The sequence below is a fragment of the Lonchura striata genome, chromosome 3 (genome assembly GCF_050655825.1).
Source record: "Lonchura striata isolate lonStrDom1 chromosome 3, ASM5065582v1, whole genome shotgun sequence".
NCBI classification, from domain to species: Eukaryota; Metazoa; Chordata; class Aves; order Passeriformes; family Estrildidae; genus Lonchura; species Lonchura striata.
Window position 1 is genome coordinate 65,037,197 of NC_140705.1, and position 214,428 is coordinate 65,251,624.

General features: G+C 38.6%; 1 protein-coding gene across 4 annotated transcripts; it reads left to right on the forward strand.

Moving 5' to 3' along the window:
- Positions 1–11,562: 11,562 nt before the first annotated feature.
- GRM1 (glutamate metabotropic receptor 1) lies at positions 11,563–194,910 on the forward strand. 4 transcript variants are annotated; one of them, XM_021527017.4, is made up of 10 exons: positions 11,572–12,086; positions 13,556–14,453; positions 49,159–49,408; positions 124,043–124,278; positions 148,508–148,754; positions 154,450–154,618; positions 156,533–156,659; positions 162,144–163,074; positions 179,227–179,307; positions 189,748–189,886. In XM_021527017.4, the coding sequence occupies exons 2-9, from the start codon at positions 13,691–13,693 to the stop codon at positions 179,285–179,287; spliced, it is 2,784 nt and encodes a 927-aa protein (XP_021382692.2). In that variant the 5' UTR covers positions 11,572–12,086; positions 13,556–13,690; the 3' UTR covers positions 179,288–179,307; positions 189,748–189,886. The 4 variants fall into 4 exon arrangements, with proteins under 4 accessions (XP_021382689.2, XP_021382692.2, XP_085431488.1 ...); XM_085575362.1 differs by having other exon boundaries at positions 189,713–189,850; XM_021527014.4 differs by lacking the exon at positions 179,227–179,307 and having other exon boundaries at positions 11,563–12,086; positions 189,713–194,910.
- The last annotated feature ends 19,518 nt before the right edge of the window (positions 194,911–214,428 follow it).

The window sequence follows — 214,428 nt, forward strand, 5'->3', positions numbered from 1 at the left end:
CTTTCTGCTGCTACTGGCACCTGGTCCCTTTTAACCATTCCCTGAAAGATGCAGTAAATCTGGAACAGGAGAGGCCCGACTGTGGGGGTACTAAGTTGATGCTGCTCTTCAGGGAGAAATGTTAAGACAGCAGAAGCCTTTAGACACCTTGTCATGTGGGTTCCTGGAGCAAGTCTGTAGTAGAAAGGTACCAGAAATCATCCCTGAGCAGAGATTTTACTTAATTCACTAATGAGAAATGTTTAATTTTGATGTTTTTTCTCAATATAAATGTCATTGTGTTTCTAAATATGTGTACACCGAGATTTATTAATCAAACTATATTATTGCCTGTCTTTGGCCTAAAATTTAGAAATGCAAAATTTAGCAGTGAGCAATACGAAGTTAGTCTGGGACTCCAAATGTGTATTTTAGTTTGTTTTCCTACATAGTACCACAAGAAACTCAACCTCATGGAGGCTGATGGAATTGCCCATATAAATTACCAGCTCTGGTTTGTAGTTTATCACCAGCACAAGTGGTGCAAGCAATTTAAGTATTTTGGTATTTCTATACATATTTGCCACTTCAAATTGCAGAAACTTGTAATCAAATTTTAATATTTTTCTTTAGTCTCCAGCAACTGTAGATATTTTCTTGTTATTACTCTCTACTTTGACTTTCCCTATCCAGTGAAACCCAGATGTATGGATTTTGTTCTAGCTGTAAAACAACAGAAATAATTCTGTGTCTACTGTGCTCTCACTAGGGTAGATGCATGCACCTGTTATGTATCTCTACAGATCCAAAGTTTGTACACAAATATCAATAACAAACCATGCTTCAGTCCAATCACCTTCCTACTTTCAGTGCTCTGAGGGATTTTCTATTTGATTGGTTTTGTTCCAAAGCATTGTCCTACATGGTGCCCCATCTGTGTACCATAGGACTGTTCATGCCTCCTAGCTGGGCTTGATAGCATCCACATTCCCTGACTGGGGAAATGAGTCAGCAGAAATTACTGTGCATCACTGAGCACAGTCTCATGGAAAAAAAAACACCTTTGTCTTACAATGAAACAGTGAAATATTGCATCTCATGACCCTGCTTGAGTAAAAATAAACCTTTTTAATTGAGGAGGTAATTGGAAGCTATTGAGAGATGAGAGAACAGGCTTTTATTTGAAAAATGATTGTGAGAGAAAGTAATGAGGTCAGAACAAAATAAATATTTTCCCTTTTCCCCAAAAAAAGTATTACTTTTCATTAACTATGGTTTGTTTCTCTAGGCAATAGGAACATAATACAAAAATTTCACAGAAATATTCTCCTAGGATGCTTATGGACCTGCAGATGTTTTCTAGCTGATGAAATCCTGGGTCTGGAGCACAGATGGAAAGTGATAAATGATTAAGATGTTATAAGATATAAATAACAATACTACAATGTTGTGTGTAGAGATATCAGCAAAACAAAGAATCCTCATCTGCTGGCTTGGTAAGCATCTTGTTTATGGCTGATCAGTTTTGCAACAGTTCTGGCTCCTGCCCAAAACACAAGTTGGTGTGTTGCTGCCAGCCCAGAGTGACCATTCCTGGTCATCCCTGCTGGGCTGGGGAGATGGGATGAGTCCTGGCTGCCAGGCTCTGCCCTGACAGACACCTGCTGAAGTCTCCAACTATCACCAACCCCCTGTGAGCCCTGATCCACACAGAGAGAAATGAGGGTGCCGAGGCCAAGGGTGGTTTTTCATTTCACTCATACTTGGAAACCACATTTGTCAGGAAGCCTTCCAGAAAAGATTAACCTAGTGGGAAATACCCTCATTATCCAGTTTTAACCCAAGTGATTAGAAGTATGGCAGTGCTGTGTGCTGCTGCTGACAGGATCCTAGAAAGGAGAAGAGTCAGGTGAGCTCCCTGCACTTGCTGCTACCCTAGGGTTGGTCCTGCTCTGGGCACAGATCAGGGCATTGTTGAGGAGTGTGATGTCAGAAGAACTTCAATTTGAGTGATTTTTAGTATACGTATGAAGTGAAGTAGCATAAGAACAATCTGCTGCCAAGCAGTCTTTATTGTTTGTTCTTCAGCTGCAGATACTTCCCTATCTTACAGGCCTGAACCATTATATGCTAAACAAATAGCTTTCTCCTGAATAGCTGACTTCCAATACACAATTACCATAATTATTGTAGGTGTTGTATGATTCTGTCTACAGAGTAAGAACTGTATCTAATCAAAATTATCTCATAAACTGCGTAAAGATTTGATGCTCTTTACCAGCACTGAATGCAGATTGCCTTCAAAGCAAAGGTTTCTGAATACATTATCTACACTACTAAATTAAAAATAGCATCCAACTGAATAACATCTTCCTCTCACCCACATTTCATATCTTGAACCAAGACACTTAAATCAAAAAAAGAGATAAAGCAGTTTAATCTCAGCATTCTAAGAAGTACAATTTACAACTGTGAAATGTTAAGAGACCTTTTTTAACACTCCTTAGAGATCTTCCACACTCTCACACATACCCTGCAGATTTAAGGAGATACTGTGAGCTCTGGTCTTGCAGCAGCAGATGTTCCTTTGACACCTAATGGGCCAAGATTTCTGTTTTTCAGCTGTGAGGGTTTTGAACTAGAAAGTATATGCAGAGGTGGAAGGCATAGTTGAAATCAGGTGTGGTCCTCACATCACAGAATAGTACTTCTGAATTTTTACTGGGTAGACTTATTTTTGTTTTAGTTTTGCTGTAATTTTTAATTTTTCTATATTAGAAATGAATGAACAAAACTAAAAACAGAGTACCTAACCAAAGCTGAAGGCAGTCTTCTCTCCACATATCCCTGGATTCCTCTCTTACCCTCCTCCTCAATTTCTAAAAAGAAAAATGAGGGCAAAAACTTAAAAGCTATGTTCAATGAGGGTGGAGTTAAGCATATGTCCAAATATTCATTTGGATTAAGTCCTATACATGTGTCTTCAGTCTGTATACATGTAGCCACAAAATGAAAGCACACAAAAACTTTTAATGTGAGTTCAGGCTGAACAATCAAATTTTAGGATGATTTAGAAAATTAATTTAAAATGTGTTGAGTGGTGCATATTACATTGTCTGGTAAAGAAGAGCAAGAAGAAAAAGTGATGTACAGATTTCTATTCTCTGTTGACAGTGGCTGGAATTTAGAGAAAAATAAAAGCCAGCTAAAGAAAAGATAAACTAAGTGCAGGTACCATTTAGAAATCAGAAATACAATAGCAATTGAGATGCAGCACAAGCTGCAGCACAAGCATTAGTTGAATTTAAATAAAGACATGGTAATCAATAGCTGTCTATTACTGTAGTGACAGCAGCTGCCACATTGGTTGAGCTGGTTTGGGTTAATTTATTGGGGACTTATGGTTTGTAGCTGAATAAAAAGTGCAGTTGTGATGAAAGGAATCTTTTTAGAAGCTGTTGCTAAGAAAAGCGGAAATAAAACCAAGCATATGTGATGAAAACAAGCACATACTATATTTATTGGGAAAACATCCTCTAGAATAAAAATAAAGACTATGCCATGAAATTAGTATGTGCTTTCACAACAGAAAACTTGAAAACCACAAAGACACACTGTTTACATAGAATCATCCTGTATATGTGGACATTCTCTAAACAATGCAACTAACCTCTATTTAGACATTTTCTCTTTAGTGAGTTCTCTGATTTACTGAAGCAAAGGCTGATTACCTGTGACTACTATTTACAGTATGGCAGTGCAGCTACTCACCCATGAGTCTGTCCCTTCATCTGCTCATTGCTAAACAAGTTTCAAGAATCACCTTGTGAGTTACAATTAACGTTTTGTGAGGATCCTGCTTTTCTACACAAACCTAGTTATCAGGCATATAACATTATCCTGACTAATGATTGCTCCATCATCCACCCCTGAAAGTCATCACTCATGAGGACTCAGCTGTACCTCCCCAGGACAGAGACATCTCATTCTGCAGCTGGCCCAGAGCTGTGCTGCCTGGGCTCCTGCTTGCAACTGCTGGTTATTTCATAGAATGGTAGTATGGTTTGGGTTGGAAGGGACCTTAAAGACCTTCTAGTTCCACGCCCCCTGCCCTAGGCCAGGACATCTTCCATTAGACCAGCTTGCTCAAAGCCCCATTCAACTTAATCTTAAACATTTCCTGGGATGGGGCATCCACAGCTTCTCTGTATCTATGCCTCACTGCCCTCAGAGTGAAGAATTTTAAGTGTCTCTCTCCCAGTGTGGGTATTTTTGTTGGTCTACTTCTTGTTGACTACTGACATTCAAACATTTGGACAGATGCATTTACCTTTGAGACCTTTCCAAATTTCAGTGAATTTTTTTCCTCAGTCACATCCTGAATATTTTTGGTATTTTGTCAGGGAGGGCTGTGTAGGCAATAGACAAAGTTAACATGCTGGCTGTATTTCCTTAGACAAAGAGGATAAAAGTGTTCTTTAATTGAGTGAGGCTCTTCTCTTTGAGTTTTCTTCACTGCTTCAGGCCCTCCTTTTTGATCATTTTCAATTCAGCCTCAAATAGTAAATTTACTACAAATAGTAAATAAGATTTTTAAAAGAAACTAATAGTTTTAGGTACATTCTTAATTTCAATTTGAAGTGTATGAGAGGGCCTGGTATTTAATAACATTGTTACTTCAATATTTATAGAAAATCAGAATCTCTTAATGCCTTGTAAGTACTTTTTGCTCAGATAGAGCCAAAAAGTTATAATAGTGGTTAAGGAAGATGATCAGGAGAGCAAATATCCAAGTATGATGTTTGGAGCTTTGTGATCTAATCCATGAGCAAAATGTGAGCCATTAATCATAAGTGGACAAGAGATATGAATGAAATGTTGCCTACTTTGAGAAAGGATGACAAAGAAACTAGCTGATGGAAATTCAAGATAAAAAGCATTTGAATGTACTCACTGAGGACAGGCATTCACAGCTACTGAATTCAAGCTGCTGAATCAGATGGATTTCAGCCAATTTATCACCCATGGTTGTGTTACATTCTATGTTTGTTTTCCTAACTGAATAAATGAAATTTTTGTGATAAATCCAATGTTAGGTCAAATAGACATTTGTAGACAAGACAGAAAACATCTGATTCTGGAGGAACCGGGATGCTGGGATTTGAAGCATCCCAAGGACCAACCAGTCCTAGCAACAAGCTGAGGAGCCAGGCAACCCAGTGAGGATCAAGGTTTTGACATCCCTGGAGTGGCAGGTGGCCAGTGAGACAGTGCAGCCACTTCACCAGAAGGAAGTCACAGAGAAAAAGCAATTAATGTGCCATCAAAGCCACAGCAGCATACTGTCAGGGAAATGAGGGGAAAAAGAGCTACAACAATGATTCTAATAGATCCTGAAGTAATGAAATGCTTCCAGAAATGCACTGCTTGCTTGGAAAGTCAAAATGATAAAGTCTGTGCAATTTCTGTTATCAAGGCTACTCCTTATGATGACTATAAATAAGTATTTAAAGAAAGATATGTCATCTGATATTGTTCTTTTTTTATTATAGCACAGAAGACATCAGAAAATGTATAAGCACTTAATAAAAACTATTTTTTATAATGCTGTGAACTATCCTCTCATTTTATAGGAATGGTGCTTTTCTGCATCAACATTTTGAACAAATGTATCAAGTAATTTGCAAATAGTTGGGGGAGTGTAGTTTGTACACCATATCCTCATTCTATTTCTGGGTATCAGCTTATTGTTGTGTATGCCTTGCTTTAAGTAATAGATCTATATTGCAAATAAATACAGTATTACTTGGTATTTTATGAGAAAACTTGTGGGTTAAGATGAAGGCAATTTAATAGGGAAAGCAAAAGCCATTCACAGAAGCAAAGCAAAATAAGAAATTAATTCCCTGCTTCCCATGGGCAAATAGGTGTCCACCATCCGCAGGAAAGCAGAGCTCCATCCCTTGTAACAGTCACTCGGTAGAAAAGCACCGTTGCTCCGAATGCCCCTTCGTTCTCCCTCTTCCTCTGGCTCTATGTGCTGAGCACAATGCTGCATGGTTTGAATTACCCCTTTGGTCAGCTGGGGTCGGCTGTCCCAGCTGTGTCCCCTTAAAATCCTTGTGCACCCCTAGTGTCCTCAATGGTGGAGTGGGGTGAGAGGCAGAAAAGGCCTTGGCTCTGTGTGATCACTGCTCAGCAGTAACAAAGACACCTCTGTATTACCTCTATGCTATCTCTGCATTGTTTCCAGCACAAATCCAAACCACAGCCCTGCACCAGCTACTGTGAAGAAAATTAACTCTATCCCAGCCAAAACCAGCACAGATTTATGTTATTTTGTTGTGTTACTATATCATCATGTGCTAGTCTGTGACATTGTCTACATTTAGAAAAATAATGAAAATAATGTTTGCGAAACTAGAACAATAGGCTAGAAGTTCCTCTAGTTGACATCTCTGAGTTCATTTACAACCAGGTATAGCAAGAAAAAAGTAAATAAAGCTGATAGTCTGCTGGCAGTGATTTTAAGGCATCCTTTCCATCCATCCTGAGCAATTGCAAATGCATAAAGGAGGTGCAGTGTAGAAAATTAGATCATTTCAGTTAAAGGTCACCACAAAATCCTACTAATCTTTTAGGTATTCCATTCCTCCTTATTTTCATTTGCTGTTGCAGACTTCAAATATAGGTATTTAGGGAAGCTGACAAAGTAACCTTTATAAAGTGTAACATAAACAGCAACAGACTGCAAATGGAAAAAATAACATCCAGAAGTATTCAACATGTTAATTTTGGGTTTTTTTCCTTTTATTTTTTATTTTTTTTTTAACACTGGAAAGATGCTTTAAAATATATCAGGTGTTTGTCACACATTGTTTACTTGCTAAACTGATACTTGTAAAATTTCCTCTGATTCTTTAGTCATGTGTAAAAGATCCTTCCTTTGAAAAGACTGCTAGTCTTCTCTGATATTTGTGATTTTTAATTTTTATTTCTTCTTTTTGTTTTACAAAATGTCTATAGGGGTTCTGTGTGGAGAAATGAAGGACACAACATCCAGTAAACACAGAGCTGTTTTCTTCAGTGCTTACTGTAGTCATGGGGAAAATTTCAGGAATTACTGGCTCTGTGCAGTTTCTCTCAGAGTAGTGCAGAGATGTGTTGTTACATTGTACAGTTGGAATAAACTTTGGATCTTCACAAGTTGCTGGTGCCATTTGTAGCTGCAATCTGCAGCATAAGGTCTTTCTTACCCTCAGCTGCAGCCTGCAAGCTGAGATGACAAAAGAGAGCAGGAACACCTTTCCCTCATCCACACAGCAAGGACTTCCTTTCCATATGTAGGTGTTACCAGTTTTCACTGGTACCAGACTGAATTCCTGCAGTTAGCTTTACAAGGAGCTGTCCTCGAAAATCACTGGGAAATTGGCTAGCTGATGCTTCAGCTGCCATATTTCCCACAGAGTTCCAAATCTGTCTCCATAAGGGATGGTGACTTCTTGTTAAATTCCTTGTCCTGTTAGTTACAATCTAATTAAGTAGACCTGTCTTGTTAATTTGTATTAAATCCCATATATCCAAGGTACTGTCTCTCCTTTCACACTTATATAAGTCCCTGTCTGGTGAGTTCAGCCAGAATGATTCAGACTGACATTTCCAAATTAAATTAGAAGTCTGTGTATTTTAAATGGACAGTCTGATGCTCACGAACTGTGGACCTTTGACTTTGAAATGCACTTTCCTTTTTGGCCTGATGTAGCGTAAGCTTGTTGGAATGCAAGTCCCAGTAGAAATTTATCTATTTACTCACGTTGTCTTTCAGGGGATAATTTCAGGGAAATCAGGAGATTTCAGGGCAAGGGAGTTTTATCAAAATTAATTGAACTGGATAGAATTGATGCAAGTGGATGTTTTAAATATTGTGGAGCATTTTGGCCTAGGGGGCACCCTAAGTACATTTTTGCAGTTAGAAAATAAATACAGGAATGATTTTAAACATTATCCAGGACTGAACAGTCATGTTGTTTAGCAAAGAAGACATTCAGCTGACTTCTGATTCACTATTTGGGAGCATCCCCATTGCCATGAGACCAAAATTTGTAATTGGAGCAGATGACCAGAAAACTTTCAAGATTTGAGACATGTACCCTCTCTGTAAGGAAGAGAAACAAGCTACCTCTGACTGTTGCATGCCACTGCTTGGAGGGCACAGGCTTGTGGCAAGGGAACCATTTGTGAGGTGAGTTTCTGCAGAGAAGAGATCAGGACCTTTGTTCTCTGGACAACATTCTTCCAGTCTCTCTCCTTAGCAGCTGGCATGAAGGACTTCTGCTGAAACTTTTAAAATATCGAGTTATAAAAGCAATCAGTTACGTATTTTTAAATGTAGAAAGAATTACTCTTAGCTTATTACCAGCTTTGCTAGCCAGAGATGAAAACTGCTGAATGTCTGAATAAATCTGCTCTATTTATCACTTTGTGGAGTCTATAATACTCAGAGAGTGTAAAAAATTTACAAGACATCCCTGAATACTGAATTTTGCATTGATTTGGATCTCACATTTGTTTGAAATACATCTGAAATCATAACCAGGCAGACACTTTCTTCCTGAGAAAATCCCAGCAGAGGAACTTTTTCAAAGGATGTAAAATCACCTAAATCTGTAAAATATGTTGACAGTAGTGTAACTTGAGACAGTGGTCAAGAGGGTGTTAGATGACTACCAATGTTAGCTTTCGAATTTCTGGAAATCCTTGGGTTCAAGAAGTGTCCATTCCTGTAAAAAAAAACCCAAAACAACAACAACAACAACAACAACAACAAAAAAACCCAAACAAACAAACAAGCCCCCCCCAACACACACACAAAAAACAAACAAACAAACAAACAAAAATGAACTGGAGAGTAACCCCATAGAGTCATAGGTTTGTGTAGAAGCTATTGCAAGTTTCTAAGTATCTCAGAAGTTAGTCCTGAATTTCATGGGTTATTCTATTTAATTTTAATGGACCTACTAGTACAAGGAACAGCTGAGCAATCAGACCTTTACAAAGCTCCATATATACAGACATCGATCCATTTATGTTCATTTCTTAGCTGTTGCAGCAAATAAGCATAAGCAATCAAAACCTAAAAATACTGTTGCTTTATTTCTTATGGATAGGGCAACTTGAAAGCCTAAATACAAGAAAGGAAGTGAGAATAATGCTGTAGGTGGCACATGTTTTAAACAAACACCTATGAGAAATGTATACTTTGCTAAGAGAAAAGGAGAAAGTTCAAAAAATATTGAATATATTAGTAAGATAAAATCCCTGTTTTATCTGAACAAACCTGCTAGATGATGATTCCAAATCTTTGGTCACAAGAAAACAATTCAGTATCTACAACAGTGGTCTACCTATGTATGTTTTGCATGCACACTGTTTATATATAGCAGGTGACATTTTTACATCATGAAAGGAAAGCAGCTGAGTGAGCGGAATAAAAAGGACTGAAAACAATTTATCAGATAGCTGATATATGCTTCAACTTATTTCAGTCAGGAACACATGAGCTTTCTACTTGTTTCCAAGGCAGAATAAAATTGTATAACTTTAGCAGCATTGATTCTCGCAGAAGAGCTTTAAATCTCCCCAATAATTTAGTTCTAGAGTCTGTATAGCTAGACAGTCAATCTGATTTGTCTCTCTTGGTAGAAAGTAGAGGAGGGAATAGCTGTGTTAGGGAAACCAAAAGTAGCATTTCAACAAACCAGGTTTCCAGGCTTCAGCCATTGATACTCCAAAAAACCTCCTTTCAAACCATTTTCCACAATACACTGGCCTTTCTCATAAGAGCTGAACTTTGCCAGTAGAAAATTTTGTGTTAAAAGAGATAATTCTGATGAAATAGGAGTAGAAAAAAAAGAATTTTTTGGAAGAAATACTGGAACATCCATTTTATGTTAATGATTGATTTTATCTGAAGTAAAAACTGTTCTGCATTCTATAAAATGTTTAAAAAGAAAACAGAACAAAACACTGGATGCCATCAAAGCAGAATATTCAAATCAACTTCCAAGTGATTTTTAAACTGTCTAACATGGGAAAATGAAAATTATTCACTTGTCCTTCATTTCACAGAGAAAAAATATTCAACAGCAGGCAGTTTCCCTTGGAAAGGATTCACTGCTTACAAGACAGCTCCAGCCTTGCTCTGGTTTTGCTCTGATTCCTTGCTTGATGGCAGCTCATATCTCTGCAAAAAATGCAGTCCCGTGTAGTGCCTCAAGGATGGTTACCAGATGATAAAGGGACCATATGTTGAGAAATTTGTGAAGGTGGTAGGACTGGGGACATGGGCTGATTCTGAAGGGAGAAATACTAGATCTATGGGCCACAGCAGGATCAGGATGTGTAGGAGTCAGGGACAAAAGGCAGTGGGATGACTGGAGACTTTGTGGGACAAAGATAGCAGTGCTAGTGGTGCTACTTTTGGTGGGGAAAGTCTTTACTTCCCCTGATGGAAGGGAAGATCAAAGCCTAGTGCTCTTTCCCTGCTCTCTCCTAAAGGTATCCCAGATGTTTTCATACAAGCCCCAGACTTCTGCCCATTTCCACCTACTCCCACCTGCTGCTGCAAGGATGGGAGAGGCAGCATTTGCAGCCATGGCTGGGCATCAGGACCCAGTGACCTGCTTTCTAGTCTCAGAAAAACTCAGACCATCACTGAGGGAAAACAGCTCTGTGTGACAGCTCTACATGAGCCTCAGCATAAAGACCTGCTGTCTTTCTGAGTGCCAGGTTAGAGGGGATGAGGGCTACAGGGTGCTATATGTTGGGAAGAATCTGTGGGAGCATTTGCAAATGCTTCCCTTGACATAGCCAGAGAAGAAAACCAAAACTTAACCATTGGAATTATTTGCTGGCATGCTGCAGGCTCGTTGTGTCAAGAGCAGAAATTAAAGTCTAACCATTAAAACATGGGTGAAGGGGAATTTTTCCCCCTTTTGTGCACATCTGAATGTCTCTACAGATCTGGCCCTGGCAGAATTGTCCTGGGCTGGCCTTGGGGAATCTTCGTGCCCACAAGCAGAGTACAGGCAGCCCTTCTGGCCCTGGTTCCCTCCTTGGGAAACATTACCTGCAGGGAAAGAGGGCACCAGCAACCTGCTGGGCTGAGTCCTCCGTAATAAACAGAGCTCGTGGATAAACACAGTGCAGACAAAGAACTAGCTGTGTGACAATAAATAAATCAGCTCAGATATTGACACAAGGAGAAGACACCCCTGGGGCAGCACTCACTGCAAACCCGCATCTGAGTGAGCAATAGTTAAATGTTTGTCCTTGCCTCTTTCTTTCAAAAGTAGGGCAAATATCTATAGAGTTCCCAGCGGGGAGGTAATCTAACTTTAACTTTCATACAGTCAAGTAAAACACCCGAGACCTGTGTTAGGGATGCAAGCAGGTCGTCTGAATTATGATTATTCAATCTGGTATTATTTTAATCTGGTATGCCTCTCACGTGCTTCATTTAGGTTCATCTTGACCTGAAAACTGCAATCTCAATGCCTTTTTTGTCTTTATCTTTACAGGTGATTTACCTTATTGCAGTTAATTTTTTCTGTTTTGTTTTTTTCCCCCCAAATATAAATATTTATTTAAATAGCGAAGCCCTGCCCGTGAGGCAGAGCAGCAAATTTCATTGTCTCGAGTCTCCTGAGCATGATCTGGGTCCCCGTCTAGCAGCAGCCTCTTGCTTTAACTCTCACTCTTGCTAATTGAGGAAGGGAGATAATGAATTAAGAGCCACGAGAGGTGAGAGCCAACACCTCCCCTGCAGCCGCAGCGTGCTCCGGGTGATGTTTCCTTACTCGTTTACAAGACAATAGCCGAAAAAAAATTAAGGAGGGGGAGAAAATGACTGAACCTTCTGTATGAGATAATGGATGAGCCCGGGATGACCTGTTTTTTTTCCTTGCGGTGGAGCGGTGCTGAAGACAGAGGGCACCCGCGCCCAGCCCACAGCCGTCGCCCCGCCGCCAGCGCGCCAGCTCGGGGCGGCCGGAGAGCCGCCAATGCCCGCTCCCAGCAGGCAGGGAGCCACTGCCTCAGCCGGCCAGGTACGTCTCAGGGGTGACCCTCCGAGCGGACGGCGGGGCTCAGCCGTGGGACGGCCCGCGGGGCAGGCAGGGCAGGCAGATGGCCCCGGGGCTGCGGGGCTGCCCGCGGGAGCCTGCTTCGGGCGGCTCTGCCTCCTGCGGACGGCGGCTGCCCTGGGAGCGTCGCCTCCCCGGGACCGCGTCCAGCCCCCCGCGCCGCTCGGCGGACACGCAGCCCCGCGGCCCCGGCACCCCTGCCCGCCGGCGGGGAGAGACGGAGCGGCGAGCAGCCCGGGGCGGTGCGTGCCGCGGCGGGCTCCGAGCGCCGGGAGGGGTGTGCGGGTGTGTGAGTGTGTGTGCGAGCAGCGATGTGCGTGTGCCAGCCGCGGTGCGTGTGCATCCGGGGACAGCGCGGCGGCAGCTCCTGGCGGGGGGCAGAAGTTTTGGGGAAGCGCCCCGCAGTGCTGGCGGGCGGCCGAGCGGGCGGTGGCGGGGCCGGGACAGAGGGACACGGGAGCACCGAGGCAGCGGGCTGTCGGACAGCGAGACAGGAGGCTGCGGGCAGGGGACACCGGGACTGGAAGGCAGCGGAACGGGTTGCAGCGGGGCTGGGGCCCGCGGTCCGGCCGCTGTCCCGGCTGCCGGGCGCTGTCTCGGGTGCTGACGGCTCCTCGTGCAACAGGGACGCGGCCCGGCCGCGGTGGCAGCGGTGGCATCCTCCCTCCCAGCGCGGCGCTTCCAGCCGCCGAGCCCTGTCGCCGGGCTCTCCGCCGCTCCCCGCCCGAAGCCTGTCTGCACGGCAGGCGTGCTGGTAAGGCACATCGGGGCTTTGCCCACGGTTGCCTTAGTAACTAATATGTATTTTCTCCTGCTTTCATGTGTGTGTGTCCCTGACTGGATTACAGTTTTGCCCCATACACATGAAAAAGTTAATCTAAACTGTAGAGTGCTTTTTTTTTCTCCCTCTCTTCACTGACCTTTAAATGACATTTCCCGTGGCTGGCAGGGCTCGCTTTCTCTTTTTACCCACATTATGGATGGAGAAATGAAATGTCTAAACTGAGAAAGATGCCTTCGGGTAATCAGAACGCAAAGAAAGAAGCGCTTGTCACTCTGCTTTCAGGGCTGGGGCTGTGGGGCCGGGCTAGGGCTCTTCTCTGACAAGCTGCCTACCTCTGGAAACTTTTAAAACTTCCTGGGGGCAGAGGATGTGTGTGTGATATGGGAAATATCCACCCTGGATTGAAACACAGATGCAAAAAGGATTGTAGAAACTCAGCATATGTGAGTATGCATGATCGTATACCAAGGCAAATAAATACATTATTTAATCCCTCTTGAAACTTCTTGTTGAGTGTCTTATTGAATCACATTGCTCTAGGCTTTTGAGATAACAGTCATCTCTAACTGTGCAGGGCTGCTTTACTGAGCTCAGGTTTGACATCGATTTCCTGGTTAGCCCATTTTATCCCCTCTTTCTATGCCACCAGGTTAAAAGTCACTAGGATGACAGCTGTCCTGGCACCTTCAAGAGTGATGCTGTGAGGCTTCGCTGTCATGGTATTTGGAGCAACCTGGCCGTCATCGGGGAGAAGCAGATACCATTTCCTACATGTCCTTAAACCATGTGCAGGCAAGGGGAGCCCATGAAATTCGTAACCTGGGTCTGGATGACATCGTGCAACAAAATGATTGGTGTGCTGCTGGTCTTTTTCCCTGCTCTGCTCCTGGAGATGGAAGTGCTGCCCAAGAGTGGTGGTCGGAAGGTTCTTCTCTCTGCAGCCTCCTCACAGCGGTCAGTGGCTCGGATGGATGGGGATGTCATCATCGGGGCCCTCTTCTCTGTCCATCACCAGCCACCAGCCGAGAAAGTGCCCGAGAGGAAGTGCGGGGAAATCAGGGAGCAATACGGCATCCAGAGAGTCGAAGCCATGTTTCACACTTTGGATAAAATTAATGCAGACCCGGTCCTGCTACCTAACATTACCCTGGGCAGCGAGATCCGAGACTCCTGCTGGCACTCCTCCGTGGCCCTGGAGCAGAGCATCGAGTTCATACGGGACTCTCTCATCTCCATCAGGGACGACAGGGGTGGAGGCACCCGCTGCATTTCCGACTCGCAGACCCAGCCCCAGAGCAGAGTGAAAAAGCCCATCGCGGGGGTCATCGGCCCCGGCTCCAGCTCAGTTGCTATCCAAGTCCAAAATCTGCTCCAGCTCTTCGACATCCCCCAGATTGCCTACTCTGCCACCAGCATCGACCTGAGCGACAAAACGCTGTACAAGTACTTCCTCAGGGTGGTCCCCTCCGACACGCTGCAGGCCAGGGCCATGCTTGACATCGTCAAGCGTTACAACTGGACCTACGTCTCCGCCGTGCACACGGAAGGTGGGTATGGGACAGCCCCGCCTCGCCGGGCCAGCCGCCGGGGCCCGGGCCGGGGCTGCGGCTCCTCCCCGGGACAGCGCCGGCCGCTGCCGCCCGCGGACACCGCGGGGCCAAGGTGGAGAAGCGGGGGGAGGCTGCGGGGGTGCCGTTCCGGGGGCGGAGGGACTACCCCGGCTGCGGGCACCGGGAGCGGGGCTCGGCGGCTCAGGAACGCCCGCTGGGGATAGAGCGTCTCCCCGGCGCTGTCCCCATTCCCACACAGAGTGGTTCGCGTGTTTGTAAATAAAAGTTAACAGATGTGAGCAGCTGGATGTGGGGCGGGCAGCCGCTCCCCTCCGGCTGGGCCGGGGCAGGTCCGTGGGCTGATGCTCTCGGTCGCTACCATCGCTGGGAGTTTGACAAAACGGGATCAGGGCTCGTCAGGGACTCCAGGATTAGCTGCTGGCTTTACTGCATGTGAACTGATTCCGTGGGTCTGCGAATAGGGAGGAAAGAATCTTGAAAATCCCTCCCCGGCCCGGTAGTCCCTACAAAGCCAGGTGCCCTGGGAAAGGGCAGGCAGAGGCTCGTGCATCTTGTCTACAGCTTGAGCAATAGTCAAAGCTATTGCTCTGCACAATCTGTTCATAGTCAACAGGTCGTCTTAATTTTAAATATCAAAAGAAAAATAGCAGTAATAACGTTATTTTAAAGAAGAGACATTGGTTTATAGCCAGGTTTATAAATTGCAGCAGTAATTGCATTTGATAGAAAATAAACTTGTGATATATTACTGCGATATTTCTGTAGTCCAGTTGTGGTCCTCAAAATGGAACTTCTAAGTATAAAATTGCAAATTTGATGACGTTATTGCTATAGTTTTGCAACTATTCTGTTTATCTGAGTGTATCTCTTGTATGGATTTGATTTATGATTCCCTGTGCTTACTGAGCTGACTCCACACCTTTAATTCACACAGAGATGACTAAGTAAAATGAGGTAAGAACATATATTTTGATAAAAAAAAAAAAAGAATCTTCAGGAAGGGTTACATATTTACAACATTTTGAAAGGAACTGGATTGATCTGGACACCAAAAACAGAAAATGCTGCAATTTGAGTGGGCTGGGGGACAAGTGAAAGCATGAAGCAATGACCTGACATTTGCAGTTCATTTATGCCCTGTTCAGATGAGAAAATGAGCTGCTAGCAAGACTCCAACATTAGCTATTAAGATTCTCTATTGTTGACAGATATGATTAGATCCTGTGGAAGGCCAGGATGACAAATACACATGAAAGGGGTAAATACTTCGTTGATCTAAATAGCCATCTCTCCCTTCAAGGCACTCTGGGGTGCTCTGCTAACTCATTGTGCCTGAGGAGTTGCCTCAATGGACTGGCTGCCTCTCTGTCCCACTCGTGTTAACATTAGTGGACCTTACCTCTTTTGGAAAAGACAACACTCTTTGAAGGCTAATTAAAAAAAACAAGATCATTATAAGCAGCAACTTCAGTCATTGTTTGTGATAAATTTTAATTAGATACCTATTTTTATGAATGTTACTGACTGATGAAAAATAATTGTTGTAAGATATTTTTAGACTTCTGAAGTGATACTTTTGAAAATAGGGGTAGCCCACAGGGCAACACTCATCTTAGGAAAAGTCACAACAATTTCACAGATCATGCAGCTTGAGAGTAAGATTTGCTTTTTTATTAATCTGTGTCTGCCAATCCTTTATTGTTAAATTAAAGCAAAAAATGTCACTGAAATGATGTAACAAGCTTCAACTTTCGCATTTCTTTCCAGAAAGACAAGTTATTGACCCCACCCAATTGCTGTTGGGTAGATTCCAAATACTTTTTTTCCCTTCTATTTAAAGTGAAGCTAGTATTCATGAAAACCAGTGTAAATGATTGAATTTCCATTGTTTCAAATCCCATGCATTCATTTCATTGTTAAAGGCGAACTCATTCTTCGCAGACAACACAAAGCTACTCTGAACAATAGTCTGAGCAGAGCTGCTCCATCCATGCTATGTTTGGAAATATGGGGATAAAGTGTAGTCAGAAACATTCCTCCTCCACAATTACTCATAGGCCTCTACACAGTCTTTATGGTGGGCTGCAAAATGTGCTGGGAGGAATTCACGGGCATCACTGGTTGGAGAATCTCTTCAGCAGAGACTGAGAGGAAGGGGCATGTTTCTAGGAAATGCACAGGTTGACACTGTGAAGAAGTTAATTCTTTCCCCTTCCAAGATCCAGTTTGGCCCCCTTGCCAGAGCAGAAAAGCTGCTTTCTTCCTACCTGACCTCTGTTTCTCAGGGGATGGACAATGCTCAGCTCCTGTAGGCGCCCAGCCACAAGGGGATGCAGTGAGACCACTGAGCTGACTGACCGCCCGTGCCAGCGAGCCACACTCCGCAGTCCTCACTGACCCAGGGCAGGCTCCTGGAAACTGCCCAGGCAAATGAGCCCTTTTCCAGCCTGAACCATCCAGCTCCTCTGCTTACCCTTCCTCTGCTCCTGAAGCCTAACTGAAGCTGGCTAAATGCTGAAAACAATACCTGGGTACACAACTATAGCTTTAATGAGAATCAGAAATGAATTGCACATAATTTCTTGCTCAGGTTTATTAACATGAAGCCTACGCATGCCGTAAGAATGAACATAAAGAGTTCATCCATATAGGATGATGTCTTTAAATAGTTTGCATTTGACATGGAAGTTTATTCTTCATGTGCCAATATGATAATTAATTAGTGATGATGACTTTTAACTACACTCCACACTCTGGTACATGAAGCTGCATGGAGATGTGCCAGACCTGTTGGGGTTTTTTATACAGTGGTTTATTAAGAAGTATAAACATTATCTGGGTAAAACCTCCTACAGTCAATAAAATCTTTTTTCAAAGGTCCACATAACACATTGCTCCTTTTAGATTAAAATTTACATATAAAACTCCACATTAAAAAAAGAAAAGGGTTTAGTTCTTTTATTCTGTATCTCAGTTGAGCATAGTTGCCCATAAATGAGAGTCAATTTTTTTCCCAGAGCGGGCAACAGCCATTAAATGCTGTAACAAATCTGTGCATCTGTCAGTGTAAGGCTGTGTGTAAGTAGTTGCAAAGCATTTTCAAGGCTATTATTTTTTTAAGTTTTATTCAAAGATAATTCAATGTTGGAGTTCTTGGCATGTCTATATCTCAGATTTTAGGCTTGAAAGTCATTCTTATCTTGAAATGCACATAAGTGGATGCTGAACTTTGAGCCAAAGCTTCCTATGGAAATCAAAGGCATCAAAAAAAGCATTGGTTATAATTGGGCACAATACTTAGTGTGATAAGGGCAGAAGAAGTGACACTTACCAAGGATAATTTTCTAAGTGAGATATTCTGGTCTTTAGCAAGATAACCTCAGAGTCAGGTATTCTTAACTTAGAGCAGGCAGCCACTGGTGATTTGGTAACACTGTGAAGAATTAAGGGGACCCTTTCTTCCTTTCCTGGGGAAGAGCCCCCAGGCTACCTCCAGAAAAAGGCAAGACACAGCAAGCACCACTGCTGTGCTGCTTTCATTCTGAAGGCAGAGAAAATGAATTTCTGGGGTTGACACCAGAAAATGCAGAGTGGTTATGAGATCACTGTAGGTTACACTGACTTCCAAAACCCACAAGACATCTTCACCCTGGCTAGTGATTGGCATGAAGTCTCCAGCAAATCCTTCACTTTTACCTGTTCCTCTTGTACATGGAGCAGGAGAGATGATGGTGTAAGTAGTCCTTTTATTACCTCATCTTCTAAGTACCCCACTTCTGAACAAGCTAATAGAAATACTTAGCACCTGTGCCTGGATTCATTTCAATCACTGCCTACCTGTTAGCCTTATAAAATGTATGTGAGCATTCATTTGAATGCTGTTTATAATTGATGGACCATGCTTATGCTTTATTGTACAAATACCCCTTCATAAACAAGATTTCCGTTCCAACAGATTAACATGCAGACTTTGCAGAAGCAACTTTGGAAATGGAATGATTAAGATAATTGCACCAAATTTGTACTGTTTAGAAATTAATTTTAGAGAACAGTGAGATGTTTCTGGACTTGATTAAATTTTGTCAGATTTGTAGTGCCAGGCTGTTCCTTTTTCTTGAGTATAAGGCTTAAAATGAACTATGATGAAGCAGATGGCAAAATTGTAAAGACTTTCAGATCAAAGCAGATGGTAAGTATATTATCTTCACAATGATTTTTGATAACCTGACTGCTGCACACTATCCATTGTACATGGATAACCATAAACATGGTTATATGTGTTGGAAAGAGGATGGAAAGGAACTAGTCCTGTACTTTATTGCAAATTTCAGAAGAAATAAGTTAATTTAGTGAAACCCACTAAAGTAGCTTTAGATATGCTGGAAGATAACACTTCTGTTTAAAGATAAATGGGGCTCTATTGATCAAATAGCTCAAAGGAATTATTTTTATAAAATTGTGTTTAATTTCTCAAAGGTGTTTCTGACAATGTTTTATTATTAATTCTATGGTGTCACTCAATGATTAATAATTTTTGATAAAATTATTGTCAGGCAACAGAATAAGGAATTCCAGTTCAAATGTTTGGAATTCTAGAGAGTGCAAATGTTTCTAAAATTACAAAAATGGTCTTATTAGGAGCATTAGGTTAAGCTCATTAGTGGTATGAACTGTGCTGAGAAAAAAAATGCATATTTCAATCTACTCTGTTTTGTGTTTAACTTGTTTCACTAATCATCTTCAGAAGCTTTGTGACACAAAAAAAAGGAAAGGCATATATCCCAAGGAAAACAGAAATTAGCTTCCAAACAAGTATCCCTACATTGGATGGATCCCATTAATTTTATTAATTAGAAGGTGCTTGGAGAATAATTTTCATAGATTAACATTGGAAAAATTATGATTGATAACAAATGCTGTAAAGATCAAGACAAATTCTTTCTTGAAAATATATTGCTTTACATTGCTCCTAAATTCACAAATAGTATAGCTTTTCAACTACACAATTGGCAGCTGCATGAGTTATATCAGCTCAAAAGGTTCATCGAACTCCTGTGCCTGCCTTCTCAGCAATACTGCTAGACTTCATATTTATCAGTCAGCACAATGCATTCATTTGTGCTTTATTTTTTTGCATTATGTCCTTGCTATCAGATTTTTATGTCCTACAATCCTTGTTAACTCCTGCAGGTTTCTTGTCTCACTGAAGACTTTTAAAAATGGTAGATGACCTTAGGTTTCTCAAAAAGCTATGTCCAGATGCCTCTAAAATATACCTTTGAACCTTAGGTTCATAACATGGAGGTGCTTGCACTGAGGTTTCTTAGATAGAAAACAAAAAGCTAAAAATATGAAGTAAAATTGAGTAAATTCATATAACTAAAGAAGTGTCACACACTGAGAAAGATTCTTTAAGGGCCTGATACATCAGTGGGCTGGTAACTGTAGTGAGAGACCAGAAGCATTGCACCTGCCACATGCAGCCCAGAAAAATGCTGATCAAAGCCATTACTAACTGGGGCTCCCTGACCTGCACAAAGCAATACAGGGATTTCAGTTTATCTTCTGGGTGGCAGGAGTTCTTGCTGCATAAGCCACTGTCACAGATGGCAGTAATTAACATATGTGCCTGCAGCCTGAACTGGAGGGCCAGGAATTGATTGGACATGATTGCACCTGAAATTACTGTACTTTCACCCATGGGTATCTAAGGAATGCTAAGAGTTATCCCCAGAGATGGTTGGAGAGAGGTGTGTAAGGGACAAACGCCATCCAGCGGGCAACCAGCTCAGGTTTGCAGTCTAATATTTCAATAGTGTTTTCTCAAACACTATTATTACTGTTATTGCTATTAATGTGCATCTTAAAGAACATTTTCTAAACCTGATTTGCCAGCAGAAAGTTGGCTGTTGAGAGAAAGGCTGAATATGAAAAGAAACTAGAGCAGGACAGAGCACATCTGCACAGTCCCAGTCTGTAGCAAGTTCCCAAGCCTAGGGCTAGCAGCCACCTACTAATATTTCCTTTAGGAGTTTGTCCAATCCCATTTTGTATCATCTAGAATCACAGAATGGTTAACGTTGGAACAGAGCACTGGAGGTCATCTAATCCGGCCTCTCTGCTCAAGTAGGGTCCACTCAGGATTTTGTCCAGCTGGCTTTTGTATATTTCCTGAGGAGGAGATTCCACAATCTTTCTGGTCAGCCTGTTCCAGTGCTCAGTAACACTCCCAGTAAAGAAGTTCTCAGTCTTATAAATTAATTGTATCTTGTGTGAAGAAATGTTTCCTTAAAACTATTCTTTTTTAACTGCATTACCTTCTGAAGTTCATACAAAACTATTTATCATTTGTTAATCCTGATCATTATTCTGTACTTCTAATTCCAATATGAAATGTTGGCAAGCAGAGCTACATTCAATATTCAGGGTGGGGGTACGTCTGGTTAAACTCCCTTTTCAGGTAACAATTTCAGTATTGCTCTCTGACCTTTCCTGATAAACTTCCAGTTATCCATTACTTTTTTAATTACCACCATGAACTGAATGAATGTTGTCAGAGAATACCTTAAAATTACCAAAAAATCTTCTTTGTAAATGGCAAGGCTTACTTCAGATGTCAGTGCTGTTCACAGGGTTATCCTTATGTGTTACCTTTACTTTATTAACACAAATTTAATTTCCTACACTTTGGTTCCTATCTGTTAGCCAGTTATTAATCCAGGACCTTCTGTTATATCCTGTGTTACCTCTATTTCTGTCAGAGACTTTAATAAGAGAGCTCATCAAAAGCTTTCTTAAATCCTAAGTACTCTATAGTATTACTCGTATGATTACCTCCTCCAAAAAGAAGTCTGTTTAGCTTCTAAGATATATGGGGGTTTTTCTGAAAAGTTATGTTAGTTTTTCCCTGATATGATATATTTATTTATTTGTACCTTAATACTGTTTTGTCATTGTTCCTACCAATTATCTTTGTGAAGAAATATCTGAAGTCTGCAGAAATATTATGTCTGTTGTTTGCTGGATTGCCCTCTATGCCTCTCTACTCTCCATAAATTCAGTTAAAAATGAAAACTGATATGTGAAAGTATAACATTGCTTTTTCTACTTTACTGCTTGCTTTTGTGCTAAGGCCCCTGTAACTGGTATTAACATGCCACAATAGAAAATCAGCTGGTATTGGAAATTTGTTGAAGTCCACCTTATGAATTTGGATTTGTTCTAAAATATGTTCTATTGACACTCAGAGACAATGATTCATTTCTATCCTACATAAGGAATGACCATTGTGTGAGAACTCTCCTATCCGCCTTCACTGGCAGTGCAGACTGAGAGAATTAATTTAACTTTTCTGTTGTGGTTTTATCTTCCCTGAGTGCTCTCTTTATATAATTGGCTATCATTGAATATCAGGCTAGTTTCCCATTTCTTGAATATTTGAAGAATGATGGGTTATTAGATTCTATGCCTTTATGTCTCAGAATTGTTTAGTCTTGTTTTTTTCTGGTTTTGTATTTCAATTGTCAAGGTATATTCTGTTTTCTTTCCCTCATTAGGACACAACTTAGATTTTTCAAAGTATTTGTTTTAATTTTACTTATTTTGTTTTGTTTATTATAATAGCATTAGGAAATTTACTTTTTTGCTTTATCATGCCAGCTTTTATAATCCTTTTAGAACTTTGGCTCTGACTATTCCTGACTAATCTTTATGTAATTTTTTAGTATTTCACTCTTTTGGCTACTCCTTTTAATGTCCTTAAAATTAGCTTTCTCATCTTGATATAGTTTATTTTGCTTTGAATTAAACATTACTTTAACTGATTTTTTATTTCACATGTAGCTCTTTTTTGTCCAAATATCACTAAAGTCACAATTGCAGACCACATTTTGGATAGTTAGGTCTTAACAATTTGTATATGGCTTAAGACTAAATCAATAGTTGCTTCTTCTTTTGTGAGTTCAATGAGCAAATGAGTAACACAAGAAACACATGAAAAAGAAATCAATGCACAATATGTAAGGTTGCCTTCATTTTCCATTATCTAACCTACAGTCTGGCACTGCTACCTACAGAGCCAGAGCATCTTAATAGCATTTTGTGACATGGGCATTGTGCATCACAAGCTGTTTCCTCATTTACTGTGCCACTGCCTAAGTGGCTTGTGTCTACAAAAGACCAGTGTGACAGATATATTTTATTTTATTGACAAGTGATATTGTTTGTATCACAGTCATTTGTTCAAACAATTTCCATCCATAATCTCTCTTGAATATTTTTATAAACAAATGAATTATATTAACAGCCATCAATGATTTATAAGTCCCTTGAAAATTTGACAGTATTATTTTAAGCATGGGAATTTGGCAGTTCTGGTAGACAAAACAGAGAAAATCGTGTCCTGTGCTGGTGCAGAGAGCAAGTGTAGCAATAAGGCACCTATCAAATACTCATTGAAGTTAATTGGTGGCACCCTGTGGACTCCAGTGGATCCTGAATGGAGCTTAGCACAGCCATCAGATGTTGTCTTTTCAGGTTATTGAGCTGACAATACTTGGAAAGCTGTAAAAATCTGCAGGGGTTGTGAATTCCACATCTAGGTGTATGCCCTAGTTAATTCGGAGTAGAGTAAAATTGTGCGAAAAAAGAACTGTGTTTGTTGGATTTGCATAGATATTAGAGGATATTCAGATACATAACTTTTCCCTTCCAACTAGAAGGAGGCTGAATCTTGAATGAGTTCTTCTCATTCAAGCTCTCCAGTAAATTTAACTCTTGCTTCTCTTTGCGAAATGTGTGAGGAACAAGCCTTCATTTTCTTAAATTCAGTGGTTTCACCAGCAACATTCATTCTTATTAATCTGTGGATACAGACGGGTTTGCACAAGCTAATAATTTCCCAGACATTTATTCAAACAAACTCATCCTGGAAAACAGCAATAAGGACCAGACATGAATATTGTTTGAATGACAACTATTGGGACTCTGAATAAGTGTTCATAAATTCTCTTTTAAAATGTTTGGCCATGCTCCATTGAACATTGAATATATTTTCCTAGGTGGAGTAGAATATAAATATAAAAGATAAATTTGCAATTAATTGCCAGGAAGCGAGAAAGCCTTTGAAGACTGTTTTTAAGCCTTTCTTACCCTTGTGATGTTGTGGAAAGGCTTCAGTAAATAGAAATTTGACATGTAGAAGTACGTGATGGATATTGAAATTGGTGATCCTCCTAATGAGAATGTATTTCCCTAACTGCACGTTCCACATGAGTAGATTTCAGTCTCTTGCCAAAACAGCAAATATGTGAAACTGAATATTGGTGGTACTGTTGAGAAATGCTGTGTTATGAGCACTGGAAAACTGTAGGATTATTTGAGAGACTGGAAAGTAAAAATCCACTCCTATTGAACTATTCATAAAGGGTTACAGTGGGGCTGATGGCATTCTTTTGGAGGATTCCCTTATTTTCCAGGCCATATTTCCTGGGAGGATAAACCCATTCAGCATCGGATTAAAAACTCTACAGCTGTCAGCTATATGAAGCAAAGTGCTGAGCTGGGACAGCTGCTCCACTGGAACAAAAGCGTTGAAGATTTTGAGAAGGGGGAATCAGTCAGACAGCAGCCTTGACAGTGGCCCTGGCAGGCTGGGTGTCACTTAGTCCTTTCTTGTTCCCTTCCACCCTCAAGGCACTACAATTGTGGCTTTCAGGTGTCACTGCATTTCCAGTTAAATAGGCTTAACCTTCCTCTTTCAGGTGGATACCTGCACAACTCAAACCATTCTTTGTCCCCTGTCAACTTAGACCAGGACACCAACATCTGACAGCTCAGTGTGGGCATACTAAGTGACATGATGTCAGCGTGTGTCACCTAGGGGCAGAATTCCTTCTCTCCCACAGAGTGCCAACCTGGAAATGTCATTAGGACAGGAAGGTTCTCCAGGAGTTCCTTATGGATTTGCCACCAAACTCAGAAAGAGATAAACAATACAGTATTACATATGCCCCCTACCCATGCCCTACTCATGTCCTTCAATGCTGACATCCCGAAAAAGGGTAGAATAAGGATGTAGTGAAAGTGGCATTGAGACAGTAATGTGCAAAACTGATGCTGTGAAGTTGAGTGAGTCAACAAATACTGATTTCAATATATTATAGAGCAGACAAAAATGGACAGTATTGAGTTATACCAAAAATCCAAACACAAAAGACAAACGAGCTATGCCTGACATCTCTGGCTACCGAGATGGCAATCCTCAGAATAATAGTAAGATGGTGATGCAGACTTCAGCTGACAAAAACCTGTAATTAAATTAAAACAAATCAGTGTGATGCTATGAAGAATTTTTCTTCTCAAACAAACCTGATTTTATTCCCTCATGAAAATGCAAACTTGGTAGTTACGGATTGAAAGTGCAGATCAATTATCTTAAATTTCTTTTCAGTCACTGAATCAGTATTACAGAATATTTTTATTGAAAAAGCACTGTGCAATGTCAGAAAAACAGATGTCCCATAAATTTAAGCTCAGCACACTGATCTCAGCAAATCAAGGGTGACCATCAAGTACAGCTTACACAGGAGAACTGTGTCCTTGAAAGAAGTCCTAATACACTTTATGATTATAGAGGAACTATGTATAAAAAAATTCCCAACCCAAAAACTAATGTCATCCTTGAGAAAGTGGGAACTTCACATAAATCTAAAGATTATTAATTTTAATTTTGGTATTTGTTCAGTTCTGTTGTCAACTTATAAAAATCAATATTAAGATATTGAAAAGAGATAAAGATAAAACCCTGAACGATTTGAGGGCTGGAAAAAATTGCTTACTAGTAGGAATCCAAACCAGCTGGAGATGAAGTTTTATGTATCAAAAATGCTTCCTTTTCTCCAAGCAAACAAAGCCACTGGGAACTACATGGCTCTGCATCATAATGGTTAAATGCAAAACAAGCACTGATCCCTGGTAAGCCAACTAATTCCAATTAGAAAAACACCAATGTTTTCACTGGTGCTGGTGATTAAGCACTGAGATAAATGACTGAATAAAGTTCAAACTTTTGATGTTGTCTGATCAAAATTAGCTGCAGATATTCCAGGACAGTTTTATTTGAAATGCATGTGACTGGACACAGCACAGCTGGATCTGGAGCAAATGTATGGGCTGGAATTTGATAGGTGGTCGTGGACAGGTAGTAAGAAGTGACAATTCTTTTTTCATTAAATCTTGCTCATTTGTGAATAGTTTTAGTTATGTAAGGAGCTGAGAAAAATGTTTTATGTGAAGAATATCTTAATGTTTTTTTTATTCAGCTGCCTAGGAACATCCAGAGTATGCTGTGCTGTGGATACTGATTGTAGAAGAAGAGAAACTCAGAACAAAATTATCTCATCAGTCAAGTTAAGCCCACTGTTTCAGTTTACATGCGGTATTTTAAATCAGTATTTGTCCTCTCATCAGCAATTGGTCTCTGTAATGCATTTTGCCCTTAAGAGTACAGAACCCCAGTTCCTACTGGTTTTGTTTGCTTCGGGAAAATTTCCATTTGCATGTGGAATTTACATTTCACTTATTCTCTTACTTGTGACACAGATGTTGCCCCCTGTGACTGAAGAAAACCGCAAGTTTTCTAAAAAAGATGCAATGACATTTTCCAGAGGTCTCACCAATTAGAATACTTCTTTGTACTTAAAATGATTTAATTCATGTGACAGTCCATGCAAAGTAAATGAATTGAAAAACACTATGAAAGAAAGCTAGAACTTGATAGCTAGGTTTATTAACATTCTTACCCAGCAGTTTTTCTAAGTTAATTCAGTGCTGAATTTCTGATTATCTGTTTTAACTTTAGGAGATAGAGTATGGACATCAATATTTTCTGGTTGTTTCAGATCCCAGCCAACATGTTATAACACAATGCCTTCAAGACAACTTAGAGTATAGCCATGTTTGTAAAATCCTTTGTCCTTGTCACATCATGTACTTCTGACTTTTTTACTGAGTCCAAATATATGTGAAATAATGCATTCCACCTTTGTCATAGAGGTGTTGTTGTCTGTGAAGTGAGAAACAGGAATGCACTGGTACCACGAATATCCAGAGTCACATAACTGCTTTTTATAGCTCATTCCCTGAGGATAAATGAATAATAACATTGTCTTCAAATTTCTGGTAAAACATCTGTATTCAGGACTATGGTTTGACTGTAATGAAGTCAATAGGAGCTATTGACTGAAATTTAGCCATGATGATACTGTGTGATGATCCTATAAGGTGCAGAATGCTCTTGCTTGATCCCAAATGGCAAGTGAGTGCTATCTTAACTTCAAGCACTTGGATTATGGAGGGCAAGAACTAACCACACACTTAGACAATACAGTTTCTGGGAGCAGATTGGAATCACATCAATGCCCAGTGCCTTAAAAGATGAGGCTGGTTGTGCTTATCTCACATTAAAGACAGGCTTTCTACTGATAAAGCAGACATTTATAAGCCTTGTAAGGGACTCTGCAGTGGGTGAGTCTAGGGGGAAACCAAAGAGTCTTAGAACTGTGCATATCAAGGGATTATGAAAATTGATGAGTGGGTGAAATGAAGACAGGCTGCAACCCACTAGAGAAAAAAGGCAGGATTTTGGATGTGCTGTTTTGAAGTGACAAAAAAAGTTAGTTGCTACTACCTTTCTTAATTTAAAGTGAAGTGCTGAAAAAACTTATTAGGTTTCTTTTCTGATTTCTAATTATTTTCTAATTTTATGAATAGAAGATCAAGGTAAGTAGGCAGCTAACTGAATGTTGAAACGATTGTATTTACCCATGTAAAAGCTATGATTTATTTTTAAGTGTTTTGTTTATTTTGCTTTAATTACTCGTTTGTTATACTGGATTACACTATGATAAATGTCACCTGGATTTTTTTTCCTATTTCTGTTATAATGAATAATCTTAGAATGCTAATTTGTATGTGCTTAAATTCTCAAGCTTAGGCAGCTCTTTTATCATAATGCATGCAGGAAAATAACACACAAAGCAGAAAAAGAAAGAAACTACTTCTGTGTTTCTGCGACACAAAGATTTCTGATGTAAAAGGCTAATGGCTTTTTTGGTGTTGCCAGGCTTCTTCTACTTCTAGAAACTTTAAGTCTCAAGGATGCTATTTAAATTGTCTAGCCTCTAACAAATACTAATTTAAAATTTGGAACACACAATGTTTTGTGAAACAGAATTAAAAAAAATACACAGATCATATTTAGAATAGGCCCTATCTGTGCTGCCTTTCTTTGTAGGCAGGTTTCATTTTCTAACAGCAGCATGCAGAAGACAACTGGAAGCGACCATGAAAGGGCACTAGGCTGCCTTCTTCTGGGGGGAAATTTGTTGATATGATAGGATTTTTGTTGAATCATTTGCTTTTGCTGAATCAGCACCTTAGAGAAACAAAAATATCCTATAGGAATCTCCTAATTGTCTCTGCCTCTGACTCCAGGTCTCATCACACCATCCCATAATAATCACAGCCAATACTTTTCTGAATGTTGCCTCCTAGTCTTTCCTACAACTCCCTCTCCCAGGTTTGTATCTCAGAATCTATATTGATACTTTGAACAATCTCTAAAAAGCTCAGTTGGCTTTTTATTGTTTTTGGAAGGTAGTGCCTTCTGGAAAAGCACACAAGTACTGCAAAATCATTCATCTCCGAGCTGTTCTTTTCATGTTTTTAACATAATCCACCAGATTTTTGTAGCTTGGAAGGCAAGGCATAAGCATCTCTGAACCACACAGAATGTATGATCATGCCCTCAGTCAATTGCAAACATATTTTCTCTAGATTGAAAAAACTAAATGCCTGATCTGACCTTAGTTTTCAGACAGGCAAATAATTTGGAAAAAAAGCTTTGTAGTCATTACAATTAAATAATAATTGGCTTTTCCAACCTCTGGATTATTTTAATATAAGAATAAAATTAACATTCAATTTAATGTCATTGATGTCCTTTGAAGATTTGCCACTGATTTCTGTAGGAAGAAGTTTGGTTTTAATTATTATACAATTTCAAGTAAATAAACAAGCATATAAGCAAACTGTACATGTATATGAGGAAAGAGGGCTATAAAACATGGAACCTGAGGGAAAGCCTGTACATCTTACAAATAGAAACAATATTTCTTCAGTTTGCCTTACTTTTGTGTAGGAAAATTTCAGGGATACATTCTAAAAGTGTTAATGTCTATAAAGAATTGCTCCATGGTAATGTAAGTTTGAATTTAAATCTCAGGGTAACTTCATGCTGCTACTAATGACGTTTGTGGTGACAAAGTCCATTGTTACTTAGGATAAAGGGAAAATGCTTTTCTCTACACTGTAGTCAGAAACACCAATAGGCAAAAAAAAAAAAAAAAAAAGAGGGTCAGGGTAGAGCACACTTGCAAGCACAGATGCTTTACCCTTAATTTCTGCCACTTTGATTTTACTCAGAGCATTTAAGCTCTGTATGTAGCAAGAAGTTCTGCTCACTGTCAATTAGGAGTAGACCCAGTAGAAAAGAGGGATCTAAATATGTGTCACAGTTAAATGAAGAGAACACAACAAAATAACTGTTTTCCCTTAGACTAACACGCCTTGAAATGGTGATTGGTTGCACCTTGGCTTTAGAGATAAGTGATTCATTCATGCATTTATTATGGAAAAGTGCTTAGGACAACTGAAATGATTTTAACATTAAGAAAATGTTTTATCCTGGGACACTCTTAAGGGCTAAGAAAGGACACATGATAGGGGCTCTTATTATAAATGTTATCTCACTGACGACACTAACTGAAGAGGTTATGGATCAACTTTTCCCTGAGAAGAGAATACCATGTTTTGAAGCATTACTCCCAAATGTGACACTGCTGTATTTTGCAAGAACTCTTTTTGTGTTTGTTATTCCCTGTGGAGGGTTGACCCTGACCAGCAGCCAACACAGCCACTCACTCATCCCTCCCCACTCTGTGCTGAGGGGACAAGGAGAGAAAATAGGTAGAACAAGAGTGAATCCAAACAGCTGCAAATCCAAATCATGGCCCATACAGACTGCTATGAGGAAAATTCACTCCATTGCAGCCAGATCCAGTAAAATCCAGCTCAAGAAGCACCCTATTCAGTGATTAAGCCACTCTCCTATGTGAAAGATGTATTTTCTTACTCTCTCAGGTTGAAATCGAAGCTATATTGTCCACTTTTCTGATGAGTGCTCTAAATGCTGAATTGCTTGATTTGAACTTTCATGTCTGCAGAGACCTCATTGAGTTTGTAACACCACACTGAAATTTTCACAACTAATACCTTAGAGATAATGGCATTAGCATTTCAAACTCTAGCCTCTCAAGGACTTAGAAGTGTAAAATTATTTAATCTTGATTTACAGCCTAGAGCATTCTTATGGACAATTCCTAAGTTGCTTGCTTTGCGCTTAAGCAGCCTGCATACCAGTGTGACCAACTGTACTGATGAGATATAGGAATATATTACAGATAAATGACATTTCATGTGCTTCAGTTAGAAAATCTCCATTTTTAAGATGTTCCCAAGGGTTGTAGAAGTTGTGGTGTTGTAAGAGCTTTAACTGTTTTGAAATAGGAGATATATTTTAGGAATACAGAGTAGAGACAGAGGTCTAGCCTTAGTGCCACTTGAGCAGAAGTTTCAACTTAAAAATCACAACTCTCCAAGCATTTCATTCAAGGATGCCTTACATTGTAAAATTGTGTGTGTGCACTTAACTCACTCTGAAATCCAGCCTGGTAAGTTCCTTAATACCAATGGTTGTCTTCAAATGTTGTTCTAGATTTTAATTTCTCCTACAATTAAAACCTGCTTAATGCTTTACTTTTGGATGTTGCTTTGTTTGTTTGTTTGTTTTTAATTTGAGGAAGAGACTCAGCTTTTGTATAGCTCACTTAAAGTTACATCCTTCTGTTTTCCATGATCTTGATGGCTACTCTTTGGGATTTCACCATTTTTCCATTATCTTGTAATGCTGGATATCAGTGCAGAAGCAGTTGTAATACTGTGAATTAGAGGTAAGGTAGTATAATCTCTGTTACCACAGTACCACACTTATTTACAAAACTAAACTTCAATTCTATTGTTTTTAGACACAGCATTACCTTCAGGGATTATCTGTTATAATTACCATGCCAGTAATTGCATCCCATGATGGACTCCAATATTCCTTATGCATAGCATTTTTAGTTCTTGAAAGTTTAAATTTATGTATGTATTTAACTGCATATTTCCTTGTCTCTGTCCAGTCTACTGACTAACCTAGATCAGACTGCATTGGTAACTTGTCTCCCAATCTTTCTGTCAGTTGCAACTATTATTGGTAATGCTTTTGTATTTTTGTTTTTCCAGGTCACTGATTAATGTTAACTTGTAAAATCTAAGGACAGATCCTTATGGGACACAATAAAGAGGCATCCAATCAATTAGTGTTCCTTTACTGCAAGTGTATATTGAAACCTACCAGCCAGATTTTAATCTATTTTATGTCTGCAGTACTGATTCTTATCATTCCAGGCTCATAGCCAAAATGTCACGCAAAATGAAGGTAGACGTCCTGTGGAAATTGAAAAGTATTGCATTGATTACATTACTTTTTATAACCAAGATTATAAATTCAATTATAAGAGATGATTTAGATAACTGAATTGGAAATACCTAGTTTCCACATATACATAATGTTTGGCAACCCTTACACTGCCCCATTCCCTTAATATTTTTTGTACACAAATTCCATGTCAGCTGACAAAAATAACCTGCTATTTTTTCCAAAATGGATGTCAGGCTGACAGACCTGTAATTACTCAGGTTAACTCACTTATCCTTTTAAATATTGCAGAACACTGCCTTTGTTGCAGATCTCTGGCACTTCATGACTGCCAACATCTATTGAAAATAGTTTCTAGTATTTTAGAGGCTCGTCAGCAACTTCTGTCAGAAGTTATCTGAATACATCTATTTAAAAATGCCTGAGCCTTTGGAGCTGCCACTTGATTTCCTTCTGAGTTGGGAAGGGACATTACCATTCATCATCACCATCAACACCACCACCATCTTCTGGTATGTATACATTATCTGTCTCTTTCCCAAAATACAGAAAATAAAAACTTACTAAAAGATTCTTTCTGTTCTGCAGAATCCCTTTTAGCACTGTTCCATCATCATTATTATTTTTTTCTTTCTTTTCTGAAGTTCCCAGCTTCTAAAACTTCTCTTTTACCTTTTGGATTGTAATATCACCAGCCAAATGGCATAACTTCATTTTTTTCTGTTAGAGTTCAGATCTAAGCAAAGAAAGTGGCTGGGAGGGATTACTGGGAGAGGCAAAGGAAGGCTCAACTTTTCTGCCCAGTTTTAGGATCCACATTTTAGGATCTGCCAGGAGCAACCAAACTGCTTCCCCAAAACTTTCACCTGTCCCTATATCCTAGGACCCCTCCTGCCACTGCTAATGCTTTTGACTAACTTTGAGTCCAAAGTTAGTCAAAGCTCCAGCTACAGAGCTCCCTGTGTAGCAGATGACTGGTGGTGCTGTGTGCTCAAAAGATGGAAAATCTCTAATGGTGTCTCTCAGAAAGATTGCCCAGTCAACATTTGGCACTTGAGTCATTGTTGTGCCTTTAGTTGTGCCTGCAGTTGGGTTTTGCATTGTTTTGTTTCTCAAGGATGGTAAGCACAGCAGTTTTCTCAGGGGAAATGTCTATTCCAAGTGTCGCGTTCTGACACAACTCTAAGAAAAGAAAGAAAAATGCTCATTTGTGGTTAAGCAAAAGACTTCACAGCACCCCATTGGTAAGAGACAAAACCAGCTTGTCTGTCTCTTGCGCTGTATACATGCATGAATATACAGAAGTGCTTCAGATATTTTTCATTGACATTGTCTTTTATGTTCATCAACCTCTGTTAATATGAATACCCACTCAGAATAAAACATTGCTTAGGAGGGGAGAAAAAGTGACTACTAATTCACTCAAATTAAGTAGTCAAGAAAAAATAGTTAGCAGAAATCTCAAAAAATGTTAAGAAAACCAAAATGTTTTCTGACTTTGCATTTTCTTCATATTTGTTAAATTAAGATTGCAGGCATCATGTCAGATGAGCAGCAGTGCTTGTGAGAGTGCATTTATCAAGTCTGAACAAGAGGATGAAGGAAAATTGAAATGCCATTACAATCTTATTCTTCTTTAAAAGTGAAATACTAAATTTTGCACTAATTCATTCAGAAAGATGATATTCTGACAGAGCTGACATCTATAAGAAAATGTGACTAAAGTGGATGCAATTCAGGAAGTGATGTTTCATCTTTTCTTCCTAGCACTATGATGTCAGTGTAATAGATAATTCAGATTTGGATTTATTTTGTCTTAAATCCATTTATCTTTGATCATCAATGCTTTTTGTTATAGGCAGACACATACTTATAAAAAGAGCAAAATCATTATCTTCTTTGACTAAAAAAAATGAAGTAATTAATCTGATTAATATTGCCAAGGAAAACTGTCCCATCTAACCTCTATTCCCAGTCAATGTATGTGATAACATTTTAAAATATGATGTTGTTAACAGCCTTTTCTGTCTCAGGTTGGATTTTTTCATTGGAAATGCAGACATTATTATAGCTGCTGCTGAGACTTAACAGAAGATCGAGTACTGTGGGGGGAGGTCCTGCAAGTCACTTTCCTATAAAACTTCAGTTACAGCTCTCTTTGGGTTGTAGGGTTGACAGCAAGGCTGGTAGTGAGTGTTCCAACAAGATATTGCAGAGGTTTTTTGGATGTCATTTTTAGTCTTGATTGTTTGCTGCTTATTGAGGTAAACTCTAATCTTAGGCTGAGAAGTGCCAAGTGAATCTTTTCACACCAGGGTTTTAGTCCAGATAAAAGCTCTGCCATTCCTGAGCTTTTCTTTAGATGTTACAATGAGGCTTCTCTAATGCTCACTGAGTGAAAATGGTTACTAGGAAAGCATCAACCACAACTCTATTAGGAATCAGTACAGGGCACAAAAGACCACTGCACTACTTCAGAGGTCAATTAAGGCTTACATGAAGAGAGGTCATTCTCCCTGGGCAGGTGTACTTGGAGTGTGCTACCAAGCTTTGTTGCAGCACCATTGAGAACCTAGCTTCTACTTAGTTGTCTTTCTGAGAGTGTTTGCTTTCCCCCCACAACTGGACAGATAAAAAAATCCTAATGAACAAAAGGGACAAAAAGGATAATTACAGACAGTTCCTTTGGCTGCAAAGTGCTATGCAAGAGATTATTTCAGAAGATCCCTGTATGTTAATTCAGTAAAAAAAGTTCGCCTTTTTTTCCTTTTTTTTTTTTTTATAATTGCAGTAAAGTGTCAGACAATGCATTAAAAATACTATCTTCAAATATCATCTTTAAATGAGAAGTTAAACTTAGCCCTAGCAGGGTCTGGTGATTTACTTTATTTTTATCAGATTCTATTTTGTTTCCTCTCTAATATCTTAATTTTGTTTTTAGCGTTTCTTATTTGTTTGATATGCCCACTGTGTTAGCTAAGGAAGATGCAATAAGACAGTTGGGAAATACTGTCATTCTCTACAGTGAGAATTTTCAGAGGCATTGTATAACCCTGAAACTCTCATTTTTTTTCATCAGTCATTTGCTGTTTTTTGAAAAATAAAATAAGTGGATATTCAGTCCAGATAAATTTAGACTTCTTTTAAAGGGGCTCCATGGAAATGTTTGTATTCAATTTAATAAGAGTTTGAAATTTCCCAGAAAGCACTAACCTAAGATTAGGGCAGACAAACTATTTAAGTAAAAATGGAAATCCTTATGCAAAAATGCTATGCCAGTAGTAATCAGCCCTTATTATTGTTATAGAGTAAAGCCTTTTCACAGAATCACAGAATATTCTCAGAGTTGGAAAGCACCCACAAGGACTGAGTCCAGCTCTTAAGTGAATAGCCCATACAGGAGTCAGAAGAATGGATACATTTCATTTTTAGATATATCTTTCACTTCAGCTGACCTTTATCAGACTTCAAAAACATTTTTGCAGAGCCATTTGTCTTCTCTGATTCTTTGGTAATCTTGCCTTGGCTCTTTCACATAAGTAAGATGTATTTTATAGTTTTCCAGAATTCAGTAACAATTTCTGGGGGTTTCTTATACTGTTAGATTTTTCCACTCTGTACACTGAGATAATTGGTTTGGCTCTTAGATTCCTAAAAACCTATTACTGGGTTTTGTCGACTATGCCTTTGTGCTTTTAAACATGGCCTCGCTGTACTGCTGTATCTGTAGAAAATACAGTCCCCTTGCATCTGTACAGGCAACAGACACCCAAGGAATGTTGGAACCAAGAGAGGCAAAAGTGAGAAGATGAGTGCTGCTGATATTTATCAAAATCTCCAAACTTACACAGCCTTTATCCTTTGGTCTCCCTCTGCATCAAGTTGCAGTGGCATTTTGAAAATTGTCAGAAATATAAGCCCCAACTCCTTCTTCTGTTTTTGCGCTTGTATATGCATGCAACCCCAGATTCATTAATTTAAATCTGCATCCTTAAAACAGTTTTTTTTTTGTCCTCTCTCTATCATTTAACTTGCTTTCCAACCGCTTATAAATAGTCAAGTTATCAAAGCTGAAAACTGAGGTCTGCCTAACGCATCTTCTTCTCATAGTATGTTAATATGCATAACCATATGCTTTTCTGATTATATTAAAACCTGGACAGATGTATAGGATAAGATTGTAATTCATTTGAAAATGCCATAGCAATGTGAAATATGTTTTTGAGGAAAAACTAATCTTAGACCAAAGATCTTGTACACGTAAAATATGAAACCCAGTTATGTAGGATGGAGGACCGTAGAAATTCTAACAATTGTAGTTTAAGCTAATACAAATTCTGTCCATCATTTTGAAGTTTCTTGTTGCCAATGATTTTGCAGGAAAGGGCTTGCTCATAGTTGTGCCAGTAATTCCTGTCATCAGGCTGACATTTCAAGAGTAGCCTTCTGCATTTTTATTCACCCTCCCAAATGCATCAAAAGCACTTTCACACCCTCCCCTCAGCCTGCACCTGGGAAGGGGATGCAGTGACAGCGGGAGAGAGGCCATTGTGTTACCCAAATAGTCAGCCCAGACAGCCTTTGGGGGCATCTTTCACTCTCCATGTGGGATTGCAATTCATTGGAAAGAGTTGCAACACATTGGTCTTGGAATTGGTTCATGTTGCATACATGAAGGAGTTTCTTATCTCCTTATATGGGTAAGCATCCCAGAGGGGTTTAAATTGAATCATGAAGGAAATAGGCTGAAATCTGTGGCAACAATTTGTGTATTGTTTTAGATTGACAGGCTTTTCCCCATCCCTTCCCCATTTATGTTTTATCCGTGCAATCAGGATCCTGATGATACCAAAGGAAATGAACAATGGCTAATTTCAATATTACCTTCTGAGGCTCAGTCTCAAAGGAGACAGAAAAAAAATTGCCTTCAGACCATATTTTAAACAAAAACACTGTTCACTATTTTTTGAACACATAGATGTTCAAAATATACATAGATGGTGAAAATATACCACCATTTTAGAAATAGAGAAATACTACTGAAAAGGAAACAGTTTAATGCATTCTGTACCTTCTAGGGGAATCCCTATCATGTAAGTGGGATCTCTGCTCTCATGTAGTGCAGTCTCACAGATGCCTCAAAATTCTCTATTCCAAGCAGCTGTGGGTTTGTTTCTTTATACAATTACATACAGAAACATCAGTCTTTAAATTCACTCAATTTAACTGTAGAGTCTAACCAGAGAGTGCTCTTCAAAATAGAGTAAGATAAACCTCATTTCATTAAAGGTATCCTGTAAGATCACAGTATCATGATCATCTCCTCAAAAGACAAGTGCATGAAAACCATACAAACAAACTATTCAATTGCATGTAAAAGAACGAAAACATTTACAATTAATAAAAGGCATGTATCAGTGCCAACAAAGTAGCATGTGACTTGTATATCTCTTTACATCTTAAGAAGAATAATTTTCTTTCCACAATAGCACAGGAAGCATCAGTATTTTCTATGTTATTTTGATGAAATCTTGGTTATGTACTAACAATCATGAAATCTAAAAAATATTATGGAGGAAAGGGGATTATGTGAGACTTCTATAAAAGACTAATAGATCTTATTTTAAGTTCAGAAATTCTTTGTTCGAGGGAGAAAGTGTGTGAAATCTCAGTGGCATACAGAATTTGCAATGGCCTTTTCACTGCTGATTTTTTTTCTCTAAGAAGACCTATTTTTCCTCTCCATCTATTTAACATTTTTATGAAACTTTTATGAGCTTGCTGTCATAAAGACCTTCTCTGTTCTTTTGGTTCTCTTTTCTTTTAACACTTGGCCAACCTAGCACCTGTGCTTAATACTAATTTGTGATACTGAAGGTTAATGGTAATTACTTTAATTTGAAGAGAAAGTAATTTTTATTTTCATGAAAAATAAAAGAAAGGAACAAAGAAGGAAATTATAGTGTCCAATATAACAGAAACTGAAAAATTGTTTATTTTTTGATCTCACATGCATTTTCTGTCAGCACCAATTCATTAATGTATATTTGGATAAGATACAAGAAGTCGATGATATTTGGCCTGAAAACATTCTATACACTGAAAGATTTGGTATCTTCTCACTCATTCTTGCTTACATCTTGTCACAGAACATTATGCTATTTCATACCACAGGCATGCTAGTGATGTTAGGTTATACAATGCCAAAATGGAATTTGTAGTGTCTTGTGTTTTTGGATCAGAGAGAGAGGGAGAAAGAAATAGGAAAGGCAGAAGGAAGGTGGGGGAGAGAAAGAAGATGAAGTAGAAAGATATTCACCATCCTTGGGGATCCATCAGGGTTCCATTTGTCCTCTTCTTCTGGTCCTCTTGGTGATGGGGGTCCCATGAAACAGACAGTGCATTCAGATATCTGTGGGAACATGCCAAGCACCTCCTCTGCACTGGGGAGTTTTACACTGCCTTTTACAACACACTCTGGATCTGTGCAAGGCCTTAGGAATGAGTCTAGGGAGTGCTTCTGTGGTCTTTGATGATTTATGACTTTTTTTAAAACAAGACACTTGCCTTTCACGTCAATGTCCTCTGTGAATATGACATTCCCAGTGGCTGGAGGAGTTTTACATCTGAGCCAGTTTGTTTGAGGGAAGGCTCTCTGCAGGGTCTGCTTCTTATCTGGCTTGTAGCCTCTGGTGATGGGTGTTCAACCCCTCTGCACCAGAGGTTTTGCCATCATACACACAAAAACCTCTTCTCCTCCCCCTTGGCAGGCAGGGAGAGTGTGCATACCTGGCCTTGGAAAATGAGTCTGTGGACTATGGCCTGCCTGCCCCAAACCCAGCCAGAGCTGATTTTCAGTGCAGCTGCTCAGTTTGTCTTTCCTTGTGGATACATTCTTCTCCTTCAGCCTTGTTTACTTCTCCTAAGATCAGAGATAATTGAACAATAGTGCCACCTTTATTCTACCTTGAGTTCACTGTCCAAACTCCCCAAATCCAGGAGGCATATTTGGGGTGGGCTGGTAGTGACAGTGATATTAAGAGGGTGGGCTTTGATGTTAGCAGCCTCTTAATACAGTTTGCCCAAAGTCCTTTGTTGATCTTATTAGTGTTTAAGGCAATTATGATTTTTAAGTCTCTTATATACCCCCATGGTGCCCAGTCAGAGCTTTAGGGATAGATTTTCTGATGCTCCTGGTGTTAGAAGTGCATCTGTTGAATTGCTATATTTTTTCTTTGTCAAAAATAGATTTGTTGCTGTTGAAAAATATATGGAATATTTTAGTATTCAGATCAGACCTACCACACATGTTGTCATAAGATCAGAAGGCATTTATGTCAATTGATTCAGGCACGGCAGAAATATTGGACACACTGAAAATCACTCCTTGATGAATACCTTCATCAAAATTCCTGGCATACAGGGGGCTGTGCTGTTTCCCAATGATGGAGCAACCACATGGAATGGCTGAGGAGTCCCCCACAACGTTTTCGTCAAGAAGATCACATCTGCACAGCTGCAGATGTACTTTTCCTGTAAGATCAAAGCCAGCCATGTCAATGCTACCCTTTGGCCACTGTCAAGTCCAAAAGCTTTACGTCTTCAATGTCAACAGGGTGCCAAAGCTGAGGCCAGCAGGCCTCCCAAATCTGCCACCTCACAGCCTGCTTTGGCAGTGGCTGACCCAGTGCTCCTGCAGAGCTTGTACACAGCCAGCTGTGGGCACAGCTGCCTTGTCCTCAGGAGCTGCTGCTTTTGGCTGTGCTCAATGCATGCACAGCCTCGGCCTCGCTCCTCTGTGTCACACCTGCTCCATCTGTGCCCATGTGCCTCCCCTTGCTCCCCTTCTCCTTCTCATCCTGGCTTCCCCTCCCAACAACCAGGACCTGGTGTGGCAGAGGAGCCTGCCCTGCCATCAGCCCCTCCTGGGAGCTAGGGCGGCTCAGCTGCCACAGCCCCAGCCAGGGCCAGCCTGGCTGCTCTGCCCTGTCCCAGGGATGGCACCACTGCCAGCTCCCCTCAGCTACTTTGCTGACTTTGACCCTCAGAAGGACAATTTGGGAAAATACAAGGTGGTGGGAGCAAGCAGAGCTTGTCCAGCTTCCCTGGTACCTGCAGGGGCCTGCAGGTATTTTGTGGGCCTTTGACTGAGTGCTGTTCCTTGCCCATTTTACCAGGAACTTTTATTTGAGGACAGAGCGGCTGAAGCCATGGTGGAATGGCATGCCTGGTTTCAGGTTGTTTTGAGCTGAGAACAGAAGGGTGTTGGGACCTTCTGGATGGCAGTACAACTTGTGAGTATCCAGAAGCCATTCCTCAGGATCTATCTATAAGCCCTGGCTGTAGAGGAGACAAGACTTCAAAGTCTGCAATGTTTGGGATAAAACCACAATATTTTAATCTTTCTCCATGATTTGTCCTTTTTTTCCTATTTCTTAGCATGGCAAAAGATCCTTCTGTTTTCCCTCCATCAAACAATTTTACAGGTCTGTGTAGCAGCACTGCCCTCATCTCCTCAAGGATGCTTCAAGAGCTGCATCAGGAGTGCTGCAAGGGCCTCACCCATTAGGCCCTGGAGCACAGGAGGTGACCTGAGAGCATTCCTGAATTGTGGACATGAGTGAGGGTATGGGAGGACTCAACCTGTCCAAGGTGCCATCCCTGGGATGCAGCCTTGCAGAGCTGCACAGGTGCAGAGCTGCACAGGCGCAGAGCTGCGGGCATTATCTCACATGTTCAAGCTTATCACTTTCTCCCACTTGCATTTGGCCACTTTTTTCTAGCTTTCAAGACTGCCCTTACAGGGTTCATTCTTTTATATTACCTCTGTGGGAGCTGTGTAAAGTAAACTACTAATTTGTTCTTTACTTACATTAATTTCCTGAACTAGCTCTGCCTGTATTCCCAACATTAAATGACCTTTTCATATGCAGATACTACGGTAGCCTTTGGGAAAAGGTATTTCAAATGTTTCACCATTCAGCAGGAGACATGACATTTAACACTGTAACTCAAACATTTATATTGTGTCAATCCTTGCAGTTATGAACTCAATTGGAAATGCTGGTATGAGTATCTCTCCTCAACTTTATTACTGAGAGTACCTTTCAAACTTGGCATTTGAATTTGTTTTTTGTTTTGAATTTATTTCACATAATAATATCAAATTATATTAATTTTCATCAAAACCTTTAATAAACATGTATACCAAGGAACTTTTTTTCTTAAGCATATTTAATTTAAACTACAATTATTTCTAAAATAACATACTATTCTTCTGAATAATAAGTCTACAGTATTCAGGGATTTGATAAAGCATACATTAAAAAGTTTAATTTCTGGTTCGCAAAAAACTGCAGGATTCTATTCCAATTAGATAATACAGTTTCTCTTGTGATGGATAAGATAGGATTAGGTATAGTTTTTTAGATAAAAGACTAAGATTTATTAGTTATATGTTATTCCAGATGCAATATAATTCACATCTAGAGCTGTGACTCACATGAACAGAATTTATCAGTGTCTAACAATTATATGTAGGCTAAAATTGCCTAAAAGATAATGAACTTTTAGCTTTGGGGGTGTAGTTCAGTAGCTTTTTGGACTTTTTTTTTCAATGATGTATGTTAAGAACTAATGAAGAATAAAATTTAAAAGTTAATTTGTCTCTCTTAAAACTTAAACATCCAACAGTTTTGCCACTGAAATCTCACTTCAGTGAGAGTAGGTCCAAACACTAACTTCTCTTTCATAACAAAATGAGTACAAAATACTCCTCAGAAAATAACCTAATTTCTAACATCCTTTCCAGACACTCCAGAAGTCACTGATAGTGCGAGTTACTGGAAAGTGGTCATAGTATTGCTGACTCTTTATGGAGCATTTAATGATGTTTGGCCTTCTAAGTGCCAGCACATAAAAACCTATAATTTGTGAGTATCTTGAGTCACTAAAATAAAATAGCCTTCTTTATCTCTCAAAATTATAAGAAAAGGTCAGAAACTGGTTGCTATGTGTCCTCAGATTCAGAAAGCAGATAACGAGTAGAAATATGATTTGAAATTTTCATTTATTTCTTTATGATCAAGCCCTCATAGTAATTGTATGCATGATTTCTGATTGCTCAAGGTTTCAAATATTGTACTTGAATGTGAGCTAACCTAATTGCAAAGCTGCCAAAGCATGAGCAGTGAACATGCTTCCTTCCTTCTTCTTGAAATTTCTGCTCATATTAAAAAAGAGGGAATATTGTTCTCCTACTTTGATGTCACTTCTGGGTATCCTTGCTTAACTACTTTTGTAAATGATTTTACTAAGTGTAATATTCACAGCAAGCTTAAACCAAAAAGAGATTATTATAGGAGTTGAAACTTTATTCTTATGTTTATTTTCCCAAGACCCATCAAAAAACATACACAAAAAAGTGTGTAACTTTTTTCTCCTAATGCCAACCAAGAGAACCAACCAACAGTTAATTCTAGGAATTACTAGATAAATTTTAATATTTCTGAAGAGAACTGGAAGCCCCTTGCTGATATGTCATGAACAGAAAGATGAAGTTCAGCAAGCAAATTTGTTACAAGTAGTGTGTGTCAGGTAGGTTTGGAGCTGAAATAGCTTCATTAGAATATAAACCTCTCAAACTCCTCTATAGGTACATAATAAATAATCACTGGGTGTATACTTTGAATGCATTTAGGGAAAAAAACTGCATGATACCACATTTTGGCATTTGTCTTATTAGGGAAGTGTCATTTAGCATTAGTAGTCTCATTACTTCGGGCTGACTTCACCTGTGGCTGTATTTCTGACAAGAATATCAAGTAGTTGTTCAAGATATTGCACCTGCTGCTTTCAGGATGAAGGCTTAAATATAACCACTTTACTGAGTGGCACAATTGTACCTATTTCTGTCAGGAAAAAGTGTCTTTCTTACCGAGGTAACACATCAGTGTCGTGAGCTATTGGCAAAATGTACTTACTTTGTAATTAATGACAAGAAGCAACCTAGCATTTAATAAAATTATGTGAGTTTTCTTATTTGAAATATAATCTCATTTCTCTGATTATGTTAGGCTTAGTATATTGTTTAATGGATGTAATAATCATCTAATTCATCATTTCAGCTTAAAAAAAAATCCCTTTTACTCAATTTTAGTTAACACTACGAAATGACAGTCTGGCCTTAACAGCTCACTTTCTGCATTTCTAGAAGGGCCTGAAGAAAACAGGTGGCTGAGATCTGTAGTGTACTAAAGATGACTCAGTTCATTCATTTAACATATCCTTCTGGACTTTGTAAGGCTAGAGTGCAGTTGCTTGGAAAGAATCCAGAAAAATTTCCTAAGCTTAAATGAAGACAGAGTGCTTGCAGTGTAGTTTCAATTTCTAAAAATGAGTTTTCTTTTCCATACCTAAAGGATGGTAAAGTCTCCATCCAATTCAAAGTCCTTTAAACAACGTCAAAGATAAACATCTATGGAAAAGTAAGGGAAACACTGACTTCCAGAGAGCCATGGGTTGATCTGGAAGGCAAAATTATGGTGGTAAGGAGGACTTTGAAACTGATGCATGGTAGCAGGCTAAAAGCAACTTTAGAATAGAGGAGATTGGTAGCTGGACCCAATCTAAGTGGTAGGAAGCAGTAACCATTCCAGCTGATCTCCAGGAGAGGGGAAAACCTCTAGTGAGTTGTGGGAAGATGGACTGTAGGAGAATAGAGACAGTGCTGAAGGCAATCTCGCCCCTGAGGAGTTGCAGCTGTACTAATTACCAAAGAGTAGGAACAGCCTTGCCTTTAATAGGTCACAGCTGTGTCCAGTAAGACCTGCCCTTAATAGGGCACAGCTGTGTCCAATCCTTATTGGATACAGCTGTGCCCTATTAAGGCTGCTATAGGGTGCCCTATAATGGGTGTTATAAAGAGTGGGTCAGCTTATTGAGAGGAAGGTTAGCAGGCTGGAGTCACTTGGCTGTGCTGCTGTGAGGAGTAAGGGTTGGGTGGTTGTGATAGGGACAGGAGGGAGTCAGCCAGCTGTGTAGAAGAAAGAGGAAAAGAGTCAGTGTTGCGAGGAGCTGCCCATGGGAACTCAGAGAGAAGGTATGAAAGTCTTATGGTAAGAGAACAAACTAACAGTGACAGTTCCCATCCACCATCGATTGGTGCCAAGCACTGATGCCAACAATTGGTGGCCCATATGGGGACAGATCCTGACAGTGAGTAGCATTGATGTTCAACCTGTATTAAACTGTCCTTGAGGGCCAATGTTTACAGGACTTGTTTCTCTCTTCAAAGCCACTGTACTTGGAGAAATTAAAATAGCCACTTCAGCATTCCTTATAAAGCAGGTTTTGGGTTGTTCTTTCCTCTGTAAACCATTCAGAATGAAATAAGTGGTAGAGGTTTTCCTTTAAACTTTGAAGTTTTACTGTGATTAAGGTCAGGTGAAGTTTGTCTTTTTGATGTTTTCTCTGCTGTTTTGTCCTGACTGGCAACAGAATCAGTGCTGCACATATCCACAGAGAATTATACTTATTACAAAGTAGCCAGCACTTTAGGGCTTGTGAAGTTCTCTCATAGGCTACCTTCTTTGAAGTTGTCCCTTGGAAACACCTGAGGTTATTGAGCAAAGGAAGCTTTCTCAACATAATTTTTTGTCTGAACTCTGAAAAGAAACTGTGTAGTAAAGGGCTTTAGGTAGAAAAATCAACATTAGGTGTAGAGAGTTCACTGAAAAAGAAAAAAATAATCCTATTTGAAGTAGCTTAAAAACATAGCCCCTCCTGACATCAGTGGGATAGCCCTGAAAAAGATATCCTGGGGAAGCATGGCAGTGTTGAATCCTTGCCCTTTTCCCAGTGACAAAAGTCTGGCAGCTGCTGTATGGCATCAGTTCTATGGCCCTGGAAGCTGTGTGCTAGCAGGGCTTCTTTCTATGAACACACCATTTATGTTTGGGATAGACCACAATAACATACGCTGGCAGATCAATTTCTACAACTTTTCTGGTTTTTTGTCAGTCTGCTGCCTTCAGGGAATAAAAATGGATTTTGACTTTTATTTGTAGATCTCCCAATCAAAGGTGTGGACAAATTGATGTGAGTGGTTGAATTATTACAGCTTAGAAAGTGACTATTTGTAATTTCAGATTAGTTAGCTGATTCTATACATGCTCCCAACTTGTTACTAACATACTAGCTTAAATATGATGGCTGAAATTTTTTTGTTTGCAATCAACTAACACTAGACACATGATTATTTAATATAGTGCTTGTAACAAATATGTTAAAAGTAGAGAACTCAATTTTTTTTTTTGTTTAGTGGCCCTACTCAAAGATGCTCCTGTGGTGTAGGGAGGCATACTGTATTATAGGAGAGGAAACTGATGCTCTTTCTGCCTTTTTTTTTTTTTAATGTTCAGTGGACCAAAACTTTCCTGTCTTTTTTTGACTTGTATTTGACAACTGTATAGTTATTATTTAAGCTAATATTATCACTAGTTTTTACAAATTATTGCAATATGTCAGGGACTAACTTGACAATCAGATCATGTCCTTGTTCTGTGCTTCCCAAATTGCCTTTACAGCAGTGAAGATTTTAAAAAGTTACTTGCTGGTATGTAGGAGGACAAGAGGACTGTCATGCAGTCCTCTTGTTCTTATTTTCTCTGGCAAAAAGTAGTTAATTAGTTGAGTAAAAGAGTTGTCTTGCAATGAATCACTAATGAACGATGAAACAGACTTCATACCTCCAGCAAGGTATTTACAAGTTTGGGAGAGGTGAAAAAACAGATCATAATATTAAGAGAGAAGAGGACAAAAAAATAGTTTCTCACTTGTTAAGGAGAACTTTCTTGCAATATGACTTGCCTCTGTAGCACCCTGCAGTGAAACTAGAGTTTGTGGTTTTCTTTTTTGGTGCATTACCTTTGTTGTGTGCTTGCAGGGTATACGGGAGTTTTTGTGGGCTCACTTTTGATCCAGGTTGTGGTTGCTGTGATTTAGAGGAATAAATGCAGCGAATAAGCCCCTAGCAGTGAGCAACAGGTGACCTTACCTGAAGAGATTACTCGTGCCTGAAGTGGGTGAAGTAACTCTTGCTCCCTACCTTTTGTCATTATAAATGCATTGGAGCATTCTTTTGGGCAGAGTTTTCTGCTGAGGGTTTTGTCAGTTTTGTAGGCGTTCCTCGAAATGGGTCTTAAAAATGTAGTTGGTATTTTCTAACAACACTTAAATCTGAGCAAGAAAGAACAGTCTCAGTCTTTCTCTTCAGCATTATGGTCTTCAAGATTTTTTTTTTAAATGGTGATTAGCCTATATTTCAAGGAAATGTTCTGTTCAGCTCAAATATGAATGACTAATAGTTCCTTATGCTATTGCCTCTAATAAATCAATGGCTGATTTCATTCAAAGAGAGATTAGGTGGGACACACTGTTTTGTTTTTAAGCCCCCTGAAAACACAACACACTGTTACATGGCTTGGGAAGACCCATACAGACATTCTATGCATCCCTTAAGAAAATGGTCTCCAGGATTCTCATAAACACCTCACTGCTGAGCTGTTTCTTCTCCTTTTCATAAATGACAAACAAATTATTCTCTTGAAAGGGAATGGGGACAAATTTGCCAAACAGGAATAATAAAAAAACCATAAACCTTTTAGATGGAGCTCATGGGTTCTGCTCCCTCCACTAGTAAATTGTTAATACAGCCTAACAGTGCTAATTTCAATATAGCTGTGGCACAAACGTAATACTTACTAGCTCACAGGAGCAATTTTTAAGGCTGAATTTTTTGTGAGTTTCTCCTTTTGTATGTCTTCTGTTGATCAAGATATCATCTCTGATTTTTACTACAGCATCTTAATGTTTTTATTAAGATATTTAAGGCATGTAGTGTAATGAGTGAGAATAATTACCACTATATGGAACTCTCAGCAGTATCTTTAGATATGCAGATTGCTTTCAGAAATGGCCTTATCTTGAATTTTCTCAGTGGTGAAGCAAAGCTTCCTTTGGCACTGAAAGAAAAGTGTTATGAAGATCCCCTTGGTAAAACTGCAGTGATGATAGGTTTAGAATTTACCTTTATACTGCTGTACAGACTCTGAATGAAGCATATAAGGGAAAATTTGTATCCTTTGATTAGGGTACAAATTGAACAGACCTTAAAGGTTAAAAATGGCATGGGCTGTTTGAGACCCAATTGTAGGGCTCAAAGTATGTTACTGTCTCACCTAGTTTTGGGTAGAGGTCAGAAAGAAAATGACAATAATAATTATTTTACCTTTCACAGCTGATCCTGGCAGCAAAAGGCAGTTTCAGATAAGATTAGATCTTTTATTTAATGGCTCTTTCAAAGGAAGAAAGGTCTTAGCCTGGGGCCCTGATATAAGTTTTCACTGACTACGATCACAAGACATTTCTTTCAATACAGGTTTCCTCTCTCAGCTGTCTGAGTGTGAATTGAAATGGATGTACTCACCAAGCTGGTACAGATGGCTGTGTTCTTGGCTATTGCATGGAATTAATTGGTGTTTTCTATTCCATATATACCCTTACCTTGTCCATACCTCAATAGCTCAGTGCATTGAACAATCTATGTAACATATGTCACACATTCTTTTTCTCTCTGATCTTTTTCCCTGGAGGGGGAAGATGTGCAGCATGTTGTCTTGCTCTGGGAGCATGGTAAACAGATTTTAAGAGAAACCTCCAGGGTCACCAAGTCTCATCTCAGGCTGTGGCAGAAACCTGCTTTACATAATACTCTTGTGAGCTGAGCAAGCTCCAGTCAAACATCAGATTTCTTTGTGCTGCTACTGGACAGCTGTTATGCTACTTTCATATAAGGACTGGAAATCTTTCCTTTAGAGCTTCAGGTTTCCTGCCTTCTTTTTTGCCTATTCCATATTGTGTTCATGTTGCTCTTGATCTTAATTAGCTTTTTTTGCCTTCTAAATGATCTGTCATACTTACTGAATTTATAGACACCAGTCTTTCTCTTCGCATATGTTTTGGTAGGCTGTTGTACTGTTAGTACGGGTTTGACTGTGTTTGAAATAATTATTTCATCAAAATTAAAGCTGAGAAAAATAATTCCAAATGGATTTAATTTTTCATTTCTCGCAACCATTAACTTGAGCTACAGCAGAATTAGTACTTTATTGATGCATGATAAAACCCATCCTTAAAGTTGGGTAAGAAACTTGCTATGTATTTTAATATACACTGCCTAAACATCTAATAGGATTCAGTTTAGTCTCCTGTCCCTCCTCAGGTAAGGCTTCAAGAATAACCCTACTCATTTCAAAGGAGTCTCTGCTGAACAAAGTTCAAAGTTCTTGAACAAAGTTCAAAGTTCTTGAACAAAGTTCTTGCTAGTAGCAAGTCGGGGTGAGGTTGTCCAGCCTCAGTCTGGGACCTGAGGAAAGCTGTCAAAGCAGCATGGCTCAAACTGTACTGCCTTGGAATAAGTCCCTTGGTGACAGCAGGTCCTGGCCTATAAATACCTGGAAATGCCTCTGCCTGGGTCATTCTTAGCATATGACAAGGCTACAGTGCTTACCCAAGTACAGGGTTGTAGGATTGGGCTGCTTGGTGGTGAGTTCCCACCAGGCACAGATCTTCCTCTCCTCCCCACACTCGTGCAGGACTGCTGCTCTGCTGTACCTCTGGCTCACAGAAAAAAAAGCAGAATTGACCTGATTGCTGAATATGATGTTGAGTCACAGGCTAGAAAAGAGGCCATTCTGCTGTACTTCAAATTTATGAGAAACTAGGGCAGTTCAGTGCAAAGGGCTGGGGATCTTCAGTCTTGTGTGACACTAGACCTGTCAGGTTTGTCTGCAACTTAGTATGACAATGACAGTCTTAGTGTGTCTGCATCATGTTGATCTGTGGCAAATGATCCACATTTTTGGAAAAATGCACATATATGCACTGGGCTTATAGAGAGTGCCTGAACTGTTTCTTGCTGCATTTTCTTTCTGATAGCTATACTTCTGAGGTGTTTTAATTTTTTTTGTGAGGGAACTTAGACTTATTCAGAAGTCCTCCTCTTTGCAATTTGCTGTTTCAAACTGTTGTTGGAAACGGGGAAGTGGAATGTCTTTGATCTTGCTTGAAAAGACTAGACTTCTGGATCTAGAAGTGATCAGCATATTTGATCTTACTCCCTCATTAAACGAAATAAACATTATGGATGTGGATAGCATCAAATCAATTATTCTCTTTTTGAACCATTTCTTGTTACTGTTAATAGATATGGGTTCTTTTAAATCCATCTGTTCCTCTTATGTGATGGGTGTTCATCATAACTTCTGTACTCATGTCAGGCATAAAATATTCTAAGAAAACTTGGGGTTTCACCTGTTTCCATAGCAGAAGGCACCCTGAGTTTTGTAAAACTGTTGTTTTGGCTTGCTGAATGTATAATAGAAGTGAATTTGAGAATCAGTTTTTATCTATAGTTTGGACCACACTGTTCAAATAATTGCCTTGCAAAGGGTTATTTCTGAAGTTCTTTCAGTTAGAAAGTCTCCTATTCTATGAGAGACATCATGAAGCCTAAAATTTAGCTGTCATGAACATTGCTTAGTCAAATTAGTGTGACTTTGAAAATGTTACCAGATCAGTGTGTTTTAAATGTGCATCCATCTTTCATTCACTTTTGTCAACATAGACTGCATGTTATACAGACAGTTTGGAATTAAATCCTTTTTTCCTGTATTAGCTCGGCTGTGGGTTTTGCTGTAGAAATGTTTATAAAACTTCACTCTTACTGTCTGATCTGTTCCCTTTTCTACCTAACCATTCCTTGTTTAATATCCCCTTTACTATCCATTTTTAAGTCAGCATAAGAAAAGAAACTTGCAGCCACCAGTTCAGTTAAGACCTACTAATACATGGATATCCTGTTGCTTCACTGAACTCTGAGCATGTTCACTTTGATGGATCTATTTTACTCTTCCTTCTGCTAATGTTGCTTGATTTTGGAGGGGGAAGCTATCACTTTCCCATCACAGTTCAATTGGTTAAACGCATGATGTAATATATACATTTTTTTTTTTTTTACAGGAAATTATGGGGAAAGTGGAATGGAAGCCTTCAAAGAGTTGGCTGCCCAAGAGGGTCTCTGCATTGCTCACTCTGACAAGATCTATAGCAATGCTGGTGAGAAGAGCTTTGACCGCCTGCTCCGCAAGCTGCGAGAGAGGTTACCCAAGGCCAGAGTGGTGGTGTGCTTCTGTGAGGGAATGACTGTCAGGGGCATCCTCATCGCCATGCGGCGCCTGGGAGTGCTCGGGGAGTTCCTGCTAATTGGAAGGTACGGCTCTGAGCGTGCTTTCTCTGCCTTTCCTCTCCCTCTCATCCTCTAGGCAGGCCTTTGATTTCAGAGCTGTGCAGCTGGTGATTTCCATATTTAATTGTGTGCAGCATGAAAAGAAGTGGCAAGATGGTAGAGTAGATTCTCAGGAAGGAGAGATGAAGATGTATGCCAACTTGATCAGTGGAAATAGTTTTTGCTGAACTAAATGTTAATTACTAACTCTTATATGGATATATGACATTATTGTTTTTGTGCTTTTTCACGCTCTAGAGGAATGTTCCATGGACAGAGTTTTAGACCTGAAGTAGGGAGTGAAGAATTCTGGTTTCAGTATGTGATCTGTGACACATGATGAAATTTTATGTTTGCATAAGGATGACCTTTCATGATTTGAAACTCCAATTACCAAGTGTTTTTGATTACTGGAATTTTTTCCAGCCTTATGATTAAAACCTTGCATTCTCAGTTGCACACTTTGTGATCTTTGCTGTTGAAAGCTGAGGCACTGATATTATGCAGGTTGGTTTGGTTTATAAATCATCAGAGTCGATGATGGTTAAATGAGTATGTATGTATGTGTGTTTTTATATCACCAGAGTAACAGTGCAGATAGATGTGTGTTGGACAGAAAAAGTCTGGTTTTATCAAAGTGAGAATGGTTGCTTTGCTCTACTAGAGTTTATCTTTGTAGGTATTCACTGAAATATGGTAAATTTAGTTCTATCACATACTTTATCCACAATTCAAATTTTGTGATAATTCTTATTTTGAGGCTTCTTTGACTTTCACCTTGATTTCTACCATGTCTTTGTCCATTTTTCTGTTTTGATGAACATTTCTCAAATTATGAGGATGGATATTTTCTGTCTTCTGTGTTGGATTGATAATGTCTGCTTTAATCCTTCTATTTACTCAGTTTCTTTATTTGTACTTTTAAAATTCCTTGAAGGAATGTTTAAATTAATTCCTTCAAGACCTTTGTCAGTTGTTTCCATGCCTGCTTAGCTTCTGCTGTCATCTGATCTTATCAATCTTCTTTTTGTCCCACTTTTCCCCCAAAGCCTTTGTGTCTGTATTTGTGTCCTTTTGCTCTGTGCTGTGGTATTGACTTCCCCTGACTGTGTTGCTTCTCAAAACCCACAGTTATGATTTCCACAAGTCAGATCCCTACTCTGGCCTAAAGAATAAACTGAAAGCATTAAGGCATTCTCATCAATTTTTTGTGCCAGTCCTTGTTTGCTATCTATTTGAAGCAGAGGTTCTAGAGTATCTCCAAAAGGTTGTGAAGATAAGATATAACACACTTGGACAACTGCCAGCACTAAAATGAAGCAAAGAGTAAGGCTGTATTGAAAGTGGTGTGTTTCAGATTGTGCATGTGTGGTTAAAGTGCATCATTTAGTTTGCATCAGTTGAAATGAATAATGGGGGTGACATATTTTATGTATGGATTTTCAGTGAATAGAAGAAACTGAATATAATAAAATTAGTCTCAGTGACATCATTCCCAGTCTTTTAGCAAATACCCTGAAGCTTTGGGCAATGCTGTTCTTCATGTATTGTCACTGTAGCAGTGTCTCATTGTTCACTGATTTTGGTGCTCCCTCTTGATGCTCATCATACTGAGAACCAAATAAATTAAACCTCCTACATTAAGCCACAAACCTTAGTTTCCTATTAGACCACTCAATCCCCTACTCCTTGGATAGGTGGAATATCTAAGCTTTAAATTTTGACTTTGAGCCCTTATCAAACATAACACTGGTCCATAAATTTCAGTTGTTTTTCTTAGAATTTGTCCAACAGTGTAGTTCTGAGCTTTTTGTCAGAAATAGCCACCTATTAAATTGAATAATGTAATTTCTTTGGAAGTCACTATGTATTTTTGAGGTAGATTTTTGCCTAGTCTTCCTTTGTGCTTGTAGTTGGGTATGGGAGACTCCTTTTTAGGGCCAAGTGGGTTCTGTCAATTGTAAAACAGACTGGTTATTGCTTTGCATAGTCTGGATTATGCATGACAGCTGGTTGAAATAAAAAGTATTATAGGGCTTGCACATGTTCTTATGTGCTTGCAGAGCTAAAAGAAAAGAAACTTTCTTTGAATTGTCCTAATTAAGTGATTATAAAAAATGGCAAATTAGCAAACTTGTGAATAAGTAAGTTGCAGTGGAACTGCAGTGCTGTGAATTTGGTCATCTATATACAAAGAGGAACCAAGGCACACATTAACATTACTTTGATGTGCTATTCAGTATTTTTCATTCAAGTACCCAGCTAAGCAAAAAATTAAGAGTTTTTTAAGGACATTCTTTTAATTGAGAGAAGTGGGAGTGAATGTGAAATCAAGATTTTTTTTCAATAGTAAACTAAACAAAGCCTTTAGTTTACCCACAAGTTTATTATCACCTACATTTTGTCAAACCCATACTCTGCTCTGACTCACTGTAAAGAGGGAGACTTTGCAAAGGAACACCTGGCTAAACAGTTCTCTTCCTGCTACCTCTTCAATATTGCTATTTGTCAAAGTAGAAATGAACAGCTTAGCTTAACTAAATTCATGCTATCAGAAAGAGAGCTGGGAACTAAATTTGACTTCTGTTTAATCCTAAATTCAGTCTCCCTTACTACTGGAAGTGGGAGTCTGTTATTTTAGTGAGAAGGGAGTTCCTCTCTCTGAATCTGGAGGGAGCTGGAATTAAAACAGTACAATAGATGAGGTTACAGGCCTGCCTGAGGCAGAATGGCAGGTATTCTGAAATCGATAGTGTTGAAAGGTAGCAGAGAATGAGTGAGAAAATGTATTAAATTATTAAATAATGACAAATTTTAAAAGGGACTGATAATGAAAGGGAAAGAAGACAAAACTTGGTCGTGGCTTTTTGTATAAAAAAATATTAGACTTGGAGTGAGCAAAGGCAAAAATGTTGCTAAAAATATAACAGTACTTTTAAGGGAATTCAGTTGATAGCTCTTTTAGCAGAAATTAGTTTTGATGCGAAGAGATTACGTAGGAAGATGCTCAACCTTGTGTCTAATCATGTTTATGCAGGCCGCTGGGTTTTATATTACTTAATAAGCATCAATTAGATTTTGTGAGAATTTTGTGAGATTGAAGAATTTCATATATGTCCCCTGAGATCATGCAAGAAAAGGTGTCTGACTTTTCAGCATCTGTATGGGTAATGAAAAACAAATGAAATAACCAGTTTTAAGAGATGCTCTAAGGTCATTGGAGAAGAGAAATTTTTAGATTAATAGTTGGAAATTAAAATGCTCTTTCACAATTTGTTTTCAAACTCCTACACTCAATGGGTTGTGTAAAAGTATGAGGAACTTTACAAAGGAAGGGTTTTATTAGTGCACATACTGTTTTTCAGTACAGTCTTTTGTAAAGGACAGGTACTGCTTTACTTCTGTAGGCTTTCTAGTGCTTTACAACCTCCTTTAATGTTGCTTATGGGCTGTTGTAGAACTATAAATTTTGAGTGTCAGTAGAGCAATCTCTCAAAGTTTGAATGCTTAGCAGTTAGGGTATGGTTGGATTCTCTACTGTCACACTATTTTGAAGGGCAAATCTGCAATTCTTTCTATGTTTCTAATAAAACTCATTTAGCATAGGATGATGGAGCTTTCAGAGTACATACTGTGGTAGCATTTTTTCTGACTGTTCCCCTTCAAAAGCCAATATAAATAATGGTTTTGGCATTTAAATTCACACTTTCTAAAATATTGACAAGGCATTATCATTGTAAACTGTTTGGTCCTATTATCTGATATTTCTGGATAGGTGCAACTTGATTGCATCCAAGTGCAAGAGTAAACAACTTGGTGAGTTGACAGAGAAATGTGACCTGATGTGGTCATCGCTGGGCAGCAGGGTGTGTGGGAGGATTTTGGCAGACACCTAGGGCAGTTATCCCTTCCAAGGCCTGGGATTTTATGTGAGAACACACATATAATCCCGCTGAGTTGGTACAGCATTTGACAGAGGAATGCTTTGCCTACCCTAAACAGACCCATCAGTTCCTTAGCATGTTTTCAGCTCTGCAGCGGAGGAAGAAGGGTCTCTGCACTTGAGGACACCATGGCTAAGGCAGGCACCCAAACCCTATGCACAATAATCATCTCAGCTGTCAAAAACTGGTGGCAGAGATTGATGGGTCCATAACATAATTTAGTGAGGGAGGAGGAAAAATCTGGTCAGGAAGCTGGCCTTTCTTCTAGGAAAGGAAGCAGGAGAAGGAAATGACAGAAGTTTCTCTGTTTGAATCTACTTTAATTGGCAAGAAATTATTTTAATTTGCCCCAGGTTGAGTGTCTTGCCTGTAATGGTAACATCCATTTCTGCATTTTAACTTGTGAGATTTTTTTTTTTTTCCCCTGTTTTCTACCTTTGTTCTTTTCAGTAGGGTAGCTGGCAAGTGGCTGGCTGAGCATTTGGCTGCTGACCAAGGTTACAGATGATATAGCTTGCACTGCCAAGAGCATGACGTTATGTACTTTTCTTTCATTCAGTTCTGACATCACAAATAACGCAAGAGTATCACAAATACCACCTCACATATGTGGCTAAAAAGACTGCCTGCTTCTTGCTCCCTGATGAGTCCCTGGTGCCAGTGGCTCATGCATTACTTATCAAGTGCCTGAGAATATTTTATGGTGATGGAATATTCTTCATAAGGGAGATGACCATCAGAGGATATGACTGTTCTTTTAAATTTGACTAGCTGAAAGATGCTGTACTCTGCTCTGCAATGCACCATGTCCTCATCACATAGGCTGCCCATATTTATGAAAAATGAATAACAAATGTCCACGTTCTCCCAAAGCAGCTGAAATCTTTTGCAGGGCCAATGTGTCTAATTCCATTAAGAAAAAAATTGCTATTTTTAAGTACTTAAGTAGAGTACAAAGAAATCGGTAAGAACCAACAGTATGTTGTCAATGGGGGAAAAAAACTTGCCTTGTTCTAGCACAGATTATCTAGGATAGCTTTGGTCCTTATAAAACTGGCAAAAATAGCAAATATGGTAGAATGTTGCTCACTATACTGTTTTATACCAACTTTCTTTGAATGGGAGTGTGTTAAGAAAAGTGGTAGTAATCCAGCACTGCCCAATGCATAAGATTGAACCCAAACCATTCATATTCCATGTGCTGTTCTTTGAGAGGGCAGTCTGGGTGGTAAATCTTGGTGGTTTGAAAGTAGAAAGTAGAGATGATGAGACAATTGACATGCTGAAAATAAAAAGAAAAATAGTAATTTGAGACCCAAAGGTTTACTTTCCATGCATTTTACTCCAGAAAGAGGGTTGTTTTTCCTTCCTAGTACCTCCATGATCAAAGGTGTTTAGAATGACTACTATTAATGTTTCTGTTGTTGACACTCCAAGTTAATGGAAGAGTCAACAACACTTTAAATGTGTTTAAATAAGTGTTTAGACATAATCAGAAGTTTAGCTGGGTTTGGATTAAAATTCCTGGATTAAAATTGAGGTAGATTCTGTGAAATGCTAAAATAAGTAATTCTCATTTTTAAAATGCTTTCAGAGTCTAGCTGAAGTTGATCTTTGGATTGGTATTTGTATTGTCAATTAAGATAGTCCCACCTGAAAACATCAGACCATTTTCTGGATATTATCAAGGTTTTTAATGGGATCTACTGCTAACTTTCAAGTCTGAAACATTAGGCCATGTCCTTAGAAAATTTTATACGTTATTCATGGTTGTTGCAGTCTATCACCCGTTTACTATGACAAGAATTTGTCATCTATGTCAATGAAAACAGAATTACATGATGCAAGAAGATTGAGCAAGCACATTTTGTTTACTCTCTAGCCTACAGTAACATCAATCCATGTTAAAAGACAATTGCATATGAAGTGCCAATTAAATAGCAGTATACTTGAGTAGAACTGCATTTAGTCTTAATAAAAAAAGCAATACTCACTTTTACAGAGACAAGAAAATACAAGAAAGATATGTATTTTTTATGGCAAGTGGGATTTATGTATTGCAGTGGGCAATTTTTTATATATGGGGGTGTTTTGTCTTTTCACTTCTATGTGTTATGAGTTAAACTAGGTTTTGCATGTAATTAAATCTCTTTCATATGGGGCATCCAGAATTAGTTTTAAAAGTGTGTATTAATCCTTAGCTATTTATGTGTATGTGCTCAGTACTTTAAATGAAGATGAAATGTACAGAAGTTGTAGGTGAGATACTGGTGCTTTTGTAAGTGATTATTAAAATTCCAATTTATAAGTTAAGATGTTTTAATAAATATTTACTCAGTTTTTTAAAGTGATATGAACGCTTGCTGGCTTGACAAACAGGATGTGAAAATGTGTTTTAAAGCAATATACGGTGTTTAATGTTAATGTACTTTTTCCATAAATGAAAGTAAAGGACTAGTGTTTTTTTTTTGCTTCTGAATATGCAATGCAATTGATTATCAAAGCAAAGGAATTCTATCTTTTACTTGCTTAAGTCACTGGAATAGGAGAGGAAACAAAAGCATACAACTAAGTGTTCTAATAAAATTACCAAATGTTATGCTTGAACATTATGATGGTAAAACTTGTGGGGAAAAACCCCTCACAATTCTATATTTCTTAAAACTTCTGGGATTCTAGTGCAATTGATGCTTCTTACTTAGCAATGGAAAGCTAAGACTTGGTTTAGTGTTTTTAAATTGTCTTGGCATAGGTTCTGCAGGAAGAGTTATCTAAGCTAGTAATGTCCAAGTGTATGCAAGGAAGGACCAGCCTTGACAGAAATAATTTACCTTTAAATTTTCTATTAAGTTTTCCAACCCTGAAAATATGCAAAAAGTTCAAGATCTGCTTGTTGTCTATGAACTAATATGGATGTGGGATAATTTAGTTATTAAGTAGTGCTGTGTCTTAATGGATTATTTATTAGGCAGTATAGGTTTTATCATGCCCCTGCAGAAACTAGGAGCTGGATGGCTGCTGCTCACCTGGAAAATGATGTTGTACTTTTATGTGAATGAATCGTATTTCAAGGGTCTTTGCATAATTTATGTAGGGCCAGACTTTGTCAGGTATGTCTCTGTGAGGCTGAGGTTCTTTATAAATGGTTAGGAACCAAAGCAAAGTTTTTCTCAGAACAGTTGAAATAAGACCCTAATACTGTGACCTTTCAAATCTCTATAGCTTACTTTCAGTTCCTTTTAGTGTGCAACTAGAAATGAAACTTAAAGAAGTTCTGGTAAAAAAAATGAGTAAAATCCTCACTCAAAATATAGAACTCTATAATTTTTTTGTAAGGTTTATTTTCTTAATTCTAAGCAGAAAATTAATCACTTTTTCTAAGGGGAAAAACCAAAATTGGAGATTAATCTTACCTGGAATAATCATAATAATTATTAGGAATTATTATTTAAGAATATTTTTTTTGGTTTCCTGACATGTTTTGGTATAAAAATAAGTTTTCCTCTTGTAATATTGAAATATATCTAGTCAACTCTTAGCGATAGTTCCAGTCTTTGGATCATTAGAAAAACGTTGATTATAAGGTTAAATTATTGACTGAAGATGATAATTGCCTGAGCTGTACCCATACAAACAACACTTATTTTGACAGGCACAAGCACACCAAGGGGAAAATAATTTATGTTGCAATTTAAGCACCTTTCTCCTGCATCCTGGAAAGGAGGGAATGAAAAGCTTTAGAGCTTCTGTGAATAATCAGTTGGCTGCACTTTCAGTGCAGAAACTTAGTGCTTGTTTAAACCTTTGGCTCATTAAGCAGAGAAGGTAAAATAAAGAGCAGGGTATGAGGCTGTGGAGAAACTGTATATTTTTATATACTGCCTGTTTTTCATTAATTTTTTCCTTCCCTTTAAAAATGCCCTTAACCTAATGGCCTTTGCTGGAGAGCTCTGGTACATTTCCAAAGCTGCAAAATGTGCACAACTTTCAGCAGTCTGAGGAGATGAATTAATCTGAAGGGAAGCTAGCCTTGAAGCATCTGCATGAACATGCACTGTGAAAATTTTAGGTTGCGCAAGTGTATTAATCTGGCAGCCAAATACATAATGTCTCAAGCAGAGATTAAAGTGGACTAAAGACAACCATCCCATGTTGATAGATTCTAGTCTCTTGGTTTTCTGCTGAATTTTTCAGTCAAGAAAAATCCTTTCAGTTTCTAAGGCATAGTAGGGCTTTAGGACCCAGTGATGTCAACAGTTTGTTTCACAAAGTCAAAGCTGGCTCTTTCATGTTTCGCTATTGCCTTTTCAGCACCACCAGCCTGTTCTGCTATAGGACTAAAAGACTGTCCAGTTGTTGACCACGCCACATTCCAGTCTTACCTGCATTGTAGTTTAGTTATTTGTACCTCAGAGAGGGAGAATCAAAAGAAGAATTTTGCTTCCAAGTCTTCATATTCACTGTTGCCTGATAAGTGACCTGGCACTTATTTTAACTGACTTTACACCACATGCATTATTCACTATGAGCTATTTGTGGGTAAGCTTTGATACCTAGGGCTCATACAGTTATTTTCCATGCTGGTGATTTGGTTGTATTTATTCTTTCTGTGGGGAGTCACTGTTAAAGTTTTTTTGCCTCCTGGCCCTCTTTGAGGGTCAGGATGTAATGCAAGTCAGAGCTAGAAAGAAAAATACCCTACTGTTGTTTCACTTAATAGAAATGGAGTGAGCTATTTTCTTCTGCTTTGCAGAATCAAACTCAATTCCTTCTTTTTGTGTCTAAGATGAGGCTTAAAATCAACTCTTGCATGTCAACATGAGGATCAGGAAAGCTGTATAATAGGTCAAGTTTAAGCAATTGTGTATGCAGATATGGAGAATGTGACTCCAGTTATGATTTTTGCTTATTTCTCACAGCAGGGTATATCATTATGAGTTGCCATTTATAATCTATACATTTTCTCTACTCTTCCTTTGGTGTGTCTCTGAATATACACTCTTAGCTCTTTCCTTATTGTCATATATTACTTGCATTCTTCAGTTCCTTGCATACTGCATTTTGTTCTTTGCATCTTCATCCATCCTTTCCTGGTCTTTCTGCTCCATTTACCTGAGTCTGGACTTTCTTGAACCCTCCAGTGCCTGCTATTTTGTGTAGTAAAAAGTCTGTAGTGCTGGTGTAATTTCCTTTCTGTTAAGACATTAAGAGTTTTAGCATTACCTTAATCAGAAATGGAGATAAGCAAAACTTGCTCTTGAAAATCTTACTCATATAAAGGAGATGCTTGAGGAATAGGTTTCATTTCATGGCTCTTCTGTGTTATCTGTTTCTTTTGCGTTGGGCAGATGAGCACCCTATACCTAAAGCAATAATTAAATAAACCTACCCATTTAGGAACCATTTATTCTCTTTTTGTTTGTGGATGTGCAACAAGCAGTCAAAAAAAACTGTGTAAGACTGGTCCTTTTGTTGTTTTCAGCTCTTCTTGATGGGACTTTGCAGTATTATTACCATTAAAAACATAAAATGAAGTGTTTATCATATTAACTGCTGTTGCCTTTACAGACCCAAAATATTGTAATTGACTTGAATCTGGACTCATATACTATCCCTGGTATTTTAAAACTAAGCTCTGAGGAGAGGCAATGGTATAAGGAAGAGAAACTAGGCCAGTGCTCTGACTTTGGAGGTTGACAGCTGATCATTCTCAGAGTTGCAAACTGAGTGTGTGTGGGTATTTACTAAGAGCAAGCAAAAAAAACAAATGCCAAAGTCTGTTGAAAGCACCACTGTGAAGGCCAGTGCCCAGAGCAGTTTCAGTGGCACACCTAGAGTACAAGACTAGAGGTGTTAATTTGCTTGCATCTCAAAGGAATTGTCTCAGCAGGGTGATTACATCATATTTTAAGTGAACCTTGAGTGGCAATGGGGAGTTTGCAGGGTTTATGAGATGCTCTCCAGTTCTCCAAGTTTAATAAAAATAGAAGATGGTAGAGCACAATGTTTCTCAAGAGGTCTATGTCCAAGTATAACTGATCTCTTTTATCTGTTTGTTGTTTGTTTATGGGAAAACTTCTTGGATGGGGAGACTTATCTCAAGCAATTGTACAACCACCTATTCCAGCAGGGTAGCAATTGAAGTTTTAGAGAAACATAGGCAGAATTAAAGAGGAAAGACAAAAGGCAAAGAAAGGAGAAGAGGTAGCATTAAAATGCAAGAGAAAAACATCCATTATAGGAAGGCAAATAGAATGTGGAAGTGAGGGAGGATGAGTTATAAAAGTCTGTATGTGAGACAGAGATGAAGTGTGATAGAGGTTTGGTTACAGGCAATTATTATCTTTTTCTGATCTAGACTGAGGTATGTTAAGATACATGAAAAAGCAGAATTGTGATTCCAACCTGAAAAAGTGGTGGACTGCTAGCCCATCAGGCTTCCATAGAAGAATGCTTTGGCTGAACTGAACCTCTCCAGTAAAATATCAGGGGCTGAATTCTGTTTTCATGCTGCTGTGAATCAAGATTGACACTCTGGGCTCTTAAAGCAAGGGTGAAATAAGAGTATCTTCCTGATCTGAAGACCTTACCTGTAAAGAAGAGAAATATCCATGTGTCCTAGGATTGTGTTTGTCAATGGTGAACATTCAGTGACTGTGATTCAAATTAAGATCTTTTACTTCCACTCTTTTTTTCTCCTCTGTGAAGCAATATATCTCCTAGAATGTTGTCTGCTATTTTGTTTTCAAACCAGATGATTGGCATTTCTTGTAATTTTCATCCTTGGTATAAAAGTTCCAGGTGTTGTTGTTTAGAACTTCCAAAGCTATTAACTTTGAGAAAAACTAAGAGGTGCCTGTGAGTTCCCAGTATTAGTCTGAATATAAGAAAATGTCTTTGTACTTGACATCTGCTGGCTTTTAATTAAATCAAGTCTTTATAATGGAATAGGGAATATGAGTCTACCTGGATTCATTTTAATAATTTGTTAGACATAGTATCATAGTTTGTCATTTTTTGACTAAATGCACTGTTTTAAGGTCCTGCATGCTACAAATGCTTTGGGAAAAGGACAATCTTTTAGGTCAGTGAAATGCCATACAAAGAGAGGTAACCTTGGCTCATAATTGAGTTTGCTCATCACTCATGCAAATGTAATATTTAAAGCTGAATAAAAATATTTTAGGAAAGACTCACTTCACCAAGCAGAAGAGGGAGCTAAATTATGTGTGCTTACAAAAACATTATTTTGATGTTGCATGAGGGTCATGGCCCCACTACTTAAGTGGAGGTGTTCAGCGTCTGCAAGAGCAGCTGTTCCTCAAGTCCTGATAACAGTGGAAAGAGGCTGACTGGGAGCCTGGGGAAGAAAGTGTTTATTAAAGTGCTGTGGTTCTTTCAGACTGTATAGGCACACTGATACAAGCTTCCAGTTCTCCAACAGAGCTCCAGAAAAAGATTCTGCAAGGTGATGGAGACCTACCTAAAGTCTCCTTTTCCTGGCTTAAGGCAATGAAAGTTGTGCTATGATATCTAGTTCTTCATCTTTTAGAAGTTGAAGCTTTCCTTAAGCCAGAGTCCTTGGATTAGAGAAAACTGGATTTATGATCCCCTTGTAATATTCAGAATTTCTTGTAATCAATGATTTTGAGACTGCAGTTTCCACTAAAGAATGTGGCTGTTTCCTTGCAAGGTCTTCCACCAGATTAAAACTTAGTTTTCCTGTTAACCTCAAATGCCTTTCAGTCCCTAGAAAAACAGACCTTCATATACCTGCTCCTTACCTATCCAAATTCTCCAACTCTGCTCCTGGCAGCCTCTAAAATAAACTTCATACATTGTTAATGCCTATATCTGCAGCACAGTGAAAGCTGAAATAGTGGAGACACTCCAAGTATAAACTGAATTTAATATGAAAATAAGACATCAACTGTTGTATTTATGTTTTATTACATGTTGTATGTAACTTAATATGAAACTCAGGGATCCATTTAAATGAAACTGCCAAAATTTTCAGACTGAGAGGCAGAAGGAGCCTTGCTGTGTAACTAAAGGCTCCCCTTGAGGCAGGGAGTGATTTGCATCCCTCTTGAAGGAGTCAGGCCTATTGATCCTTATGGAGTATATGGAGAGCTAAATGATAGGGGCAGATGTACAGACAGAAAAACAGCTGTGCAGTGCTCCAAATTTTATGTATCTGTTTTCTTGGGTTTATTACATATGAAGTCAATTTATGCTGCAGTGGGTGATAGCCAAGGAAAAACAAATCTCAGGGCCTTGGTCTTTAAAAGGTATGCATCTCCAGTTGCTTTTCTCCCTGCTGATTTTTCAAAGATCTGTACAAATGATCGATTTTATAATCTTTTTGGAAGTTTAGTGGCTGAACTTAACATTCTGGAAATGTTGAAACTATTTCCTCTAGAAAATGTCAAAATAAATTGTCATAACATTTAACCCTCCATCATTTCCAAACTGGTAAATAATTTTGATCTCCCCACAAGTGTAATTTCCAGCAGATGTATTATTCATCCATTTTTTTAAAGTTTTATTTAAGCTTTTGAAATTGACTGATAGTGACTCCACAGATCAAAATCTACCACTATTTTCACTAGTCTGAGACTCCATCCTGTTCTTATGGATAATGATAATAATACAAGCTTCCGTTTTTTTCTTCTGTGACCTACACAAATGCAATGTAAGTTATGTAGACTCAAGTTCTTAGGAGCATGAGACAGCACTACATGCCCTCTCAGCATGGAATATGCTGCTCCTGATAACCTTCATCTGTGTTTTTTTGGCTCCCTGTAGAATTACTAGCTTCAAAATCCTTAGGTAATGTCATCTTTCCGTTTATCCTTGAGGAAAGTGTTGATCTTTGGCAAAGCTATCTAGAAGATGTCTTTGTCCAAAATGCCAAAAGGGAATGTTCTGTAATAACATGAAGCAGAGCTGTGAAAATACTAAGCTTCTGTCTGAGACTGGCCTTAGGAGATAGGGTATAAGGTATGCAGTTTGGCTGCTGGTTTCTCTTATCAACACTCGTAAAAATATATGCATGAGAGCACAGAATGAACACTCCCTAAACAGCTCCCTAGGAAATAGCTGCAAACATGCGTTGCAGCACAGAAACTCCATGATGTATGCAATGCTCTACTAGCAAAAGGAGTAGACACCCTAAGTGGAGCTTGCCCAGCTTTACAGTCCTCCTTTTAAAGGTTAGGATCTTCCTGCAGTACCAGAGCAAGGAGAGCAGTCATGCTTAACTCTCTACACATGGCCAAATTGACCTCTAAAGGCACCTTTCTGTCTGTTCATCCCCTTGTCTCCCTGCTCCCTTACTGCATTGGCTATAAGGATAAGACATATCTAAAGTCATGTAAAAGTCCAGGAATTCCAGCATCAGATCAGGTCGGAAAGCATCTATACATGTGATTTTGTGGGCCCCAAGTTGGGCAACTCCCTGGGGGCTCCCCTGGCAGGGGAGACTCTCCTGGAGCACTGCTGTGTCAGGAACAAGAGACACATTGGACTTTTTTGGTCTTCAGTTTCTGTTTATTGTTATATCAGAACTTCAGCACACTGCCCAGGCCTTGCATGCATGAAAACAACACAAAAATAGCCAACTACATCATGCTTCAAGGTCTTTTTAAGTCTAATAAAAAACTAAACTACCCAATTAAGAAGTGAAACCTAAATTATTTTCCTTCCTAACCCAATAACTGACCCCTAAAGACCTGCAATGCAGATTTTTCTACCCAATTACAAATACCACCCAAACCCAAGAAAAAAGAGAGAAGAAAGGAACTTGAGACAACACCCTATATGCTCCATCTTGAACCCATCCATAACATACTAAAAATCCTAAAACCTAAATTTCTCACCCATGTAACATGCTACACTACTATCTACAATCTCTCCAATATATTTCACACTTTTGTGGTTTCTAGTCTACCTTGAGGTTTTGCAAGTTTTCTCCATGAATGAGGGTCAAGGTCAGTGCTCTCCTGGGTGTCAGAGCACCCCAGGGCAGACATGAGGATATTCCCCCTGCCCTGGGTTTCCACATATACAGAAAGAAACTAGCAGGTTTTTCATTAAATACTTCTGCCATTCAGGAGAGAAAATGATCCTGTTCTAGGACCATCCCTTCTGTTGCTGAGAGAGGAGGGAATTTTGTCAGTAAAGAGACAATCTCATTTCTCTTAGCCTGGTTAATAGAGGGGTCCCTGTTGAAGTAAATAAGAGCTGTAGGTCACCTTCTGGTGTAGGGTTTTTTGTGTCTTGGACACTTCAGTCCTCTGGGAAATGTAGTGGTTCCTCCCACATAGGTTTCCCACCTTTGTTCTCCCATTTCTTACTGAGGTTGTATGGGCAAGGGTGTGGGAAGATGGATTGTGAGAGAATAGAGAAAGTGCTGAAGGCAATCTTGCCCCTGAGGAGTTGCAGCTGTACTAATTACCAAAGAGTAGGAACAGCCTTGTCTTTAATATGTCACAGCTGTGTCCAGTAAGGATGGGTGTTATAAAAGAGTGGCTCAGCTGGTTGAGAGAGAGTTGGAGTCACTTGGCTGTGCTAGGGACAGTAAGGGTTAGGTGTTTGTGATAGGGACGGGAAGGAGTCAGCTAGCCATGTGGAGAAAAAGAGAAAAGGAGCCAGTGTTATGAGGAGCTAACTGTGAGAATTTACAGAGAAGGTATGAAAGTTTTACAGTAAAATAACAATCTGGTGATGACAGTTGCCGTCCACTGTCGACTGATGCCAAGCACTGGTGCAAACAATTGGTGGCCTGTATGGAGATGGATCCTGATACAAGGGCAGGGACAACATTCTTGTTCTGCATAGATTTGCTTAAAAAAGGCAGCAAATATGAATTTGGCTCTGGTTTTAAATTATTACTCCAACTGTATGCACTTATAATTTATCATTTTTTTCTGGGCTACTAAGTAGCAATTTACTAGTATAAAATGTAAGCAGTAAGATTCTATTACAGTTTAAAAAGTGGCACAGAGTAACATATAGTAGAGTGGCAAAGAATTGTCAAAATATCTTTAGCTTGACTCTAATCATGCTAATTAAGATGACTACAGCACAGAAAGGAAGAAGATTTAGAAACAAGCTGAGACTTGCAGTCATATAGGTCAAAGAAGTAGCTTGATTAAAAAAGCCAATAGATGTATTTATAAGCATTGTATAGAATAAAATTGTTATATATAGTCGTGGAGAAAAGTGATAAAATTTTATAGCAGTGATGAAGTGTTGAAGACATTGAAAACCAGCATTTTTGTGCTTCTTTTACCTGTGTGCCTTGGCCCTTGTCTAGGGGTGCAGTAAGAGGTTATTTGTAATTTTGCTTCTGAATTCAGTGTAATTTAAATAACAGTTTGTTCTAATAGGCCACCTATTTGTGATTTTTTTCCAGAACAGAATAGGATTTTGTTCTAATCTTTATTTTTATAATGTCTTTATAACCAAATATTTCATACAACTGGCATGTGTGATTTCCTTGTTGTAAGAGTCTGTTGCATCTTATTCACTCTATGCTATATTAAATATTTTCTTTAAATCCTTTCTTTGCTTTCTCATGGTCAAAGAACTAATCTTTAATTGAACCTTCACAGTTTCTCTTATAATTTCTGGAGCATATCTGGTAGACAAAAAAACTCAGGATGTTTAGAGAAGACAAAGGCATGTCTGTACACCAAAATATTTGTTAGCCAAATTTTATCAATATTTATCAAATTTTATTTATCATTTATTATTTTATTAATTATTATATATCATTTATTATTTATTAATTATTTTATTTATCATTTTATTTATCATTATTTATCAAATTTTGTCAATAAAATACCCAACCAAACATTCAGAGGTGAGAAAGAGCCATTTAGTGGGTGCTTCCTTGCCATTTCTCTAGTTGTATGCTCTCTATTGCCTTGCTCTTCATGCCTCTTCACAAAATAAATTTAAGGTTGGGAAATATGTGTTTATATAATTTACATGCATTTATTTGTTATAAGTAGATTCCAGACTCCTTACTCAGACAAAAAAAGAAAGTAGATTTGTGATGTTGAGCATTTTTGTTCTGGGTAACTTTCCATTCAGTTGTGAGATGGGACTAACTTTGCTAGGACATGGAGCTCTACTTGACAATCCCTGGAAAACTAGTTGAAGATGAGGCTCTTCAACTAAACTTGAAGAGTCCTCCTGGCTTCCCTTTTTGGGGAGAGAAAAGCCTGAAGCTGTCTCCAGTGTTTTGTGGTACTGTTGATGTGAGAAGTACTTGACCTCAGGGTGGTGATTCAGGAAGCTCGTTCATAGCTGGGGCTAGCAGTGCTGAAGGCTATTTTGTTGTCACAGAAACTCAAGAAGGGCAATCTTTTGAGAGCTTTGTCTATCTTTGGGTCCTTGGGCAGCTGCTTTAATACATCTGGACTCCTTTTTGTTTTGTGGTTTCTGTTGACTGGCACAAAACCTCTGATTTCTCTTATGTTGTAAACCAGATTTCTCCTGAAGCTTGACAGCCTGTAGAGATAGAACCTGTCACTGATGCAGTGTATTGCACTTTTCTTTGATTAAAAATTTTGTACTTTTAAGTGTTAGTTATACTATACTAAAAAATTTTAAAAAATTTATTCTAAAAATTAGTATTTGAAGTTTCTCAAAGGGAATAAATGTCAGAGGGATATTTTGGGCTATTTTAGAGAGAAAACAGGATTTACATTTATGACTGACTTTTTATCTATGCTGAAGTGAAGGATTGTATCAAATTTGTGATAATAGAACAGTAATTTGGCTTTACATCCACAATCAGTTTGATACAAATACATATTACAAATTAAGCAGAATAGAGTTCTAACTTTTCAACTTCAAATAAGACTAATTTCCTGAATCTATTGTTTGTACTGCAAAATTAGGCTATGTACATTTAATTTGCACCAGCACTCAGACTAGGAATATTTAATGCAGTTGATACAGCTGGCTGAAAAGGGGATATATTTTAAAACAGAGACAGATGTGAATCAGTGATTTTCTTTCATAGAAGTATGTAATTAAGTAATCTTCTGCTCTGACATATGGAGAAATGGAACCTTGGCTGCAACTAACGTTTAAGTAGCAGCCCTGTGTTTTGAGGAAGAAAGGGTGGTATTTCCAACAAAGACAGCACGTTATCATTGTCATCATCTCTCTGTAGTTAACAGCACCTGTTTCTGAAGGGTCCCTCAATGCTACCAATTTTGCCATTTAAGATCTGTAGAACACTGAACACTGAATTTGGTTTCCTATTTTTAATAGAAAAAAATCTCTCAATGGTCAATTGTATATTCCAGGCTGCCATCTGCATAAAATCTGCTAATGCCATTTTAAATGTCAGTGGCTGAGGAGCCAGGTAGAGCCTTTCCAGGTCCCACATCTCTCAGGCAAGGTCTCCTGTCCCTCTTTTTGGTTTCTCTGCAGGATAACAGTGCACACTCCCCTTTGCACTGCTAGAACCAAAAGATATATTTGGTGGGTACACATGGCTGGCTTACAAATACTTCTGAATAATTCTTTTCTACCTTGAGAAGGGAAACCAGCACTTCTCATTCCTTCTTTTGCCATTAATCAGTGTCACACTAGTCTGGATTTTAGTGGTGCAGGAGAGTTTTCTGAACTGTTCAACATCTCTAAGGACAAGGTTTTTCTCTAGATTCTCATCTACTAAATTTCCTTCTATCTTCTTCCTTCTTGGTCTCTTATCAGATATCTTCTGTCTTTCTTGGAATTCAAGGTGAATAAGAATCTTGCTAAGTACTTTCTTGATTGACTGACATGCTCCACAGTTATATCAAAATTAGACTTGCTTCATTAACACATTACAATTGATATTTGATACAAGAGCCTTATTGGTTGATTATTCAACATCACTATGAGGCTAGACTAAGGTTTTTGTATTATGAAGTTACTCAACCCAAAAATATTCAAACATGTTAATTTATTAGGTGAATTAACACTTATTTTCATATTTTTTCCTATGTGCCAAGAAGAGAAGTAGAGAGAAAATCAGAGAGCATATGCTAATTAACATGTTCTAATAATGGAGCGAGCTTGTCAGAGTCTCAAGCACTGAGGTTCACATAACTATCAATTTCTTTTGCAGCTGCAATTATTCTGCATCAGTTGTTCCCTAGCCTTCCCTTTTCACCAGACCATCAGGTAGAAGCAGGATCTGATGCAAGGCTTGCTGAGCCTAGAGAATCTGTTTGGTGCTTCAGTGTATGTGGTGAGGGAGGGATTGCAATGCTGTGCTGGAGCTAGCCACAGACTCATCATAGTAGGCTATGGTGAAGTAATGAATATTTAGCATGCTTTGCTGACCAAATTTCGAGAACAGCTGCTGGCAATGATCAGGCCTGCCTAAGTGCAAGTTAGATTCGTAAAGGAAGTATATTTATATCTTGCAGTGAGGCAAGTGTTTTTTTTATGGCAGGGTAGAGCACTTAGATAGTGGACAACATACACAGTCAAATGACTTCTTTTTTTACCTTTTGATGTATCAGAATACATATTCTTTAGAGATTGATTTTTGGTGTGTGGTCGCACTCTGTGGCTTATACTTGCTTAAAAGGTTAAAAGTCTATGGCACTATGATTTAATTATTTCAGATCAGACTGAGAACTGAGACAAACTATCTGAATCCTGAATTTTGTGTTTGTGGTCAGCTGCTGCTGAATTAGTACTGAATGTTTTTGAATCATTGCTTGGCATTTGTAATACAGCTGAACTTTGGAAGATCTAGAGTCACTTAAGATCGGTCACCAAAAATAATGAAGTAGGAGTTATTAAGAGAACAGAAACAGGTGTTGTATTTCATCTTATTTCCCATCAACACAAATACCTGTTTTTTTGTTTTTTCCAGCATCCTTTGAAGAAATAATGTTCAATGACTCTAGTTGTATCAGGCCATGGTCTATATATTATTGACCAGTTTTTAACTCAGAGTTGTACAGATTGTGCTGCTACTTCTTTGACTAATTTTTCTGAGTGCAGACTGCTGCGTGTATGTCATTTTCAGCTTGAAGAATGGAAATTGCAATCTTTATCTAAAGCTTGATAGCAAGAAAATGCTGGTTTATCACTATTATTCCTACTTTGTTTTCCTGAACAGATGACCACTGAAAATACCTGATCTTTTTGTAGTCTGTGAAATGGACACTGTAATGCTTTCTTGTCTTTGTTTCTCTACAGGAAGGTTTTGAGAGTTAATGTGTTGATGCTTTGCTGTTGTTCTATAGATTAGATCTGTGTATCCAGATATTATGTAGGAATACTGATTATGAATGTGTATTTCCCTCAATTGTCCTGAGGTAAAAATATGCTGAAAGTCAAATGGTACTCTGGTTACATAAGGGAGATCACAAGGGCCAAGTGTGTGCTATCTATCTAACTGGAATATATTACTAGTTTTAAGAATTATTTTGTTAAAAAAAAAAAGGAATTAAGTTTCTGTATAATATAATAGAGGGAAATCAGCAGAAATCTACATTATTTACAGGCTGAGTAGATATAGTGCAAATCCCAAAATCACAATGCTCCTAATGAAAGAGGACAACTGTCTTTGTCTCTGGAATAGTGATGCCAAATGAAATGTCAGCTATGTTTGTATTCCAATGGGACTGATTTTTTCCATAAGAAACTGGATTCTCATCTGTAAACATTCAATAAGACACTCATTCATATGGTGGTCTCAGTAATTTTTTTAATCTCAGCACTGAGAGGACTGTCTCTAACATAAATGCTTAAGTGTTTCTCAGCCATTATATGGGTATTTATGGGTATTTTTTGTTTGTTTCTTTTAATTAAAAAGTCCCTCTCATCAAAGGAAAAATGTGTGGCTTTGAATAAAGTAGTATAGATACAAAACTTGGTTCTGAATTGAAGTATCTGGTATTGGCAAGAAATGTACCATCAGTCAGTAGCAAGAAATACCATAAAAATTCTAATAAAGGCTACAATTCTGGATAATGGTCAAAGGTGCAAAAATAAAAGATGTCTATCATCCAGTTGTCTTTAATATTATTATTAGTACTAATATTTAATAGGAGTTGGCTGTGTCCTGGGGAAGCTTAGGAATCTGGGACATTTCATTAGCAAGAATGATTGCATTTTTAAGCTTGCTGAATTTCTTATTTTGCAGTCTTATTGGAATGCTTTTAAATTTAACACAAAATTCTCTTTCACAAGAGAAAAAAATAAAGGGGGGGAAAAAGACTTCTGAGTGCACTCTTTAATAATGTAGTATAACTTTTACTTTATGGACAATCACACTTTCTACTGGCAAGGCTAAATCTGTAAGAGCTCAGCATCTGAGTTCTTAGCTATTAAAATTTCAGTTCTGAAAATGAATATGAAAGGGAAGGAATTTGGTCAAAATTCACCGTCCCTTACCTTGGCCTCTATCAGAAAAAAAAAATATAAAAAAGAATAAGTACAGAGATTGTTGACCAATTTCAAACAGATTTGGCAGGCAAGTAAAATTCTTCAGAATTAAAGTTTGTATCAGTCTTGCCACAGCTGCCATCTGTGCAGAGGGGAAGCCCCAAAGTGGTGTTCTTTTACTCCATAAAAACTCAAGTTACCTCCTCTGCTTCTTGGTCAGGCAGTCAGCATGGATGGGGCCAGAGGGACTCCTGCTGAGTCTGAGGTCAAAGAAAGGAAGAACCAAATTGAGGTTCTGTGGTTTTTCACTGGGGGTCTGTGTAGCAATGCAGAAACCAACTAGACAGTCAGTAAGTGCTTTGTTAGTTGTGGTGCTTCTGGAATTCATTTGTTACTGAAACAAACCGGTACAAATAACTTGGTGATGAATATCCATTAGGAAAAATATTCATTACAGTGATTTGAAAAAAACAGCGAGTTCTGGTGTAAGGAGGATGTAAGAAAAGATAAAAGTGATATTGTCCTTTAATGCTAGACAATTAGCATTTCACATGGAGTTTACTATTCCTTCACCTTTCCATCTTTGTATTTGCACCCAAACAAATGAAAGCACTTTCAAACTCTTACAAAAAGTTTAGCTATTCCTTATTTTTCTATAGTTAGTATTTAAAGACCTCTGAAGTCTGAAGAAGACTGGTTGCTTTATATACAGGGCGATACAAATAAAGTAATAGACTCGGCAAAAGTAAATTTGGTTCAAAATAAATATATGTGACCTTTGTTGGCTGCTCAAAAATTGTATCTGCACACTATGGCATAAAAAAGTTAAAATGTGATTTAAGAAAAGAGATTTTTTAGCAGAGAATTTTAGTTAAGCTTTTGGCTGAATTGTAAAGTGCAGTGCCAAGTGAATCTACCAGAAAGCTGGTGGAACACATACATACATGCACACATTCTGCTATACTGAGCCTGCACAGAAATTGAAATTAAATTCCTTTGAGCTAATGAATTCTGAAAGTGATGAAATGGCTCTTGTTGATTTGTTTGTTTTCTCTGGAGATGCATTGCCTTCACACACTGTGTTATCTTGCCAATAAACTACATCTTTTGCCAGTTTTCTTGGAGTGTTTCCATTAGTAGAGTAACCTACGAAGCAAATTCTCACTGCCTATTTGATCTACTATGCTTTAGTGACTTAGCTGTGAACACATCTTCACATTGTACAAATACAAGCTGGAGAGGGCATAGTGTGACGTGTGATTTGCATGAAGCTACCCTTTATGGCTCTAATAATCCAAATGTAAAAAGTAAAAGTAGCTTCCAGTAGAAGAAAACCCAAAACAATATATAAATGCTTAGTTGCTTCAGTAAAGGGTGTAGTTGACAATTCTGGAATTTTTAAACCAGCATTTATGATGTATGTGCACCTCACAGATTTAAATGCCTGGCCATTCTGTTAGCAGAACTCAGATATTGTATTTGTTATTTTATATTTCCAACTGCTTTCATATATCAACAAGATAGGGAGCTTTGTAGTACCAGCCTTTTGGAAAATTATTAAAAATGGGACAGTATAGTTCCAGCTAAGCAGGGTGATGGATGTCCTCTGCTCAGGACTGATGGGTGCTGAGATCAACATGTGGAGCACATCAGAGATGTCTTCTAATTTTGTATGGTGAAAATGAACCCAACTTCCTAGCATCTGTCAGTATGTGCAGCTATAAGCAATAAAATCCTCAATGCTCTTCAGTGTCAAGAGGCCTAAATGATGCCTTGATGGCATTTTTGACATGTTTAAGATAGAATGACTAAGTTAGATTAACTGAACCTGTAGATGACTGCCCTATTTATAATTTATTTCAGAATATATAGATGAGCCTCTTGTTTTATTATATAAAAAGGAATTTGCATGTCAGGCTATAATAGATACTATTTTGAGGTAAGGGCTGGTTTTCATCATGGTTTTCATTTCAAATGTTTTTGAAATTTTTGAAAGTTATATACTTGAAATTACTTGAAATTATATACTTGCACTTATAAGGTATCCGTGTTTTTGTTGTACCTGATATGTTGTTACTTTAATGTCAGAATCCCCCGCAGTGCAATTTCAGAAACTGTGCCAGACAGAGAAGCAGAAAAAGATATAAACTCTGTTCACAAACATGAGCAACTTAAATTATGTGTGACTGATCAGTAAACAATGTCTCTTCCTACTGCTTTTGAGGGAGTGGTAGTTATTTACAATCATTTTTGTAAGAATTTTATCAGATCTATTTGACTTGGAAAACATATGTCAAAGAGGATCTGCCTTTAAAACTAATCAAATAAGAGAGGCTTCAAAATGTGTTTTTGAAAGTGAATACAGAATATATCTCACACTATCAATTCTGTCTTTGAACTATGAATGTCTTTTGTTGCCATACCAACAGTTTGGTTGGAAGCTGAAACCTGCTAGACATGTCTGTCTTGGATGTGAAGGACTTTTCCTTTCAATAATTTTGGCTTCCTATTAACTTTTTATAAGATCGACTCTTATGAAATCCTATATTATGAAGGGCAATATCACATGTGAAAATAAACTGATTCTTTCATGTGGTGTGAAAAAAGTAAGGAGCAGTATGCTCTAATGAGTTGGAGGTTTTGCAGTGGACTTTTTTTTTTACCCAAACCTCCCCTGTTTTCAAACAGAAAGCTTTCATGAAACAAGTTATTCTTGATGACCTGTGAGCTTCCTTTCTCTGAGGATTTAATCTTCCCTAAATCTCCTGCAGTCATCCAGTCTGTAAAAGAAAAGATGCTTCTTTGCTTAGCAACCTGGTGGATATACAAATCACAGCTTCCTTTTTTGGGTCTCATGACACCTATGCAACATCCATAAATATTTTAATCACAGACCTAGCGTAGTGTGGGCTTGTTTTAAAATTTTATAAGTAAACAATGAAAATAGATATGGATGTAAGATGCAAGGTAGATAAAACAGCAGGAAGGAAGTACTCGTATATGGAAGAAACCACATGATGGTGTCAATGTGCAGCGATCAAGATAAGCTTTGCATGACCAATTTTGCCTGTCACACTGTAGAATTACAAAATCGCAGACTGAGCTGAGCTGGAAAGGACCCACAAGGATCATTGAGTCCAAATTCCTGGCCTGCACAGCACCATCCAATGAAGTCTTACATGTCATTCAAGTGGCAGTGAAATGAACTGCTCTTGTGACTATATGGGAGCAAATAGACTAGAAGAGCAAGTTGTCTCTGAGACTTCTGAAGCCAAGGTTCAAAATCCTTTTTCAGGTTTTTCCTTTGGGATTTGGTCTGCTGTGTTTTTCAGCTAAGCAGATGGGTCAAAAAGGCTAGGGGAAGACTGGGATGGACTTGAAAATATTATCCATGTTGAATCTTGTTACTCTGAAGTATAATATAGTCAACTAGGCATACAAATACATCCTTATGTGTATCAGTATGTAGGTGACTTGCATAATTTCCTGGATCCTATGTGGATGCCTAATTCAGCCACAATGGACTTAACTTCAAGCATGTTACTGTCAGCTTTCTCTCACATATGGTGTTCAGAGGTAGATTCCAGATGCACTTTTGCTGTAGAAATCTGTCACTGATTTTTTTTTTTTTCTGTCCTAGAAACTACCAGCTAAGTTTATTTTTGTCTTTTCAAATGACATATGTAACCTTGTAGCCCAGTAAATTTGAGGATGTTTTTGCTTGTAATAGGCCACAGATTTTCCCTTAGGCTATATTTTGGCCTATCTAGAGATTTGTTTTAGCTTGCAGCACTGCTTGTCTAATGACCAGGTGACTGCCAGCTACTTTTTTTGGTGTTTATTTCTCTGTGATTGTGTGGTTGTGATGATTATTGCTTTTCTGCAACTAGTACACAATAAATTGTGTTAATTGTGTGTGGAATAAGCAACCTGTAATGGAACAATGAAATGCAGCACAGAGAAATAAAGGCATAGGGTGACAGACACAGGTCTTAAGAACACAAGCATAGACTTATGCTGGAGACTCTGGGCTGTAAGTAGCTCTCCAGTGGCCAGCAAAGGAATAAAACCTTGGCAAGTTTGTTATACAAGAAACACATTTGCCAAGAGTAGTTAAAAGAAAAAAAAAAAAAACAAACAGCAAATTGACTTGCTCTGTGGTCTTGCTGAACAATGAAGAAAAAACAATGTCTGCAGAATATGTTATCAAACCTAAAAAGTATTCTAAGTGAGGGGGAAGGAACCATCCAAATTGCTATCCTTCTGGAAAAAATTCTCTGGATACTGCAGGTTCCCCTTCTCTCTTTTTTTTATCTCCCCTGCATGCCTTCATTTCCACCCCTCTGCCCCCCACCAAGTTTTGACTTTAGGAAGGTCAATAAAACATCAAAATCATGAAAGCTTGAATATATATAATTTGAATTGTGTATAATTATATGTATGCAATGCATCATAGTACATTTTATACCCTATTATATGTGTAATATGATTTTAGTATCTTTGCAACCAGGTTGAAAATAATATCTCAGTTTAAGACTAATTAAGCTGCCAATAAATTCTGGAGTTTGCATATGAGGTATGTTCCTTTTGCCCTTGACAAAATTTTTAGTGTGAGTGATGATAGTTAACACTTGTAACTTACAAACAAGTAATGGGTAACACACATCTAGAAACATGGTATTAGTGTTGGCATCCTCTGCACTGGAACCCTCTTAACCATTTATAAAAAGGAAAATCTAAGTGCAATGACTAAGGTCACAGCTCAAAGGCTGATTGCATTTTGATGGGATCTGAATCACTGCAGTTGAATTCTCTATGGACACAGGTGATCTCATGCACAATTCACAGCTAGTCCAGTTAAATTACCTCTGTTATAAATAAATTACCTGCACAACCCATATAAATAAAAGATTGCAGCATTAAATAAATAATGTGAACAAATAAAAAGGAAAGACTGACATTTATATGAAGTTAATTAAACTGGAGAGCAAGTATTTTTTGCAAAAGGTGTTTTAAAGGAGAATGAATTATTTTTCACTGTGTACTGTAAGCCATTCAGTGCTATTCATTTTAGGAGATAGCATTGCTTAAATGCCATAATATATGCAGGGTTGCACAGAGATAGCACCACTGCGATTACATGTGAGTTGGCATTTTCTCTAAATCCTCCTTTGGTAGTCACTTAGGATTTCAAAAAATGTTTTAATTTGACAAAATTTATCACCTTTGTTGTGTAACTGCTTATATTGTTAATTTTCATCATAGGAGTGTTTGCTAGACAATTAGCCAACAGATTTTATTTCTATTATGCAAAAAAAGAAAGGAAAATTAAATTACAGAGTCTGTATCTTATTCATCTAGCTGAACACTTCATTGGTGAAGTTGGCAGGATGACTTCAGTTAGAAACATTCCTGTTGTTGTTCACCAGAGCAAAAACACATAATCAATGTAGATTATAGGATATTTTTATTTGCATTATTTGAATAAAAATTCATATATGCTCCTTAACATTGGAAATAACTGTCTTACTTGCTTTGCAGAATGGTTTAACACTTAATGATTTATTAAGGACTAGTACACATGCATGCAAATCATAATTTTTTTTTTGTTTGGAAATGCAGATAAGTTTCTCTCTATTAGCTCAGTGGTTAAAAATATGTAATACTACTTGTTCAGTCTCAAAGTGGAGTGGCTAAAAAAGTACTACAAAAGGAAATGTAGCCTTTCAACACTGCTGATCTAAACAAAATATTGTGCAGATGTGCTAAGTTGGTTATTGTTTGTAATTATGAAATATTTCCTGTGGATTTTGGATCCATTTCTGGTAAGAAGAGATAAAAACAGAGATAAAAAGCACTGTCTGCTTTGGAACTATGTTTCTTCCTCAAAAAAAAAAAAAAAAAAAGATACTCTTGAAAACCCTGCTTAGTATTTGTTCTAGGAAAAAGTGAATTTGAATATTGTTACTGTAAAATTTAAAATGAACTGTGCTTGGTTTTCCACTGTTACTTCTCTTTAAACTGAATTAAGCTGTAGAAGTGCATGGAATTTAACAAGGGCAAGTGCCTGGTTCTGCACCTGGGATGGAGAAACCCTGGTTATGCGTATAGACCAGGGAATGAAAGGCTGGAGAGAGCCCTGTGGAAAGGGACCTGGGCATCCTGCTCAATGGTAAGTTGAATCTGAATCAGCTCTGCCCTGGTAACCAGGAGGGCCAAACTTGTCCTGGGGCACATCAGGCCCAGCATCGCCAGCTGGACAAGGGAGGGGATTGTCCCCCTCTGCCTTGCACTGGGGCAGCCTCACCTTGAGTGCTGGGGTCAGTTTTGGGTGCCACAACATAAAAAAGACATTCAGATTCTAGAGAGTGTCCAAAGGAGAGCCATGAGAATGGTGAAGGATTAGAGGTGAAGCTGTGTGATGAGGAGCTGTTGAGGTCACTTGGTCTGGTCAGCGTGGAGGAGACTGAAGGGAGAGCTCACAACAGTCTACAATTTCCTTGTCAGGGTAAGAGGAGGGACAGGCACTGATCTCTTCTCTTTGGTAACCAGTGATATGGCCCAAGGAAATGGCATGAAGCTGAATCAGGGGAAATTTAGGTTGGATATCAGGAAAAGGCTTTTAACCCTGCGGGTGGTTGGGCACTGGAACAGACTCCCCTGGGCAGTGGTCACAGCACCAAGCCTGACAGAGTTCAAGAAGCATTTGGACACCATTCTTGGACATTGGGTGTGATTCTTGGGGTGTCTTACATACGGCCGGGAGTTGGACTCCATGATCCTGGTGAGTCCCTTCCAATTTACCATATTCTATGATCCTGTTTCTATTTTATGGATGCTCTTTGAAGTTAAGCTAAGCTGGTCAGTGCTGTTCGAGAGGGGTGTAAGGACAGGAAGTCTCTCCAGTAGCTCATTTATCACATGACAAAAATTTCTTCAATAGCATAGTTGTGTTAGATACTTTGCCAAGTAAAGCCAACACTGGTAAAAGGTTCATACCTTTGTAGGAGACCACACCAAGACCCTTTTACTTCCTTTTTTTCTATGACCCTGGAGTTTCATATAGTCAAGGCCAAGTTTTGGATTTCCAGGTAAAAGCATATTGCATTACTATGGAAGAGAGGAATAGCACCCAAACACAGCACCTGTCTTTGCTCCTGCTGCCCTTACAACTGCCCCCTTTATTGTGTTATTCTAATATGTGATGATTATACCCTGGTTTTTTGATACATGGTTGATATCTATCTACAAATTAAGACATTTAAACTGAAGTGTCTCAGGTGTGCAAGTGTATCATATGACTGAGATCTTACTACTGTTACTGCAGCAGAGCAAGTCAAGACAACCTTTAAACCAATCCAGTCCACTAAAACAGACACATGCTACCTGAAGTATCATCTATCTAGTCTGTTGCCTGCATTTGATTAAATTTTCTTTATAATTACAACTTTGGCACTTCAGTTGTTTATTGGCATGTAAGCAAACACGCCTCCACGTACACACATAAATTAAGGTTTTGTTCTGTGAAACTGAATCACAACCAGTGCATCTCTTTTAAGATTGTGTAGCATCTTGTACAATGCATGGAATATAGATTGCATTGATCTAAATAAAAGTGTTTCTAAAAGATTTTTTTGAGACTCGCAGTGGTGAAGTCACACTTCCAGACCTTCTAGGAAAGCATGGACTCTTAGCTTCTCCTTTTAAAACAACTTCAAAATGACTGCTTCCTCTGAAATACAAAACCAAAAACCACACAATTAATTTTGTACAGCATTGTTTTCCTTGAAAGAGAACTTTTGTGTTTCTAATTTTGAAATCCACGTAAGTCAAAACTAAACTATGAAATCTGTACAATTGCCTTCTTTTACAACTGTGATGAAAATTTCTACATCAAACCATGAATATATAAAGTGTGATTTCATTTATGATCATATTTTGGAAGGGGTCAACCCTGGTCCTTCAGTATCTTTGAGTCTTCTCTCCAAACTGCAAATGCCACATGTTGCACACTCAGAAAATGTGGCATGCTTAGGGAATATAACCCCAGAGATTATGCAACATGAGTTTTATAGAAATGCAGGGTCTAGTGCAAACTCAAATCCACAAAGTTCTCATCAGTACTTTCACTTTTGTGTGAAATTTAAACAGGAATCTATATGCCTTCAAGGCTCACTTAGGCTTTTGTAAGAAACTGGAAAATATGCACGTAGCTGGTAGCATCTAAATGTACATGTGATGGAGAGGTATAAAGAGCACAACTTGGACTTGCTTTTTTTTATGCAAGTGTGAGAATACCCACATGTACTCAGTTCACTTCAGAGTACGTCTTTCCCTAGCTGGCATCATGATCTGTTTAATATGGATTGAATTGCAGGAAAAACTGATCATTTAGTAGTGACCTTGCTAAATCCACTCTTCTTAGGACATAGATGACCTTTGATACTTCTGTTTTCCATCAGGTACACGGTGATAGGATCTTATACTTTGGATGACAAGTCATTTATCAAAACTAGAAAAAAGCAAATCTCCACAGCTTTTCTGTTGCCTGGCCTGTAAAAAGCCCAGTTGTGTTTCTATAGCAACTGCAATGGGACAGCAATGATGTCATCACCCAGCAACCAGCTAAAATGCATATTACCTTATTGCAAATACTGGGTAAAGATAAACATTGAGTCATCTAATTGCTAGTATGAATAATTTTGCCACCTTCTTTAATGATTTGCTACAAAGAAGAAAAGAACTCATACCTGACTGGTCAAAACAGGCACCACACTCAATAATTTGAAAGAGCGGGAAGGAATAAAGAAAAGTCTTTGTTGCCAAACTGTTCTTTTCAAGCATGTACAATGTAGGAAATTACTGAAAATAATTTTTTTTGTGTTTGTATCAACTTTTAAGACTTTGTGATATTAGTTGTGAACTTGGGAGATACTGGTACATCTTTTGCTGAAAATAATTAATCAAACTGAGTCATTGGCGTACTTGTACCTGTCTGACACTGTAGAGTGGAACTCTTGAATGATGCACAAGTGAAACAGAGGATGCAATAGTTACTGCTTGATATTCTTCTCTGCTGGCTAGGCTTGAAACAAAGGACTTGGTATATGTCTAAATTTTGGAAGGAACTATAAATTTTCTTGAAAAGTCAATAAACAAATGAAATGAGCCAATCAAAATTTCAAGCAAAGTTTATCATGCTTTATTGATTTATCATCAAATTGATTGAATATTTTTCTGCTGAATTTGTATAAAAGAGTTGAGTAATACTTCTGGTAGAAATTCTACCTCTCCCCAAGTCATGGGTTTCACCATTTTACCTTGCTGCCTGATATGATTTCTGCTGGACTGGATATCTGCAGGCCCTCATTTTCAAGCAGAGACTATGACAAAGTTTCAGTCCTTCTGGTAGGAGCTGCTCACTGTTATATGCCTAAACTTCTGGATCTGAAAAATTAGTATCTTTTTATCATATTTTCCATAAATCTATTATGAAAAATCTTGGTGTTTATGATCAAATCTTGGTGTTATGTCTGTTTGATCCTTCCAGATCCACATTTATTTGTATATTCATTTCTAGAAAATTAACTTCTTGATATTTCCTGTTCTGCCTTTGGTCTCTGCTTTGCACTTTTCTTCTGTTCTGATCCTGGGTCAAAGTCAGCAGTTTCCTCCAGCTTGGCTTTTCAGTATCTTCCTCTAGCCTTGCTTTAGCCCTCCAGTTGCCTTGTCTAGTTCTGCCTTGGTTTCCTTCTCTTAATATTTAATGCAGGAACTAATGCCCTCTGTACCCTGCCATTATGATTTAGAACTTTTCTTTCTTATCTCACTGTTGCCATTATTGCATAAGTCTGAGGAAAAAATACAAACAGGAATGGCAAAGTACAAATATAATGACATGAACTTCAGTATAAAGAGCTTATTATAAAAACTCCAGCCATTATTTCACAGGTACCTAGAAGAAAGGGGATGACACACAGATGTTCTGTAAAATTACAGAGATATCTGTAAGATTAGTTTGTTTATCTAACTCACAGCATAGGGAGAGAGCTGCCTTATTTTCTGTATCCTGAGAATGGTGTGATTTGACCTGTGCAATTGCCAGGCCAAGGGCTTTTGTGAAAACAGATCTAAATGAAAAAGTTAAGCAGCAGGTGGATCGGGACTTTAGCTTTGTGAGCAGATGTGAATACTTAGGAACGATGTGTGAGTAAAAAAATATAAGTGAGGGTTGAAAATAAACATAGACTGGGGACTAGGGTAGCAAAGAAACATTGAAATTCTAAATACCTTTTGTTCTCAAAGTCTGAATTATAACATTGCTTTGGCCTCTCAAAGTCCCAGGAACTACTGTGTACAGCAAGTCCCTGACCAAACTACAGAATAAAATGTAGTCATTGATTCATGGAATGGTTTAGGCTGGAAGAGAGCCCTAAAGATTATTTCCTCTAGTTTCTCCTGCTACTTCCTTCCACTAGACCAGGCTCCTCAAATGCCATTAGTATTTCACCCCTTACAGTACATTTCATGCCTTCTACTTTCTTCCAGATAGTTTTTATTTGCAACTGGGTGTTTTTGCTAGATAAAATCCAGTGCAGCTGCTCTTACCTTAAGAAGAAAATAGGTAAGAAGTATATTATTCCTATGTTGATACTTTAATTTGGTCCTCATAATTGCTTCAGCAAGCTAAACAAACATTTTTCTGCCTAGGCAGCAGAGGCAGCCATTAGGAGAACTGTGACTTTGAGGATAGAGCTAAACATGTCTTCAGTATTATATAGCCAAAGCATGAATTATCTGTATCATTTTCACAGTTTCAGCTAAAGATATTACCTTCTTTTAGCAGTTGCTTTATGCATTTGTCTTTATGAGATGCAAGGGGAGATACTGATACATTTTCTCCTTCACTGTGTATATCTATTCTTAGGATGCTGAACCTTTGTCTTTCTTCAAGTGGCATGTTATACCAGTTCAAAGATTTTTGGAATCAGAGCACAAATTCAAATTATATAAGTTTTCTGTACTTGGAAATGTTTATTGACACATTAATATCTCACAAGTCTGCCCTGCTCTGAAGAAAAATGAATCATCTTGAGATAGGGCTTGTTGACCTGTGCCAGAATTTTCTCTGTGCAGTCAGATACATCAGTGTTGTTCTAACTTGGAGCAGAGTTGAGAATTATTTTACCAATGTTAATTGCTTCAGCTTATGAGTGTTTCAGTATTTTGAGTTAAAAGACTTACAGCAACAATGATATGTTACTTTATTCTTATGGTCTGTATCACATGAAGATTCTGTTTTTTCACATAAACGTTCTTATTCTGCTCTCTTGTAATTATCTAAAGTAATGAAAAACCATGCATATCAAATATCCATAGTATGTGACATTTCCCAAAAGTTCCCAAATGAAAAAAAACCTGAAAATTATGCATCTGTTAATTAATATTAACCAGCAAAATACTGTAATTACTACTTTTCCCAGAAATTCTCTTGACTTGGAATGTTTTGTGACATAAAGTGAAAGGCCTCTGATTAAATGTTCAGAACAATTTAAAGTGGAAACACAATTTGCATCAAAAATTGGAGAGAAAGGTGTGAAGAGGCAATATGTATTTACAGTGTTTGCAACTGGACAAGAGAAGTAAGGATGAAGAACATTTCAAAAAAACCCATAACCAGTTTGTGAGTTTTCCTCCATCCCTCCAATTCTCCGCATTGTCCTCCAGTACTTCATTCTTTCATGGGGTCTTCAAGACAGCTCTTAATGGTGCAGGGACTGCCTCCATACATTTTTTAGTACCAAAGAGTAATTTAATCACACTGGTGAAAGGGATACCCATAGTTTATCATGCAACTCCAGAAGCTTCTCTCACTTTTTTTTCCTTTTGTTTAAAAGTTGTGGTCAGCATGGATTAATCCTTTAGTGAAGGCAGAGGCCCAAAAAGTATTAGGTGCCACATCATTTATTTGTCATCTTTTGCTGTTTAAATAATGGTATCAATGTTCATTCAAATGAACCTGTATAATCTTTATTTTTTAGCCTTTATTTTTTTTTTAATTTCTTTTTTATTCCTTCATATCTGCACTCCTCTTTATATATCCATATTAGACACCTGCTATTTGTCTGGTTTTTACTAATTTCCACAGGCCAGGAGGTAGTGCCATTCATGTTTGATGCTGTCTCCCTCATTAAATGGCACGTTTCACACACATCTGTGCATTACATCCCTTGCTGACATACTCACCTGTTCTCTGGGGCTCATTGGATGAGAGAGGCAGCTCTCATTCCTTCTATGTGTTATTAGAGTGCTCTGTATCAGTTCATGAATGCTTGGTCCCAAATTTATATCCCTGCATTCTCAAAAAAATTCCTCATTTTTAGCCAGAAGCAACTTTAAAATGTCATTTGCTGAGCGATTTCATCAACTTTCCCCAGGAAAGAATACTACTGGTACCTGTGCCTTCATCCACCAAGAGTGCCTCAGCCACTCTATCTGGTTCAAATGGTTTGTGGTCAGTAGACTGTATCTGTATTGTTCCAGTTCCTTTTACATCTATGCAAAATATTGGACAAGCCTTTCTCTTACTGCATCCTGAATTTTACATACCATTCTCAGCCTGGCCTGAAATAGGAATGGTTTGTCGCTGTGAGATTTGGAGATCATTCCTGTAACAGGTTTTGAGATTCATGCCACACCTTGACCATTTTAAACTATATAGTTTTTTAAAAGTTGAGATTTTTATTAGCATTTGATGCATTATTTTTAAGTTTGACTCACATCGTAATGTCCATGTGCATAGATGTATTTGTTTACAAGATAAGCTAACACAGAATAGGAAATACCTCCCTCATCACTGGAATACATTTTTCATCTTAATCTCAATCTGTCTCCATTAGAAATGTGTGGCTAAGGTAACAGAGGTGTGGCAAAACTAACCAGGTATCACCTGTCATAATAGATTAATTAAATTGTAGGTTCCCTTTCTCTACACAAAAACCTCAAACTGAACTCCCTAATTTCGAATAGACTGTTATACTATTCTTAATTAGCTTTAAGCAAATACTCAAACTTAATAATGCAAAACTTTAGTGAGAATGCTATTTTCCTGTATGCCAATGACATTTATTCTAACCTAACATAATTTGATTGTTTTATGAGTTTCAACACAGTGTCAGTCAGTGCCTGTTCTGTATTTTCATGTAAATGTTCCTGTCATCAGGAGAAATCCTTGAAAAGAGAAAGAGAAGTAGAATGTTTTCTAACAGCTCATCCTGAAAAGGCAAAAAGTACAGTAAAGAAGAACTGGTATAGTCCTTTTGCTATGTCATCTAACAGTATTTCAAGTAATTAGCTTTACAGTGGGGGTCTGAAAGAGAAGTTTTGTTTCTCTGAGCACTTCAGCAACTACCTTTTCCAGGCAGGGACAGAAAAATTGCATTAACTGAAGGATGCTTCAGGCTGATTAGAGGCTTGTAGTTTGCAAAGTTTTAAATTTTTATTTAAATTTCTTTAAATATACTTTCCAAATCTAGGTGCTTTTACTCAATCACACTGTTTTCCACTATAGGAAGGCTGGAGAGGGTTCACACAGCTTATTTCATGTTAGAAAACTGGTAGAAGTTTCTGATGCAGAAAGGAGTACTGCAGAAAAGAAAAAAAAAAATTCATGAAAGAGAAAGGGAAAAGGAAAATTTCCTCTAGGGATGTTGCCCAGTCAGAAGTCCTGCCCATTGTGGAGGCAGTGTTCCTGTGCCAGTATCCTTCTGTGGTCTGATGAAACACTAGCTTGGGAGGCTGGAAACAACTTATTTTGGGTTGTAGTCTCTAGACAAACAGAGCTGGCCCATTCCAATGGGTCAGATCAGCTCAGACCTCTCACTCCCCACTGCATTACTCATTCATTTTATTGGCTCAAGCATCTTTTTTCAGCTCATGTATTTTTTCATTATCAAGAGTTAATGCTAATTCCTACCTTTCAGTTTGTACTCAAGTACAAACCCATGTTCGATATAGGCTGTTACTGCAAAGATAAATTTAACTGCCAGCTAACAGGCAAAGATGGCACTTCACTAAAAAAATCTAATATAAAATCTGAATGTTATCCAAATATCAAAAGACTATCAAAAAAGTTATTTATTTAAACCTCAGATGGAATTACTGAGTTAATGCAGTGTGTTTGCTAATAGATGTGCCTCTGATTGTAAGAAGGCTAAGTTAAGTGGAAGTAATTAATATTTTTATATAAATGTTAATGTTTCCCCTTGTAGTGCACATCGATGTCATATTACAATGTCAAAAATGGTCTTTTGTAATTTTATTGCTACAATTTAGCTGCAATGCTTAGAACAGTGGAAACCCCAAATGTTGATTAGGGATGCTATTTGAGAGGTGATTGTATTTTTTTTAAGCAGACAAAAAACACTCTCTCAATGAGAATGGAAAAAGCACCAAACTAGAGTTCACACCTATGTTATGGTGACCACAGTTCTGTATTTTTTTTTTGGTTAAAGTTCTGACAAAAAGTAAATCTTACATCCAGAAGTATTTTCTACCTCCTAAAAAGGTGTCTCATGATACAGAGTTCCATAATTTTCCAGATATTTTTGTGCCGCTTTAGTGAATATGTGATTGGATCATACTGTGCTGAATAGTTCTAAGAATTTCCTGACTTTTTTTTTTTTTTTTAAATAGAAAAAGAAAAAAGAGTCTTGCAAATGTGTAAACAATCCAGGAAATACCAAGTAAAAGCTACAATCTTCCCCCTGACCTTAGCCTGCTTCCAAGCTACAGGACTGGACTCCACAGCATGCTCTTCTTTTAGCTTCTTTTCTACACTTCAGCTTAATTGCTGCTGCAAAAATTAGGAGTTCCCTTTAGACTGACCAATGCCTTGAGACACCTGGGAAGAAATATGGGCCTTTCAAATTGTTTAGGCAAAGACTGTGAACCCAAGTTTCTGTCTGTGCTAACAGCTCTTAGCACTAAGTTAATGTGCAAAGTGAGCAATGTCCCTACTTAATCAGGTTCTGCCAACTGAGTACCTGCTGCCTGCCTTGAGAGGCCCAAAGTAGGTGCCCCCTGAGAAGACCAGATTGTCCATTCCTGGTCTAATGGCCTGGGAAACAAGGACCTTCTACTACCCAATAGAGATGGTTACACCACAGATGACAATGCTCAGATACTAACTTTAGAACTCAAAATCAGACTGTTGATGGTTTTCACTCCTTTTGTCTGTTCTTCTGCAGTACAGAATTTGAATGACCACTATCATTACCCTGAATATGACCCTTATTATATTGCACATGGGTATAAAGGGCTGAGCAGTCTAAAGAGATGCATATTTACTCTAATTCCAGCTCTGGGAAAAAACTTTAACTTGTTCAAGCTGACTCTGGCTGAAATGAGTCAATAGACTGCTTCCTGAAAAAGTAACCACTGCACATATTACCTACTTCTGAATGGTATTGACAGTTTCATGGGGAAAATGCATATCTGGGGACTAAGGTGCTTGGTACCCAATTGACTGACACTGGGACCACACTGGAGAAACATTGCAGGCTTTATTGGTGTCAATGATGTCTTCTACAGAAGCAAACCAAGCTCATTACTTCTCACCATATTCCCCTGTATATTGTTTTAGATTAAAAGAAAATTGAATTGAGACATGGTTGCAACTTTTCCATTGCTGTGTTGAGAGGCCTGGCAGAGCCCAGCTCCTCAGTTGCCCATCTAAAATGTATCTGCCGCCCCATTTTCCTAATGTCTGCTGCAATCATTAAGGTCGTGCACAACACCCCAACAAATTAAAAGTTATCCAAGATGATTACAAGTTCTGCTCTATTAACAGTGTCCATGAAAAGTGTTTTATAGTGATGCTACTGCTGGTTCCACTGCCAGGGCAATGACAAAATTGTATAGGACCACAGCTGTATACCTCCAGACATTTACCTTTGGTGGTGCTGTCTCTTCTAGTCACATGAGACATTTGTCTGTAGAGTGAGTTCCTAAAAGTAATTTCTGAATGAAGAGCAAAGGAAAAAATAATTTCCACCCTTTTGGAACAAAGTTGCACATATTACATGTGTTTCTTCTTGTTAGTGCTGTTAAGCATTCTTTATATTTTTCCAAACAAAATGTAGATGCAGATTCCCCGGGCCATTCATTTAAGAACTGCTTTTATATCAGAAAAGATGTTTCTTCTTTTAGTGTTGGAACCACACCTGGAAAGGGATTTCACTTAATCCATTTTCTGAGGTGAATGTATCTTAGTTCCCCTCTGCAAAAGCAAATGCTATCCTAAAATGTCATCTGAAAATGAGAATTTAAGATATTGAAATCAGACTCTGTTTTGGTGACCATCACAGAAACTGCTAAAATGCTTAAGCAATTATATCTAGAACTGTATTTTTACACAGGAAAATAGTTTAAAAAAGAAAAGTTTAATCTGCATGCAATCAAAGAGTCTTGTGCTGCTGTAGCTCAGGTTTGAACTTAAAAGGGATCTAGGTCCATCACTTGAATACAAAATTTTTCTGGTGCAACACAGTTGGTATTCTTGAAGATGCAAACTAATCAGGCCTAATTGGTGAGTTTTGGCCTCTTTATATATTTATACACAAGTCTCTCTCTTTTTTTTTTTTTTTTTTGCCAGCTAGCATATATTGAAATGCACTGGGCACAAAGGTTTCCAGGCAAATGAAAGGAAACCTGCTAACTCTAGTTATATAATGACTTGAGCAGAATTAATCTTTCTGAAGACTAGCTAGCTGTTGCTTTGACTTGGGAACTTTCACCATCTGCAAGGTATTCTTGACAGAAACCAGATTATTATTAACCTCTATTCATCTCCCTGTATTAGAAGAATATTAAACTGCTGCATAGTCCATCTTCTTCATAGTATATTTGATTTGTGGCCTGCAATTTTAAAGTTTTCTACTGAATTTACTGGGATTAATTTTTATTACCAATTCTTCTCCTTTATATTTGTTCTGCAGAGATAGTGATGTACTTGACTCTTACCTCTAAGACAGTTGACTTACTTGCTTAGAGTGGAAAAAAAAAATTATTCCTTGAGCTAAAGAACTCTTGAGGACATACGTGTACCTTAAATGCTTTCTTTTGAAATGTTTAGCCTCTGTAGTCTGAATTGGATCTCTGCCCTGTATAAATTTTCATCCAAGAGAAGTAAGTATGCTTGTTTTATAAGCCACACATTCTGTCATGGGAAATTGCAATCCTAACTGCACATACCAAAGAAATTTGAATTACTTTCTGGATCCTTCAGTATGCTTGGTTTTTGTAAGCTGTCTTTTTGCAGCTAAATAATAGCTGATATTAATGATGCAACATAATGCTCATTGTCTTCACAAAACCAAAGTATGCAAAATTCAGCAAAAGCAGTTTTTAAGATGTTGTATACTCAATAAGGAAGAAAGGGGAGGCTGATGGAAGTGGTGGAATTTATGGACCCATTACAGGTTTGTCTTGAGCAGCCATTGCTAGTTTATTATTCTGGGCTTCAGTTCTTGAAAAGGTGTGAAAGCTTTCTAGGTGGGGGAGTGTCCTCGTCAGGGAGCCCAGTGATCCTGTCTCTTTCTGCTGGGTTTCCCAAATTCTGCTCTGTGGATTTGAGAGCTCACAGAGCAGAATTAGGGAGCAGAAGCTCAGGTGTTGCTGAGCCTCTGCCCCTTCACAGCCTGTTCTAAACAGAGCATTAAACAGCTGGGTGGGGGGATATGCACAGGGGTCCTTACAGTTTTTCCCTAAGAGGCTGCTAGCAAGAACTTCTAAAAAAGAAACTTTTGGGCTGCTTTGACCTTGGCCCTAATAGCTTTTTTCCTTGTGAGATGCATTGTCTTGCATGTAATTTATTTTTCTGAGTTGGTATGAGATGTCAGTTCCACTTGGCTGCATTTCTTGTAGAAAACCACTTCTTTGCTACAGGTTCTTCTTTGCTACATGTTGGAAATCATGTGGTGGGGAGGACGAAGACTTTGCATGTCACCACTGTATGCATATAAAGGAGCAATTTACATTAATAGCTGGTGAAGTAATTACCTTTTTTCTTTATTTTTCCTTTTTGTTTCATTTTTTTCTTCTTTTATGTTTTTGTTTTAAAAGGCAAGAAATAACAGCTTGTCTCTTGGAGAGCAAATAACACTCTTTAAAAGCAGTTGCCAAGCAACCTACATTTACAGTTTTGCATTAAACTCTGAACGGCAAAGAACCTTCCCTTTCCAGCCCCCAAAATAAAAAAATTCGAATAACAGACATACAGAAGACCCCCTATTCTAACGCTTAAAATGTTTTTGGTACCACAAAATGTCTTTTTTACAGTCATATTCAGAATGGAGCAACCTGCTAATGTTGTGGAACAACACATTCAGGTCGATGAAGGAGGATTATTTTTTCTTCCGAAATGCACTTGTTTACCACAAGTTTGAAGGGAATGCAGAAAAACTGTTGATAATTTTCCAATCAAACACTGAGAAGAAAATTTCACCCTGATCCCCAAGGAATGGTGTGAATCACAACTGTTTCTATAAGGTATAGGCGCACACATTTTTCCTCAAGAATCTAAACACCTTTCATGTTCTAGGCTGCTACCAGGGAGATGGCTGGGAGCAACCTGTGGTAGGAAACTGCTTCTCCCACTGCTTCATGTGCTTTTTTGGCATGTGATTTTTTTTTAATGAAGTTTCAGATGGAAATACAAACAGATAATAATGTGAATAATATGAGAAGAGTGTCACACTATCGGATTGCCAATGAACCCATGTGCTCTAACACAGAAATTGTTAAGATAGAGATGCGTGTACACACAAAATTCCTGTATCCAGTCCTGTAATTATAGTGATTCAAATCTGTGCATCACTGAGACATCATGATATCCTGCAACAAATGTTAGTATGTGGGATTTTGCTTTTCCAAGAGGCAGATCAGGAGGGCCAAGGAGAGTTGTTAAGGTGAGTTCTAGGCATTGCCCCCACTTCAGAGTCAACCACAAGGAGAATACTCACCTGAGCCCTGGCATGTGAAGATGTTTCAGGATGGAGCTTTGGGTTCAGGTAGAACTTTAAGTTTCATAGATTTATGAGCCTGATCTACCATTTCTCTGCTATTCCATGCAGAGTGGAATAAGCTTGTACAGAGCCCACAAACTCTTCTTTGAAGCTCTGTGAATCGCAACATTTTGCATAGCTCTCTTTGGAATTTTGTCATTAATTGTAATTTTTCTTCTTAGTTTTCTCTTTTACACAGCTGGATAGTGCTTCTGTGTACAAAACTGTGTGTTGCATTCTAGAAGTTGGGAGGAAGTTTATCACAGCTCCTGACAGATTCCTAGCCATTCAGGGCTTACTGAGAAGTGAGCTCTCCAAAGATATTTGTTTTGAGTGCCTTCATTCTACCAGGAAAAAGACAATTAAATACAAAGATTGTAGGGGACTTGGCTGCTCAGTGCCAATCTCTTAATTTCATTTTATTATCAATTCACTTTACTCCTCCCTTTTCCATGAGAGAAAGGCACACAGAACTGCACATATTTTAGTGCTCTTTTGGATCACTTTTGCCATGTGGCTCAACACTGAAGCTGAGAGGCTCATGGCCTCCATTTGGCATAGTTTAAGATTAAATATACCTTGGACAAGAGAGACCAGATGGACATAGTTCATTGAGCTCTTTTTCTTTTTTTTGAGGCAGGTTTTTGTCTGTAGAATACAAGAAGCAGAAGCACACTTCTGTATTGATGTCTCCTTGTGTTTGTGTCAGCGACCATGAAGATTGTTGTTTTTGTGGTCGCATCCAGTTGAACTGCATTTTGCACAGAGCTTTAAAGCCTATCATTGATGCCTTCTCCAAATGACTTTCTATGCACAGCACATAACAATGAGATGGATCAAGACATAGGCCTGATAAAATATTTGAGTTTACCTGGCAATCTGTCAGTGAGCTCCCTTCGAGGACTCAAAAGTGCTGTGCTTGCTTGCCTCCCAGTGTCAGGAACACAAAAGCCATTTAAGAGTTTGTGTCCCACATTTTTTGTAGTATCTGTAGTCTTATGTTGCCTTCTGCTCAGGGGAAGAAGGGACACATAAAATAGTACCCAAAGAGTGAATTTGTATTGCATGACTAGGGTTTTGTCTAAGAACTTTTCAGGAAAGTTTAGTGGAATATTCATAGTTAAGGAAGAGAATAGGAAAGATGGTGAGTTCAGATTAGCACAGAATTGCAGAGTGCCTGAGGTTGGAAGGTCAGACCACTGGAGATCATTTGGGCCAAAACCCTTACTCAAGCAGGGCTACCTAAGGATGATTGCCCAGGATCATCCAGATAGCTTTTGAGTACCTGCAATGATGGAAATTCCAGGTAACCTGTGTTAATGCTGGTTGAACTCAGGGGTGAAGAGGACAACTCAGTAATTAAAAACTTTTGAATAACACCTTTAACTATACAGCCTGGCTAGTAAAAAGGCTTGGAATTAAGGACAGCCTCTCAGAATTTCCTTTATCAAATGTTTTTTTTCTTGCTATATATTATAACCATATTTACAAAAAATTTAAGAAGTGCCTTCTGGGGAGTTATGTGACATAGTTAAGACAAATAAATTAGTATTAATATTACAAAAATGTATTTCTTCTGTTTCTGTAACATTACTTTTTTTTTTCTATAATGATGCATTTACAGAAAGTTCAAAATAAATTTGAATAGTGTTTTGACTTTTTTTAAAGGCTTTCAGTGTTGCCAGTTTTACCAAATTAAAAATAATTTGAAGATAGGGAGTCTTTTGAAAATAGGGTCTGTATTTTTGAGCATTAAACCAAATGTTATTATAAAATTACTCAACCATTGAGATAATTTTAATTGTGATTAGCTTTTCTACAGTTCTGGTAAGGGTGCCATAAGCACTGGAGTATTCCTATTAGCCTTGGTGGTGCTCATAAACACCTGGCTACTGCTTCAGAGAACAGAGCCTTAACTTCAAACTGCTTTTTTTATTAACATTAATTAAGGTAAACTCAGATTTTCTGCTCCAGATTTTCTGCTCTTCTGTGAGTACAATATTGGCTAGAATACAGATTTCTTCACACCTTTTCAACTATACTTGCAGACTGCCAAGCTAATTATTAACTCCATTTAAGCTTGCAGAGGTAAGAGGCTAATCATAGGGATTTTATCCTTTGCAGTCTGCATAATGCTTTTTGTTTTGAAAACACTGTGCAAAGTCGGCAGTCCTTATGTGTAAATGCAATCTACTAACCTAGGAAAAAAGTAAATGGAAAAGGTTTTTGACATCACAATATTTTGTACATATTTCACCCAAAGTTACCCTTTGTTCTGTGGAATGTGAAACAGCAATTGCAGATACCCACAGAGGAGCATACAATGAGATGCTGGTGGGGTTCTCCTCTGGCTACTGCCAAGTGCCTTCAGTACAGACCCTGTGTGTCTCACTCAGATGTGACTGTCACACCAGTTTGTTACACCAACCTGTTTTAAGCAGTTATGTGCCTTAGTTTTTTCAAAATGGTTTTCTTCCTAGCTATTTCAACTGTCCCAGATATTTGTATTAGGGTGTTGTGAAGTATCAGGCAACTAGTAGTTCTGTGTATAATTTACTACTGCAAATACTACTGCAGCTGTCAGACTATCAAAATACAATGCAAACACTAACAATTCTAAATGTACAGAATTAAAAAGAGTCATTGAAATGCCAAATTGAATTTTAGGAATGACAACTCTTTCATGGGAAAGGTTTTAGACCAAAGAGAGATAAAATTAGCATTTTGTTTTGGCTGTGACTGACACAACTAATTTTTCTAGAGATTTCAGCTATCTGTTTGCATACAAGAGAATAATTACTTTTGACATTTATTATGTATGAAGGATGGTTATTTTACTTTATTCAACAGTGGGTTTTAATTTATAATAGAATTATATTATCTTTCATTTTTAGTGACTTGTGGATTATTTGTTTTGGAAATTTTGCAGTATGTTATGTTTCTGCCGTTTCCCTTACAAATAGAATTAATGCAGTCCTCTTTCAACCTCTAGATTTGAAGGTACAAAGCTTATTTTAAAGATAATTTGTGGGTAATTGTTTATCTAGCAGTCTGTTTAAAAGAGGCCATGTGCAAAATTAAAATGAAATATTTCACCTTTTGTAAATTCAGTAACTGTTCAGACATAGGAAACACTTGCAGGCTAACAATCCTAACTCTATTTACAGGCCTGGATATTCTGTAGTTTTCAGAACAATTACTCTAGCTTAAAAAAGTGAAAATTACTATTAAATCAGCTTAAAACATCCAGGTTTTTATTGGTTTTTAATTATTTCCATGTACATTTGTCTCAAAAATTTTTGAGAGTTGATGTTTGTTTTGAAGTGGGCAGTGAAAATAGGTGGGTTATCTTTCCATCTGTTTCTATCAAATTTGTCTAAAACAGCAATGCAAAAATTAACTTTATCCACCTTGAGTCCTCTGAAAAATATCACAGAAGTGGTGTATAAGACTTATGTTTCCAACAAACTTTTTAAAGGTAAAAATATAAACGTGTTAGGTCAAATGCAATTTGACAATTTTTTAACTACATCCAGCAATTTAATAGTAGTGCAAGTCAAAACAAATATTCCATATTCCTTGATAAAAAAGAGAAATGAGGTGTATACAGGCTGGCACACCTAGCCAGTGTCCCAGTTGAAATATCTACTCATAGTTAGTAAAATATTTAAGTGATATTGATATTGGAGGGGTTTGAGTACATGCTTATAGTTGAGTGCTCTGATGAGTAATTGTGGATTTAAGTATGCTCTTAAATATTCTGCTGAGCACAGACCTGAACTTGTAACGTAATAGTGATCTATTGAATAGGTAGCAGAGAAACCACTGTAATCAGCGAGTTTCTGGAGGGCTCTAAAAGTCTTGTCTTTGTGGAGGTTATTTGTGGGATTAGACCAATACGAGGTACCAATAGAAGTATTCAGCCTCAAGTTCAAATACTCATAGTTTGAAATATGTTTAAAATTTTCTGTAATAATAAAAAAAAACTAGGAGAAAATTCTGTAACTGGACTCCTTAGAAATATACACGTATTCTAATATTTTTTACCTCTTAAATTTGTTGATGAGGGTTGGATTCCAGTTACAACTATGGCACACAATCATTCAGCAGGTCTCTTTTTGGGTTTATTATTTAGCTTTTCTTTTTTTGCATTCAGTGATTTCTAAAAGGCAGAATGTGACATAAATACATCTATTTTCTAAGCCACAGTTGTTGGTAGATTATTATATTTTTGCCCTAATTTTCAACTTTCCTTGGTTTTGTTTTCTTTTCCTTCATTCCATGTAATTTACCAGTAGCTATGTAATCTAAATATCACTTTCTATTCATTAGTTCTATGTTGCTTCTCAGGCTGATCCAAATCTCTCTCAAGTGAATAGAAAAACTCATGTGTAATTTGAATCTGATCCAACATCATCATACTCTTTAACATTCACTCCTGATTAGATGCTACTGTCCAGTTCAGATTTCCTCTACTGTGAGTTATTGCTAATCAATTAATAAAAAAATCATTACTTGTATAAAGCAGGGGAGAACATCTGTCCAAAAGAGATATCTAATTTTCTGTCCATGAGATTTGTCTAGAAACTGGATATTTAATCCAAATATTTCATAAATTCTAGCATTTCTATGATGAATGTTTTAAACCAGCTAATAGATTAAGGTCTTTGTGCTGCAGGTAGGTTGGGCAAAATTACAATATAATGATATTGCAGGACTTCACCCAGCTGAGTGATTTATTTTTTGGTATATGGCATTTTAAAACCTTGTGTAAGGTGTGTTTTGTACCTATGCTAAAGTTTCATTATTGCTCACTATTTTTTTATTCCTTCTGCATTATAGTGTTTGTCAGCATACACAGTGAGGTTGTTTCAAGGAAGGAGCAACGTCCCTACAGCTGTAGGACCAGATCAGTGTTTGACATGTCCAAATTCAAGCAGAAGCAGATGCTTCAGGCTTCTTTCTCCTGCACAGAAAGAAGTGATCTCCTATTTTTCATGTAACAATAAGTTGCAAGGCTAAGTCCTCCCTGAAATCACTCTGTAAGTGTTCCTGGGACTTTGGTTTATTCTTTTCCCAGATAAAGAAAAAAAATAGCTAGCAATACATTTCTCTGTACTGGTATTATCCAGAAATCATTTTCATCTGCCAGACAATTCTGTACATTTATCCCATTTGCTAAATTGATTCTGGCTCACAAAGACCACTGCAGAGACTACAACAGTGTTACATGATTTAGTCACTTGATTGCTGAGCGGCAAGGGCAGTTCACAGAGGGAGGAGTTCCTATATTGGGGGCTCATCCTGAGAACAAATTTTGTGGAATGGTATTGCAGTGTCTTAACTGTAATTTTGCCCATTCTAATTTAGTGTTGTGAGAACTCATGCTCTCTAAACATCCTTGAAGCCAGATACCAGTGCTGCCTAGTCAATTGGTGTTCATCTCAACATTTTTAAAGCTATGTCCAAGGCATTAGATTCTTGGCTCCTGCAGAAGTTAATTGAAGTACAATTGCTTAATTTCTCTTTACTTTTATGTGGTTTTTGAAAATCTGTCCCTGTAGACTGAATGGTAAATATAAGGTGAACTCTGTTTGCTAGACAATAAGCTATTCAAAATACTGGATATTGCTGCTCTTGTTAGCAGGAGTGGGTTTGTGGTCATTACCATGTGAAAAAGAAAAGGTCACTGTAAAAGAACAAAACCAAACACTGTTCTGTGTGAAACATAAGCATTTTAGACTGATAATCATATCCTTCCCTGACTTTCTCCTCTTCAAAGTGTTTCCTAAGCATATATTAAAAATATATGAATATTGTTAGTGTTAGGTATTGAATGTATTGTTGGATAGTGTCAATACTTTTGCTTAGGAAAAAGAGTTCTGAAGCTGAATATCATGCCTAGAAACTGGCATAGTCACCATTTAAGTTGCAGAAAGTCCTTGGATTTTTTTTGACTGATTACAAAGAAAAAAAAAGCACAATAAATTCTGTGGGGTTTTAATGATTTCATTTACACATCTTACCTGAGAATCTGTTTAATGTTATTAAACAGATAATGTTATCAAGCCATAAGCAAGTCTGAGGTGTGTATTTATCAGTTGTAATTTCCTGTTAGAACCATTTCCCCTAAATATCCCCCTATTGAGGAAAGCAGCTGTGGAATTTGATATTGTTTTCACAATATGACTGAGTCAAGCCTAGCAGTTTTAAATTTGTGCTGAAGACATGGAAGTACATAGCAACAATGTCATGCTAACAGCCTGTAGAAATCAATACAAGAAACAGAATATTATTTTTGGACATTGCTAGTTATTAATTATTCAGTATGAGCTTTCCAAATTATCATACAAATTTATCAGCCTAGGCATGATATAAATTTTGCAGTCATTTGCTAAAGCAAGTATTTTACTCATTAATAGAAAAAAAAAAAATACACATTAAGGACAAACAAAGCAGGAAAAAATAGGGGTAGGGTGTCAGCAGATGCTGTACACAAAAATCTGAAATCAAACTTCCTAATCTCATGGACTATACCAATAGATATGTCCTATTAAAAAAAAAGAATTTGTTCATTAACATCTGCAGTAGTCAGATTTGATCTGAATGAGATAGGCCCCAATTGCATTGTCAGTTCTAAGGTGATTTTAAAAACCCCTGTAAGCTACATAAAAATTAAAAATAGTGTTTTCCTTTTTTCTCCATTACTGTGCTTTGAATGAAACATTTATGTTTTTAAATGATAATCAAATCTCAACCATGAAAAAGGAAGTCAAAAGAATAAAACAAATAAAACCCAATGCAATTCTTTTTGTAATTGCTCTACCCTAAGCAATACTTTCCTTGCAATGTATTTCTCATATGGATTATAACAACCAACATTTTTCGAAACTTGAAGAATTTTCAGGAAAAAAAAGCTTCCTTGGGAATTTTGATGTCTAACTCAACAAGAAACTAAATCTTCTGAGCTTAAGACCTGCATATTGATTTTGCACAGCACTGTTTTCCCATTTAATTTCACTTATATCTTGCAAGCTTATTCTTGTCAACTGTGGCAGTCAGCGCTGAACTTTTTTCCCCACAATGTGGTGTTGAAGCTTTCAAAATGTCTCATGTATAGGAAAAGAATTAAAAAAAAAAGATTAATAGAACTGAAAATAATAGGTGCCCTTCAGTGAGGTGAAACACTGAAGAGGGCACTGGGGGAACCTGCATTTAGGTAGGAGGATGTCTCTTCCTGTAGGGACAGGAGTCAGGCTGTGTGTCCAAGGCTGGAAAGAACCGTTATGAGGCAGTATATGACAGGTTACACAGGACTGAATCAATGCACTTATTTGTAAGAATACTTAGTTAATAATGCTAGCATGGAGCCATCTGTCTGCCCAATAAATAGCAAAGTAAAGTGAAACCAAACCCAAGACCACTTGCTAGTCAGTGGGCAGGTGCTATCTGTCAAGGGTAGGGATTAGCTATGCCCTGCACCTTTCCCAAGCCTATCAGTACATGTTGGCACTTCTGGAGACATTTCATTCATGCAAAAACTTGTGCAAAGAACTGATATAATCATTATTTTGTCCTGATAGATATTTTAATTGTACACAGGCTTTCCATTTTATTTTTCTGATCTCTTAAAACTCATTTTGTTCACCAAATTATTGTACGTACAGATCAAATGCTTTCACCATGGAATATGCAACAAAATCTGGATGTTTGATGTTGTACACTTATTTATGCTGGCCTGTGTGTACTTGGCCTAATTACTTGTTATAAGGACCCTTACCTACTGGTGTAAAAATAATGATAGCATACAAAGGCTCTGGAATGTAACTGTGGAGGAATAGAATCATCAAACCTATGTTCAGATCCTTAATTTATTTCTTGCCTGATATAATTTCACAAGAGGAGAGACATATAGCTTATATTCTTTTGCAAGAGGTTGCTGCGAAAATATGTTCTTAAAAAGAGAGCAAATAGTTGGAGGAAGAGAGGATATTTGGGCTGTGGATATGCATACACACAGAGAGAACTACTTATTGACGTTATTCCTTAAGTTATGAAGTAAATCACTTGGCATTTAAGAATGCCATGAAGCACTCCTTAATTAATTAACTCCAAGATTCCTTCTCCATAAGACACTGCTTTATTCAGTACATGCTGCAGACCTCCTCTGGTTACAGGCAAGGCTGTGTCAGAAGGCAGCTGCCATTTGGAGTAACTCTGCCTCAGGGAATACTGAAATATCACACATGTAATAAATCAGAGGACAAGAAGGATCAAGCTGGATATCCAGGTTGGCAAGAATGACAACCTTGCAGTTGACCCTCAATTTTTCTGGGACTTGCTACTCCAGTTGGATCCCTGCAAAGCTACGGGGCCTGATAAGACTCATCAGACAATCCTCAAGGACCTAGGTAATGCCATGTCAAAACCTCTCAATGATTTTTGAGGGATCTTGGGAACACAGAGAGGTTCTAGTTGACTGGAAGCTTGTGAATTTTGTCCCAGTCTTCAAGAAGGACAAGAAGGAGGACCCCAGAAACAACAGGCCTGTCAGTCTCACATCAGACACATCTGTTAAAATCATGGGAAGGATTACTGTGGGAAGTACTGAAAAACACCTGGAGGACAACTCAGTTAAGGGTCACAACCAGCATGGCTTTGTGAGGGGAAAGTCTTGCTGTTGAACCTGATTTCTTCCTCCAACAGGGTAACCCACCTGGCTGATTCAAGGAAGCCAGTTGATATAATCTGTTTGGATTTCAGAAAAGCTTTTGATACAATCTCTCACAGTATCCTTTTGAACAAAATGTCCAGCTCACAGCTGAATAACCAGGTTACACAGTGGGTGAATGACTGGCTCATGCATCAGGTGCAAAGGGTTACAGTGAATGGGTGACAGCAGACTGGTGACCTGTCACCACTGGGGTTATACAGGGCTCCATCACTGGACCTTTGTGCTTCAGAAACTCTTAGGACCAGTTCTTTTCATGACTTGGATGCAGGACTTGAAGGAATACTAAGTTTGCCAATTACACTAAATTGGGAGTTGTTAATTCCCTTATAAGCAGAGAGACCTCAAAAAAAATGGAGGGCTGGGCAATCACCAGCTATATGTTGTTTAACAAGAGTGGGTGTCAGATTCTGCACCTGGGATGGAGCAACCCTGGTTGTGTGTACAGACTGGGGAATGAGAGGCTGAAGAGCAGCATCTTATAAAGGGACCTGAGTGTGGGAAAATGGATTGTGAGACAATAAAGTGCTGAAGGCAATCTTGCCCCTGAGGAGTTGCAGCTGTACTAATTACCAAAGAGTAGGAACAACCTTGTCTTTAATAGGTCACAGCTGTGTCCAGTAAGGATGGGTGTTATAAACGAGTGGCTCAGCTGGTTAAGAGAGAGTTGTAGTCAGCCGGCTGTGTTCCTGTGAGTAGTAAAGGTCAGGTGGTTGTGCAAGGGCTAGTATGTGCTGCACAGGACAGGAAGGAGTCACCGGCCTTGCAGAAGGAAAAGAAAAGGAGTCAGTGTTGTGAGGAGCTGCCTGTGGGAACTCACGGAGAGAAGGTATGAAAGTCTTACAGTAATGTAACAAACTAACAGTGACGGTCAGCTTCCATCCACCACTGACTGGTGCCAAGCACTGATGCTGACACTTGGGGGTACCTGTCAATGAATCTGAGTCAGCAGTGTCCTGGCAGCCAGAAGGTCCAACCTTGTCCTGAGTGGCATCAGGCCAGGCAAGGGAGGGGATTGTCCTGCTCTGCTCTGTGCTGAGGTGGCCTTGCCTCAAGTGCTGGGGGTAGTTTTGGGTGCCACAACATAAAAAAGACATTAAATTATTGAGGATCATCCAAAGGAGGGCCACAAGGATGATGAGGGATTGGAGTTGAAGCCATGTGAGTTGCAGCTGAGGTTACTTGGTCTGCTAAGTCTAGAGAAGAGGAGACTTAGGGGAGATTTCACTGTTGTCCCTTCATATAGGGAAGAGAAGGGTCAAGCACTGATCTCTTCTCTTTGGTGACCAGTGACCTGAGGGATTGGTCTGAACTTGTGACAGGAAGAGGAATATCAGGAAAAGTTCTTTACACAGAAGGTGGTTGTGCACTGGAACGGGCTCCCCAGGGAAGTGGTTACAGCACCAGTCTGTCCTGAGTTCAAGGACTGTTTGGACAATGCTCTCAGACACATGGTGTCACTCCTGGGGATGGTGCTGAATGAGGCCAGGAATTGAATTCAGTGATCCTGATCTCCTTCCTAAGGAGAAAGTGTTTGTTATATAATAGTTCAACATCCCCATTTACGATAAAGGTTTTTCATAAACCCCTGTTGAAATGGCCATCAAAACAAACGAAAGCATCAAAGTATAAGGGATATTGGGTTTTTTTTCTGTAAATTAAAATACATTTTTATGGTCTGGAAAGGACAATATGGTTTTGCTTTAGGTTATTTTTTCCTTTAGTACTTAATGTGATGGAAAATTACCTAAATCATTTGTTTTCCACTGTTCACAGGTCATATATTTTTGATAAGTCTACAGACCATTAGTTTTTTAATCCATTATTATGATTGTTTATTTGCATCCTTTGTGTTTCATGTATTGAAGTAGGCTGGATGAGTCTCAGGTTCTGAGATCCCTGTTCTAATTTGCAGCTTGCCAAGAACACTGTATTATGTTGTGTCCCTTTCCTTTGCTTCTTGATGATCCTATCAGGTTCAGTTATGCAGCATTAAAAATAGCATTAATGTCACAATTTCTCTAACTCTGGCACATCATGTGTTTATTATGATGGAATCAGATGGCAAGCTTTCATTGTGTTATGCTGTGGGTGTCCAATAGTTTTATAATATTAAAACAGAAACAACCTAACTAATTTCTAAGTATATGTGAGGCTTTTCTTCTGTCTATGCAAGATTTTTTCTTCACGTATTATTAGTCTAATCATATTTGGTAGCCTTGGGTCTACCAGTCCTATTTTACTAATCCCTGTGATATGTAGAGTTGAAATGCAAGATTCCTGGTGATTAAAAATGACACTAAGGCAGCTAGCACTGCTGTTTTTTTCAAGGAAAGATCCAGGCAATTTTGTCTTGATTCAGTCTTTGTGATAATTTTTTTCTACAAAACACTCTTTATACAAAATGGCAATAAGTGAAAAATCTCAGAGACACTTGACTGTCTCAACACATTAGCACAATTTTAAAATCTTCACCTTGGCTTGATATGAACCTCATACTACCCTTAAAAACTTCCAGGTACTAGAAATAGGCCTAGCGTGGTTGTGTTCCAAGTTGCTGACTGGCTTTCATCACCTTAAACCAGTATATGTTTTCTATATGGTGTTTTTTTTTTTTTTTGCCAAATAACAGTTTTTCGGCTATGCTGTGTTGCCATCTTAAATACAGAGAGGGTTTTTTTTCCTACACAAGCAGTTCAAAGATGCATTTGCAGTTGATTTTTGAGTAGTAGCTGGTAAAGGAGTTCAGTTTAAATGACTGCTATGTATTTTCATAATTCTCAAACTGGAAGTAGTTAGTAAGTTTAACTGAAGTATTTTTTGCATGTCTCTGCAAATCTGCTTATAATCTGTCAGAAAAGAGCACTCCTTTTGCTATATTTGCAATCAAACATGAATAGATTCTGGGAAGTTCCTATTCCTTCAGTGGGGCTTTGATAGCTGGGTAATAATATTTACATAATTTCAGGAGACTTTAATCCAAAGAAGTACTGTATAACTTTATCCTCAAACTCTGCTGCTAGTATCTTTCAAAATTTGGGGGCTGTTTTCATACAGCTAACAGTGGTTTTTAGTGAACTGCCATCTATATCAGCTATTTGCTGCTTGGCCCTTGATGTGTCAGACAGGGCTTTAGCTGCCAGTAAATTAGTGCAGTCTTGAAACTCACAGCAATTCCCTGCACCAGCACTCAGCACCCTGTGCTCAGCAAAGTGATTGCTACTGCTCAGAAGAGGGTTCAGCATGAGACTCTATCTGGGAATAAATGAAGGAAGGGGATAGGAGGAACTCTAAAGCTGTCTCTAGCAAGACCTCACACTTTTGCTTTCGGGGAAGTTAGTTCTGTTTAAAGATGAGTAAATTAATAATCATATGGTGCCCCAGCATCTTGGATAATCTTGGGTGAATGATCTGTGTATTTTAAATTCATTTCACTAAACATATATAACTGTTAACATGCACACATTCCGTACTTACTCCAGACTAGTTTAATGTTTCCTTCTGGAATCTCTTCATCTGAAGCATGTTTTCTCTTTGATGCACATTTCATTGACTAGATTTGACACCTATGCAGTACCTTTTAACCTTAGGTAATGCTTCCTAGGACAGGGCACAGTCAATCCTTACACACTGTAATTTTTTTCTCTTCTCAGAGGGCATTTTGTCTTCCTGTCCCTAGAATTCCTCCTGAGAAAACATAAATAAACTGGGGTTTAAAATTCTTAATTCTGGATTTAGTCTCTGTAATATATTTTCTTCTTCAGATTAAAAGCACAAGGTTTTGCCTCCTTAATGCAATAATTAGAAGTTTGGTTAGTTTTTTCAAACTCCTGACAGTCTGCAGGAAAACTTTTTGGTTTTCTGATGGGACCATAGGCACCTCTAAGACAGTGAACTTGCTACCATCCCAAAAAGCAGCAGAAGTAAATTAGGCAGGCTCTTTCATGTATAAATAAGCTTTCAAAGATTGAGCTGAAAGAGAATGGTTGTCTCACTCTAGAGGAATATAAAAACCTTGGTTTAGAAGAAATATGCACATCTTTGAAAGATATGGAAGTTCAGCTATGAAATGGCTCAAATGATGAATTTGTGAAATGAATTAATTTGGTTTTGATCCACCACCTCACTTGTATTTTTTTTAGTTTGCTTCCTTTCATATGCTTCATTACAACCATCACTGGATATCTTTAAGTGTCACAAACTGTCTTTGAATTTTATTTTTAAGGGGAAAAAAAAAGGTTGGAAGAGTTACTTTCTCTCAATTTGCTGTATATGTCATCTTTAAATATAGCATCACTTTATGGGTATTCTACCTGTTACTGCTGTCCTTTCACATCTAAAGCTTTTAAAACGGATTATGGCTTATACTGTGGCTTATTCCTCAGTCACGTATTTTAAGGTTATTAGTCCAGTACATACTCGCTTATAGCTACATGCTGTCCTTCTAATCTTCAGTTACCCATGCTAAGATTTTAGTAATTCATCCTATAGGTCACATTCATAAAAATGGGACACTTATTTCTGTAAGGTTATTCTGCTATTTTCAACTTTTATGGGATGGTATTTTTATCACTGATCTTTTATGAACTGGGTGTTTTTTTGAAATTTAATTGTCCTGACACTGCCCGATAAACCTTTATTCCCGTCTTTCCCTTTTTGTGTGTCTGGTTGCTATTTTTCATGATGCTGCAAGTAACACTGACCTAGATTCTTCTCTGATTTTTGTTAAGCAACACATTCTTTTAAACTCTGAGTTCTTGCTGGTTTTATCATCTCAGTTTTATTCTGTTCTAGTTCTTCAAGATGGGGATAGGCATTTTCTCAAGATAACATCATCTCTCCTCTTTGACATGTATTTGTATCAGCACAATATCCTCTAGATAACCTAAGTATATATTCTTCACAAAGGACATTTTATGCATGTGGGAAAGAAAGGAATTTTAAATGTTTGATGGAGCTCAAAGAGCAGACTATCAGTAGCCCTTGTAATCCAGCCCTGTGTCTCTTTAGTGCTTCCAATACCAATTTCCTTCCTTGTGCTATCCCTGGGCTCTAGGCTAACCTGAGCAGAGACAGACTAGATAGATAGCAGGTTAATGATGAGTGCAGCTGTGTGCTGGGAGCTATTACCATCCTGTTGTATTGTTTAATGTAAAGCTTCATGTCAAAAAGCTTTTGGAACTCTAAAGTTGAAAATAAATCCAATTTTGTACATAGATATAAGTCCTGATACAATTTTTTTTCTAGTACATGGTACTGTAATTCTATTAGAGTCAGCTGCTTCTGATTGACTCTAGTCCCAGCAAGGTGAGAATCAGCTTACATGTTGAATAAAAGTTAAAATGGTTGCACAGATCACAGGAATTTTTCATCTCCCAGTATTTTTGAATGAGAACTGACTGTATAATAATTGCAGAGTTTGAATCCAACCAGATTCACATTTCCACAGCTGCCTGATCCCTGTCAATTACAACACATCCACAAAGCTTGTTCAGTATAGCCAATACAGATTTGCTGTACATGGGTGCTGGGGAGATTGCTGCCTATCAGGTGCTAGACCAGGACAAGATCTAGCAGTTTCCAGGACATATCTGGCAAATGCAGATTTAATTCTTCCCATGAAAAAAACTGGAATAAATTTCTCCAGGTAGCCTTACAGTAACACAGATAATAGTTCAGCAATATAGCTTCTGAGACAGCTCTTTTTGTTACTTTTCCCATAAATACACCTTTATTTGTGAGAATTCATCTTGTCTCTATCTGTATTATTCCAGGTTCATTATATATTTTCAACCAGTATAACTGCAATTGGTAAAACCCCGCTCTATTTTGCAGTTATAGTTAACCAGTCACACCTTTGCTGAGCACCAATGTTATGTGACTAGTTCTTGCTATTGGCAGCTTTCTGTTAAGAGAATATGTAAAGCTTTCACCTATCATCTTCCTCTGCTAAAGCATAGGGGCATTCTGATATCATAGGTGCCCTGTATTCAGCCTTTTCTGTAAGCACCCTATCCTTCAGCTATTTTCCAAAACATTTGAAAATGCCTAGTATCTGGTACTGTAATCAAAATACTTAAAAATAGGAACTTTATTAACCCTGTAACTTTGAAAGTCTCTGTCCAAGCTTGAATGGCATTGTGCTCTTCTAAGTGCTTGACAGCTACTAATAAAGACTGTCAAGCTTGGCATGAATTTTCCCACAGATTTTACCCTCCCTCCCACTTTGCACACTCGTTTGTCTTTTCATCTTTGAAGTCTACAATACTTGGAAATTGACTGCCTTCTTTAGGCCTTCTTTCAAATATTTCTGGAGCCTGAAACTTTACATTTATTATATAATTTGGGTCCTATTTCATAGCCCTGTCAAACATACTTTTTAGTCTTTTGTGATGTTCTGTTGCTGTACTCTCAAAAGTCAGAACGTCATCTCTGTGCATTTCAATAGTTTCAGTTCCTTCAACAAATATGTAGCACTTGGTGAGAATTCTTGGGAATATATTTCAATCCAAAGGAAGCCCATGAAACTACTGCCTCCTGTATAGTGCATCGAATGTGGCTTGCCTTGAATTCCTCTCATGGGGAGAGATTTGTAAAAGCAAAGCAGATATACATTTAGTGAAAGAATAATGACTCACTTCATGGAACTTTTTTCAACCTATTTTGTTCTCTTAGATCTAAACACCAACAGATAAGGCAGATTTTCTTTCCATGATAGTGGTAACTATTGAGAAGCCATTTCTAATATCTCTTGCCAGTTGTTAACTACATGGTTGAGTTTCTGTTTCCAGCTTAGACATCTCTAAAGCAACAGGATCTATGGCCTGTACGTGCATACACGAAGGACAGCTGGTCTGTATTACCCTTTCTGGACTGTTCCATGGCATACAACCTCTCATGCCTCTCATGTTGGCTGCATGTTTTAAATTGAGTTTGGGCCAAAATACTTTTTCCCACTGATTTTAATTGAATTGCTTTAATTTTTGTTTTCAATTGAAGTATTCTACTTTAGCTTTGCATCATAAGGTTTTAATTTTACTGAACTTTCCACTAGGTATTTTTGTTTCTGATTCAATTGTTTGGAGTGCCCCTCATATTCTGCTGTTACAAGCTGACCCAAAGATTCTGTCCCGTTACAAAGTCGTACAAGCACCTTCAAAGTTACCAACCCAGACCTCAGGAACAAGTGCGAATTTGGAAAGCAGCAGGACTTGTTATGTGCAGGCAAGGCTTGGAAACACACATGTAAGAACAACCCAGACAAAAGCCACATCAGATAACCAACACATGTTCCAAAAGATGCACTGACAAGACACTGCAAATTAGTTCTATAATATATTGGAATTCCACTGATTTAACTTAATGCTACATGCACATCTACCCAGCAGCCAACCTCATCAGAGCTGGAGATGCCAGTGCTCAGTCATAGGAGGCCAATGTAACCAATGCCCTGTGCTTCCATGTCCTATTAACATGTCTTTGGTAGCTGCCACGTGTGGCTGCTGCTTACTTGGTCTAACACGCCTTGCCAGCCTCATGACAGAAGCCAGAACAGCTAGATGTGCTCCATTTTTGTTGTCATTTCTAAAGGGACAGTGCTGTCCACAGCTCAGCATGCACAAGGGCATAATGTAAACAGAAATGGACTTTATTTGGATCATGACTTTGCCCAATATTGTCTCCCTTGCCTCTACCTTCTGACCTCTCAGTTTCTCTTAATCTCTGAATTGCCCTGCCTAAGTGCTGTGAAAATGCCAGGTAGCCAACAAATCCACAAAAGCCCACAGCTTGCTTTCTGTCTCTCTGAGGAAAGAGAAATTGACTGTGAGTAAGAGGGTTTGGGCTTCCTCCTGAGCACAGCACTATCTTAATTGGTTCTTTTCATCTCTTTGATCAAAGTTCTGAAGTGGAAATATTCCAAATCATTTTTTGAGGCCATTAATGCTAGCAAAGACCCAGATTCACAAACCCCAGGCATTTAAGGTAGTGATCTCCCAGTTCCCATGTGCAACACCTCTTCAACCAGGTATTCAAAAGTTCTAAGATGCAAATGTTCAGAGTTCCAATATGAACCCAGAGGTTTCTGTGCTTATGGCGAGTTTAATGTATATTTTGAGTTGACAGAGGTGGGAACTGAGATGGTTTAAAGTCTGTGGCTTTGGCTGTGTCATGTTGTGTGTTGGAGATGCACTGCCAGAAGTAATATCTTGTAGTTCCTCTCTCCACCTCCCGTATGAGAGCAAATCCATTTGAAAGGAGTAGAGGCAAGACAGCGAGTGTGCTGGCACTTGTTGAGGCAGGGTGATTTTCCTGCCGGGTCCAAGACTTGGACTTGGTACTGGGAAATCTAACAGGAGCAGAGCTGAGTGATGAGATCTCTGTGTAGCTGGGGAGCAGAGGGTCTGTAAAGAAAGAAATTACTACGGTAAATAGGTGACCAGTTTTTGATATTTTTCATTAAGTGCAGCTGCATAGGGATATGTGTTCAAACACATGCATAACCATATCAAGAAATAGCAATATTAAAATGGTTAGATTCTCTAAAGGCTAAAAGGGATTTAAAAAATTTCTTAATGAAAGAAAGCAATACTTCTACAACTGTTATAGGCTCAGGATTCTTATCCCCTCAAGTAGTAAGTAATATACATATGTCTGAAGATTAAATCAGATATGCATTAGAAACACTGCTTCTGATTTGCATTATTTCAAATTATATACTAAAATTCCAAAGGCAGATCTTTTTTTCTTTTTCTTCCAGGAACTTGCAATATAAATTACAGGAACAACTTTTTCAAAATGTGTATAAGCAATGTATATCAATAAGGTGCTGTGCATAAAGAATATGATTCTTTTCAGCCTGGCTATTTGAGCATTCCTGTTTTCTGCCAAGTGGAGAGATATATTACTAAGTCAAACAAGAGCCATATGTGTAGAAAAGAAATTGCAACCTATATAAAAGGAGATAGCTGGTTTGTTAAAAATCAGAAAGGCTTATACAATAACAATGAGAAAAATAAATAGCAGGAAGGAAGTAAACTCATGAATAAAGATAGGAAATAATGAGCTTAAAATTACTAAACTAGATGCTGCTTAAATCTTTCTCAAGAAAACTGAAGATGAGACACACAGGACAAAGTATTTAAGGACATGGCACACATAGCTGCTGATATAAGAGAAAGAAATCAAATGCAGAAATTAACAAAGAGGCAAATAATGCCAAGGATGTAAACAGGCAGAAGAAAGCTTCAAATTTATGTTTTGCATGTAAAGACATTAGTGTAAAAGCATGCTGAAGAAGATCATTGTATGTATAAAATTCTGGCAAGAACATGTAAAAGGAGGGGATGAAAAGAATTCTGGGTGTATTTCTATGTAGATGTGAAGTTTGAAACTAGAAGCAAATTTTCAAACTTTCCATCATGCAGCAGTGAGCAAGTCCCACTAGTCTGAAGTGTAAACCAAATCAATAATAATACTTCCATCTCCTTTTATTTTCTTCCATCTTATTTTAGATATCAGATCTCAGATGCACTCTTAGCTCCAAAGACTTTTTAATTCAAGAGAAAATAAACCCTTTGTTTTCTTTTCCACTTGGGAAAATAAATAATTTGACTAGTTTTTTTTAACTCGGACAATGTACCCATAATTATCCCAGACATTCTTGGGATGTTGTAAGCTATTTTCTTTCAGTAATGGCAGGATAGCAGTGGCTGTTTCAGATCCATGCCCCAAAAGAGCTGACATTAAGAAGCTGAATAATTAGGGATTTAGTATCACACTAACAAGTAGCTGTTGTCTGTCTTTCTGGGTTACAAAACTGTCATGAGCCTGTAGGACCAGTCCAAGAACTCAAGGAGCTTTGTACTATGAAGATACAAAGTTAAGATGGATTTTGAATGACTTTATATTGCCAGTGAAATACTGTGCAGCAGGTATATCTTGCATTAATAGTTTCTGATATTTGTGAATAGATTTTCTGGGAAATTGACTTGAGCAAACTGTGGAATGAAACACTCTGGTTTCTCCTAGCCCTAGTGTCTCTTCTGCACTTAGCTTACTAATTATGCTTCACTGTCCTTGGAGGGGTGGGACAGAGCAGCCTGCCTTTTTTATTTAATTTTTTGAATTCTTTTGTATTGCTGATCTATTTTAATTACTGGAGACAAGCATCAACACAAGAATCTTCATTTTCATTTAATATAAAGCAATTGCTTAACTCTCATGATTTCAAAGAAAGTCTCAACAAATGAAATATATAAGCAGTTAAGTTCTAAATAGTCTCTGAAAATACTGTATTGAAATGAAAATATTGTATTTTTTATGTGTCTTACAATAGTATAGCCTGTGATCATCAGGCATTTGGTTTACTGGTAATGTAAAAATCACAGGGGCAACCTACTTGAAGATGTGAAGAGTCAATAATAAATGTTTCAACACTGCAACACTTCTGAGGATGAAGCATCTTGGTTTTGGGTACTGTGTTTTAGTTGGGACACAGAATAAATTACTGTTGTATGATAGGCAGTTTTCCTCACCTCTTTTTCTGAGGCAGTAAAAAGAGGTAATTTTTCTTGGTATTGTTTTTTCTTTATAAATTATTAAACAAAGCTGCTTTTTTGCAAAGCAGCCAATGACCAATGTGGGCTAATGTTAGTTGGTTTATGGTGATGAGATGGTATGTGATAAAGGTGGTGTCAGAGAGGACAATGGAGCAGCAGTATCTATTTCCATTGTTGTTGAATGAGCTCATTGGTTTTAAATGAGCTTCAGTTTCAATATAACAAAAACCTCCAGGCTTGGTAAATTAGATTTGTGATTTCATGAAAAAAAAAGAAAGAAAAGAAAAAAAGGAGGAAATCGAATCTGTCCTTATCGAGCTTCACAACTTTTATTTTTATTTTCTTTAAAGAGATAAAAGATTTTTTACAGAGAAGGCTGTCAGATGAATACTGGAATGAGCTTCTCTAAGGATTGCCTGAATATAGCATTTTAAAAGGTTGTCTTATCAAACCAATTCCCACCACACACTTTGTAAAACCTGCCCTTAAAAATAATCTTTGCTATTACTGGATATTGATTAGACAGACGCATAACAAAGTCATACCTCTGCTCTCTTTGGCTATTGGACAACACAGACCTAGGCTGGAATTTATTTGTGTCCACAGCTTTCAAGTCCTAAGGTAGAGACTTCCCCAACAAGGTAGTAAAAACTGACGTAATAAATATTACTTTCATTGGCTGTTACATTATTTTTTCCACAGAATTGTTTATTGCCTTCCTGTTTTCTTGGCTGGCAGAATTATATGGTACGCATACATAAGATATATAACGTATATATACATGACTGGAATATGACAGAATGGTATCTTTTTTTGGGAGTGATATTTTACTTCTGTCATCAAGATATGGTTTCTGTTTCCCTTCTGTTTTCTATACAAAAATATAGTTTCCAAGTCATAACTGAATTCACAGTAAGAGTGTTATTGTGTTCTACCACTTACATTTTAGACAGTTCAAGTAGCTCCATGACAAATACTGGCTCAAGCTCTGATTTTGTTAAACTAATGTATTTATGTTTTAAAATTGTTATTCAGAATACAAACATGCATTTATATTTTAGTGGTGTTTGTCTTGTAGCACAGTTAAAATTGATGCTGATGGAAATAAATAACATTTCTGTAGTAATTTCATTCTTTGTACTGAGTCAGACTTTCAGGGATAGCTCTGTTCTTCCTCTGCCAAAGCTGTATAGTTCCCACTAATACAATGCCAGCCTTTCACAGCTAATTCTTTTTAATTGATGCTGCATCCTCCTACTTGTAGCATTTCAGTAGGGATTAAAATGTAGTTTTCAGTGTGCAACCACTAGCTGCCCATTCACAGATACTGCCTCTCATGCACAAAATAGTGGCTGAGAAGTTTAATGTTCCTCTGCCACTTAAATCATGGCAATATCTAGAGGCTTTCATGGAATGAAGTCCCATTATCTAGACAGTGTGAAAGGGTGAAGGTTGTGTAGTGTAGAACAGAAGAATAACTGGGAAAATAACAGACAAGAAGATGAGAAAGATAAAAGGGTGGGGTGGCAAAGGATTTTTTGGCCATAGTGGGGGCCACTGTCCAGGATGGAGTGCATGGCCCTGTATAACAACAAAGAAGACTTAGAGGACAGGTGAAAACTGATTGGCAAATAGCGCTCCCATTCATGTAAATTCCCTTTTTAGTTTTTATCTGTGGTTGCTATATAGATGACACATAGGTTTCACATCTGCACAGCTCTTCCATCTGCTTCTTCTTCCCCCAATAGCAACTGCAGAGGGAAGTTCACTGCACAATTGAGAAAAAAATTATTACTCTAATTAGTTAGCAAACAGTTTTTGATTTTAAGTAAGGTGAATATTTCTATTTTTATTCCCTCTTAAGTAAAAACATGTTGTTTCATAAAGATACTTTATTAAATTTCTTTTCCTTCTTCTTTTGATTAGTATTGTTTCCTAAATATATGTCAAATGGGGCATTAGGTTAAATATTTTTCCTTTCCTACAACTGGCAATATGATTAATATGTATTGAATAGGTTATGAAGTATTTATATTTCAAATTAAATTGACTGCCATGTAGGAATTTACTACATTTCCTTTCCCCCTCTTTCTTCTCTCTTAATTTTAATTCACTCAGAAAATTAGTTTCTTGACAATGTTTTTATATCTGTATTTATATGCTCTTCTTTAAGACCCTCAAAATACTGACATATCTGCATTCTTTCCCAGCCATTGTGCCCTCTGCCTATCGTGAACTTTCTGAAAAGCACCATTATTGAAGTGACCTTGATACTACCCTCATATTCCTTCATTTCTCTAAATGACTTAAGGTTACTAATTCTGAGCAATCCCATTTATTTCCCTTTGTATCCCTCAGATAAGTAGGTGTTATCAGCCCACAGTTAGGGGAGCCAGAATCGACCCCACGGTCACAAGGGATAAGTAATTTGCCCCATGTAGAATTGCTGGGTTCTCAAGGCTCAGGCTTTCCTTTGTCCATTCCTCCAAACTGGGCACATTAAAATTCCCCATGTTTTTGTTCTCACTGGGATGGGAAAGAAGAAGTTTTAATGCACCAGAAATCAAGAAGAGAGGAAAATACAGGACTAAGCACAGGTGGTCACCAGTAGAAGATTAAAGGGGGCTTTGAAAATGCAAACATTTGTCCTAAGACAGCAGGAAGCAGATTGAAACACTCTGCCTGTTTGGCTTTTAATCACATCCCAGCTTTCTCCTGAGGTAGTACCAACTGTGCAATCTTCCTTCACTTACAACTCACAGGACATAATACAGAAAATCTAGAGCTCTTTATCTGTCTCTCTCCACTTCCATCGATTTTTTCCTCCTTTATCCCTTCTGCCTTTTTGTGAGGAACAGTCTTTTATTCGAAGTTTCAGACTGTTGGTCTTGCATTTGTCCCACAGCAGTATTTTATTGAAAGGACTATTTTCCTTTCCCCCTCCCTACATTGTTTTGTTTGGGATTTTGTTTTTCTTCTTTTTGTTGCTCTGTTTGGGGCTTTTTTGTTTGTTTCTTTTCTCTTGACTTGCATGTGACTTAACCTTAAATTCTGTAGATTTTGTTGGTATTTCAATGGATTAATATAAGCAAGTATTTTATTTTGAATGCTTCCCTAGAAGTAACTGTTTTTCCTCTGATTTTCATGTATAAACATGGATTTAAAAATTTGATTTCAGAGCTCGTTGCTAGAGGTAGAGTAGATTTCTGTCAGTGTTTTCTTTTGAGATTGAATTCAGCCATAGAGTAAAAATAAATAACACTGGGGACTTGTCACCTTCTCCATGGTTTTGAATTTCCTTTCCTTTCTTACCTTCAGGAAACGACAGAGGTCTGCTTTGTTGTTCCAAGGGCCGTTCTTTCTTCTGCCTGGACATGTTGCATGTTTGTGATGACTGTAGCAGTTGCACTTGTGGGACAGAAACATTAAACAGGCAATGTTTCCCATCTCTATTTAAGAAATTTCAAAAATCATTCAAAAGGCTGAAAGCGGAATGGCTGCTGAACCTGGCCATAACACCTGGGTATCCCTGGCTCTCCTGGCCTGGGCACAGCCGGGCTGAGCCCTGGCTGGCACAGCCCTGCCCTGCCCAGGGCTCCCCCTCAGCTCCCTAAATGCAGCATTTTTACTGAAAACAAGTTTCTGCATGTTGCTTTCAGATTTTCTTTGCATATCCCAATACTGCATGAAGCAATTGACAAGTATGTGTTTTCTGTTGGTCCATGCACATACTTCTTCTTTGTCTAGATTCATGAAAAGGAAAGCAAAGAGTTCTCTCTCACTGTATCTCATAGGAGGAAAGTCAAGTTAATTTTTCACAGCTGTGGCTTTGTTCAAAAGCCAGACAAAATCAGGTATTATTTTTAAAAAGCTTGCTTCAGTTTTCCATTAGTAAGTTGTTACATCATCACTAATTAATAGAACTTGATCCTAGGAACACTGATTACTCTGGGGTCAATAGATTAATGAAATATAAAAGAAGTTTTATCTTCCTAAGTAGAAGTGTAAAACTTAATTTATAGTAGCAGATTTGTTGTCTCCCAAGTTACATGACTCTAATGATCCAAAGAAAATGACAGGAATGAGACAAATTACTTAAAGAAGATTGCATGGACCGTATATTTCCTCAGCTATAAGATCTCCAGGGATCTCTTCCAGCATAAATTATTCTATGACTGCATAAATAAAAGGTACAAACACAGCTTCTACATCAGAGGGAAAGCCTTAATCTATTTTTGGGACAGATGGTCATTAAGACAAGTTTCCATCAGGAAAATATTTGATATCAGAAAAGATATCCAGACATATTGCAAGGAAAAAATCTTCCAATTCACTCACGTACAACATGGGATTTAGAAGGAAAAAAGATGCCTTCTCAATCTCTAGTACAGAACTAACAAGGATTAATATTTGTTTTGTCCATTTTGAAATTAATTTGATTATATTGTGCATTAAATTGGTGATTTGGGTAAATTAGGCAACTTGAAAAATGGAGGCCTTCTCTGTTGTGACTTTGATTCATTTTTGTATTTTATTTAGTCTAATGAAATGTCAGTAGTTTCCTCAATTACATTTACTTAATTTCAGTTTGGCTTGACCATATAAAAAGTATACAGGAGTATTACTTACTCCTGTAGTTTTAAGCATGTTTCAATGCTTGAGAATACATCTATTGTGAGCAAGATTTTGGCAAATTATTCTACTCTTTCTCAATGTACAACTGTTTAGTTTTTATTGTTTATAACCAATAAGTGGGTTTAAAATACTTTTTTATAAAATCTTCAATATAGATTTATGATTAACATACCTTAAAATGAAACCTATGACTTTTAGTTAATCTGCACTTATGTTTACACTTGAGTAAGTCTGCAGATTAATCATTTTTTTAAAAGAAAAAGGCTTTAATAGCTGCTTTTTCCGATCCTTAGATAGTCAGGAGGGTAGGCTGGTATTGCTGCAGGCAAACTCAGCATTTAAATATGCACCTCGCTATGGCTGTTCCATGCCCCACATGCTACAAAATGAGGTTACTGTGGGATGCAATATTATAACATCCTTCTGCATGCTAGCAGGAGCCTGTATGAACCTTTTCCTTATGCCAGTGTATCTGCCAGCATGACACCTGGAAGGAATAACACTTGAACAATCTGAATGATAAACTCATGATTTGGTCTTTAATAAATACATTTAAACAAGATGCACCATTTCAGAGGTTCCTCCGAGAAAGATATCTGATAATTTCCAGTTATATTCAGGTCCTTTTTGGTTTTAATGTGGACTGGATAGCTGAGACTTAAATGCCTAAAAGGCTGCTGCTGTCCTACTCTAGCACTGCTGGCTGCAGCAGGAGCTAAGGTGTAGAGGTTAACCAGGTGGTGATGAACTAAATTTGGTTTAGACAACCATAGGACTGTTCTTAGATTTCTTCTTTCATAAGTGCATAGCTACAGGAATAGATACATACAACTTTAAGGTATTAGTAATTGCAGAAGGGTAAATCAGTAATATTTTTATACAGTTTTAAATGCTCTCTAACCTTTGCTTCAGGTCAAGTACAATAGAATTTTCTGAAAAAAATGTATTATAAAAAAATTCAAGGCATTACATGTGTTTAATGTTCAGCAATTGTTCATTAAAAGATTGGTTAATTTTCAGGTGAATTCATTATTCAAAGTATTCATTGGCTTATTGGTTTCCAAACAGTTCATGAACTTTCCTTTACTGATAAAATACAATGCTGTGCTAGTAGGTTATTGAAGTTTAATAATTTTATTTATTCTGTGTTTATTTATTCAAGCCTCTAATTGTTACTTGATTCTTTCACTGGAATTGTTTAGGTGCTTAGGAGACTCATTAGCATAATATTAATTTTGTATTTCCCATATCAATATGTTATTTCAAATGAATAACTTATAAATATTTGAGTGGAAATTATATTATTCATAAACATTCATAGTAATCTGGATGTTCAATTATGCACAGAACATGAAAAAGAGAATGTCAGATGAGGACAAATTTAAAATAGTTTTGGTAGAAACAGTCATTTAGGGAGATATTCTAATATATGATAACTTTGATTAATATCTTCATGAGCTTTGTGATTTTATCATGGGTTCAGTCATACTTTTGTTCTTCATTTTATTCAATCTGATTTTCAAAGCTCATTTTAGTACATGTTGTTATGGAATGAATAATGGGCTCTTCCCTCCATCTGCCAGTTCCTCTGCAGACACAGCTTCATTAAAGGGCTAGCAAAGCAAAAAGCAGTTCCGGAGCAAAGGTTCCATTTTCAAGCATGAGTGTGGACAAGGCATTCCAGAAACTGTGCAGGTATGAAATATAGTTTATATGCAAAGCAGTAATGGCAAGCTAATGCAAGACATGGGACATACTCTTTAGGTCTTCATATTTGAAATTCGATTTATATTGAGAAAAGGCCTATAAATTCTGTGTATTTCTCTTAACTCTTGTAATATGAGATGGTTTCAGTAAGTGATGGCTTGAGGGAATCAGCTAAAAATATAAACCCTAAAGGGAAATTTTGGATTATCCTGTGAAAATAAGCAACCATCATTGAGAAATCTAAAGGCTGTAATTCATGCTATTTTGAAAGTATGGTTTGTATGGAAATGGGATTCTAAGATATTTCTCCATTCTCCTGTTTCTCAGCCAGACATCAAAAAACAAAGCAAGGAGGGAAGAAAGGAATTATGCTTCCACTTTTTCTGCTTGTGGTTAGGGAAGACATCTATGGTTTATTATTTTCATGAGTACAAAAAATTAAGATCCAAGCATCCAGCAAGGTCTGATGGAGTGACATGGAGCAAAGACAGACTTGTGTTTACCTGAGTTCTTTCCTGTATTTATATATATATATATATATATATATATATATATATATATATATATATATATATATATATCTGTATATCTATAGATACCTTTCCATGTATATCCAGATGGCTTCTGCTTGATATGTTATGTCTCTTTCCAGTTCTTCAGGTCCAGCCTCAAGACTGTATTTGGCTGGAGTAGAGGCAGGAATGATTCTATTCCTCTTGATGCCTTTACATGGTTTGCACAAAAAAGACCTCGGTCTCTAACTTTGATATAGGTTGGAAGAACCAGCAGCAATATTTCTTCCTAATTTCTTCCTAATTTAATTCCTAAACCATAGTAGGGATTATGGTTGGGCTCTTCATAGCAGGAATGACCATGTTGTTACTATCCATAGTCATTTTTTGGTGGATTCTTCTTGCACATACATCAAAGCAAAGCAGAAGCAAGGGGATAAAAAAAATCCCCAGGAACTGGTACAGAGATGCAAGGCTAAACATCTGGTTTTACATTTATCTGCATTAATAAGATGGTAAAAATCCTCAGTTTCACTGAATGTGGCTGAAGTTGTGTCAGGGGAGGTTTAGGTTGGATATCAGGAAAAGGGTGGTTGGGCACTGGGTATCTGGTGCATACCAGAAGGCGGTTGGGCACTGGAACAGCCTCCCCAGGAAAGTGGTCACAGCACCACCTGACAGAATTCAAGAAGGGTTTGGACAATGCTGTCAGGCACATGGTGTGACTCTTGGGGTGTCCTGTGAAGGGCCAGGAGTTGGACTTCGATGACCCTTGTGGGTTCTTTCCAATTCAGTTATTCTGTGATTCTGCATTTCTGTGATATTGGAGCCCAGGAGCACCTTAGATGAGGAACAATGCTAAGATTAAAGTTTCCTATTTGTGTGTGTTTGTTTAAAATTAGATATTCTTCTCTACACATATTTTTTCCATTTGGAAAAGATACTGTGCTTTCACAGTGCCTCATGTTATGAATTTCAAACATGCAGATCAAGGATTTAATCCACTTGTCAGTCTGTGGTGAAAGCGTGTGCATCCCTTTTGAAAAATCAGCCATTTCCTTAGAGAATACATGAATGGTTGCTGATTTTCCAAGATATGCAGCATTGTGCACCCTTAAGAATGGTAAAACCTTTGCTGTATAAAAGCAGCAACTACATTTAAAAATGCCAAACATATCAAGAATCTTCACAGTAAAGACTCGCGAAGATATTGCCTGCATGATAGGCAGTGAAATTACATTATGCAAATTGCATGCAAATATATACACCACATATGATAATTAAAACCTTTGTAAATACATATTTGCAAAATACAATCCATCATGGTCCACAAGGTTATAATCTACATTTTTAAATGAACAGTGCAAAAACTTTGAACATTCATACGGAAGTGAATGATGATAATTTGAAACATTGTGAACTGTCATTTACCAACTTTAGGTTCTTTACAGAGTGTCATTCATTCAAAAAAAAAAATCTCTGATTGACTAAATAAAAGATTCAAGCCTTTACCAACAGTTTTTGTTTGTGTGAAATATAACAAATGTGCTACTGTGACTGTGAGCCTTCAGTAATAATGAATGGGAAGTGAAAAATATTGTATGCAATGTCATGAAGCAGAACCTGACAAAAGCAGAAATTTTACCACAAAATGTGACAAATCACTTGGAAGAAGTGGCCTTGGAATTACTTTTCAACTGTTTAAACTTCCGATCTCAATTTGTCTCATGACATAGTACCTCCTGTAGGATATTAGAGTTGAACCATAATGGGTACAAAGAGCTGTCTCAAATGGAGCAGGGTTAAGTGATAAATCATACCCATCTCTTCCTCTGTCACTCTGATCCTTGACATGCTCTTCAGTCTATGGTTGATGTGAGGTTTACAGCCCACAGTGCTCTGGTAGTGCTGTGTGAGTTCTCAGTCTAAAATCTGCACAGTCTGGCACCAAATGCTCTTCTTGTACCTTCTTTTGTGTGTGCATGACATTGTCAAGGCAGCAGTCTTCTGTTTACTTTTTGTTTTCTAAAGCTTTCCCAGAAGGAACTTCAGGAGTTTTTGTCTATGCTTCCAGTGTGCATATTCCCATGCTTTCAGCTCATTTTAGTCAAGACTTGACCTATGGAGGTGAGGAAACTGGAGAAATCTAAAGGCTGGAATTCAGGATACATTTGACCCCAGCACAGCGTGTGGGAAAAGGAAACGGATAGGAATCCCAAAGTACCTTGTGATGCTGCTTGAAAAAGGTAGGGAGCTTGGGAAAGTGATGACTCCTACCCATCTCCATCCATACATGCAGGAGCCAAACTACTGGCCTATATTGAGGCCTATATCAGAGGAGGTGAATTTCCAGCTTTCTGCTTTTGTGAGACTTCACCTGGAGCACCGTGTCCAACTCTGGGGACCCAAAAGGTTTTGGATCTGATGGATCAACTTCAGAGGAGGCTGCCAAGACGATCAGAGAGATGGAGCTCCTCTCCTGTGTAGACAGGTTGAGAGTTATTGAACCTGGAGAAGACTTGAGAGCCCATAGCACCCTTCAGCACCTAAAGAGGGCCTACAAGAAAATGCAGAGAAAATTTTTACAAGGGCTTGTAGTGATAGGACAGAGAGGAATGGTTTTAAACTGAAAAAGGGTGGGTTTAGATAGGATATTAGAAGTTATTTATTGTGAGAGTGGTTAGACACTGACACAGGTTTCCCAGAGAACTTGGGGATGCCCCATCTGTGGAAGTGCTCCAGGCTAGGCTGGATGTGGCTTTGAGTAACCTAGTCTAGTGAAAGGTGTCCCTGCCATGGCAGGGGACTGGAACTAGATGACTTTAAGATCACTTATAACACAAACCATTCTGTGATTGCATGTTATCACCTATTTGTCTTCCTTTCAGCTGAGAAAACTTAGCGAATTTGATTTTTCTGGTTTTGAGGAGGTCAGTCAGTTGTCAGCAGGCCTCAGGTTACAGACTGACAGTGCACAGCCTTTCAGCCTGCTCTTGCCAGCAGCGACATACAGGCTTATCTGTAGCCATGGGATTAATTTCCTAATGTTGTTAGGACTTATAATACAGGTAAAAGTAAAACTATACTTTCTAAAAATTCCTGGTTGGCCTCTAAAGAAGGGTCTCCCACCCTTCAGTGCAAGTGTGTAATTCTGGTGAATTAGCTAAAGTGCAAAAATGGCCTTTTGTTTCCCATGTTTGCAACAATACTCATTAGCAGTAATGATCAGCGCCCTTTAGCTGACATTGCTGACTGCTGGCATTGACTACCAATGCATATATCTAAGGAGGAAAGTCACTTTGTGAGTTGCTGACTTGTGACTATTGGACAGTCTCAATTTTCTTTACATGGCAACTTCTGTTTAAGGCATGTATTACACAGACACTGTGTATCTGTGGTAGTGCTCCTTATTGCCAGAGAATAGGCCCATCCTCCTTCATATTAAGATAAATTTTTCTTCACATCAGGCTGGTGAAATAAAGAATTCTTAAAAAAAAAAATCTATTCCCAGAAGAAAGCAGCTGAGCAGTCAGCTACAGAGCTGTTAATGAGTAACTCTGGGCCTGATTGTGCCACCTATGATCATAGCATAGCAAGCACTGTTTTTTTTTCTTCCAATGAAATTATTCCACTTGCCACACTGCTGCTTTTTGGGTTGGCTTTATGCTGAGCTCTGTTTCTATCCATTCTGCCAGTAAAGAAGAGGAGGTATACAACTCTTGCATTCAGAAAGGTGAATGTGTGCAAGCTTTTCCAGTGTGATGCTGTCAGAAAAGACTTCTCTAAAATGAGAAAGTGAAATTTGCAGGCTTCCATGTCTGACCAGCTCTGGAAATTGAGACCACTGGTACTTGCCAGAATCAAATAACAAATTATTTAAATGCTATTTATCACTCTTTTGGGTTTTGTAGTATTTTGAAATACCTTTACATATGCAGTGTCTGAGCCTCTAAAAAAGCAGCATCTGACTACTACACAGAAAGATAGTTTTTCAAAAAACACTTTCCAGTTAAAATGTAAGATCAGCCTTTAAAAAATATATGTATATAATTGAGCATAAAATAATTATTTTTAAAAATACAGATATTAACTTATCAACAAAATGTTGTGGCACTTTATTGAATGTTGAATTCTCTGAGTGGTGCTGTCCTCATACTTAAATGCATTAGAAGCCTGACAGAACAGCAGGCCAGCTGGCAGACTTGAGAGTGTGGCAAGAAGGCATTCAGCACTGGGATCTGCAGGGATATATATTAACATGACAGGGGAGGTGTACTGACATGGACTTTAGTTTTGTGAGAGGTGGCAAGGCAAGAAAGTAGATTCTGAGCCTGTTGTATGACAACTATGGTTATCTAGTTCCCTGCCACCCTGAATGGGATATCTGCAGGGAGCCACTGTGAAGGTTGAATACTTGAAACTGAAGAGATAGAAATTATGTTAATATGATTGATTTATTTGGTTTTATAATGACAAGAATATCTGCTGTAGGCAGAAGGATTATTGCAGAAATAATTCATTTAGCATTTAAAAGGGCTTCTTGCTCTTAATTGCTTCTCTTTTATAACTTGTCCATAGAGAAAGAAAATATCTCATAATGGATGAAAATGTCTTAAGAAAACATACCCTCAGTTAATGCAAAGGGAGTTGCAGCTCTCCAGTCAGAACACTCCAAATCAATTGCCCCCTATAGCTTTGGTCAGTCAGATCAAACCATTCAAGTGTGCAGGGATCAAATTGCCAGTCAGTATCCATGACTAACAAATGTGTTTCATTTTCTGTGAAAGGATACTAACTCGACAATAATCACAGGGAAAGCAGTTCTCATAAACAATAGTATGTTTACTTTTGTGGATTTGCCTGTTTGGAAAAAGCATCTGGATGAGTAACAACCCTCTGAGCACTGTGCTGAGAAGCAGAGCAGAGCTGCTGCTGCATCACTTAAGAGTTAAGCTCTGAAGAGATGAAAATAGAAAGGCTGATTGCTGGTTGTCTCATCAGCCCTTGTGAAGAGCAGCTGACAGTATTCATGTTTGGAAGAGGAGAGGAAATTGGAAATCCATTCCATTTCTCCCAGTGTTTCAGGCACTGGAATATATGTGACTGCATTTCAGAAAATACAGGGAGACTAAGATGCTTAAACCACAATTCAGTCATGTCCATTGTTACAGAACAGTAAACTGAAAAAAAAAAAAAAAAAAAAGAAAAAAAAACAGAACAGCAAACTGAAAGAAAAAAAAAAGCTTTGTTTCTTCAAATTCCATCTGTGATAGTGGCAACTAGGACTACTGATCCGCTGGGGTAGCTTTGAACTTTTTCCATTTCCACCTAATTTTTGTTTGAGTGAGCATTGAAATTTGGATTTGGCATTATTAATGTCAGTCAGCAGACTGGGACTTAGACCAAGAGCAACTTGCAGAGCATCAGTGACCATTTTGACTGTGATAAACACCACAAAACCATAACAAAAGCTGTTCTTTTTCTCCTAAGAGCAAAAAGAGTGGTTGCTAGTTTGACACCCACATGCTTTTCCCTCCCTCACTGTTTCTGTCATCACACTTTAAACTCCCTCACAGAGCTTCAGAACAACAGTTGCACAACACACTCAGCACATTTCAAGGCTAGCTTGTCACACGCATGGACACTTACCAAGGATGGCAAGTGGGTAATAGATATTGGGCCACCTCCTGAAATCTGTAGCAAAGGCACAAAAAGACAGGCTAGCAAAAAGTGCTGTGTGTAGTGCTACTTGCTTTTCAGCAGGATGAAAGGAGGATAGTAGGTGGAATGTACTAGTTCCAACAACAAAAGGATAGTATGTGCTTCCTATTTAAAGTGAAATTTCATTTTTATGTTGACTCAGCTATTGGTCTTGTGATTCTGTCACTGACACACTGTCATCTGACCATCAGGATCATGCAGTTACCCAGCAATAAAAATGTCATTTTTTTTCACCCACCATCTTCTGGACCACTATCCATTTATTCATATGGCACCAGGGGTGTAGTCCTTTCTGAGAATCTTTTTTTGGCATGTATATAAGCAGCAAAAAGGAACCCAGAAAGATGTTGTAACAGGATCTTGGGTCTCTAATAATCCTCCCACAGCTGCAGGTAGGGCTGCACATCCCACTCAGGGCAAATTTCAGCTCAGTCAGTGTGCAGCTGCCAGGATGGCACAGATCCCTGAGACACCAGAGGACTCCTCTTTGCTTCCTTGACTTTACTGAAAGTAGAGCAAAGCTCCCATATGAGCTTCAATACCTATGAAACTTTTTTTCTCTGATTCCAGAGCTTTTTCTTCACATTTTGCTGAAGGTAAAACTTATCAGACAGATTTAACAATTTGAAGAAGTTGCAGAGAATAAAAAAATATTTGGGCAAAAAGAGACAAAGAAACATTAGGTAACGATCTGTGTTCCAGTTTAGGGGAACTTTTCAATTAATTGCCCTCAGAGAACTCAAAATAGATTTTCTCTTGTGTTACATATTTGCTCTATTTTGCCTTCAGAGTTTATGTGGCCATTTTCCAAGCTAAACATATTGGGGAAGGGGAGAGGAAAAATAAATAGCTATTTTTTGGCTGGTAGGAGTCCAAGCAGTAGTGAAACTACCTCATTTCAACAAGGTCTTGTAAAAAATGGCTCAATTTACTTAATTTTTGTGTCTTGCTAATGTTTCTGCTTGAGTCTACCATTTGAAAGACAAAAACATTGTGACAAATAATGAGGTAATTATGCAATTAGGAGTTAATTACTCATGCTGTAAGAGTGATCTCTTTCTTACTTTTCCCCCACATAAGAAAAAGTAAATATTGTGTCTTTTTCTCCTCTCTAGTAAAAATTTCCATCTTGAATTAGGTGAAATCCACAAAATTAATTTTCATGGGTTTACCTTTGTATAGGGTATCTAGATCACAGTCAGTCATGAAGTAGTCAGGGGAGCATGGTACATTTTATTTGTCTTCAGCATATGGACAAGTAAAGAGTGGGGGGATGCAAAGATGTTGAACCATGGCATCTTTCCCTCTCCAGAATTTCAGGTAGTCTGCTGGGGCAGGGATGGACAAATTGTTGGTTTTTAACTCTATGCACCCCTGAGGCAATTCAAGTGCTGCTGTCAGGCCAAAACTGAGCCAGGTGTGTATCCCTTGGGCTGTGTTGGTACAAGACACTGAGTAACCTGCACCCCGGGCTGTTGAGAAGAAGTTACCAGCAGCTTCTGCCAGGGTCAACTTGACAGAGAGAGAGAAACTTCCAAAATCTGTCTTCCTCCTGTGACCTACACCCTGCATCTCCCCCAGCTCTTTGCATTCATACTTCATTTGAAATGCAACGGGCACACACATTTATCTCATGCTTTATGAAGATACTTGTCAGCAGTTTGTAAACTCAGAAATTTCAGTGGTTCTACTGCAAGGCCTTGGTAAAGGGAGAAGCAGAGAAGAAATCCTACCTTGAAGGTGCCGTGGAGTGCTATCTTAAAATCGTGTTTTGTAAGATCCTGAGCCTAGGTTGAAAGGAATGTATTGATTACTCTGCACTGCCAGATGCCCCATGTCTCAACTCCCATAATAAAGGAATGTGTTGTATTTCAGATGTGGAAAGAATTTACTACATGGGTTTTCCTGTATTTTCATGGAAGACTTTCATTTTCTTTCTGGGTGCTTAGAGCAGAGATGAAGCAGTTAATGTGAATGCCAACTAAACCATGCAGCTGTTCAGTCTGGTGGCTGAGGATCAAAAGATCACACATGCCCAGTACATAGTCACTTTACAGCTGTTTGATCAGGACTGTGACAGAGCTTGTTACTTCAAATCATCTATATTTTCTTTTGTGGAGACCCAGGCACACTTGTGCTGAATGTCTCATAAATGCCCTCAGCTGGTAATGGTCTGTGCCACAATACTCCTGTCAAGGCTGTGTGTAAAAGGCTTCTAACGAGGACCTTCTTTCAGTCTGTCTGGAATTCAAGATGCAACCCTCTTTTGGGTGAATCGGAGACTTCTCTCAGTGGTGAATTGAATTTTCCTCTTGGGCTCTTTGCTGCTGGAAGTGCTTCGTCTGTCTGCTATTCACAGAAGCAGTGCAGCTGATTTGATTCTATGTGTAATAAGCCTATAGCTGAGGTGCCAGAATAATCTATTTCTCTCATTACATGCCCAGCATTTTAAGATCAAGCAATGGCTGACTTATATTTGCACTTAAATTAGACAGTAAAAGCACCTTTCTTAGGGGATGCTAATAAGAACTGGAGAATGACACTAAATCAATGGACTCCTAAAGGAGAGAAAAAAACCAAAGAACTAAACTAAAAGCTCAGTTGCTAAGCCCAATGGACTTTATTCAACTGTCTTAAGATAGACTTTCCATGAAATAATGTTGTCAAGAAAGAGCTTTATCTTCAGTTTTCAAAAGCATCTCACATATGAACAAACAGGGAAGTAAAGTAGAAAGCCATTCTTTCTTAATTAAAAAAAAAAAAAAAGGATGTGAGGGGCAAAAAGCATGTTATTACAAATCCCATGCAGTGGGAGAATAGCATGTGGTTTTCTTTTAAGTTGGATCAACTGGTCTCACTCTGTTCTCTTCCAACAGAATGCAATTCTCACATGTTTGATTTGAATTTCTCTTCTAGCTGTATGATCCATGCAGGCTGAAGTCTATTTTGAAAAAAATCCAGGATCCTGGCTTGTTTTCCTATTCAACAACAATAATTTTCTTGGCTTCCAACTCTTACAGGACAGCAGAAATTAAGCAAAATCTCTTCAGTCACAGGGATATCACAGCACAAGCTCTGTCTAAATAACCTTTCCAGAAGGACAAGGATAAAACCTCATTATTCTGGATGAGTTAATGAGGACTCTGCACACAATCAGTCAGACTGCTCATTTCAAGTCGCTATCACTCTGCTTTCTCTGCCTGTATTTTACATCTTTAGATTCCCCATTAATCACTTCTTTCCATCGGTGCCAGCCTGCCTTTGGCTGGTTGCTTTTCCAAAACCAGCTTTCTGTCTTTGTGTAATAAGCGGTTTTTTGCCTCTTTTCAGTGATGGCTGGGCAGACAGAGATGAGGTCATTGAAGGCTATGAGCCCGAAGCAAATGGAGGCATTACTATCAAGCTGCAGTCTCCCGAGGTGCTGGCGTTCGATGACTACTACCTGAAGCTGCGGCTGGACACCAACACCCGCAACCCCTGGTTTCCTGAGTTCTGGCAGCACAGATTTCAGTGCCGCATTCCAGGGCACCCACTAGAGAATCCCAACTTCCAGAAGAATTGCACTGGTAACTTGTCAGACATTTCAAATGTTTCTTCTGGTTTTTGAATCTGTTCTCTGGCAAAAAGTTTTCTGTGGTTCTGGTTTGGGTTTTTCGTGTTGTTTTTATTGGTTTTTTGTTTGGGTTTTCTTGTTTGTTTGGTTGGTTTTTAATTAAATGTTTGTCGTTGGGGTTTGGTTTTTTTTGTTTATTTTGTGAAAAGAAAGATGGTGACCTCAGCTTGTACAGATAATAATCCCAGCTCTGGTGGGAGTATATCTGGTGCTGGTTGCACAGCCTTCTGTCAAGTTCTTTAGTTCTGCTCTGTTACAGAGTGAATTGTTTTCCTTTTACGTTTTAGGCCACGCTAATTCTGAGTGCCCGGCTTTGTAATATGGCCTGTAAAAAATAAAGAGCCATGAAATTTAACAAAAATAAGAACTAATTTATACTTTTTCTTCAAAGTCATGTTTTCTTATCAACTGAGAAATCAGGAAATTCACAGACAATATTATGGCAGAAAACCAATTTTAAGGGAAAATGATGAGTGTTAAACTTGGCCAGTCATCTGCTTTAACTTTTTTTTTTCTTAACCCATTAAAACACATACAGTTTGTTTCTACTATGTAGCATTCACATAAAAAAACATATCTTGCACATGGAAGTGACTCATACCTCATAGCAAGGGAAATGTAACTATGCAGTTACATTTTTTTCTCTGTGCAGTTTTTCTCTTCCATTCAGAATCTGAGAAAATGAACTAAAATATTTCAGTAAGAGTAAACTTATTAGAAAATTGAGAGATTATTACATTTTTATGAAATACTTGCTGAATGATTTTTGCAAATATTTTGTTTGTAGTTTGCAAATATTTGATTTGTAGTCAAAAATGTATACTCGATAGTAAGGAAGTTATTTCCTTAGAAACAAAACTAATGAAGCCTTACTTTTCATTGATTTCTGTCATATTCTTTACATTTTAACTTCTTGTATCCCCTAGCAGTAATCTCAGTTGGTCTTCTCATGCCCTCTGAGCTGCATTACCATAGTTTCTAGTTCTTCCCTTTTCCATCAGTAGTATTTCCTAATAAGGACTTCCACAGTACCTTTTGTTCCTCCCCAGTTCTCCTATTCAACATCGAGGCACATCACCAAATGCTGTCATTGACTTAAAATTGCCCTGATGTGCTGACTGGCAGGCAAGCTGGCCTGTCTGGGTGCTGGGGGACTAATAGCAGGCCAGACAGGCTAAATCCATATTGAGTTTATACTGATAATTTCTCCTCAAATGAGTTACGAACCTTGGACTTTATCAAAATATTGATTTTTTTTTTTTTTTGGTAAATATTTAATCTGCTTTAGAAATGCTTCAACTCAGACAAAGAAGTTGATATAGGCCAACAGGGGCAAAAATTGCTAAGGAGAGTTGAGTGATTTATGCACAGTGCAAATGTACAGCTTTCTTTTGTAAGAAAAGAAACTTAAAATTGCATGGTTTTGTTCATTCCATTTACACAAATAAATTTCATGCTGATGAACAAAAGTTCACTTTCAAGACATCTCAGCAGCTGTTAAAAACATGAGTAGTTTGCTAACTAGTCTTTTGGGTTATGAAACTAAAAACTTGATTCTGAACTGTCACAGTCACCCTTTTTCTGGTGGATCAAAGGCAAGGGAACTCCCCACGTGGTGTCTTCAAAATGCCAATATGGGGTACTTCTGCATAGAATGTGTAGGTGAGTTTTCAGACAGTGATTGCTGTAGACTCTAAAATTGTGCTTAAGCAAAAAAAAAAAAAAAAAAAAATTAAGAAAATAATGGAAGAAAAGTAGTGGAGGCTATTTTATTAAGAAAATATCTCACCCCAAACTTTTCAGGATATCCCAGGTTTGAGATCACTGGATGTTGGAGAAGTTCTGAAGAGGTATCATCAGATGCCTGCACAGTGTTCTGGGTTCTCAAGGTGTCAGGGAGCACTAAATTCTGATACTAGTAAAACACAAAATAATTTGTCTACATTGGTAGACTCTGACTTAATAGTGTCAAATCAGGCATTCAGACATCTTTCCCTCCTCTAGAAGGCTGTCAATTTTTGCATGAAACCTCAAAATATGTGACAGTTCTTAGGCTTTGCTGAAAAGCAATCAGCTCTTAAATTTGGTGGTGTACCACTGATAACCCTCAGCTTATCACACACAACTAAAAAATCCATAAATGTCTCAAGACAACAAAGGGAAGCATCACAAGGTATATTTCCCAATAATTACATACCTACAGAATCAAGAGGTCTTCATGTCCCCAGCAAATCTGTGGGGGACAGATTTTTACTTAAAAACACAGATCTGCCTGCTGACTGTCTGGCACCACCAAAGCTTTCTGTGAACATATCTTTATCTGACATTTCTGGAAGGTTAAGAATGTCACTTTAAATACTAGCAGCTTCAAAGCTGTTTGGTGGAGACTTTCACTCCAAGGAGGTCTAGTATGACAGTGCCAAGAAACCGCCTTCTTTGTCTCTCACAGATTTGGAGGTAGGACTTTTCACAAACTCTCAGTTAAAAAAAGGAGTCTCTTGCCTCTCCCCTCCTTCACAAAGTATCTCTGTACACAAATTTGAAGAAGAAAATCCATGATGCTCAATAAACAATAAGCACTAATACTTGAAACCCATTAAAAGTGACAATAGATTATGTGATTTTTGTGGTACTACAAATTTAAATACTGCTGCCAGTCCTATATCACCCTAGGAAAATAATCAGTAACCAGTACTGGTATCAAGCAGCTTATCTCCAGTATATCTAAAAGCTTCTTCTTCTACCTCAATATTCCTATATAAAGGCACGTAGGGCCATGCATCCTGGAAAAAGCTGAGTCCCCTGTGGTCCCAGGAGTCCATGCACATTATTAACAGGTGTTGTGACTATCTCTGGGTCATGACCTCTTTTGTATTATGGAAGTGCTCTGTTAGTCCTTACTGAGAACAAAACACACCCATAGACAGCAATTTAACATAGACAGCAGTTGTCGAAGGCAATACTGCTCAAGATTGTTTTCCATGTCTGGAGAGCTAACATCTCAGGAAACTATATTAAGAAAAAAAGAACCATGTGCAAAAGTTCTTGTGATAGGTAAGCATAGTGTAATTGTATTTACACAGCAAGGGGTTTCCTAGGAGCAGACAGAAGCAAGAAAAAAAAAAAGACAGTGTTGTTCTTTGAATACCTTATTAAAATATATTAACAATATTTCAACCTATGTTTTGAAAAGGAGATTAATAGCAAAGTTTGTATCTGTTGAGAATTTTCAGTTACTGCCTGCCCATTATAATTTACTCACATACAATCTAATCAGTTTACTGAGTAATTTATTCAGAATTGCCACTGGCATGTGAGTTTCAATTTTTATCATTCATAGATATGCAAGGAGTTCTCCTCAAGCAATTACAGCTGCTGCATCTGCAATTTCTCGCACCCTGTTACTGTTGAGTCAGCATCAGCTCAGGATTGCATACTCCCTATGAAGCAAGGGAAAGCTTGTTCCTAGAAATCTCCCTTCTCTCATGACAGAAATTACTGCTGGAATTCCCTCATTCAGTCTCTGAGAGGACTGATGTTGTCCTCCAGAAATTCTCATATTACACTGAGCCCTGAATGTACACACATATTTTGGGGAGAAAAAAGTATATCTGCTCTAAGCACTATTGGAAGAAAGCAAGTCCAAGTGTTCTCTACTCCATGAAGGCTGTAGGATGCCTAACAGTTTGCCACAATTTCAGAATAGCTCATCTGGATTACTAGAACAAAGTAGTAGTAGCAAAAAATTCTTGGGAAGAGAAGAAATCTATCAAGACTGTTGCAGTTACTGCTCATTTAGATAATCCCTTCTTGCAAAAATTAAACAACTTACTTTTCCCACTTGGGAGGCAGCCAAATGAGTGGGAGCTCTTTCTGACTCATTCTTTGCAATGTTTCAGCCAAGTGCCTCTTGTAATGGAATGCCTTTCCCTATCCCTCTCTCCTTCCCTCTTTCTCCAGATGCTATAGGAAACATTCTTCTTCAACAGGATTTAAGTATAGAAATTTTCTTACATATAGATGTATTGGATCTGGCTGAGATTGGCTTAACTTTCCCCACAGCAGCCTTCATAGTGCTGTACTTTGCATTGGTAGCTAGAAAAGTGCTGGTAACACACCAGGTTTTGTGGGCACTGTTGAGCTGTGTTCTCACAGGATTGAAGCTCTCTCCCACCCCATACCCCCACCCTCAACTGCTGGTAGGCTGGGAGTGAGCAAGACAGCAGGAGGGGGCAAAACTAGTTTACTCAAACTGACTAAAGTTCCCACACCACATGATGTAGTGGTCAGCAATAAAGGATGAGAAAGTGGGAGAGTGTTATTAAAGCATTTGTCTTGCAAAGCAACACATTGAGGCCCTATTTCCTGGGAAGCAACTGGACATCATCTGTTGACAGAGTTAGAGAATTCATTCTCCTTTTCTTCCATACATGGTCTTTGGGTTTTTTTAATCAAACTACCTTTATCTTGACCCATGGGATTTACATTTTAATTTTATGTATTTTTCTTCCCTGTCCTGCTGAGGAGGAGGAGTGAGAAAGTGACTTGGTGGGCACCTGCCAGCCAGCTGAAGTAAACATACCACAGTACCAACGTACACACATTTGTATATGGATATCTCCTAGAGTTTCCTGGATATCTAGTAAGCCAAAACCACTTCCACTACAAAATTGTTCTTAAATTTTTCTGTGCCACTAAGGTACTTGTAACGTATCCCATGTAGATTCTACAGTCTGCAGGAAACAAAGTATGTCTTACAATTCTGCATGGACCCCTGACACATAGCAGAATTCAGAAATTCACACCATTCTTCATGCTCTTCAGATGAAAAGTCAGAACAGAACAGTGTTTTAACCGTAACAAAAAAGGCTGTTTCTGAATTTGAGGTACTAAGACCATATCTGACTCAGGATGGACCTGACAGAAAGTTCCCTCAGCATACAGCCTCAGGCACTGCCCCAAGGAACAGTTCCTACTTAGTTGATTAGAAAACTCAGACTTTTCTGGATTTTGCAGATTGTACACTGACAGCACAGTTAGATGATAGACTGTGTACAGCACAGTTACATGATAGACTGTGTACGTCAGGCAACAGAGTTTAGATATTTTTCCAACAGACTTGTGGGATGTTTTCTCCTCCCTGATCTGATAGCCCAAATGGAAGTGTTTTTTTCTTTCCCCCACACAAAAATACACTGGCTAATCTTTCTCTGTTGCATGTGGTGAGCCCACATAGGCCAAAATTAAATGCAAGTCATACTCGCACAGAAATGATGTAAAACTCAGTACAATGCAAACACTTGTAGGGATGTCTAAAAGCTTTTTTACAGAATGCCTTATTCTCCTCCTGGCAGATAATACAGTGGCTGGAGTTTATGTAAACCAGGTGGGCCGAGTCCTCCTCTGCACCACAGAGGCAGCCATGAAATTGGTAATGGAACTGATGCAAATAACAGATTATGCTCACAGCAGTTCATCTGCTGGGACAACAAAATACACTGGCAGGCAATCAGCACAAACATTTTTCAATAGAGCAAAGTGGTACAAAGTGGGCAATTCATGATTCATTCATCTATTCAATTGATCATTGTGAAGAAGGGTTATTTGTCAGTGAATGTATATGCTGCAGATAAGAACAAGAAATCTAGATTTTTTTTGTTCCGAAGAAAGTCATAGTCCAAGTTCCCTTTAGGATGCTTACTCATACTTTGGTCATGCCATAAGGATTTCTTTATCTCTAATTCCTGTCTTGGCCCAAGAGAACTGCAAGCAATCAGCCTGAGTGCATCCAGAGTCACAAGGATCATAGGATCACTCAGTCTAGAAGATAGTTCAGGAAGACTGTAGTCCAACTCCCTGTCAAATGATGGTAAGTCAACAGTTCAGACCAGGTTCATCAGCCCTTGAAAACCTCCAAGGTGCCACAGTGTTCCTGGGCAACCTGTTCCTCTCCCTGAATGTGAAAAAACTTGGCCTCATATCTAAAGAGAGAGTCTAAACTTCTCTTGTTTCAAGATATGCCTGTAATCTCTTATTCTTCCACCAGACCTCACTATGAACAACCTGCCCCTCTCTTCTTTATAACCACCCTATAGGTTATGAGGTGCTGTTGTAAGGTTCCCCTGCAGCCATCTCTTCTTCAGGCTGAACAAACCCGGGCCCTTCAGTTTGCCCTCAAAGGTAAGGATTGCAGCTCCAGATCATCCTGATGGCTCTCTGCTGCAGGTACTCCAAGTTATCAGTGTCTTTCTGTATTAGGGAGTCACAAACCGTATGCAGTGTTCTAGGTGCAGCCTGATGAGTGCCAAGTAGAGGTTGGTGGTAGGTAATCACATGATTTATCACAGATAAGCACATTATTAATCCTTCTCATCATGTCTCAGTAATTGGTTGTGCTGTTGTTACCATCCTCTTTACAGGAGGCTGCTTGCCATCACTCCTGCCAAGGATCTGTATGTCCACCCTATTCTTGTGTCAAATTTGGTCCTAAGGAGGTGTATCTTTTCCCATCTCCTTTCTGCAGCAGACATAAACTTTCACCACACATGGCCAGCTCTGAAAGACCACCATAAATTGTTATAACATATTAAATCGTGAGCAGAATATGATGATAGCAGAAGAAGCTTGAGAAGAAGGCTAAAGAGTAAATTTATGCTTTATACTAAAGAGTAATTTATGCTTTGGTATGAATAATGCAAAGTCATGCTTCTTGAGATAAAATTGTCAGGGAATATAGATTATTTTGTGACTCTAAAGATCTTGGACTATGTTTGGTATGGCCATAATCTGAAAGAGATGTGGAGCACAATGAATAGGTGGTTTAGACATTAGAGACCACACAGCAATACAAAAAGCAGTGCAGTGTTACATGAACATACCAGCTCAAATAGTATATTTATATCTGTGGACTATTATCCAATCATTTCAACATTTGGTTCTGAAGACAGGTGTTTTTAGCCTCTAGTTAAGATTTCTCTGAAAAGCACCCCTAAGTGTTTGCCAACATTATCACCCACTCATTAAAAAGTAATTAGTTTTATCCCATCCAGACGTACAGCTCTTGTAATTTTAATGAAAAGTTTTAGGTTATTTTCTGATATAGGATATCTGTGGTTTAAAAATGGTACTCACCAATTCAGTGCCCCTGCCAAAACTCTCCCAATACAGATGCCACTCACTTACTCAGCCCTTTCCCTTCCTGGTCTAGGAATGGAGTTGAGAATTAGAGGCACAAAAGGTGAAAGTCATGGGTTAAGATAAGAAATGAAATAAGAAAGTGAACAACAGGAGAACAATAATAACAATAATTACAATGGAAGGTATAAGACAAAGGAACAAAGAGATTATTTACATTAAAAACTACAACAAATACCAACCAACTCTTCCCCACCACATCACCTTTTCTCCAACGGGAGGGGAACATAAGAGAAAGTCCCTTTCTCTCACCTTGGCAATGATGTAACATGATATCAAATAACATTACAGTCTTGGCTGCAGCCTCTCCCAATGATTTTGGCTGAAAAAAGGACAAGGATAATAGTATCTTTTGTAGAAGATCTAGAGGGCCTTTATTCAACCCTGTCATGATGTTTGTTTTTCTGTTTTTGTTTGCAAAGTTCTCCTTGACTGCATTTATTGTGCCAGGTGGGAAGACAGAAGACATTAGTCTGCATATTTCCATCCTGAGACACAGTTGTACTTGGCCAAGGCATCTTTCAGATTACACCCAGGCCACCAGTAATGGAGTTCAGAGCTTCTCCTAATCAAGAACTTTTTCTCAAGACCCACCCTACTTCTGATAAATCTGTGAGATGACATGAGGTTCTCCTTTTCTCATCTCAGTGGACAATGCACTCCAGATGTCCACTTGATTTATCTACATTTTCTGGATGAGTGAATGCATTACCAGTGAGAGGTGATCTGAGTTGTTTCCAGAGTTGGACAAATTAGATCCAGCAGACATTGTTAGGGCTCAAACTGCTGTGTCAAACAAATGTGTAGGTGTTTCTCTGAGAACATTCTTTTTATATCAACATCTGCTGGGCTCCCCCATGGAGCATATGTCCCATGAGATTTTTCATCAGCAGAAGCGCCTACAGTAGGAATTACTGCCACTACAGTAATTCAGAAAAATTAAGTCTAAGGGCTGTTGTGCACTCTAGCAAGTCAGCCACTGCTGGTAAGTCACCTTTGTGGTGTATAGGAGACATATTTTTAGGCTTTTAAAGAAGGAATTAAGCTATTAACATGCCATAATTTCTTCAAAATATATTTTACATTTAGTGTCCTGTGACTTGTCTGTGCTCAACTATGCTTTGCATTCTCATAATGTATTTAGGTCCTGTATCACACTCTTTGTTCCTCAGTATGAGGCAGAAGATCCTAGTGATCCCAGGAGTGATCAAAACTGATTGCAATTTCATTGGCACCTAGATCAAAGCCTACTGGGGACAACTTGTCTGAAAATATTCTAGTTGCTATCATTCTTAGTCAAGTCTTTTTTACAGCAGATGAGACAGGAGTTGTAGTTTCATTTTATTTCCCAACGTTACAGGCAGCTTTTAAGGCTTAAAGATGAGGAGGATTAATAATGTGCTTATCTGTGATAAATCACGTGAGTTATTCAGAAAAGATATAATGGCCAGGTTTTTGTTCACTTGGTTCTAGTTCTTTGTGTCCATGCTTGGAAAAAAGCAGTTTTATTTATCTTATATTTTTTGTTTCCAAAAATACTTTTAAACAAGGCTGTCTATAAGTATACAATAAAAATAAATATCTTACTTCTCTTGGAACCCATAAGAAAAAAATTGCATGTGCCTTTGTAAACGGCAGTGAAGACAGTGTGCAGAGCCATGCATATTACAGCAGCATATGACAAAAGTTTTCTGAATCTACACCTGCATTTTCCATTCTGGATTTTAACAGTAAAAGCTTGCACTTCTGGGATTAAAAAATCCTCAGGTAGACTTGTGACATTCACCCTGCTCCATTACATGGACAAACTGATGGTGCTACTAAGGAAGAGGATACCTGAATCATTCTCCCATCATTGTGCCTCCTTCAGGCTCCTGTCTCCTGTGCCTAGAGAGAGACAGGGCCACTCCTGACTGCACAGATTGCCACAGATGATTTAAAGTTTTATCAGGAGCACAGTGAGGACAAAAGCACACAATTAAAACAAAAATCGACTTGTTCCTAGAAATCAATTTTTTGTGCAGGTTGCGCATCAGAACAATTAGCAGAGATATAAACATTTAACCAAACCAGGAAATCAGTCAGATGGAATTACAGAAGTAACTGATCTGAACACAAGGCAAACTGTTTTCTGTCATCCCTTCATGTCTTTTATTAGATGATATCTTCCATTTCCTCATTTACCTGTAGGTGGAAATTTTTAAACTCAGCTTGCAAATTTGCACGTTGTCATTACTGGCAGCATTAGCCCATAAATACAGGTGTAAAGGAGAAGCAGGGGAGGCTAACACATGTAGGCACAGTCCCACATACTCACACCTGTCTAGTTGCAGACTAATGATACTCTCCATACAAGGATATTTTCTGAAAAATAGCCAGTAGCATTCCTAAAATAAGTGGGTTCTTCTTAAAAGATTGTGGGCAAGCAGTGGCATAAAGAACAATAAATTATGAGCCTGAGTGGTAAAACCTAAACCTTGAAAACCACAGAATTTCCTATTCAGAATATGCTGTGTTAGTATCCACAGGGAGAATTATCTGATGGAAGATGTGTGGTATGAAAAGTAGTGCTGCTAGAATAAATCTCAGTTTTCCCATTCATACTAGGATGTCTGGGGAAGTGTAGAAGTCTGCTTGTGTGGAGAGAGCTAGGGAAAAATGATAAGATACTGCATCGATACCGCATTTGCTGCCTGAGCCAGAAATCCACTATAAAACAGCAAGGTACTAGACCAGATGATTTCAAAATGTTTCCTTCAGCTAAAAATGTTGAGATTCATGCAGTAGAAAGTATCTTTGGAGGAACCAACAAGTTCAAAGTTTCCATTTAGCTCTGGGTTCAGGCACAGGTCTATAGGAATGGAAAAGCAGGGCTGTTTTCTTCAAAGCAGTAGCACTATACACATCATGCTAGGCAGTGAACTGTCTACTTTCTGCAGAGGCCAGCTTAGTCTGGCTGCTTTTTCTAGGCTTATTTTGTCTAAAAATTCATTCCACAGGGCCCGTTTTCTTGTAGAGATCTCAAGTACTTGAGTGGTTTCTGTGTTGTCACATTTGGCTACACCCAGGAAAACAAGAGGTGCGCTAAAATGGATGCTTTTAAAATTCTTTCAGATCAGAAAGAATAATTGCTTCTTTTTTTCTGTTGAATTTGACATGTGACTACAGATTGTGGCCACTAATTTTATCTTCTGATTTGCTTAGCTCTAGTTTGCTGCTAGTCGTGATGCATTGTCCTTGTGCAGATATTGTTCAAAAACTTCTAATCTTAGCTTAGCTTTAAGAAGGATCATTTCTGTGATACTGAACACAGCTCTGGGCAGGTGTCTCGTTAAGGGGAAAATAAAGTGGGTCTGTGATCTGTGTATTTGTTATTAAATTATTTAAAGCGAGGATTAAAAAGAACATGTAGGTGCCCCTAACAATAATTTGAAAAGTATGCTTAATTTCACCAAAACCTCTGAGTGTACTCTGCTAATTTATAACATGGCCCAGCTGGTTAGGGTGGCCAAGACCATTTTGCAGCTCCAGAGCAGCTATAGTATCTGGCTTTGGTCCTGGGAAGCCAGGGGTTTTTCTGTAAGGAGCTGCATGTTTGCAGGACTGCTGTGTAGCCTGGGTTTTGCTCGTTGGACAGAGGCTGTCTTGTGTGAGGTTATGGACTATTAACAACAAAACAAAACAAAACTCAAAACCAACAGCAAACTTGGCAAAGGAGAAATTTGGAGTAAGCTATATTTCTGCAGAAGTAAGGCACATTGGAGTTCATGTCAACTTGTATTCTGTCAGCGAATGCTGGTGGTTTTAATACCACCTTAGAATTAAGAACAGAAGTGAGGAAGAATGTTTGTTCTCTTAGAATAATTTTTAAAAAAAGAAAGAAAAAAAAACAGTAGTACTGGCTGATTGGTGGTACAGACAAGAATTCTGAAACCCTTCTAAAATCAATAGAGATTTAAAGCACAATAAACAGTGGGTATCTTTCCTGGCTGCTCTTTGTACTCATGCAGTACCACTGTAATTTAAGATAGGAAAAGACCAGTTATGTAATCTAGTTTGTATCCTACCATGAGGGGTGTACTTAGTCTATTAACATGAGATTTTGACTCACACCTTTGAAGTCCCCAGAATCTCATGCCCATGCACTGACAACTGCCACTACTTAGACATTTACAAATCTAGATCAATGGAGGGAAGAGAGTTTGTGATTTGTTCCATAATCTGTCTCCATGCCACATAGGAGCACAGATGAATATGTGTATTTTATTACAATCATCATATTTTTCCACTCTAATCTAAAGACCCTGACTTTTGTTTTGGGTTTTGTGCTGGTACCATATATTTAGCATATATTTAACATATACTGAGAATAAATCTCTCAAAGAAAATCTCTCTGAGAATAAATTCCTTTGCCCTGTTTGGGGATAATACATTCTATGGTTAATATGAAAGTTGCTTATTTTCAACTCTGAACCAGCATTTTCTGATGAAGATGCTCAAAATTAGACTCCTCAAGTGCATGTTCTGAGACCTAGATAAATTGGCCTGATTTTTAAGGGTACTGATCTCCCATAATTTCTATGAAAGTCAACAGCAGCTAGAGAAGTTCAGGCATTAATCAAGTCAATTAATTAGGTTCCTGAATATGTATTCAGGTTCCTAATTTGAGTAATGTATGGTGGATAATGTTCTGAAAGCTGCAGTACAATTACTGAGTTCCATCTCTTTCTTTCAGATAAGGTCTTAGGCTTCATATAAAAAGCATGACACCTGAAATATAATCAGTCCTATTTCCTGAACTTTCCATTTTTCTATTGTGCTGTGTTACAATGGAACATCTAACAAGGGTATCTGTCTCAACTTTTTTTCTTTTTATTAAGAGTGAAAACTTGATTAAAACTATCCAAATAGCATAAAAATATGTATACATTCCATTACATTTATAAATTAATTTGATTTTAAGTGTGTTCATTCCTGTCTCATGTAAGAGTAGCAGCAACTTATTATCTGCTAGACTTCTTCCAAATAACTGATCTGTTAAGAATAGTAGTTCTAAATATGTCTTTAATTGAGTGTGCAAGTAAGGCAGCAAGGTTGCATAGCTGCCTAAGGGAAAGGGGAAGACTCAAGATTGGGATTCCTTACTTTTTAATTGTTTCTCCCCAGGAGTTCAGGTCATGTAGAAAATGGTCTCTGTGGAATCCTGTTCTTAGAGCATCTTGGTCAGGATTAACATGGCACAGGGAGAGGGCTGTGAAGAAGGCAAGAGACAAAGGCAGATCCAAGGTCTCTGTGATAATAACTACATTAAATGATATTAGGATTAAATTGGTGCCTGAGGTCTTGGGAGCATGGACACTGCAGAGTTTGAGAGAGGCTCAGAGATAGTTTATTGTTAAACTCTGACTGACAGAGCTATGTGAGACAGAGTAATAGCAACAAATTAAATTATCTTCTTTCATATTCCCAAGAAAGGGACAGAAGAAAAGAGAAAATAATAATAGTAATGATAATAATAATACCTCCACCACCCCAAAATAACTGCCCAACAAAACCCATTATACCAAATTGAGAATATGGCCTCTGGACACACTGAGACAGATCAAAAGCCATTCCATTCCATTCCATTCCATTCCATTCCATTCCATTCCATTCCATTCCATTCCATTCCATTCCATTCCATTCCATTCCATTCCATTCCCACTGCTTGTGAATCTTAAAATAACTGTGCTGCTGCCTATGTCCTTTAAATGCAAAGGCTGAGCCTGACCCTCCAAATGCCTTTGTTGGCATTAAATTTTAGTCAGTTAATGAAATAATAAGATGGATTTCAAATTATATATTAGGATTTGAAATCAGCATCTTTGTTGATTACATATACAAACGAGTCAAAGAAAAAGATCATCTGGCATATTTTGTTCCTGATTATAGAATGAAATGTTAATTTCTAATTAAAATAGGAACTGCAAAATGTCACTGCAGAAGGTGAATAATAATTTCAAATAAGTAAAAGAACATATTGTGGTCATTTTGCAGGCAGACTGTACACAGACCAGCATTTGAGGAAAACAAATTAATTATAATAATTACTTGCCAAGCTCTCATAGTAATTGCTCTCTGTTTCAAAAAAAACAAGATGCTGGAATCACTTCATATTCTCTTATATAGTTGTTTGGTTTTTTTTGTTGTTTTGCCTAGAATAAATATGTAATTTAATGTCATGTCCTAACTATCTGAATTAGCATAGATTTCTTTTAAGTGTAAACTGCTTCTGACTTGATGGATGCCCAAGTTCAGAATCAATATTTTATTGATTTCTAGTTTAAAGCCTTTTGTATAATGTTTGAGTATTTGACCATACTAAGCCACTGCATTTCCATGCGCTCTCTTGGTCAGTTCCATGAGCCTTCCAATATGTGATCACAGAATTTTAATCAGGGTGAACTTCCATAAGCCAGAATAGCTGAATATTAATTATTTTTATGATCTGCAAGTAGATGAAATATCTTTACAGCTTACTTGCTTCATGATGGAGTTAATTCCAAACATTTTCATTAGAGTATGCATAAAAATGAATGATCATAACTTTATTTCATTATGGCATTTTTAAGTATACTTCTGTTTTGGCACATGACTGCAGCCATGAAAACGATGGCACATAAATACAAAAGTCATGCTTCTTTTCAAACCATTTGTACTGATGCTTACTTGGGAGTATAAGATACAGGAAGTGATTTATTTCAGTTAAGTCAGTTATTTTCTTCTGTTGTTTCCCAGTGTATTAATTCCAAAGAACAGGAATTAAGAGAATAGCCAAAATGAGGCGATCAATAACTTCAAAACTTAGCATTTCTGGGAGGTTTTTGTTATCTTGCTTCACTGTTCAACACTCTGTGAATTGTACTTCTCAAGCTGATTTCATTGAAGTGCGCATACAAATATCACGGGTATTAATTTTTTTTTATGCTTTGAAGTGGGCTGAGTTTTTTTCACCTTGCACTGAGCTATACTTTGTAGATCCTTCACATTTTATTTCATTAAAACCAGTCTTCACTGCAGAGCTATTTCATCAAGATCATTCCACTAAAAGCTAGGTAGAAGGCGAAGCAATGATAAAATGCCCTGCCAGATTTTAACAGTTCATAGCAATGAACGTGTACAGAAGGGGTTTCAAATGCCAGCTTGAAGGCTTGTTTAGAGAGGAAGGAATCTCAGCATATCATCCTCATAGGGCCATAAATACTGTATTTTTTGTAAGTAAAATTTCTTATGTGGAACTTTAGCCTAGTGGAAAGAAACACAGAAGCTTTAGGCCGTGTCATCCACTACAGAAGCTTTATTAGGCTGATGAACTTCTGTCAAGCCATCTGCTTTAAGTGGGTTTCTACAGGCCTGCATTTACTAGCATGTCCCCCTGTACATGAACTTGTGGAATTTCTCTGCTTGTTACCTAGTTTCTTGCTATACATACTTTTGTGGACGTACATACTTGCAACTTTTCAACTCTGTGATCAGTTTCTTCAGGTCTCAGTGACAGGAGTTGTAAAGGCACAGGAACAATCTGTGTAGATTGCAAAACCTGTGGTGCTGGAGAGCTACACCTTGCCAGGGGCAGCCTAAAGAAGAAAGAGACAGCACTGTCCTGGGGCTTCTGGTATGCAGACAGATGTGCTGTTAGCATGGCCCTCAGGTGGTGCATTATATTTCCCTTCAAGTCCTTTCTTTTACTGCTAAACAAAACCAGAGACAGAGTAGGAAATGCAGATTTACAGAGAAGGGGAAAAGGAATTTTTTCTCCGACACAGCCTCTCACTCCAGTGATGAGGTTCTGACAGAGGCATGCTGGCAATTGCTGCAAAGGCTCCAGCTGTTCTCCAGGCTCTCCTGAAGGCAGACAGGGGTTGTTGTGGCATTGCACATCAGCTATAAGTGCTTATGAATATGTTATCTCTCACCCAGATGTGCCCTGTCTGATCAGCCCTGCATTGTCCTGTGGCATAAGGCATGCCCAATCTTCACATTCACTTGAGGTTGCAGGCAGCCCTAGGAGCATGACAGTCTTCTCACCCCTGCTTAACTTCTGTGGGTCACAGAAAGGAGACTGTCTGCTCTCCTGGACAAAGGCACATTAGAACACATCCTCATTATCTCCCTCAGAATAAGCATGAGTTATGTGCATTGTCACTTGTTACTTCTCCTGGAGTCATGTAGTTGTGTGAGAGTCTGAATGTGCATGGGAAGAGGCAGAAAGAGCAGATGAGGGATCAAGGTTCAGACTCTTGTATCCATCTAGCAAAGTCTGCAGACTGGGAAATGAAGGAAGAGTTAGATCAGTTTCCTTCTGTTTTGCTCCCAAGTCATGTGGTGAATTCAGGCTTGGCATAGGGCTGGCATCACTGTTGGATCCCCTTTTTCCTGCCCTGTGCTTAGAGACTCTGACACTCACTCTACATCTGATTAATAAGTGAGTCAGCAACTTGTACAGTCATTTCTCCTCACAGTGTTTCAGCTTCACTATGGTACTGTTGTATTTGTGTATGCCAGACTTGTTCCAGAGTCTTTGACACTAAGCCCTTAAAGCTCTAATGTGCTTACATAATATGATATGGAGAACCAAGAGAGTAAATTTAATTAAATCTTTCCCTACTCCTTCTGACACACAGAGAGAGACAAAAGGAACTTCTTTGTGTACACTGGGGAATAACGTGACATACTCACAAAAGCAGCAAGGAAATTGGAGACACTTGTGGTACATATAAAATGGGTACTGATCTTCAAAGGTTTAGGTGTTAGAAATCCGAAATGAGGGAGAACCTGTACCTTGATGGTTGAATTCACATTCTGGTTGCTTTTAGCCATGGAGTTGACATCTGTAAAAGATATGCTGGTAAAAATAAATTTTAAAACCCCAAATCCTTTTAAATTCAATATCAACTTTATTTCAAGAGAAGAAATTTCATTAGTGATTTGACTAACTTTGCTAGTGATAAAAAATAACCCTCTCCATACAAATACTGCTGCAATTACCATCCTGTTAATGCCTTAGAGAATTCTAGGGTAGACTTTTCAGGAGCTTTTGCTGAACACCCAGCTTTCAAATGGGTGTTTCTATTCTCTCTAATTTTATACAAGAATAGAAATGCAGTAATCCCAATTAAAAAACAACATTCACGAGATGTAACAAAGCAGTAGTATTTAAGAGTCTCATAGATTTTACCATGCTCAGAAAGAAAATAGCAGGGTGTCTCAACTGGTGACTGTAATTGTATCCTAGCTTTTCAGGGAAAAATACATCAAATATAATTGCATGAATTGAATCCCTTTGCTTGGGGAAATAAGAACCATTTGAAGAATGGAAGCAAAACCTTTCTGATGTAATGATATCCTGAAAACAAAGTCTGAAACCCCGTGAACTTCATTATTGCTTCATGAGTACTATAAGATGTTAGATGTTTATCAGCATGTTTCAAAATCTGGTGTAGTACCCACATATTGTAAGATATTCTTTCAACTTCTAGCTTCTCCTGTGAAACTTCCTCTCTTGCCAAAAGGTGGAGAAACTTGCAGTTCTAGATAGGGAAATGCATTGCTTCCTATGGAGTGGCAACATGATGCTCGGGGGGACATTAAGGAAAGATCTTTTCTTATATAACAATTCTACATCCTTCCTCAGCCTTACCTAACAAATACAGGAGCTCTGTCCAGACAAACAAATAGTTCACATACAATGGAAACTGAGTTTCCTGTTCATCTTGTACCTTTTTGATAACTCTATCCTCCATGTACAGGATCCCTGTCAAGGATCTCTCCTCTCTTTCACTTAATTTAGCTGCCTCTTGGACTTGCCTCCCTGATGCAAAGATACAGACATTGAAGTGAGAAGTAAAGTGGTAACCATTGCACATATCCTGTTCTGTCTGAACAGTATAGTAACTGGTTTTCTGGGAACAGAAACGATAAAAGAAACAATAATTTACCATGATGGGATCATTTGTTATAGGTCTATTTGTTATATAGACCACAACATTCATTGTGGTCTGTGCAGTAGCAGCTCTCTGGTCAGAGAGAGGGAAAGCTAGATAAGCTTTCCCAAGAGTCAGCCTGGGAAGTTTTAGGGAGAGAGAAAAGAATTCTAAACAATCTGCCCCTGGTGTTTTATAATAAGCAGTTTTGCCTATAAGGTAGTTTACTAAGAAGGGTGTCTTCTTAATTAGCCAATGGTCATGGTGTTTTAATTAAAGGACCAATCAGGTCCACCTGTAGTGAACTAGAGCATAAAAAGCAATGAGGTCCATTACTAAAATGGACTTAGCCTTCTGAATGCCTTGGGAGTTTGTGGTGGTCATGACTCAACAGTGGCAGTGTCTGTGGGAAATTTTTCAGCCTATCAAATCTTTCTCGTGAAAATTGCAAAATTTTTTAAAATTGAGAATGAAACAAAGCCTTGTTTTTTTCTGAACGTCTTTTGGATTGGAAAATATGTCCCCCCAGATAATTTTTCCACAAATTGTTGGTGGTCACATTATAGCTTGCACATAGAGACAGCAAAGTCATCGAGACAGCCCATGACAAGTAGAACCTGTGCCCTTGACCCACAATTGTTTGTTCGGGTTACCAAATAATATTTCCTGGCCTCTTCCTCTTAGGTAGTCAGCTACAGCTTGAAATGTCTTGGAAAGTAGGCAGTTACACAGGAAAATACAACTTCAGGAATTCTTGTTACTGTATATTTGACTGTGGGTTGGAAGAAGTTTTTGGATGTTTTCATATAGAATAAATGACTTGTTGCCTGTGGTTTGTTATTGGATATAACAAGTACAGCAACAGGAACAAAAGTTCACTTTTTACCCTTAAGATGTGTGGATTTCATTCAGCCATACAATATCAGTGAACACAATGTATTTCTTATCAAAAAGGTGATATGAAGAGAAAAAACCAAAAGATGTACAGGTTTTAAACACACCATCGTTGTACTGATCACATCTAGAGAAATTATAACCTCTGTTACTCATTTTGAAATGCCTTGAAGTGAAATTTGTTAAATAATTTTGTTGTTAACTTTGAAGTTAGATAATGTAAAAAGCTGTTACAAATAGAATATAAGAGGGACTGAGCTGGCAGTGTTTCTAAAACATCTGAATCAATAATGGCAAATGAGTTAAAACAAATGAAACCTTTCACAAAGATATTTTATACAATCATAGTTTGGCATGGTTGTTAGAGGATTAGCCATTATTGAATATTCCTATGTGCTGAAAGATAAGCCAGGGAAGAAGAACAGAGACCTTTGGGGACCTGTCTGAGCAGAGACCTTTGGCTGTAATTCAGGGAGAAAAAAGGAGAGCATTTATGGCATTTGAGTGAAGGGGCAACCAACTCAGCAGGATTTCATGAGGTTATGCAGGGAGAAAATTAGAAGGGCCAAAGCCCAACTAGCATAAAATCTGGCTACTGTCATAAAAGATATTAAAGGGTTTTTTGGTGGACTTGGTATCAGAAATCAGGCAACACCCGATGGGAAGAAATTATGTCTGGCTCCAGATCAGAAGGCTGATGGATAGCTTTATTAAAACTATACTATACTACATTAATAAAGTATTTAAAGAGGTACTGTCCTATTCTACATTCTTACTTCTTACTTACCGAACAAAACCCATGACCCTCTCCTGAGAATCTGAGACACGGCTGGATCCTATTGGTCATTGAACCCAATCAACCTTCACCAGGATCCAATCAAGCAATCGCTTCAGGTAAACAATCTCCACTCCACATGGGGAAAACAAAGGAGTAGAGATAAAGATGGTTTTCTCTTCTCTCTGTGCTTCTCCTGAGAGACAGAATTATGTCTCTCTGTCCAGAGAATGTGAATGTCACAGACTTGGCAATGTCAGGTTAAGGGTTGGACTCACTGATCTTAAAATTCTTTTTGAACCTAAATTATTCTATAGTTTTAAATAAAAATATTTTTTTTTCATGGAATTGGTGACAAAACAGAAATGTAGCATTTGTTACATTTTTCTCTATGTGTACAAAGATAAAACCATAATTAAATATTTAAGCATCTAACTGAAATGGTTCCAAGTTTCTAAGTAGCTAAATATACTAAGATTTTACAAAAATCACCATTAACTATGTTTGCTCATCATCATTAATGTGCCATTTAGTTTCCAGGATAACCTTTAATTCTTAACTTTAGGGATCCAGATTTAAAATGACTGGTCAGTTCAAAATGACTTTCTGCCCTGCTCTTTGCAAGATCCTATGACACAAATTTGTCGTGGTCAAAGTCTGTCAGGTCTTCTCTAGCATGAGACCGTGTAAGATATGTGACTTCCAGTGTTTTCCAAGGATGTGCTATGACACTAGCACCTCACTACACAAACCTGCACAGAGGAAGATGAGCAAATTTTCTCAGTGCCACTGGAGGTTCTTTTGTTTCATTGGAGTTTTTTAATTTCAGTTCCATTGGGCTGATCAGAGTTAAAGCAGATTGTTAACGGCTTTGTTAAGTAGCTCCAACTGCTGATAGGCTGGAAGCATTGGCCACCTCTGTAGGAAGCCTCTTCCAGTGTTTGGCCACCCTGTGGTAATGGCAGTGTATGCTGGGACTGAAGGGGAGGATAAGGAACCTGCCTCCACAATTTGTCCAATGCATATGGACATTCGCTATGAGCCTGGGTACTCAGTACATGCCTGGCATTTTTGGGTGGGAGCCCTCTTTACGCCTTGGCATATGCAACCCAAGTATGAGAGATTTTTTTACTTAATTTCATTTTCCCAATTAAATTTTGCCCCAATTGCCCTTCCAGATTTATTTTTTTTGCATAAATTAGCACTCATATTCAATGCAACCATCACCCGTGTTGTAAATTACAACAAAGCAAAAATCTCATTTGGCCTTCCCATGAAATATGGTAGTCCTGGAACTTCATACCTCTGTCAGGACCACCAGAAATGAAGATAGTTTTTATGACAGCTGGTAACTTTTTATTTCACCCTAAATATTCAGCAGATGACCATAGCAAATCATAAAACTGTCTGCCTATTCTAGTTGAAATATTATCCTTTATAACAATTTTGCTGAACAGATTTTGGCTTTTTAAGCTAATCAAGAGTCATCTATGAACAGACTGTGTTCTTTATCAAATGTCTGTGTTTGCTCAAAATTTGCCAACTGGCTAGATTCTCCAACCAAAATGTTTTTACATTTATTTCCATCACAAATTCCCTCCTGCCCTAACCTTTCTGAGGACTACAAACGAGTAATACTTGGTGCTGAGTTTTATATTGAATATGAAGAGGCATCTCATATCTTTACTTCTACATGACAGTTAACTCATCTTGCCATAATTCCAATAGCACATTTTTTCTTTATTTCAGTTTTTCAAGTGGGATTTGCAAAATACACTCTCTGTTCTCAAGAGCACTGTTAGCTCCACACTGACTTCACAGTAAAAGCACTAAACTAAATTCATGGCTGCTTCACAGTCACATCCTTCTAAGGACTTAGCTGAAGCTTTAATGGAAAGATTAACGTTGGGTTTCATGAAAATTTGGACTCTTTTCTCTTTCTGCCTTCCACATGTATTTCAGTATAAAAGTATCACTTTTAGCATTATTGAGAGCATTTTTCAGTTGTGTGCAGCCAGGATGTGGTGTTTGGTTTTTTTGTTGGGTTTTGTTTGGTTTTTTTTTCTTCTTTTCCTTTCTGGTTAGTAGTGCATCTGTGTATGTGCCCTCATCTTCTAAGATTTACCGTCAGAAACAGACTAAAATCAAAACTGTGATAAAAAAATGACCCAGACTACTGGAAGCTGTTAAACTTAAATTATTAAAGGAAGATTTGCATTACATCCCATAGAAAATTAGGTATGATATTTAGGACACCTGAATACTTCAAGGTCATCCAAAAATTAATGGTCTAATTTGAGTGACTTCAATTAATCCAGTGTTCACATGACTTATGACTTACATGGTTTTTTTGCTTAGTGAAAGATAAGGTCTCTAAAATTTAACAAAAAGGAAGAAAGCTAACAAAATATTTTCCTATTAGTCTTTGTAGATCATATTTTCTTCCAAGGACTGAGAAAAAAAGAAAAAAAAAAGTAAAATCACTGTTCAGGGGTATGTTTTACTCTTTGTTACATTTCAAAGACTTACTGATGAAAATTACAACTTTATAGAGACAGCACATGACAAATATAGTAATACTTTTGCATTTATTAAAAACTTGCCCTATGAAAAGTTAATTGAACATTGTTTTGTCTGTCTGAACATAATTATATAATTTATTTTGTTTTAAAAACCCACACATCTCTTACTGATTGTCTTAAGTGAATTTTACAAATTCAAATGCGTAAGTATATCAATAACTTATAATGATGAAAATTAAATAGAGTGAATTTTGACTCTAGGAAGCTAAATTTAGGGAAAACATGATTCGCATTCTGGATTTACTGGTAAATACCTTATTTACATAAAAGGATTTTTATATTACTGATCAGGAGACAATTCATTCAGACAATTCACATGTAGCTTTCCAATACAAAACAATTATGTCTATAGGTGACATTAAGGTAGTCATCTCCGTAGTCTGGGACTGTATGTTTGCAACTTTAATTTAGGTGTTCATTCCAAAATAGTCAAAAGCAAATCCTTCAACCATCAAGTATTTATTCTCTTTGGAGGTATGCATATTATCTTGAAATATGATAATCCAAAGCATGTTTTGCTGAGTGAATAGATACTTAAGGGATATGGCCTCTTTTTAAACATTGGTAAATCCTGTTACATTTGGTTTTCTACCTCCATCACCTACATGGAGGCTTGCCTCGGGAAACACATGGATGCTATTCTTATCTCCTGCAAGCATTACTGATGTTTATGCTCCTTTATTTAACTAAAAAAACTGAGGAAGAGCGGAGATCAACTTTCATGTAGGAAAGGGTAGACAGTGAGTGCTGTGCACTATCTGTTTTTTGTGATCTCTTCCACAATCCACTGCTTAGAAGCTTCACAAGAGAATGCTGTGCCAAGCCCAGGTTCTTTCTGTGTCTTATTCACTTAGAGGCTGAGAACAATTTCATTTTCTAGCTACAAGAAAGCAGGATCAGTGATAAATTCAGTGTGCTAGTCCTATGGGACTAATCAGCTGATGAAACACGCCAACAGATAATTTCTTGAGACTATATAGTAGTATATAGAAGCATACAGATGTCAAGGCTATGCTATACATAAGTGAGGGTACACAAGTGCTGACATGCTCCCTGCTTCCCTTGGTGATTGTTCTGTCTTCTCGCATACAAGGTTTTTTATTCTTTCTGTGTTTCTCCACATGAATCTGAGTGGTGTTTGTTTCATGTGATTTGAATAGGAGCTGTGAACCTTTTCTCACAAAGAAAGTGGCAGATCTGTTGCCTCTGGAAAGAATTTTTTTTTCTCCTTTCTTTCAAGCTGCTCCTTGCTTGGTGATGCTGGTGTATGGTAGTGAGGAGCACATGAACTCATTCAGTCAGATTATACTATATTCACAAAGCTTTTTAAATTCACCATCATGTCTGTTTGCTATGTAAAGCTCATCTGGAAAATAGTTACTGAGGCAAAATTTTCTTGCCCAGCTGCAATGCAACATAGGGAAAGCAAGATAGACATCCCTGCATTTGGGATCTCTGCTATACTATGAATTCCCAGCAGAAATTTCTGAGTTTTAGGGCAAACAAACTGAGAAGGTCTGCCAAATCAGAGCCTTTTCCATGATAGATCTAAGGACAGTCTTCATGGTTTGATTTCAAAGCCATATCATAGCTACATTTAGGTAAGGAGTTATTTTTTAACTTGAAAGTTTTGGTGAACTTGCAGATTTTTACCTCCTTTCATCATATTAAAATGACAAACATCATCTCCAACCTGGATTTGAGAAGTGAGAGTTAACACCTAGTCTCTCACACATCCTACTTCCCCGGTGCACACAAGGTGTTCCCGAGACAAAATAACAGAGACTGGATTGCAATTGCCTGTTAAACATTGAGTAACGTGGGAGACCTGCAGATAAAAACAACTTGCAGTTTGGAGCATTTTGTGCTTGAATGACCCAAGGGGAAAATCAAACCAAGGAGGTTTCTTACCTCCAGCTGCCCCGGGGTCCCCAGCACAGCCCTGCAGTGCCGGTGGGTCAGCGCTGGCAGTGCTCTGCAGCACAAGGCAGTGCTCAGCTGGCAGAGGGCAAGCAGGGAGCAGGGTCTGATGTGATGTGCAGCCAAAAACATCCTCTGACAGTGCCAGCCCAGCTGCAGATCAGACGGAAAACCTGTGTGTGAGAAAAACTCTACTGCCACGTTGTTTCTGGTCAGAGGAAGGAGACTTCAGTGTTTGCTCAGGCTGCAGTTACACAAAAACTCAGTGTTACAAACTTTGGCTGACTTTCTGTGGCAATCCCATACTGGCATACTTAGTACCACTTTTAGCTAAAATGACTGTTTCTGATAAACATTTATCACTTGAGAAGTGATGCTGATTTACATTGTTTAGTTATTAACGCTGAAAGGGACATTGCTATCTTGACCCACAGATAAACGAGATTTAAAAAAAAAGCCCACCTTCAAATGTAACAAAAACATCAATTTTTCAAGAAAATTACTTTAAAAATTGTTTCAATGGAAATCTATTGTCTTTATTAACCTTTCCTAAAATATATAACACTGTGGAATGACAAGGAAAATTTCAAAAGAACAAAAAATGAAAAACGACAACTTAATTAAACAGGTACTTTCTCATGAAGCATTTAACTTTTAATGAAGTCAAGATTTCTGGGGTGGTGCTGGGCAAGTGTTTTATTTATTTATTTAAAATCCCTGACTAGCACCTTGTTTATGGCTCTAAAGCTTTATAAAAGAAAGAAGGAAATACCTTTATATATATAATTGTTTATTCATATTTTCGTGTAATTTCATTTTTCTTTTTAATAACAGGTTTTTTTCTTACCATTGTAGGCAATGAGAGCTTAGAAGAAAATTATGTGCAGGACAGTAAAATGGGATTTGTCATCAATGCGATATACGCTATGGCTTATGGGCTACAAAACATGCATCATTCCCTTTGCCCTGGACATGTTGGACTGTGTGATGCTATGAAGCCAATTGATGGCAGCAAGCTCCTGGAGTTCCTCCTCAAATCCTCATTCATTGGTGTTTCTGGAGAAGAAGTTTGGTTTGATGAAAAGGGAGATGCCCCTGGAAGGTAAAGAGGTTTCATCTCAACTATTTAACCAGAGGATGGGAAGTGGGAATGTTACTGTGTTTGGTGATGTAGATTTCTTTGGCTTTTTTTTCTGAAACATAAAGCATGGACCAGTCTGTCCAACAGCCAGGAATAATACTAGTATAACAGGAATACACATGGTATCTTATACTGGGACAGGAACTACATAGAGCTCATACATTTCTAGTGCTAAAGGAGATGACAAATCTTGTTACTCACAGACATCTGGTGTGCAAGGTACTATTGGGTCTCAGTACCAGGGTTTTAGTATGTATAAAGCCTAATACAAATGATTGGAATTTAATGAAGAATTTACCTGACATAGAGGGCTGTAGACCTCATCCTTTTGCAACTGGAGCTCTGCTGAAACCTTGCCAGAGATTAAGTGGTAACTAATAAGATCCTTTATGATCTCCTTCATTTGTTTCACTCCAAATAGAACCAGATCGTTCCAGAATTTAAAGATAGGTCTGTGTAGAGTAGGACAAATAAGAAGGGGGCTTTTGGAAGGATTTTCCATGTTTCACTCATCAGGGGTCTGGTCCCAGCTGTGGCAGCTGCTATTGTTTAGCACCCTCAGCTGACACAGGATGTACCCAAGCAGTGGGTAAGGCAGGACCTTTGTGGACTTGGATGTCACCTTTGTTTCTCTTATGAGAGTGAACTGACAGAGATCTTTCCTTTCATTTAGTTTGGTGGGTTCTATTTTAACACAGGGATTTTTTTTGTTTCTTTGTTTTCTTTTTTATAAATACATTTAATTCAGCTGCTGAAGTACAAAGTCCATTATTAATTGAAACCTACCCAGGGATTGCTTCACTGAAGTTTGTTTTCCTACTGAGTTGTTAAAGTGCTATAAAAGGCTCTCTCACTCCATCTTTGGGCTTATTGCATAAGTGCATCTGAGTGCTAACATCACACAAAGGGAGGGCTCTAGAGCAAACAAGAGTTTTCATATCCTTTCATGCCTCCATTGAGTATTCATAAGACACAGTGGTCTTAAAGCAACTCTTATCTCTATTACTAGGTTTTATTAGCAAAACTGGCCAATGTTTTGCCATTTTCTAGATTGTTATGTTTTTTTCTATTGTCATATTTAAACAGTATATGCACTTAAACAGTTTGTTACATTTAATTAGTAACAAAAAGTCAGTTTGATCTTGTTGAGCATTGACTTCAAGATTTTTTTAGTCAAAGATACAGATCAATTGAGGTTAGGCTTTGAAAGTAAAGCAAACAATTCCCTTACATTTGAACACATACTTATCAACACGAATGCATAAATCAAGTCTTTGCACATATAATTTAGATAATACAGAGAAATTACTGCTTAGTGTAGCTTTATGCTTTTTGCACACTATTTGTGTCCATAAAAGCATTACTCCAGCTTTGCATATGCTGCATTTTCTGTCTGTTAGCTATTTGGTTTGATGTTTAGATGTAATTTTCCAATTTTAGCCTAATTCTTATTTATTATTTTGTCACCCAAGAGCATTTCCACAGCTCTCATCAGTACCAAGCATAAAATTAGATTGAACAGTTGCTGAATTTAAAACATAAGAGAGTTAATATGAAGATATTCCTCTGAGTATGCCAGAATGATATAATTTATTCCATCCATCATTTTGGTCCATAGCAAGGTTCATTTTTCTTGATTCCCTGGCCTACTTAGAAGTTTATAGATTATTTTAGGTATGGACTTTTTTTGTTAGTGATTCTCATTTATATTTTCACAGTTGGAGCTAGCAAGTTTGGGCAAGGAGATGCATTTAACCTTTTTTGTTATTCATTCTGTAAATCTTGCATCAATCTGTGACATTTATGACATGGGCAATATAGTATCAGAAAATGGCTGTGTGTATATGAACTGTGATCTGCACAGCAGCAGCAGCAGTTTAACGGAATGGTCTGTAGCTGCAGACCGACTGTAGTGCTTCCACAGCTTCATGTGGAAAGACCCTTCGTGCACCAGTGAACAGACCAGAGCACTGTGTCAGTACCCAAGGGTTGTTGTACCTCAGCAAAATGGGAAGATAAACACCACAAACAACACCTAAACATAGCAAAGCCACCCTGCTATGAAATGTCTTAGTTTTTTGGCTTTTCTATGCAAGTGCAAGAAAGTCACACAAATGTGTAAAACGTTTTTAGATATCTTGTCTTCAAATCATGTTAACAAATCAACTTCATAAGGTGGAATAATATTCCTCTTAGAAGGTAGCAACCTTTCTCATGATTTTCAAAAACTGTTCTTTGAGCAATTGATTCCCACAAAATCCTAATTGTCATTATCATGAGCCGAGCAGATAGAGTTCCTGTAGTTATGTTTGTCTGACATTCCCATAATATCCTGTTTTGGAACCCGTACAGCTTCATGAAATCTTGACCATTTGTTTAGACACAACTCTTTTTCTATCTCAGGCTCAATTCATGGTTTCAAGGTTTTTATTAAAATGAGACTGGAAAACACAAAGGAAAACACAAAGCATAGCCAAAGGTGTATTTTGTCTGTAAAGAATAATTTCTTTGAATATATCTTATGCAGAAATATGAAGGAAACTTTCATTGCAATGGCACAAATGCAGTCATTTAGCTGACTGCCCTGCCTCCGGGAAAAAATTACATGGATGTAACTCTGTAAATTCAACTGTATGTACTCACTATACCATCACTAAGAACATGCTGGTAAATTTGCTGCACTTGTTACTTTCATTGAGTAGGTCCCATTTCCTTTCTCTGTAACAATCATATCACTCAAATTTCCATAAATGGCTGGAGAAGATGTGAAATATGCAATAGTCAACACAACATCCTTCTCTGGGATACAGATGTATCTTTTTAGCTCTCATCTCTTCTCGGTAATTGCCTCCTTTTACCTTGTGGTTGGTATGAAGAACCTTACCTCTCTAGAACAAACAATTTGCATAGACCTCTGACCATAAAACACTTTGCAACAACAGGCAGGAGAACTTTCAGCCCCTACAATAAACCTTTGATATCTGGAGAAATGCTGAGGTTCACAAACTAAGAGAAAAATTTCACCTAACTAACATTTCGTCTTAAATAAACTTGGACTTAGAACCATGTAAGTCTATTTAGTTCAAAATTTCCAATAGTTGTTCAGGCTTCAGTTATGACAACTCTACGTACTCCAGTGCTTTGAGTAAATAATCAAATTTTGCCTTATGCAAAGCCTTCAAACTTGCATGTAAACAATTTTTTTTTTTCCAAATAAGCAATTTTGTTTCAAAGTTTGGATTCATGGGTGCTTATTTCATCCATTTACATCCTGCCATTGCTCAGCATTGCTCTTTTTCCTCCTGTCTTCCAGGATAGCAAACATCAGTATCAGTCAGGTATTATGGGTATGGAAAAAGGTAACTTCAGCTATCTCAGATTAACTAGAGTAAGACAGTGCTTGTGACTAGCTGATTTATATTCTGGCTTGCCTTACAAGTACCTTGTTCATAAGACACTGCCTACTGGGTCACATCATTTCCCAATATGCCAGAGAATTTGCTCTTATGTTAAAAGAAGGATTTTCTTACCTGCTGAATGTTTCAATGGCTTCTTTAAATGCTGCCGTGTGTGTGAAATACAAATATACCTCCAAGAAGTCTCACTCTCTTGAGGGCTTCACAGCTCTTGCCAAACCCTCTTCTTTTGGGGTCGTAATTTTTAGCATGGACCCAGCCCAAAATTGTTAAAGTTGTACATATATGAGCAAGGGGATGGGAGGAGGTATTCCAGCACTGAATTTGTCTTTGCTCGAAGCACAGATTTTTCATTAAGATGAAGAAAGAAAGGATAAAGAACTTAAGCGCATCTCCATATATCAAGTGTATTTTCTAGACCACAATTTTCCACTTAAATTCAAGCTGTAAAATATCAAAGCTGCAAACATTTTACTACAACTTGTCATAACGCAAGACTGTGTAAGAGCTTTTAATCTACATACTTTATTCTTTGACAGGTAACCTATAGGAAAGGGAATAGTATTACAAGAACACAGGAGAAACTCTTAATTGATATTCCATTAATGTCACTCTGTGCTTTATGATGTATTTTTGTAAAAATGAAAAAAGTATGCGGGCTCAAAAATTTCATTAAGGGAATGTGAGGTTTTAGTAATCTTTTATTCCCCTTCCTGAAATAATTTTCCAACCCAGAGTTACTGATTTTGTGTCAGTCTAATAGAAGGTCAAACTAAAATCCAAGTACATTTCCCTTGCTAGGAAGAGGCATGCACATTTCTGCTCAGCTTTACTCCTGCCTGTTGAGTATCCGTTATGAAATGTCTGACTCTCACTGCTTCTTGCTATCCTGATTCTTCACAAGCCTGGAAACAGCATTTCTTTTTTTAGGCACTTCCTTTAGAAGAACTGGAATATGAGAAGCAATTGTTTCCTTAATGAATTTGAAATTTACTCCTTTTCTAAGCAATGCCTTGATTAGTGGCCAATTCCCAACCAATGGAGCTGCCTCCTGCTTGGAGCTCCATTGAACTCAGTGGCAGGGGTCCTTTTCACACATGATTCAGTGGAGCTCTGCAGTGGCACTGGCATTATCTGAGCATGCATTTTGGCAAAACTGAGGTCTAATTACAGCTGTAAATATGCATTTCTTTAAATCATCTTTAACTAAGACTTAGTTAAGAAAATTACTCTGCTCTACTCTAGACAATAATTCTAGCACGCATTATAAACAAAAGATTTTTTTCTCCAGAGACTGAGACAATACAGTACAGAAGAGCAAGGCAGTAAATCCCAAGCTTGGAAAATATAAGATGCTTTGTTATTTTCACCTCTAATGCTGATTTCTTGTTTTCAATGCTCTTTCTCTTGTCATTCATTAAATAAAGTCCTTCCCCTACTCATCTTAAGAGACCAGGCTGTGGGTTTAGCCTCTTGTGTGCTTCTTCCTCTCTGTACACACTCCAACATTCATTTTTCCATTCTTGCTTATTTATAAGAATCAAGCTACATTCTGTGGGTAAAAGAACGAATATAATAACTATCAGTAAGGGATGTACACATATCAGGTCCAACACATTGAAGGCAATGGGGTAGGCTGGATGTTAATTGTTGCAGTTTTTTTATGCTCCCCTTACCTTAGTCTTGGGAAGTGCACTCCTCATTGCCTAGGGTGATGAAGTAAATGTTGTGCCTGAGATGCTAACTTGTCCTGACAGAATCACTGGGCTGCATAATATGAATGGTCTAACTTAGAGCTTACAGCTAACTTGTGGCAAACCAGTTTGAGCATTTCTGCTTAAGAACTCCAAACAAGGGCTATATTACAACCAACCTGCATGGAGACACCAAGTGAAGGTTTAAAAAGTTTTGACAAATTATTTGAAAACACAGCATTCAGACATTGTCTACATGTGCATCTTCAGCAGAGTTTACTGTCTTTGGTGTGCAGTTCTTCATGGACATGCAACTTTTTACCCACAGTTTTATACAAGCAAGGCAGACATTCAGCAATTGTATGCCAATCAGAGCTGACACTTCCTGAGATTCTGCTGCAAATTCTAAAGGATTTGGGGTTTTTATGAAACCCAAGTCCCTGGTATTAAGGGCTAATGTGAATATTTAGAGGAAGAGGAGGAAGAGCAAGGTAAATTTTTGTCCTTTATGTAGCAGGACAGTGACTCATTGTTTTTTCCTTGCAGATATGACATCATGAACCTACAGTACATAGAGCCCAACCGCTACGACTATGTCCTCGTTGGGACCTGGCATGAGGGTGTGCTCAACATTGATGACTACAGGATTCAGATGAATAAGAGTGGAATGGTCCGATCCGTGTGCAGCGAGCCTTGCCTGAAGGGCCAGATTAAGGTGTGCCTCAGACACATATATAAAAAGATATTTCTATAACTTTCTGTTATAGAAATATGAATATCCAGTCAGTGATTTTCCCTAAACCCAAGCAAGTTCCTTTCAAGCCAATGGGTAGGACTTCCTTCCCTACCCATTGGCTTGAAATGATAGAAAGACTCCTAGATGAATATCTTTCTTTAACAACAGCATATACAGGCTCATATTTTTTTAAATTACCCTTTGTAGGGATGCAGATTCTTCTAGTGTGACAGAATTTGAGTTTCACCTTATGTGAGAAAGATTTTCACTTAGTCATTGCCTACAACACTCAGTGGCTGTGATTCACTTGGGGGTTGATCTTGAAAATATTGTGACCCACAGGAGTCCAGTATTTTGTTCCAGCAGTTACACCTGCATGGAAAAGTTGAAAAAAAAAGAACAAACCCCATACCTATTTATATCTCATGTTCACAACAGGACGAATGGAAACACAAATGAAATCACTCTATGTTTACCAAACATAGCACTTGCATCAGGCTACAAATAATTTGCTACCAGTCATATATGGATGACATAAATACATGTTTCACCACTATCAGAATGGTATGGATGCATTAAGTTTAAAATGGCAAGGAGTCCATTCAGCAAAATCTCCTTAGAGTAGACCTTCCTTTCTATTTTCATTTAATAAACACATTTGTAGCTTTTTATTTCTATATTGCTACCCTAAGCAATAAGCAACCAATGATTTGGCAAAGGCACAGTGACACACTCCAACATCTTGGAGGAGAAACATTATTGGTGTTTACCACCCTTCAAAACATCTTTTCCCTGTTTCTGAGATTATGCAGTTTGTGTATGTGTGTATATGTAAACACTATGTATACAAAATGCCAGCTTCAGCTCTCATTGAAGTCTATTGGACTCTTTCCACAGACTGCATGAGAAAATGTCAACAAAAAAAAAAAAAAAAAAAAAAAAAAAAAAAACCTACAAAGACAGCATTCAATAAAACAAACATTTTGAATTTCACTACTATACTTATCTCTGCATATAGATGGATAGGAAGACCTGGAAGGAAAGGCTGGATTCCTCCTTCCTGGCAAACAAGGCCAGAGTCTTTGTCAGAGCCCTTGGAGCCAAAGATATACTTAATCTTTCTTTCAGCCTCAGGGTAATGAAACTAGGAATCAAGACAAGGAAATAATCTTTTCAGCATTGGATTATTACATGTAACCACCCTCATAGCAAAGAAAGAAAGTTTTCAGGGACATTTGTCCCTAAAAGAGCTGTTCCAAAGCATGAGCTTGGTCACTTCTTAATTTTTTTTCTGCTAAAATCCAACAGATCCTTTTTAGCAGGATGTTTTGTAATTTGTCCTAATTTTAATTTCTATTTACATTTGTGTAATGAGCCCCAAAGAGACTTTCACATAAATTGGAATGCATGTGTATGTGAATATGCTTGTGTGTACATGTATATATATGTATATGCATTAATTACCCTAGGTAACCTTTGACTTTTTTTACTGCTTTTTACTATGCAATAGATATTAAGTATGGGCTGAGCTGCTTGTCCTGACCTCTGCCATTTCACAGATTAAGCCTCAAGTTTGATTGAAAATACGACATTCACCATTTTCTCTCTGTACCAGAGAGAAAGTGGTTTTGTACTTTTAACTCAGAACAGCTCTACCCAAAACAAAATAAAATTGTCCCCAGAGGTTATCCTTGAAATCCTAAGCAAAAATTTAATACAGGTATCAATAAAAAATCTTGATTGGTGTTTTCTAGCTGTTTGAAATGTGCCATACACAGGAATCCTGTAATGCTTCAAACAGTGTATTGTGTTATACGTTTGCTGGGGGTGGTAGTCTGTGCCTCTTTGTTGTCTGATAGTGGATCAGAACTGAGGATGTATTTTGTATTGCAGGTGATCAGGAAGGGAGAAGTGAGCTGCTGCTGGATTTGCACTGCTTGCAAGGAGAATGAATTTGTTCAGGATGAATTCACGTGTAAAGCCTGTGAGCTTGGCTGGTGGCCAAATGCTGACCTGACAGGTAGGCATGTGTCCCTCCAAACACATCCTTTTTCTACAGGCACAAGGAGAGTGCTGTGTGCTGGACAGTAAGATGGCAGCATGCAGAGATATTAAAGGTACATATTTGGACACACTTTCCAGTGCAGTTTAGGGTGACTCTCTTTCAGCTTAGTGCAACAGCAGAGACAATAAAGGCAGCAAAATTTCTGCCAAGAAGAAATGTTATAGTCTGCCTGTTTTTTCCTTTAGCACAAGTATTAATAAAGCTGTTAAGAATGATAATGAACCAAGCAGCATTTGCTGCAATTTAGCAGTGACTATCACAAGAGTTCAGTGCATTCTTGTAATATTGACTTGATACTCTTTTCTGATCATTTTACCATGCAATTAGTAGCACTTTATCTGGGATTTCAGGACCTTCAGTAACTGAGTACTGGAATCTTGTTTGGTATAAAGGTCATTCTCACTGGACCCACTAGCAAGAGGAATTTTAACAAAATCCTGAGAAAAGCTGTCTGGAAAGATTTAGACTTGGTGTCCCTTGTGTATATGCCTTGAATGAGTTGCTTTGGCATACTTCTGTTTATTTTTTACCTATCAGGGTCAACTTCTACATCTGCTCTGGGCTTTGCAGAAACCATTAACCCCCGCCCCACAAAAAAAAAAAAAAAATTATAGCTACAATGCTATTGTAAAAAGCATCACTCTGGCCTTTACACTTGCTTTGTATCACTGTGAAAGACTAGAGGCACCTCTGCCCCATGTCACCTCTGCAAATCTTGGATGCCAGCATTCAGCAGGGCATTATTCCTAGTCAGAGAAGCAATCTGAACACCTAGCCAAAGATCAAATGTGGAACTTAACACATCTTTGTCCTTTACCATGACTGGCTGACAGCAAGATGTTGCTGCAAATTTTAGCACATAGACAAAATTCTCAAACTTCAGTAAGTTCTTCTGAGATACTTCAAGCTAGTAACTGAAGCCAAATGAGCTCTCAGAGCATGTATTTTGAGAGGGGAAGCTAGCCACTTCTCCACGTAAAAATACCCTATCAATCACAAGAGACTGGGAAATGTCTGTCTTGGAAATTGTCTGTTTTGGTTTTCTGTGGAAAAGTTATGGTCATGTCCCAGATGTGTGTAAATGTCAATATTCCATACATCTCACTCCCACCACCCTGCCCTGCCCCTGCTCTGGTTTGCAGCTAAACTGACAAATAGATTTGTCACAATACAGACATCTCAGTGATAATTCAGACACTTCAAGTTCCACGTCAGTGGGTTGCAGGGACTGGAGTTAATGAAAAATACATTTTGTAAGAGGCCAAATCATGGAAACACATCTGGTATTAATAGAAACCAAAAAATCCATAGAACATTTCATAAATGTCCTGACTATTTGAAAAGCCCATATTTAATTCCTGCTTCTAGGACACCAGCATCTGCTAAATTTAAAGCAGATATCCACACACAAACAGGTTTTGCTGGTCTTGAAGGTTCACAGAATTGTTTGTATCTACTTTTCAGAGAAGAAAAAGGGATTTATTGAATAAAAAGAAGGCAGAACAAAAACCTGGTGAGAGATCAATATGTACTTGAGAGAATATGGTTCAGTGCTACCATGCTGCTCAGAGTAGCTCAAATGGGTCATGTCAAAATGACAGGCACTGCTGAAAAGAGTGTGGAAAGAATCAGTGCTGGAAAAAATCTCCAGGGCATGTTGCAATCTATTAACTTTTAATGAAATCAGTAGATGACCTGCTGATTTGTGTTTCTTCTCAGCAAGGAGACTGGACTGCTGCTGTTCTAAAATCACAGTAACATCAGCCAAATGACAGCATAGCCATTGACTTATTTCCTAGAGAACATTGAAATGGCAATCTGCTCTCGCACAGCTTCTTCAGTCTGTCTTATTAAAGAAAAAACCTTCTTTTTTAACCCCTAAAATTTATTTACTTGAACTATACTACAAAGTACAAAGCTGTGAAAGGAAGCTGATTCCATACTTATCTTTAGAAGAAGGGGATTTATCTAGATAAAGTCTGTCTCTTGAACTTTGTGGGAGTCACCATTGGTATTGATTTAATTTGGAATTCTCCTTTCTTACCAGGACTCCTATCAAATCTGGTTTTATAGCTTGATTTTATGTGTTGTATTCATACCCTGACAGTCATCATAGCATCTAGACACAGACAGGAACATCTCACAGTGCAGATTGTTTTTCCCGGTGCCTTAAATCTTACATGCTAAACATGTATGTGATTTTAGACTCATTTTCCATCACAGATGGAGGCTCTAAAATCCTTAAAAAATCCTTAATCCTTTTAAGAAATGTAAAGCACATACTAACCTATTTCGTAAGGCATGCTTTTCAAGGTGCTCATTTTCTCCACTTGAAATCAGTCTCTGTGGTCCAGCAATCATTTCCTGACATTTTAATTTTATTTTTAAATGCACACCATTTTTTTTGATTGCTTCCCTTAAATATGACATCAGTGAAATGGACTCAGCAGACACAAAGGATTTCTCACCACAGATGATGAAAACCTGACCCGAGAAATAGTCACTAAAGCCATTACCTTGGGACTTGTGCCAAGAGAAATCTTTTATAATACCAGGATATAATATAAGATGGATGAATGTCAAGCTAGTAAACTCAGTTTGCATAAATCATCTTAAATAAGCAATAAAACAAGATAGGGTAGGAAGTTTCATAGTCTTATGAAAAGAATCATAAGGTTTTGGGGCCATCAGTTACTTGGGATGTGTTAATGACCTCAGAAAACATTACAGATTCTCTTATTATTCGTGCACTATGAATATAGTAATAAAAAAAATTGATTAGCCTTCTGATCTTGGAAATTACAGTTAAAATGCAGGAAAAATAGTACATGAAAACTACCAGACAGCTTTTTCCAGAAAATTTTAACTGTGAAGCTTTTGCTCTGATTTTTTGAGGCTTGTTTTAGTTGCTGAGGGGACATTTTTGTTTTGTTTTGATTTGTTTTGTAAATGCATGCACAGTTTCCCGAGTATTCTCCCCCAGTCTCAGTGGGGTTCCAGAGCCCACTTTCTCCTAGCTGGGAAATAACCCACGTTCACAGGTACTGACAACCAACATCTGCTAGCTGGTAATAAGCAGCATAGGAAACCTTTTGCAGTTTGTACAATATGTGGTTCTTGGGTTTGCTGGTGCACAGGAATTACATTGGTTTAATGAAACATTTATAAGTAAATCTTAGACAGGATAAGCTTAAAGCAAACGATAGGCTTAACTACCATGTTGGATCTGGGTTAAGCCCCTGAAAATATAGTGTAAAATGGAATAATGTGAGTATGTCTTGATGTTGTTAAGCTTAAAGTCCATATTGAAATGTTACCCTTCCAATAATCACTGATCGGATTCTTGTATGAGGACAACTTCACTTGTATTAATCAATGAGCATAGAGGAGCCAGCAATCAGGGCTGCTGAGGCAAATGGCCAAAGGTTCACATTTCTAATAAAGAGGTTTTCCTTTCTATTTCACCACAAAAGTATTGGTTAGAAGTATGAGTTTCCTATCTGAGTCCTGATCAAACTATATTGAACAAAATAATTTTCTTCATAAAATTTTCTCTTTGTTTTATAATATTTTCTTTATAAAATAAACCTGTGGTAGCCACTGCTATAATTTTTATTGTTTTCCACATTACAGGCATGTGTAACAACACCTGTAGTTAAGTCAGCTTGGAGACAAAGAGTACAGAATTATAAGACCTTCTTTCAGTTCACATGACATTGGCAGACATTAAAAGTTCAAGCAGAAATTTTCCATGTCAGGACTTTGCCTTGGGCTGATTTCTTTTCTCTTTTTAAATTTAAACAAAAACCATTTTTTCTCCTGTTTCTCAAAATGAGATTACAATAAAACTGTTCAGCCATGATCTATTCCTTGTCTTACTTCTCAATTATTTGGAATAAGGACTTTACATTACAGTACAGCTATCTGCATTACAGTAGATGTATCTGTTGATAGTTTCTGTCATCATGTGAAAGATGCATATAAATGAGGAAAAACTGTGGGACTCAGAAACTTTTAGTTCATACTGGTTTCTGCAAATACACTCCACACTGAGGAGGAAGGGATTGAGCACAACTTTTGCCCATCACAACATCAAGGCCCTTGTTAAGATCTAGCAGCAAAAATGAGAGGAAAAATGCCTCTCCCACAAGCTTGCTGACATTACCCTCTTTTCCCTGTTCTTTTCAGCCATGTCCATCAACTCAGATAGGCATGAGTTCATGAGCAGCTAGTCCAGGGTCAGAAAAGCTGGACCAGCAGTTTGTAGTGAAGACATCTGGGTGGAGAGGTGGCTAAAAAAACTGAACTGTAAGGTGAACTGAGACAGGGATGGTGAGGGACTGGGAGGAAAGATACTTGAGAGGTGGGGGAAAGGCAGAAAAGGTGAGTTGTGTCCAAAGGAAACTGGAGGAGGACAGAAGCAAGAAGTAAAAGAGGCCATGAATACTTCACTTGGGATAAAGAAATATGTTAAAACCACTTTGGAACTATTAAGCCAAGAACAGAAACTACAAAATGCCATAATGAAAGATGTCCGTAACAGCTTCACAGCCATAACATCTTATTAACACAAAGGATTTTATTTTCTCTGTAGTGTTTATTGCTGGTATTACTTCTTAAGCACAGTGAGAAAGATATCCAGAGACACCTTCAACTTGAGTATGGGAGAAAGCAGTTAAGTATTTTATTAATAGACGCCAGTATGTTTGCGCATCTGTACTAGTCAGAAAGGAGAGTCTTTCCAGTTTTTATCCGAAGGCATGCATATTCTGTGGGTTTGACTCTTTCAAGAGAATTAAATTATATTATTTTGAGGGAAAACAAAGAGCAGAGGGTTTGACAAAATAAGAATAAGATACTGTGAAGAGGAAAAAAAGCAAAAATGTACTAAGAAGGTAAAGTATCTATGATATAGTTCCATTAAAATTTTGGATTTTAAAATCTGTAATTTTGGTACCATTTTTTCTGTCCATAGACCTCTAATTAATTTATATTATTTATAAAATAACTCTCAAAAAATGTAGTAGATCAAACTATAGTGATTGTGATAACGATTAACTAAATTAATCTGTTTAAAATCACCCATTTGCAACAATGCTGCTGAAATGAAGAGATGATGACTTAGTCTGGGTTCTATTCCCATCTGTGCCTTTGGTATGCCGGGCTTGTAATCAGGTATCTCTAAAAGCAGATATTTCCAAATCTAATTTCCTGTTGCAGCATCATGAGAAAATGTTTGGGACACCCAAAATGCATGGCTGTTTTTTGAACATATTAATCTAAACTATTCCATCATGAAGTTCATTCCTTTGTAAAATGGTTTTAATAATCCCTGTCACATAGATGTATGCTAATGTTTGGATTGTACTGAGATCCAGCAAAAAAGGCTCTTCCAGGAGCTGCCTTTCTAACACTCTGTTTCTCTTCTGTACACTGCAGGCTGCGAACCCATCCCTGTAAAGTATCTCCAGTGGAGCAATATAGAGTCTATTGTGGCTGTGGTCTTTTCCTGCCTGGGGATCCTGGTCACCATGTTTGTCACCCTTATCTTTGTGCTCTACAGAGACACCCCTGTTGTCAAGTCCTCCAGCCGAGAGCTCTGCTATATTATCCTGGCTGGCATCTTTCTGGGTTACGTCTGCCCTTTCACCCTTATAGCCAAACCCACCACGACGTCCTGCTACCTCCAGCGCCTTCTGGTGGGCCTCTCCTCCGCCATGTGCTATTCTGCCCTGGTGACCAAAACCAACCGCATCGCGCGCATCCTGGCGGGCAGCAAGAAGAAGATCTGCACCCGCAAGCCCCGCTTCATGAGCGCCTGGGCCCAGGTGGTCATCGCCTCCATTCTGATCAGCGTGCAGCTGACACTGGTGATCACGCTGATCATCCTGGAGCCCCCCATGCCCATCCTCTCCTACCCCAGCATTAAGGAAGTTTACCTTATCTGCAATACCAGCAACCTGGGCGTTGTGGCTCCTGTGGGCTACAATGGACTCCTCATCATGAGCTGCACGTACTACGCCTTCAAGACTCGCAATGTGCCTGCCAATTTCAACGAGGCCAAGTACATTGCATTCACCATGTACACCACTTGTATCATCTGGCTGGCCTTCGTGCCCATCTATTTTGGGAGCAACTACAAGATCATCACCACCTGTTTTGCAGTGAGCCTGAGCGTTACAGTGGCTCTGGGGTGCATGTTCACTCCTAAGATGTACATCATTATAGCCAAGCCTGAGAGGAACGTCCGCAGTGCCTTCACCACCTCAGATGTGGTGCGTATGCATGTCGGGGATGGCAAGGCACCTTGCAAGTCCAACACTTTCCTCAACATATTCCGGAGAAAGAAGCCAGGGTCTGGAAATCCAAAGTAAGTGGATTGATTCCAGGTATACATCTATCTGTATATGTCCCTCTATTTGCCATCCTCTCTTGGTTGACTGTAGTCTGCTGAATAGTAAGGTATGTAATAGTTTTTCATCTCGTGTGTACACTAAATGGTGGAAATGACCCTTTAGTTCTAAGCCTCAGATGGATATTGACGTGTTGCTCATTATCTTCTCTCCTGCTCTGAAGGCAGCCCTGTGCACAGCTCCCTCTACCCCAGGCAGTGGCAGAGTGACCAAGTTCCATGGCAGCTTCTTGCCTCTCCGGGTCACATGTGCATGTGTACAGGGATCTCATGCCCTGAGTTGCAGTTGCTCTGTATTGTGTTCAAACTGAGGTGCTACTGTAGCCTTTTAGAAAAGAAATCTCTGTCTGAATGATTGTAAATCACATGTACTTGCCTAAGGCCACTGGAATGTGTGTGAAAGCTGAGGACTGAACATAAGTTTTAAGGTAGTGTATTGTGACAGTCCTCATGACTGTGATTCAAAAGCACCCTCCGTGCTATCCCTGCGCTCTATTTAATTCTTAGCATTATGAGCAATACTTTTACTCATCATCCATATAAATCTCTCCACATTCTCAAACTCAGCATTGGTGTGAAAGTTGCAGAAGTCAACTGATGGTGAAAATGAACTTGCATTCACATCTGTGGAACTTGTTATTCCTTGCTAATAATTAAAAGCACCCAGACGCAGCAGAGCGAGAGAGAGAACTATTACTTCAAACAGCATCTCCCTGTGAGGAGCTGTCTGAAAATTTGCATTCTTTATTATCTGAATGTTTTTTAATCTTTAAAGAAGCACCATAGGGCTACATATGAGCTTAGATGATTTTTGTCCCAATTAAAAAAAAAAAAATAAAAAAGCACCAGTGAAACCTACATTTCTGAGATTCCCAAATGAAAATTCAGTTAATTTCCTGGTTTTTTGGGATCTGTAGTTTTCTCTGAGTGACTCAGGTTGGTTTTGATTCAGTTTGCGTAAGAACCATTTTCATCTGTCCTGGTGTGGTGATGGAGGCAATACTGTAGAAAACCCCATGCTGTGATCAATTTGTCTTTATGCTACTTCAGTACATTTTTTTTTTGCTAGACAGGACATCAGAAAGGAAGAGAATGGAGATGTAAGTGACCCAAATACACAGCTCAGTGTGCCACAGAGGCCACAGCAAGGCTGCTGACTCCTAAGCTACACAGAGAGAAAGCAGGGAGTGGTGAGCAGCCCTAGCAGCCACTACCTGCAGGGAGATAGCCAAAACTCTCTGTAGCTCAAGAGCATGAATTCCATGCAAATAGAAAGATGCAGCTTGATCCACCTTCCTCTGACTCTATGGTAGTTACATGGGGACTCAGACATCTGTAAGAAACTAGTGTGGTGTCCCTGCAGTGTGGTTTCTGGCTAACAATGTTGGTTTCTTTAAGTTGATGTCTGTCAAAAAAATAGGACTTTTGAATATTTTAGGTCATGAGAGACTTAATAACTAATTCTCTGTTCTGCTTACACTTCTTCTACCTTTATTTAAAAAAAGAAAAAATAATTTAAAAGATCCAAATGTGATATACTTAGAATACGGTTTTTAATAGGAGAGAATATTACATCATGTTCAAAAGTTGAGCTTCTCCCTCATAACTGTAACCTTTAAAACTCAACAGGGCTTACCTGAGCTTTTTAGCAATTTGTTACATAATTTTTGAGTGTTACAAAGCAAGAGAGCTCTACAGAGTTTTAAGTTGTTTTTCTAAACTAAAAGCTCAATACCTAGTTTATATGCTTTTTTTCCCTCAAGTTAAGCATCCATGTCTTTTATACAGCCAAATTCCCACCTCTTGCCTAAACCTCTTGCACCGTTACTGAATGTCCTTCACCCAAACCAGCACAGGTACAGAGCCAGCTGTGTTCATGGGCATGAAGAACTGAAAAGAAGTTTAACAGACAAACATGAAGCTTTGAAAATAAAGTCACAAGGCAAAACAAAAAGGACTTTGGAGGGGTTTTTTAGCTCCTAGCTACATCCGTTGAAAAGTTCCTGAGGACACTGTGACAACAAAAATAAAAATGTGAGTCACTGTGGAAATCGAGAAGGAAAATGTAGAATTTGATGCAGCCTTGAAAGCACCTAGATAATTCAGAGGTGTAATCAGGTCCTTCCTGAAACAGGATTGAAAGCTACTGGTACAGGCTCAGTGCCTACAGGAATGATCTCCATACTGATTTTCAATGGTTTTGTTTGTGGTTTGGTTTGTTTGTTGATGGTTTGGTTTTGTTATGGCTTTGGGTGGGTTTCTTTATTATTTTGTTAGGTTGGTTTGTTTGTAAAACATCAAAATCTGGGATTTATTTGTGATGATTTCAGTAATTCTAATCCCTATAAGTATGTTCCTCTGTTTCTAGATTCTTTAACAGTCTCTCCCTGTGGTCACATTCTTCTGTCTATAAGTAGCCAGCAGTTCTGGACTCAAAAGATTTCTCTTCTAGATGTATGACTCTATCTTCTTGTTATACCTTCTCCCTCTTCTTAGCTTGCTTTTCTTTTTCTGCTTTTCAGTTTTCATCTCTTTTCCTGCCTGTATCAAATCTCTTCTTTGGTTAATCTATTGAATTCCAATTCCTAAACAGAAAAGTTGCATCCATCTAAATTGAATTGGTGTGGAGATACAGGGTTAAATTGTATCAGTTTTAAAAATGGAAACTGGTTTACATTTACAAGGACAAATCAAACTTATATGAGCTTTCATAAAGCATTTTCATGCAATGTTGTGCTGTTATTTTAACTAGTTTAGCTTGGGGACTAAAGCAAGTTGAGACACTCTTCCTTTCTCCTTCATAAAGTAGAGCAAAAGAATTAACCAGGGAAGTCTACTAACACAGGATCAATTCATCAATTCAAAACCTTCAGGTGCCTGTGATGCTGACATAGAGGTCAGAAAAGTCATCTTGAAAAAATATGTCCCAGCTGCATTGCCAACACAGTTACAGTGAAAATAAATTTCTTGAGGATTTGAACTCTCTCTTATTTTGATTCAGTTAAACTACGAACAATTACAACCAGCATAGTTTTCCATAGAGTTGGTTGGGAATTTTCAAGTTGAATATACATATTTTCCATGAGAAAACTCTTTCAAAAAAAAGCCTTTCAAAATGCTTCATAGAATTGGCCTTTGCTGGTAAGCATTTACCCTGGGCCAGGAGGACATTCTTTTTTACCCATGGAGAGAGGAAGACATTGGGAAATCATGAGGGAATCTTACCCCAACAGTTAAAGAACTCATTTTGGCTAAGAGCATCTCCTTCATTTCCCAGGTAGATGACCTATATCTGGATTATGAACTGTCCAGGGAAAAGTCTCCTTTCTGTAAGTTCTTGTCCAGCAGTATTTTGGAACAGAGAAAAAAATATTGTAGAGCAAACTCTGGGGAAATACTTTGTGTTCTGTGAGAGAACTTGAATCTGGGTCTGAAGGATCCCTCGTGAGTGTCTTCAGTACGAAGCAACTGTCATTCTTTTCCTCTTGTCAAATGAATACTTAAATATGTATAAAAAATGGAGCAGCTCCATCAGGAGAGAGGAAGAGAGAGAGATATCTGCTGCTTGTGTTGAAGCTTTGTGGGGACATTTCTTGTTCATTTGCTGCTTGAAGGTATTACAAGATCCTGGCTGTTATAGGCTGATGGCATAGCAGCATTTGTTAGGAGAGCCTTTTGCATCTATTTTTTATTTTTTCCAGATGTGAGATGGAAACATTTGTGTATGGATCTTGCTGTGATCTTTAGCCTTCTTCTTGGTCTCAGAAGTTATTTTTGTCTATGAGGGTCAATGAGCTTGAAGAGAAGGACACTTTCACAGTGCCTGAACAATCCCTTCCCTGAGGAAGCAATGCTCCCTTCTGTACTACATGAAGAAAAAAAAACAAACAGTGACACTTCAGATGCTGATTCTGATGAGAGTTCAGGAAATGCCTTCTCCAGGAGTGCTGCAAGAGTCACCACAGGAAGAAAGTTCATTTTGTGTCTTTGGGTCTGGCAGTGAAGGTTATCTGCTCCCTCAGTCTTCAAATATAGACTATTTTAAATGTATGGTTGAGACACCATGCTTTGACACCATTTTAGTGCACTTTGAATCGGAGTAAGTATTTAATTGTCAATATACATTATGTAGCAAAATCTGAATTAATACAAAGCCAATTAGCAAGACTCAATGAATGGCCAGGACTCCATATTAATGCAGAGGCTACCTGCTTTCCCCTTTTAATTTTAGTATATTTACATTCAATTAATTTTCATCCAGCTGTCTGCCTTTAGAAATGAATAGCTGATTTAAATACTTCCAAACTTTTTCACACATTTCAGCAGGCAATGCCTCTAAACTGCTTTTACAGGCATCCAGTGACCTGGGCCATGGATCTCTCAAATGTGATTTATTTTATTCCAATGAAAATTTGCAGACAACCCAACATCCCCTAGTAACTTCTTTCTGCTTCCCTTAGTCCTTTCTCCCTCTGTGCTGGTCCTTACATACGTTTTTTAAACTGAGAATTGGGGTTCTCAGTAACCTCTAGTAACACATGGCTTAAGGAACCACCTGCTTTTTTGTCTTGCCAGTTGTAAAATTATCTCTAGGTATTCTGAAGTTAATGCTTCTCTTTAAACTGACTTGCTGAGTTGCCATTTCATCTTGAGCAAGCTGTACTGACAAGCCGTGCTCATTTCCCTTGGCCATTCACAGTCCACAAAGGGTTTTGGGCTCTTCACCTCCTTCATTTTCAAAGCCTCCCACAGACACATGGCGAGGGGAATCTTAGCACAAGTATGTCCAGAAGATTTGGTTTCACTGGTTTTCATGGTGGTGGGAGGAGACAAATGTACAGTGAAGCATGGCGAGACTTGGAGTTTCTACACACAAAGTAAATGTTCAGCATGCTCTGCTGAAGTTGCTCAAATGTAGATATTTTACAGCCTGTCACTTAATCCAGCCTAACAGCCCTGTCACAGAAATAGGTGCTCAGGAGTACTCCATCTTCTCACTATTATGTTATTATTCTGCACAGTCAATATTCTATCATTAAGCAGGGGTTATAGAGGCAAGGAGGGAGAGAGTGAAGTGTGAACAGAACACATGAAAACACTTTTGATGTAAGTAAAATACTGCCTTTTGTCCTCATCTCTGCAGGCTGAAGTAGGCGAAATAGAAACAAACCAATCTATCTCAACCTGGCAACAGCCACAGGGGGAATTTTTATCCTTGGTCTGGCTAAAATGTATCAAAACTTCTGAAACAAGTAGGTTTAGTGGAAAGTGTGAACAGGCTTAATGATAACTGATCACCTTTGTACCTTCTTTTGTAAAAGAGATATATTAAATCCTATGCTTCAGGACACAAGCCCAATGTGAGAAGTATTTTCTTCAGTCCTGAAGCGTGTCATCCAGCCTGCAGCACACAAGAATTATCTTTAAATGCTTTTTATACAGATTAGCATCTCTTGTAGTTTTACCTTCCTACAGCAGTGCCAAACCAGTATAGACATGATTGCTGAATCTGATAGGAGATGGTAGACTACCTTGCTTTGCAATTTAGAAAACTGATGCTGTGGGTAAACTTCTCATGTCCTGCACTAATATTGCAGACACAATAAGACAGACCCTAATTTTTGCCAGTACAGACCTTGGAAAATACCACATTCCAAGGGATTTTCAAGAAGACCCTTAAGCCTGCTTTGCCTGCACAGCCATCCTACTGAAGCTTACCCCAGAGAGAAATGGCATATTATGAAAGAGAATTTTGGAACAGCAGAAAGGAGGTGAGCTTCTGCCAGTGGGAAATTACACAGAGATTGAAAAGAAAAAAAAATAGCAAGTTGTATGTCATCCTGATTCTTAAGACTTCCTAAAGCCTTCTGAGTTTACATTCCTTTGGAGAACTTTCCCACACAATTTCTGTAAACAACATATTGTTTACATTCTTTTATGGGGGTGGAGAACACTTAATGTACTAGTGGTTTGTCCAATGTCTTTGGAGAGGTGGCCCATTCACTCTCCAATCCAATGTAACCTTTGGGAAAGTATAAAAGACAGTCAGATAATAAACTTTCTTCTTTACCTTGCAAATAGCAAGTAGCTCGCGTCGTGCTTTTACGTGTCCTACAGCAACAGTTGTACAGGACAGATAAGGTTGTTTATTTAAACAATTTGTTGCTGTATATCTGTTTGCTCCATTAACCTCCAATAAAAAGCTGACACCCTCACCCTGGTTTTGGGGCTGACTCTCTCAGGCAGTGGCACCATGGGGCACAAGGTGCTGTGCTAGTCCATGGCTTTGAGGCTCCCAGCTCCCAACCACAGCATGGAGCTCTAAAACCACTGGACATTTGGTTCACCCTTGCATCACACCCAGGGCATATCATGGAGGAGGAGTCTGCTTCCTTCACAGGTTGTTGCTCTAGAATGGCTCCTGGTGACACAGCTGTCACGGGGAAGGTAGGTGGCACCCTGGCCTGGCCTGATTCATCTCCCTATTTCAGCCCTCCCTAACCAGTCTCTGTATTCAGTCTAGTCCTTCTCCCTTTCCTGAGGTTGCAGTGCCTTTTTGGGAAAGTCTCTTGCATGCTCACAAAGGATAGCTGAAGGTATTAATGCCAAACATCTCTCTCGCAGCAGTTGGTATGTTTGCTGGTTTTGCTGGGCTATTTGTTGGTCTTAAACCATGAAATATTTTGCAGACACATAGCACTGTGATATGTAATAGCTCTTACCCAGTTCTCTTGGGGATGTGATGTGAATTTCACATAAAAAAATACAGCAAACCCAGTCAAGCTGTTCTGTCCTTGTCAGTATATTGATTTAAGTGAGTATTTAAAACTCCCAGAAGATAGTTACATGGTTCCAAAGAGACTCTTAGAACCAATGTTAAAGAACTAGGAAGAAAGAAAAAATGATCGGGGAGTGTAAAACTTAACATTCCAATAACAATCTCTTCTAGCCCCGCTGCAGGGTTTCTCTCTTAAATTTGATCTATGTAATTATGTCTTAAATTGTCTTCTATAGCCTTGAATTTGCATTTGATTATGATATACATATATTGTAGTGCTGGCCCATAGGCCAAAAATAAAATACAAAATAAGGGATAAAACACTCTCAGATATCACTTCTAGACTTACATTCTTTCTCATTTAAATAACTACTAAAAGCCATATTTATTTAAAAACCAGGCATGGCATATGCACGTATCAAATTATATACCAAATTGTCTGTGTGTATATGTGCAAAATAACCAGTCTGGTGATAGTGGGTTTTTAATCCTTCTAATGAGAAATAAGGGGCATAGCTGCATAAAGCACCATGGGTTTTCCTTGCAAATTATACCAGCTAAAGGGAGTCCCAGCTCATATATTGTTGATCACATACCATTCCTAAAACAAGATGAGGAGAAATGGGCAAAAATACATGCTATGATTGGGATGTTTGTGATCAAACAAAACCAAAAGGCCTGGCAATTTAATCTCAGTCCTCTGGGCTTGCTTCCATGGCCAAAGAGAGGCTGAGACTACATTTTGGAGAAATAACTTGGAAAATCTCTGAGGTTTTGCAGTGGCTCCCTAGTAAGAGTAGTGGGGATAAACACCCCTCAGACAAAACCCAGGTTATATTGAATAAATTTACAGCATACACTGTCTGCATCCTGTGCTCCCATCCAGGCTCCTGCTTCTTTATCTCCAGTCAGAGCCACATCTTATGAGTGTGGCTCCTTTAAATGAGACAGCTGCTGTGTAAGGTTCTCTGCCATTTCCTTCCTTTCTCAGAAGTTCCCAGTCTATGGCAGTTTTACTACACTCTTTTCAGGGGTGGGCACAACTTTGTTCTCTCAGGAGATTTTGACAGGACATCTAAGGCACAGTCCCTGAGTCCAGCCTGGCTCTTGCCAAAGGACTGCTGAAGAAGTTCACTTTACTACTCCTCCTCTTGTTTTGCAGCTCTCAAGATGCTGAATCACAAAATGTTTTTCTGCTTGGGGGCACTGCTGTAGCACCAGGCAGCTTTGTTTAATGAATCTCAATACTTAAGCACAATGACAGAAAGATACAGAGTCACATCAGAAGGGAGCTTTGCAATTATATACAGGAATCTGCTTCCTGACTGAGGGGAAGAAAGGCAGCACTACAGAAATCCTGGGGAAAGCTAGTATCTTTCTTGGTATAAACCACAGGAATGAGGACACCACTTGAAATTTAATTTCTCGCTTGACTGGATCACTTATTACATTTCCTTGTATTTTGGTACTTGTATACATTATTCATATCCAGTTAGGATGCTGCAAATGTGCATCAACTCATTAGTGAGTGATACAAACAATTGCGTTCCCATGTAGGGATAAGCAAGTGTTGTTTATCTGCTTAGCACCACACTCACACATTGTTTTGGTTACAATTGTCTCTGTGAGAGAAATAAGGAAGAAAACTTCACCTTTAAAGAATGTCAGATACATAAATAGGTGTTAAAGGTTACACCCAGTTAAGCACCTAAAACCCTGGATATTTCTCTATATTTCATATGGAAATCAGATTCCAACAGTCATAAGCACACCCTTAGGAAAAAAAAAAAAACAATCCTCAAACCCATGTTGTGGTGTGAGTGTTGCTCTGAAATAAAAAATGGAAATTGAATGAAAAACGAATACAACTCTTCTAGAGGTCACGTTAATATTTTTTAAGTCGAGAATGCAATTTACCTCCTTTCTTTTCTCAAAGTGTGATGTTTCAGTCCATGCCACTATTGCTTGCCTCACCTCAGCAGAAACTAAGGGAGCTGTGACATTGCATAAACACATGATAATTCATGTAAAAAATATACTTGCTAGAATAAACATGCAGGGTGCTCTGCAAGCATTTGTTCTGCAGGGGTGTCTGAACCACCTTGTGATTTCATACATCTTTCAGCTAATTTAGGGGTGAAAAAATTTGGGTACTGAAGGGTATCATGTGGATTGCTTATATTCTTTATAAGTAACAACAGGACTATAAAACAGCAGAAGTATTATACACATCTATATACAGCTAATACTGGAGTTTGGTTTTTCCCCTCAAATTAAGACATATGAAAAAGACTTTTGATTCATCCCAACAATTCAGTGCAAAGTTACAAATGTGAAATGAAGAACTAGTGCTTATTTATTTAATCCTTTTCTTTGCTTAGGGACACATAAGAGGTACATAGAGACCAAGAAGGGGACAACACTTGCATGTCTTCTCTTTCATTGATGTGAAAAGCATTTTGCATTCTGGCTTGTCCCTCAAGTTTATCTCTTCTTGTGATGAACTCTCCCCTTTGTTTAGGGATGCCTCACAAAGAAAAACACCACAAGACAAACCACAGATGTTATGATCACATGCTGACAAAGCATCTGATTTTTAGCGAGACTCTATAATTCACAAATGAATCCTATCCCCAGAGAGAGATGGTGGTCTGTGTCTGTTAAGGGAATGTAGGTGGGTATGGTTCTACACCCTCTCAGAAATAAAATCTGCAGATTCAGACATGTTCATTTACAAATACATGTATATGGATATGATGGATATGGTAAAGCAAAGGCTAACTCCTGGTGCACTCCTCAGTCCAAAATCTGGAAGTAGTTTTTGCTAAAGGTCTGTCCCTCAGACATGTATAATGGGCAACTTGCTTTCTTATATTTTTGTTCTTGGGGTTTTAAGAGTTTGTAAAGGGAAGAGTGAGGAATTGAGGAATTTAAAAATCTCTTTCTTGGCTTTCTGCTTGACTTCCTTTTTTTTTTTTTTCTTTTTAGCTAGTATGGTAGTGATGATTTTTCACTTGTCTTCTGATTCTGTTTTTCCTCTGTCCCAAATACACTGAAAACTATTCACACCCAGACCACATTCCCCTCTGTTCTCTGTATTCTTACCTCTGTGCCTCAAGGACTCTGAATGGGCAAATTCTTCATAGTCAGATCTCTTTTAGGATTTACAGACCAAGCTATATCTGTAGAACAGATGCCACCACACAGAAGACATACACTGTCAAAGAGTCACTAATAAACATGGCCAGCATGAGAGGCTAGGTTTCTCTACTGCGCCAGAGGACTCTAAGAAACCACTTCCAGTGTGGGTTGAAAGGATATTGTATCAATATAACATCTGCCTCCACACTAAAGTTGTAAAGGGACTATTTAATTTTGAAATAACAAGTCAACTAATTCTTCAGAGCATATATGTGCTCTGGCATTCAGCCTCCCACACCTGACAAGCATAGGTTAAAAGTCATTACCACTGTTAACAGCAAACAATTGTGCAGGCTGAAAGCAATCACACAATTTGTCACTTTAAAGCCCACTTGACAACTAAAAACTCCAGATTTCTTGTTAGTTCACTATAGGTAAGTTACCATTTCTAGCTTACTGCTTCGGTTTATTTCCTCTTAAGCAGTTTCCCCTTCTCTGCTCTCTCTGTTTCTTCTTTTGTGGTGTGCAGGATGTGGCTTTCTTCCACCCTATAAAACTGTAACTGTCCTTACAAAGAGGAAAAAAGAAAAGAAAATGAATTACTGTCTGCTGGATTCCTTGAGCCTGAGTTCAAGGTCATATAAACACTAATGTCAGCACCAGAGAAACTGTCCCTGATGCCTATGATTTGGGGAACAGGGGGTGAAAGTTGTCCCCTTCAGCAGCAAATTATTAGTTTAGCACAGCTGTGCTGCAGCACCACAGCCAGAGATGTCACAGCTGATCATAAACGCTATCAAAACAAGTGCCCCTTGATCTGATTATAGCAACTCCTCACTAGTAAATTGTTTGCTGGTGTTTGCAATTTCACTCTGATCAGCCCCAGGGAATCACAGGTTCAATTTAAATAACCACCTACAAGCCACCTTCTAGTTGGTAGATTGTCCTTCTCTTTACACAACACTATTAATCTTTCCTCATCTTTGGTGTATTAAAGCCAGGAATCTTCACACTTTCTTACTTAAGAGTTCTTGTTACTTTTCCCCTCTACTTGAATGGAATTGATCTGGTTTTTTTGGTATTATCTTCTGGCCATTTATTTTTGTGGCACAACCCAAATCTTCAGGTGGTTCCACTCAGCCTGCACTGACTGGCTTGCAAGCCTTGCCTTCCCAGAGAAAGGATTGTCTAGAAATTGGGACTTATTTAATATTTCACGTATTTTTGCATCTCAAAGCCCCCCAGACAAGTTGACTAACCAGATAGCCAACACACCCAGGAAACAACCAATCAAAGCAAATCCCACAGGCCATGGAAACTCCTACAGTGGAATTATCTACCTCAGATGGACAAGGGCTGACAGGGAGCTACACCTGAAAGTGCAGCGCTGGCAGCGCAGCCACCCGCCGGCGGTGCCCCGCGAGCCCTTGGGGCGCGTGGGTGGCACCAGCCCCGCTGAGCTGCAGCGCTCGTGCCCACCTGGCAGCTTCGTTCAGTCGTGTGCTCAGCGGCGTGGAGCACGGGACTGCGTGGGTGTGCAGTCCCAGCTCATGCACCTGGGCACTACAGGCTCTGGGGGAGCACAAAGTGCAGCCCTAGGCATCTCTGTGCTCCCCAGCCACTGAGCACTCCCTTTTCCTTTACTTTCCCATATCCTCTGAAACATAAGGCTATACATATTTCTTAATCCTTAGTGTTACATAAGTTATCTCAAAAATCTCTCCTGCCACCATCCCAGACAGCCAAGAGATTTTTCCTGCAGCTACTTTGGGCTATCATAGCCTGTAAATCCACAAATGCTTTAAGCTGCCCTAAGCCAGAACTGACACTCAAAGCCTTCCTTTATCCCATGCCATCACTTTGCCTATGAAGGGACAAGAACCTGGACAGCCACGCTGTGAACTCAAATTGGAAAATTTGAGTTTTTTTTTTTTCTTTCCTTTCTTTTTCTGGCATAATGTGACCCAGATTAGTTGTCTCTGTTGTTCCCTGCCAGATGATTGAATAATTGCACCAAGAGTTGTGCTGACACAGAGAAGAAGGTGGAGCAGCAGAAGGGAGCAACTGGGGAGGGCCAGAGCACTCCCCCAGCACACAGCTGGCTCCTGCTGCCCTGGGTGACCTGAAGTACACACAGCCTTTGCTCCATCTTCACTATCCAGCTCAGTGCCAGGTCTTTATGGGCATTCTTCTGGGATTATGTTCTCCTTCATGACCTTGACCCTTCTGTCCTCTTCAGCAGATGCTCACACCTCAACAGAAAGGGTGTGCCATGAAATTCCTCCTACTTCTCAGTCCTCTGTGGGTGATAATTATCCATATGCCTCACTCTGATAGGTGAGGGTGAATAACCCTGTAGACTTGTACTTCTCTTTGCGCCATGGTTCTTTAATTTCTCTCCAAAACTTGTTGCTGTGCCATTGATTAACATAATTAATTTAAAACCCAGAGCAATTATTTCCAGACATCACTTAGGCTGGATTCAGGACTTTAAAAATTAAATTTTAAAAAATTTAATTGTACCAATAATCTGTCCTTCTTCCCAACTTCATATATTATCTTGGTCCTAGCTATCAGGTCCTAGCTCATATGAAAGGCATTGAAAATTCAGCTCCTCATCCTTGAGGAAAAGGACATGGCCTTGCTTCTTTTTATGTAGATATCTTTTGATCCAGTCATGACAACTGTACATAAAACCTGACCTTTCAAAGAGACAAACATCTGAAGAGGAACATGCTTCTTCCTAGGAAGATGCTAGAACTGGAGAGGCATGAGGCTCTGGGATGAGAGTTTAGTTGAACACTTTAGTGGTCTGGTTCTGCACATGCGGTCTGCTTACCTTCCCAGTCACCTTGCAGATTGCTGCAGCACTGAGAAGGTGAAATGCAGGCCACAAAGTTCCTGGTGTTGCTGAGATATTCCTTGAGAGTGCAGAGCTAGGGGTTACATGTAAGTTCTTAAAAATGAGGAGTTTATTCAGGGCTATCAGTTAACTTCCCTTGAATATCCTCCCCACTTTACTTTTTTCCTAATATTGTTGATAGTCAGTTGTTTCAAATGAGATTGTACAAATTCTGGTGATATGCTATTCTATAACTTTTTCACTCGGGGAATTAGAAAGATTTTTTACAGCTTGAAGTACATCTAGGGAGGCGGATCTCTGACCATGACTTCAAATGATAAGTAGCACAATGTACTGCACCTCAGCACCAGATAGATTCCTTCTGTTTTGGGAGTTTGAGCAGAGAGAATAATTCCAGAGCAGAAGGTGAATGTTTCTAGTTTCACAGCTGTACAGATATAAAACATTGCAGATAGGAATTTACACTTCCTATAATCCTGACACAGCTGTTTGCCTCATGGGATGATTCATTTACACTTAAGAGGAAAACTGGTGACAAGAGTGACTCTTCCCTATGATACTTTATATTCCTCAGTGTGAATTTCAACAGGCTTGTTACCTACTCTGTTCTGAATGACTAGCCAGAAGCATTTTTCTGCTTCAAAGAACATAAAGTAAAGCAATTAAGCCACTTCTTTCAGGAACCCTCTGCACCGCTACCCTGCTTCCTCTGCTAGACTCCCTGTTATTACACCCAGGGGTTCCTTATAAAGCAACACAGACACTTTCATGGTGGTATGCCAGCTCTTTGTTCAAATGCACAGAAGATCCATCCTGCCTCTGGGCTCAGGATACAAATAACTGCTCAGCAGGAATTGCCCTTGAGAAGACTGCCCTCAAAATGACTCATTAATCCTCATATGGTAAAGATGGGCAGTATCTAATGTTTTATAACCAGAGAAATGTATGTGAAGTGCCTGCAAAGCTAGAAGGAAGAAGCAGGGATACATTGCCATCATTAAACATAAAAGAAAAAGATAAAGGTATAGAGATCTGGGCATTAATTCTGAATCACAGCTCTGCAGTATTAGTGCACACTACTAGGAAGATAAAAGAAAGCCTATGAAGATACTTCATATTCAATGCATCAAAAGTGTTTATTATTATTTACACAGTTGACATTGATTTGATAATTGAAAAATTATTCACTGAAATACTACCAACACTTGTACTACATTTCCCATACTATAAATCTAAATTTCACCATAAATTCAAATTCTACTGAAGCATGAACCCTGCGATTTAGGTGATTTCTGCTATGTATGCTGTGCATCACCATGTGGGGATCACCCTTGACCTTGATCAAAAGGCAGACCACTGCTTTGATGGATCTTGGCAGCACTTTAACAACAACAACAACCTCCTCCAGAATGCAAACCTGGCCAGGCATCTGGGGGTTGCGTACTCTCTCAGATGTAACATTTGTGTCTGATTTTGGCTGAGGAGCCCAGCTGCAATCACAGTAAAAGAGTTTGCTGTATTTTGAACGAGTTTTGAGGCATTTTGAACTGCTTGAGGAAGCAGGCTTCTTTCTTCCTTCCACTTAGGAGGATTTCTTATCAAGACCAACAAATGTCCAAAGCTTGGAGAGCAAACTGCTCTGAACTCTCTACAGGGATATATAAGAATAAGAAGTACAAAGGGGGTGCAGCTAAGTAACCCATAAGTGACAGCAAATGGCTGAGGAATGACAGCTGCTAAAGCCTGTTGACCTAGCCAAGCCATGTTCTGAAACAAAAGTCTTCCACCTTTTCCATGGTCCTAAGCAGGGCTGCCTGTGGCTGTGTGCCCTCTGTTGAGTGTACAACACTGCATGTGTGTGAAATACATTTTAGCTCTAGGTTTTTCTCTCAGATAATCAACTGTGTGTTGCTACTTGTTTTGTAAAATTAGCTCCTGTGACTGAATAAAAAGCGCAGGAAGTAGAAAGCTCTTATTCTCTCAATTGATTAAGAAAAATGGAAGACTGTAGAAATGCTGAATATTCTGTCTAATCAGACGCCTAATAATCCTGTGACTTTAATAAGGTAGAGGAGAGAGCATGCTAGCTAAGTTCCTAGTCATGATCACTTTTAAATTTTCAAATCTCAGTGATCTCATTATACCTGGTAATGAATTTAATTTTTCTAGAGGCTTCAAAGTAATCAGGTTGGCAAAATTGTTCAGCAGAATGTCTTATTTGTGTTTTATTCATAATAGTTCAGAAGTCATCTCAAGGCATCTACTGCTCCCAAATGGGTATGCATGTGTTCTGTGTACATCATGCTGTGCTCCTGTGCTTTAGTACGTGGTGAGAGGAATGGCTTGTTCAGCTCATGTGCTGAGTATGTAGCACATGCACACACCATCCATGAATCTGTCATTTGGAGGTACACAGAAGTCTGGCAAGCATGCACTATGACTGTTTGATGGGGAGAAATGCTGAATTTCAATTTGCATTTTATTTGCAATACAATGATGATTTTATTTTTTTTTTTTCAGAAATTCAGTGATACATTCCATGTGCAAAAATACATGAGATTTTTGTCAAAGCACGCGCTTGTGTGTATATTATTTTATTGATACTGGGGAAGACAAATGAGATTTTGCATCTGCTTGACAGGGCAAGGAAGAAAAGAGAAATTAAATGGAAATCATCCTATATTAACAGCCCAAACTGCAATCTGCAATTCTGTATTGAATTACCTTTGCAGATAGAGTGCTTAGGAGACTATTAATTTTGTGTCTACCTCAATAAATCCAATGCTTCCTTTAAAAAAAAAAAAAGAAGCACAGTAGTGAAATCACATATAATGCAAGCTAGTGACTATTCATTCAGAGCTCCAAAAGTAAAAGAAGTATTTATAAAAACATTAGGGGAAGAGAGACAAAGAAAAAAACAGCAGCTGAGTATATATTAAAAAATCCACCAGCAAAAAATTTTGGTGATAATTTTGTAAATAAGATGTGAGGGGCACATGCTCCTTTTTTCATCATTTTATCCTATGTTGAGAATACCAGGGGCGAAGTTCCTCTGACAGCTAGATGCACAGCAGCCCTTGCCATCTGGTATGTAAAGTGCATCAAGGCTCAGCACAGGAAGCAGAATGAACATCGTGAAAATCAATTTTAACCAGTATTGTGCTGGAGCCAAGGAGAAATCTATGTGGAATTTCAGGTGATAAGAGAATGAAAGATGGGAAAGCCCACAGACATAGGTCAGGGACAGGCACCTATTGAGTGGTATAGCCACCATGTGTGCACATGTGTATAGCCACTCACTGGGTGTCTTTTTCTTTTCAATCTTCAGGAAGAGGCAGCCAGAGTTCTCGCCCACCAGCCAGTGTCCGTCGGCACATGTGCAGCTTTGAAAAATCCCTGCAGTGAATGTGTAAGAGAAGCTGCATGACAAAGAGTGGTTTTACCCCTTGCTTTCTTTTTCTCATTGGTTTATCATGTCTAATGATGGGACAAATGTGGTGCATGCCATTAAAGATGGGAAATTTGCTTATGTCCCCTTGTTTCACACAGTACTTTAAATATTGTCCGGATGTGATTAAGAGGACACTGAATAACTTTTTTGCAGCTTTTACATTTTTTATTTCTAAATGCCTACAACTTTGCAAATTTGTCCTCTTTCTTGTACTAATTTTATCTTCTTTTTCCATTTAGCCAACATTTTTCTCCTTTTTTAAATTTTGCATAGAGATGACATTATCCTGTGTGCTTTATATGGCAAGACACCTCTGCTGTGCACAGCCCTTGCTAACCCATGCTTGTTATTAAACTGTGGCTGCAGACCCAGCTGAGGGAGCACAGAAAACATTTATTCAGTGGGATTTGCAGAAAACAGTGAAATCACAAAAAGGCACATGTAAATAAAACCAGCAGGATTTGGTGTAGGAACAAACAGCATCTCAAAATAACAGCAGTGAATCTTTTTTTCTGTTGTATTTTCTGAAAGATGTTCAGATTCTGCATAGTTCTGCATTCAGCAAACAATAGTGAAGTTCAGCTCTTCAGAAGCAAGAAGTGCAAATTCTGTCCTCTCTGAGCAAACACAAACACAGTGGAGAAAACAAGCAAGCTGTTGCAAAAACCAAAAGACTTCACCTCATTTCTTCCAGATCTGTGCTCATTTCCATCTGATAAGCAGCAGATGTGTAACAGTCTTGCTCCCTGCCCCAGGGAAGATTGTGCAGTGACTCGGTGGAAAAATCCTTGTGATCCACTGACACAGCATTTTGGGCAGTGCTGCTCACTGCAACCAGAGATGCTGTTGCACTGCTCTGAGTAGTGCAAAGCGTTTTAGTTCTATGTGTGTCTCTGAGAGTCTATGTAATTTGTGGGCATATGGCAACGATGTTCATTCAATCCAACCTGCCTCTCTGATTTGCAGATCAGAAGAAATCCACAAAATGCATCATACATTAGGGGTTTTACGGCACTTGTGCAGCAACCAGTTTTGGCACCCTAAAAGGCAAATTGAACACAGGCAGTGTAAGGAGCAGTACAACCTATTTGTTACTATGCTCCAGTCAGAACAATATGCCCCTTTTTTCTGAACTGGAACAAGCGCTGAAAATTATCAAGGTACAGATCACCAATTGTCTGTCTGGAAATTCAAATGGGAGTCCAACACAGGCATACTATTAGGAGGCAAAAGCAAATGCAATAACAGATTCTAATCAGAAAAGCATGGGCACAAGCTGTGAAACTCCTGAGCACAGGGAAAGCTGAACCTCCTGCTTTTAGCATGACCATGCTTAGAATATTTTTTTCAGTTTGGAAAAAAAATCCTTATCCACATGAGCTCCCGAGAAACACCTCTGGTGTGCCTCCAACCCGTCAACATGTCCGAAAATGCTTGTGGTGGCTGCCCAGATAAGAACAGCTTCAAGAAGCAGGGGAGGTTTTCAGATCTGCTGAGCATGAAGCTTGCTATTTTGGCTTCTCTGCCTGTGTCTGCCCCTCAGGCTTCTCCCTCCTTCCAGCCAGAGCTGATGTGTCCAGAGGCCTGGCAGAGTTGCACTGTGGCTCAGGGAAGGGCACGTGCTCCATCAGCAACCTGAGCTTCCTGTGGCCACACAGCCCAGTTTGAGCAGTAGGCAATTGTCCATTGTATAACCAACTGCCCATCACCACCATCTGGTCTCAGTCTCATTCACCAGCACTCCAGCAGTTTGTAAATCCAGGTTTTCCTTAGAAGCCCTGCTTTACCACTCCAACATGCTATAAATCACCACACATGCTATGGTTTCCCTCAGCTCCCACCTGCAAGCAAGTAGATGCAGACTCTTGAAATTGTCTTTAGCATCATTTTTTTTCACCAATGTTCATCTCCATTCTCTGTACAGTGCTGGAGATGGTTAGAAATGCAGAATCATCAAAATATAGAATCATAACATTTTAGTATCATATTAAAAAACCCCAGAAGCATCAGCTTGGAGTTTCAGGGCTCTTTTCTTCTGAAGCCGCACATTCATTACCATGGAAACTTTCACATACACCCAAAAAACCCACAGGCTTTACAGGCTGCTTTATCTACTGCAGCACATCAGGGAGAGCTGTACATTACAAACGAGGCCTCATGACTAAGCTTCCTGTGGCAACTTGGCTAAGTTTGCTACAGGGTTAAGCACTCAAAATGCTGGCATGTTAAGGCAAGTCTGATGGCTCTTTAAGCCCTATTTAAACTCTTGGGATTTATTCTCAAGTATACCAGATAATCTGACAAGTTATTGTGGAAGAAGGGTCTCATTGACCACTACCCCTGCAAGGGTTGCACACTTTTTGGGAAATATCCAGGGCAACAGGCTTTTATGTTCATAAGGATTTTGCTTCTTCTCTGATACAGCTATTGACTAGGAAATATTCTGGTCATGAAGTATAATTTGGCCCTTTTTTTAAGCTTCATTTTGAGGTCTCAGTTAGACATCTCTATGCCATGTGAAATACCTTTCTGACTTGGTGCTAATGCCTTTGAGATGCTTGAAAAACAAACAGAATGTATTAAGATATTTTAGTTATATCTCATGCAATCTGTCCTATGTCCCCTGTGTTTTATTATTGCTGTTCACTGTACAGCTTTCAGCTTGTCAATATCTTTTTGGTAAAAAACATTGTGGCCCAAATAATTTTCCATCAGAACCACAGAGGATTACAGAAAGCAAGGAAAAACCTCCAACTGTCCTAATTACTATTAAACTGCATTCATAAGAAAGACCTACTGATCTCTGCACCATGGTGTGGTGCTTTTGAGTGGGGAATACAGAATTCATGGGCAATTTTTGTGGTTTTATTCTATTCAAAGTTCATTAATTAGTGTTTCTATTCAACAGCAGCTCCATGGTATTTCTTTTGATGCAATGTTTTTTGAAGGTTGTTGATCTTCACAGCCTCCCAGTCCTACAGACTATTTTGCCTTAGCTGCACCCACCTACACTTTTTGTAAATTAATTTAATTCTAACGTTTTCTTCATATGTTCCTAAGCTTTCCAGGTTCCTTTGCTCAAAACATTGTACTTTTAAGCTTTCAGGTTCTATCAGCTGTGCTCCCTTCTGAGCCTGCAAGAATAAATGCTTCAGCTCAGGCATTGGCATTGGCTGCACTGTCATAAACATTAATTTGAATTTGCAGCATTAAATACACCTTCAGATTACACAAATGAGCTTCTCTGTTGATACCAGAGGACCTATGATGATTTACACCATGTTTTCCCATTAATTAACTTTATTATCCTTAAAAAATGAAAAAAATATTCAATAGGATGAATTAATTCTGAATCTTCAGTGGATTTTCTTGTTAAGAAGAATAAAATAGATTCAAAAGCTGTTCACTACTAAGAGAACTTTTTAATTTCACTTTGATTTGCAGGTTTCTCATCTTCATTTCTTGAACACTGGATGAATTTTCTTGCTATTTCTGACAAATTGTTTGTTATCCTGAACTTCGTATTATCTATTAGATTGTTTTCTCAAAGCAACACTTTAGTAGGTATTTCATTTTTTTTTCAAAATACCTAATGAACACACAGGTGAAGCAAATTTTTTCACTAATATTGGATGACTGAAATATGACACAGCTTCTGTAATTCATATGAGATTACAAATTTCTAGTAGTAATGATCATGAGTAGTCAGACCTTCCATACACATTGTCAGTGTAATATTCTCACACCTCTGTTGAGCTAGGTATGTTAGATTTATGATACATGCTGAAGTTGTGAAACTTCAACTACACTGAAGCAATGCACTGACCATTTCTCTCATAACCCCCCAGTCTCCCCAAATTCACATAAAAAATATTGTTATGTCTCAAAGTGAATAAATCTACTTATTTTGGGATATTTGGCTACAGCTGAGCTGTTGGATTTGGAAGTAATTCCCTACCCCATGGGCCAGATATGAGCCTAGCAGCAACCCATTTCTATGCTAGCACAAACATAAAGCGAGTGATCCCAGTCCCGGTTCCAGCTTTCCCCGTCTGGGCGGCCAGAGCAGAGAGGTGAGTGGGGCTGCCAACCTCTGATCCTGCCCAGGGATCTGATCCCAACCTGGAGACCCTGTGGATGGAAACCAGGATCTCATCACAGGGCACTCAGCCTAGGCATAGCTACTACATCCACATTACAGACTGTATAATATTAAAATTTCAATTTAAAAAAAGAGAAAAATATCCCAGTTATCAATAGGGTCAATATTCATTAGAAAGCCTATGTGCAACTCAGATAAAGTAATGCTTAACTTCTGCATTAGAGTAACTTATGAGAGAAATGAAAATGTTACATTTATTTTACATAAACCAGTGACCAGACAGAGAGTTGGAAAGGCAGCTCTGGACTTGAGCTCACTCACAGCACCTCTAAGTATCATCAGGTTCTGCCCTGACAAGACAGTAAGACAGCATTATGTTTTCCTATATTTTTTGCAGCAGTTTTCATCATACATTTAAAGTAGTGCTCTAATTTACATAGAATATTGTGTCCAATGCCCAAGGCACTTTTGTCCAAAAAAAAAAAAAAGGCGGAGGGGAAGGAAGGGAGGAAAGGACCAACAAGGAAAAGTTAGTTAAGTAGTTTAAATTTCCAGAAACACAAGTGGGAGGTTAAACATTGCTCTAATTATACAACACTCACAAAAGCATTGGAGCCATGCTGTGAGAACAGTTTTAAGTTCCTCTTGTCACCAAGGTAGAGACTATAGTGTAAATGAACTAAAGCTGAAATTTGTTTATGATTTTTCTTTCATTTAGGTGATTATATGAGGCAAAAATCCTGACCACATACCAGATAGGGACTATGGTTGATGATGGCTCCCTCACTCAGGAGAGAGTGCAGAGAAATTTTACCAGCCCAGGTTTAAGAGATGAGTCCCTAGAACCAGTGTTCTAGAAGTTTTGCTTTGCTAATGAGCATCAGGGCTGGCTGTGGCAGCTCTGAGAGGAGCAGCTGCTCAGTGCAGGGAGGTATCACTACCCTGGATTAAAATTTGCTCACTCCCTTAATCAAATTTTATGCCCCCAGTGGCCTTACTGAAACGGAGACAGTAACAGAAGAGATCTTGGGGATACCAGCAAAGCACCTGCTCTGTGCTGCAGTGCAGATATTAGCTTTAAATTTTTAGCTTGTCAGCTTAGGCCCTGGGAACAGAGGCAGCAGTGGGACAGAGCTTTAGTCAGGCTCATTGCCACGTATGTGACTGTAGGGTTGGAGAAAGTTTGTGGTTTACTGACTGCCTCTCTGTGGGCACGGCAGAAATTCCTCCTCTGGCTTCCGTAGGATGGCATACATCAGGATGTATGTCATCCTCTGTGGGGATGAGAAAGGTTTTGTCCAATGCACAGCTTTTGAACAGGGCACTTCTTTTTGCTCTGTGTCCCAGTGCCTCCAAAGGCTGCTCATCTCAGTGTCAGTGTTCAGGGACAGCTCTGCATGTGCTGTGCTCCAGAGCCAGCTGCCAGTGGCTGTAACTGGGCTCTCTGAAGGGAGGAGCAGCATTTGGTGACTGGGCAGTACCTGACACTGACCTCCTCTGATTGCTGGTAAAGACAGTTCAGGGTTCGTTTTGGACTTAATTTTTCCTGAAAAGGGACTGCCAGGTTATACCAGTGCTTCTTACGGGCTGTGGGATTTCAGTTACTACAGTGACTGGCAATGAAAGACAGGTAATATTTATTATTTCTCCTATAACCTCTTCCTCTGGTTAATTGTCATTGTTGCATAAAAAAAAAAAAAAAAAAAACAACAAAAAACCAACCAAACAAAAAAAACCAGCCTTATATATTAAATCTGTGCTCTGTGTCTTTTCTAACACCACCAAGCTGGCTCAAATGACTGCATCATTCATCTCAGCAAGATTAAGAATCTTAATCAATGAACTAAAGATCCATCCTCAGCTGATGGCCACTTGGAGAAGATTGCAGACCACCATTCTGGCACCCTGAAAGGACAAAATGGGATGAACTTTCAACAGATCTATTTTAACAGAAAGGGCTCTTTCTCAAGCATTTTGCCTGACTACATCTGAAGCCATTTTCCAACCTGTGGCTTCCTGTAATTAACCTCATCAGAACACATGCAACTCTGCTTAACTATTTCATGTGCTATCAATTAGGGATTGTTATGCATAAAATGTTCAAAGCAAAAAAAAAAACAAAAACAAAAAAAAAAAAAAAAAAAAAAAAACAAAAAAACCCCAAAAAACAACAAAAAAAAAAAAAAAAAAGGTTTCAGGTACACAGGACTCAAAGGTTATTTAATTCTCTATGCTCTCTTGATCTCAGGTTATAACTTTGCTGGTGAAAAGACCAGAGTTACACAGACTAACTTACCTTAGACCAAGGGACAATAATTTTTCACCTCAGAAGCATCCAGCCTCTGAGATGTAAAGAAACCTCTATCTAACATCTAACGTGAGTTCATCTTCAGAATCCTGCAGCATGGAGAGGAGACAGCTGTTGTGGAAAACTCAGACTTGACACTGCTCCAAGGAAGCCAGAAAGTTAAGATCCTCCTGGAACTGGCAAGAGCAGGACTCTGTTCTTGGCCTGAAACAGGAGTTGGGTCTGGGGAACTCTTGGTCACAAGGAGGGACCAGATTTGGTCATCTGGAGATACTTAACAATGAACAGTGAGCTATCTAACAAGTTATAGGCATGTCCTACTGTTGGCCAGGCATTTTTAACCTTTTTGAACCATAGTCTCAGGCGTGGGTGCATCAGTTTTTTTAAAGAATTTCAGGAAGTAACTATTAGGATCTGAAGTTGTTTTCCATGTTGTTTAGTGTCTATAATAAAGAAAGAAAGCTGAAAGTTCCCCAGAGTCATGCAGAGAGTATGTTACAAAGAGCAATGCATATATTAGAAGCAGAATTTTGAATTACCAAAAATAGCAAAATCTCTGCTCATTAAACTAATAAAAACTCACACCAAAAATATGTTTACTTCTATTTCCCCGGAAATACAAAACACATAGATAAAGCTATGGTGAAAATAGAGAAAAGGCATCTAAATTCAAAGTATGTTCTTGCCTAGAAGCAAAAGCAAACCCACCCTTTGTGCTGATAGGATATCCAGAAATCTGCCTGAATATATAGACTAGATGGGAGGGTTTGGAGAAATAGTACATGGAGTGTTACACTGAGTATACACAAGTACAAACCTTAAGATCCCTTGAGATTTCAAGAAGTTCACCTCTGTGCAGAAAGTGTGAAGTCTAAATCCTATGAGAAATTCACAGGAGAAAGGACAGAGGGAAGATAAATAAACACGTGGTGGACATGAACTGGGTAATCATCCTACTGATAAAACAAAGAAACGACCACTTGGTGTCATCTCGTCACTGTGCAATTGAACATCAGGTTTTCAATACCCCAACTGACCTGGCTTGGTACCCTCTCTTGCCTTCATGTGGAAAACCATCCCTTCTCCCATTACCCCAGGCAGATTATTTTGATCTTGACCTTCTCCAATGGGTGTTTCCTTCAAAAGAGAAAATGGCAATCACTTAGCCAGTGGTGACCACACAGTCAAGATTGTCATAGTTGTTTTGCACAAGTGAGACAACTCCTTCTCTCACTGAGACTCAGTTCAGGTCTGAGCTTTTACAGACTCATCTTTGCTTTTTGTCTAAATGGCAATTAATGATATTCAAGATGACTGCTCTTTGTTCTAGCAAGTGTTCTTTCATTTTAATGATGAATTCTTCCTGAAAGTGTCAAACTCGGTGTGACCACCTGCCAGCCATCCAGCAAGACAGAGCCCAGGTATTTCTATGACAGTCTTGGGGCTCCATCTCAAAATGTAACTCCTTAGCAGGCTAGCAGTGCCTGGACATAGCAAGAAGAGCAAGTAGAGGGAAAGAGCTGGAACAATAATCCATGGATCTTGTCAAGTCCCACAGAGAGCCAATGCAGCCCTAAAGCTCTTTATCATGAGGCCATTGGAGCCATAAGGAGTAAGGTCTGGCAAGCAGAAGCAAGCAGGACCAGCTCTCCCTGACGAGCAAGTTGCTCCAGAAAAATCCTGATGAAATAATTTGCTCACATTTGGACGTTGCAGTCCCAGCACAGCTTAAGCATGGCCATTAACTTGAGACTATGGAAAGTGCTACAGAAGAAAGAAGTAGGAGCAGAATTTGAGAGTGAGGGAGAGGGAAATGAACTAAATAGGAGTAAGACTTAGAGATAGTGAGCTCCTTAAAATAGCTCTGTTTGTCTTTGATGTAAAATACAAAATCTTGGAAATAAAATAAGATACAGAAAAAACAGATGGTATGAGGGGGATTCAAAAGTGAGGTGATGCACCAGAACTAGATATGAAGAAATGATGCAGCAGTGGACTTAGCACAAAAGGAAGCAGATAATCATAACATATTTTAGAAAAGCCCTTTGCAGTAATTGTAAGCTACAGCATCAGCAAAATAGAAGAGCACTTGACTTATTTTCCTCTCTACAAGAAGAGACTTGTTTTGAAGTTAAAGTAGACCAAATGTGTTTCTGTGTGAAGAGTTTTCAGTTCTTGGCATGTTAAACATTACTTTAAAAATCTTTCACACCAAAGAGTTACACTCATTTGCTTATCTTTATAGCACATTAAAAAAAAAAAAGTCATACCATAGTTCATTTGATCAAAACAGGAATGTTTCTAAACCTTCATTCTTATCTTTTCATTGATCACTATAATATAGAGGTTTCCTTCTTCACTTGGGAATGTGGCTTTCTTGTCTCTTAGGTTAAAGCTCTAAATCAAAACAGCTCCAACTACATGCTTTGGGAAGTTATGAATTTTTTAGATTGGTCCTTTCATGTGCCCCAGTTCCCACAGAGGTGGTGAGTCACAGGCCCAGCATTTGGAGTCTGGAGTTGGAGATGAGCTTCCCAGCTTGGATCCACCTAAAATAATTTTTTTTTTCCCTCCAGGAGTACTTACTGCTTGACAGAAAAATGACACATTGTCATGTATATTTTTTTTTCTGTTTTGACAGATTTACAACGCTATATGTTTTGTACCAGTCTTTTCTAGCTATGACAAAGTCAGTCAATATGTTTTTTTTTTAATAAAATTCAAGTGGCAATTATTTACTCCTTAAAAAGAGAACCATGAGAGTCTGAGCAAGGAAAGCAAAATGCTTAGAACCACACTGCAATACTGTAGGGGAAGAGATCTCCTCCAGTGTGTGCAGTAGCGGGAGGTGAGGCTGATGTGCCAGCCTCCCACTCACTTTGTCTCCCATCTGCACAGCAGGCTCAGGGTCTGAAATGTAATCCTTTGTTTGCTTCTGGTCCCTGAGGGATGAAACCCTGAGATAAGGCTGCTTTGAATAAATCATCTCTGAATTTCTCTCTCTCTGGTTTTCACCCAGATGATGTATTTTAGAATTTGTGAACCATCTCTACTGCGTGACCTGCAATTAAACAGTTCCTTGGTCGTCTAAAGCACTGCTCAGCTCCCTGTCCCATCAGCTGCTCACAAGCTGCCACTCAGCTTTGAGTGCTGCTCCCTTCAAGGGTACAGGGAAATGCAAAACCCTGCAGCTCCTCAGAGTCGGACCTGACCCTCAGATCCTCACTCAGCCAAACTGCCCAGAGTTTTGGTGGGACCCAGCCCGTGTGAGGAGTCAGAGGGTTTGACTCACCACGGTCATGCTGCTGCTTGTTCCTCCTCCCACACAAACCAACTGTTTTCTGTCCCAGAATTTTAGCTTGGTTTGTAAATAACAGTCACCCGGGAAGAAGTGCATTTACCTCCCACCTGATAGAGGCCCAGGGAGTCCTTCATTTCTCTGTTAGCTAATCTGTTTCTAAAGGGAAGAAGGAATAAAAGGGAAAGGAGTGGTTAGCAACAATTTATCTCTCTACCCAGTTGGCCAAAGGCTATGATTGTGGATTGCTTTTCTTCCAACAGCTTGAAAATATTTCCTATAAACTGCAAATCAGGCTTAATTAAATCTTTTCCTGTGACTTTTTTCCTGTATTTTTTTCTTCCCCACTGCAAAATGGTGAGCAAACCTAGATACTAAATGACAGCTCAAGTCCTCAAACCACAGATGGCTCTCCCAGAGCCCTTCCCGCAGACTAGCCTTTCCAGGTTGGCTGTAGGATGGATAACCAACATCACTTTTGGATGAGAATCATAGTGTTGTTTTCTCATGTAGTATTTCTGGGAGGACATGAAAAACTCGAGGGGGGAGGCTTACTAATGAGACAAAGCAATCAGTATTTTTGTAGGGTTGTTTGTTATACTGCCTGTGTCTTCGTAATGTAAATGCAAATAAACCATCTTTATTTTATTCATAGTTCTAATGGAAAGTCTGTGTCATGGTCTGAACCAGGTGGAAGACAAGATCCAAAGGGGGAACATACGTGGCACAGACTCTCAGTGCATGTGAAGAACCAGGAGACAGGGTGCAATCAGACAGCGGTGATCAAACCCCTCACTAAAGACTACCACGGCCAAAGTCTGACTTTTACTGACATCAGCACTAAGACTCTGTACAATGTGGTGGAGGAAGAAGACAGAGAGCCCGTTCACCTCAACCAGTCCAGCAGTCCTTCCATGGTGGTGCACAGGCGGGTGGCAACGACCCCCCCGTTGCAGGCCACGGTGGAGGAAACCCAGCTCTTCTTGCCTGAGCAGTCCCCCAAGACCCTGCCCCTGCAGCCACAGTCTCTCATGGACCAGCTCCAAGGAGCGGTCAACAAGTTTGCCGCCGGCATCCCCGACTTCAACTCTGTCCTCCCCGCTCCCGGCTCAGGGAATGGCGTGCGGCCCCCCTGCCCACCCCCGCCACCCCAGCAGCCGTCCCTGCAGCCTTTGCAGGTGGCTGCCTTCAGCGAGGAGCCCCTGTCTCCCCCGGCTGAGGAAGCCGAGAGTGAGAAGGTGAAGCTCATTCAGGGATATGTGTATGAAAAGAGCACAGAGGAGGAGGAGGACGAGGAACTGGCAACCAGCAAACTGACTCTAGAAGACTCTCCGGCGCTGACGCCCCCGTCCCCTTTCCGGGATTCGGTGGCTTCGGGCAGCTCCGTGCCCAGCTCCCCTGTGTCAGAGTCGGTGCTCTGCACACCCCCAGATGTGACCTATGCCTCTGTCATCCTGAGGGATTATAAGCAAAGCTCGTCCACCCTGTAGATGCTGCAAGAGACACGATAGGAAGGACTTCGGCAGCTGCCCACTGGGAGGACTTGTGGAGACAAGCCTCCCAGGGCCATGGGAGAGAGAGCAGAGAACAGTGACAAATGACAGGGCAAAAAATTCATCCTGCACTTAAATAACTAAAATGAAAGAAAAAGAAAATAAAAAATCCATTCTGAGGGCTCAAGATTCTCTATCTATTAAAAATAAAAATACTGTACTTTGGGAAAATGTTAGGAAACCATAACAAAGCACAAACTAAAGGAACATCTTCTATAGCCAAAAAAAAAAAAAAAAGACAAACAACAAACCACGCAGGAAAAACAATATAATCACACTTAGTCACACCCTCTCTTGGCAATGCTTGAAAAGGACTCTGGGAAGAGTGACCTGGAGAAGTCATTAGCACACCTCATGACTGCTGTCTGTCTGCTATGGGAGTAACACACCCAGGACCTGGAAGGGCAGAGTGTGGTGCAGGGGAAAAAAGCTACTTGTATATGGGACATATATGCATAAACATTTTTTCCTGGTTTCTACAGGTGGCATAACTGTGGAACTTTATTTTGGGGAGAGGAGATGAGATAATGTGAAAGCACATGGCTCTTACTGACTTCTATCTGAATGATTTGTTCTTCATACTAGGCTGCGTTTTGGGGGATTTGGGCTTCTTTTAATGCTGATTGTGAACAGAGCAAGAAATATGATCAAGTTAAGACTCAAGAGGTTTCTGAAGAAAGCCTTGCCATAGAACTTGTAATATGATAAGGACTTAGAAAAACTGCCCTTTTGTATAAGGTTGAAAACCATGTGGCTAAACTGTTACGCAACATTTCCTGTAGCAGAACAATAATCAATGACTACCTTTTCATAAAATAACGTATTTTGCCATGCCATTGTATCATTCCTTTGTGTTACTTTGGAATCAAATGCATTGAGAAATAGCTGTTTACTTAGAGCAACAACTGTTAGTCTGGAAGAAAGGCAATTCCACACTGGGGGTTATGGAGCCTCCAGGCAGGAGAGTGAGTGTACGTTTGTGTAATTGTATGCGTGGGTACGGTGTGTGTGAAGAGTAATGTCCAATAACTAGCACTGGAAGATTGTCTTCTATACTATGAATATTTTTATGTTTAAATCATGTTTTTATATCGCGTTGGTACAAATATTCAATAGATCTTTGAAGGTTTGTATGCTGTGCTAACACATCCTTTTTTCATATACAAGCTGAGAGAGTTGTTACCCTTATAACAGGGTGCTTTGTTTTGCAGATATTTTATGAAGTAGACATATGATATTAATAACCAGTGCATTGAGAACTTGTTATTTTACATGTTTTGCAGTTAAGTGTGGTTAACCAGAAAAAAAATTAAAAAAGATAAAGGTCTGTTTTAGAACTCTCGCACATGAGAGACAGGAAAAGTAATCCAATTATTTCACTGCTTCAGATAATTTAAAATAAAATCATGCCACGACAGGAAATTTCATCAGTGCTTAATGTGTGCATAAATTGCCAGGTTTTGCTATTGACAGTTCTTTTAAACCCTTTATGATGTTCAGTTGCATGTTCTTTCCTTATGCTTTCACTTATTGTGTTTAATATACAATATAGCTTAAAGGTCACTTCCAAGCACTTGTATTCTGTCATTAATTCCTCCTCCTCCTCCTCTATCTCTCATGTGTTTCCTAGAGATGGGCCTAATCCAAAGCTCCCTAATGACTGGCATGATAAAAGTCCAGGTCTACTTCTTGTAGCCTGAACTTAATTATAATGATGATTACCCTATTTATAAATGTGCTTATTATACATACACAGATCAGGATTTTAGCTGCCATGATTTTTGCTTGTGCTGCTGAATTCAGCTGAGGATGATGATCTGTCCCACAGTTCCACAGTTTATTTCAAAAATATTTTAAAGGAACCTCTTCCTGTTAATATAGTTGCAAACCCTAATTTTAACCATGCTTCTTTTGAATATTCTACCAGAGTTTTTCTGAATTAATCATAATTCTACTATTTTTCTTTCTTTTCATTTGAATTTTAAGAAGTCCTGATTGTTATCAATCCTCTCTGAAGATCCAAAGTTTTTCCCTAATTATGCAGTATTGGTATTGGCAGGTTTGGCTTATATTCAAAACCAGAGAGAGTCTAGAGAGTCTTTTTTTCTCATCCTCTTTTCAGAATGTTTGTGAATATTATAATATATATATTATATTATAATATATAATATTCAATATTACTTGTGGCCAATTGCTATCATCATCCTGATGTGGAAAGCATGAACTTTGCCCAAAGACACATTTTTGTCAGTATATTGATGCCTCTATAATGAACTGAAGACACCTAAGGGTTAGTTAGTTGATTTTTTGTTTTGCTTGGTGCTTTTAGGGGGATTGTTTTTTGTTGCTGTTTCTTTTATTTAAAGTGCTGATTACTCCTTAAAGCAGCGAGAAAAATGCTGTATCTTCTTTGCTGATCACTGCACTGGCAATGAATTCTATCTTCTAATAATTGTAGTAAAATATCTGCTGTGCTGTTTCCAAAAACTTATATTGTCAGTAGCACAGAGCTGATACTAAGAAGCCAGTCTTTGAAGACTTGAGAGAGATAAGAAAAAGAAATATAGCAGATTTGTACAGATGAGGAGATGGTAATGTGGCAAGGTACTATACTGTTTTCATATCTGTCTGTTTTGAACATATTAAGCACTGATTTTATTATTGCAATGTAATTATATCATGGGTAGGAGTTTTCTTGAAATTCAGTATATTAGCTTTTAGTTGTAATTGTTAAAACTGGAAACATACACATACATAAATATATCTAAAGAGCAAGAGCTCACCTTGTGTATGCAGCTGTATGAGCTATGAAGCTTTCTGTAGAAGTTCTTTCTTTTGGTCTGTCAAATGCTTGATGAAAACTGCCTTTTTGTCAAAATGATCTTGAAAATGCTGTAAAATAAATATTTTCTATTTATTATTTAAAAAGAGACTGCCACAATTTTAAATTTTTTGTTTCTTGAATAGGAAATAGTCATTGTTCCAGGAATTTTCAGCATCATGAATAAGAGATGGTGGGATATTTAAATGGAGGTAGGTATTGATTAAATTGCATCATGAAGGTGAGATGATGGAGGGATGGAGGATTTTTGCTTCAGTAAAAACCCCCAGCTTTTTGGCTTCTTAATAAAATTCTGAAGCACTGTAACTATGCGTTCAGGTAGACAAGTTGTAGAAGTGAATTCAATGGGAAATGACAGGAAATTTTGCTTCCCAAGGACATAGGAAAACACCAGCCCTTCTCTGAAAATTGTCTTTGAGATGTCTGCTTATCCCATCAGGGAAATTGCAATATGCTTTCTTGACAGCTATAAATGATAGCCATTGATCCCCCCTTTTTGTGTCCTACCTGTACTGCTTCTGGATACAGCAAAGTACTGGGACTCCTGACTTCTGCTCTGCAACTCACAAACACTGTGGCTTTTTGTGTCTCCTGAACTGCTCTGTGCCTCAGCAAGATGCTTTTTTGTAGTGCTGCTGGGATTTTCAGAAACAAGTGGCACTAAACATAGAAAATCTAGATTGTTTTTTTTCTTGTCTTTACACTTGTGAATAGACTTGTGACTCCTTTGGTTGGATCTAGCCTTGCAAGAGCCCATGTCTGAGGAGTCAGTCCACCTACAACTACTGCAATGCAGGAGTACAGACAGTGACATTTCATTCTGTGGTAAGTGCCAAAAGTTTGGTCTCTTTGTTCACAGTGGTTTTATTTTTTTCTTATCCCTTTTTATTTTTGTTTTCAAAATCTTTTTTGTCTATGTCTTAGTAAAAGTTCTCCTGACCAAGTGTATTCAACCACAAAAATATCCTCAGAGAAAAACAGCACTTACTCACCTCCAGAGCACCCAGTGCAATGTTGCACAAGCTGCTGAAATAAACATCTAAAGTAATTTTTCACTGGGAGATGGATGGCTGGACCAGAACCACAGAGCAGCAAAGCACACTTGAGATTTAGTCTCCATCCTTCTGTCAAGGACAGAGTGTTGGCAGCTCCACCAGCCCAGCCCATGCCTCTCCACCCAACCTCTGCTCAATAACTTGGGTCTCCAGACTGGTGCCAGGTACATTTTGCATGGACTAAGTGGCTACCAAAAGAAATTTGGCTCCTGGGCTTGTATTCATCACTCTTTAGACAAAAAGGGGGGCAGGTTGCTAATATCTGTTCTGACAAGGTCTGACAAGGTCTGAGTGACTGTTAAAAATGCTTCTTATATGGGAGTGGGAAAAGTGTGGGTTTGCAGATTGCATTGTTGTGGTGTTTTTTTTTCCCAAATAAATGAGTCACTAGACACTTGGCAAGTATCTGTCTGCAAATCATTGGGAAGGAGAAGCAGACACTGTAGCCTATTTTTATCTGTGTAAGATTCCCAACAGGGATATTAGCAAAAAAGAAGATAAGGAATATCATGCTGCTAAGTGCATGGTACTACCACAGACCCCATATCTGGACCTGGACTCACATTTTGGCAAACCCTGCAAGCTCCCAACAGAGACAGTAGAGGAGAGCAGGAGTGACTGGTTGCCATTTCCAGGTAATTTGTATCCTACTAAAAAAACAAGTAATCGATTCCTTGTGTTTAATTCAACTTCCAGATCTCAGTAAATCACACAAAACTGGACTGCTCCCCCAAGAGAGCAGGTCACTCTTTGGTACTTGGTTTCACTGTGGGCGTAAGCAATGTATCTCTACAGAAGTAAAATATCGTTGTGAGTTGTGGGTTTCCGTAACCAAAAGGCCTCTAGGTAGGTGGAGAAGCAGCTGGCACAGATACCAGTGCAGACAGATAAGAGTTTAGGAGTGGTATGTATCTATGACATTTAATCCACCCACTTTATTTATTGCACACCGTGCAATGTGTAGGTGGCATGAGATCCATTCCCCCACCTACTCCACGGTATGGTGTGTGGGACTCCTACTTCCCCATGCTGCTCTGAGACTGAACCAGGAACAGATCTAGAAGACCTCCCTCCTGGAAAGATGGTGTGCCTGGAGGACTGGCTCAGGGCAAGCGAGTCTCTGGTCAGCTCCCTGTTTTCCTAACACGGAGTGTCTTTGCAGTGCACCAAGAGTGTAGTTTGCTTGCAAGCGTCACCTAGAGATGGGGAATTTCAGTGCTGTGGAATGCCTCAAAACAAGTCAATCATTTAAAAGGAGCTGTTTCCCCAGCTGCTCTCTAGCAGTCTGTGGTGACATGTCCCCCACAGCTAAATAGACTGTCAGTCCTACAGCCATAATCCAGGGTGTGGATCGCTCTCCGGGTGCCCAGCAGCCCACGCTGCCCAATGTCACTGGTGCAATACAGCCCCGGGCAGGTGCCTGGTGGGAGCTGTTGCTCCCTGAGCTGCTGGCACTCGGAGGTCTGAATGGCAGAGGGCTCGCTGTGGTCTTTGCTGTTCTCAATGACACAGGGAAAGAGAAGGAGCAAAAGACAGACAACATCTTCCTTTTATCTCTCTCACAAGAAAGGCAGGCAGGACTGTGCCATGGAGCCAGCAGCTATCCCTTATGGCTCCTGACAAAGTCCTGACAGTTCCTGTGATTTGCATCTCAACAGATATAAGGAATTTGCCCTTCATTCTTTAGCTACTCTTGTTATGTAACACTTAAATAGACAAACTGCAAAATTATTAAGGCAAAATGTTTAAATACCACCACAGGGAGCAAATTGCACTGGGAGCACTGACAAATCAATGTCTTTTTATTTGGTGAAGGAAGCAAGAATGAGTGTGTTTTCCTGGGATGTGTTATACATGTTTTGTTTGAAAACTTAGACAGAACAATTGAACTATATTTTAATTTGGCAGGCACCTTAGTAATTATTCCAATTTTTTGATGATTTTTTTGGGGGGGTTGAAGTTGGATTGATGTTTTTTCTTTTTTGCTTAAAAGTAATGCCTAGAATACTTAGCAAGGTTATTAACTGTGCCAGGATTTTCATGGGCATCTGTGTGATGCTAATTTAGAAACTGAAGCCTCTAAGTGCCAAGATCCTCAATATGTGTGAATCAGTGTTAAGTCCTGAATTATGTCATTTTCCTTGAGAAGCTGGCTGAGTACCTGTGCTGTTAACTTGAGTTTCTTCAAGATTCATTTCCCACCGCAAGCTCCATTTTGCAGTTGTGAAGATGTTGGTCTTATCTCTGGTTTTGAGGCTGCTGTTGCTCATTGTTCTTATCATTTGATGCAATGCCTTTGCACCAGCCTTGGCACAATTGCAGGGGAAGGTGCCTGTCAGGCCACAGCTCCCCAACAGTGCCAAGAGATTTTCCTTCTGAGTTACATTTCCCGTTTTGAGTGGCGGCTCTGCTGCATGCCCTGCCCTCCAATGTGCTGCTTGTTCTTGGGTAATATATTTGTAGACTTTAAAAACAAGAAAATGAGAAAGTTTTGCTCTCCTGTTGTCCCTGACATCAGGATTTACCCAGATGTGTATATCCAGTGCTCACCCGGGGTAGTCTGGCACAAGTCACGCTGTTGGGCATGAACTTGGTGCATCACAGCCTGGCCCTCAGCTCTGTCCCCAGCTCAGTTCTTGATTCTTTAAATTACTTTGGGATGTTCATCTACCCAAGGGTATTTCAAAGCTGCATAAGGGAGCTGGGTTCCAATTTACGATGGACACAAGTGAAAACTGGGTGTAGAAATACTTTAGATATGTTTAAAAACTCAGCCAGTCTTTTCTTCCAACTCAGGCCTGGACACAGAAGGGTATATAAATAAAAGAAGATTTTTCACAGCCCTTTTACTCTCTTTCTCACCTTGACCTCAATGCCAGTTTACTCCTGCTCATTCTTACTCATCCTCTTTTTATAGCATACATACCGTAGTAGTGGAAATGGCACCATACAATTCAATGGTTTTGCCTTTGATCCCTCATTTTCCTTATTTCCAGTTACCTCATGATCAGTGTTAAAGGAAGATTTGTGATGTCTGTAAAAGCTCATGGAATAAATGGATCACACAAAAGAAACAGAGAAGGCACAACAGACACATCAGCTGGGACAAACTTAGATGCTGCAGCCATAATGATCATCAAATAAGACCACAGTCCACAACATAGTTGACCCTCAGGAGGACAGAAATGCTGTCAGGTCTAAGGAGACCTAATTTTCCCAGCAAGATCCAGGCTTTGAGTCTCAGCTCCAGAATAATGCTGTGTTTTCGCATTGCGATACCACCATTTGCAAAACACTCAGAGCCTTTTCCTCCTTAATTCTGGGCTGTTTTTTGTTTAAGAGATATCATCATCTTCAGTGGTTCATGTGCACAGACCTTTCCCCACTACTTACAAAACATTCCCAGCCTTTCTCCCCTTTCTCCCCTTAAGATAGGTGTCATCAGCTTCAATACAAGGCATACCCTGCCTGTGGCAGGCTGGGCATGGGGCAGTGCTGGAGCAGGATGAGGACCCAGGCAGAAAAGGCTTTCTTGCACAGTGTACTGCTTTTAGGCATTTGTGTTGTTTGTGTTTCCCTTCCACATTTAGAGCTCTCTGAGCCTCAGCACCACTGTTCATAGCAGCGTGAATAACACACAGCTGGCAAAACACCACAGCAAGCACTATTTATTTGCTCAGTTGCTAGGACTTTCCCTTACCTATGTGCTCCATCTTCCTGTCACAAACAGCTTGTCACCTGTGACACAAAGGAGCAAGCCTGACTGAAGAAACAGGGGTGACAAACACTTTCTGTGCAAAGCCCTCTTGGTAGCTAAAGGCAGGGAGCAGTGATTTACAGAGACCAAGCCTGTCCCACAGGAGAGTCCCCTAAGTGCACAGGAAACAAGGTACCCACATTGTCATGCTGGCTGAGGATGACAGGGTAGATAGAGCCCTCTCAGGCTCTGAGACCACAGGAAATTTCACAGGTGCTGTTCACCAAGGCAATCAAGATCTGTGTGTGACCAGTTTGGGACAAAGAGCTTTGAAAAGGGTAAGGATGGGAAGTTCCCCCTTGAAATTCTCCTCCAAGGGACTCAGGTCATAGAGTCTGTGTGAGTGTAGGACTTCTTCCGACTGTGGGACAGCCTACAGCCCACCAAGCCTCAGCCTCCCCTCACCTTCAGACCCTCCTGAGCTCCAGCCCTGGCTCTTCACACTTGTTTCTTTCCTTCCATGCCTGCAGGGAGCTGCATGACTTTGGCTGTTTTGTTTGCTTGCTCCAGAGGTCTCTGCCAATGCATTTTCGTTTGACTTCTAAGCAAAATGCAAGCTGAAATGGGAACCAGTGTTTGTCCCTGTGGGCACAGGAGTCAGGGGATGGTCTTCTGTCCCTGTCATGGCTGGGAAGGGAGAAAAATGGTGCCAGTACCCAACAGAAGGCTGGGAACTTCCTTTATTTTGAAAGGAAAGCCCTGCATAAAATCATAAAGAAATTACACTTTGCACCATATCTTTGCAAAAAGATTGAACTACATTTGTCTTCATCATTGACAATCACATCAAGCCATGGTAAAAAGGTACTTACTGGTTTTAATCCAATAATTAAGACATATAAGTCCACCTTTCAATTGTCAATAAAACAGAATTTTAATTGGAAAACAGGGACTAAACCTTCTCATGCTTACTGAAACACTGAAGTTAGTCAAGAGAGATTGAAGCCTCATGAACCTCTGCATTTTCTGTCACAATTGGCTCTGAGATTTTTTTAAACTGATGACATGGCATCTTACAGAATATGTGTTTACACTTGAGCAGCTTAGCCCCAAGTCCTTTCTGCCTCTGATATTCATCCTGGTACAAAACACTCCAAATCTTCAAAGGCATCTGGAAGGCTATGAGCACTCCTTTCCTAGAGCTTTACAGAGCATAAATAGTTATGTCTGTAATGTAGCGTGTTTGTGTGGGATGTAGCACTGTCCTCCCCATTTGGCAGGTGAGGAGGCTGACACACTGTATACTAACACCAACATTTGCAAATATTTTCCTAAAGCTAAGCACTAAGTTCTTATTTTGACATTTAAATTAAAAAAAAATAGCCTCAGTTCTTGTCTTCTCCTGAAATTAATGGCAGCTACAGATATTAAGCACACATATAAAAAATGTGACCTGTTGGTCTCACTTCTAATGGTTTTAGGTACTCTTCTGCAAAAGTGTTTCAAACTATTGCTCCAAGGCAAGGATCCTGTAGCACAAATGAGGACTGGTGGCACTGAGCAAAAAGAGAAGAGATTATTCTCTTTCTACCTATGATTATTTAGCAATACTCCTCTTGAACATCAAAACCTATACTAATGCTCCTTGGTATGATCTACCCCCAGAACTAGAATTCTGGAACAGGGCATGCCCAAAGTAAGACTGATTATTCATCTGTAGTTCAGACTTCTTTTTTGACATTTCTTAGGTCAAAGACTTCAATTTTGTCACCACATAACCTGCCGTTTACAGGAGCGCTCCGTCTCTTGCACGCAGGGAATGTGCTTCCCAATGCTTTGCTGGTTTCCACCGATGAGAAGGTGTCCAAGCCTTCTTCATTCAAATTCTTTCAAATAGTCAGACTAATTTTACGCTATAACTCTCCTAGGTTAGGACATATCTAAGTAAGACATGGGGCTTAGTCACACAAAGATGTGTATAAAACAGACAGAGTGAGAAGGGTCACACCATTAACTGTGGGTCCTCATTTTGGCCAAACTGCTTTAATTTACATAATATTATAATATTATAAAGAAGTCATAAATAAGATCACAGCTTTGCTACTTTGATACCACATATAGCTGCCCAGAGATGGAAATAGAGCCTAATGTTTTAACTTGATGAAAGACAGTTGTCTGATGTTTTTCAATTCCCCTCTTCATTTACTACATGATTTTCACTTACCACCTAATTTTCATTTACTGCATGAACCTGATTAATTCCTAAAACAAGTTCATCCTGTTACTGAATAGAAAAATAGCCCATAGGAAAATGGTGTTCACTCCCATCTTTAAAAGCTGTCTTCACTCGTCTATACCAGAGGAACAAAACGAGGTTATGTTTTTTAAGCATGTTAGTACTACTTGTATGGGGAGAATTGACCATCTTTGTCAAACTGGGACGTGTCCTGGCTTTGCACTCAGCAGCAGAGCAGCTCCAGCCTCATGGCTGCTGCTCATGGTTTGGGCTGTGTTGATTCATTGTTCGGTCCTTGCAGTACCTGAGCGGTGACGAGGGATCTTCACCCCCACCACAGCCCAGTGTTACAGGATGGTGGGGTGCTTTTGCCAGGGAATTTACAGCATGTGTTGAGATCTCTGACTCACCCTGGGAGAAGTGATCTTTGTGTCAGGTGTGCTTGCTTCTCCACTGATCTCCTAGAACTTCTCTGCTCCAGGGAGAAGGTCCCAGTCTCCATGTCAAGCACCTTATATCTGGCAGACACAGCACAGGCCTAATCCCCATAGTAATTCAGACTGAATTTCAGTGCTTGTTAAAGAAAATATTGGGGGTTTTTTAAGTGACAAAAGGAAGCCTTTCACTTCAACATTTAAAATTTGAGATTGGTTGAACTGCTGGAAAATCACAGCCCAAATAATTTAACAATGTTTCAAGCAGCTTCAAGAAAATCTTACAGCAGGAAATGCTCTAAAGCTTTAAGGCAATGCCAAGTAGCATTTCTCAGCAACACATGTTGGAATAGACCATCAGCCAAATTCAGAAGTAAAGGAAAGCACCTTTGCTGCTGTAATTCCTGTTCAGTAGCATATTTTTTCAGTCCCAAACTACTGTCAAGCAGTCTTTCTGGTTGAAAAATCTAGATGCAGACATTATCCCCTGACGTTTGTTGTGACAGTGTGTTATTAAGATGAAAGAAAAGCTATTCATCTGGGAATCACTTGACAATATAAATGGTGCTATTTTGAGCTTTTGTTGCCACTACAATTAATCAAATGAGAGGCAATTGGTGATTGGTGGTTTGCTGCTTTTTTTTTTTTTTTTTTTTTTTGCTTATTCTATAGTTCATTTAAGAAATCTGGCAACTTCCTTTGCTAAGTAGTGCTAGGTTTTGTATTCAGTCCCATTATAAAGCCAGTTTTTATCAATTTAGCAAGAAGGATTCTGCAGTTGCTTTTAATAGTGTCACATGCTCAGGCTTAATGGGCAAGACATAAAATGCCTTGTAAATGTAAAAATGCTGCAAAGACTGATAAAGCTCCTTTTTTGCCATAGCTAGTTACATCTGTAGACACGTGCACATCCAGCCTGTTCCACCTGACAGCATTTCCACCCATTTCCCTTTTGTTTAGTTCTGTGTATGTGCAGTGGGGCCCTGGTATTTCATCAGACACTTTTGGTGGAAGGGAACAGGAGCTGCTGGGGAATGATGTAAGCCACAGAGGAGCCATAAGGTCTCTGTGTCTTTGTTTTGGTGAAATAAATGACAGACATATGAGAACACCAAAAAGTTCTAACATTTCACTTCACAATTCACAGTATTGATAGGAATGCTACTTACCTAGTGCAGGTAGATGTAAAATGATATTATAGTCTCTAATGGATCATTTACAAATAACAAATCATTGGCATTGCAAACTTCTTATTTTCTCACATCTAAAATAAAAGTCAGTGAACTTCTCTATGGCAAGGAAAGAACCTTCCAATCTGTAATCTGAAAAGAAAGAGAAATCAAACAGTACTATGGGTCCAAAATGGAATAGAAGACATCCCATGTTCATTAAGACAGACAAGCATCTCAGTGAAGAAAAACAGTGACAGAAAAAATACAAAAAGGTGTAAACTCTGGTTACTTAGGCAATTTCCTTATAGTTTTAGCAACATATAAGAAGTAAGGGACAAAAATATTGGAATTTTAAAAATTTTTAATTAAACATTCTATTAGCTTAAAAAGAGACCATCTCTTCCCCCTCTCACTCACCTGAACTTAAGAGGAATGTATATATCAACCAACAGAAAAGTTAAATAAATAGATAAATAAATCAAATGGAATTTTATGTAATTTCCAAGTACACAGCAACTGGTACTGGGGGTACAGGAGGAAACAATAGATGCGGTTTTATCTATTTGCTTGGACGTGCCTTCCCTTTTTCTCTCATTTTGTGATTCTCTCTGAATAGCAAATTTTATCCTATGGATGGGGAACCTGTCACATTTTTGGATTCTATGAATGCAGAGCTCATTATTACTAAATAAATAAGGTAGAAAACGAGAGTATTTTGTAGGAATCCATTTTGACTGATGTATCTCACCTACAGGGTCACCTACAGGTAAATCACTCCTAGTCAGTGGAATTCATAAAAGGTCATTGATCAGACCCTGTGGTCCCATAACATCATGAAGAAGGCAGGTTTTTATTATTCCACAGTGATGCACTGTGACTCCAGACATCCACAGAGAGTCCTTGAGCACATTCTCTCTGCAGGATGCCAATGTACACATGCAGTTGAATGCCAGACCTCTTTTCATCTGGGGTTATTCACATAGTGTGGTCGGTGATACATAATGCAAGGCTGACAAAGCTGGCAGTATCCTCTTAAAAAGTCTGAGATGAAAAAAAATGAAGCATTTTCACGGTTCAAAAAAGAAAAAACTTCAAAAAGATTTTTTCAAAAAGAAAGTATTATCTTGGCTGTGCTCCCAAGCACTTGAGAGCTGACTGCCAAAGTATTAAATCTCCAGTAAGATAAAAATATCTGTTCATACACACACATTCAATATGCATCTAAAGACCTATTCAAATAATATTAAATGATTCAAACTGGCACAAGCATGAAGCCTGCAGAGAATATGGCAATCCCTTCAGTAACTGTTGCCTTGTTCACAGAAACAAGGCAACAGAAACTTTGGCAGAGTGAAATTGTATAAAAAGTCCAAGCTCCAAGCACATCTCCTGCCTTACTGCCTGAGCACAGGAGGCACCTCTTCCAACAAGACTTGCAGCTTCTTTCCAAATTTAGGGCACAATGTGCCCTGCAAAACATTACCTCCCACACTAATAGGGAGACTGCAAACATAGGTGATCATGTTTTTCAGCTATTAGTTTTTAATAATTCTGGAAACTTGCTGTGAGTTCATTTATTAATTAATATTTATTTGCTAAGTTTTTCCTGAAGGCAACTCTTGCTTTTACCACTGCCCTGTTTCCAGTACCATTCTACTATGATTATCATTGAAAAATCCTCTTTTCCCAAAAGGGGAATAAATATCATACATTTCTGGCAAGGTAATACTGTCCAAAGGCACATCTTAAAGTTCTAAAGACACCATCAAGCAGATGGTTCTAATGGTTTTTCTCTTGGTAAACAGAAGCTAAATAGCAAGTGTGACTATAAACATGGGAAATAATAAAATCAGTCTTTGGCAGCAACATGCAACAAGCCCAGGAGCTTTCCAAGTGGCCACATGGTCATGACCATAAACTTTACACCTCCTTAAGTGTTTATTAAATGTCTCTCTTCTTAACCTAGGATCAAGAACAGGGGTTTACTGAAGGCAGGTGGGACCTGGAACTGACAAAGCAATATGTTTTTCTTCTGAATAAATATTTCATTTAAAGCTCCATGCCAGTCAGCCACTTGTAATTCAGGATGTGATAGGGAGGAATTCTGTAATAAGTAGTTAAGTGTCTTGCAAAGAGAGATACATCACCAGTTTTTTATATCACAGGAAACATCATAACTTAAAAATTTACACGAAAAGATAACTGAGCTAGAGAATTCTCCATGCCTCCAGGCCAAGTAGAGCACTGGTTGCTCCATTAAAATGTCTAATTGTGAAGCTTCATATATTTATCCAGGATTTGAATGTGCATAGCCTTGTTTCTCCAGGTGAAAGTGCTGAAAACTGTGCATCTTGCTTAATCTGAGGAAGATGAACTTCCCGTACATTAAAAATTGTCCACATAGAATATTCCTCAGTACTGAGGAGCTACCATCATTTTGCATGAAGAAACCACAAGTGTTTTATTTTAGAGTGGTTTGTCTGCTAATCTGCATCTGCCTGTGCCTGATGAAAGCTGTAGTTTGAAAGCTTTGAGTTTCCTCTATTGTCTATAGGGAAAGCCTTGTACCAAGCTGTGTATCTTCCCACTATGCCATGGTTTCCTTCCTCCACACTTTCAGTCAAAGCAAAGGCAGCATCTGATGTACCTCTCTCACCATCTGCAGCAGCAGTTTGCAATTTATATGTTTATGATTACACTGCTGGTGCTGAGGTAAGGGTGGCTATATGGGTTTTGCAGAAGGAAATGTTTCAATAAAGACTATGAGACATGAGAAACAGTAGGATGATAATAATCTTTGTATAAACATTTGGTGATTGGGATTTATAATGACATGATTGACAGAGTATTATCTAAAACACCTGCTGAGAACAAGACAAATGGCTAGTCTAGATTGAAGAGGAGGGTATTGCAAAAATGAGAGATGATGTTACTACTTTTGGAGATTAGCTTAGAACTGCTGAAACACCCAGCTACTGTTCATTGTATTTCCAAACTGCTGTGTGAACCTGATGGTGAGATACTGAGCCTAAAAGTTGCATAATAGTAGAAAGAAATAAACTTTCATTCTCTTTTTAGAGTAAAAAGTGAATTTTAAATTATTTATGTCATTTGGATGAAATAATTCAAAACCCTTTTGTCAAAAAAAAAAATATTAGTACCATATATTTTAATGCTAGAATAAGTGAAGGCAAAGTGTGCTTTAATTATGTGCTGTAATCTGGACCACAATTAAATCATTCCATTTTTAATTTAGCCACACCACTGTTTTGGTTTAGATTAAAACAAGAAAAGAAAAAAAACCCTCAACCAAACAATCAAAAAGCCACAAAACAAGCAAAAAAGAAATTAGCTCCTGTTAGATAGACAATTCTTCACCGGAGGATGGACAAAGGCAGAGATCTCACTGTGTTGTTTATAAGGAACTTAAATCTAAGCTGAAAAAAGAAGCTGTCAAAAGCTTTTGTGCTACTGATGTCAGCTCAACAGACTGCAGTATTAATAAGCAAATGTCACAGATCAAAGCATACAGTTACAGTGACATTTGAACTACCATTTTATTAATGGCATCATTAATGGTATTCTTTGAAAGGCAATTCCAAACACAGGCACAGGAATAATTCAAGACATTATTTTAAAAGCACAGGGTGGTAAATCATGATTATTTTTTTTTAATAGAAAGAAGGCCATTAGTTTTTGCACACAATCTACTTTGGTAGGACTACTTGGAGGAATCCACAGTCTGAGTTTGTCCGTGCTAATGTTTTTAATGATGTTTCTCCCATCTATGTTACCCCAAAAGACAATTTCTTCTGGAGTTTGGAAGTTGGCTTTTCAGAATCACAGCAACATTCCAGTAAGGACAAAGGCTTTTGCAGGTGAGAAGGCAGCACAGTATTACAGAGATCTCCTTGCAGATGAGCCTCTCTGATGGGAGGTTGAGAGGTTGCTGTGGCTTTGATCTTGTTTCTTCCCAAGTGCACAAAGTTTACCAATACTGCAATCAGGCTGCAATCAGGCTGTTTGTAAAATGCACCAAACGTGACAAGGACAATTGTTGGGTCCAAGTGCCTGGCAGCAAGCATCAGGAAGGGGTGAGGCTTCTACAGCTCCAACTCCATGTACGCTGCTGTAGACAGAAGCCCCAGTGGCTACAAGGATGCTAAAGAGAATAAATCAGGTCTAACACCTGATCCTGAATCATACTGGAACAGCACAGCTCAAACATCTGCAGTTAAAATTTCTTATTCTCCAACACAGGCTTGTCATACTTGTATTACATTTGGGGATAACTCCTGTCCCATGATGGTATTTGACCAACACCGAGGTCACCATGGCTGGGGAACTCCTCACAGGCATATACCAAAAAACAAGATACCATCTTCCTTAATTTTGCTTTTACAAGAAAAAATATGAACAAATACGAAGTTCCTTAGTCCTTGATATTGGTTGGTTGGAGACGGATAAACTTAAGAAATGCAAAAATGTGTATGTTAGAGAAACACAGAACTGGACTTGAATGGTGGTGGGAGCACGATTCTCTTCAATTTTCTGGGTATTTTAGTGCCATGCACAAACAGAAGTTTTATTCTGCTCAATCACTGGCATTTTTTAGAGCATACAGGACAATAGGTATCAGCTGCAGCAAAAAATTCAATGAAAGCTTGCTGGAAGCCACAGCAGATAGAAACACCAATCCATAGATTAGCATTTCAGTGTTATTATCCTTCAGGCTGTGCAGATGGTGGTTTGCCTAGTGCCTGCTCTTTTCAGGCACTGGCCCTAATTTCAGGCACTATACATGCCTTATCTCATTTGCATCATTTTAATTTAAAACAATAGTCTTTAAATTTTACAATATTTTCAAGCTCAAAGGTGCCAGAATGACCTGCATAGTGTCAGACATCTGGAGAAAAATACAGACAGAATCTGGAAGTGCTATAGATTATGCTTATTCAAGCTCCAGATTTCCAGTCCTCTCTGGTTTAAAACTGTCTTCTCTCCCCAGAGGAGGTATATATTTCAGTGCACTTCCATGCTTCTGAAACTACTGTTGGCAAGAGCAAAGATGATTGGAGGAATTGGGTTACTGATCTTGGTACTTAATGGGTGCTGTGACCTACACTACACAGGACCAGTCTTGTTCATCAGATACTCTTCTACACGGAGAGCCTGAAAATATTTTTATGGAGCTTATTATGATGATTTATTTTTGTTGACACTACAGGATTTCAAAGTCTGCCAAGAGGTTGAAGTCCTGGAAATTGTGGCTAGTTTGATATGAAGCTCCTGCACTCAAGAGACATTGGATATTAAAGAGGGAGGCAGGTGCAGGAAACAAAGTTTGGCATGACAGATGATCCATCACATGTGGCAGGGATAGCAAATGGCAGTGCCAAGAGAGCAGCAGCACCCAGCAGCTGTGGATGGGCTATGCACAGGCCAGCCTGCATCAACCTGCTGTCAAGGAAAAACAGCTCTCAGAAACTTCTGATTTCCCTTGGGCTTGGATGAAATGCTCATCATGGCCCTCCTTGAGGTTAGTGCAGAAAACAATTCTTCTTTGTCTGTTTTCCCCCTCTATTAGAACCCTGGTTACTGAGAATTTTAGACTTTCTGTGCTGACAGGCACTGACCCCCAAGAGAACGCTGCTTTTGACCTGAGGCCGTGGAGAAGGCTTCCAAAATTGAATGACAGAACTGGGATTATGAGTGTGTAGTTTGAATAGAAGTGTGGAATATCACATTATGGAAAACTTAGAGTTTAGGTTTTAGAATACAGTAATATATATATATATATATATATATATATATCTCAAGATCTCAAGATGGAGGTCTTAGGGCAGTGTCTAGTCCTTCTTCACCTTCTTCTTCATGGGTTTGGATCGTATTGTGTAATGGGATAAAAAATTCTGCATTGCAGGCCATGGGCTATTGGGTTAAAAGTAAAAATAATTTAGATGTCCTTTCTTAATTGGACAGTTTATCCTTAAAAGGCCTTGTAGAGAGATAGATACACCTCCATTTTTAATTTGTTGGAGTGAAATGCTGTATAAGTCATGGTTTGTGAGACTGTAATATAGATCAGAACTAATAAACATCCTAGTCCAAACAAGAAATACCATCTCACACATTTAATCCCAACCTTGGCAAGAAAGAACCAAAGAATTCACACCCCTGCCCTTTAACTCCCCAGGGAAGAGTTCTCATCACTACAGTGTAGTTTTCAGTCCACACATGAAATCACAGCCAACTTCTGTGCTGGGTGTGATGGTGAGACCTTAGCCCATGCCTGTGATTGCACCTGGAGGCAGGTACACAGCAGCATTATCAAGAAGTGGCCAGATTGGAATGTGTTTTGCCCTCCTGGGAAGCACAGCCATTAACACCCTGCCCTGTTCCTGTGAGCATACCAGAAGGCAAGGCTAGGGGGAAGACTGGAGATTTGTATACCCTTCTGCATAAGTAGCTGTAAATTTTCAGCTAGAAGGAGCACTGCCAGCAGTATTTTTACTTTCTACAGAGTAATTACTAGTCCTACTTTGTATAGTGCTCTATTACTTTTCCAAAAGGTGAAGACCAAATACAAACAGACACTGCAGTGTGTTCAAGGGTTCCTCTTCAGTGGATATTAGGAGCTGCTCATGGAAAGCATTGCCAGAGAGGTTTTCATGTTGAATGACTCCACGAGGTATGTGGGTGAAAAACGCAGCATCCAGTGCATAATTCTGGCTACCTCCTTCCTTCTGAGCCATATGATGCACCAGGCTGCGTCACTCAGTGCAGAACAAGTTCAAGTCACAGAAGACCAATAACAATAGGTAGAAATATCTCTCTATTTTTTAACTCTAGTCACTTAGAAAGTGAACATTTAATTTTTTTTTAATACAAAGTATCAAGGTCCTGATAAGTCTTTGGCTGTGACTCACCTTGAAGTACAAAATAATACAAGAAAGCTTCATTTAAGGTCCTGTTCTGAATCTTCTGAATCAAGAGGTTCTCCAATCCATTATGTTGCCTGTACTTATATTGTCTGACAATTAGTAATATTGTAATATTATACTGATTTTGAACAGAAAAAACACTGTAGGTGCTACTACTTTCTCATGAAATTTTCTTCAAAACAGAAATATTGATTTCTTAGAGTTTTAACTCCTTAGTTTCCAACCAAAACTAAAATACCTTCTCAGTCATTTCTGTCTAAAAGTTACTATTACTGAGTTTCAGGTAATGCAGTATAAGCCTTAAAATTTGCAGGAAAACCAGAGTTGTAAGACAGTCTTGGAGCCCAGGGTTAGTATGGCACTGGTACTACATTTAGCTCCCAGCTCTGAAATTTATTTACTCTTCAAAAATAAGCATGCCTTTTCTTCAAATATATTCAATTGGAGTTCATATCCATGTTAAAAACACATACAGGTTTAACAATTTTGCTTTTTGTTCCAAGAGAGAAAGGCAAACAGAAATACTTAGAGGAAAAAAAAGCCAAACAAACCCAACCCCAAAGCATTTTATGTAATCTTTTTCAGGAAACCCCTCATCCTCTAAGTGCCAGTACTTTTTTAAACGTTCTGATGGTTAAATCATTTGACTTTTTGATTTAAAAGTCCTTTACCTAAGTTTCCTTCTAATCAATTTTCTAAGTACTCAGAACCCTCAAAATGGGATTTTTAAAATCTTTTTTACATTAGTATTTTTCCAGAAAAAAAATTTCAATTTATCCAACCTGAAATGAATTGAAAATCCAGTTTAGTACTGTTTGCTCTGTTGATAACTGACTTTGTGCAAGTAACGTCACCTGGTGTTTAGTTTACCTTCTATCAAATGAGAACAAGAATTCTTCATAATCCCGTTTCTCTTTCTGTCTCTTGGGTGGAGAAACTCCACTGTGCCCTGGGATCCCATGGAATGTCCATCCTCCAAGTGCTGTTGTACTTAATATAATAATAAATTTAATAACACTGAAGTAGAACCAAACAGTTTTTCTCTTGCCTAATATTTATATCCATGATCAAGTGTTTTCAGAGTGTTTCTCAGTATGTTTAAAACTGAGTCTAGCTTTCATTTTGCTCTTATGAGGCTCATTCCAGATTAAAACTACTTTATTTTGACCTTATTTTCATAATTACATTAATGTTTGTCATGTTCACTTTTATTAAACTGAATTAAGTCTTGACATTATTAAATTGTGATTCCCTTAGGTTAGGAGAGAGGAATGAAATGGCATGCAAATATTTCCCTATTGAACTGACTTATTTTTGCTCAGAGCTGTATTATTTCTTTTAATCACTTTCCAGTGATTAAAAAAAAACAGTTCCTTAGTATCATTCATACCTGTAAGATTTAGCATTCAGCTTCTTAAAAATAAAACCAGCAACATTCCAAAAGCACCAGAATGTATTTATACATGGTACTCACCTGAAAATACATGAGGGCTGCCTGGCCTTGAACACTGTGATCATCCCATGGCTACAACCCATGGTTCTGTCCTTCTCCTAAATTTTCTTCAGACCTGCACTGCAAACTCTGTTACATCACTGTAGCTTTTTGCAAACTCATCCATTCCTATGTGAATGGGTCAGGCTGATAACATCTCGGCTGTAAGTGCTGTATTTGTTTACTTCCTGAGTTCCAATTCTTCGGGATGTTCATTGCAAATTCCTGATCATTTTTAGACTAAAATGCATTTTGTGAGTTCTCAGTAGGATATGCACAGTATGTTGCAAAATAAGCTCCAAAAATGGAAGGGATGTTGCTGGGTGACCTTAATCATTAAGTGAATCAAAATGCCTGTGTAAAAACTGATGAGGGTTACTTGGTACACAATTTGTCTTTGGTCATGATCCAAAGCTTATTTAGCTCAGTGCTCAGTGCAAAGACTGCCTACATAGGATTTAGATTATAGTTTGCATCTCCATTAAATCCTTTCAGCCACTCTCCTCTTTCAGACAATCTGAGCTTCATTTATGTGATACTTGTTTCTTGTCATGTCTTAGCTCCCCTTTCGCTTTGAAGTGCCTGTGGCACGTTGTATCCTTATCCTCTTAATAAAATATTCTTCTTGTGTTTTCCAAGTCCAGGAGATATTTTTTAAATAAAAAGAAGGGCCCAAATATTTATTCTCACTGTAAGTTTTATGCAATTTTATTCAAAACGTTTAAGTAATCCTAGAGTCGAAACCAAAGGCAATGAATGACCTGATATAGCTCTCTGACTCTCATCTTGTGTGGTGCAGCCCCACTGGAGAAATGCCTTCTTGAGGTTTGGAGCTCTTTGCTGCACTGACTCCAGCTCCTGCCTCATTCCCACTGGGGCAGCTGCTTTGGCTCCTCAGAGCTCCTCTCCAGGTGTGCAGGGCAGAGGCAGCTGAGTTTATCCCCCTCATCCCTTGGGAGTGGGGTGGCAAAGATCTCCTGCTTGCACTACAGAGACTCTACTGCTGTAACTAATTTGCATTGTAGATGTCAGCAGGCTAGGGAGAACTGGGGTAATATTATAAATAAGAATGATCACGGCGCTTTGCTCAGAATTGACAAATAGGTGAGAAAAACTTATCAGAACAGATGGCTTGATGCATACCAAAAATACTTCTGAGCACGTGATTGGATGACAATCCTTATTGTTTCACAAACCCATATTTTGATGGCAGAAACGATACCAAAATTTTTGAATTGTGAACAAGGCTTTTTCTGCAAAGTTCCTGAGTGGAAACAGCATATATGAATAGCTTCCCTGTAGGTCTTGTTGTGTCAGCCACACAGATAACAAGTGGAGCTGACAAAAGCTGCCATCCTTCTATACAGTTATATCTGCCAAGGGGGCCTGGTTGCACAGCGTTACCCAGTAAGGGGACACAGGTCTGCAGCACTAGCTGACACCACTACCCTGCACAGCTCATGCTACACCTACCCCCCAAAGAAGCAGTGCTCAGTTGGACACAGCCTCACGATTCTGATCCAGCTTTAACCTTAAGAGTGCACTGTAAAAGTTAAGTCAGCCTGTAAAAACCGCAAACAGAATAGATAAGTAATTTTCAGAATAATTGTGAAGTATTTGTTCTGACAGCTATGAAAATAGGCCTTATCCCTTAAGAAGTGAAATAATTTGTTCAAATGCTCTGCTCAGGCACTTCTACCTGAGAGCTGTTTAGCCCAGCAATTGCTGACCTTGCACCAAGAGAAGATCCTTGTCCTATTTTAGTCAATGACAAGAATGTCAGGGAGGCACAATAATAGGAAAGAGCTCCATTAATCAAACAGAAGTCATGGTGTCTTCCCTTTCTCATAAAAACTGCTGTGCAAATAGAGTCAAAATAGTGATAGGAAGAAACCATAGGACAAGAAACACTTTTTGTCTGATGTGTACAATAGGAAATGATAAATGTGTTGGTTTTGCTAATGATTTGGTTTTGTTACAGTTGGCCATAAAAGCAGAATCTTCTCTGGAGATCTTGTGTCTTTTTGAGTGTGGGTGGAGATATCTCTTTGTCTAAATTGTCAGCAAATCAGAAAAAGTATCTGAACTTTGTACTTAAAATATCTCAAAATTGTCTAAAAAAGATAAAACTGTCATAATATTTTCAGGAGAAAGGATGGTCAAGATGGGAGACAACTGGAGTATGATTACAGTTACAATTGTTTTCTATGTGAACATCATTTTGCTCTTGGGGGGAAAAGAATCACAGAAATGAGAGGTCTATAAAATACTATCTAATTTCCTATATTTCATAATTCTTAGGCACAAGTCTGCTTTCACATCTTTCGGAATTTTTAAAAATTATCACGGCCTTACAGTTATAACATTAAAAATTATTAGCAATATTATGACTCTCCTTATCTGTCTCTTGACTACAGTTCAACAGCTAGACATGCACATAAACTTAGAACACAAGTAATGAAGTGACAATATGCTATGATAATATAAATTATAATTAGATATGTCATTGCTGCTTCAATCTTCTGTGAGTTGGGTCATAGTGAAAAGATGCCAAATTACTGGAAAGAAATGTGACATTGTGAATGGAAAATTATCATAACCCAGCATTACAGTGGACTTCAAAAAGGGTGAGAAACCTCTCTGAGAACAAGGGCCTTGAGCCATAAAAGTAACATTGCATTATGCCTCTGCAATCAGACAAGGTATCATTATGTAGCATATGCAGTTTTAAATTAAGAATAAGGATTATCACTCTTTGGATTTAAGGGAGTAATTGATTCATTCAAATAACTACACATTTTAACAAGTTAAATGAGGAAATGCGATTGGTTTACAGAGAACTGGAATGTGAGAAAAAATTTACACTTCTATATACTTCTTGTGCCTTATAAAATTCATCTTACTGGGGTCATTATTAAATACAAGTAGATCCTTGCAGACCTGTTTTTAATTTACAAGTGTCAAAGCTGAGGGACATGGTGTACAAGCAAGAGCTTGCAGAGTAGAAATGAATGATTGCATGATGAAACCAGATCCACTGGTGTGAAGTTTCTTATCTGCACAGTCTGTTCACTACATTTCACAGCAGCCCTACAATTCAAGAAACTCCTTGTCAAGCAAAGAATACATTAAGCAATGTTTGCAGCTCAACAAGAGAAGTCATTCCTAGTCATGCTTGTCCTTCCTAGAAGAAAGGGGAACAAAAAAGAAAGGACAGCCACATACTGTTCATTATCTGTAGAAAGGGTTTGTTTCACTGCAAACAGGGAGAGCTGTCCCAGAACAAGCTAGGAGCATGTCATGCTGTGTGGAAATGTTCTCAAATGCTTCCATGCCTATTGCACGATTTTTCTTGAAGCAATATGCTCCTTTAATTATTTGGGAACATTTTGTCTTTTCCCTTGTTAATATTATATTCATGAGCACAATTCACCCAAGGAAGTGAGGTTTTATTCATTTGTGAAATACAAACCAAAACAAAAGAGATTAACAGACCATATTCCTCAGGTTAGAATAATTTTATAATTCTGCTCAACTTGCCCATCAGCCTTGTTTAAGTTGTGAAGTTCATAGTGTAGGACAATTGCCTTCCTTGGTGCCTTCTCTATGTGCAAGTAGGCTGCAAACTCTTGGGGTTTACAATTACAGTAATTTCCCCTTGTAATTGCAAGTATTTCCACTGCTGTAAGGGGCTTCTCCACTCTGTGAAGTGTGTGGGGGTCATTAAAGAGATTTAATCATATGCCACACATATGCTAACATCTCTGCTTTCAGTCTTTATACACAGGCTGCATGAACTTAAAATCCAACTATTTAGGCATTTAATTTTGGGACTCTTTAAAATACTGTACCAGTTACCAGAAGCTCACAGATGATTGTTCTCACTGCTGTTCAGAGTTCTCACAGAGAGAGGATGCAAAATGGAAAACCCTGGTGTAATACAGTG

Excerpts from the sequence above, each read along its gene's own strand:
- GRM1 (XM_021527014.4), top strand. The coding sequence starts at position 13,691 with ATGTGCAGGCAAGGGGAGCCCATGAAATTCGTAACCTGGGTCTGGATG. Across the intron at positions 148,755-154,449 it reads AAGGGAGATGCCCCTGGAAG|ATATGACATCATGAACCTAC; the intron begins GTAAAGAGGTTT and ends TTTTCCTTGCAG. Across the intron at positions 154,619-156,532 it reads GCCTGAAGGGCCAGATTAAG|GTGATCAGGAAGGGAGAAGT; the intron begins GTGTGCCTCAGA and ends TTTGTATTGCAG.